The following is a 288,358-nucleotide window of genomic DNA, read 5'->3' as shown; positions in this document are numbered from 1 at the left end:
GGTGCCTGAGAGGATTTCTAACAGGAGGATGCTGAGGCTTGGCTCTGGGGACCACAACTCCTGAATGACAAATTACCTGACTGTGGTGGTTGTGTGTCCAGTTACATACATACATAAAAAATTGCGGGTTCTAGAAACATCAATCCACTAATCAAGAAACAAAAAGCAAAATTGTCTTACCCAGGCTTTTAACTGAGGAAAAATTCACCGGTGCCCAGGGATTTAGGCATATTGGAAAGAGGGCAAGGATCCTATTAATAAGTAGTATCTATTGTGGGATCACAGGCTGCCCATCCCTCCCCTGCTACGGAACCAGGACTCTGCGCTGGTTCAGGATGCTGCTCACAGAAATTATAAGTTTTTCAAAACAGAGCATACTCATAGTTTGGCCAGGTCTCAAACCTACCACCCAAAGGACGCAGTGGAGGGTAGTTATGGATGTGGTGGTGTGATTTAAGATTTGGAGGAAGCCCAGCGGTGATAGTACACACCTTTAATCCCAGCTCTCAGGAGGCAGAGGCAGGTGTTCAAGGCCAGTGTTGTCTACAGAATGAGTTACAGAACAGCCAGAGCTACACAGAGAAACCCTGTCTCGTAAAACCAAAGGGAGTGAAAAAGATTTGGGAAAAGGTGAGTGACTGGGGGTGATGTAATGCAAGACTGATCCTCACAGGACACATTCATGTTCAGAAAATGAGATATAGGCCTGTTCTGAGGACGGAGATTTTGGTCCTGGGATAGCAAGAAATGGCCCATCAAACAAGCCCATTTAAAAAGAAAAAGCCAATGGTTTCAACAAAAGTGGCCTTCTATACCCTGAAAAATAACCTAGGCAACCATTATCGTCCTCAACATTATCATCATCACTAGTGGGTGACTAATGCATTCCTTAGATACCTGACCTCCAAAATTCCTGCTTATTGAAGCCAACTAAAAGCAGGTGAGGCAAGAGCTTTATGGGCTTTCATTGTAGGTCTATAGCCTAGAAGATCTGACTGAGCTTCAGGCAACTCTGATAAGCCGAAGGATGAGCCTGCAGGGGGGATGACCTGAGCAGGCTGCTCCCCAGAAACCACGGAGAGACCTTAGGAGCAGAGGCGGTGAGCACCCCACTCACCCGTCATGGGGACTTGGGGTTAGTCTGGAAGGTATAATTGGCCTCTACCTTCCACTGCACATGCGTCCTCCGGCAGAGCTGGTGGGACTCAGGTCATTTCCCTCAGTCTCCCTCTCTGAGACAGGGCCAGGTGATCTGTTCTGGCTCTCAGATGTTAAACAGACGGCTTCCGACCCAGAGATGATCCAGCATTCGGTTCTTTAGGTTCACGATGGCGTGAAAGTGACACACTTTCAGTAGAAACTGTAGTTCCAAAGACTGTTAGGGGGAAACAGTGGATGCCTGCCTGGTGTGGACCACGTTACTAAACTAAAATGTGCAGGGGATGAGGCGCATTCAGTGTGCTTTCCACTTAGGGTATTTTCAGCATATGGCGGATGTACTAGGACGAAACCCCACTGTAAATTATGGAGCAGCTGTAGCTGAATGATGAGACAACCTTTAAAATAGCTTTTTGAAAATTTAGACCATCTAGCCTATAGATACGTGCTTAGCTCATCCACCAACGTCATGTGATCACGTGTCTCAGCTGCTGAAGCGTTTACTCCCAGGCTTTCAGATTCCTAGTTGGTTGGTTGGTGGGTTTGTTGGTTTGTTTTGGTTTTTTTAAGACAGGGTTTCTCTGTGCAGCCTTGGCTGTCCTGGACTCCCTTTGTAGACCAGGCTGGCCTCGAACTCACAGTGATCCACCTGCCTCTGCCTCCTGAGTGCTAGGATCAAAGGCATATACCACCACTCTCAGCTCAGATTCCCAGTTCTTTTTTGTTTTGTTTTGTTTTGTTTTGTTTTGTAGGGGCCAGGCAGTGCTTGCTACATAGTCCAGGCTGGCCTCAAATTTGTGATTCTTCTGCCTCTATGTAAAAGGCTGGAGCTGTGGTCATCTGATCCCCAAGCCTGGGGCCTGGGAAGTCTCAAATGGTGCAAGGCAAGTCAGTAGAAAAGAAAATCCCCCTTTACATTAAAAACAAAAATGACAAGGCAATGTTACAATACCACACTGTAGTCTGATCCCACAGCTAGCATCCTCAACCCAAATCATCAAATGTTTCAGCTGGGTCACAGGCCACTGTGCAACCTAGGGACAGTTCAGCTGGTCACCTGATTACCTCACAACAAAAATTATGAGTGAGTAAACCAAAATCTGGACTGACTCAGTCAAATGTCATATGAAGACTTACAGCTGCCAAAGTCAGACCACAGGCCTGTTATGTCAGATATTTCGCAACCTGTACTGCTCTTCCCAACTGAGAGGACACAAGGAGGACAAAGGTAAGCAGACAGAGGCCACTGTGACCAATAACAAGAGCCTTAAAGCGACTCCAACCTGGAGGAATGCAGGTGTCATCCCAACTGTGTCTTCAAGCAGCACCAGTCATTTTAATTTATAGGACAACAAAGAGAAAACAGCTCAGCCTAAATAGTTAAGACTAAGAGGAGGTGGTTGGCATACCCATCGCTCTTCTTTGTTAAAGTGGTACCCAAGGGGCCTGGGAGATAACACTTACTGTCAAAGCACTTACTGCCAAAGTTTAAAGCCTGGAGTTCAGATCCACAGAGCACACGTAAAAGCCTGGCAGATGTGATTGTTGCAGGAATCCCAGCAGAGACAGGGGACCCCCAGGGCAAGTTGGCTAGCTAGTATATCTGGAATCTGTGAACCCTGGGTTCAGAGAGAGGCCTTGCTTCAATATATAAAGTGGAAGTCCTACTGTGGTGGTACACACCTCTTTGTTTTGTTTTGTTTGTTTGAGACATCATTTCTCTGTGTAGGCTGGATGTCCTGGAACTCTCTTTGTAGACCAGGCTGGCCTCAAACTCACAGCGTTCTGCCTGCCTAGTATTCACTAATGTAGAACAGGCTTGCCTCAAACTTATAGAATTCTTCCTACCTTTGCCTCCCAGGTGCTGGGGTTAAAGGTGTCCACTACCATGATCCCCAGGCAGTAGCGGTACACACCTTTAACCCCAACACTCAGAAGGCAGAGAGGCAGGAAGCTCTCTATAAGTTTGAGGCAAGTCTGGTCTACATTAGTGAATACTAGGACTGCCAGGACTACATAATAAACCCTGTCTCAAATTAAAAAAAAAAAAAATCTCTATATCATTTGGTGGAGAGTGACCGAGGAAGATGCCCAATGCCAGCTTGGGCCATCCACACACATGTGTGTATACATGCGCCCACACACATGTGAATATGCATATACCACACACATACACAAAAGACACATAAGCCCCTAGACCCAGCCACTTCTCTAGGCCTCCATTTCTTAGACATTCAAGCTTCTGTACACATGTGAACATATTCACGTTAAATAAAATCCCCTTGCAGGGGATCCAGGCTGGAGGCCCAGCATCCACAAGGCAGCTCACAGCAGCTCGTACCTACAGTCTCAGAAATCCAGCATCCCCTTCTGCTCTACTCAGGCACCAGGTCTGCATGTAGCACACAGACATACATACAGGCAAAACACCCATGCATTTTTAAAAAGATTTTAAAATTCAAATAAAGTTTTATATGCCTCTCTGTTAACCTGTCTTTTGTAAATTTAACTCTTCAGACTGAATCATGGCTCCCAAGACAGTGACACCTCCAAGAGACTGAAATTCTATGGATATTACTCTATTCATAATATTTGAAGAATTTTTGTTTTGGTTGGCTTGTTTTTAAGACAGTGTCTCTCTACATAGCTCTGACTGTCCTGGAACTCACTCTGTAGACCAGGTTGGCCTCAAACTCACACAGATCACCAGCCTCTGCCTCCGAAGTGCTGGGATTAAAGGCCTGTGCCACCATATCTGTCACAGCATTTATTTCTATTTTATTTTATTTTTGGTTTTTTTGGGGCAGGGTTTCTCTGCGTAGCTCTGGCTGTTCTTGAACTTACTTTGTAGACCAGGCTGGCCTCCAGCTCTCAGAGATCAACCTGCCCCTGCCTCCTGACTGCTGAGGTAAAAGGCCTGCGCCACCATACCTGGCACAGTACTTATTTTTAATATTGTAATTATTTTAGTAATTTTTTAAGATCAGAAGAATTTTAGAAATGTTTTTATGGACTTTCTCTAGCTTTTTGAAGCAAATTAACTTGCTTAGGTTAAAGTATCAGCAATTTTTCAGGGACTGAAATGCAGCAATGGAAACATCCAAGGGAAAATACTGTATAACCTGAGGGGATCAAATTCTACAGCTCTCTAGGTTCCATTTATCAACACAACTGTAGTAAGATAAAAATGGTAAACCTGCAATGGATGTGAGCAAGCATGACCCTGCTTGTCTGGATCATATTTTGCTCACATACATGCCGAGGGGCTGGTTAAGACCTCAGAAAATAATGCCAAGAGAGATTCAAATGGTTTGTCTAAATAAAGACACCCAGATAGCCCCCTAGAGCTAGGATTTGAATGATATCCAGTACAATTAATGCCTACTGGTCACCATGTTCTGGTACACACACCCATACCTGAGTACTACATACATGTGCACATATGCATATGTGCATACATGCATGTGTGTGTGTCATATGTATCATATGTTTGTGTCATATGGAAGCCCAAAGCTGGTAGTGGGTGTCTTTCTCCATTACTTTCTGCCTGATGTGGTTTTTAAAAAATATTTATTTATTTATTATGTATACAATGTTGTATCTGCATGTATAACTGCACACCAGAAGAGGGCACCAGATATCATTATAGATGGTTGTGAGCCACCGTGTGGTTGCTGGGAATTGAACTCAGGACCTCTGGAAGAGCAGGCAGTGCTCTTAACCTCTGAGCCATCTCTCCAGCCCCTGTCTGATGTTTTGAAGTAATGCCTCTCCCTGAACCCAGAGCCCGATTACTCAGTTTGTCTATCCAGCCAGCTTGCTCTGGGGACCTCCGATCTCCATTTCCTGTGCTGTGGGCTTATGAGGGGCTGCCATACCCATTTGGCTTTTACATGCATGCTGGGATTGGAACTCTGGTCCTTGTGCTTGTAAGTGCTTTACCCACTGGACCATCTCCCTAGCTCCTAAATGCTCGTGTATTACCCTCTTACATAATCTCTTGAGACAAGGAACGTTATTGTGCTTGATCAATAACTCCACAGCAAAACAACCAATTCACCTGCACCACCACACCATGGCCTCAGCTGAATCACCAGCAATATCACCACCACTGGCACCACTATCAGCAGAGTCATCATCATCACCACTGTCACATCATCACTCGTGTCATCATCACCACTGTTAACATCAACACCAGGGCCACCATCATGACCTCTGTCACATCATCACTAGGGTCATCATCCACCACCATTGTTATCATTATCACCACTGTCACCATCATCACCAGTGTTGGCCATGGTCTTGGTAACTCCCTCGGAGTGAAATTTAGGAGGTTTTGTCTGAACTAACGTCCTAGGAGACAGAAGACCTGACTTTATAAACAGTGCAGCCATGTTTGAAAGTTACATGCGTTCCCTGAGCTGTGGTCTTCTTCGCAGTAAGTCAATGCCTGCTTGTGGTGCTGTGAACATGAAAACAGGAACGTGTGTGCACATTGCTTCTCATGGGGCCCAGCATGCGTTGCTGCAACTGTTTTCTGCTATTAGGTTTTCATATAATGCCTTCATTAATGTAACACATTGCATGCCAACTATGTACAGGCAATAAACACAGAGAAATTACATCCTTCTCCTCCTCCTCCCCCTCCCCCTCCTTCATTTATCAGGGTTTGGCCTTGAACGTGCAGTAATCCTCTAGATTGCTAGATTACAAACCCCGCTAGAGCCACTCCTCTAGGATTTGGACTGAGCTGTCATTTAAACAGTTTGAGATCTCTCCTTGGTGAGCTCATGTCCTGGTGTCTGGGAATGGTATAGAAACAATATGTAAACAAATACATAAAATACGTAGCTGATAAGACACATAAAAGTTGGCACATAGTAGGTACTCACTAAACTAGGGTAGGCTGAGTACTTCCCCTCCCCCTCCCCTCTCTGCTCTTCTCTCCAAGTCAAACTCCTCTTTCCAGCGTGGTTAAATAACAGCCACAGGCTCCGAACACCTGAGACTGGAAACAAGACACAAAGACAGGAACGAACTGCCACAAAACAGAGCCCAGAAGTCATGGGACATCTGGATGGATCAAAGACATAAACAGGTATTTTGACGTGTGTTTTCTGTTAGCCGATCACACTTTCGTACTCCAAAGTTTGCACTTGCCAGTGATCAATAGGGCTAACTCTGAAGCCAGGACAGTAAACAGCGGTGCTCGTGCTGTTTATGGCCCCAGGGCTGTCTCCTTCCTGTCCCAGATGTTTCTGCACTTTTGCTTCTGTGGAAACCTTTCACCGTGTTTACCTTTCTTGGCTCTCCAGGGACTGTGTTTTCATCACAGCCCAGAACAGACCAGAAGGTTAACTTTGACCTCTATGGTAGGAGGGCGCGGAGACCACAGTACTGTAAAGAAAGCATCCAGCACCACAAAACAGATGCCCAGACTCCCAGGCTCAGAAATAGGTGAACCCGAACGTAAAAGAAATCTGAGTGTGGGCACATAGCATAGCTGTCTGAGGGAGAAATAAAATGTCGGGCCTCTTCTAAGCATGTTTCCAGTCCACACTGTGATAAGCACAGGGTTCTCTTGTAAGGTTCGAACTAAGTGAAAGTTAACTGGTCCTTGGTCACTGCAATCGTCCCATACGGAGGTATCAACTAGTTCTCACAAGACGTAAAGCCTCACATTATATTTATTCAGCACATATTGATATTTAATAATTTCATTTTCTATTATTGTAATGATTCAAATTTCTCAACGCAAATTGCTACAAACTGATGTGAGATCTATTTTCATGCTGTGTGTATCAGCTAAATCATACTAGGATTAAACCTTTCCCAGTGTTCCCTGTCCCTTCTATTGGGTTTTCTTCCTTACCCCAGCTAGCTCCCATTTTTGCTTTCATTTCACATGTATCCCATTAACTACCATTTCTCCCTACTCCTTTAAGAACTGAGCAAGGTATGTGTCTTAGTTAGGGTTTCTAATGCTGTGAAGAGACACCATAACCACAGCAACTCTCATAAAGAAAACGTTTTAATTGGGGCTGACTTACAGTTTCAGAGGTTTAGTCCATTATCATCACGGTGGGAAGCATGGCAGCGTGCAGGCAGACATGGTGCTGGAGAGGGAGCTGAGGGGTCTACATCCAGATCAGTAAGCAGCAGGGAGAGAGAGTGACACAGGGCCTGGTTTGAGCACCTGAAACCTCCTCTAAAAAGGCCACACCTACTCCAACAAGGCCACACCTCCTAATAGTGCCACTCCCTATGGAGTGGGTGTGCCATATCCATGTATAAAAATGTCACAAGGCATTCATGAGTTGTATAATACATATGTACTAATAAAGAGAAAAATAATGTATATTGAGATTTGTCATTTTTCCAAGTAGAATTTTTACAAAAGCCAAAAATACCAAATCCATCACATTTCTCTATGTGATGATCATTCTCCTGGATAATCCAAAGTGATTTTTTACCCTCTGGTGTTTACAACCCTTCAAAGATTTGTGCAATCAAGAAGAGTTTGTAGAAGTGATAATGTGTAACTCCCCAAGCTGTTGTAGAAGGCGCTGAGGATTCCTGCTCTGCGGCTGCCAGTATGCCAGTCACATGAGTGAGCAATGAGGGTGCTCCTGCGAAAGGCTCAGCTGTCAGGTGACTGCATCCCTGACCGAGAACACTTTAATAAAACACTCCAGAATTTCTAGCTGTGAAAAACGGTAAAACATGACATCTTAATGTTGTTAAGACATACGCCTCAGATAATTTGGTATAGAACAATCATAGATTGCTAACGATGAGCTAGCTTTTTTTTTTTTTTTTTTTTTTTTGCTAGCTCATCTTTAGATTGGCCTATGAGCATGACTGTGGGACTATGGGATTGTTAATTATTGTAGGAGGGGTCATCCCACTGTGGGCAGTACCATTCCCTGGGCAGGTGGTCCTGAGCTATATAAAGCTAACTAAGCATGAGCTGGAGTGAGCCAGCAAGCAGGATAACCTCATCTCTGGTAAGCTTCCTGCCTTGTATCCCTTCCCTGACTTCCCTTCACTAGCAGACTGTGACCTGGAAGCAGAAGCCAAACAAATTCTTTCTTCTGAAGTTGATTTTTCATCAGGGTGGTTTTATCACAGCAACAGAAAGGAAGCTAGAACAAAAGGGGGCTGTGAGGAGTGAAGTGGAAGTTCTGAAAAAGAAGCAAGGGGATTGAATCTATGCGCCATGAAAGCAGAGAAGAGGCTACTTGGGGTGGAATGGCACAAAGGAGATGAAAGAGAAGCAAGAAATAAATACAAAGTATGTTGTGTATACAATTGCCATAATGAAACCCACTGTTTTGTACGCTAGTGAATAAAAAAAAAAAGTCTATAAAGACAGGAAAAGTCTAGAAAGAAACGTGTGGGGCACGGGAAGAGACTGGCTCTTAGTAAGTTTGTGTATGCTGCTCTGCCTCTCCCCCAGATGCAAATGCACTTAATGAGGAAATAAACCTAAAGTGAACCTAGGTTCACGTCTGTTGCTGTGATAAAACACCCCAATCAAAAGCAACATAAGGAAGAGAGGGTTCACTCAGTGTACAGATCCAATCACAGTCCATTAAGAGGAAGCCAAGGCAGAAACATCAGGTTAAGAGCAAAGAGAAAAGACAGATATCCTGGCTCACCAGCACCCAGGCTGTCCCTTCTCTTTTAGGCAGTTCATGGGCCAGCACACGAGATGGCACAGCCCATATTCAGGGAGGGTCTGCCATGCCACCCCAGCTAAGCCAGGAAAGTCAGTCCTCTTCCATAAGCATGGTCATGGATCCAGGCAGGTCCTCGCCCAGGCTCTCTTGCAAAGTGATCCCTTGTTCCATAAAGTTATCATGTCAACACTAACCGCCTCAGTAGGTAAATGAGTTCGCAAACCAGGATATGTACAATGACAGAGTGTTGTCTGGCAATGAAGACCAATGAGTTACTGGAAAGCTGGACTATATGACAGGACCCTACCTCGAAAACGAAGAAAGAAAAGAGAGGGAGAAGGGGAATCAGAAGGAAGGAAGAAAGGTGTTGCAGAATATTTGACCCCATTGTGAACCCCAAGATTGTGAACTATAAAAAGCTGTTTCTAGTTATGGTGTGGCTCAACCTTTGACCCCAGAGCTTTCTCTTTACTGTAAACAGTCCTTGTGGTGTAGCTCGGCCTTAGCACACACCTTTAATCCAAGAGCTTTCTGTGAACAAGATTAAATAAAGTTAATCCTGGGTCAAGAGGTGGCTCGATCAGCCAGATTGACAGGAAGTGAACATGAGTAAAAACCAGAGAGAGTGAGAAGAAATCTGGAGGATGGATAGGTTAAACCACAGGAAGTAGAAAAGAAGGGCCTTGAGTTGAAGGGTGTTTAACATAGCATGGAGAAGGGAGAAAGGGCTTTTCTCTTCTGGAATGTGAGCTGGGCCATCAGCTGAGGAGGAAGGCAGCTGAGCTCTTTCTCTTCCTCTCTGAGCTAGCAAGTTTTCACCCCAGCATCTGACACCTGAGTATTTATTGGTAAAATTGAGTGATTGGGATTTTATTAAAAAAAAAAATAAACAGCAGAAAAGGGCAAGGGAAAAGAAAAGTAGAGAGGAGAGAAGAAATGAGGGGGGGAGATAGGAGGGGAAGGAAACAGGCATGGGGAGAAAGAAGGGAAGGAAAAAGAAAGACAGGGAAAGAAAAGGCACTATCAAGCCAAGAGAAAAACATGAGGAAATTTAAAAGCATATGATGATGTGGGAGAAGCCACCATACTGCCTGGTTCCTCCAGCCCTCTGGAAGAGTCGAAATCACGGACTCAGCAAAAAGACCAGTGGTTCCCATGAGCTAGGCAAGAAGAAGCTATGAATGCACAGAGGGACCCTTAGCAGGAAGTTCCTGTGTGACACTGATTCTGGATACACACAGAACCCAGGGACTCGTGGTGTCAACTATGGGCTTGAGGTGACAGTACTGTGCCAGAGTGGCATCAGTGAGTTATGGGATATTGACAGAAGAAATGTGTGGTGGCTGGGTGAGGAGAGAACAGGGTGTATGGGAACTTGCTTCTTGCCACTCAACTTTTCTATAAACCTAAAAACAAAATCTGTTAATTTTGAAAACATAATACAATGTAAAAGTTGACAAGCAACTGGGCACCATGGCCAAGGTGCGGGATCCAACAAGAAGGCTCACGCTAGCTAGTCCTGACTGCCCCACCTGGTCTGCCTTGCCTCTCCTGGACACCTAAAGGGTCACTGGTCCCTTCACTCCCCTCACTGCTGTCCCCTGCCTCTGATCATCCCAAGGTCAAGATGCCAAGTCTGAGACCCATGAGAATAATAAGTCTGTCTCCCTGCGCCTCTCTCAAGTCCCTTCTTGTAGCTGCATTTGACTGACAGTCACGTAAATGAATACAGACCAAAGCCAGGCATGGAGGCTCACACCTGTAAACCCAGCACTCGGGAGGAAGGAGGATCACTGTCAGTTTAAGGCCAGCCTAGGCTACTGAGCAAGATCCTGAATCTAAACAAACAAACAAACAAACAAACAAACAAACAAAGGAAAGCTACTACAGAATAGTGTGTGACAAAGACAGCATTCAAACTAGCCAAAAAACAGGTTTCGTTTGGTAGCTAGTTCTCAAATAACTACACGAGGGACATTCAATTCTAAACCTTAAATTTAGCACCAGATAGATTAAAATTCCTATTGTAAAATTTGAAACTTAAAAGTGCTAGAAGACAGAAAAAAGAAGAAGGAAGAGGAGGAGGAGAAGAAGAAGAAGATGATGATGACTTAAGACATCTTAGACTGCAAAGTCCAGGGTTCCTATAAGGCAAATGGATCATAAACAATCACCCTAGTGCTTTGACAAGAAGTTCATTCGTTGGGGCACCATGACCCTCTGTGAAACATTTTCTTCTGCTGTACTGTTAAGGATCCCTGGGCCTCCTGCATACAGAGCAGGTACTGAGCTGCTGAGCTGCAGTACAGGCCCACGAACATTTGCCAGTCAAACAATTTGAACCAACAACTCTGCTGCAGCAACTGAGTCTATGCATCCACCAGCATTTCACCGAAGCACTGTTTGTGACGAGAAAAAAGCAGAAAGGATGTCTACTGTGGAGCAGGCCTTCCAAACCCTGCTCCTTCACCTGCTTGTATGGACAATCCCTGGGGTATGAGATCGTATTTGTTAACTTTGCTCTTTGCTGTGATGAAATGCCTGGCAAGAGCAACTTCACGGAGGAAGGGCTGATTTTAGGTTCACTGTCCATCAGACACGGGAAGGCCTGGCAATGAGAATTTGAGATGCGTGGTCACATGCTATCCAGTCAGGAAGCTGACAAAGATGAGTCTTGGTGCCCAGGCTCCTTCTGTTTTCTTTATCCCAGGACCCCAGATGTGCTGGCTAGTTTTATGTCAACTCAACAGAAGAAAGTAGAGTCATTTTGGGAGAAGAAGCCTCAGTTGAAAAAGTCTCCACCAGACTGGCCTGTGGGCAAGGCTGCGTTGCATTTTCATGATTGACGGTTGATGTGGGAGGGCCCAGCCCACTGTGGGCGGTACCATCCCTGGGTTGGTGGTCGCAGTGCAGTAAGAAAAGCAGTAAGAAAGCTATGAGGAGCAAGGCAGTAAGAAGAGTTCCTCCATGGCTTCCGCCTCAGCTCCTGCCTCCAGGTTGTCCTGACTTCCCTCAGTAATGGACTGTTACCTGGAAGTATAAGATGCTTTTGATCATGATTTTTACCACAGCAATAGATACCCGAAGGCAGTCTGTGGGATGGTACATCCAAGGTGGTTCTTCTCAGCTCAGTTTCTGCAGAAACACCTCTCTGAGAGAGGCCTCCAGGGTGATTCTAAATCTCATGCAACTGTCAAACAAATTTAACTATCATAGAGGTTAACAGGAAACAAAAAAAGTGTGCTGGGTGTGGTAGCACATGACAGATCTCTGAGTTCGAGGTCAGCCCAGCCTACAGAAGGACAGCCAGCGCTACACAGAGAAACTCTGTCTCATAAAGCAAAACAAAACAAGCCAGAAAATAAAATGTTCAGGACTGGGTGAAGAACAAGCCGTCGCTACAGCAAGAGATTGGGGGTGTTTGTTTTGCACAGTGAGGACTTGGGGTCACTGCTATTCCTGGAGAGAGAGGTGGGGGGGGGGACATTGCGAGGTTTTACTTGCTTTTCAACATTTACCCTTCTTACCGTTTTCATTTTTTATCATGTGCTTTTATTACTTTTAATTAAAAGCACTTTATATACTTCAATGGAGGGGAGGGCTGGGGCTGAAAAATTAATGAACCATTGATCAAATGGGGGGAGGGGGAATGGGAATGAAATGTCTGGAAGGGAAAAGGTGGCCACTGGAGACAAGGTAGGGCTTCTCTGCGAAGTTCACAGGGGTTCCATGGTCCCCTAGGGATGCCGGAAGCTGACACAGTATAGCCTGGGCTAAAAAAAAAAAAAAAAAAAGATGGGTGAAGCAGGGAGGGAGGGAGGGAGGGAGAGAGGGGTAGAGAAGAGAGAGGCCAAGCTATTGGGTACCAGTGTGTGGTAGTACACACTCCTTCCAGGCAGTTCTCTGGCATGTGTCTGTGGTTTGGAGGCGTGGCTGAACTTGGCAGTGTGGAGTATTAAGACTTAGTTTTTCCTCTTTGTGCCAACACGGATCTGTGAGATTGTTGAGAACGAAGAAAGCAGGCAGCATCTGACGAGCATTCATGTGACACTCTGCAGATCCATGTGACCCTGTGGCGCAGAGGAGCCAGGGAGGGGGAAGGGGAGCGCTGGTGGCCTCCTTGAACTCATATCAACTCCTCACTCTGGGCCCCCTTTGACTCCACGCTTAGGAGACCCTGAACTAAAAACCCTGGGTCAGTGAGACAATAAAAGAGATGCAGTCACATCGGGAACTTAATGTGGAGGAAGCATTTTAAGTAACTGAATAAACATGAGTCGTAAATGACCGAATAAAGGTGTGTTGTCACTAACTACTTTAGACCTTCAATGCAAAGGTCCTTCATTCTCCCACCCGGTCCTCTACTGGCCCAAAGGAGGGGTAAGGCAGGGCAAGAAGGAAAAAGGCCTTGAGCGTCCCCTTCAGGGCAAAACATGTACAACTTCCGCCTTTGTTACAAGGGTCGACTGCCTTTCTCTTTGTGGGTTGCGTGGGGGCGGGGAAAGGGAGGAAAGTCTGGTGAGGTTGAAGCCCCCATTCAACGTGTGCGCTCCTGACGGCTGGACCTTTGCCCTGGTGGTGTAGAATAGAGGAGTGGCGTGTTAAAACCTCACTAAGGTTTTAAATTAAGATCATCTGGGTCAAACAGTGGAAAGGGTTTATTTACAAACAGCAAGCGCGAGTGCAGGCTTTGAGTACTCTGTGTGAGACAGGAAGCACTGGAAGCCGGAAGCGGCATGGTTGCCTTGAGGACAGCGCTTGGCGACTGAGTCTGACTTAAGCTGGCTGCTTTCTCTTTACTGCTGTGAATGACAGATGAGCTCAGCGCGTTTGAACAGGAGCAGGAGCAGGAGCATTGGTTGAGATGTTCTTGGAAAACAACCCAGGTGAGCCTCCGACTTAGATGAGAGCGACTGAAAAAGGTGTTGCTGATGTTAAAATCTGAACTTTGGGGAGAAGCGGTAATTTGGGAGTATGTTGTGCAGCACAGATTGACAGCTTCCTGGCTTTAAAGACTTCACCCTGAACTTGACAGGAAAGCTAATGTGAAATAGTGAAATATGTACTGTAATGACAGGCGGTCAACATGTGAAAGGTCGGTGTTTTTCAGTGAGCCCCATTTCCGAAATGATGGATGCATAATACGAGAGCATGGAGCCTGTCAGGGCAAGATCAACCCGTTGTAGCCGAGTGTGAAAACCCCATGAGGTTCTAGATTCACACTGGAACTTCCAGGTGTGTTCACACCTGGAAAAAATCAGCATTCAAGGGTGGGAGTAGGCGTCTGAGAACTTGATGCCTTCTTAATCCACCTTCAGGTGTTCAGGGATGGGCAGTATGAAGTGGTAATTTACAAAGAAATAAACCTAGGGACTCTGGATTCAATATCTTGCCTTAATGACTGTTTATCGTGCCAGGGCCCTTTGCCACCCTTTGCCACCAGACTCCTCTCTGCTCTCCCGCTGCAAGTTGGAGGAGCCTTGCCTGTGGTGCTTCGGAGAAATCTGCTCCCTCTAACAGTGTTCTCAATGGTTTGGTGCTGGTGTTTTAATGAGAAATGGCCGCTGCCCTGTTTTTGTGTGAGAGCTCCAAAGTGCCAAGCCTGAGCAACTTACAAGCAACACAGCCTGTTGCTCACAGTGCTAGTGGTGGGAAAAGCACAATCCGTTTGCTAGTGCCTCATGTCTGGTAGGAACCTGGTTTTGACTCATGAATGACACCAGTTTACAGCGTCCAGGGCAGCAGGGGTGAGCCAGCTCTCTGGGGTCCTGAATATCAATCCCATTCATGAGGACTCCACCTTAAAGACCTAATCACCTCTGAAAGGCCTCTCCCTGCCTAGACCTTCCTCCCTCTCCCACTCCACCCTGTTCCTTCATCCCCGCCCCCCCAGGGCCCCCTCTGAAGCCAGCCATTCTCAGGATCTGGGATGTGTGGCTCACTCTCTTCCGGTAAGGAAGGAGAAAGCAATGGTCATGGGACCCCTTCTGTCAGAAGCAGGTCATCAGGACACTTCCTGTTGCATACCACTTACCAATTCCCTCATTCCCAGCACCGGCAGCTGACCTGGGGGTGACTGCTTGACTGTGACATAGTCAAAAAGCTAGTACTTTCTGAGAACCTCACTCTAGAGAACCGGCTTGCCTGTCTTTATAATCTACATAATAAAAACACAACATGTAGCTTTCATGGCTTGAAAGATCAAGAGAGAGGAATTGGTGGGTGTGATTGCATTTGTTTGTTTGTTTGTTTGTTTTGGGGATTTTTTTTGGTTTTTTGTTTGGTTGGTTGGTTGGTTTTGGCTTTTTGTTTTGTTTGTTTGTTTGAGACGGGGGTTTCTCTGTGTGTAGCCTGGGCTGTCCTGGACTCGCTTTGTAGACCAGGCTGGCCTCTAACTCACATCAGTCTGCCTGCCTCTGCCTCCCAAAGGCTAGGATTAATAATATCAAAAACTTTCTTTTTTTTTTCAAAATGCCACTATGTTGTTAGACACTTTCATTGCCTGGGCTTGAGATTCGGAGGAACAGCTTATTCTTTATTAAAGAAGATGTTCATTTAGAGGGAGTGGAATAAAATGTGGAATTCTAAGAAATATTGAGACTGAAACTGCATCTTACAGTCTGTTTTCCACACATAAGGCTGACTTATACCAGCACAGGGTCAATGCATCTATGTCTTACCAAGTGCTAACATTTGGGGAATCATACACTACTGTAAATATGTAACAAAGCAGTCAACAGCTAGCAACAGTTTTGTTACTCTTTAAAACATCATTTCAATTCTCTCTCATTCTCACCGACTCTCCCACCTGTTCAGAGCGACTTTTTAAGCCCTCTAGTAAACTTTTCACCTTAGTCACTGTATTTTTCAGCTCTGGGGTTTCCTATAGAGCCTTTGGGGCGATGATATAAGAGACACTTAGAAAATAAGGTATAATTTGTGCAGACAGCCTAAGAATATTTCCTTATGAAAGCGAAGGGGAGGAGCACCGATAACAGGGTATGGCTTCCTGCCGATCTTCCATTTATATAGCATTATCCAGTAAAACAGTTCTGAGGTTTTCAAAGCCTCTAAGAGTATTGTGTCAAAAACTGTGTCAGAGAATCAAATATGTAATACGAATATGTGTGTTTGGGCATCAAGTTGTCTATTCTACAATGGCCTCACTGCCCGCCGTCCACATGTGGGTGAGCAACGGGAGTGTAAAGAGATGGGCCCCTCCATCATCCCTCACGTGTGTCTAATGGCCTGAGCAGGGGCCATCACTTGCTGCGTGAGCTGATTCTAAATTTTCTATTTGTTCTGGCCAATGTACATACCTTGTGCTAGACTCACAAACCTGGAGTAGCTTCTGGGGCGGGGGGGGGGGGGGAGGTGTCCTTAAAACTTCTATCTGATATCAACACTGAGTCACAGGACTTGTTTTTGACTTCCTATTCCCTTGGTATGTGTAATATATGGGATATCTCATGCCTGTCTTCATTTCAGCCTTCAATCCTTGTGGTTTGGGTCACTTGGTGGCTGAGGACAATGCGATATGAAATACAACACCCCCCCCTCCCTGCCTGGTGGACTGGTGTGTGTGCAGTGATCTGTGCAGGATTAAGGACAGAGCCGGCCGCCAGGGATTTCTCAAGGCTGGCAAGGGCTCCTGAGCCACGTCCCATGTCCATTATGCCTAACTAACAGGGTGGGAAGGCCTGAGCCCTAGGACATGGTGTTCATCCTGGCACTTTCCCTCCCGACCATCAAAGCCTGGTCCCTAGGAATGGTTGCAATTACACCCACGAGTTTATTTGTCCTTTTGATTTATGATTTATGTGTGTGTGTGTGTTTTACTCAATTCTTCTTTTAAAATGACCAGTTTTGTTTTTCTACAGTTCAGTAAGAACACTAGGCTCCAGCAGGTCACTGTGTGGAGAAAAGTAAAGAGCATCTGTATATCAAGGTGAGATGAAACGAGATAAACTGTACCATGCGTGGTGGTGGCACATGTCCTTAACCCCAGCACTCAGGAGGCAGAGGCAGGCAGAACTCTAACTTTGAGGACAGCCTGGCCTACAGAGCAAGTGCCAGGAAAGACAGTCCTACACAGAAAAACCTTGTCTCAAAAAACAAAAACAAAATAAAAGTGGGATAAATTGTCACTTCCAGCTCGTGAGGTGGCCCTGCTGTATCCTATCTCATAACGAGTGCTTCTAAAGCTGCTTCTAACGTGTTTTCAAGCACTTCCCACAACTCTCAGAGTGATGGGCACGCACCTGTCTGTGGCGGTGCACACATCAAAGCTGACAGCCACAAAACCTCCCTCCAGGAGTCCCCTGTGCCACTTCCTATAAATGTACAAGTTGATTGTGCATCCGAGTGAGAAAACTCCAGCCTGGAATGAGGCCTGAGAACAGCGACTGCCTTATGCATCTGGTTCCGAAGCCCTCTGAAGATTCTCACTTGAGGAGCGTTGGTTCCGACTTCCGGGGCGTTCAGTCAACCACGAGCTCAGCTGTTCCTTCATAAGTCTCATGCCAGTGCCCACCACTCAGAGGACTTTTGCAGTAAGTTCTTTGGCCTCCTCTGTGTGCATTTTGTCACCCCAGTTCACCCTCCTCAGCTCTGCCAGTGTGGTCAAACCACAGATAATTGTCTTCACAGGATTTGGTTTGTTGAGCTCCATGATTCAATTCCGTGCAACACACCGCCAAAGCAACAACTTCGGGACTGCAGTACAACATACTCACCAGCAGGTGGTGCCCCATTCCTAGCTTGTCTCTAAGGCATACCAAAATCAGCTGAGAGCCAGCAAGCGGCCTGTAATTTGACCCGTAAAGCCAAACTAGTTTGTTCACTATACCAGTCTTTCAAAATATAATAGATTGCTAGAAATCCCGATGCCCTGTAAAAAAAAAACAAGATAATTGGGGGATGGGGGCTGGGAGGCGTTGAAGCAGGGTCTCACTGTAGAACCCAGGCTGTCCTCCAACTTGCAACCTTTCTGTATCAGTCTCCCCAAAGAGATGATTGCTGTAAGTTTATTATTCACAGGGCTGCAGCGATGGTTCTGTGATCAAGAGCACTTGTTGTTCTTGCAGAGGACATGGGTTTGGTTCCCAGCACCCACATGACAGCTCACTGTCTCTAACACCACCTACAGAGGATCGGTGGTCGTCTTCTGACCTCTGACCTCTGCTGGCATTAGGCAGGCACGTGGTCCTTGTATACATGCAAGCAAAGCATTCATTGCACAGAAAATAAACACTTGCAACAAACAAACAACAGCAAAACATTTATTGTTCATAATTCCCAAGGCACTCCTTGGGGAACCATCAGTGTCACCAGGAGACTGAGGGACCAAAGACCTGTGGGCAGAGCTTAACTGTGGTCCCTGTGGAAAGAAACAGGTCAAGCAAGGTGGGTGTGTCCACAGTGGGGATATTGGAATTGTTTAGGAGGCTGGGGACCCAGAGCTGTCCCTACTTGTCTGATCCCCCGCCTGAGGCAGTGAGGGCAGAGGGTAGAGTGCCAGGAAGCCCCTGGGAAGAAAGCAACACTGAGAGTCACAGTCCCTCAGCAGCCTACCACGGAAATCCTCTAGGGAGGATCCAATCATCCGGAAAAAGAAAGGATAGGAGCAAATGGAAAAGGGGACAGGTTGGAAAGTTCAGTAAGCAGGCCTTCTGGCTCATCGCAAAGCCACATGAAGGAGGAACAAAGTCCCAGCCGATGTCCTACAAATAAAATAACTTTGTGCCTTATTTTGCCTTAGAAGAAATTTATCCACTGTTTGTTTGGTTGTTTTCTTTTGTTTCTAGACGGGGTTTCTCCACATAACCCTGGAGGTCCTGGAACTAACTCTCTCTGTCTCTCTCTGTCTCTCTCTCTCTCTCTGTCTCTCTCTCTCTCTCTCTCTCTCTCTCTCTCTCTGTTTCCTTTCTTCTCTTCAGCTCCTCTTTGCTTGGCTGGCCTGGAACTCCCTGTGTAGAACAGGCCTCAAACTCATAAAGGTCTGCCTACATCTGCCTCTGCCTCCTGAGTTAGAATTAAAGGGGTGTGCCACCCTGCCCAGCTAGAGAGTTTATTTCTAGTCACCACAGTTAGAGAGAGCAACAACATAACAACAACAACAACAACAACATGATTCCAGTTAGGTTCAGTTCGGGGTGCCATGTGTTCTGGGGTCACTCACAGCAGGGTGGGTCACTCGGGTGAGGAGATCACTGAGACCTCACCCTGGCCTGGGGCCACGTATGAAAACCACATGCCTGAACTTCCCGCATAACCTACAGGCACACCGCTGCCCAAAGCTCATCTCTCTTCCGGCAATTGCTTCAGAACCTTGGGAGGGAGGCCTCATGACTCCTGTGGGTTCTTTGAAAACTCTGTGAGCCTCTGAGCCTCCCTCCTTCCTCCAGGAAGGAATGTTTCAGTGTCAAGGAGACACTACACAAGTTCCATCTCCTCTTGACCTGACTGACTGTCCTTCACTCTGTTCTGGTACTCAGCACAGAGCCTGGTCTAAAGAAAGGATCAGTAAATATTCATTTAAAAGCGACAGTGAAATTATCATTGTTTGTCCTGATTTACTTAATTGAAGTCCCTGGGGTCATAAACTTAGTAATAGACTAACAATTTCAAATGAACACACTGACATTGTGTTCCTTTAAATATTGTAAATACTTACCCAGCACCCCCCTTCCCCTCTTTAAAATTTGACCTATCTGCAATAAAATTCTGCTGAGCAAAATAAGCCTTAGCTTAGTCCAAATGGAATAATTAGACATTTGGAAGAAGCAGTTGGAGTTAATCAGTTTCTACCCTGTTCGGAGTAATTATAGAATTGTAGAGCCAGGGAGATCTTAGTTTCTGCATGTGTTAATTAAGCTCCCCTAAGTTAGCTGAGGAGATAGGAGGGGGAGATGCACCTCACAGGCTGGGGGGTTGGGGGGAGGAAGGCCACTCCACTCAGACAACAGAGAGCGTCCTGTGCAGGTGCTTCCCCATACCCGGGGCTCAAACCAGGCCTCATGCACGTAGGCAGGAGCTTTGCCATTCAGCCACATTTCCCATCCTACCTTTGTCTTTAACGTGGTTAAAATGTAAGGTATCTGATACCCCTGAGCTTTTTCCTCCTTCCTTCCTTCCTTTCTTTTTTCTTTCTTTCTTTCTTTGTTTTTGTTTTTGTTTTTTGGTTTTTTTTTTTTCGGTTTTTTGAGACAGGGTTTCTCTTGTAGTCCTGGCTGTCCTGGACTCACTTTATAAACCAGGCTGGCCTCGAACTCACAGAGATCTGCCTGCCTCTGCCTCCCAAGTGCTGGGATTAAAGGCATATGCCACCAAGTGGACCTACAACATATTGCTTTCTCTCTCTTAATATAGACAACTAACTGACAAAGTGTGGGTATCAAGTTTTCAGATGATTTACTGGTTAGTCTTATGTTGACCTGACACAAGCTAGAGTTATCTGGAAGAAGGGAATCTCAACTGAGAAAATAAGGTACTGCTGTAAGGCATTTTCTTAATTAGTGGTGGGGAAGGCCCAGCCCATTGTGGGTGGTGCTTTCCCTGAGCTGTGGTCCTGGGTTCTATTAGAAAGCAGACTGAGCAAGCCCCGGGGAGTAAGCCACACCTCTTCAGGGCCCTCTGCATCAGCTCCTGCCTCCAGATTCCTGCCCTGCTTGAGTTTCTGTCCCGACTGCCTTCAATGGTGAACAGCTATCTATGTTGTTAGTCAAATAACCCCTCTTCCTCCTCAACTTGCTTTTTGGTCTTGGTGTTTCACTGAAGCAGCAGTAACCCTGACTAAGACAGAAGTTGGTGTTAATTAGAGGTTATTAGTGCTGCTGTTGTTGTTATTGTTTTGATGTTGTTGTTGTTGTTGTTGTTGTTGTTGTTGTTGTTAAAGGCTCTGATGTAACCCAGGCTGGCCTAGAGGTTGATCTTAAACTTTCAGTTAGAGTGACAGTACATCCTCGGAGCTTAACCAGTAGGTATTTAATCAACCGTTTGGCCACTTGGTATTTTAGAACAATAAAGAGTAAGGTGAGCGGTAGAATGAGAATTAAAAGTAAGTCTCTGAGATTTGCATAAAGTTCTCACATACAGTGTGAGGGAAGGAGTCCTCTAGGTCATATTAGCAATTTGAACATTGCAAGTGATCGTTCACTCCGGCGTGTTGTGAGTCACCCTGTGCCCAACGAGGTTTTAAATCATTAACAGTGGTGCTTCCTTTGTGTTCTGCCCAATTCCCCATCCACCTCCTCAAAACAAACAAACAAAAAGGCCCAAGACTGGAGTGCAGATAACCAGCAATTGGCCTTTTTATTATTGGATTACTGTTAAGCTTCCTGGGTGCTGCAATGGATGATGGGACTTAAACCTACAGCCCTAGGCAATTCAGAGTTCATGTCACAGAGCACCAGTGTAGCCTCAGCCAAGGCCATTTGTGTTTTCCTGGCCCCAGGAAGGGGACAGACCCCGCCCTCCTGCTAGCTCTGGCCAACATCCTTCAGCAGATTGATCCAGACTCCTCACAGACATTCCTGTAAGTCAGCTCCATTAAAATCCAAAACACAGGCATGAGAAGGGGGCCCCCTCCAGCTATTCTCTGCATCACGGAGGGCATGCTGCCCGCTGTGGAGCACCAGTCGACTTCTGCAAATCAGCTTGACATCTGCAGCTCATCTTCCGGACAGTAATGGCCTTGAGCATCAGACCTCTAGGTCAAGGTCAACGGGTGAAGGGCACAGCATTTCCAAACCACAACGAGACTGAGCCTACGAGTCCAACAGGGCTTGTGCTGGACAACATCCACTCATATCAACATCACTAGGGATGGTACGTGAGCTTGCGTCTATGTAGAGTGCGGGAGGAACGAGCGCATCTGCATGTTTGTATGGGAAGCACTTCACTGACCTATCTTTCCAGTTCCATTTACAGTTGTTTCCTTGTTTTGTGTCTTTCTTAAAGCAGGTTTTATTTGTTGTGTTATCTTTTTTTTTAATAATTTTTTTATTAATTTATTCTTGTTATATCTCAATGGTTATCCCATCCCTTGTATCCTCCCATTCTTCCCTCCCTCCCATTTTCCCCTTACTCCCCTCCCCTATGACAGTGCCTGAGGGGGACTTCCTCCCCCTTTATATGCTCATAGGGTATCAAGTCTCTTCTTGGTAGCCTGTTGTTGTGTTATCTTTATGTAGGTCAGAGGATAACTCTTGGGAGTTGTCTCTCCCCTGTCCTGGGTTCTAGGGATCACATTTGTGTCACCTGGCATGCACAGCAAGCGCTTTTTACCTGCTGCGCCACCTTGCCTCTTGTTTTACTCTCTAGATGAGGGAATTCTATGTAACCAGGCTGGTCTGAGACTCACTATGCAGACAGGGCTGGCCTTAAATTTGCAACTGTCCCTCTGCCTGTGCCTCCCAAGTACTGGGACTGCAAGTGTGTGCTGCCACTCCCAGCTTATGGATTTACATCTCTGAGTGTCACCCAATTCTGCTTTGGTATTCTAAAACATTTTATGACCATCCTGGCCCCTGAAAGGGACCTCTCTATGTGATCAGTAGATAACCCAGCCTTCTCCTCCAGGCTGCTCCCAGTTGTCACAGTATCATAATCTCAAGGGTTTTTGTTTGTTTGTTTGTTTGTTTGTTGTTTTAAGACAGGGTTTCTCTGTGTAACAAGAGCCTTGGCTATCCTGGACTCATTTTGAAAGCCAGGCTGGCCTTGAACTCACAAAGATCTGCCTGCCCCTGGCTCCAGGAGGGCTGAGATTAAAGGTGTGTGCCACTAAGACTGGCTAGTATCATAATCTCAAATAGTGAGTGTGAGCAAGCTCCTGTGTCACTGGAAGATGGACCCGTAGCCAGATTTACCTGAAAGTCACCATGTCAGCATTACCCAGAGGCAGTATGACAGACGGCTCAACTTGACAATGACCCGAGCATAGCTATGTAGTGAATTTTCTGGGCAACTTCCTCCTGGCATTGGGAGAATGGTTGCTGAATTCAGACACAGGGTAATACATTTTTAGAAAATGAAATTAAGATATTTGTCATGTTGGTCAATTTATAAGTTTGTAATAGATTTCTAGAAAGGCATGCTTGCTTTTATTACAACAATTCTCATATTTAAAAGGAATAACAATGTTGCTATTCAAGGCTGGTGGGTGACTCTGTGGTTTCCTGATAAATGAGCACAGGAGCCCAGAGCCTTCATCCAGATCTTATTATTTCCCAGGGACCAGGAGAAACGGGGCTGCTGGTTTGTAAGGAATCTGCTGCCTGGCATGGAGTCCCCAATAATCCCAGACTTCCTCACAGTGACTCCATACATGGTCAGAGCTTTTGTTTGTTTGTTTGTTTGTTTGTTTGTTTGCATGTGTGTGTTTGTTTGAGACATACTAGGTATACCAGGTTGGCCTCAAACTCACAAAGATCCAACTGGCTCTGCTTCCCGAGTGCTGGGACCAAAGACATAGGACACAACGCCTAACCATGACCTGTTTTTATTTTAATCTTAAATTCTTTCTTATTTATCTATAAGTTATATTTTATGTGTATGAGTGTACTGCCTCCTCCACGTAGGAGCTGTGCAGCACATGAGCACCCAGGACCTGGGGAGGCCAAAGGAAGCATCAATCCCCCAGGATCTGAAGTCACAGACAGCTGTGAGCCACCACATGGGTACTGGAAATCAAGCCGGGTCCTCTGAAAGAACAGCCAGTGCTCTTAAACATCTTTCCAGCCCTGACTTAATTGGTTTTTAATAAGGTGATTTAGAAGGTTTTGAATAGGCTTATCTATTTTTTTAAGACTAACATCTAAAATACAACATTTAAAAATATTTTCAAGAAGTCTAGGCTCACTGAGGATGTGTCTATAAACCCCTGAGAATTCTGAGACGCGTGACACAGTTTGTTTCTGCAGAAACAATTCCGAACTCCATCTGTTCCTCCCAGGTTTGGGAAAGTCCCACAAAAAAAAAGCCAGATTGATCCACCAGCCTCGATGGCATGATTATGCTAGCAGATCTGTTGTAATTACTGGTTACAAACCTCAACTGAAGGAGCTTAATTTTTGTAGAATACATTTAACATTTAAAAGGTTACAGAACACATTGCCCTCACCTTCTCATAGTTAACAAGCGGCTACCCTTGTCTACAAAACATTACAATCATATTAAGAGGATCAGAAACAGAGAAAAGAATCAGGGTAGAAATGAGTAAAAATCCAGTTTAAATTACCTGCAAGTGGGCAGAGGGACTGTGGGAGCCATTCAATGTTTACCAGTTTCACTTTGCGTCCATGTGGGTATGACCATCTTCCCCAGAGACCAGGGCAGTTTCCCAACATAGGACCAGACCTTCTAGGAGAACTACACCAGAATGCTTGAAGGTAGAAAGAAATGTGACTTCTCCCCAGACAGAAACACACTTTTTAAATTTACACTAGGCATGCAGGAGATGACCTGGGGGCTCGGAAGAAGGGGCAGCCTAGACGAGGGTATGTCAGAGAGCCACACAATCTCTCTAGGCTACAGACAGGGCCACGGAGCACCGCAGGTTCATGTGAGCATACACCACTTGGCTTCAGTGTGGAACATCTAAAAAGGCCTCCTCCCTTAGAGGATCCCTTAGAGGATCTACCAGGGAGGAGCTCACATAAATCCACATGGAGCATTTCCTGATGCCCCATCCCTCTCTGTGTAGGCATCTCCCCTGCTGGATGCGTTCTGTTACTCAGCTTTGCTTTGGACAAGTCCTCTTCCCGTCTCCTCTTGAAGTTGATCTAACTATATGCATCGACCTTGAGTTATTTGTTTCCTTTTGTGGTGAAACTTCATTTTCATTCTTTTGGATCTAGGTTTCTGATTATAAATATTGTCCAGTTTTGACAGCACAAGCCACAGGTTAGCTTCAGGATAGGAAGTGGTGCTGGAGGAGAGACATTGCAAGAAGGATTATTTGGGGGGTGAGATATCTGTTACGTAGTAGGACATTCTTGCTGCTGTGCTGCAAAGCAGTTGCTGACCTGAGATTTTGTGAATTGGAGGCCAACTTGGTCTAGACAACAAATTCCAGGCCAGCCAGAGCTGCATAGGGAGGCAAGAAGAAAAACAAAAGTGTTCTCTATACTGGAATTCTGTAGCCACTGAAATTATAATCCTTTACTGGGTGTGGCTCAGTGGTTGAACACTCGATGCATTGGATTTGATTCTCAAAATAACAGAAACAAACAAAACAAAACAAAACAAAAAAAACAAAAAAACAAAAAACAGCAGCGAAAGCCCAAACATAGTGATTCGAAAATGGGCAGAAAACTCTTTTTTTTTGTTTTGTTTTTGTTTTTGTTTTTGTTTTTGTTTTAGATTTTTTAAGACAAAGTTTCTTGGTGTAACAGCTCTAGCTATCCTGGAACTCATTCTGTAGACCAGGCTGGCCTCTGCTTCCCAAGGGCTGGAATTAAAGTATGTGCCACCACCGCCTGGCAGGTAGAAAACTCTTAAGAAGCCTTTCTCCAGAGAAGATACAGCCTACGAAAACATACTCAGCAATACTAATCATGAAGGAAATGCAAGCTGGAGCCACAATGATAGCCTACCTCACACCTATAAGGAGGGTGGGTGCACTAGTGTGCAGGCACACACACACACACACACACACACACACACACACACACACACACACACACCACAGAGAGAGCAAGTGTCGGGAACCATGTGAATAAATGAGCCCTTATTCAGTGTTGATGGTAACAAAATGATACCGCTACCATGAACAGCAGGATAGTAAATTAGTTCCTTAAAAATTGCAAAGAGGCTTCTGAGGATTTAGCAGGTATGAGTTCCTAAAGCCCAGAATCTGTCTTGGATGTGTTGGAGATAAATCTAGCTGTGCTTGGTACAGATACACTACAGTGTGCAGACCCTACCTAGCTTGAGGGATAGATGGTACCAAGAGCCTCTGATATTACAGCTTCAGGAAGGGCTTGGTACAGAGTGCCACAGTGAGGGCCGTGGCTGGCAGAGTGGACTCCTATGCCTCATGCCCATCTGAGGAGGGAGAGCGTGAAAGTGGAGACAGCCTCAGGAAGCCCGTGGGAGGCTTGCTTTAAACATTTTATTACTGCCAGACATGATGGCACATGTCTTTAATCCCAGCATTCATAGAGGCATGGGAATCTCTTGGCAGTCTTGGCAGGACAGATAAATAAACTGGGAAAAGTTTGTGTTTGGTCCAGCCTTTGCCATGAAAAAGATGCCAGGACCTGTGTGCTTCAGGATGAAGTTCTCATCCTCAAAGTTTTCCCCGTAGATGGACCTGCTGCCAGTGCCATTATGGCGTGTGAAGTCACCACCCCGGCACATGAATCCTGGAAAATTTCTGTGAAAGGAGGAACCCTTATATCTAAATCCTTTCTCTCCAGTGCTCAGAGGATGAAAATTTCCTTCTGTCTTTGTAACTTTGTCTGCAAACAACATAATGGATGCAAGACCCAAGGGCTCACTATCGGCCAAGATGTCGAAGAACTTGGTGGGGCTGACCGTGGCTGCAGCAAGCGGCTCCAGGGCACATTGGCATCTGCAAAGCTAAAAGAGTAATTCTTATTTATTCTTTGTTAATTTGGGGGTTCCTCTGTATACCTCGGCTATCCTGGACTCACTTTGTAGACCAAGCTAGCCTCAAACTCTCAGCAATCTACCTGACTCTGCCTTCCAGAGTGCTGGGACTGAAGGCCATGTGCCATCACGCCTGGCTTTGCTAATGCATGTAAACAATGCATCTTCATCATACCCACCCTCACTTTCCCCTCCCACTTCCTAACACCACTACATGTACTCCCCTCACACTCAACACTCACTTCATGCCCTTGGCCTTTTTCTTCCTTTCTTCCTTCCTTCCTTCCTTTCCTTTTTTGAAAAAAGATTTATTTATTTATTTATTATGTATACAGTGCTCTGCCTGCATGTATGCCTGCATGCCAGAAGAGGGCACCAGATATCATTATAGATGGTTGTAAGCCACCATGTGGTTGCTGGGAATTGAACTCAGGACCTTTGGCAGAGCAGCCAGTGCTCTTAACCTCTGAGCATCTCTCCAGCCCTCTTCTTCTTTTTTTTTTTTTTTTTAACCCACTGAGTCCAGTTGGTACTGCCTGCTGGAATGTTGACTGATCATGGCTGGTTTTGTGCTGGTGGCTCCAGGTGCTGTGAGGTCACAGCATAACAGCCAGGTCATGTCCAGGAGACAGCGTTTCTCCCCCTCCTGCAGCTGCTTGTCCCGTTTGTCCTGATGTTCCATGAGCCCCAGTGGGGTCAGTCTAGATGTGCCATTTAGAGCTGAGCACTCAAAAGCCACTTCGCCTCAGTGCTTTGACCAGTCTTAAGCCAGCACTCACTGCTAACTCCTGCAGAGAGAACCATCTCTGGCCAAGGCTGAGAGGGCAGAAGCACAAAGATTTAGAGGTCAGTTTGACAGCCTTGCCCTTTAGCAAGACAACAGTGGTACGTTCCCCCTGAGGCCTCTGACCTCCCCAGCCATAGGCTTTTGAGTAGGTTTACAGTACCAGGAATGAATTCTCGCCTGTGGAGCAGTCCTGAAATCCAGATCAAAAGTCACCCCCATAGCTTCCATTCCACTAATCATACCAGTCATGCTGGCTTTTCACTTGGGTGCTGGGAAGTTGAGCTCAAGGCAGAGCCATTTTCCAGGCCCCTTTCTCAGTTCCTGCTCTGCTTCCTTCAAGTGCTCTGAACACGGTGAAGAGGGAGTTCCGCCATTTTGTAAAATGGCTTTTCATTTACCAGCACAGGAAACGCACATATCCAGAACCTAAACAGTAGACGAGAAAATCTATTTGTTCTCACAATTCAATACATTGAAGTCCTTGGCCTTTCCAGCTTGGCTGACAGCCTGAGAGGTGACGTCCTTCCAGTCTGTGACATGACACCTTTCCAGGGGGTTACCATGTCACATGGCCCACTAACATTGGATCATATGCCTCCTTGGTCACTTTTCTGCCTAAGATTGTGTTGAGGGACAAGCCACCTTCCACAGGAAAGCATGTACTAGCAGCCTCAGCAAACATCTGCTCCTTGCACTCTCTATGTACCTCAGAGCTGCACATTTTGAGCACTGATTTAAATTAAAAAAAAAAAAAGGAGTTTCCCTGTTCAGAATTCCTCGCTAGTTTTGGTTGATCATTTTAGTTATAAAGGGGAATTTAATGTCTCTTGGCTCCTCCACATATCCACAGTGCAGTCGTTCCATTTGAATATCTCACTCCCTTCCAAACTGGCAGCCCTGGTGGATGCTTTTCAAATGCGTTTCCTTCTCCTCGGTGGGAATGCAGGGGAACTGCTGGCACACTGTGCATCAGAGCTCCAAAAGTAATTCTACTTCCTGCCTAAATGGCAGAGCCAAGGAAATTGCCAGGGTGATACTTTACGAATTTTGCTGCCCAGTGCTCAGTGCATCTTACTCCTTCCCTTCTGTCTGGTACTGGGAACAGCCTGGCATGGCCCTCGTTACTGAGCTTGGCTTGGGCATCTGCCCACCGACATAGGGCCCATTTTGACTGTGTGCAGCCTTCTCCCTTCAGGAGCTCAGTGGACCAGTCATCCACTGCAGAGCAGGAGACTTGAGCATCTTTGCTAGTTCAGTGCAAGGCAGCAGGGTTCTCAGCAGGGGGTCAGTACTGCCGTGTGCATACTGTCATGCCAGCAGTGAACAAAATGGCCCCCTTTGTTTATGAAGGTGCCACAATCCACACTTTACTAGGAGAATTTTATAACGATTGTGCTAAATTACAAAGCGCCGTAAAGAATAATCAAATGCAAATGACCAAACATTTGCAGCATGTGTGCGGTGAATAAACTGGTGGGAAAAAATTTAACACCTCGTGTGTGTACACATGAGTACAGGTGCCATGGTGGGCAGAGGTTTCAGATGCCCCTGGAGCTGGAGTTACGAGTGGCTGGAAACCAACAGATAGGGGTGCTGGGAACTGAACTAGGGTCTCTGTAAGAGCAGTATACTCTCCTAAACACAGAGCCACCTTTCCTTCTCCCAAAGGCAGTAAGAAATAAAAAAGTATAATAAAACATGAAAATATTTCAAACATCACTAATAATTAAAAAATAAATAAAAGCATAGATTCAGTTGGCCGCAATCATGAGAAATGAGGACATCTCACAGTTGCTCATGTCAGGAAGAACTAGGAATTGCCTTCCCATATACGGTGGGTGGGACTGTTCATAGGGATGAGGTTTATGTAAAGCCGTGTGGCTATACATGTTGACAATATGAAGTTTGCATACGTTTCTCAATGTGGCAGCTCCCTGTTTGCTATCTCGCCCTAACACAGCAGAGCAAAGCCCACAGGACTTTGGTCCACACTCTTTAACCCAGCAGCATCTATATTTCTGAACCATCTGTGGACATCTCATTTTGTGTCCCCTTCCTCAGATGTGTGACTCTCTGGAGTCTGGGCATAGCTTTCCCCAAAGCTCTGTGATAGTAACTGCAGTGGTTTGAATAGGTTTGGTCCCCCATGGCTTGATGTGTTTGACTGCTTGGCCACAAAGAGTGACACTACTAAGATTTGTAGCCTTGTTGGAGGAGGTGTGGCCTTGTTAGAGGAAGTGTGTTACTGTGGAGGCAGGCTTTGGGGGGTCTATCTATGCTCAAGCTCTTCCCAGTGTGGAAGGCAGCCCTCTGCCTTGCTGCCTACAGAGCGAAAGGTAGACCTCTCAGCTCCTTCTCCAGCGCCATGTCTGCCTGCATGCCACCATGCTTCCCACCGTGATGATAATGGACTAATGTAATGTAATGTAAGCCAGCCCCAGTGAAATGTTTTCCTTTATAAGAGTTTTCATGGTCATGTTGTCCCTTCACGGCAGTGAAACCCTCAAGACTTTTGGTTGTAGTCTTTATCTCAGCAATAGAAATCTACTCCACTCCTTCAAGGAAGTATTATTAGGCCCGATCTGTGGCTAATGACAGATTCTCTGACTTCAAGAGAAATGCAGGGACCTTGGTTTAATTGGTTCATCCTTCCTTGAACTTTGGCAAGTTTCAAGGCTCTTGGGTCTTTGTAAGGAACGACCCTCAGTGAGAAGCTCTGACCCCAGGTTAAGGGTATGTTGGCTGCAAGTCTTCCCCATGTGTACTGAGGGGATTTTACCCCATGGCTGCATCTCAGTTTGGGGTCTTAGGAAACAGCGTTGCTCTGTCAAACCAAAGGCTCCTTCAGGTCACCCTTGGCTGCTGCAGCAGAAAGAGACATCTTCTCAGCGGTTCTATTTTTGTGAGTTGCTTTCAAACTATGAGGTTTTTTTTTTTGGCCACCGTTTGACTTAGCTTGTGACGAAAATCGTAAGTGGCCTGCAAATACCAAAGAGAGATGAAAAGAATTTACAAACATGTGGAATGCATTATACATGTTTTCAAATTTATTCTATGATTAGAAATGAAAAAATATATCTCTCGGTCCTCGGTTTCTAAACTTAGTCCTCGGCTACTTCCTCAAATTATTACAAGTCCTTGCAAGGTATTTCAGCCTTCTCTTGGTGAGCTTAGCCCGGTGGTGAGGAGGACATGTCTCGGGCTTCTCTCTCTCATAGTAGTCGCTCTCTCCAGACCCACATGGGATGGTACGTTAGCAGCATGATTGAGTGCAGGGCTTCAGGCTCTCAAGTTGGGCCCATTTGATAGCACTAAGTCCCAGTCCAGTTGCTTTCTAGCTGTGAGTCTTCAGACTTCGTTCAGAATGTTATTTAAGCCTCATCTGCCAAAGATGCTTGGTGACATCAGATCCAAAGCCAGTGCTTCTCCATCCGCATCTGGGCCTGTGCTGGTTATGATGCAGTTTTATGGCTGTTCCCATTGCCGTGTAGCACGTGTTTTTCACACATTGGATCTGCGCTGAGCCTCTTCTAGATGAGAGAATGAAGTAGACGTGACTTTGAGAAGAGGTCTTGAATGTTCCTTGCTTTTTATTTCCAGAGCCTGGCCATCTCCATGGGGGGAAAACCCCACTATAGCCTGCTGGAGGGGAAGATATCCTGAGGAGGGGAATCAAGGTTCCCCAGAAATAGAGTTAGCTAGACAATTGGCAGTTGACCACATAGATATACCCGAACATGTACGTACACACACACGCATGAAGAATGGCCCAGTAAAGCCTCTACTTAAATGGCTCACTAGGTCAACCACAAGCTAAATAAATTTCAGACTTGGGCTGAAGAGATGGCTCAGAGGTTAACAGCACTGACTGCTCTTCCAAAGATTATGAGTACAGTTCCCAGCAACCACATGTTGGTTCACAACCATCTATAACGAGATCTGTATACATAATAAACTAAAAAAAATAAAAATAAAAATAAATAAATTTCAGACTAGTTTCTTATGCAGCAATAACTTACTAATACATGCAGGATGGGATCCCAGTATTTGGTTGCAAATTGAATACAAGTTGCCTGGCGGGCAGTGGGTACACACTACAATTACTGACTTCCTTTTCTTATTTAAGGTCCGAACTCTTGAGTAATAAGGAAATGTGTGCAGGCATGTATGTCTGTGACTGGAGTTCCAACTACACAGTGTCTTATAGGAGGACACTGACAACCTCACTCTTACCAGGTGGGCTCCAAGGCCAAGCAGAAAAGTTTGTTTTTTCATCTGTTCCCTCCACATCAAAATTCTAGAGATAGAGGCCAGACATACATGAAGTTGGGGTTCTCTCTTGGTGGTGCCACTGTTCTTTAGGTCACTGGGAAAAGGGAATGGATCACAGCCAGCAGGAAGGGGGGGAGGAATGGCCCACCTTTGGAGCCTCTGCTCACTTCTCAGGCATACCGTTTCTTCCCGGTAAGCCCCAGGAAAGATGGGAGAAATGGACAGGTAATCTACCTGAAGTGGGGGCAGGTGAGAGGCCCTCAGGTCACCTTCCTGTGGCAACCAAGAGAAAAGGGAGATGGAAGAAGGAAGCCTTTCATTATGCTTGCCTGCCCTCACTCTGCATGGCAAGCTTACCTCTCTTGTTGCCACCATGCCTGCATTCCTTTGCTGGTATTAGAACCAGCTCCCTCGGCTGTAGACTGAAGACCGACAGCTCGCCTCCAGTACCAGATTGGAATGGCTGAGACATCCAGCCTCAAGCACTGAGCCACTCTGAATTGCTGGCCTCTCTAGCGTGAGACAGCCATTGTCAGAACACCCAGACCTAATCATTCAATCAGAATTCCTGTAAAATCTAATGAGGCAAACCAGACAAAATAGGTCTGGCGTGCCAGAGGCCAGCGTGAGTGGATGACATCAGTATGTGCCTGAGGGCCTGCACTACTTGTGCCTGGCATGGAGATGGATTCAGGACAGAGGGAGAGAAACCCTATTGGCTAGAATCACGTTTCTGTTGTTATCATCAGAAAGGAGGGCCAAAATGGATTTGTAGAAAATAAAATCGTATGTCTCACGTTAAAAGATATTGCACAAGTAACTCAAGCAGCATATATAATATCCTCAAGCCCATTGTAAATGATGCCTTAGAAACATGTACGGTCAAATGAGTGTCAATTTCAATGCAGTTAACTTAGCACATGTTTCGAGGCTCGGCTGCAGGTCTCTGCGTTTTTGTTTTCCATAGATTCTCTTTTCTGTGGTCAGGGAAAGGCCAACATAGTGTCTGCAGCGCTCAAAACACACATGGCTTTTCTTTTCCTGCCATATCACTCTTTTTGTTTTCTCACTTCTGAGGTACCAATTTCAGACCACAACAGAGAGAGAAAACTCGGCGGGTTCAGGCTGGACTGAAATTATGTTACGTTCACACGCACATTCCTATGCAAAAGCAGGCATAGCTCTCAATAATTCAGCAAGCTCTCGGCACACTCGGTCCACACCACATCTTAGATTATACTCACGTACCCCCAGAGCAGACTGGGGCTGGTGTTACCAAGGGGGCAAAACAACTCCATAGCACACTGAACAAATCATATGCTTTCGGGAGAGCAAACATAAGAGCCAAAGTTAGCTTACTCAAGGGAACTTCCTGCTTTGCTTCTCCAATAAAAAACATTTTCAGAGAGTTGAGGCCCGGTTCTAATATTGGGACGCTTTGATAGCTGCTCCAGAATATGACTGAACTCACAAGGCATTAAAGGACCCAAAGCCCCCAAACAATACACCTGCCAAGGACATCAGTGTGAGCACCAATATTATAAAATTAACCTTTCATTTTCTGTTTGTTTTGTTTTGTTAACTCTAGAACACCAACATCTCTGATATTGCATTTATTTTTTCCCATTTATAACAAAATTCATATGATGCAGAAGTTTACTGTCTTAGCCATTTTTAAGTGTGGGTGTTAGTAGCTAAGAAATTTCCATAGTTCTACACTCCCAGAACTTGTTCATGCGGTAAAACTGAAATTAGCCATTCAGATGCCGCAGTTTTGTAAAAAGAAATCTGAATATAAAATGCTTCATTTCTTCAATTATTCATCAACAATGATTGTAATTTGCCCATTCTATACAGGAGATACTTCCTGGAACTGGGGAGAGATGGAGAAGAAATAACAAATATTATTCTCATGAGGTGGTAAGCCCTCTAAAGTGCAAACAGCGTGATATTACATCTTAGGACTTTGCATAGTGTCTGTCCCACAGCTAGCTCCTAAAGGAGAGGTTGTTGGTTAAAACAAAGTGAATACTGGCTGCTCATCCAGAGGTCCTGAGTTCAATTCCCAGCTACCACATGGTGGCTCCCAACCAGCTGTAATGAGACCTGATGCCCTCTTCTGGCCTGCAGGTGTACATGAGGGAAGAATGCTGTATACATAATAAATAAATAAATCTTAAAAACAAAAGCAAAAATGAAAACAAAAAACAACAAAATGAATACTTCTAGTGAACATGAAAGACAGTGAGAGCTCTCTCCTAATGCTGTGCTGGAGTTGAGGACATGCAGGCATCTGCAGATGCACCTGTCCACTGACTTCCTCCCAGAGACATGGCCCCAGCTCCTGCCTCTGCTCCTCTTCCATCCCAGCCTTCCCCTCAAGCCTGCACCCCAGCTATACTGCTCCTTCCTGGCAGCCTCCCCCTGCTCAATCCGCCATAGCAGCTGCCCTCTCTCCATCCTCTTCTGTAGCTCTTTGGTCATTTTTTTGGTCTCCCTTCCCACAGTAAAATAAGTATTTTTCTCACTCTCTGTCACACTCACAGTCACTAGAAACCAAAAATCCATCCTGCCACTTTCGGCCCTCAGTTCGGGAGATAACAAGTCCCTTTAGGATCTTGGAAGAAAGTTTTGTCTTTCTTGCCTCCTTTGATTTTTCCTCCAACAAAAGTATTCAAGATACAAATTTGAAACAAGCAAACAAACTATGGCAGTCAAAAAAGGAGAAGGTTCTATGACATGCTGATAGCCTTGAAAACACTGAGTGAAGACGCAGCATGATGAAGTCACAAGGATCCTTGTGGTATGTGAGTTCTTATATGTGAAATGTCCAGAAAAGACAGCTCTTCATAGGAAATGAGTGGCTGGTTCCTGTTGGGGGAGTGAGTGACAGGGATAGCTACAGGGTGTAGACCTCCTTTGAGGTAGCAGAAATGTACTCAAGGTCACTACAGTGTGGGCTGTGTGTTTGTGACTATACTAAAAACCACTGACTTCACACTTCAAAGGTGGAAGTAAGCTAACTTCCATCATCTTTAACATTTAAAACTATAAATCATATCATACCTATAAAATTTTGTGTATATGGAATTTATATGGTAGAAATAAGTCTGTCACCTGCTTAATAAATATAACTTTGGAATGAGCTTTGAAGTCTTCAGAAATGGTCCTTGCCCAATCTAGCCTTTTGCCTCCCCACCTAAAAGAACAACTCAACTGAGGCTTTTTTAAAAAATCCATTTATTTGACATCATGCTTTTATTAATGAATATGACTAAAATTGTTAATTATTGCTGATACATCGTTTACCTTGTAAATGTTTCACGAGAGAGGGCATGGATGTGCACATGCCATGGAATGAGTACAGAAGATAGAGGACAGCTTTTGGGAGTCAATTCTCCTTTCACTGTGGGATCTAGAGATCAATTTCAAGTCATTGGTCACTCACTGGCCCTTGTTGGTTTGGGCTATAACAGAACACCACAGACTAAGTACTGTACAAACAACAGAAATTTACTTCTTATGGTTCTGAAGGCCAAGAAGTCGTGTCTGCTAAAGTCTTTCTTATTTACAGTATATTCTGTGTTCTCACATGGTGGAAGGCTACAAGCCACACTGCCCACTGCCCAAAGGCCCTCATCTCAACACCATCACACTGGGATGGCTTCATCATGTGAGCAGAGGGAGGGAACACAGGACACCCAGACCACAGCAGGGATTGTTTCCCACTGCAGCAGCCAGGCTGGGGCCCAATCTGCCTCAGGAGGTCAGTTTGGATCTTGTCATCCTCAAGGTGATTGGCAGGAGGGCCTGGAGTCTTGCTGAAAGGGGGTGGGGGTGTCGGGGTGTGGGTGTGGGGGTGTGGGGGGGTTCAGGCTCAGCAGGAGGCAGCCTCTGATTTCACACTGGTGTCTGCGGTAATTCCATTTCCCTTCACTGCTGGGCCTATGTGTAATAAGATGGTGTTAGCCATGCGGGGGAGGGGATGGGGGGTCTAATTAGCATAACCTGGTGACTTTAGGTGCTTCTGAGTCAGAGAACTTTCATAAGCACTGCACATCTGCGGATATATTTGCCAATATGTATATCCAAGCATTATGATTTTATGTTTGGGATTTTAACTTTGACCTGATACTAATTTATTTAAGACAGAATTTTTAGTACTTTCCAGGAGTTGATTATCTTTCTATTCCATTTTGGTTGTTTGGTTGTTTGCTTTCCCAGGAGGCTGTTATTTTTCAAGAACTATAACTCCTAGCATTTCAGGAAGTTACCTGGTCCCTGAGCAGATGGGGCTTAGAGGTTAATTTTGGGCATTAAAATACAGCATTTTATTCTGTAGCCCAGCTGAGCTGGAACTCACTATGTAACCCAGGTTGGCCCTGAATTCCCAGTAATCCCCCTGCCTCAGCCTACCACATGCTGGGATTATAGATATGAGTGATTGTGCCTGACTATTGTAATGTTTGCTCTTTTTTAGTTCTAAAACAATACTTTTAAAATTAAAATTTAAAGTTAACAAAGTAATGGGTTTCATTATGTCATTTCTGTAACATTTGTCATTATCCTCTGTTTTTATTCACTCCTTCCCTGACTGCCCAGCCTCATTTCCCCTGCCTTCTTGTTGGTCCCCTCTCTTTTGTTTTCGTTTATTTTTGCTTGGTTTTTGTTTTTGTTGTTATCATCGTTAATGCAACTCCCTGTAGTCTCCTCCTTCTGCACTGATATCACATGTCTTCCATTTCCTCTTATTCCCCATCTCCTTAACTCTTATGGTCCTCTTTCTGGGTTCATGACCCTTTTGTTTGTTTGTTTTGGTTTTTTTGTTGTTGTTCTTTTTCGAGACAGAGTCTCTCTGTGTAGCCTTGCTGTCCTGGACTCACTTTGTAGAGCAGACTGGCCTCGAACTCACAGTGATATGCCTGCCTCTGCCTCCCAAGCGGTGGGATTAAAGGTGTGCACCACCATGCCTGGCCTTGACCTTTATTTTGTTAAAGATTTATTTATTTAGTTATTTAGTTAGTTAGTTAGTTAGTTATTATGTATACAGTGCTTTGCCTGCATGTACACCAGCAAGCCAGAAGAGGGCATCAGATCACATTATAGATGGTTGTGAGCCACCGTGTGGTTGCTAGGAACTGAACTCAGGACCTCCGGAAGAGCAGTCAGTACTCTTAACCTCGGAGCCATCTCTCCAGCCCCTGGTTTCATGACCTTTATAAAGACATATTTAAATCTAGATTCCATGAATAAGAGAAATCATTTCTGAGTCTGAGTTATTTCCTTAAAATAATGATCTCAGGTTCCATCAATTCTCCTGGAAATGTAATGGCTAAAAAACATCCCATTGGGTGCCCATGCCCTGTTTTCCTTTCTGTGCTTTGTTTTTTAAACTAGGGTCTCACTTCATAATCCATGCAGGCTTGTACCTTCCTAGCTAAAACAGGATGACCTCAAACTCTCAGCAAACCTCCTGCCTCAACCCAAGTCCCATCACACCCAGCACATTTTTTTAAATGTGTCCGTATTGATGGACATCTAAACAGGTTCCATATCTTGGTTGTTGTGAATAGTGCAGCATTAAACATGAGTGTGCAAGTATCTCTGTGATGTTTTGGATTAGAACTCTTTGTTGTTGTTGTTGGTGGTGGTGGTTTTAGTTTTGGTTGTTTTTTTTTTTTAATTTAATTAATTTATTTAGATTACAGCTCAATTGTTATCCCATCACTTGTGTCCTCCCATTCCTCCTTCCCTCTCTCTTTCACCCTATTCCCCTCCCCTAGGTCTAAGACTGAGGGGGACCTCCTCCCCCACTGTATGGTCATAGGCTATCAAGTTTCATCTTGGTCGCCTGCTTATTCTTTCTTTGAGTGCCACCAGGCCTCCCCACCAAGGGGAGGTGGTCAAATATGGGGTACCAGAGCTCATGTTAGAGTCAGAACTCTTCAGTACGCTGTACACGCCCAGTAGTGGTACAGCTTGCTCATTGGGTATGCTATTTTTACGTTTTTGAGGAGCCTCCACACTAATTTCTGTAGTGGCTACACAATTGTCATCTCCGACAAAGATGATAGGTTCCTTTTCCCTGAGCCAGCACTTGCTGTTTGTTTTCTGGATGACAGCTGCTCTGAGTGATGAGAGCTGGAATCGCAGTGTGTGTGTGTGTGTGTGTGTGTGTGTGTGTGTGTGTGTGTGTGTTAATTTGGATCTCTCTGATGATGAAAGCTGTGGAATACTTTTTCATATATTTATTTATCATCTATGCTTTCTCTTTCTGAGAACTGTCTGTCGGACTCGCTTGCACATTTATACACTGGATCTTCTTGGTGTTTAGTTTTTAGAGGTCCTTATAGGTTCTAGATGTTAACCCCCTGCCCAATCTCTATTTGGCAAAGCTTCCTTCCCATTCTGCAAGCTGTGCCTTCACTGTGCTGGGCAGAACTTTTAATTTTATGTAGTCTTATTCGATATTTAGGATCATTCCTTGTGCTGTTGGAGCCCTTCCCAGAAGTCTATGCCTGTGTCTACATCCTGAAGCAGTCTACCTGTGACTCTGGGGCAGTTTCAGACTTGGCAGTTGTACGTTAAGGTCTGTATTAGCTATTTTTCTGCTGCTGTGGTAAACACTTACTGGCAACACTCCACCTCCTAGAGTTTCCACAACCTTCACGAGCCTGTGAGGCCATTTCTTATTTAAACCACACATTCTGCTCCTGGTCTCCATAGGCTCATGGTGTAAAATGCATTTAGCCCAACTTCAAAAGTATCCATTGTCTGGATCGATCTCATCACTGTCCAAAAATCCAGAGGGTCTTCTGAGATTCAAGGCAATCACTTAACTGAAACCCCCTGTTAAAAAAAACAAAAAACCGAACACAACAACAACAACAAAACAAATTACACACTTCCAGTATACAACAGGCACAGAATAAACAGTCTACTTCCAAAAGGGGCAAATCATGGAATAGTGAGGAAAGATGCATCAAAAGGAAGACCCAGCAGGGAAAATACCAGATCCTGTGCCTGCTGTGTGGGGCTACAGTTTCAAAGGCTCTAGATAACTCTGACCCTCCAGCTTTGCTGCCTGCAACATCCATCTCTCTCCAGGGCTGGTTCGACTCCCCGCATGCAGCTAATCCCACTGATTTTGTTGCTTGGCTTCCTTGGATTGCTGTCTGTACTCTTCTTTCTCCCCACATCAGCATGAAGGGATTGCTGGCTAACCCAATGGATTCCTTCCTAGTTCTCTATTACTCAGACATTCCTCTCATGGTTTATTCTTTCTGCATTCTCATTCTCATGACTAAGACTGACCCCCCCCCCCCAATGTGCAATACTCCTTTAAGCACCTTCTGTAAGTGCTGGCTTGGTGGTCATCAACTGTCTTGAAATGCCATCATTTCATTTCATCAATGATTCTTTTTTTTTTTTTTTTTTTTTTTTTTTTGGTTTGTTGAAACAAGGTTTCTCTGTGTAGCCCTGGCTGTTCTGGAACTCACTCTGTAGACCAGGCTGGCCTCGAAAGCCCCTGATGAGCAAAGTGAAGCCATTACAGTGAAGACAGCTCTGGAGCGCACGTGATCAAGACAAGAGACTGCAAGTTCAGGACCCGGCTCTGCTAGGCTATTCCAGACACGCTGAAAGAGGCTGCCTCAACACTTCATCCTTTCACGGTTACTTTTATCCCTCTTTCCTTTTTTTCTGTTAGTGTTTTCCATTTATTGCATTCTTTAAAAACATTTTTCTTCCCTCATATATTTTTGTACATTTTACATCTCGTACATATGTTTATCTAATATTATTCCCATTTGTATTATTAGGCACTCCCCTTTTCCCTTTTAAAAATGCCCTGGTTTTATCTTTTATCTCTCTTCTACTTATATAATTCATTATTTAAGCTTTTATTATTGAGATTTCCCCCTTTTTGTTTTTTTCCTAACCTCTTTCTCTTCTCAGTTTCCCATCCATGACATACTTTCCCACCCCCTTCTCTCTTTTATTTAAGGTTGCTTTTTTCTACTTCATGTTCTTGTTATTTTCACATTTACCCTATCTAATCTTTAGTTTCACAGGATACTCTGCATTAGTATTGTAAATTTCTGTCTCTTGGTTATTAGTAATATATGGCTGAACTTCAGTAACTTTAGGTGTGTTTCTATATCTTCCATTTTGTTACCGTGTCAGCAGTGTGTTTTCTCCTTTTTGAATGATATTGGGGACCGAGGCTTAGAGAGTAGGTTGTTCAGTAAGAACAACAGCAAATAAGCACATAAAATATCTCCCAACCAACTGGGCGTGTTGACACGCGCCTTTAATCCCAGTACTCGAGGAGGCAGAGGCAGGCGAATCTCTGTGAGTTCAAGGCCAGCCTGGTCTACAAAGTGAGTCCAGGACAGCCAGGGCTACACAGAGAAAGCCTGTCTCGAAAAACAAAAACAAACAAACAAAAAGATATCTCTAAACTAACATATGTCAAAAAAACATACACAGAAATGCAAAAAAAATGAATGAAAAAATATGACGACACAACTCCTCTAAAATAAAATTAGTTATCAGGCGTGGTGGTGCACACCTTTAATCCTAGCACTGAGGACACCGACGCAGGAGGAGGAGCTCTTCTAGCGTGAGACCAGCGTGGATGTGCCAGGTTCTTGAGAACCGTCAGAGAGGCTTCTGAGTTCTTTCCAAGCATAAGGAAACCTCACTTTACTACCCAAAACCTGGAGGCATTGACAGCAAAGTAAAAAGGAGCGCAGAAAAAGAAGGGGTAGGGCGTGGCAGGGGAGGGCGTGGTCAGAAAGGGAGCCTAATGGTGAGGGGCGGGACGAGGGGGCGGAGCGTCTAGACTCGTGCTTAACATGGCCACGCTTCGCAGGCTACAAGAGGCGCCCCGGCACTTATTGGTTTGTGAGAAGTCCAACTTCAACCACGGCAAATCTCGCCATAAGCATCTCGTGGAGACGCACTATCATAATTACAGGGTGAGTCAGGTCCACCCGGCCCCCTAGGCCTGGAGAGGTTAAAAACAGAGCCTCTCTGGGCTGCACCCGGCCGGACCTCCTTGGCTTGCGAGGCGGGCGGAGTTCGCCCTCCGGCTTGCTGGGGACGGTAGTCTCTTCAGTTTGCCGACTGCCTTTCTTAGGGTTGTGAAGGACTACAACTCCCAGCATGCGCCAGACACAGGGCGGTGCTCGGTCCTTTGAGGAACCGCGGAGTTTTGGGTTGAAGGTTTGGCTGGTTACCGCTTGGTTCTGGATTTGAGTCCCCCATAGCTCAATAAAGGTTTAAGCAAGTCAAGAGGGGTTAGGAGTGTAACCTGCACAACATGTTGCTGACTTTCGCCCAAAGTTTGAGTAGGTCTTTCTGTGGCTCAGCTTGAGGCTCATCACGCGGTTTGACAACCGAGGAACTCTTAAGAAAACTACCTTAAGACGATAAGGGCTTGAGCATTTTACACCTTAAATATTGCTCCGATCGATTTCTTAGAGACATTAGCTGAAGGAACAGGCTGGTTGTGGGAGCTTTACGGTACGAACTTTAGATGTATACTTCGGATCATTTTAAATACGCGCGGATTTTACTCTTTTTGGTTGAAAGTTCATCCCTGTGGTCAGGAATGTCCTGTTACGTTTATCAAGAAATGGAAGTATCCGGGAGCACTTCTGCTTCTATGTAGCTTCTTCTTTTTTTTATTGTATTTAAATAATTTATTCAGATTACATCTAAATTATTATTCCCTCACTTCTCCCCCCCCCCCCGCCCTCCTTTCTCCCCTCCCTTTTTTCCCCTCCCCTAGGCCTGTGGCAGAAGGGGACCTCCTCCCCCACGCCTGTCAGGTCTCATGCCTGTACCTTGCTTACCCTTCCTCTGAGTGCCACCGGGTCTCCCCATCAAAGGGAAGTGGTCAGTCAAATAGGGGCACCGGAGTTCATGTCAGAGTCAGTCTCCGCTCTCTCCTATGTAGCTTCTTACTGACTGAATGTCCCTAAACTCTTTATGCTCCCGGGAGCAATTCCTTTGATTTCATTACTCCAGGGTAAACAAATCAAGGCATGTTGAATTATGCTGTATTTCCTCAAATACAAAGTGTGAAGGACATAACATATATTGCCTATATGCAAAAGATAAAGTTCAGGCAGTATTTCTGTTTGGTCTCTTGGGTCACATTGCAACGCAGAAATGAAAAACTTTAGTAGTCAAATATATGTTTGCCTGGGATTCATAGATTAAAAGATTTGCTGCCAAGCAGGGTGGTGGTGCACAACTTTAATCCCAGACAGAGGCGGGTGGATCTCTGAGTTCAAGGCCAGCCTGATTATGCAGAGTAAGTTCCAGGACAGCCAGGGATACTCAGAGAAACCCTGTGTAGGGGCTGGGGGTGGGCGTTGGGGCTATTGCCTGTGTTTTTATGTCCCAGTAAAACCTGTGAAGGAATAACTAGCAATTTTTGATATTTCACTTTTAAAAATAATGGTCTTACTCTTCATAAAATATGGCTTTGTTTGTACTTGTACATTCCAATAGGTTTCCTTTCTTATTCCGGAATGTGGGCTTCTATCAAAAGAACTGAAAGGCCTGGTCATGGAAATTGGACCCTATTACTCTGTGAAGAACTTACCTCTTCATGAATTCCTTACACACGAATTCATCAGCACCTTTGTAAAGAAAGGTGAGAAAAAGCATCTAGTGTCTCATATGAACAAGGCAAGACGAAAAGCTAGAGGAAGGACCACAGCAAAATACTAGGGCTCTTCGCTTGTTTTCAAAAGAGCCTGTGGAGCATAGGCCGGGTGGCCAGCTGCACTCCTCATTTCTCCATCCATCAGTACTGTCATTCTCCTGTGTCCTGTGTGTGTCCTCTTTAGGTGATGGCTACAAAGCTTACCAAATTTAATTAGTCCTTGAGATAACTCAGAGACCTAGGTTGAGTCCCTACATAGCAGATGAAGATTAAGTAGCTTTTGAATAATTAACTTGCTTAAGTAGTTTCTGAATGTTTGCCTAGAGCTTTGCATCCAAGTTTTGTCCTCTTGCCTCGTCTACCGTGCACCTTCCTGCTGGAATCTCCAGGGTTACACTGTCTATGCTGGGTCCGTTCTCAGCCTGTTGAGAGTGAACTGGCACAAAGCGACCCGAGTAGTGGGTAATCCGGCTGGAATTTAGCAGGCGTGTGTATCAACTTATCTCTGCCGTGTTTATTGAGTGGGTTAGAGCTGTGTTAGCTACTGTTATCCACCTGCAAGATTTGTTGTCATGTGAAAAATAATCCATCAACAAGTGCTGGGCAGGCTTGTCGGAACTACTTTTTTTTTTTACTTTTCCCCCCACAGGTTCATTCTCTGCGTTAACCTACAATACAAGTATCGATGAAGATAATACTGCAGCTCTCCTAACGAACGGTGACAACATCCATTTCTTTCCTCCTTTCTTCAATTAGAGAAGAAATAGGACCTTTTTTTTTTTTTTTAAATGCTAAGGGAGGTGGAGGAGAGACAGCTCAGCAGTTAAGAACACTGGCTGCTCTTTTGGAGGACCAGGATTTAGTTCCCAGCACCCACCTGCTGGCTCACAACCAACTGTAATTCCAGTTCCAGGGAATCCAGTGTCGTCTTCTGGCTTCCACAGGCACCAGGCACACACATGGTGCACAGACATACATGTGGGCAAAACATTCATACACGTAGAAATAATAAATTATAATTTTTTTAAAGTCAAGTCATATAGCTCTAAACGGAGTAAAATGAAGCCCCTCTTTGTGATCCTGACTTCCTTCTTAGATGGGGGTGGTTTGGTGTTTAATCTTCCAGAATTTTCTATGAATTTATAAGCCTAAAAATTTTAATGCTGGTTATGTGACATTGTTCGTTAGTATTCTTATTTCCAAAGGTGCATGACACAGACATGTTCCTGCATCTGTGTGTACTCTTGTCTTTTGGGGGGATGGTATCTTGCCATTCAGATCACCTTGGCCCCAGGTTTTCATTCCCCTGCCTCAGCGTTCCAAGTGCTGGGGTCACAACCATGAGCCAGCACATCTCTACCTAGCTTTATAGGTATTAAATACTTTGAAGGCGTTTGAAGTAGGAGCTGGAGAGATGGCTCAGCAGCTGAGACTGATTACTGCCATTGCAGAGGACCCAGGTTCAGGTCCCAGCACCCACGTGGCAGCTCACAACTCAAGTTCTAGGAGATCTGACACCTTCTTCTGATGTCACAGGCTCCTTGGTGTACTTACACCCAGGCATACGAGTACACATTAAATTAAATTAAACTAATCTTTTTTTTTTTTTTTTGATAGGGTTTCTCTGTGTAGCCTTGGCTATTCTGGACTCACTCCGTAAATCAGGGTGGCCTTGAACTCACAGAGATTCGCCTGCCTCTGCCTCCTGAGTGCTGGAATTAAAGGCGTGCGCCACCACGCCTGGCAAACTAATAAAATTTAAAGAAAGTATTTGAAACAATATACAGACCATAGTTTGATGATTTCTTCCTCAATACAAGTATAATTATTTCTAGTTTTGCTATTGAATTATCCACATATGTATATATGCTAGACAGTATCACCAAGCTATGCAGAAAGTTCCAGGCCAGCTGGGTACATTGCTAGATAATATTAATGTGTTAAAAATAAGCTTTGTTTTTGTTTTTGTTTTTTTTCAAGACAGGGTCTCTCTGTGTTAGCCTTGGCTGTCCCAGACTCACTTTGTAAACCAGCCTGGCCTCAAACTCACAGCGATTCGCCTGCCTCTGCCTCCCGAGAGCTGGGATTAAAGGCATGTGCCACCACGCCCAGCTCTAAAAATAAGTTTTTTATATGTACTTATACTCCCATTTCATTGCTCAGTTGCCTAGCTTACTTAGAGACTATCAGCCAAAATTCAACATTTCTTATGGCAACTATTGTTTGATTTATAGGGAAATTAATTTTGTCACTGGATAAAGATACTTATGAAGAAACTGGACTTCAAGGCCATCCATCTCGCTATTCTGGCAGAAAAACTATGAAGTTTAGTAAGTATTGCGTGTGCTCCATTGGCATCGAGCAAGTCAGTTTTCTTGTAATAAAATGTAAATATTTGCCTGACCTCTGATCTCTGTTCGGAAAAACATAGTTCTTTCTTGCCTTTAAATTCTGACTCAAGGAGCTATTGAATGCTCTTCCTGGGGGATTAGTTGACACAATTGAATTGTTTCTCTTTGGCTGTACACTGCATTTAATAACGGTTGTAGGACTGGACTAGTCCCTTGCATGCTGGAAGATGAACAATTTAGTGTGCTTAGAACACAGTTTCTTTATGATTACTTGGAGAAGTTCAGTCATAAGTGAGGAGGTAGGTTTGATGACACTGGCTGGTGTGGACATCAGTAACTAAGATCGCCACTTACGTGGGTAGGTTAAAACAACCATAGTAGCAGCTCTCAACACTAGAAATAACCCATGGAGGGAGTATGTTTTTGATGAGCCAAAGGGATGAAGAACGAAATAATATGTACTATTTATAAACGTACACAAAACAGACATTTCTCTACAGTGTAAGCTATGTATAATTTGAATGAGACAAGTATTTATTCCTTTTTCTACTTTAAGTCATTTCCATTGATTTAATGGATTTGTCCCTTAACCTGGATTCTAAGAAGTATGCAAGAATATCTTGGTCCTTCAAAGAAAAGAAGCCTTTGAAGTTTGACTTTCTTCTGGCTTGGCATAGTACAGGTATGAAGTACGTGTTATGTAACGATACAATGATTTTTGAAATCTAACTGTTAGGCAGAACAGGTGAATGGTGATGTTCTGCTGTGGTCAAGGGATATTCTTTACATAGGTGTGTGGGCATTGCGTTGGACCTGTCCTAGCTTTCCAGATGTCCTCGGCATCCTTGGTTCAGGGTAATCTAGGTCTGAGGCAATCTGCAGACCCAGAGAGCTTCCCAGTGGCTTCAGAATAGCTAATGTGTAATCAGTTCCTTTCTTTCCCTGTTCTTACCTTACAAAGCCTTGGCTAGGATATTTTAAATCAGCACCAACTATAATTATATGTATGTGATCTGTTTATCATTTTTGCAGGATAATAACCCAGGCAGACTATTAAATGTCAAATAGCATTTGTTATGACTTTTAATTGATTAGAATACTAAATTTAGTGCCAGCTTTTATGTGCATCAAGTAGTATTAACCTGCTTACAACTTCCACATGTATTGCTCCTTTTAGAAGCTTGTCTTTGCTCATTAAAAGACTGTAACAAATCTGATCATTGTCAGCTATGTGGCGTAGTATGTCCTTTGGAGCACAGGGAACTGTAGTCCATTTTGGAGCTCTCTCCATCTGCCTGCTCCTTGTGCAAAGTTCCTGGACACTCTTGCTCTCTGTCCTAATTTTATAATACTTGGTGCCTCTCCTTCTGCTGATAATACAAGAGGGGAAAGATGCTTACTACCATTTCTGTCAGTTGGCAACTTCTCTGAGGACTATCTGAGCAGTGGGATTGGTGTAGCATCTTATTCCTACACTGCTAATCCCAGAGAAACTAAGAATGGTCTGAGATGTCACCCCCTCTACCAGCCAGCAAAGTCAGCCAAAGTGTGGTAGATGCAAGTCCAGAGTCAAAGACAAAGGATTTGATTCCTCCCAGTGGTAGCTGTTGACAAATGTGGAAGCCTTGCTTGCAAGCTGATAATGCCACCCATTCTCAGAACAGGGCCAAAGGCCTGCGAACCTGGAGGCTGATGTTCAGGAGCAGGAAGTCAGGTGTCTCAGTCCCAGGAGACACAGTGCATTTACCTCACCTCCGCCTTTTTGTTCTCTCCGGGCCCCAGCCACTGGATTGACCCACGTGTCCACCCACCCTAAGAGTGGGGCTTCCCTACTCAGCTGGTGAACTCACGTGCCATTCTCCTTATAAAACATCCTTAGACACACCTAGACAAGAGCTTTACTGCCAATCCAGCTTGACACCTGGAATTAATCAACATGTAGGAGAAGTTCGCCAAATCCCAGCGGGCATAAGGTGTCACAGATATGGTCTGTGACATGCATGGTGGGTTGCATTACAGAGCAGGAACAGAGATTTTATTTTTTTTATTTTTATTTTTTGGTTTTTCAAGACACGGTTTCTCTGTGTAGTCTGGACTGTCCTGGACTCTCTTTGTAGACCAGGCTGGCCTCGAACTCACAACGATCTGCCTGCCTCTGCCCTCCCAAGTGCTGGGATTAAAAGCGTGCACCACCACGCCCAGCTCGGAACCCAGTTCTTTTATAGTGGGAGTCAACCTGCCTGCTCTGCCCACAGATAGGAGGGAAGCCATTATTTCTATCTTACTGGACAGTAAGCCAGCTTGTCCTGTACTCTGAGAGGGGTGTCTGTTCTGTCTTCCAAGGCTGTTGCATGCACAAACGTCTCTAAAGATACAGGGGACTTTCCTGGGTCTTCAGGGATGGCTAGCATGAGATTCTGTCATCAGTTCCTTTGCTTTTCTTACTAGATTGTACAAATAAACTCCTTTCTGTAGAGTTCACTAATATCTCTATATAAGGAATACTTTGGAGTTTATATAGGAAGTTGAGACTGTTTTGCTAAAACTACTATATGAATATGGGCCTGGACTGAAAGCACCATGTATTTTCAGGAAAAGTGAAGAAGGTAATTGTTTGTGGTACTTTAGCATAAACACTGGAAAGCAATTTCAAGTGATTGTAATTAGGAGACAGCTTTGCCTGACTTCCATTTTACTTAATCTTACCTGTTCCCCATAACTAAAAATGCAATGGGGAAGGTGTCTGGCATCGTAATACATACTGTGAAGGGAAGGGCAGAAGGATCGTGCATTTGAGGCCAGCTACATACTGAGATGCTGTCTCCAAACACACAAAAAGAAAAAGGGAATGGAGTTGGGTCAAGATCCATCCAAGTTGTAAGAATGTTGACTCAGCCTTATTTGGTGTATTTTAAGGTGCCGAAGAACCAACAATGATGTCATACTTTTCCAAATACCAAATTCAGGAGCATCAGCCAAAAGTGGCATTGAGCACAGTGAGAGAGCTGCAGTGTCCAGTGCTGCAGAGCAGCGCCCTTGCAGGGGAACCAGAAGAGGCCTGCAGTGCCCTGGAGCTCTTTGACTGGCTTGGTGCTGTCTTCTGCAATGCGGACTTGTGGGTATATGAACTCTGGAGTTCATTGCTTGTCTTCTGTAAGAGTTTAATACTTTGGATATGATTATTTAGTAGTTGTAAGTACATTTTCTCTCTTTTGTTTCTGGCAGAAATAACCAGCCTTATAATTTCATATCAACTTACTGCTGTCCTCAGCCAAGCACAGCGACAGCCCAAGCTTGTCTGTGTACAATCACAGGTTTCATACTGCCACAGAAGATACATGTCCTGCTGGAACAGCTGTGGTGAGAACTCTTCTTGCCTGTGGCTCTCACTAGTTGGTGCTATGTTGGGGCGCTAAGGACTTTTATTAGTGTGGTATAAGGCAGATGGCCCCTCATACACCTTTATATCCCTTTTTTCATTGCTTGGCTCAAAGTATAGTAACAACAAACAACAGAAACCAACCTCATCTTTTTTAAGATGTCGTTTCTTTATGTGCACATGCGTGTAAGTGCCAGTGAAGGCCAGGAGAGGGCTGCAGATTCCCTGGGGCTGGAGTTACAGGCACTTGTGAGTCTGCCTGTGTGTGTGCTGGGAAGCAATCTTGGGTCCTCTGCAGATAAGGGCTTTTAACTACTGAGCCATCTCTCTGGGCCTGACATAGTTATTCTTGCTGATAGAGAAAATGCTATTTGGAAGTTACTTAAACCCGTGTGGAAAGAGAAAGCAGAGACTCAGTAGAATTCTTGAAACCAGCTGCTCATTTTTCTGCTTCTGTTTTGAGCCGTTTTGATACAGAAGTATGGCACTACTTGAAAACATTTCAGTATTCTATGGGAAAAATTATAATCTAAGTTAACTTTAAGAATTCTGCAAAATCTTTTATTCAAAATTGAGTAGGAGCCTGGGCATGGTGGTGCATGCCTTTAATCCCAACACTTGGGAAGGCAGAGGGAAATTGATTAGTTTGAGGTCAGCCTGGGACAGCTAGGGCTACATAGAGAGACCCTAGATTCTTTTGGTCTTTTCTTTCCTTGCTGGGAATCAAACTCAAGGCCTTGAGCGTGATAGGGCAAATGTTGAGCACTAGGTCCTTGCCCCAGAAAGAATATTGCTTTTCCTGAGAGAGAGGCCAGAAGGATATCTCAGTGGGTGAAGCCCCATGCAGCCGGAACTGACATCCTGAGTTTGATCCCAGGATCCCCAGGGCCTGCCAGACATCTTCTGACCAGCACACAGACACGCACATTTAAAATCAAACAAATAAAATCCACCTTTATAGGAGGGGAACTAGGACAGGACAGAAACTGTTTCTTGGGCTTAAATGATTTTCCAGGTTGTGTGTAAGTGCTGCTGAGGTTGTTTTCTGTTAATTAATCTTTATGGAATTCATAATATAGCATTTAATTCACGTAAATTTAGTTTTTATAAATCAAAATAGAGTCTCGGCTTAATTAGGACATTAGAAATATCCCTAATCCTGGATTTTTTTTTTTTTTTTTAATGTGGCTGTTCCTGACTGCTTGTTTATAAGACTTTTCTTTCTTTCTCAGTCACTACTTTGATGAGCCGAAGTTAGCTCCGTGGGTCACCTTGACAGTTCAGGGCTTTGCAGACAGCCCTGTTTCATGGAGAGAGAGTGAACATGGCTTCCAGAAAGGAGGAGAACACTTATATAACTTTGTGATTTTTAATAATCGGGACTATTGGCTTCAGATGGCTGTTGGGGCAAATGATGACTGCCCACCATAAAATAAAATATGCAAAACTCAGATCCATGCTTGCTTGCTTGTTGTCATACTTCCTCATTGTAAAGGGTTATGTATCACCCAGACTTGTTACAGTGGCTAGCTTCTCAGATCAGCATTTGCTTGCTTTGCGCTCTTGGGCAACCCTGTGCCCTGGCTGCTCATCCAGTGAATAGCTCTGAGCTGGTTTTTCAGTTGAGCACAGGGTGTTGCATACTACAGACTACGGTGTTCATGTACTGACTGTTCTGGTTTGGTTTTCTGTTGACCGGAAGCAGCTTCTAGGAGGAAAGGCCAGGTTACAGTCAATCATCAAGGGGGACTGAGGCTGGAACTTAGAGACAAGAACTAAAGCCGAGGCCATGGAAGAATGCCGCTGACCGGCTTGCTCACCTAGCTTTGTTTGTTTTTTTTTTTGTTTTTGTTTTTGTTTTTTGTTTTTCGAGACAGGGTTTCTGTTATCTTGGCTGTCCTGGACTCACTTTGTAGACCAGGCTGGTCTTGAACTCACAGCGATCCACCTGCTTTTGTCTCCCTAGTGCTGGGATTAAAGGCGTGCGCCACCACGCCCAGTTTGCCTAGCTTTCTTATTGAGCCCAGGACCACTGCTTAGGAGTGGTACTGCCTACATTACTTAAACTTCAGCATCCCTTGAAAAAGTGCAAACTTTCGTAACCACGACTTTATATAAAATAAAAGTTAAAAACTTTCTTATAGCGGAAGGGAAGAACTACACTTAAACAAAACCAAAGTCTAGGAGGGTAGCTCCAGAATCTCAGCACCTGACATTTGGGACTCACTCACCATCTTCTGGGCTCCTAAGTGAATCTCTGGCTTTGCTCCTCAGCACCCATAGCTTGTCTGGTAGGCTAAGGCTGGCTCCTTGCTGACATAACAGCCATCTTGACTCTTAGTACATGCAGGGCGTTGCTCATGTGCTTATGTGACACTGGTATGAACAACTGCTGCAGTGCCAGTCGTGTGCCGTTCAGGACACACAGATATGTGTGGCACATGACAACTCACTAGAGAGTTTACGTTCGATGATTACTCTAGAACATGTTTCTACACACGTGCACACTGCTATGGGATGATATTAGCAGCGTCTTCATTAATCACATCTGAACTACATCACCTTTTATAGTTTCCTTTAATTTCTTTTTGTTCATCATGACTCTGGAAGCAATGAGCTTGCGTGCACGTGTGTATGTGTGTGCATGTGTGGGTATGTATGCGTATTACACATCCTAGCTGTGCAGCAGGTGATGCCATCTGTATTTGTCCCCCTACAGTATTCACATAACCAAATTGCCTGTCAGGACTTGTCTCAAGCCATGTCCTGGTCATCACGGGACACAAGGCTGCATATATCTGCCTCCTACCCTGGAAAGACGGGAGAGAACTGAAAAACCTTCCAACTGTACCATTCTTTCTCCCTCAAGGACGTAACCACAGGCCCAGCAGAAAGTAGGAGGTGGGTGGCTTCGGTTTTGGAGTGCTTCCATGTCAATTGCATTTAGGAACATGATTAATGGCTGGCGATTCTCTTGAATAATTCCAGGTTAACTAGTTGCTTATTTTTCCTTTTAGGACACATGCCAACACCACATTAAACTAGTTTCCTTTCACAAAGCTTGTTCCTGCGGTAGAACACAGGGCCTCTGAATGCCAGGCACTTGCTCTGCCACTTAGCTACATCACCAGGCCCTATTTTCCATTTAAAAAAAAAAAAAAAAAAAAATCTAGGGGCTGGAGAGATGGCTCAGAGGTTAAGAGCACTAGCGGCTCTTCCAGAGGTCCTGAGTTCAATTCCCAGCAACCACATGGTGGCTTACAACCATCTATAATGAGATCTGGCGCCCTCTTCTGGCCTGCAGGCAGAACACTGTATACATAATAAATAAATCTTAAAAAACAACAACAACAACAACAACAAACCAAACCAAACAAACAAACAAAAAAAAAAATCAATGGAGTCTAAAAAGTAAAATAAGAAAATAAGCCTGAAGCTTCCTTCCAGGAAGGAGTACCAGGCAATGGAGGGGGAAATGGCAGAATCTAAAACTCAACCAAGGCAGCGAGCTTTCTCACATTTAGAACAAGAAGTACGTTAACGGCAGTGGAGCAATAAAGCCCGGATAGCGGGTCTGCTTTGAAAGAGCCAAAATTGTGCCCAGGGTCTCAGCTGTGTGGGTGTGGGTGTGTGCGCGCATGCGTGCCTGCGAGCACATGAGCGCATGCGAGCACTTCGAGCGGATTCATCAGAAACCAAACTAGCGGGGACGCTGCTCTTTCTCAGAAGGAAGCCTGTGAAACCGTCTCGTTACTGAGGACGTGGCCAGAGGACTGGTGAGCCTTATTTTCATCTCCTGATCCATATCTTGTTGTGCTGCTGCCCCAGGTTGGGGACTGTCCCCTCATTTGGGCACGGGCTTCTAATTCCAGGGGTGCCTTCCTTGCCAAGCTCTCCATGAGCCAATTGTCATCTGCTGTAAAGGCCACCTAGCGTCTGGCTTATACCTGATGGAGTCATCATGGGGCTGGCAGGATGGAGGGAGCAGGCTTCTCTTTTTGAGGGGAGGCCATTTAGGAGGATAGTTAACCCTGCTTCAGTCTCATCATGGCTGAAACCTCGTAACAAGGCTGTAGGAAGGGGTCGGGTGAAGGCTCTTTCCCTTCATTTAAGAGGGAACTGCTCTCACCTCTGATCACAATTGGCAGCCTGGAGGCAGCCGGCTCTGCTAATCTCAGTGATTCCCGGCTCTTACCTTAATGCCTAGTGCAGTCACCTGGGGGAAAGATCCAGCTTGAGCCCAGAGGCTAGGATGCAGGGCTGTAACTTGGGTCCCTGAGCAGCCAGGATTTGTCCTGAGCATCTTAGGCCTCTGACAGGCCTCCATCTATTTGTTACGGTAAGAAAGTTTTCAGTGGTGCATTGCCTTCTGAGCTTCCACACTGTCCTCCTTTTTCTAAAACTGGTCAACTTTGCCCCCACCCCCCACCCCCGTCTCATTTTGAATCCATGCAAAATGCAAAATTTCTCAGAACAAAGCAAAGCCTGTGCGTTTGATCGATAATAACAATGGCTGCCATTTCTGGGCAGTTGTTGAGGCTTCAGGCAAGCTAAGCATTTTAAACACAGCCCACCTGCTAATACCCATGAAGGCCCCTCCTTCACAAATGTGGCTCATGTTTTACAGATAGGCCTAGATCCCACCATAGCCACAGGGCAGAGTAGGCAGTCAGGCCAGAACTGCTCGTTAAGTTTCAATCTATATCTGGAGGTTTGAAAAATTAAGGTGTATAGCCAGGTGTGATGGCACATTCCTTTAATCTTAGTACTTGGGAGGCAGAGGCAAGCAGATCTCTGTGGGTTTGATGCCAGCCTGGTCCATTAGTGAGTTCTAGACCACCCATCACTGTATAGTAATACTCACATTTAAAAAAAAAAAGTAATTAAGCTTCTAAAAAAATCTTTCATAAATGCTCTTATTCATCACTACAGTGAAATTGGAATATGAAAGAACTTGTTTTAGATATTCATTGTTAGATGACAAATTTCCCCCAAATTCAATCACTCAAAGCAACAATTTGTTATTTCTCATAATAGTGTTTATTAATCAGAAGGTTGTTCTCTCTCACATGATGGTGGGTTGGCCAGAAGAACTTAAATAGTCTCACTGTCATACTTGGAGGTTGGTGCTGGTAGCAGGTTTGGTGGTCATTTGGGACTCTTGACCAGAGGGCCCCCCCCCCCCCCCCGTGATCTTCTATGTGGGATTCTCAGGAGCTGTTTGGGCTTTCTCACAACATGGTAAATGGGTTCTAGAAAGGAACATTCCAGAAAGATAAGGCCTATGGTAAAACTGTGTAAAGGCACAGTTGAGTATTCTTGTTCATGACTCACTGAGTGAAGTTCCTCTTGTGGCCAAGGGTTGAGTTGACATGGGAGATTATATGAGGGCATGAATCTTGGGAGGTGGTTCATTGGGCACGACCAGAGCAACAGCCAACTGTAGGCTGTGGAAATGGTAGTCTGTATGACTCAGAAGCACCCTCATCAGCTGGACTTTCAAATTGAGTTTATGGACCTTTGCCTAATATGTTCCTTCTTTCCCCAATATGGAGTCTCATGTATCCTAGCCAGGCTGGCCTTGAACTTCCTATGTAGCTGAGTATGACCTTGAGCTTTTAATCCTGCTTCCTTTTCAACTCTGATCCCATCTGTTTAACTAGAATTTGGTCTGTGAACCACATATATGCACATAGTCGTACAGAGATGTAGCACTGTGTACTGTGTGCTGTGAGAGTTAGCAATTGACACCGGGATGAAAGAACCTGAGTTGACCTCAGCCAGTCAGCCAAGGTGGGTGGGATTGTCTGGCACATTGCTGCCACTGAAACTGATGGACCTTGTGAATTTTACTTTTATTCAGTAAATTCTGACACTGTGGAAGGACATAAATGTGTTCGTCTGTTTCTGATATGGTATACGCACAGTAATACCCCACTCTCTAACAATCAGACCCTAACTGTGGAGCCTGACCCAGTGTCTTGTGATGTCCTATAGAAATTCTTAAAGCGTAACTATGATCCCTAGAGGCCCGCTCCATTGGCCGTTCTTAGGAGTGGTAGGTAAGTGGTGTCTAAAATCCACCTCCTAAATAGATAGCGAATTGCCACCTCTTAGCTATTTCAATATGACCCAACATGAATAGCTCAGGATGCTAGGCCAGCAAACTTCTCTTAACTGCTATAAAAGGCCCCTTTCTCCCTCACCCGCTGGGGATACAATTCTCTGTCTAGAAATTCACCTGTTGTGTTTCTGTTCACAGTATCTATCTTTTATAAAAACCTCAATTCTGATTTAGGGGTAAATGCTTTTACTTTATATCTTGGGCTCGCCGTTCCTGGTGTAACAGATGTTGTTGCTGTTGTTTTTACTATTTAGGCTTGAGGTTATTATGCATTTTCCATGAACCACTCAGCTGAGATGCTCACAAAGAGCCTCCTTGGTTTTGTAGGTTGTCTCTTTTGCTTCAGAGAAGGTTTTGAGTTTGGTATTTTAGCTTCTCTGTGCTTTGAGATCATAGCCAAGAGACCATTCCCAATGCCCATGTCACTGAGTTTCCTGTACGTTTCCCACAGTTTATAACCTCAGACCTCACATCAATGCCTTCTATCTAATTGAGCTGCTTTTTTTGTGTAGTATGGCAGAGGTTGAATCTCATCTTTTTGCATGTGGATATCTGGTCTTCCCAGAGACCTTTTCTGGGGATTTCTTCCTTTTTGTGTATCTCAGTGTCCTGATTACAAGTGCCTGGGCTTATTCCTGACCCTGACTGATGCAGTGGGGGGGGGGGGCGATGGGGGCAGGAAGGAGCTGGCAGGAGAGAACACACCTAGATGAAGGCAAGCTGGGCCATGGCATGTGCCCTCTGAAGGGCAGTAAGAACCATGTGGCATGGTGGGCAGAGAGGGCTTTACCTGGATCACACCCTGATGGAAAAATGGCCCACCAGCTTTGCCAAAGGACATGGGGAGGTGTGAGATGTGAGGCTCCCTGGACTCCCAGGAGAGTGGGTTGCTGGATCTTTGCACTTCCTAAAGAGGCTGTTCCAAATGTCACTGAGTGCTGGCCTTAGCAACAAGCAGCCAGGAGTGTAGTTACAGCCCTTGGCCAGTGTCTAGGGCAACGTATGGGAAAGGGACTTCATATTTCTCCAAGCTTTAGAAGTGGAGGGAGGAGGCTGAGCACAGTGGTACACAGATGAGATCTCAGGGCTTGAGAGGCAGAAGTGGGAGGATCAAGGTCATTCTTAAATACATAGCAAGTTCGGGTCAGGTTACATAAAAACCCTGTCTCAAAATAAATAAACTAAATGGAGGGAGAAATAGGTCTCTTGTAAAATTCCTATACATGTCTCAGTTTAATAATTTATGGGTAAAAAACAAAATACCTTTCACAAAACTCTACTTCTCAAAGGGTAGTCAGATTGCTTGCCCCACCATGAATATCTCAGAGCACCCACTCCCCTTTAAAAAATTCATTTAGCCGGGAGCTAAAAAATAATTGAAAGAAGGTGCCTTGTTTCTTCTTTTTGTAAGATAGCAGATGCAAGCTGCTGCTTGGCGTAAACTCCAAACCTAGTGAGGAAATAGCAAAACCATATGCAGCCGGCAGACAAATGAGTTGCTTTCCTCACCACTGCGCTTCCAACCAGAAAAGGTGAGCTGGCCTGCCCTGCTCCCGTCTCTAGGGCCTGGCAGTAACTTGCAAGCTTTTGGGCGCAGCCACTTAGTCCGTGGCATCATCAAGAAGAAAAGCACATTTTAAGAGAAGCCCAAATCTTACATGAAAAATAAACGGGTGGCTAGGCTGAAATGGGCCCCGCCAGAGAGGGAAAGCATCCATTTAAATATCTGATTTGTATCCAAATCCATTCCATCAAAGACCTGGCTCCGGTAGGAGGAACAGCACAGATATTTCTGGTGTGCCTGTAAGTGGCCTCAGCATCTCCTGCCACCAGATTCAAAAGCCCTAAATTGGCTCTGAGGGTTGGGCATCAGGTTACTGGTCCCAGGGTAACACATGGTCCAGTCTGAAGAAAACTGGAGCTGCCCCAAGGCTGCTTTCAGCTGGCTCAGGGGCCTGTACTCCTTTGGCCACAGCCAGATGGGACTAGAAGCTGTGAACTGGGCTGGCCCTGGGGGCACCAGGAGTACTGGGATCCAGTCTCCTGGCTCATCAACACTTCCTCCCACTCTGTCACACTCACTGCCCCTCTCCTGGCTGTCTGCTGCTCGTTTGGTATCCCTTCAGTAGCAGATATCCTAGCATTCCTGCCAGAACCCAAGACAGCCAGTGAACAATCAGCTGCTGTGAGGAAAACTATTCCGGCTTGCAACTGTTGTTTTCATTCAGAATTTTCTAGACTCTTAACTCGCTTCCAATCTCCCCCACTAAGTGGCCTTTGCTAGGCTTTTAGACCTCTGAGGCAAACATGTGAGGATGACTTTAGGACAAATTCCCGAAGACACAGGGGACCGGAGGGTGTAAGATAGAGTGTTTGTGGCTTCCTCAGGGGAAGGGTACACCCAGGATTATAAAGTTCCTTACCCTCAGCTATGTGCCTATGACACAAGACATCATTGGGGAAAAGGCCAAGTAGGAACACATGCAAAACAGTGACACAAACAAATCCTATCCCCACGCCCAGCACATGGTGGGTCTCTTGTCTGCTGAATAGAGTTGCTGGTTGAAACCATTGCCTCACTGAAATGCAAACTCCATCACTTTGTTCTGCTTTGAGAAGGTCAAGTTTCTTGTACTGCAGAGCCTGCTCCGGCCAGGATCCTCTTGATGGTTACACCCCATTCCCAACCCCCCACACCACACCACACACACACCATATACCATTTTGTTGATCAAGAACATTAGAAACATTGTCTCCAGGAGTCAAAAACCCATATCAAGGAGGTAAACACATTCTGTGGAACCTTTTTTTGTTTTGTTTTGAGAAGAATCTATTACATAGCTCTGGTTGTCCTGAAATTCACTACATAGACCAGGGTGACTTCAAACTCACAGAGATCCACCTGCCTCTGCCTCCTGAGTACAGGAATTAAAGGTGAGCAATTACCTTTTAAAAACTATTTGCTTCTGCTAAATCATGGTAAAAACACACAGCATGAAATTTATAACCTTACCAGGCTAAGCATGTATGTAGTTTAGCAGCATTAGATAAAGTCACAGGGGTGCAGGTGTGTGTAGCTCGGGGTAGATGGAGCATTTGGCTGGTGTGCTCAAGGCCCTGGCTTCATCCTAAGGACCACAAAACTGTACAGAGAAGTCTGAGAAATACAAAGTAACAAACCTATACATGTGTCTATGTGTATGTACGTGTATATGTATATGTATACATGCATATGCTTCCAAGACTGTACAAACATTGCCATCATCCATCTCTAGAACTTTCTAGTCTTCCCAATCTAACCTCTGTGTCTATTAATATCAGCACCAGGTCCCTAACCCCCACCCCCAAATCCTGGGCTCCAGTCTCTGTGAACAGGAATCATGTAAATAGAAGGAAAAAAATTACGTTGGTTTTTATTTAGAAATTCTTTCATGACTAAAAAGGTAATAAATTTTGACTCACAGAATTGACATTTCAGTTAATGAAGTCATAGGCACAAAAGCTCCTGGTACCCCCCACCTACCCATTACCATGATCAGCTTTTTTTGGGGGGGGGGAGGGGCAGGTCTCTGGGCAAGTCACCGTTCCTGAGGAGGTGTGGTGAAGAGGCACCAGGATCTAAGCATCGGATGCAAAGCAGAAGAAGCTCCTTTGTTTGCTTGAGACAGACAAAGGCCTGGCTTTCTCCCTGTTCTCTTCCCTCAAGCCTTGTTTCTTCTCACCTGTTAGAAACATTCTTGTTTCTGTCAGAGGTAGTTAGCCTGGCAAGGCCTCGTGTTTTCTGATCCGTCCTCTTTGCACCAGTTAGCCAGTTGCCTCAGACTGAATCTGAGCTCCCACCAGTGGGATGGGATGTAGTCAGCCACCTACATTAGGGAAAAAAGAGGAAAGCTATCTTGGCCAAGCCTGCTTGCTGGCCAGGTTTGGGTCTTGGCACATCCTTTTCTCAAAAACATTGCCTTGCCAAGAGGTTTCCCTTTGTTCCTGTGTTCATTTGTGTGACACAAAGCCTGTTCCTTGTTCCTAGCATGTGACTTCTCCACCCAGAGCCTGCCCATTGCCCAGCCTGCCCCATTCCTCCCTCCCTCCCTCCCTCCCTCCCTCTCTCCCTCTCTCCCTCCCTCCTTCCCTCCCTCTCTCCATCCCTTCCTCCCTTTACCTCATCCACAGCTTCATATCCTTCCAGGAGTGGAGGCTCACAGAGATTTGTCACATTTGGGGCTGAATCACATCCCTTCAAATTTCTACAGTGATGTCCTTGCTCACACATTCTTGTTAGTAGTAAGTAGTGCTTGCAGCCAGCACCTTCACAGAATGAAGAGGGTAAAATGAAGTCCCTGCGGTCCTTAGATACATATGGCAGGTGTCCTTAAAAGTAAAGAGATGGGGATCGGCGATATGGCTACTGTCCTTAAAAGGAAAGGGATGGGGGTCTAGACACAGAGACCCAGGAGCGGTCATGGGCAGACATAGGAAGAAGCCGATCAGCCAAGGAGAGAAGCCTCCGTAGAGCCCACTCTAGTGCTTTCATCGTGTGTGAAGGAAATGTCTGTGTTGGCGTGGTGTGGTGTGTGTGTGTGTGTGTGTGTGTGTGTGTGTGTGTGGTGTGGTGTGTGTGTGTGTGTGTGTGTGTGTGGTGTGTGGTGTGTGTGTGTGTGTGTGTGTGTGTGGTGTGGTGTAGTGTGTGTGTGTGTGTGTGGTGTGGTGTGTGTGTGTGTGTGTGTGTGTGTGGTGTGGTGTGTGTGTGTGTGTGTGTGTGGTGTGTGTGTGGTGTGTGTGTGTGTGGTGTGTGTGTGTGTGTGGTGTGTGTGTGTGTGTGTGTGTGGTGTGTGTGTGTGTGTGTGTGTGTGTGGTGTGGTGTGGTGTGTGTGTGTGTGTGGTGTGGTGTGTGTGTGTGTGTGTGTGTGTGTGGCGTGTGTGTGTGTGTGGTGTGGTGTGTGTGTGTGGCGTGTGTGTGTGTGTGATGTATATAGTATGGTAGTGTGTGTTTCTATGCATGTGTGTATGGCACGTATGTGGTATGTGTGGCATGAGGTGTGGCAGCAAGCACACACTAATGCCAAGCCCTAGTCGATCTCATCTTCCACTCTGGTCACACACTTTCAAAGGTCCTTCAGAGTCCCATCTGAAACCATCACCCATATGGCTCCTCTTCTCCAGATTGCTTGCAAAGCGCTGGCCTTGCACACTCCCTGGCCTCCTTACCTGTGTAGGACAAACACTTCTATCTCCTTGTACCTCAGATGGGACACTTGGCTACCTGCTGGGCCTCTGTCACGCCTGTCCCACAGTCGTCTCTAACGCAGCCTGGCTTCCTCCTACCACATGTTTCATCTCTCTTGCTGTGTCCAGCCAGCCTTTTTATTTTTCCCCCAATCACAAACCAGGCAGCCATTCTCGCTTCTTCCTTCAACCCTCCAGAGCAAACACCAACTCTTATTAATTTTACTTCAGGGAGATGTTATTCTTTTCAATGGTTGCCTGTCACTCAAGAGAGGACATTTGAATTTATCAACTGTTATACGTGGTAGAAGACCAGACTGCAAGTCCCCTCTAGTCCGTTCTGTGTCTCCAACTCTGGCTCTGCCCCAAGCATATCCATGCCTATGGCTCTGTATATTGGCGGCTTTTCTTATTTCTCTGACAAAATACCTGGCAAAAGCAGCGTAAAGCAGGGAGGGTTTATTTTGACTCTCAAGTCAAGCGAAGTCAAGTCATGGTTGGGAGTATATGTGTGGGGGCATCAGGTCACATGTCTGCAATCAGGAAGCAAAGAAATACGAACACTGGTGACCAGCTCCCTTTCTTTTCTTATTTAGCCCATGACTGTAGTCCATAGAGGCCGCCGCCCATAGTCAGAGTAGGTCTCCCAGCTCAGTTAACAATCTCTGGAAACACACTTGTGGACACACTTGGAGGTGTGCATCCATGCTGAGTCTACATCCAATCAAGATAACAATCAAGATGAACCGTTCTAGCCATGATGCTTTTCTCACCGGCCATCTCCTCCCAGACTCCTCATCCCCAGCGTAGGCATCTGCCTCTAGAGAGGCTGCTTTGTGCCAGGATGTGCTGGGTACCGTTTCACCAGTGCCGCCATGGTCTTACTATCTATCTTCCTTTAAAAAATGTTTTAAAAAATTTTTTCCTTTGACAATTTCATACATATAGATTCTACCCTAGTCCTCCCTTCCACCAACAAGAATCCTCCCCCCACATGTGCCCTTCCCAACTTTCATGTCTTCTTTTTTAATAACCCGGTGAATCTAATTAGTGCTCTCTCTCACACACACACAAACACACACACACACACACACACACACACACACACACGGAGCATGGGCACATACTTGAAGAAAAATGACACTCCTTCAGCAGCTGTTTATTGTCAACAGTCCCCAGCGAAAGGCAGGGGCCTCTAAAACTACCCTCCAGTTGTCTTGGCAATGTTAGCTGGCTTGGTCTTGTGCAGGTCACATAACCAAAATCGTTGTGAGCTCACGAATGCCACAGCCATCACACCCAGGAGACAGCAACTCAACTCCTCTTTGTCCTTGCATTTTTCCTATCTCCGCCTCTGCAATGTTCTCTGAATCTTTTGGGAGTTGATGTAGATGGTTCCATTGAGGGCTGAGCCTTTATTCTCAGCACTGTGATCAGTTTTGAGTCTCTTGTGTTAACTTCAGGACTGAGAATTTAAAATTTTTGTTGTTACTAAGCCCCTCCACCCCTAGACTATGGAATTTTGTTCCAACCACCTAAGGAGACTAAGACCTTAGAGTAGAAGCCGTGCTTAGCTTACTTTTTAATGTCCAATACTTAGTGGGAAAAATAATATGGAGAAAATTAGGATGTAAAATGGGAGAGAATAGACTTGGAGGAATGTTTGGAGGGTCCACGCATAGCCCCTCACATAAACAATCTCTTTTCCATGGGCTCTATCAAGCTACTGATACCTGAACCTTCTTGGGGCCCTCACTCTGTGAGTATTCAAAAGAAAACACATCCATCCACCTTCATTTGCTTAGCTCTCTGTAATAAAATCGACAGGCCACTTGCTGATTTAAGACCAGTGCACTCTTCCTCACTTTAGAATTCATGTAGCTCATTGTGGTTTTACAGCACAAGTGCCACTAAGAAGCACACAAGGGTTTATTTATTGCATGGAAGCCAGTCTTATTTTATGAAGCAAAAAGAGACACTAATGATGATCAGCAAGGGAGCTGATATAAATAAAACACTGACATTTCTTGACTTAGGCTGGGGTTATAGCCAAATAAACCAATCACAAGTCATCAACGTGTTTAAGACACCCAACCTTCTCACACCCCAGCTTAGTGGCATGCCCTGTGGATGCTGGCATTGCTTGTTGGGTTTTCTATTCCAAGGGAAAGCTGTCATACTAAAAGGAAGGTTTCTGCTGGATTCACATTCCTTTCCCACCGCAGTAAAGTTCAAACTATCAGGGATCGGAGCACTAGCTGCTTAATCAGTAAGAGCGTTCTAAAAATTTGCCTAAAAAACAAAAGTGAGGGCCTGGAGAGATGGTTAAGAGCACTCTCTGCTCTTGCAGTGGACCCAACCATCCATGTGGTGGCTCCGGTTCCAGAAGACTTGACTACTTCTGGCCTCTGTGGGCTCCTGCATGTACAACCACAAGGAAACACACAGACACATAAATTAAATAAATAAATTCACTTACAGAACCAAAGGGAGCTAGGTGAGGTGGCACAGGCCTTTTATCTCAGCACCTGGAGGCAGAGGTGAGCAAATCTCTGCTCAAGGCCAGCTTGGTTTACATAGCAAGTTCCAGGGCAGTCGGGGATACTTAGTGAGACTCCGTGTCAACAAAATGTGTTTACAGTGCACTTGCGCGTTTTTCTTGCCGGTGAGCATGCGGAGCTCTTACACAGGGCTACTGTAGGCCTGTCAGATGCAGGAGTGGGAGCCCCTGGTCTCCTTGAAAGGCTGAGCTAAGCCACGTAGTCACCAGCAGCTAAATATCCAGAGCCTGGGGCCTCCACCTCTCTCCTGCAGCCCCAGCTGGCAGCGTCTCTTTCCCCCAGCTTGCCTTTGCTTTTTTTTTTTTTTAACCAAAGTCTGAAGAAATTGGGAAGCTTTTAGTTTGGATGCTTTCTTCCCCAACCGCTTTTCTTCTTCTCTCCCTCTTCCCTCCCTTCTCTTTCTTCCTTTCTCCTTCTTTCTTCCCTTTCTCCTTCTCTCACTCCTGCCCTCCCTCCTGTTCTTATCAAAGAGATGGGACACCAAGGCTTCCTCAGGAAACCAGTTTTTAATTACGCTGGCAGACCCGGCCAAACTTTATTCAAAATAACCAAGTAAGGGCTTTTATGGAACTTTCGTTTGTGTTTTGTCTCCCATGTATGGTAACAGTCTTATTGATTACTTAAAAACCCTAAGATGACATTGTAAAGATGCCCAAGTGTGGAGGAAGGGAGGACCACTCAGAAGATGTAGCCAGGTAAGCATTTTTGGCAGAGACTAAATCACATGGTGCTTGCTTTGTCCTTTCCCCCAAGGCTTCTGGGAGGATTACTAAGTATAAAGAGGGTTACAGCAGGGAATGGTGAAGTTCAACATTCATAGACATTGTTTGGCTAGCAAGCATGGCTACTTCCCGCTTTTCCCTGGCTCTCAGAGACCCTTCCACATTTGTGTCCTCCCTCCTTTCTTCTCTCCCTCCATCTTTTTCTTTTTCTCTCCTCCCTTTTCTTTCCCCTTTTCTTCTTTCCCCCTTCCTTCTCCATTATCTGCTTTTGTAAAGAACTTATTCTTTTTTCTGAATTAACTTCCTTTGCTATTTTTATCATGATAAAGCATATATCACAAAGTTTATCATTTGCACAGCACTCGTGCTCACAGTCAGTGTGGCATGGGTCATTTGTGTGGTTTTGCAGCAGCCGATCAGATTGGTTTCTGTCTGATAATTTCTTTGGCCCATTTGTTCCTCCTCCCCCCTCCCTTCTTCCTCCTCCTCCTCTTCTTTTTAACTTATAGAAATTCTTTAATCGTAGATTGGAATCCTTGCCTAGTACACACATCATACATTTCCCCATGTGTCATTCACATTTTTGGATCCTAAATGTCCCCCCAAAGACCCAGGTGTTAAAGGCTTGGTGCTATTGTAGGGTGTGCTGCCCTTGGAGGTGAAGCATGGGGCATTTAGGCCACAGTGAATTGTCTTTAAGGAGGTGGTGGACCTCCATTTCCTTTCACTCCTCAGCCATAGCCAGTGGTTCTGCTCTTTTGTGATGTGTTGCCTCACCAGAGGCCCAAAGCAACAGAGCTAGTTAGCATGGCTGGGGGCTTCTGAACTCAGACTAACCCCTTCCCGCTTACAAGTCAGTTTATCTGAGGTGTTCCCTCCAGTGCTTGGATGCTGACTATTGCAGACATGCCTTTCCAGTGATGATGATTTCTTAATCTTACTGTCATCCAATTATGCTGGGTTGCTTAGGGGTTAGTGTCTTCCAGGTTTGCATCCTCTTCTAGTGGAATTTTATTAATTAAAAAATATTTATATTGGGGATTGAATTTAGGGCCTTTATATTGGTATATTACGCACCATCCTGTCCTTTCTTCTTCTTCATCTTGCTTTTTAATAGCAAATTTAGTATTTTTGGTTTGGCTTTATTTTTATTATCATATATTAATTTCAGAGTAATTAGTTACCTTGCAGCATTTCCAGACATATGGAATAATGTCCTTTGGTCTAATTTACATCATCTATAACATTGTATTTGGAGACAGGATCTAAGTTGTCCAGCTCAGCCTTGAACTCATTGGCTAGCCCAGGCTAGGACTAGAACTTGTGATCCTCATGTGTCAGCCCTGTGAGTAGCTGAGATCACAGCTCTGTCCTCTCAGGCCCAGCCTCCTACTATGAAACTTTCAAAACCCTCCTTGACTCCCTAAGCGCCACTGTTCTCGTGCCTATTCTGAGGCACAAAATGAAGCAGGCACTTTTCAGACTCCACCTTCTACTCTGAACAAAGCCGATAGCGTCCACATCATTTCCCCAGAGCGTATGTGGGATGATTTCCATGGAACACCAGTCTTGCACTGGAGACAATGGGCCCGACGCAGGCATGGTGCCATTCTCAGCTCTGCTGGCATCCTGGTGGTGTGGGAACAGTGGAGGGGTGGCATCTTTGGGAAAAGCCAGCTCTATAGCTCCGGATGCACTGCGCATGGTGGTGGGATACAGGCCAGAGCTAGATGCAGCACAGGAGGTGTGGGATGTGGGACAGGGCTGATGAGGAGGACCCCGTAAGAGCACAATGAAGGCGCTCTGGAGGGAGCCCTGCAGCACTGATGCAGAAACAGCTTGTGGACAGACTACCATAATTTTGTTATTATATTCAATGCTTTCCTTAAGTTTTTTTCTTTTTTAAAAAACATTTATTCTATGCATGTACACCCGCGTGCCTGAAGAGGGCATCCGACCACACTATAGATGGTTGTGAGCCACCATGTGGTTGCTGGGAATTGAACTCAGGACCTCTAGAAGAGCAGTCAGTGCTCTCAACTGCTGAGCCTTCTCTCCAGCCCCTTCCTTGACGTTTTTATTTTGAGCCCTAACAAGCCTTAACCCACTCAGCCCGCACATGCCCCATCTCTTCTACCCACGGGGTTGTATGTCCAAAGGATACCAAGAAAGGCTGTTCTTCCCCCAAGTTGGAGTCTAGACAAGTTGACTGTACTGAGCCAAGGTTCCCAGATGCCTGCTCAGCTAGCCTTGTGTAAGCAGGGTATCCATCTTTGCTTTTAAAGCCAGCCAGACCATTCAAACATACAACCCGAGCAGAACCAATTTCCATCCTGACTGGACCTCAGGCAAGAAGAGGTAGTCACGTAGGCACGAAGGATACTTTTCCTGGAGTCTGGCACCCCACGGGCTGAGCAATGCTGCTGCCCAATGTTCCTGGGCCCCCAGTGTTCTTAGGACTTAAAAGACAAGTATGTGTGGTCAGTGTCTGCTTTGCTCTCTCAAGTCCTGGGTAGCACCCCAGGATAGGAGTGTGCACCTTCCTCATGTCTCCCCCTTCCTCTTTACTTTCCCTGACATGCCATGATTCCATGAGAGGTCTCTCCTCAGGAACACCGTCCCACACATTTCCAGGGCACAAACCTGGGGGCTTTGTCACAAGCTTTAGGCGATTCACTCCTTGGGACAGGAAAGTCACAAGCTAGGGCAAGTTGGCTGTGAGAGAATACAGGAAGAGAAGCCACCAGCGGGGTTTCATGGAACAGGGCCAGAAGAGGCAGTGACAGACTAGCCAAGCAGGCCCAAGGCCTTTTAAAGTGTGTCTAGTTTGTAGGTGTCATTTTGGCACACCTTTCTCCCTTTGAAGTCACCTAAGCTATCCACCTGAGTGTAAGGGCACACTCATGTTCACGCACATTTGTGAACCTCATAGAAAAACCCAGAGAAAATATGCCCACAGGAAGAAACCTGGCAAGGGAAGACTACATGGAGAAACACTCCCAATGTGTTAAGAAATATTAGTTTTATTTAACCAGTTTTCACAGCTGAATATTTATTCTATAAAAACTTTACAGAGTGTACAGTTTATATATAGTTCAAACTACTGAACAAAAGAATAGGTCCCACAGATGCAAAAATACTGTAGCAATCCATCCAAGGTAAAGACAGATTTACACACTGCACAGCGCTCCACGTGGCCGGGGAGGCGTCAGTTCTGAGTATAAACTTCAAAACTGTACAAAAATAAGGTTGATTTTATTTCAATCTTCATACATTCAATATGATTGCAAGCCTAGAAGCCTAAGTAGTAATAGGCGCCTGTGGTCAGGAAATCAGTCCCCACACCACGGGGTACTAGTGGACACGATGCCGTGTGTAGTGTACGGCAGACACGAAAGCAGAGACCGAACACCAGATGTCAAGTATAAGGTAGTTCTTTTCTGTTTTGAAAGGAGTTTCTGTATTTAATAGTGTGCCAAGAGAATTTTAAATTAAATAAAATATATTCTAAATGAACCTAAAAATTACACTTTATAAACATAAAAAATACTTTTTTTGGTGTAATACATCAATTATATCTGCAGAGAGACAAACAAAATGATGCGGAGTAGTTTTTCTCACCCAGCCACAAGGAGCACTATGTAGTTATTTTCCAAAAGGATCAGAAAAACTATTTGAACCCACTAATGCCAATTTATAACTCAGCAAGTAACACTTGCTCCGGGAGTGACTTGCGAATGCTGCATCGCCCGCTTTCTCCAGAGACACTGATTTGTTCGTGTTAGCTGGGTAAGGAACGGGGTATTTAAAGAAAGGGAGAATCAGTGGGCCCCTCAGCATGAACCCATAGTCCATGTGGGACTTCCCATCAGTGATGCTTTTCCTACAGGGTTGGTCTTAATTTGTTTTCAGCGCTGAGGTACTTGCATCCCCTACCCCCAACCCCAGAGACGGGAACAGGTTTTAGACATTCCGAATCTGTTTCTACAGTGGGATGGGGCGAGGCAGGGGCTGGGTGGCAGCGAGGCTGGCTAGTGCTCTTTAGGGTCTGTGATCTACATTAAAAAAAAAAAAAAAAAAAAAAAAAAGGTAAAACAAACATTAATCAAAGCTCTTCTGTCACCCAAAATGAAAACATAGTTCTTTTAAAGACAACAACAAAAAACCCCCACAACTAGCTTACAAGAAAATTAGAGCTTCCGAGAGCAGCCTAGTGCTCAATCCCATTTTTATACTTGTGTATACATGAGTATAAAATAAAGACATTTGGACAAAGAAGTTTTGTAGTTATTTTAAAGTTACAGTACTTTAAAACTCCTCGGTAATAAATAGCTTGGGTGTTTCCAGTCCTGCTTCCAAGCTTGAGGATGACTGGCAACTGGGGGCTCAGCCTGCCAATCAGAACTCATCGATTTTCCTCTGTAAGTACTTTAACATGGAGTCCATGCCTTGGGCGGAGCCCCAGATCTTCTTCAGCACTTCGCATTCCCTCTCATTGGCCTGCTCCAGCTCCGTCTTCATGTTGCAGCGCACCAGGGCTTTGGATTCCTCCAGGACCTGCAGCAGTGACGAACGGTCAGTAAGGAGGTTGGTTGCTTACAGGCGCTAAACGTTTTCTCACATGCAATGAGAACAGCCACTAAATCTTTACATGGCAGTTCTGTCACAGCTTAGAGTAGTTAGCCCTGCGTATTTCTGAGTTCCACACCCCTGGACTGAAAACATGCACACTTTATTTCCCTTCTCATAACCCAGCATGGATTTAGTCACAGAGTACTGCACTGCAACAGGCACCGTAAATCATCTACAGAGACGCCTTATGTATATTGTAGAATATAAGGCCATGTTCTATAGGGGATTTCAGCATTCCTACATTCTGCTATCCATGGCGGAGGAACGGATCGTGGGTACAGAGGGATGTCAGAATATTAACACTGGATACTGGGACTTGAAAAAGCTCAAACTATTCCAAAGGGAGGCGGTTGGTTACACTGATCCGTATCTAGCAGTGATTAGCCGTGGACGCAGCACGGGACCAGGAGTGGATATCCGCCGTGCTACTGAGGTTCAATGAAAATCCTTAGAGAGCTTTTGGATGCAATTTTTCAAACAAAGCACAGCCTAATTTTAACTGTGATGGTTGCTCCTATAGCTGCCGTCTAGATGAGAGTAGGATGGGATCACACTAAGTGCAGTGAATGTTGTTAGAAGACTCATTACTCAGCATGTCTATGTCTATGTGCACCTAAGCGGGTGCCTGTATGAGAGAGGACTTAAAGACACCAGGATGTGATAGCCTTGCATAGGATATGTGAAGTACCAAATGTCACGCTGGTGTCCATTTCCACAGGGAAGACCAAGTGAACAGATCTGGAACATGGTACCAATCTAACTTAATGTCTGTGGTGGAAAAGGTTTTCTTTCATTATTGAAACAAACCAAAAGAAAACACTCTGACGTACAACTGGGTTACATGAGGCCAGCTCCTTGATTCGAACCATGACTTCTTGGGTGAAGGTTCCGGGCCAGAACACTTGGGAGACCAGGCCCTTGCCACACGCCTCCTGAGCCGTCAGCTTCCGCCCACTGAGCAGCATTTCATTTGCCTATGAGGAAAGAGTTGACATGCTGTGAAACACGAGGCGAGGTGAGCTGAGAAGATGTCTTGGAAATTCGACCCTCAGAAACCCAGGCTGAGGACAGATTTTTGAAGACGTCAGAATCTGCCTCATATCCTCTTGTGGTCACGAAGAGTAGACCGTGATCAAGCCATCACCGAGTGGGTGGATAGGAAGAGTTAACACCATGGGCCAGTTTAAATCAAAAGCTTGCTTCATGATGTAATTCAAATTCACACGGACTTGGATGAAACCCAAATTAGAGGCTATTTTGTGGTCAGTCTGAGGTTGCTGGTGTAACTTTTTCACACAAGTGATCTCATTTAAAATGCAGCCTGGGTATTGGAGCCACTAACGAGTATGTTAACACTGAACTGAACCCAACGTAAAACTGCGTATTTTCCACGCCCAGCCAGCAGAGGCGCTCCTGACAATATTCCTGACAATGTTCTAAAGACATCATAGCATATCATGGCTGAAGGGGCCACACCTTAGAAGGCATGCGTTTGTCATATAGGTATTAACTGTCCAGGATGAACTGAGTGTGCTTCAGTTACTGTCACACATACTAAGAGAATCTCAGCTACTGTACAAGGTTTACTGGAGAAAACCACTGTAACTTTGCTTTTAAAAAGGACAGAGGTATATACTGGACTTTGAGGCCACTGTTAAAGTCCTGGCATAAAGTATATGGAACACCTACCACAAATGACTGGTCATAGTTGCTAAGGCAAGCTAAGACGAAGAGGAACATTCGCTCAATAGACCATATAGCAGCTGATGTGCCATAATCCAGTCGTGGCTTGTCTTGGGCAGATAATCTGTGAGACCCCAGTGGTCCTGACGACCTGATCACAAGCTTCTCAGGCCCAGGTAAACATACATTAGGTAACTAACTCCCTTTTTTCAGAGGCAAAAATTATGAAGAGGCCCTACAGTGACCAGATGCAACACTTGCATCACACTGAGTATTTGAGTCTTGCACAGAGCACACAGCACACACTGGAGATCAAGTGTGCAGATGACTCACTGCCCTTCCACCAGGGCAGACACTGCAACAGGTGTGTGCATGTGTGTGTGTGGACTCCTCACAAGAGTCTGCAAGGTTCTGAGTGCATCATCCAAAGTGTAGACAGCCGTTTGAGCTCAGTCTTGTACAAGTTCACAAGCCCATGATGCTCTATGAATGGACAAGGCCCTCTCAGTGAAAAGATCATCCACAAACATGTATAAAATCCTTGAATTGACCTTATTTTGGTAAAGGCAGTTTCTCCACAGGAATAGTCCAGGGAGATGAGGAGATGAGGAAAAAATGAGAATGGAGACTCCCACCCCCATGCCGTAGGAAGAGCTCTAGAGTAACTGGAATGTTCTTTCCAGGACTGTGTTTCTTTGATGACTCAGTCATGTAAGTTAAGTGTGTCCTCAAGACAGCAGATACTAATGAGCTTACCGACCCAGCAAGGCTATCTCTGAGCATTCCTTCCCTGGCTCTCCCGTGGTCTTCATCTGTCCTCAGTCACCTTCTCTTCCCCACTTTTGAGACAGAGTAGACTGGCCTTGAACTCATGAGCCTCCTGCTCCAGTCTCCTAACACATCTCCCTTCACATACGCCAGGCTCTGCCTTCTGGAAAGTAGCTCCCAGCCCCAACAGCTGCTTCTTCCTGTGTCCAGTCTTTTCTTTTTGTTTCCAGTTTGGGCCAATCACAACTATCTCTGCTTGGGCCTACACACTGTCTTGGTAGCTCATCTCCCTTCTCCTGGCCCACCTAGCTCCACAACCCTTTGCTTCTAGACAGTCTTTTATAGTCTGTGTCATTGCTGCCTACACCCTGCCCACCCCCTCACATGGTTGGTGTGTGCAGGGCAATGAAAGGAATTTTAAATTTTATTTAAGAGCTTAAGAGACAGGACTGATCCAAGGCTGCTAATGCATATCCCATTTAAACAGGCAGCGAATCTGTTACGATAGAGTTATGAAGAACCAAAAGAAATCACAATAATCTGCAACACAAATCCAACTACCACCAACAAACACACACTCATTAAGAAAAGCCATTTCCTTGGTCAGACTAAACAGACTCAACTCCACCCTGCCACTCCTCTGTGCTCTTAAAATGGAAAGTTTTAAAGGTGTAGGGAGGAAGGAGGGCAGATCAGACTGCTTCAAGATTTAAGGGCATAGTCAAGACAGCTCTTATCGGTGAACTTGGGGTTTGAAATCAGTCCTTGGTGAGGCACACCTTCCACTACAACATGACTAGGACCTGGTAGTGAAAGATGCACAGAGGGTCGCCTGAGTTTAAGCCTGGGTCATCCTTTGCATGTCCCTTAGCAAAGGCTATCCAAAGCTCCAACCACTGTACTGGTCCTAAATACTTCCTGAGCACACAGGTATGTGTGTGGACTCTTAAAATGGGACAGTGACAAGGTGTATGGTGCACAGTAGGTACTCTCTGGATGTCTGATGGGTGTGGGGAATGGCAGAGCTAAAGTCACACCCACCGGGAACTAGGCAGGCAAGTGTCTCCTCCTGTGGGGCACACAGAGGAAGGCTCCCTCAGCTCGTCTCGCTGTAGGTCATTTTCTCCTGACGACAGCATCCCTTCAGTTAACCTCCTGGCAGAATTTGTACACCCCAAGTAGGGAAAGCCAAATTTGTTCCATCCAGGCTTGCCTCTGGCTCTGATCATTCAAACATACCAAAAGGCCACCAAAGAAAGTGCTTTTAGCAGTCACCTTAACAGCATTCAGTTACTTGCTGCTTTAGTCAGATACACTGCTCACAGGTGGGAACTGCCCCACGTATGGCAGGCTCCCTGCTGTTTCAGAGCAGGCTTTCACCAGGTTTTGGGGACATCCTGGGCTCAGTGAGTGTTTGGGGTACAGTCCTCTGTTGGAGGATGTGGAGTGGCACCATTGATTTCTAGTGACCAGCACCTCTTCAATTGTGGGATCCTGGAGTGTCTCTAGCCATGGCTATATGCTCCATGTGACCACAGCTGAGAATAGCTGTACCATCAGATTCCAGGTTGACACAAAGAGCAATTACTGGTCAGGACTCATCTACCAAGGAAACTACCCACCAAAGAGGAGGCGCTCATGTCGAACAACCTCAAGCTATTTGTGAAAATTTCCAAGGCTAGTGAACTCTTTAAACTTTAAAATTATACTCTGTGTGTGTGAGAGGTGTACACCCACACCCACACCCACACACACACTGCAATGCATTTCTTGAGAGCAGAGGATGCCAGGAGTAGTTTTTCTGCTCCCACTATGTTGATCCCAACGGTAGAACTACGGCATGTCTGCTGGGTCATTTCATTGGCCCAAGGCTAGAGAATCCTTGAGTTCTCCACATGGACAGCTTTTGGCTTAAGGGCTCTAAAAACCCACCCACCGAGTGGTATATGCCTGCCCAAGATTGTTCAATACTTCTTTCAGATGGGCCTTTGTATGCACCTTTACCCATTGCCTGTCTACACAGAGCATACAATACAGGTCGGATACACTGCCAAGTTTTCAAATTCAGCTAGGTAGGTAGGTGATAAGGCTTCTTTATCGTCAGAATCGGAAATAACTGTTGTCAAGTGGTCTATTTTAACAACAGCTCACAAGAAACCTAACCCTGACTTTATTGGTGATGAATGGCCTGTGATTGTTAATCTTGACGGGATTTACAAACACCATGGAAACAAAAGTCTATGAAAGATTTGCTCGTTTACTGATCCACCTTAAAATGGGAGACGCTATCGCTGGGATGGGATCCTGAAGTGAATAAACGCAGGAAACAGCTGGACGGGAGCAGTCCCCTATCTCTACTCTCAATGTGACGGGTACCGTAAGCTCCCTGTGCCACGATGGACAGCACCTTCAACTGTGATCAGAAACGAGCCCTTCCTTGAGCTGTTCTGTCAGGTATTTTGCTCCGGTGATATATAAAGTAACTAATACAGGAAATTAACTGTTGGAATCAGGAGTGGCTTTGATACTGTGATAACACTGACTATGTGGTTAGACTGTGGTCTAGAAAATCCCTAGAAAGCTATAAAAAAGGTAGAGTTTAGAAGACCAGGGCGATGAGAGAAAACAGGGACAGTACAGGCCTGGCTCCTGATGGTCCAGTGGGAACTGGGTGAAAGGCTGGCCAGTAATCTGGGCACACTCCACTCATGTGTTAAAACCCTGTGTGATGCTGAGTACCCAAATGGACTCACTCATCTGTTTGGTGGAGGAAAATATCAAGACAAGACAGCGCTCTTGGTGGGTGGCAGGAGCAGAAATGTCACGAAGAGTATGCGGGCTCATAGAGAAAAGGATGTAAATGTGCAAGGTAAACAGAGAAGGTTCATGTGATAGTTAAAGAAATTGGTGCCCTCAGAGAGAAGCCTGGCAGTCTGCATCGAGAATCGGGGATGCTGCCCTGAGGATGAGAGAGGAAGGAGAGCCTGAACGGGGATGGCTGAAAAATGGCTTCCTCACTTAGAAACACCGCCTCAGAAAGTGCTTTTTGTAAATGCTATACAGCCAAGGCATGCATGCCACTAGAGCTGTGGCTCACCGGGACCTGTCTCCACACACCGAGGGCTGGTAGCAGAACTAGAGCATTGTCCATATAGTACTTGACTTTGTAGGTGTAAAGATACAAGATGGACAGGGTCATAGAATCTGTTCCATGGTTCCAGAGACAGGCAGTGTTCGGCAGGATCTGAGGCCCTGAAAGGCTACCGCATGGATCTGGAGATGAAGTCTAAGGTGTAATAGTGGTTCTGGGATGCAGGGGAGAGCAGGATCAGGAGGCTGTATGTGCTGCAGACAGCAGAGTTTGGGGGTCAGGTAATCCCCCATGGTCCTTTTGTAGCCCAGACAATTCTGTCATTAGCCCCAGATGACAGAGGTGGGACAGATGCAGGATTTGGTGTTTGATGGGCTAGGTTTGGTCCAGTCACATGCCTGCTGGAATGTGAGTATAAGCTCTGGACTATTGCATCCTGGAAGTGTGTGTCTATAGCATGAAATTACCTTGCATTTCAGATGAGACCTGGACTTTTAAAGGAGAAGAGCTGCAGTTGGGCTAAATGCATTCTGCATCTTGAGATGGCCATAGACATGGACTGGAAGGCTACAGCTTAAAAGCTCTAGCTCAAAAGTAGTATTTGCTTGTCAGTTGACAAGGAGTGGGTTTATGATGGCCAATTCTGATTGTCAATGGGATTTAGAGTCACCATGAAACAAACCCCTGGATAAGTCTGAGGAATTTTCAAATGCCCCGCTTTAAATGTGGGTTGCATCACTCTATACACTGGGGTCCCAGAGAGAAGTCCACGCAGTAGCAATCGTTTCTCTCCACTCTCTGACAGTAGATGCCACGTGACTAGCTGCCTCAACTGCCCAACTGTGAGCCAAATAATTCCTTCCATAAAACGCTTTTGTCAGTTCTCTTGCCCTAGCAACCTGTGAAGTAACGACTGGTCCATAGAGGCTGCTGGAGACTTATGGCATCACTCACTTGGGAGTTCTCCAGGACACAAATTGAATCACTGGCAAGTTCCCCAGGGAGCACTCTGCCCTCGCTCGTTGGATGTCTCTAGGGAGGAGAAAGTGGCCCCAGGGTCAGTGAAGGTGGCAGAACAAAATTGTTGTTGGTGACCATGGAAGAAAAGGGACAAGATGCCATGTAGGTTGTGGTAAATGCCAAGCGATCGGTTGCACTTTAGCCCTGGCGTTCTAGAGCAAGAATGGACCATTCTTAGCAGCAAATGATGGATCTAGTATCTGGGGACATCAAATGATTGCATTGGGAATGTATACCAGGCCCATGTAAATAAAATGACCACAAATGTGAGGGTGTGTAGTTATCTAAGTGGCATATGGAAGCAAGTCTAAGTTAGGATAATAGGAACCTGTAGCAGATATGTGGCCTTGACAAATAGCCAGGAGCCTGAAGGTGGGAAAGGGTGTGTAGGCTGGAGGTGCATACAGGAGAGGAAGAAGGAACAGATGGGAAAGAATGCAACGTGCTCTATAATTCAATAGTGAACTCAATTTTGGAAAAGGCACTGCACTGGGTGCAACTACTATCACTGGCTAGTCTTGGTTGTTGACCATGGTGGTCCTGGTACGATATTCATATGACCTGAGGGATGAAGCATCTCAGAAGAGACTCTAAGACATCACATGACTTTGCTGTTGTTGCTTGACTGTCCTCCCAGTGGGAGACATCAAAGCTGAGATACTTGTGTGGAATCACTTCTAAGGACACAAGGCTGTTAGCTCCTGGTGCTGCCTTGACAATTCCTGTGAGGACCGATGCACTTGGCCTCTCCCAGCCATAGGTGCTCAGGCTTGGGAGTCTAGAGTATCAGGGTGCTTGCCCTGACCAGGATGATACGCAGGGGTGACAGGACCACTGAGTGTATGTGTTTGAGATTTAGTGAGTAGGCGTCATTTTCTCGCTGGCAGTACATATAGACCCCAAAGACCTTTCTGCTGTGTCATATCTTCAACAGGAAAGCCGCATGGTCAGACTTGAGTGAAGCAGGAGGTTCTTGGTTTTCTCTCATTCAATGGCAGCCATTACGTTCTAAGTAGAGGGTGGTCTGTTCTACTAGCCTTCATTTTTCATATGCTATTAAGACATATTTTCTTACTTGAAATAAGTTTAGACTTATGGAAAAGCCTCAACCGCTCCGCCGAGAGCTCCCCTTCCCCTACATCTTCCTAGGTTTCCTTCTTGATAAGCTACATCTTATGATGAAATGGTACTGATCTTGTCAGCTTCCCCACTGGTGTATTTTCTGTGACCCAGGAGCCCACTCAGGGCCCGGTCCCATCTTTCACCATCTCCCATGTCCCTGATGCACCTGAGGAAAACAGTTCAGCGGGTACAGTGTGGGGTTCTCTTGTTGGCTGGACTCGGTGCTGTTCCTTGGCAAAGGGTCCGCAGTGTTGGATGCTGTGGTTGTCTCTGCACCTTCTGGTGTGCTCTAAGGTCCATGCGCCCTATTTACAGGTTGACTGCCATTAGGGATTATCTGTTAGGCTTCTCCACCACAACCAACAGGAAGCAAATATCCTTTCCCTTCTTTGTAGTTTTTGGATAGTTTTGCTGGAAACTTCTTATTGCCTAACCTTCCTTTGGAAGATGTCTTCAGGGAAGAGGCTCTTGGGGACCAGAAGAGATGTTGCCTCCTTTAATCGTGCAAGAGGTGGGTCTCGGCAGCAAGGGAATGGACCGGTGGGCAGTGACAAGTGGCTGTGATCCCTTCCAAGAGAAATCTGTTGCCCCATTAGGGAATGGTACCGCTAGCAGACGGCTGTCAGCTCGCCAGGGAAAGCATTAGTTCTGTCACTGTGTTAATGGGCAACACTCTTCCTGTGAGGCCCAGAGTGATGACGGACACGAAGCAGCCGTGCAAGTCCATAGTACAGGGTATGTGTCAGAGCTATGTGTGTGTGGTGTGTGTGTGTACACAGCCCTACACCAGGTACTTGCTGTCGGAAACGCTTCCTGACGAAGTCACCTGAGCCCTGCTTTGGGAGAAGCCCATTCATATTACTTTTGTCTTAGTTCAAGTCTGTAGTTGCTGGTCAAACACAGGCTACAATGTAAGCATGAACTAGTACAGATGGATTTCTTTAAATGGTTAAAAAAAAAAAAAACAAAAAGCCCAAAACCACAGAAGTGGGGAAGCCCTTTCTTTTCCTACGCACGTTGCCCCATTAAGTGAAAGGTTTTCGATGGATAGTGGGCACCAGTGTTAACTATGAGGAGCCCTAAGCTTCCAGGGATGGTGCACACTAGTTCATAGCATTTCATGAACCAAACCGAACCGTTTGCATAGCTGGTATGGGAAGTCCCCACAGAATGGCACACTATATACACCGAGTACAACAACCACCAAGCTAGGTCTCCTCAGGACATCTAGAAAGATTTTGTTTTAAATGGTACTCACAGATGCTCCTCCCATAATCTTGGGAAACATGACGGTAGAGCAGCCATCTGGACTCTGTCCGAAGGTGGTATAGGGTGTTTGAAACCAAGCCTTTTCGTTAGCCCAGACCACATCACAAAGAGGCAATATGGATGCTCCTAGTCCAATGGCTGGGCCATTAACTGCTACAATAATAGGCTTCTTAAACTGAATGAAAGTATTCACGAAGTTTCTAAAATGAAAAATAAATGGGGAATTACTGAAAACATTGCATATTCGAGCAGATGAAAAAAAGTCTATCATGGAATTCAATTTACCAAGATGTAAACTCTATGGAAACCATTTAAGAGATGAGATTTGCTTAGGGTGCTCTCTCAAGCTGTGGGCCATGGGTTTATTTACTATATGTTATATATGCAAGGCTTAAAGACAGCCTGGCCACCACCTGGAGAAAGGTGTTGACCTAAGTTCTGTACCTGTGGCTGGTGCTTGGGCTTTCTAGCCAACACATCTTGATCCAGGAGTCCACCCACATTTCACTCCTGACCAATCAAGGAGTGATCTCGACAAAGCATGGTTTGGGACACACCAAGAATGTCTGATGTTTAATGAATGATAGTGGGCAGGCACCAGAAAGCACGGGGTCAGACCAAGCCCTGGCAGGTGACTTCTGACCGCCGCTACCTGGAGATAACCTGAATCTATCCTGAACTACACTGACTTCCAGGAGATAGAGACAGTGGACTGGCAGGCGAGGCCAGTGAGTACTCTGGGGCTTGCATGTGGACTCTACCAAGTGCTGTGTGGCCCTACTGCAGCAGGAACCCAAAAGGACAGCAGTGTCCTCACAGGGGATGTGCATGGCTAGTAATAGCAGCCAGTGTCATCTGGGGGCTTGCTTTGGGCTCAGGCTGGAAAGGCAAGTCCCTTTTCCGGATGGGGAAGGTCGGTGCCACACCCAGCGGGGCTTCCTCTCTCACATCTAGAAGCTGGCTATATAGTTAGAGATGGCTCCTTGTTATGATTTAACACAGTAGAGCAAAGGGAAAGACCCAAAATACAGACCAGATTCCTTGCTGGTGTAATGAGCGATAGTGGGATGACCTAGAGCTATTCATGACTGGATTCTAAACCTGGGCCTACTCTTAGCACTGAGAAGAGCCAACAAATTGCTTTCCATAACTTCGGCCATTTAAAGCACTGGAGTGGACTGGCATCTCTAAAAATCACGACACCTAGCAGTTTAGGTTGTCCCTGGCCCTAGAGAGGTGACCAATGAAGGACTGTGGAGTTTAGCAGCTTGCCGCCAGGCTAATCTCAGCCTGAGCAGAAGACATTCAGAAATTGTGGTACCAGACAATAATTAACTCATTCAAATGAATGGTCTGCACTAAGGCATCCCAAATGAGAAAGCCTGAGGCACTGTGAGAAAATTTACACTGGGGTTTGTTATAGTGAGAGAGCCAGGCAACCTTCTGGGCAGGCTTTTGAAGCAAGCACTGTCTTATTGCCTTTTAGGGATTGAGGATCAGTAACCTGGTTGGGACTACATGCCCTGTGCTGTTCCTGACACCCTGCTGAAATGGTGGTCTGCAGGGCACAGAGCAGATAGTCCCGAAATATGTGCTCCAGGGACTCACAGTGGCTGCCACAAGGGGATGGTAAATTAATGCCAACAGAATGATGGTAATGCTAAAATAATTCCACAGAGAAACAATAAAAGGGTTTTATAACTTGTGTACTACTGCTGTATCAGTTTACATGTTTGCATAAAACAAAAATCTAGTTTTTCAAATCTTATGGGGAAAAAAAGGTAAAAACTTGGACTTTATTGTTGCTTGGAGTAACGTTACATTAGCTGAACTGATGGCTCTTTCTGAAAGGAGTCAGAATTCCAGTCTGGAACAAAGAGCTCCCCTTTTTAGTGGGAACCAGACCACAGTGATGTGTGACCCTAGGTAATGGATAAAGGGCCCCACCGAAAACCCCAAACCTGCAGAGCATCCTGTCTAGTAGAAACTCTCCAGGGTGAGCATCAAGTCCAGGCACAATGCTCCCCAACAAGGAGCCAGTGACAGACAAAGGGGTTGCCTATTGCTTTTGTTGGGAAAGACTTGGTATTAAGCAAGAGTCCAGCTAGGAAAGCCATTTGCTAATTCAGATATCAACATGATATCAACAGACAAGCCTGGGGATTGTAAACTGCCCTCTCTCAGCTGACAGAGTGGAGGAGGAGGCCATGTTTCAGGGGCAGCAGAGTGCTGGGAACAGATCCCTGGTCCCTGCGCCTTTATTACCAGTGTCCTGGATATTTTATTACAACGAATCTGCAAAGTGACTATCACCAGCAGGTTTGACAAGGGAATGACCTGGTGTGTAACTCAACCTGCCTCTTTCTCACTTTTAGAAATGCATGACAATGAAGTCCCTTTGCCTCACAGTTTTAAGGGACTTGAGACAAAGGGCACCATAGAAACAGACACAGATGATCAAGGAAAAGGCTTATGGAATCTAGCGGGACTCACTGTTTATTTGACCTGCCAAAGTATGTTAAGAAAAATTCCTATCAACAAGAACGCGTTTGCTTAAAGACACAGTATGTCCTGCTGAGGTAGGATTGGGCTGTTTGCTAGAATACCAAGCCAGCTTTTTGATGGACATGGGGGTGGGGCTGGGAAACAAAAAGAAGAAAACAAACATTTAAAATTACTTAAAAGTTCAAGAAATGAGATTTGAATCTGTCTTAAAATTTCCCCTGTTTTCTATTTTCCTAATCCCAATAACTGCTGTGCACTGTAACTCATCACTGGAGGGAAGGAGGGGTGGGTGTAACTCCACCCACTGAAGGGAGGGAGGAGCAGAGTGAGCCCTCGGAAAGATTCAGAAGAGAAGCTCATGGAAAGTGGACCTGGAAAAAGGAGACAAATTTGAGACACGTTACCTGGTGAGCCCTATTTTTTTAAAATTTAATTTAATTTAATTTTTTGCTGGGCCAGGGCTATCAGAACACACACTTTTCGGTGTGCAACTATGGTGAGTATAAGGGCAAGATGATTTGAATAAAAATGAACTTCAAGTTCATGCTCACTGGTCCTGAATGGAGGCCTAGTGTAAGGACCACGTGAGGCACAATTGCCAAGTGTGTAGGGCTGCTATACAGTTGTTCACAGGTACTGACAATTTGTCAAGGACTTAGGCACAGTGAGCAAACAATTTAATTTCTACCTGGAAAAGAAGTGTGTGCCATCTGCTACTATATCACAGACCAGAAATAGCAATTTGTGAATAACATTTAGCAAGACTATCCAATTTCAAAATTCCGAGGGAAAAAAGTGATCAAGTTATGATCACACCCAGAAAGATATGCAGCATGCACAGGCAATCTTTTGACACTCTAACATGATATTGTCATGTGCGAGTTTCATGCCTGAGAACTATGCAATCAAGGTGCAAAGAAACACTGAGTTTTAAGTAAGCGTATGATTTGTGTTGGTTGCATTCATAGTTCTCCTTGGCTGTGTGTGGCCCATGGGTTGGACACTCTTGGAATAGATGGTGGATAACTTCCTAAACACAAGTGTCTATTAATTTTGAAAATCATAAAGAATATTATGTAAGGCTATGACAACGTCTCATGACTACGAGGTTTAAGGTTCCAGGGCCTGTAGGCAGTTTCTGTGGGAACTGTTTGGAGGATCTATCAAAGAGATGATCTGTCACATCCCAGACCCACCAATACAGAAAACCAAACGAAACCCCACCCCATGCTGCTGTGTGTGGCTTATAGGAGACCAGGAGGCCAAGTGCCACGGTGGCAATGCTAAGCCCGTGGACTCTCAGAACCTCCGCTCCAGCTCTCCAAGGAGCTGGGAGTTTGGGAGAAGATCCAAACTACTTTACTGCACTTGCATGCCTGCAAGTCTTTAGTGTTCTAATCTGTAGCAGATTGAAAATCCAAACACCAAAGGTTCCCAGGGGGTCCCTTGAGGATAATGGGCAGGCCTTCCTGGTTGGTGACTGGCTGGCTTTACTCACTTTAACTAAAATTCACATCTTTAAAAAAGCCTCAGTGATCAGCACGGTAAGGGAAACGTGCTTTGCCTACAGTGGGGTGTGGAGGTGGTAAGGAAGGCTTCTGAATGATTTGGACATAGTAGTGACGACACGGGTGGTGATGGATGTGTCTCTAGGCTGGCAATGCTGCCTGGAAAAGGCAAACTGCCAAGTAACAGTACAACTCACGTGCGCAACAGAACCAAAACCAAATCTGTATACTTGTACGTATATAGCTTAAAATGCTCAGACTGGGACTGGCTGGTTGACTACAACTAAAAACATGCTGTAGACTTGAAAAATGTTGAGAAAATAGTTTTCAAGCTGGGCATAGTAGTGGTCTGGATATAATTCTAGTATTTGGAGGGCTGAGGCAGGAGGATCATAAGATTAAGGCCAGATTGTCTATGCGGCAAGACCCTGACTAAAAAAAAAAAAAAAAAAAAAAAAAAAAAAAAAAAGGACAGGTTTTTCAGTGTTCTTACTACAGAATTGCAAGGCATAAGTCAAGCAATTTAGTCACTTTACAAGGCATGTCTCAAAGTAACAGTTTTTAATCACTGTTTAAAAAAATTTAAAATATATTTTAGAATACACTGGGAGCACATGTAAATCAATAGCATGTTTTCTGGGAGAGTGTTAGGAAATGGGGCTTTTTAGTTGCTTTACTTCTCTGTGAAGTCGGATGGAAATCAGGGCAAACAAACAACGTGCACTAAAAACAAAACCAAGAACATAACCAGTGTGATCTTATGGAACTGTCACCAAGCCTGACAGCTTGGGGATAACGACAGGTGCGGTATTGTTTGGGGGACAATACACAGCGTAAGTACACAGTAGGCTAAATCACCACAATGGCCCCCAAATTCCCCGAGCTTAGGCCAGTCCTGAATCTCGTGAGCTGTGCAGGGCAAGTATTATTTATTAATTAATCTTGCTCCCAGCACCTTTCAGCACATTTACTCTCGGAGCTTGTATGGACTTGTTCTCTCGAAGCCTGGCCCCCTGTAAAGCCTTAGCAGCTCAGTGGAAACGCCTGTTGGTACATACCTGATAGCATCTGCCATCTTAGTGCTTTCTCTCTTTCTGTCGTCTGTGAGACGCCGTATAAAGTAAATAAAGTCCAGACCACAACAGAAGACACTGCCCACAGCGCTGAGCAGCACCAGCTTGCTGTCGTCGGCCGCGGCTGTGCTCAGAGCACTCTGAACTTCTTTCATCACCTGGAAGTCACCACAAATCCAAGTGGTCAAGAGCACTTTGGGCACAGAACCCTACAGAGCAGTTGTTAATGGGACAGTTTAGGTCTAAGATAAATGCACCTCCAGGCTGACACAGCTCGCTTCGCCCACTGTGACTGTGACTACTCTGCAAGCTTTACACTTTCTATACCATGGACTCGTGTGCTAGGGACGGAGCAGAAATACAACTACATGGTGAATTACAAACGTCTGTGGAAAAGCACGTGAATCTACATCACTTGGCTGTTCCACACGGATATCTTCTGGAATTTCTAGTTTGGACAGCAGGTGGCACATTCAGCCAGTTTCAAGAAATACATTCTAGGGTTTCTGGCCGATTTTCTTAGCGACCTAACACAATGGGAACTTAAGTCTAAAATCATCTGCCGCATCACCAGCGTTGGGAGGGCACACACAGCTTGAAGTATCTCAGAATAACTGACAAAGGCACCCACAGGGTAAAGGTGACCAAGGACCAGGCTTTGTGATTCTGGCCAGATACCCACTTGCCTAAGATGTGCACATGGCAAACAATCAACCACCAGAACCCAGAACTCAAAACTCTGGTGAGGTACAATGCTAGTTCAAACACACTGGGTTCTAGAGCTTTCACAGAATCGGTTTCCAAACTTGGCGAACACGGTGGGTACCCTGCATCTCTGAAAGCTCCTCTGTCGACTGCTATGTACTTACCGACAAGGACCAGTGTCTGCCTCAAAGCTGATGGCACCGGGACAAGCAGATGATACTTCTATCTGGTCTGAACGAAGACCCACTAAGAACCCATCAAGAGTCTGACGATCTTTAGCTAATGCAGAGCCTGTATGTGCATGCACACCTCCACGTGACTTTAGGGAGATCATGGGGTGGCTGAGCCCTGTGTTCTACAGATAACTTGGGGGGTGGGGTATGGGGAATGAAGAGAGGGAGCATGCAGCTCCCTTCAGAGCCACAGTTCCCCGAACAGGAGAATGGAGTGGCTGCTTAGCGCCCTCCTCCTGTGTCACTGTGGCCACAAGTGTGATGAGAAGCCGCTGTCATCTCCCCAGAAGGCTTAGAAAGATCATGAAGAGTGGTACTCGGCAAAGCAGGCCAGGAGACCAGGGTACGGAGAGGCATGAAGCCACAGCCTGGGATGTGTCTCTCACCTCTGGGTTGAGTGAGTTATTCTCTGATGATTTTGTGGATAACAAGATGTGGGTGAAGCCATCTTGCTTCCTGACGACAATATCTCTGTATCTGTAGGCGCTCTCTGTCTGCCTCACACTGAAACGCAACCGCTTGTCAAAAGGCTGGTCTCTTCTGTCGTCAATAAATTTCCTTTTCCCAGCTGTCACTCCTGTAACGGACGTCTGTATGGTGGCTGTTCCATTGGCTGTCAGTGCATCCATGAACGGAGATGTACCTGCCAAGAGTTTGAAATCACAGTGGTCTGTGATGTCCTACCATCAGTGAGTCCCCAGTGTCAAAGATGTGCATTGCAAACCCAGGACTCCGCCGTTAAAGAACACCAGGAATCAGGAGCATGCCCAAGTTTACTCTTAAAGAAATCACCTTGCTTATCTAGTGTTCAAAAAGAAGAATGGTGGACCTGTACCCACTGAAACAAAGTGCCAGGATCTGAGCCTCGTAAAGAATGGGACTTAGCGACTGGGTCTCAGGAAGAGCACACATTGAGAAATTGAAAAGGAAAATGAGATCAACTGACAGAGAACGGAAGAGTTAAGGCTGTCTCCTTCCTAGTCAACCAATGTTACTTGTAATTCACTCTCTATCAGGACACTATTTGTTCATAGGAATCACTGTGAGCCATAAGAATTTATTTTCCTAATGCACACTGGAATAACCACTAATGTCCAATATGTTAATTCTAGCAACAGTGGCCTGTATCACTCCCAGGCAAGCAAATCCAGACAACAGCATGTTTCTAGAGGATTTGTAACCTGAAGTTCTTCATTCCTGAAAAGAACCCCTGATGTCACCTGTCGGGCAGGATGTTGCTGAATCGCGCTGAAAGGTTGCTATTCTGCCAGATCCTCCCCAACCGGTGCTCAAAACCTGTCCTGCCTAGGGCTCTCTCCACCACGCCCACCACAGCGTCCCTGGTCTACACTCACTATTCCCACTTCTTCCTTGGCTCTCCATTCCCTGACTCTCTCAGTTCAGTCAACAGAAACCAGGTAATTCCTTGAATACAGAAAAATAGATTGTGTATGTGAAGAGAGCAGGATGGGGGTGTTCACAGGGAATCCTGGCGAGGAGACAGGGACACTGGCTTTACCGAGAGTGAACACATTCATGGGAATATGTACAGAAGAGGGGCTGGGGCATCTAGGGTTGGAGATCTGTATATACAAACTGATGTCCCAAGATGATACTGAGACAGTAGACAGTTCCTCCACAGTTTTGCAATAGCATTGCAAGATTGGTTTTCTTTTTTCTTTTCTTTTCAATGATCAAGCACATTACATGCATGTATTGAATGCTATAATGAAATCCACTACTTTCTACAACTGGTATAGACTACTCATTTAAAGTAAAAATACAACCTTTATAGCTAAGACTATAAGATCGCTGAAGGCTGTACAAATACAATCAACTTGCCGGACATGGTAGCACATGCCTTTAATCCCACCATTTAGAGGAGAAGCATGATAATTTCTGTAAGTTCAGGCCAGCCAGGGCTACACAGTGAGACCCTGCCCACAATCAATCAATCAATCACCCACCTAATACCTACTGCCTCTCTGTGCTAGAGGATGCTGCTGATTCCACATTCTGTGGGCCCTATAATTCATCTGTGAATAGCAGGGCACATGGCCATGCACTACTTAGATAGGAAGTGCTCATAAGACCGAGCTTTGACACTCCATACCACCAACACCAAGGTAAGTCCTGGTTACCTACAGCATTTGTGCCCCTCTGCTCTTGCCCCAGACAGCCAGGCCATGTGCTCTTATACCTACCCAGGCGTGTGCCCACTTCAGGACCTCTGGACACACCATTCCTCTGCCTAGAACACCTTGTCCTAGGACTTCAAACAGCTGTATACTTTTGTCCACCTAGCATCACCTGCAAGTCCTTCATAAACCTACCCACCTCTTCCTGGCCCCCATCATCACCATCTACATATACTCACTTTATAGGGTTCCTAACAGTTGTTTTCTCACCACACTTTCTTACACACACACACACGTGCGCGCGGGCCTATGAGGGTGAGATGACTGTTGCCTCACTTGTGCCTACAGCCCTGTGCTCACAGCACTTACTCAACAGTTACTTACAAAGTCCAGTTATCACAAAGCGAATCCAGAGGCAGCTAGTTCAACACTCTGGGGCAGAACCTCTATATTGCAACTGATTTTAGAAGGGGGCTCCTGAGAAATCAAGAAGTATACAAACTACCCAAGACTCCGAAAGTTCCCCCAACCTTTTAAATTTCACGAGACCCCTCTCTTTAAGGTGAAATACGCAATAGTAATTGCTGGGGAGAGGGTATTCTGAGCTGTGGGGCTGCCTCAAGCAGTGCAGCGAAGTCTAGGAACATGGCTTTCTGGTGATGCAGCTGCTCCTGTAATAAGCCCAATAAACTCACTAGGTGAGGTCTCATGCTGGCTCTGTGTTCATGCTCCACAGTAAAACCACACAACTGTAATCGACTGCTAATGACTGGACCCAGGAAGAACTAGTCTTTATACCACAAACAGAAAATCCAGGGCTCAAAGGGTAGCACTTAAGAAAACGCAAGACCCTAAGTTACCTCTGAGAATTTGGGGCTGACACTCCTGGCCATCACTGCATGGAGTTTGTTAAGGAAACATGTATTTCTTTTGGAACACTTGATTTCCTTTTACAAACTGAAGAGAAAAAAGAGACTTCTGAACATGGGTGCTTAAGCCACTTACTAACTCGGCTTCAAAGGGGGCAGGCTTGTAAGAATGACTGACATCTGTTTCTAACCTAGGAAGGTGCTGGGCTGTCTCATCTCCAGTAGTGACTAGTGTTATGGTCTGATCTAAAAGATGCCCCCCCCCCCCGCAGACGTGTTTTTGAGCCCCAGGAGGCTGGAATCTTTAGGAGAGGCCATGCACCAGGATGTGGGGAGGGTACTTGGGCAGACTTGTTTATGTTATACCTAACCTCGGGTTCTGGCCAGTTCTCAGTTTTTTTTTTTTGGTTTGCTGAGATGTAAGTAGGCTCCTCCTCCTACCACGAACTGAGTTGTTCCCACCATGCCTTTCTACAGTGATGACTGAAATCCCTCCTAAACAGTGAGCCAACACCCAACCCCCGTCCTCAGGCTATACAAAAGCAACTAGTACAACCAGCAACTAATAACAATAGGCAACTGTCTGTCTCTAGACCATGGGCAGCAGGCAGGGTAGAGGAAAACACTGACATGCTCAAAGACGTAAAGCAGCATACAGGGAGAGAGAAAGTTCTAGAACTTCTTTGAGATTCCACTGAGTCTTCAAGCAATACCAGTCTGGACATACGTATGAATAATTGTACTAAGTCTGGTAGGAAACCACTTTTGAGGTTAAATCACCTCCTAGAAGCTGCCCAAGCCCCGTGAGAGGCGATACATGCAGAGCAAGGCACAGGCACATGTCAGCAGCAAAGCTATGTGGGTCTAACATAAAGGATGTGTGGAGCTGCACAACGCTTACAGCAGCCAGAATAATGGGAATAGACAGATAGTTCAGTAGTTAAAAGAACATACTGCCCTTGCAGAGGATCCAAGTTTGGTTTCTAGCAGTCAGGTGACTCATGATTGCCTGTAACTCCAGCTCTGGTAACGTGATGCTTCTGGTCCCCTTGCATTCCCATGTACATATGGACACACATACATGTAATTTAAAAGCAAACACACACAAATATTTGTTTTTGTTTTCTAAAACAGGGTTTCTCTGTGTAGCTCTGGTTGTCCTGGAACTCCATAGAGCAGGCTGGTCTTGAACTCAGAGTTTCGCCTACCTCTGCTTCTGCTGGGACTAAAGGCGTGTGCCACCACCGCCTGCCTCACAAATCTTTAAGTATATACCAAATCCTAACACCCTAAACTGTAAAAGCCACAATACCCAGCAAGCAACCCAATGCTAACAAAGTAAAACAAGTCTGGTGTCCAAGATGACATCACTGAATAAGAAGAGACCTCAAAATGAGAAGCCATGAGACTAACAGAGAAAGACATTTCAAAATTAATTACCTTCCATATGTAAAGACTAAAATGGGAACAAAGACCTATAAGGGGGAATATTCAGACATGCTAAGTTGATAGCCATGACTTCCTAGCCAGTCCCTAAACACCCGAGACAAACAATACTAATAGACTATCATCTAATTACCCCCGAAGGGAAAGAAGCAGGAAGTCTTGCTTAGCACAGTACTCTAGTAGCTCAGACTGTTCAACAAGGGATCAAACAGAAACAAGTTAAAATGTTATTATTTCTAAATCCTAGGTGTGTCATAGCTTCAACCGACAAGTGGACATGTCTGGAAGAGGGAAGCTCATTTGGGGCACTGCCTACACTGGCCTGGCCTGAGGGCGTATTGATGGGGGTGTGTTTCCTTGTCTGTTGGCTTACGTAGGAGGGCTCAGACTGTCTACGGAAGGCAGCGAAGCAATCTAGGAGGAGGACGCCCAGAAGCAGCACTCCTCTGTGGTCTTTGCTCCAGCTCCTGCCTCCAGGTTCCTGCCCCGAATGCTGGCTTTCCTTGATGATGAGCCGTAAGGCAAACAAACCCTTTCTTCTCCGAGTGTCTTCTGGTTGTGGTGCTGTGCTCACCACAGCAACAGAAAACAAAATAGGGCAATGTAGTTGTTGAAAATGTTTCTTATTAAAGAAATCGATCTAAAAGAGCTGCATTTTCAAAAGACTGAGTTTTAAGATTGGAAAAATGGTTTTTTAAAAAAATCACAACAACAACAACAACAACAAATCACACCTCTGAGGCTTAGGGCAGATTCTTTAGGAAGAGGAGCTCGATGTTTTCCATATTTCAGGAAAGCCAGAAGCCAGGCCATTTAACAAAGATCAGTCGAGATGGATGTGGAACACATGTACATGCACAGACACAGGCAAATCATAAATCTGAAAAGCTGGGGGGAGACACTGCGGACAGAACAGCTATGTTCATCTGTACAAGTCTAGGAGAGAGAAAATGGAATGGTGCCTTTAACTAAAGCAGAAAATAGTAACCACTTGGACTCATCACAAGGAAAAAAAAAATCCATCTCTCCCTCACTTTCACATCAACAAGAACAATGAATAAAAATAATTTAGAATACACTGGAAATAAGAATATGTTCAAAAGGGGTAGTGTTTGGAAAAATACTATTTCTCAAGATGAATCTCTGAGCAGAAATAAGACAAGCAGAAGGTAACCAAGAAAGGACATGCCCAACAGAAGTGCGTCTGTTCAAGTCAGTCTCTGTGGCTTCAGCAATGAAGAGCAGAGGCGGGTCCAGCGGCACTGTGCCAGCCCAGCACATGTGAGCCCTGGGCTCCGCTCTCATAGAAAGGTCTAGCCTACCTCGTGCCTATGGAGGTTTCAGTTCATGATCAACTGGCCCTGTCTGGAGGCTTTGGCAGGGCAGCATACCGAGGTGAGAGCACATGGTACAGACAGTGCTCACCTCATAGCCAGCAAGCAAAAAGAGAAAGCAAGAGACGACATTCACATGCGTCCTGATGGCATGACCCCAGTGGCCTTCACCTTCTACTAGGCCTGAGTCCTAAAGGTCCCACTAGCCTCAGATAACACATGGGACGTGGGGGAGGGACACTGCAGATCTGAAGTGTAGCAAGTGCTTAAAGCTCAGTGTTGGGTTAGGCAGGCTAAAGAGCTGTCGCTAACAAAGGCTTCTGCACACATCAGGCTGTGACAGAATGACAGAACCAAACCATACTGCTGATCTGTAGCACTGCTAAACTGTGGCATTAACAGTTGTATAAGGGCAGGAGAAACAAATACACATTAAAATGTATCTATAATAGGCACTGAATTTCGAAATAAACTTAATTTTCATGAAATATACCGAGTAAGGCCATATTTGGTGGTGTGTGCCTTTAATGACAGCGTTCTGGGGACAGAGGAAGGGGTAGACAGGTCTTTGGGAGTTCTGGGCCAGACTGGTCTGTGGTGAGTTCTCACGCAGTGAGACCCCATCTCAAACACAAACCAACCAGAATGAATAGATGCCATCAAAAATTTGTCAAAGAACATTACAAAAGAAAAAACGAAAATACCATGATTCTGGAGAAACCAACATCTTCCAATTTAAGTTTTAACAGACTTGAAATCAATACTTCTAGTAAAGATACAACTACAATTTTTAAGAGGAATTAAGTATGCCTTACTAGTTATATAAACTAAAAGGGAACGAGTTTAGATGAGGAAACACACATTATAAACCTTAGGTTGCCCTGGACCATGCACTAAATATAAACAAAAAGGAAGATGCTTGATTGTTTTCCTGAAACAGCTCAGTCTCATGAAAAGTAATACAACATGGTTTCCATGTGGAAAAGAACGTTAAAGGGTAGACAAATCAGCCAGGCGTGGAGGCGCACGCCTTTAATCCCAGCACTCGGGAGGCAGAGGCAGGTGGATTGCTATGAGTTTGAGGCCAGCCTGGTCTACAAAGTGAGTCCGGGACAGCCAGGGCTACACAGAGAAACCCTGTCTCAAAAACAAAAGGAAAGGATGGAAAATGATGTATACTACACTCAGAATTGCACGTGACTACTGTGTTGACACTGACACATGAATGTGAGCCGAGTTAAATAAAAAGAAGGAAACACAACTCACAGTCACACAGACATAGGAAGTGTGCTGCAACTCAAACCAAAGGATAAATCCAAAGTAGGAAAGTGATCACGTGGGAGGAAAAGCAAACTTCCACTTCTACCTTCACAGGGCCAATGGCGTCAGGGCTGATGATGACATACCCACCGGCTGCCCATTTCTAAGCAGTAGTGTTAGATGGCCCATCAACTTCTGCCCCAATAATTCTACTTTTAGAGGTCTACTCTGTGAAAAAGGAATAGAAACTATGCAAGGTCTTGTATTTTACATACATAACCTATTTAAACATCTCTAGACATGTATAAGAGAAGGGGATCTTATTAGAAAAACTGACTCCAACAGACTGGCCTATAGGCAAGTCTGTGGGGCACTGTCCTGAATGATATTAGGGGGCTCAGCTCACTGTGGGCGGTCCTCGGTTGTCTAAGAAAACACACAGAGCAAGCCAGTAAGCAGCATCCCTCCAGGGCTTATTTCAGGACCTGCTTATCTCAGTAATGAGTGTTACCTGAGAGTTTTAGCATGAAATAAACCCTTCCCTCACCAAGCTGCTTTTGGTCTGGTATTTTATCACAGCAAGAGAAAAGTAACTGAGACAGAAATCAAAAGGTGCATGGAGAAAGACGATGGTATTTCATGTGATTTACTATGAATGTAATCACACAAATGCTATGAGTGATACGGATGGACACGAGATACTTTTAATAGCTGTGCTGTTTTGTACACTTCTCTAATGCTAAATAACCCTGAGTAGGCAGGGGCATCCAAACCCTAGAATGTTAATTTCCATTCAGCAAACCCTCATTGGTTTCCCCCACTAACTAACTGTACTTGAGTTTAATATGTTGTCAAGGAAATATGGGTCTCAATCAGAGTTTCAAACTAATTTTAAGTATCTCAGATATCCACAGCAACTCCTCTGAAATTAGAGCACAAGGCCGATGGGGTCTACAGAATAACCCGTGTTAATAGGGCTTAACATCTGAAATGGTTATTCACACCTAACTCAATTCTATTCAAACCCTTCAAATCTTATTCAGTTTATGCAATCTGAAAATTAAACTTATCGAGGGAGGTATTTTCATAGAGTGAGAAAAGGCAGCCTTTAACCATCAGCATCTATTTCATAGGAGTACAGAGGATACAAAAGGCTCCTTTGCTCCCATCCCTTCCAAGACAAGCTCCATCCACAGGGACCTAAGTTTCCCACTGACAAACGCTCCTCAGTCGTCTGCAAGACAAGGCGCTGCTGCTGCTGCGACTGTGTGGAGAAAGCTCATGAAGGAACAGCTCCCAGCTGAACTTAGCTCCATGGGACACACAGAGCTCAGACTTGCTGAGGGCCATCGCCACAAGGAACCTCATTATCAAGAAGCAGCCCATTCAAATTCTACTGAATAAGCCACACCTTGTCACTGCCTGTTTCCATAGCTGACCTGCAAGTGTAGGCGACCCAGCCAAGCAGTCCAATTGTCAGATTCTGGACACAGGCCAATGACACAGGGGCAGCACAGAGGACAGACTGACTGTTATGAGCATCATTACAGAGCCGCCAGGCCAGATACTTAGGACGGAAATAGCCCTCCTGCTCTAGCTGGTAGCTGCTAGTTTTCACACTGGAGCAAAGCTAGGAAGAGTCCTTTTTAGCTGTTACTGCGGTGTGGCTAACACAAGCAGTCTGACTGTGGCCTCGGAGCTATTGTGGTGACAGGTGAGAGGGACTGCGTGTCGTCTCCCTGGAGGTCGTCCCCTGCTCCACACATCAGTACCTTTAAAGCTCTGGCATACAAAGGCAGTTTCATGGCCACTGGTTAGTACTTGCTTCAGAGAGGCCTGTTGGAGACTAGAGATCCCAGCATATCCATATAGTGGTTATGTCCCTCAAAATGGGTCATGCTGGGGATCCCCGAGAATGCTGCTTTCATAGCAGCACCTGTGTATTAAGTTTCTATCACGAGAAGCTCCAACTGTGCTCCTACACAGCCAGCTGGGCCCTCAGGGAGCATGTGCCTACAGTCAGACCTGTTTGAGATTCATGCTTACGAATGTAACCTGTGTGCCTGGTTCCTGCATAGTGGTTCCCACCACTGCCACTGCCCCTGTGCTGGTTTGACTGAGGACAGCTCTGCTAGGGTTTATACATATGAATGTTTAGTCCTTAGCTGGTGAGCTGTTTGAGAAGGACTGGGAGGTGTGGCCTTGTTGGAAGAATGTTGTTATGTAATGGGCTTTGAGGTTTCCCCACCATGATAACCAACCCTCTGAACTGTCACCAAGACCCAATTAAATGCTTCCTTTGCCAAGAGTCACCATGGTCATGATTCTCTTCACAGCAACAGAAGAGACAGCAACCCTGCCTCTCTTCCGAATGGCTCACTGCTTAGACTCCCTAGAAGACAGTGCTTGGCTGGGCAGAATCCTGGGTCTCTGTCCTGACTCTGCCGCTCACCATAGTAGAGGTCACAGGCCTTTGGCATGGACAAAGCACCAGCCTGGCTTGGCCCTACTCTTCTCACGTGCAACCCCAGCCCCTTCCTTTGCTCTGCCTCCCTTGTTCTGATCCGTTTGCCTCTTGCAGCATCGCACTCTTTGGACAATTCTTATTCTACTCTACAATAACGACACCATCAAGTCCCCTTGGCCACTAATACTTTCCTCAGATCTTTGGTTCTTATTTATTTATTTTATGCGAGACACACAAACGCAAAGGGGGTGGGGAGAATATATATATATATATATATATATATATTTATGTGCTTCTGCCTGAGAAATTCAGAAGGGTGTTGGATTCCCTGGAGCCGGATTTCCAGGCAGTTGTAAGGTCCCTGAGTGGAACCTGGGTCCCCTGCAAGAACAACATGCACTCTTAACCACTCTCTAGACACCTCCTCAATTTTCTCTACAAACTAAGAGCCAATATTAAATATCATTAAACTTAAATATAGTTGAACAGAACAGGATTTCCATAACCACAGTCTCTTTTCTATCCTGGAGGGTCTTGTGACAAGAGCCCCAGGCTTGAGCACAAACATCACCAGCTCTGCACTGATAACTGGGGCTATCCTAAGGGTGGGGGAAGGGGAAATGACACCTTGTACCATACAACTATGGTACATGTCAGCAGTGGGAGGGGCATAATGCCACACAAGACTCATTCTTTAAAGAGCAGGGGAACCTGCAAGGGGCAAATGAACAAGCATCATTTTAATTCACAAAGCATACAAGTAATTCATTCAAACTGCAAAATAACTCATGAATGTCAGGAACAGACAAAAAGCAGACTGAATGGAAACTTGTGAATGAAAGCATTAAAAACCCAAGAGCATTCAGGCTTAGGGGCCAAGGAGCTGTGGATTCTTCAATTAAAGTCATTTGCCTTAATAGCTAACTTTTCAGAGAAAACTAATCTAAAAAATATTAAGTATACAAAGCAGTAAGGAGGGTTAAATTGAAAAACACTATTTTAAGACCAAAAAAAGAACTACCAAGTAATGGGACAATGTAACTTTAAATCAAATCCAAAGAGTTAATTATACCCCCCTAAACCTAAATAAGACCAGTCTAATTAAGTCAAGAGACACACAATAATGATGTAGTCGACACGTGTGGCATGCTGCTACCAGCAGCCAGGCTTCTCACCCTGACTCACCACAGCCTACCAGGGAGCTCTTTGAAAATGCTTTTGGTCCATACTACCAGACGCCTCGCAAAGATGACTCGGACAAGCATAATTCAAGAGCTGGTGCACTTGATACCCACCAGTGGTGGAGTAGACATAAGGTCCGAAATAACCCCAAATATAAAATATATTGGACAGAAGGGAGGTTACAGCACTCATGACATTTCCTTCACAACAAAGCAAGAGCCATAAACTCCCAACAATTAAAGATAAGTAACAAACAGGGAGACAGTTGCCCAGGATCTCAGAAAGTAGCAGGGAGCTGTGGAGTACTGGTCAACCCAAGATCCCATGCTTCCCTCACTCCATCAGGAGACAAGTGTCTGGTTCTGTGATGGCTCCCAACGTGGAGACAGTGAATTGGTTGGTTGTGGCATGGTTTCACGTTCAGGCAAGTGAAATGTTTGTGTTTTGACTCACCATCTTCCCTCACAATGAACTACTTGTCCAGTCATAACTATAACTCTTTCCAACTTATTTGTCACCAAATCCAAGAAAAAGTATGGTTTCTTAAAGTAAAGTAGTCACAGGCAGCTGGACAGACAAAGGGTTGGCTCCTAACCCTGAGTGACAGCACTGTCAGTGCTCAATGGGGGATACCTGGCACTTGACTAAATCTCTTTGTAAGAGGAAAACCCAAGGTCTGTCTGCTGAGCTTATTTTCCCACCAGAGATCATCCAGTGGGTGTAGATTTCATATCACACCCAGCAGCCTCCCATAGTGGCAAACATACACACACAAGAACAGCAAGCCAGCAAAAGCAATTAAAAAAAGGGAAACTGAGAAATTAACGAAGAAAACATCAAGGTTAGAAACATCTCCAAATACTTTTGGCTTGAAACTGGATGAGGTTGGGATTCCAATGGCTCTCAAGTGATTTGCATACTATAGGCTCTCAATGGGCATCTGCTGAATGCAACTGTTAACAAACAGAACAAGGCACATCGGGATATTATGTCATTCAGCAAAGAAATGTAGGTGTCCAGATGTGTCAGATTCAGGGGACACAAAGAAAAGGCTTACCACAAACAGCCAGGATGGAAAAGAACAGCGTGTAAGCAGCCTTGTGAGGGTTAAATGCAACATTAAATAGGTATAGGCATACCACTGGAGGCAGCAGAGGGATTAAATGTTCAACAACTCACCCACCTGACAACAGAGCCCACGGAGAGAGGAATGTTTGAGATCATCCAGGGAGTAGGAATATGTTCTTAGCTGGTTAGAGAACCCCCCCAGGGGCTGATGTAAGTCCCAACACATGTGTCATAACTTATTAAAATTTAAGGGCTCTATACCCTTCTCTCCACACCCACCTCTGCCCTTGAGCTGGGTGAAGAACCAAAGGTACTGCCTTTTACAAACAGGGAGGAAACCACGGTTGGGCCGTGTGTCCAGTGACCTGGGAAAATATGGCTGATTCTCATGCATGCACAGATTTTTCTTCCTTGGTTGAAAGCGTAAGAGGGAACACACTTAAGATCACATGGCAGTGTTTACTCCATATGTCTAAAATATTTACCTATCAGTCTCACTTGTCCTAAACAAAGACTATTACCTGCTAGCAGGGCCTGCACACAAGACCAAGACCACCACAATTCAGGGAACAGCTCATGCTAGGTGATTATGAAAAAATATAAACACATACACGATTCTGTGCAGGAGTTAGGGAGATGGCTAGCGGGTAAAATGATTGCCATGCAAGCATGAGGACCTGAGTTTGAATCCCCAGTACCCATTTAAACGCCAGGCTCATTTGTAGTCACGGTCCTCGGAAGGTAGAGACTGGATCCCCAGGGAAACAGGCTGGTTGGACTGGCTAGCTGGAGAGCTCTGGGGTAAATGAGAGACCATGACTCAATATGTACTCAATAGTATCTCAAATGTAAAGAAGAAAATGACTGGGGTCAGCCTTTGGCCTTCACACATGCATAACCACTTGCACCAATACCTGTGCTCACACAAGCATAAACATGCATACACACATGCAGGAGGCCTTGCTCACATCACAGACACACATATTAAAGCCAACGATTAACATGCTGCTCTGATGGTTCACGTTCAAGGCCCCCAACTTTTGTCCCTCACACTCACTGCATGAAGCTTCTGTTGTACTGTGGAAAACTTCCCTGTGGTGCAAGGACACTCAGGACCCCGAAATGGTGCCCACTCTGAAGCACCTATGTATGTCCCTGGCATAATGACAGCCCAGGGTACCTCAAGAGTCTGCAGTAGAGATTAGCAAACAACTAGGCTGTATGACAGTGTTCTGGTTTGCTGGTTGTTTCTTAGTGTACAGTAGGTCAGTGACATGAAGTAATTCACGGTGACATGCACTATCCCCAATGAATCCTGACTTCATTCTCCTATCTCCTTCCTGCACGTGGGTCTGGCTGTTGTGGGATCTCCTCCTGTAAGGAGGACCACACACCTTCCCTGTGTGACTGGCTTGCCTACTCAGCAAGGTGTCCTCAAGGCACAGCGCTGCTACACCACAGAAAGGACTTCCTGCCTTTAAGACACAGGGATCCTGTTGCGTGGACAGACCACAGTCCTGTACCTGTCTACCAGCCTGTGGGCCACTGGTGCTTTTCAGCTTTTGGCTTTCAGTAGCACTTCCTCTTCCTGAGTCTGCTTCTCATCTTCAACACACTGTCGCAGTGGACCTGCTGGCTCTCATGGCAATCCTAAAGTTTTTAAAGCTACACTTAACGTTTTCCCGCATTATCCTAGAATGTGGTCAATAAATAGATATAGCCAGACTTTTGGGAAACAGTTAAACTGCGGACCGTGCTCGCTTTCCTTTCCTTCTTAACCGTCTTCATTTCAGTTCCCTTGGGATGGGCAAGCAGGAGAGACAAGGCTGTACACTCAAGGGCACAGGAGTTACTGTAAGTAAAGCACACCAGAAGCCATGCAATTCTGACAGTGTCTCAGTGTGGAGACAAGGATGTTCTTTGTCTGTTTATGGCAAGGAGCTGCTGTCTCTCAAGCCTTACATGAAGAGGCAGCACGTACACCTCAGTATTCTGCCTTACTAAGCTTGGGCCTCCGGTTCTGAGACAGAATCTGAAGACATTCAAGAGCTTGTTGGAATGGCTTTTAACTGTATGATTTCACCATGCAAAGTTCTCAGCACAAGGACACAGCCGAGAGCCTTTGCCCATGTGCTCGAGTTCTGTGGTACACGGGTCAGTGCTCTGTGGACTGCCCTCTGCCAGCTTTCATCTTCCTCAGAGTCTGCTGAGCTCCTCAGAGAGCATTAATCCCTAAGGGGATTTGGATCCCTAAATCAAGAAAAACAAAGGAGCTTTCAGTAGCACAAGGAGGGCTGAAATCCCTTGTCCACTGAGTCCTTCATATGTACTCCATGGAGCGAGCACAGAGCCGTCAGCTGCAATCAACACTTTAGAGCCAGAGTGTAGAACATTAAGGAAACTAGAATCCTTAAATGTGAATCCTACTTGAAAAAGCCAAAGGGAACTATTCAAGTCAGACTGCTCTCCAATGACAAATGTAAACTCCACAGAGGAAGTTTAGTTTTGCCTCAGAAAACAGAAACAAGAAGATGGACAATTGCTATTAACAAAGACCTCCCCCATCTCCCAGTCTAAGTAGATCATGCTGGTTTCTAAAGTAAATCCAGCAAGGTAAGTGCGACGGTAAAGGTATTTTATTTCACTTCGATAGTTTTACAAACAGGTCTATACCGAAAGCACGGAAGGGGTACAGCAGAAACCCATGCAGTGCATCGTCACCTTTACAGTACTGTAAAATGAGCACCGCACCAAAGACCCACGTTCCCGTTAATGCGGAGAACTAATAGTAAAAGGAGAAAGGACGACAAATGAAAACATAAGACTGATAACAGGAAGCTGGAGTGTGTAGCTTGGTATTTGAATAGGAGTGGCCCTCATAGGCTCCTGTATTTGAATGTTTGGTCATAAGGAGTGGCCCTACTTGACAAGGAATTAGGAGGTATAGCCTTCTTGGAGGAAGTGTGTCTCCTGGGGGATGGGGGGTTTGGGGTTTTCAAATGTTCAAGCCAGGCCCAGTGCCTCTCTCTTCTCCTGTCAGGTGTAGAACTCTCAGTACCCAGCACTTCTGCCTGTGCACCAACCACCATGCTCCCTGCTGTGCTCCTGCCATGCCCCCCGCCGTGCCCCAGGGAAACAGCCTCCTTTGTACGAGTTGCTGTGTCTCTTCACAGTAACAGGGCAGTAACACGGTGGTGGGGTGCTAACAGCAGGTAACGATGTAGTTCTACAACAGTGGGGTCTTATTATTGATTACACCTTTAAAAGATTTAGTCCCGCATGATTCTTTCCCATGAGATCTATTTCTTGACACTTTCCTTCACATTTATCCTGACTTTTAAAATTAACCAGCTTTATTAAGATAACTAATGAATAGCAACCCAAATTCCCTAGTTCATTAATAGTACATGGCTATTAATTTGAAATCCTATTTATTCTAGGGAGGCATCGCTTTGGTTTTATTTAAGCTTCTTCAAAGACTGTTAGTTCACGATATACATTTATGGCATCTAGTATATTCTAAGCTAAGCTAACATGTTCAGAACTCACTTTTCACTTGAGGTAAAACTTCAAACACCTTTCATAAGTATATGACTATCAAGAGTCACAGCCGCCACGGTGCTTGCTGACACTCACACTGAAGCTTGTCAGCCTGCAATGGCAACAGCGGCAGGCGCACTGAAAACCTGTCATCTTTTCCAAGTGAGACCATTTTGGCAACTTCTTTAGAAGTCAAACAGAGCAAACCACAGGACAGCATTAACCTTTTCCCCCTGAACTCACTGCCTCAAAATCAGAAATATTTAAACCGGAATGATGTCTGCATTGATCTTAACTTTGTTCTCAAATGGGGTCCCACTTAGCCCTGTAGCATAGGGCATTACAGATTTCAAAGGGCTAAGGACCTCATTAAAACAGCAAAGGCCAGTAATACTAAAGCAAGCACAATGGGTAACCTCCACTAACGAGAAGCAGGGACAGCACACAACAGACTGGCCTGTGGTCAGCAACCAAATGCAGGCTATAGCTTTGCTTCAGGGGTATGGACAGCAAGCAACTCCAGTTTTTTAAAAGACTCTTAAGATAAAAAGAAACCTATGTCTTAAGACAAGCTGGTACTTCTAAAATCTAAGAGAAGAGAAGCAGAAGGGGGAAAAATCAGCATAAAAACAGGTAGGTCAAATTCAACAGACGTCCCAAAGCACATGAAGGTAGCAGCTGCCTTAGCATTTTCCAAGCCCACAGAGTTAGTTCCCCCACTATGCTCTGGTGGGTGGGACCCTGCTAGCCCGGATCCTCTGGAGCTTGCCTGCTAGAGACAGATGCTGAGCTGTGTTGGCGTCTAAGGTGCTGTCTGCTTCTTTGGCTACTCTAAGCCTTGCATTGAGTCTGAAACAGGCTGTGAGGTGAGGGGAGCATCCACATTGGACCCAGTCAATCGCCAGCGTTGCTGAAGGGGTCAGGAGGCCTGAGGAATAGAAATGCCAGCTCCATTCCGTCACCTTCGACATATCCACTGGCCTTTCAAGCGGCTTCCAGATCCGCAATGAACTTTCCAAGAACCATTATTTGTGGCGTTTTGTCCATCTTTAACTGTAGTGTTTCTAGTCAGTATTTCTCCACCTCATGGCTACTTATAAGGAAGTTTGTTCATAGGAACATAGATTTATTTTATATAAAGAATACCCTCAAATTAACATCAATCTGGAATGAAAGCTGGGAATGATAACAGACTCCTGTAATCCCAGCTACCTGGGAAACAGGAAGGAGACTCTCCTAAGCTTGAGGCCGGCCTTGGCACCTGGAATGACCCTACCTAACAACAAAATTTAAAGGGCCTGGAGATGTAGCTCAGTGATAGAGCACTTGCTTAGCCCTAGTGTGAAGCATTATCCCCTCAGAAGGGTAGACGTGTAGGCAGTTTGTATCCAAAAGGAAGGTCACTTGAGACGAATCTGCAGCTTCATTTGCTCAGTATTTTATGGTTCAATGCAACAAGTTAACATTCAAATGAACCCTCAAGTTTAGCAAACCCTTTGGTACCCTGAGCCATTTAATACCAGAACATTTAAAAGTGCACACATCAGAAAGAAAGCTGACCAGCCAAATGCTTTTGGAGGGTGGCTGAATAACCCGTATCACAGACATTTAACAAAAGAAACCACAAACCTCCTAATCCAGGACGTGTCCTGAAATCTCCCATTAAGATGTAACAGAAGGATGTGCCCTGTGGTGTGTCTGAACAGCAGAACATCTGCTGTCATCTGACTACATGGCCATGCCTAAGGAAACAGAGTTGCAACTTGTGCTCTGAGGAGCCAATAGTGTGTGACGAGGGCCTCAGGACCAGAGCCAGACCTCCCAGACCTGAAGCTGGTGGTCACGTTCTCTCACCTAGTTTCACTTGCAGATCCATTCCTGATCCCACAGCCTGCCTCTCCTTTCTCTCTCTCCTCTCTCTCATCTATCTAGGTGTGCCATATCTGTATGTGTGGCGGTTAGGACAACTGTGTGGGGTTGTTTTTCTCCTTCTGCCTTTATGTGGATCTTGGGGATCAAGCTCAGGTCATCAGGCTTGCTTTGGTGTTGGGTGGCAAGCCCAATTCTGTATACTGTGGTAATTTAGGGCAGCTGCCAGGCCTTTGCCCACCGTACTGAAACTCATGCCCCAGGCGTAAGTACAGTATGTGAGGGAGTTTGAGGGTCACAGGCAAGGTGGTGCCAAGCCACCCATGACTCCTCTCAGAGAAAACTCCAGTTCCAGACTAGATCTGCAAATGCTGTGCTTTACCTCAAAGGAAGGCCAGCAATGAAAGAGATGGACAGTTCAGAGTGAGCAGCAGAACTGCCATGGCTAAACTACAAAGTCCAACTTTCCCTGCACCCAGAGAACTGAGGGTGCTGGGCAGACAGCTTACAATCCACAGAAGGACAAGACCATGTGAGGACACTGAGGCTGGGGGACTATCTCCATTAGGTCAGAATAAAAGACGAATCTGTAAAAAGCCAAAATAATCTGCTGTGGATTGAGAATGGGCTACTGTGACAGTGTACATCAAGGCATCCACAGTGGCCACAGGAAAGGGATGAGTCCCTTTATGAGGCCACTGAGATTGGGGGCAGGATGCCCCCTCCCCTGCAAGCCCCTTAATGTCAAGGAAAAGAGATGGGGGAGGATGGCAAAAAAAAAAAAAAAAAAAAAAAAAAAAAAAAAAAAGGCTGGAGGAGGTTCCACTCCACCTCCCCAAAGCTGAGACACGGAGGTCCTACAACTAAGAAAGCACCCTCAGATCTAGCCTGTTCCCCTCAATCCCTACCTAACAAGAATGAGTGAAACCAACAGCACACTGCTCCCAGACAAAGCCAAGGCCCTAAGATTCAGGTACAAGGGGACAGTGGAAAGCTGTGGTAGATGACACCGTTGGGATTTTTCTCTGAAAATTTTGCCCTCAGCAATAAGACCATCTATGAAGCTGTAGCCTAGATTCCCCGAAGGCAACCACAGAATGCAATTGAAGTAGTTCCTGTTCATCATGGAAAGCTGTGACTACTCCAGGGATAAACACTAACTATATATTAATCTTTCCTACTTTAGACAAGATGCCATAGATTCTAATTAAGAGATACACAAATATCATAGTACTGAAAAGTTACAGTTTGTTGTTAATGAAACTAAGAGATGACTCAGATGATGGTGTTATCACTGAGGGACCTCACCTATAAAAGATACTAAAAGATTAGGAAAAGACAGGATACTTGCATGAGCAGATGGAGAATTTCAGCAACAATAAATGTATAAAAGGGCAAAATACTAAGGGAAGTAATAAAAACAATCTGGGGGATTAAAAACTTATCAATGGTTTTATATACCTGAGAAAACTACAAACTATATATAACCCACTAGACAAGATGTTCTGATTGGCGCAATAGTGGCACAACTGTTATGGGGGCAAAGTGCTCCTTGGTTCCAATGCCCATTCTAGAAGGGGGAAAAAAAAATCCCCAACTATTACTGTAAATCTGGTTAAAAACTCCTAGCTGAGAAGTTCTAACACTAGTGGATAATTTATTATTGTTGCTTAGCTAAACCAACTGTGCACCAAGCTGCTTCTAAAACCTTTTATTTGTGTCCACAGACAAACAGTGCTCTAAGTTTCAATCAGAGAAACTGCAATGACATGCAGAGCCCTGTGACTGTTCAAGACACTGATATCATACTGAGAATAAGTGAGGGTTGAATGCTGAGCCTGCAACAGGACATTCGGGCCACCTCTAAGGCTTGGGAAACAACGAGGAGGATGGCTGGAAAGCACGCAGGGGAGTTGTGAAATGCTGTCTTGTGGGTACCATGCTCCCAATGCAATCAATTGGTCACACAGACAGCCCTGGTTAAACTCAGTAGGTCAGAAGACAAAAAGATATGAAACGTGGGAAAGGGACCTATGTATATGCACGTGGGTGGGGTGGTTAACAGAGGCAGGAGGCGGAAAAGAGAAGGTAAAAATGACAGTATCAGAAGGCACCATATACATGTGTATCAAGCTTTGAAAGAACAGCGAAAACAAAACAAAATTGATGGTATCAAGGATTAAGAAAGCTGAATAAATAGGTATCCAATCACCTTAAATGATTATAGAAAGAACACTGTAAGAACCATAGTCTCCTAAATGTTTAGAAATGCAGTATTCCTGTGGAAAAATTATAATCAAAACAGAAACACAAACAGTAATAATTAAAACACAGATGAAAACATGGCGGGCTCAAGCAGAGCCTTGCCACGGGTGAGGTCCACAGCACTGAATGCACAGTTTTAAAGCACTGTCTGTCACGCTTGGAGTCAGGCTTAGGAGATGGAGGCAGTGATCTGAGGCCAGCCTGGGCCTTGGCATTTTACCTCAAAATAAAAACTAAAAACTGCTAAAACTCAGAAATATAAACAAACCGTCACAGTACATCAGTGTGTTGGTTTAAATAAGAATGGCACCCGTAGGGTCACATGTTTGAAAGCCTAGTCACTAGGGAGTGGGCACTCTGAGGAAGTATGGCTGTCACTGGACTTTGAGGTTTCAAGGGCCCAAGACAGACTCAGCAGCTCTCTTCCTGCTGCCTAGGGATCTGGCAGTCACTCTCAGCTAATTGTCTAGCACCGTGTCTGTCTGCATGCCACCATTCTCCGCTCCATGACGACAATGAACTGAACCCCGAAACTGTAAAGAAGCCTCAATTAAACTTTTCTAAGAGCTACCTTGGCCACGGCATCTCTTTACTATGATAGAACAGTGACTAAGACAGAAACAGGAAATACAGCCTAAATAAAACAAAGTACAAATTGAAATCAATTCCTAGAAAACCCCACCACCACCACCAGCAGGTATAGAAATACAAAGTCCAAATGAGTAACATCATTGATAATAGTAATGACCTTTGGAAATCCTTTTATATACTCAATGGAACACTAATAAAATAAAAAAGAAAATGAAGAAACGTGATTGGATTCAGAAAGGGCTGGAGAAACAACCACCAAACACACTAACACATACATTCATATGGGAATGCCAGAGCTGGGCAAAACTACACAGATACAACATCTGGAGAGAAAATGGCCTTAAGCTTCCACAACTAGATGAAAACATATTAATCTACCTATCTAAGGAACTTTAAAACTCCAAGCAAAATAAACCCTAAGAGATTCTCTCAAGACATGTCAACTTGTTAAGACAAAACCAGAACTTTCAAAGCAGCAAGAAAAAGGCAAAGGAAAGGATGTTCACTAGTCCAAGGGTCCGGTTAACAGCTTGCTTCTCAGCGGAAACCAGACAACAAACTGCACCATTTGCACAGCTCTAAGGAACCTAACGCTAAAGCACAAGATGGCTGAAGCACTAAGGACGACTATGAACCAATAGTTTCACAGTGAAACAGTAATTAAATCATTCCTAGAAACAACACAAATAAGGTAACTCAGCATGAACAGAAATGCTCTGCAACTTTAAAACTTAAGGAACATTCTGGGGTTGAAATGAGGACCCTAGAAAGCAACTCAAATCCACATGAAGAAAGGACAAAGGAGAACCACTTAGGAAACTGCAAAAAGCAGGACAGTGTTATCTTGGTTTGCAATTCTTCTCAAATCTGATTTAAAAGACATCTAATAAAAGCAATAATTATACATCTGGGCCAGGCATATAATTTGTATGACAGTAGTTGTAAAAGGAGAGGACAAAATGTAGTTATATAGGAACAAAGCTATTTAAAAAAATATTACTGAACTTAAATTGGTATTAACTCAAACTATAGTTTCATCAATTATCATTTAAATTTATTTATTAAATTTCCAGGGAAATTAGGGAAAATTGCTAAAACTATACAGTACACATAGTACATAAAAAGAGAATTAAAATGGTAACTCCAGAATATATTTAACACAAAAGGAAGTCATGAAAGAATGGGGTGAGGCATAAGATATAGAAACAGCTTTCCAATAACCCAGACGCTGTGCACCACTTAGGCTGCATGACATAGCCTATTCTCTCTAGGCCACAAACCTCAACAGCACGTCACTGTAGGGAATACTATATGCCACTGCAACAGAGCAGTGAGTGTTTGTGTCTCTGAATGCATCTATGAGCTCAGAGTATGGCTCTTGACTGGCATGTGTTAAGCCCTGGGGTGCTCCTTAACGCTACAAATAAACATGTCCAAAAAAACACGGAAAAGGCACAATAAAAAACAGTATAAAAGAAAAAGGGGAGGGGGAGTCCACTTCTCCAGGGTACCTAACAGGAATGGAGCTAGCAAGATTAGAAGTTGGTACCGGTGAGTCTGTGAGTGAGCGGTGACTGCCACGAAGGACACTGATACACGTGCCCTTGCACTTTAGAAGACTGTGCACGCTGTACATCCAGGCTGTACTACACATACAAAACTTTTTAATCTACAAATTAATTTAGGCTTATTATTAACATATTTATAAATGTTTAGATTACAACAGGAGAGACTATTTATAATGACCCTGTCTAGTTAGTCAACCAGTTAACCGTGGACTTGAGTCTCAATTGAGGGATTGCCTACATCAGACCAGCCTACGGAGTATCAGTTGGTGGGGATGATCTTGATTGTTAATTGGTGTGGGAGAGACCAGTCCACTGTGGGCAGCATCATTCCCCAAGCAAATGGTTCTGGGTTGTAGAAGAAAGCTAAGTGTGCGTGGGTCTGGAGGCAACAGTGGTCCCAGCTGTACTTCTTGGCTGTGGAGTTTCCTGACTGGAAGCAGAAATGCTGCAGAGAACAGCAAGCAGGCCTGCTGCAGATCCTGGCCTGCTGCCCGTCAATGATGGACTATAACTTGGGGGCCGTTTCTTCCCTGTGTAGCTTTTGGTCACAGTGTTTGTCACAGCAACCAAATGAAACTTAGAAAAGACCTCTGTGTCATAAAACACACATTCATGATAAGCAATGGGATTTTTATTAAATCTATTATAATTGGTGTGACCATTGTCGTGCATCTGTGGCTGAACACTGTCCTGTGTCAGTGCACGATGAACCTGCTCTCAGTGTGATGGAATAGCAGACACTATGGCAAAGTGATTAACAAAAGGAATAATAAAGCGATACTCTTACAGGCTGTAAACAGAAGAATGAGGAAAGACAGACTAGTGAACAAACTGGAGCTGGAATCGCTAAACCAGTGTCAGACACAATAGGACAAAAGGCTGTGAGGACGCTCAGCAGAGAAACGCTGTATGTAAGTAAGTAAGTAAGCAAGCAAGTAAGTAAGTAAGCAAGTAAGTAAGCAAGCAAGCAAGCAAGCAAGCAAGCAAGCAAGTAAGTAAGTAGCACAGAGCCCTGGACCCACTCAGATCCAGGAGCGCGTGGCAGCCTGCCTGTGATTCCAAGGCAGGGATGGCGGGAGCTGGCGAGCCAGATTAGCTGAAACGCAGGCAAGCACACAAGAAACAATGTTACAAGAGGGAGAAAAGAAGGACCAGGATAAAAGAAGTGAGGACAAAATTACATGTCCAAGTAGCAACAGGGCCCAAAAAATGGAGTAAAACCAGATGAATGAAAGGAGAAGACAGATATCCTAATGCCAGTAATGGAAGATTTCAAAATGGACACACAGATGAAAGGAACAGAATTAGATAGAAGATAGCCTAACAGGGGCCACACAGGCCTAGCAGACACTACGGAGCAACCCAGGCCAAGTAACAGGACACTCCTATCCCAGGAACAGCAGAGACTGCAGGGCAGAGTGAGTACAGCCATAAAGTCTGACAAAACCTCAAAAGGACCGAAAACACACAAGGCATGAATTCTGCCTTCCTCAGTGTTGGGATCGGGTGTGTGCCACCACACCAGTCCACCTGAAAAATTTTTTTTATGTCTACTAGCCTAAACATCCAAGAAGTAAGACTAAGAAAAATCGAAGTTAGTTCTTTTGAAAGTTCAATAAAGTTGACAAATCTAGATTTGGCCAACAGAAAAAGTGCATTTATAAATATTACCATCAGGAGTGAACAAGGGATACCACCAGCAAACTCACATAATAAAAGGACCATTGTAAGAACACAGAAGCAGCTCTTCAGAATAAGTTAATTTGACTGACACAGTGGGACACTCCTAGGAAGAAAGACACCCATGACAAGAGATTATATAACCAAAAAAATTCCCAAGAAAAGCCTGGGCTACACAGATTTCCAAGTATTAAAGACAACACTAGCTCTTCAACTACTCATAGAAGAAACAGAAAAATAAATACTTCTACATTCACCCCAAGGGGGCAACATGGCTGTGATACCAAAACCAAAGACAAGAAAGTCCATTACAAACACCACTCACTCTGAACACAGCTTCCAAACCCTCCACAAACCACAGCTAACTGAATGGGCGGCAAGTGAAAATGATCATAACTTCAACAACTCCATCTGCCTTGGGAATGCAAGTCTGGCTTAACATACACCAATAAATGCAGCAATCTTTGTGACCAGCCGCTAAAGCCACACAATTACAGTAATATTTAATTAGTGCAAAAGTAACTGTGCTTTTTGCACTGCTGCAATTTGCCATTTGTGATCGGATTGCATTCCTAATAAATTTGGTTATGTGATACTTAATTTGATGTGTACTTCCTGCTTTATGTTTCTGCTAATGACCTGTTTATTTTGCATGATAGAGATGTTAGACAAAAAGCAAATTAGAGAAAAATTCCTATCTGAGTTCATAAAGGGTCATAGAGCAGCAGAGACGATGCGCAGCACAGGCCCAGGGAGTGCCGATGAGCCAACGGTGCAGTGTGGGTAGGGAGGAGAGCCCTGAGGATGAGGAGCACCACCACGGCCAACCTGATTATGGCTACACAGGAAGCTGCCAACAAACCAGAAACAACTCCGTGTGGATGACTCAACAGCTGCTCTGCACTTGGAGCAAATTAGAAAGGTGAAAAGGCCTGACAAATGAGTGTCTCATAAGAGGAGCAGGGAAAAAAAAAGAAAAAAAAATCCCCTCACTCCCACCTGACAGAGTTTTCCTGTGTAGCCTTGGCTATCCTGGACTCACTTTGTAGACCAGGCTGGCCTCGAACTCACAGCAATCTGCCTGCCTCTGCTTCCCAGAGTGCTGGGATTAGAGGAGTTCACCATCCTGCCGGGCAAGAAAATAATTGTGAATTATCTTTCATTGAATGAAAAACAACGAATCATTTCTTGGTCAGACTGTGACAATGTGACAAAAAATTGACTACCTTAGACAAGCAGTGACGGCTGAGTTAGTAGTTGGGTTGAGGAGGGCCAAAGCATTTCCCAAAGCCAAACCAGTCTACACCAACTATACTTTCTAAATCCCAGGACAACCATTACAGCTGGAAAATATGCTCAACAAAGATGGACCAAACCCCCCATTGCCTGAAGCAGGCACAGCCCAGAGAGTATAAGGGTTGTAAGCCACAAGATGGGTACTGGGAGCCAAACCTAGTAAGAACATCAAGCTCTTTTCGTTGCTGAGCCATCTCTCCCATCCTAGAGGACATTTAAGACCAAAACCATAACATATCCTCTAAAGACAGGGTCTTGGTGAGCAGCTCAGGCTCGCTGGGAACCCTTAACTGTTTTTACTGAATTTCTCCATGGCATTGGGAGACCAGAGAGGAACTTACAGCGTCAAGGTTTATGAGTGAGCCCTAGGCTATCCACACCATGGTAAACTGCCTATGCATTTCTCAGAATGATGCCTGGCTGTACTGCCATTGTCCTCAAGGGATGAACCATCTTCCAGTTTAGCAGGTAACTCTCACTCCTATGTATGCTGACACAATTATGTATGTGTACTTTCCACACACGTGATGGGGCTGGTTATGGCGTCCTTGCCTCAAACATACTCCAGTCTCTTTCAGTTTTCAATCAACCCTTAAAAAACAAAAACAAAACTATTCCATTTTTCATTCATTTAAACAACAACATCCATATTCCAGGCCAGGCTCCCTGCTGCTATACGTTTTATTGCATCTGACACTTGAAATGAATATGATTATAAACAATGGTAATTTTAGGTGAAAAAATTTTCACTGTGAAAACTATGTAATTTTGACTCTGATCTCATTAATGTGAATGTTGTTGAATCTGGTTGTTTTCTGCAAATGTAAAACAAACAACAACGCCGCCGCCTTGAAGGTTGCACGGGCAGTCTCCTAGCTGAATGTGTTCGGCCACAGCTTCGCACCCTGCCCTGCTGTCTGCCAGGAACAGAACACTTCTGTCCTCTCAGAACAACGAAGACACAACCTCCAATGCCCCAATGCGTCCATAAATTTGTTGTCATTTTCCCACATTGGATCCATTCCCCAGAGTTCTCGCACTGTGTGTGTCCCTTCCAACAGTCTTTTCATGCACAGTACTGTTTCAAGTACTCTTTGTACACGCTGAGAGACAGGACAAACCAATCAGCACCTGCATCTCTTCACAGTAACAGGCATGTCACCCCTGAAGATTCAGTCCTGAGAAAACCCCAAGTGTCCAATGCCCAGGGATCTAAGGGAGGCTCGTCTACATAGACACATCAAAATAAATAGCTCACTGGGGCTGCACAGGCCCTTTAATTAAGGACGCCCCGTCCCTTAAATCAACAAATCTGAGGCATTTCTATCTTTGACTGTGAGATTTTAAAAGCGGAGTTTTAAAAGATATAAATTTTCACACAAGACGTTTTCATTAAAAGCACTTAATCTGAACATTAAGAACTCTGGTTAATCCAACTTTCCAGTTACTTTCAGGCCAACAACTTTAAGACCAAAATCAGGTCTAGCAGCAGGCACACACTTACTGATGGTCCAAAGGCTCTCTCGCAGCTTCTCCCACAGGCTAATCCCCCATTTTAGGTTATAATGGATCTCTGGAAAGAATTGTTTCATTTCTATAGTATAGTTCTAAAACTAACATTGGACTCAAAAGAGAATTATGAAACTCAAGCTGTACTTGCATTCAGCCCCCCCACACAATGTGTGCTGGGGGCAGAACACAGTGGGCTTACACAAGGTAGGCATGCGTTCTACCTTGGAACCACCCTTCCACCTGGTGCTGCTGTGGTATCTGCAGCACCAGGAACTGGGCAGGATGCAGAAACGTCTGTAAAAGAAAAATAAAGACTAGGCTTGCCACCATACAGTACTGAAACACATCATCTCAGGGCTTTGTGGGTCTTTTCCTCGATAACTGTGAGCTGCTCCCTCTCCTGGGTACAAGGCTCCAATGATTTTCTAAGCCCCGGCAGGATGGAGGCTCCAGATGCTGCCCCAGGAAAGACCTACATCTCCCTGTCCTTTTCCCCAAGGTTGTTTGCCTTTCTCCCTCTTTACCTGGAAACAGGCAGACCCATGGCTGGCCCCTTCTCTATAGACAGTATAGTAGGAAAAGCAATGTCCTGCCAACAGTACTTCCTTTCCTCCAGGGAGTAGCTGCCAACAGCCCTATAATCAAAAGAGCTCCATGCAGCCCCTCCCCACAAACACAATGTTTGGCTTTGGAAATGTTTTACTATCCAGTCATATTAGCTAATCAAATTACCTTTCTGCATAGGGCTCTGAACAGTCTAAGCCTCAAGTACTCATTGCATTCAGCTGGCCCATCCACCCACTGGTTGTCCCTGCATCTGTCCATCCATCTATCCTTCATTAGTTTCTGGTCAGGAACAAAGAAATAAAAGCATGAAGTCTGCTCAAAGAACTTAATCTAGCAGGACAAGCAAGAAAATTAGCACCAGAGTCTATGGCCCTACGCAGGTAGCCATGAGTTGTCACTGTCCAAATGCTGATCCTACTCAGGGACGACTTGACTTGCATACAAAGGCACAAAGAAAGAAACCTGCCAATTTCAGATGGAGGAAGTTGAGTCACTGAAGTGAGGCAGGCCAGCCCCAGGTTCTGCACATCAGTGTGGAGGTCCAGTGCTTCAGAAAGCTGGGAGCCTAAAGCCAGAGAGTGATTCATGACTCACATCTACAGCAGAGCCTTCCAGATATAACATCACTGGAAAAAAGACAATACCAAAGACGCCAACTTCCTAATGCTGTGATCCTTCATACAGTTCCTCATGTTGTGGTGACCCACACCTATAAAGTTATTTTCACTGTTAATTCACAACTGTCATTTTGCTACTGTTATGAATCATGATGTAACCACCTGTGTTTTCCCATGGTCTTGGGTCATTCAACCCCCACCCTTTACACACGTGCGCACACAAACACACACACACACACACACACACAAATTGGTTGCAATCCACAGGTTGAAAACCTCTGGCCTAGTGACACACTGGATGCTAAGGATGTGGGAGAAGGGAAGGGTGGCTCATGGCTTGAGCTAAACTGATAAAAGGGGCATCCCCGGAAACGGAAAGGCTGGATCTACCTTCTGCCTGATAGAGCGGGTCAGTAATTAGTTTTTCAAAGCATTTTGTTTAAAATGCCTATGGTGAAATGTGTAAATAATTAGATGCCGGTGCATTTTCTCTCCTAATACACTCACTTTCCCTACCCGTCACTGTCATTAAATATTCACAGGTGGCCTGAAGAGGGCTTATCCCAAGAGCATAACCACCTGCGTATGCAGACCTAAGTCTTAACTTTGTATGAAAGCACAAGGATTCTCAAGCCTGAGAGATGTCACACAAAACCTTTTGTGCACATGCAAGGACATGGGTCCAACTACATACAGGCCACAAGCTGGGCCCAGGGAAGTGGAAGCAATACATGCCATTTACACGGACAACGGGAGAATCCTCTGCCGTTGTGCAATGTCGTCCTCAGGAAAGGACAAGTGCGGAGAGCTGCCAGGCAGGGACCCTGCCAATGCTACCTTCACTCTACAAAGCTAAAGCCCTAAACTAAAGTCTTCTTTTAAATGCACACACACCAGCTAATGTTTCTCAACTAGGCTCCGCAGTCATGCCATCTGGGAGGAGTCACAGAAGTGAGCACGGTTGTTTAAACTATGCCAGCACCCCGGTCACCACTGCAAAGGTGGCACAGCCTGTCTGTGCAGGCGTCTTTCTCACCATCAGACAGGGAGTTTCCAAGACCTGCAGCTGTGACTCTCATCCAGCACCACTGGCGACTGCTAAGGAGGGATCAACGGGCTGCCTCCCAGTTGAGGACAAGAGTCACCCAGAAAACAAGATGGAACACCCATTTCTGCATCAGACACAGAACACAAGGTGAAAATCTGAAAGCCGCATTCACTAGAGCTCAGACACCACCCAGAGCAATCCACACAATTTAGAATTCCAGTTTTTACTACTTAAAACCTGCGCCAGAACCAAGTGGCGGCCGTCAGCTTTTCTCTTCATTCTTCTGTGGACCAAGGAAATGCTAAGCCGCAGCAGTCGGCCTGTGCCCACCCACCTCCCTGTTCTCTCTGCAGGAGCCACTGTGCTGACAGCCAGTGCTTGCACTGACCCAGTCCTCTGGTCCTCAGGATGTGCTCACCTGCTTTCAAGGAGCTGCGGTTTCTAACATGGTTGAACTGTTCTACCGAAGCACTCAAGACTGGAAAGGGGCCATGCTAAGCTGTCACAGCAGCCAGGGACACTACACAAGCAGGAAAGGCCACTGCGGACTGCCTAACAGGAGCGTCAGAGAATCCCTTGTGAAAAATGAGGAATGCCATGGCCCTTCCTTACAAATGGCCAGAATTACCTTCTGAAAAATGATATTATGAAAATGTTTAGACCACGCAGTGTGAACGCTACCAAAGGCTGGCATGGCCAACCCTTCCCCTAGATAAAACCAAATCACAACACAACTCAGGACCGTTTTAAGTTCTTCTTCTTCACTTGTTCTAAGGCTAGGGCAACGGAGGAACTCAGAATAGCTATAAAGCCTTTTGTCCCAAGTAAGCTTTTTCAAAAGTCAAGTTTAAGACAGGGAAAAGGAGAAAACTGTTTTCTAACTTGGCCTTTAAGCCTACACAATACATGCTCAAATTTCAATGCTATAGATAGACGTTCAATGCGGCCCTCTGTGGAAAACGCTCCTCTGTGGCCTTCAGTGAAGTGCAGCATCACAAAGAAGCAGCCATGCCTGCAGAGCGCAGGTAATTAAGCAGCTTGATCTTCCTTATCAAGCAGGGTGTTCACATTATATTTTCATAGCATTGCTACAAAACCAAAATGGCATTTAGCTTTTAGAGGTAATACCAACTACGGAAGTTGCTGGAAGTGCCTTCTGGAGAGAACACTACAGTTACAGTGCTACCAAGGGACACATCACTCAAGCACCAGCAAGATGAAATAGAAGCTCTATCTAGTTCATTATGAACTTCAGGCAATAATGTGTGTTACACCCAGTAAAAGTCACGGTACTCACCCTTACCAGACAGAACACACCCCCATTACTACTATAATACTTAAAACTGTAGGCACCTGCCTCATAAACCATGCCGTCTTACTACAGAACTTTAAGATTTTGGAGGACTAAGTCATTTTCTGTCACTGTTCCAATCACTATATCAACACAGGTGTTTCCACTGGGCTGCAGCTAACAATGGCATTGGACTATACAAATGGGCTTTCGGGGCTGCAAAGATGGCTCAGCCGTGAAGAGCACTTGCTGCTATTCTAGAGGATGGGAGTTTGGTCCCTTGCACTCACCTTTAGTGGCTCAAAACCAACAGTTCCAGGGTTTCCTCAGACAACCTTACACAGAAAGATGAGCTTAAAACAAAACAAAACAAAACAAAACAAAAAAACAAAACAAAAAACCAAACCAAAAAAGCCCTGAATCTAATAGCCCAATTTTTGTTACTATAATGAAATGCCTGGTGCTGTGGTGAAGACCTCGTGGCAAGAGCATGAAGGGGAGAGGAATATATGCTTACAGACACACACACACACACACACACACACACGAGCTGTCCCTCTAGTTCAGCAAGGTCTGCTTTGAGGGTCTAAGATTCTTACTAGTTTAGGAGGCTAAGAGCACTTTGCAGCTTATGTGGCAACAAACTATCATTTGCCAGGTTCCGTGAGTCTGCAATATACAATCACTTCAGTCTTGTGCTCCTTGGCCCACTACCTACTCATTAATCAGGATCTTTCAGTACAGAGCATGCTGGGCAAGGGGGCGGGGGCACCAAAGCAGGTGCTCACAACACCTTATCTCCATCTCCAAGGGATCTAGTGTCTCCTTCTGGCCTCCATGGTCACACATACACGTGACACTCATGTACATGCACTTGTGGGCACGCACTCATACAGAATAACTCTTAAAAACTACACCTAACAACACAGTCGGGACGGGCCAGACAACACAATAAATAAACCTGATTATACAGCATTGCCTTCCCAGAGGGAGCAGGGGAGGACACATGGTGAATGGAAGATGGGAAGTCAGTCCATGTACCTTCAAGAGCTTTGTGTGAGCTCAGGGAAAAACAACAGCATCAACAGCGAGGTAACAAATACTTTGGAGGTAAGCTTTATAATGTTTCTTAACACTTCTATGGTGAATGCAATGTGGAGCCTATTTATGGCTTTGAAAGGAGGTCATCAGACCCATATTCCTGGGGAAGATGGGCATTGGGGTAGTTGGATTTCATAAACCTAGCTTCTCTCATTAGATGTCACCACTCCGGCAAGGATGGATCTGTGCAGGGTTTATTCACGACAATCTCCTTAACAATGGTGAAGCATGCATGCTGCTCTTGCCCTGAGGAGTGCTGCCCACAACTCCAGGATTTTACCTTTAATACTGCTGGGGCGGGGGCGGGGCGGTGGGGTGGCTTCTGGTCACGTGATAAGCATAGTATGGTTGTGGCAACTACAGAGCTAGCAAACAGGGGGCTGTGCTGAGAAGACACTGCCTGTGTGCTGAATCCCAGGGACTCCTAGAAACTCAGACACAACGCAGTCACTGCTACATGCACTGAAGGGGTTCGGAGCTTCTAGAAACTCTCCTGTCACGATCAACTGAGGCAACACAATCAATTTAAAACTTAAAAGTCAGGGGCTGGAGAGGTGGCTCAGTGGTTAAGAGGTCCTGAGTTCAATTCCCAGAGACCACATGGTGGCTCACAACTGTCTAGAACAGGATCTGACGCCCTCTTCTGGCCTGCAGGTGTATATACAGATCACTCACATACATAAAATAAATAAGTAAATCTTAAAAACAAAAAACAAAACAAAAACCCAAAGCTTAAAAGCCACTAAAGGTGTGGTAAACTCAAATCAGTGAACGTAGCACAGGTACAGACCAGAGCCACCATGAACAGGGGAAGGTTGAAGGCCAATGCTAGTATCACACCTCCTGGGAGAAGAAACAGAAAGCCTCTCCTCAGGGCATCAGTGGCAGGAGATGGGCCGACTGATACAAAGGCTCAGTCAGGTGGGTGGCTCTATATAATTCCATGTAAGTTCAATGAATCTTTTGTTTAGATTTCGCCTGTATAAATAAAACAATATAGTATTAATCTTCAGAATAGGGCAATTAAAGACACATTGAAGGTGAACCACGGAAGAAAACACTTCATACCACATGGCAGGGAGTAGAACAACAAAGAGAGTCCTGGGTTTTCCTGTCAGGAAGTCCCTGGCACACTGGAGACAGTTGTAAGAGGATTATGTCAACTTCGCTGAAAAAGGCATATGCAAATGTGGGAGGGGAGGCACGGCAGCAATATCAGCACCCGAGGCAAAGGTAGAAGAAACTACAAGTTCATGGCCAGCCTGAGCTATGTACTAAAGTAAAGCATAAGGGATGTGTAATTAGAAAGAGGTTCCCAATATTTAGGGTAAGGTGGCAGGTGATCTGAGGCAACCAGAACCCCACATTGATGCTGTCAGCGAGTGACTCTTCCGAGGACCACTGCACCCAACAGCCTCTTTCTGTGTGTGGATGCCATAGCAAGGTATCGTAGAGACTGTTACACTAACAGGTGGCAGGACAGCTTGTGAACCAGTGGAGAAGAAACGAGGGAGGTAAAATATAAAGATCTGGCAAGGCTGTGGAGAAACAGGGGTCCTTGAAATGGCACAATATGATAGTACAGTGGGTATGGAAATCAGAAGGGAGAGGACCCTAAACTTCCATAAAATCAGCAATCTACCTCTGCTATTTATCCAAAAGAACCAAAACCAGGGCCTCGAAGAGAAGCTTCTAGACCCCTGTACTGAGCAGTGACATTTGCAATAGCTGGAAGGCAGAAGCAACTCAAGGGACTACGGCTGACCAAAGGAGAAACAAGGCAGGGCTGTAACAGTGGTGCACTCTGCCTAGCGGGAACGTAGGTGGACACCAGAAGCCTTGAGGGCATTATGCTAAGGACATAAGCCAGTTTCAAAGGGATGAGCCACTTCATTTATTAAAGAAACTGGAGGGTAAATGTAGACACAGAGTTAAAAGGGGCCCCCAGAGGCCATGCCCCACCACAGGCTTTGGGGGTGGAGCAGGGCAGAGATGGGACCTGACTATGTACAGAGCTTCTCTTTGTGACTGTGCAAAGCCATGTAACACAACTGAACTGTGAACTCAGTGGTGCACAATGCAAAGCTAATGCTGACTTGTGGTACCTGTCCCCTCTTCATAACTGTTTCACTTAAACACTGCAAAACACTAGCAATAGTGTGGGAAAGCATAGTTAAGTGTGGCTGGGGATATAGGTTCTGAGGAGACTTAAGCTGCAGGTTCAACGTCTAGATGCTAATCGTCTGCAGAAGCAGCCAGGGCAACTCAGACTGAAGAACGAGAAAGGAAAAGAGCCAGCAATGGTGCGTGTGTTCCCCTCATGGGGAGGATTCAAGGGAGAACCCTGAAGGGGCTGAGGGAACAAGAAGCTTTCTAATGGTGACACAGGCAGGAACCAGATAAGGGACATTCATCTTAAAATCTGGTTTTTATTTCTGGAAGGAAGAAAAAAAAAAAAAAAAAAGACAATGTTACCTTTGAGTGTACATCAGAGATGTGGAAGGAAAACCAAGACATGAGCTGTGTGGCTTTGGCGCCTTACAGCCTGGGGCTCCTCCCCAGCAAAGGGGCAGCCAAGCACCAAAGGTCTTGCTGTAATGAGCCTAGCCCACTGCAGGTTCACCATTAACACAGCTACTAATGGGAGAAGAAGTCGCCTTCCCTAGAGGCCACATCTTAGGTTGCAGGCAGAGATGAGTGAGAATAAAGGCTGTGACTTGAGAGGCAACAAACAACTCTGAGGAATATTGGAATAGGAGACCAAAAGCTGGCTTGAGCCAACTGTTATAAGGAGGGGACAGGTACCACAACTCAGGCTTTGGTCAGGAAGTGGCATCCTTGGAACATTGTAAAAGGAGTGTAAAGAGAATGTAATCTTGCCTTAGTTTGAGTCCAAGGTGAAAACATTATTAGGGTTCTTGACCCCACTCCTAGTACCACGGATTGGTGGCGGGGATCTCGGTGGATACCTCCAAGTTCGGTCCACTGGCGGTGTGGCTTCTTCTGTCTTGTAGATGATCTGCTAGACTCCTGAGAGTTACGCCAGGGGAACTGCACCACAGAACTACTGGGGGATGGTCTGATGGTATTTTGATGATCATTAATAAAAAGCCATCCCACGTGGGCAGGGCAGATGAGATAGGTGTTGCTAAGGTTACCAGGCTTAGAAAGATAGAGGAATGCTGGGAAGGAGCAGAGGAGCAGGCAGAAGGTCTGGAGCAGGAGGGAGAACCCTGAGAACTCTTATGAGCGAGTGCTAGGACAGCAGACACATGCCCAACAGTGTTACAAGCGCAGCGGTTACAAACTGTTATAGTTGGAAGGAGGAGGAGAAAGGGATAGAAGCCATCTCAAGAAAAGGAAAGAAAGCACCAAGGAGTAGCAAGAAGGAAACACCTGGAGCACACCCAAGTTATCACCTTTTCTAAAATCAAGAGTTGCGAGGCTGGAGCTCATTCTGAAGCCTAAGCTCTGGCGGTGAACAACTCTCGTGTGGCCTACACACGGCCCAGCAAGCTGCTGCCTAGGTGGGCTTGCAGAAGGCAACACGATCTACCTGACCATGTACAGGACAAGCCCAAACCTCACCCTGCCTTCTGAGCTCCCAAGCGACAGACACCTGTCAAATCACTTCCCACTCACCTTCTCAGAAGACAGGCAGTGGTGACAGAAGAGCAGTGACCAAATTCCTCCAACAAACTTACTCATGCACATAGAAACATCTGTGAACTGGGCTTAAACAATGCAGGAGAGTCTCAAATTGTAAAGATATTTACTAAAATGGCAGCCCTCTCATTCTCACCACCATGAAGTGCCAATGGACTCCTGCATCCTGAGTGGAACTCAGCTTAGCTTGACTGTAGCCCCCCTAATAACTCTGCTTTCTACACAGTCCCCAGCACATCAGAAACAAACCTTCAAGAGCGCTGTGTAGGGCTGCATGAACAGATTTTGGTGGCCAGCACATGAGGAAGGTGCTGAACGTCTTTGATACCAACCATCAGGCACACATTGGCATGATCAAAACCAGCAGAAAGGCCTCCTCCTCTGATTCAAATCGCAGGAACCCTCTGTTCTTGTCATCACTTGTGACACACACGGGAATCCCTGTAGCTCAGCCATTAGTGTGACCCTTGACCTCCTGGCTTCCTAGGGACTCACATGCCTTTTCCCAGCAGTTTTTATATCAGTTTTTCCAAGATCGTTTCCCATAGGATTTATTTTTTAAGATTTCTCTAGGAAACCGGCTCCCTTCCTTCCAGTCCTTCAACCCTGGTATCAAACCACTCTAAGAGGACTCTATCCAAAGCTAAACAACCTTGGGGATTTACTCTCTAGAGTCTCCCAGGGACCCCTGACACTATATTCAAACAGCTGTTATGTATGGATAAGGCCAGTGAATACATAGCAAAGAAACAAAGGCAGGGTATGTCCTCCACGAGTGGGACTTGGATCTAAATATAGCTAATGGCTGGACAGAGCATGGGCTACCAGGAGCAGAGTCCAGAGCTGTAATAGGAAGACTAGGCTGTGTGAGTCAGCTGGCTAAACACCAAAACATGACATAACTTGAAAGTATTACTCAAATGATACTTTTTAACCTGATGATAATCTTACCCCCTTGGAAAGTTCTATATTTAAATGTACATGTGCCGTCAGTGTTTCCGCCAGTACGCGAAGGACATAGGCTTCATTAAGTTGGACTGAGCAACCTTGAGTGGATTATTCAAGACTGTCTGCCCAGTGAAGCAGATCATGCTAGCCTTTGTACATAAAGAATAAGAGTGAAGACCTTAAAAACAAAAAAACAAAAAAACAAAAAAAACCAACAAAACCAAACCATAGACCAAGGAGGTTAACTTGAAAGCTCTCCTTCCCTGTGTCATGAAAAATTCAAAAGAGGCACAAATATAGTTCCGGGTTTTTTTTTTCTTTTTACAGCTGATTTTTTTAAAAAATGCAAATTTTCTTTTAAATTATACTTTATGAAACTTCAAATTGAACCAAGAGCTTTTGGTATATTCAAAACTGGGAAGGAATTATCTCCCTGATGGAAATGGATCTGAAGGGTTTGTGGCCTCTGAGAAGAGACGCCCACAAGTGGTTGAAGAGCCATGAATAAGCACGCCCTCCACAGCATGAACGCTTGAGCACACGGCGCAGACAGCACAGCTCCTAGGATGGAGTGCGTGTGCCTGCGATCACATCTGAAGCTGTGAGCCACTGACAGGAAGCCAGGTGAGGATTGTGAGGCGAAGAACAGAAAAAGCGCCCAGACAGTCCAAGTTTTCCCGATTTAAAATTCAAGCCACGGCACGCCATTTTCTGCCTCCCCTGGCAGATACAGTGAAGGAGATGAAATGGTCCGATCTCCACAGCTTTTTCAGACAGCATTTTGGCAACACCTATCAAATTCCTCAATTATGGACCCACTGTTTACAACAGGGAGTTGCCAACTCTCAGACTCGCAGAAGGAATGTGCCCGCACACACGTGCATAGTCATAAGCAACTGTGTACGTAAGAAAGGGCATGAGAATAAAACGAGGCAGGACAAGACCTGGCCACGTGGGTAAAGAGTGTGCAGGCATTTCTCACACTGGTCTAGCAACTTCCATTACTATGGCAATTTATATAAAGTTTAAAATTTCTGAAGAAATACTTGGTGTGGCAACATGGAAAATCCTGTAAGACGCATGCTAATAATGCTGTTCTTTTAGATAACAAGGTTTGGCTCCCGGCCCCCACATGGCAGCTCACTATTTATAAATCTCCTTCCCATAGGATCCAGTGCCCTCTTCTGGCCTTGGAGGACACCAGGCACACACATGGGGAACATACATAAATGCAGGCAAATTCTCTCATCACAAATATAATAAAATAAAAAATGAAAAAGGTTCACATCTGGTGAAACATCTAAACTGGGAACAAGGGCACTGAGATTGGCTCATTGGGAAGGCACTGTCCTGAATATCCCTGAAGATGTCTTAATACACTCACAAGACAGGAAGGAGAAACACTCCAAGGAGCCTGCTTCCCTCTGCAGGTGAGGGAGATGGGCAGTCGGGCCTGGCACGCCATCTGTGCTGCGTAAGGTCCTTCCCTAAGTGCCTGGAAGGGATGAGAATACATTCCTGCTCTCAAATGCGAATCCAGGCAGGGCCTATTCTTACTGTGCTCTGCCCTTTCAGTACCAAAAAGCAACTTCTCAGTAGATGGAACACAGACGAGTTTGCACAAACAAATCTTACCTCACCAGCCTCTCTCTGCCTGTCTGTGTCTAGCTCCCCACACCATGACTCCACCTCTAGAATCTTTGCCTTTGTGTCGTCCTTCTCCACAATTTACTGTCCTTTGTTAAAATGGCACCTAAGTTCTTATGTCTAATTCCATCTTTGGCTACTTCGTTTCTGTGGTTCGTGCATGAAGTTAGTGAAATGGCCTCCCCATATACCTTTTCCTTCAGTTCACTTGTCTCACAGGTTCAATTAAGGAGCTGAAGAGTATAGAGAGACACAACTAGTTCAGTCAGCATAGGAGAGAAAAAAAAATGTGATTTCAAAAGGGAGCCGTAATATTTCAATAAAACGACATCAATAGGTTTGGGAAGAGATTAGGCTATATATAAAACGGTCCAAATAGATAAGAGAAAATGAGAATATAAAGAAAAATCAAGCAAACCAGAGCATATAAATGTGCACTCAAAAATGTTCAGGTGTGTTTTTGTGTACAGTTTACATGTGGCCAACTATAAAGAGATCCAAACTAGATGCAATAGCGTACAACTGAGTGTGCTTTCCCAGAAAACAGCCCTCCATTCACAAAGGCTTTCACTCCTCTAAGTAGCAAATGGAATTACACCGTGTGTGCACATATACATGTTATGGACCAAGCCCAGCCAGTGGTTTGCTCAAGTGTGGCAAATGCCCTGCCAGTGAGATATATTCAAGATCTTCTTTCCAAAGGGTCTTAGTTACACATCACTGATTGCCAAATACCTACATATTTATGAGTTTTAAAATAAAGTGATTACACTTGCGCACTTTGAAGACTTCTTAGAGATTACCAAATTTTTATAATGGGTAGAGCCAGCATTAGAATTCTAAAGCACAGTAAACTCATCATAAGAACAAAAGACCCCATATGCTACTGAGCATCACAAGTCATGCTTGAAGGCGTCAATTATCATGAGGTAGGGGAGCCATTCAAGCAGTTGTGCACTGGGTTTTAATGTCTGTAACCTTTCTCAGTGTTAAGTAGCTCGTTTTTGAGGAGGAAGTGAGAGGGCCCATCAGGACATGAAAGTTACACAGGAGACTCTAACAAATGCCCACTGGGTTCAGACACACAGGGGCACAACCATGTGTGGAAGCCAGAGGACAATCTTGGATGTTGGTCTTTGCCTTTCACGTTGTCTGAGACAGGGTCTCTGTTTACTGTTGCATGTGACAGGTGAGCTAGCCCACAGGCACTGTAGGAACCCCAGATAACATCCACTTACACTGTAGTGCCTGGCTTTTACACTGAGTTCTGGGATTCAAACTTAGGCTCTCACATCTGCATGGTGAGCATTTTCACCTACTAAACTCTTTTAACCAATGAACCATCTCCCCAGCCCTAGCTTTTTGAGGCAAGCTTTGACAGAATCTAGCATTCAACTGACTCTTGTCTCTGCCTTCAGGCACTGTGGCACCACACCTAGCTTTCACCTGAGCGCTGGGAAACCACCTCAGGTCTTCGCGCATTTGCAGCAAGCGAATTACTGAAGGAGCCATCTCTCCAGCCCCTACAAACAATCCTTCTTAAAGAAAAGAGTTCAATGTAATGTTATTTTATGTTTATGTGTGGTTGCCTGCTTGTCTGTATGTATACCATGTGCTTGCAGGTACCCACAGAGGCCAGAGAAGGGTGTTTGAACCCACGGAACTGGAATTACAAACAGAAGTGAGCCACCCAACGTGGGTGCTGGGAACCGCATGGTCCTCTGGAAGAATAGCAAGTGCTTTTACACACTGAGTCATTCCCCCCAGCTCCCCAAAACCCATGGTTGCACATACATTTTTGTTTGTGCCTATTTTTATTTCAGTTTTTCTGGTCTTACTCTGTAGTACTCCATGTCCCTGAACTTACTGTGTAGCTCAGGCTAGCCTAAGATTCACAGCAATCCTCCTGCCTCGGACTCTCGGGCACTGGGATTATGGGCACGTGTCACTATACCTGCTCAATGCCCCTTCTTCTCAAGCAGACATGTCCTTGTGGTCCAAGTTACCACTGGGCACCGGCCGCCTGACCTCATTGTCCCTGTGACAGAGCCTTCACACTCAACAGCACTATGCGACTAGAGAGGCGCCATTAACATGACACTTGCTGAAGTAGGAAAGCGAACCGGGCTACAAGTCCGCTCATATCCTTGGCGAGATAATGGCAGCCAAGCCAAGGCTGCCCAGGATGGCGGTTGGCTTTCCCTTGACTAATAGCCACCTCTATGTGGTAACAATGGCAGGGCTTATTTCTGGTTCTACTTATTTTCTTTGTAAAGGTTGCTGACAGTTGTCTCATATTTCCTACCTGTACAACGAGGAACAATTACACATGTGAATTTGTAAATAGAAAAAAGTTATGATACCAGCTTTTAAAAACAATCGCTTATTTTGTAAAGTAAGTTCACTAGGTAGAGCATGAATGACCCCTGAGGAGCAGGAAGAGAACTTAGCTAGATTTATGAGAGAAGCTATGTATCCACCTCTGAGCCTTTGTTTTAGCTCTAAAATAGTTAAAAGCTAATATGCATATGGTCATTCCATGTATTAGTGTATTAACATGGCCCACAGCATTCATTCTGATTTAGACACTCTAATCTGTTTTCAGTGGTAAACAGATCCCTTGAACACATGATTGCTGTTTTGACCAGAAAGATGGTTCATTTCCCAATGGCTCTACCAGTATTGGCTTCAAACAAATCCATTTTCTTACACAGCTCTAAAATGAATCTGGGGGGTAAAAACAAACAACTGCTTTAAAACCAAACCAAACCAAACCAAACCAAACCTACACACGTGGACCAACAGTCGAGCACAGCTTCAGTCTCGAGTCTTATCACTGAGGAGAGAGGATATGTGGCTTTCTGGAAGGACTGTTCCATTCTCTCCTCATCTTTACGTTCCATGACCATGTGTTCCCCTGGAGCCCACCCACAAGCTTGTCTCGAGAAGCAGCCCCATGGCAGACACCGTTCTGACCACCTGTCCCCACTGGCCGCAGGCTGATGTACTGGACAGAGGCAATTGCCTCCTGAGGAGAGGGGTACTGGTCCATCTGAGCCTTGTCTGGCTAGCTTGGCATCCATCTCACTTGTTCAGATTGGACTTGCCAATAGGGGGAAGGACCCTGGGCATAGGAAGCTACTCATTAATCTGCAAGTCTAGACTTGACACTGGCCAGATCAGTCTCCACTGTCTTAAAAATATTCAAGTGGCTTCTACTTGCCCCTCTCAGTGGAGACTGTTCTCAGTGGGAAGGTGAGCAGGGTACGGGCTGGGACATAGCAGTCTTGGCGTGTTACTTCACACCAGTCTACTGAGCTCCTTGGCGAGATTACGAGTGGAAGATCTCAGGATCGCTCACACGCCCTTTGCAGCACTGCACGAACTTTTCAAAAGTGGAAAGCCACCAAGTCCTGAAATTGGACCTAGGACCATCGTTATACAAGGACCTAAGACCTTGGATGGGGGTGGGTTTTGCAGACTGGGGAAACTTAAGAGGGGGCACAGTTCATTTGGGCCACACAGGGGAGCAAGAGAAAGGTAGTGCGTACCATGGGAACCTGCCAAAGCTGGCCTTCTGGGTTCTCAGCCTTGCTAGGTCCACGGTTGGAGATCCTAAATTCCCTTCCATGAACAAAAACACAGAGACTTCTGAGAAGGATAAGAGGATCACAGGCCCTCTGAGGCCTTTATGTTCTACTCAAAAGTTAAATACAAAAGCCTAAAAAAGTTGGCGACTTCCTGTTGCAGGGACCAGCAAACTTTGAGCCACACGGGTCCTACCAGGACTCAGATCTGTCCTTGTAGCAGACACAATCATGGACAATCCATGCATAGATGGTCACAACTGTGTCCTACACAGACATACAGTTTCACTCTGCTGCATTTTCACTTGAAGAGTCCTCTTGGTTTCTAAGTCATTAGGCAAAAGGGAAGCCTGCTCTTAGCTTGCATACTATACAAAACCAGGTGTGGAGTGGGGTCCACCTCACAGGCTTCCACACTGCCAACTACTGTGCTAGTCCAGAGCTGAGCACAGTACCTGGCCTAAAGTCATCAATGCAGACACACGTGCAGGCTCCGCATGCCCTGCCCCCATCTCGCCCCCAGAAGCACCATGGGGAGAACACAGGAGATGAATGGAGACATTTGTTTTGATTCCTTCTGTGTCCATGGCTCTCTCTATGAACTTTCATTTTCTCTGGATTTGACTTCCCTACATGGGAAGCACAGCTCACTAGCAGGTGACTACGAGGCTCTGCTACCTATGAATGTCCATGATCTTCCTCCTGGCTATGGGATGTCATCACACTCATAAATGAACCCTCACTCCATGCGAGGCTGATCTGTAGCTGGCAGAGAAGGACCTTGCGTTCTGGTATGAATCTGGAAAATGCTGGGGAGATGTCAGATTTCAGTTAATAGGCAGCTGAGGTACCACACAAAGGCAAGGCCAAGAGGAAAACTTGTTGCATATATACTATGGCTGGATTGCTAGTAACACGTGTGTTTTTTACCTGCGGAGCTAAGCAGCTTCCCCAGCAACCCTACACCACTGTGTCGTACACTGATCTAAGGCTGAAGCTGAGTGTATACACGGAGATCACGCTGTGAGAGGGCCAGGAGAGGAAGGGGTTTAGGAGGGAGCTGAGAATGACTGGTCAGGGTGTGCTGTGACGGTGCCTGCACAGGTTGGGGCAGTGGTCCAAGAGCACCCAGAAGAGAGAAGACTCACTAGCTTGGTCAGAGGGTACCATTCTATCCACTTATACAAATGAAATGGCAAGAATCGGGAGAGCCGTGGGAAGCTACGGTAGAGCTGGGGCTGTGACTCTGCATGGTTAGCCAGGAGGCTCTGAGTTTCTTTCATTAGCAGTCCCTTACACAGAATCAAATCTGAGAAAGCTGTGGCAAGAAGACAGCATCAAGACTTACAGAGCAGCCCGGCCGGCAGGGTCTGGATGAGCAAGGGGGAAGCAAGGAGATGGTGGCAGACTGGCACCATGCACAATGAGCTCCGACTCCCAAACAGGGGGCAACAGAGCCTTGTCAGCTGTGCATGAAGAAACAGACCAAACTCAAAGTGGCCCCCCCAAGCACTTCTGGTGAGTGACACGGGCATGCAAATAAAGGGTGTGGTCTCTAAGCCTATGCTGGCAGGTAGATTCTTAACAAAACGTGTGTGCGAGAGATGTAGGAAGGCAGGAGGCTTCACAAAGTTTGCTATAAAAAAATACTAATCGTAAATGGTATAGGAAGAGACCCTGTTACGAGCAGTCCAAAGTGGTGACACAGCTGTGGGTGGCAAAGAGAAAGCCAACGCCTTTGAAGAAAGAAAGAAGAACTTGTCAATCTTCTGAAAGCCTGGGAGATAGCTGTGTGACTCCTCCAACTCCCAGGACGAGCCTCCTAGAAAAGGACACAGGCCTTCTAGGGTCACTGCTCAGCACGTAAGCAAAGCCCACCACAGCCTACCTGGACACTCACCTTTTCCATTAACAGCTAAGCCCGTGGCCATGGCAGCAGTCACAGGGCCAGAAACCTGAGGCACGAGTGGGTGTATGCGGGGCCTGCTCCCCATCCTGGCTCGCTCTGCACCAGGGCCCAGCAAAGCTCCGACGGGTTTCTCTGCAGTCACCTCTGGCGCTACGGTGTCCTCGGGACCCTGCTCCACAGGGCCCAGCTTCTCAGGGCTCTCCCCCTGAAAGCTGTCGCCCGAGGTCCTGCCCTTAATGGGGCTCTTAGGCACAAGAATCTTGATCCCTGACTTGGCGAGGTCCATGTTCTTGCGGCTTGCAAGAGCTGGGGCTGTGTTTTTCCTGAACTTCTGGCTGGTAGCCAACAGCTGGCTGTTTTTGGATTCATGATCTTTGCCTGCCACGAGTGCTTTGGGGTTAGTCTTGGGAAGGCTGCTGTGGGTGGACCTGGAGATCTGCTTCCGGGCATTGCTCGGGGAGGCTCTGTTGGCGCGGGCCAGGCTACCTTCCTTTTGCCTCTCGCTGTGGTGCCGGTTGAAGTCATGGATGTATTCCTCACAGTTTACCAGGTGCTGCTCTGGCTCCCACGTGTCGTCCTCACTGTCATAGCCTTTCCAGCGCACCAGATACTCTGTCTTTCCTTTCTTGTTTTTCCTTTTGTCAACAATTCTTTCCACCTATGCATGAGAGAAAGGTTAAAAACAAACCTCATTACTCAAGAAAGCTATGAGCTTAACAAGGAAACATCACCATCAATCACCATGACCACTGTCACCAGCACCACCACAGGCCATAGAGCTCTTCTTCTCTTTCCTGCCCCCAATCAAAAAAAAAAAGGAAAAAAAAAAAAAAAAAAAAAAAAAAAAAAAAAAAAAAAAAAAAAAAAAAAAAGAGAATGGTAACAGAGTACTCGGAATTCTGACAACTTCCTTGCAACGAGCACAGGCTACCTGCTTATATTTCTTACTCAAAATGTATGACTGGTAGGCATAAATCAAAATGCTACGTGGATTTTTAGGTTACTATCCAGTTAAAGTCTGTTTCAACCACACATCCAACAAAACTAAAACAGAAGGAAGCAGCCTCCCCCAAGTTGGGGCTCAGGCAGGAGGAGTGTTACCATTTCAAGGCCAGTTAGGGCTAGAACAAAAGGGCCCTAGTCTTAAAACACAACTGGTGTTTTATCCACAAGAAATATTGGTACTTTCAGAAATGTATCTTCATTTTAGGTATAAAATGGAAATACACTGGTAGCTATAAAACCAAAAACATATCCACATGAGGTAAATGGTTTCGTTACGATTCAAATGGGCTTTTTATTTTGACACTCAGCCCCACCCTCTGAGTTGGCTCTAACAAGTACAGCTGGGGCAGCATGAAGCCCCGAGTCTATGCTGGCCATCCGTGGATGACCAGCAGCAACCGCCCTCCGTGTTATGTGCAGCCAGCTCAACCAAAGGAGCATGAGGGTCTGGTAAATGTGACTTTGATGCACTAACACCAACGAGACTGCTCCTCTTAATGGAATGTTCTAGGCCAGTCAAGCTATTTCCCCTCAAATTTTGGTGTGAATTTTTATGCTGATAAGCTTTAAAAGAAGGTAATATTCATCTTTTAGTGATGATTGATATGTCATGTATCAAATATACATCTATTATTGTAATGCATTCAGTTACTTTGACATTTTAAATGTAAACGGCCGACTTACAATTCAGACAAGGAAAATATTTGACATTAATGCCCACGTTACTGCAGAAATACCCATAATCTGTTGTGGCACCTACACGTAAAGTAAATACCACTAGACTGTTCCATGGTGGTCAGGTGTGATTTTGTGTCATGTCTGGCAGGCAGAGGCTCAAATCAGCTAACCGCTCTTTAATTAGGGCTGCAAAGGTCTAAGTCTACCAGTTTTTAAGAACATGAGTGTGTTTCTTGCACAGTTACAGATTATAAGACCCAGTGAGTACCAAGTTCTCTCTACTCCAAATTAATGCATGTCAGCTGACTACAGCTGCAAGAGCATGTGGAAATACCCCATCTTTATCTTCAAAGATATTCTTTATTCTTAAAAACAAACAAGCTCCCTAACATATCTGTACTTAAGATACAGAATTAAAGCCCTTAACTGTAGGCCAGCCTCAATTTAAACATTCATTATTGCTTCTGTGTGAGGCGAATTAAGACTTGTCTCACTGGGAGGCAGATTTTACAAGCAACAGACCTCCTGCGGCCAAGAGTTACTGTCAAGTGGGTGAGCTGGTCCACATAGCTGCTCTGTAAGATACTGACAAACTCTCACTTGGGAATAGTTACACACACAGGTGCATGCCTTCCATAGAAATAAAAGGAGAATTTCTGGAAAATTTCTCAAAAGTCACTTTCATGACAGTTTTAAAGTGTTAAATGTGCAGGGGAAAGAAATTATACCTTAAAGAAAAACTGTGTTTAAGGCTATTTTTGCTCCTTATATCCATTTTTACCTCTAGAAGTATGGACTCAACCAGAACACCCTCTTTTCCCTCACTTCTACGTCCTTAAAGCTGAGGTGGCGATGTGGGGACACAAGGTTTCTTTCTTTCTCTTCCTCTGGGCCCTAGGACCCTGCCCCTTTCTTTGTAGCACAGGAACCAGCCTCAGCCGTTACCTGGGAACACACACGTCCTCTCAAATGCTCAGGGCTGGACTGTTCAGAGATGCCAACAGAAGGCAATATTGAGCCAGTGGGCACCTTACAAGCACTGCTAAGGAACAGATGGCTTACGCTTCAGAGTCACACAATATCCCAACCACTCAACTTGTCTCAGAGGCAAGGAAGCAGAATCAATCAAACAATAAATAAATCAGTGACATCTAAAAAAGCTAAACACGGAGTATCTTGTAGTATCCTATGCTAAAAATAACAATTTTATTAACTTATTTAAAATATAAAACCCATTGTTTGAGTCCACCGTAGTCTGTGGTTGCCAGCCCGTCACAGACTGTGGGGAACAATCAGACACTTGGTGACGGATTCAGCATGGGGTTGACACCATCAGGTGACCAGGAGGCAGTAAACCTGGTATTGGACAGGTGAAGTTACAGAAGACTCACACTGCACAAGGTACCAAATTCAAATGTCACACCCTGGGGACAGGAGTACCATGTTCCTACTCCCACTAGAGGCCACTGTCTCCTCTGACACTGGAAGCTGCTATGGGTGGACTACGCATCTGAGTTGCCACCGTTAATTAATGTACAAACAGATATCACTCACATTAACCAAACTGTTGAAACCGTAAACCTGAAATTATTTCCTGAGCCCTTTCACTGTGGCAAGGGGGGAAAACTGTCAGAGAGGAACACAAAGACTCATCTTTCCTCGAGGTCTTCTCAGACCTTTCTGAGCTTCGACACCCTGGATAACTGTTCCCCAGATCTCTTAGAAGCACCTTTCTCACAGTATATATAAAAGGCGCTGCTCCAGTGACATAAGGTCAACGCCAAGAATTTCATACAACTCTGTGGAAGGAGCTAACGTACAGACCCACAGGAAAGCCAGCACTCACTGAAGGAAGAAGGCATGAAAATGCCACCCAAATCACTGTCTTAATAATGCTACCCACGGTCACACATGAAACGCAAATTTCAACATAAAATTCAAACTCTATGCTCAAGTTCTTTGAGTTAGGATTTTCTTATAAAACTCAATCTAAAAGCCAAAATGTGGAACAAGTAAAAGCCAAGCTTCTGTAATATTACAGATCCCTGCTGATGGCTTGCAGAACTCTGAATCAACCTCCAAGGAGTAGGTGGAACACCCAAACCACCTTTTTTGGGACTACAGTCTAGGGTCCCCATGCCCAGCAATATACCAAAGTGCCCAGGGTGCAGACAACAGAAAGGCTCAGCAGGGATGCAAGCGAAGAACACTTGGCTCCACCACTGTGGCAGTTTAAGGAAAACCAGCACAAGGCATGCAAAATGCTGTTGCTAGTTCCAAAGCCCAGACAGCAGACATCTGGCATGACCAATCACTGTGCACACCGTCCCTGTGGCAGCATGTTTGCCTGACATTATGAGGAGGCTCCTTCGACCAGCAGCATTAAGTCACAAACAATGCTGGGTGGAGAGAGTAACATATTAAAACTCTACTTACAGAAAAAGAACGTTGGTATCTTGTAAGATGCAACAGATAAAAAAGATGTATCAGCCGCTGAAAAAAGTTGTCATAACTGTTAAGAACAAGAAAAGTTGCCTCATGTTGTAAGGGTAGTTTTTATGTAATGGTCTGACACACTTTCTGGCTTTATCCTGACATAAAAGTAATACAGACTCCACAGAACCTTTACTTCAGACTTTGGCATCCTGACCTTCAAGACTAGTGAGAGCACAGCTGGGTCCTGCTGTGCTGCACAGCTGCAGCACCCTGTCACCAGGGGAAACAGCTGACTCCCTATGGGGTCCTGAGCTGCTAAGCTGCAATGCTCCTTGGGTATTGTGTGAAACGCATTTTTAAAAACATTTTCAACTTCTAACCGGTTTACCAAGAGGTAATCCCATCCTAAGCCAAGCATTTGTATTACAAAAATAGAGTGTTCCAAGGCCAGAAAGGAGGAAGGATTTAAACACAACTATCTAAAGACTCTATGAAGAAACCCCAGAAGAAAGTGGAGGGGAATGGGTTCTTAGAACAGGGAAACACGTCACACCGGCTTTGGCTTTGCAGGAGACATGCTTTATAGCTGGCAGCATTCAGACAAAAAGCACAACCAGAGGACAAAGCCTGGGTTGAAAGGAAAGTAGAAATCTAACTGGGTGGCAGACAGGACACGTCACAGGAGCACAAGGACCAAATCGAACTAACTTACTGACGTGCTCAAGCCCCAGGCACATTTCTGAGTAATGATGTGTCTCAAGGCCCTGAAACCACAACCATGCTTCACCAATGGCCGCGGCTTATTGCAGAGACAGGTTACTGTGAGAATCGGCAGAATAAAGGTACAAGGATGGCATGTGTACGGGGCGAGGCAGGCGTAAATTTGTAAGGACTGCTCCCTGTGGAGTCGTACAAGACATACATGTCCAGAACCCTGAAACAAAGAGCTGCTATCTCAGGACTGAGGGGCAAAGGGCCCAGAAGACATCTCTCCAAAGTAGCAAAGCTGGTATTTAAAAAAAATTTAAAAAGTCTCTGTGTATAAATAAAGTGAAGACATCAATTCCCTAATGAGAAGAAACATAACATCAAGGGAATCCTCCAGACAGCCCAATACACAGGGGGCTTGTACTCTAGGGGGTGCAAGGCAGTACTGAGTTTGGCCTCACGCCCAGGGGGTTGATGGAGTCAGCTAAGAAGATCAGAAGTTACACCTCTGTAGTGGTTCAGATGTTTTGTCCTGGGAGAGGCAATCTGTAAGACCCCCAGATAACACTTGGCTAGTTGCATAGCGTGGCGAAGTTCCCACGTAAAGGTGCCCCAGAAAACAAGAGCAAAAGGCTAAGTCGGAAGGTACCTTGGTCAGTACAAAGAATGAGCCAGTGGGGAAGAAACTGACTGAGCCCTTATGAGTTAAATACAAATGTTGAAACAGTTTTCAAAATCCACCCCTGCCTAGACTTAATGGGGCTAGACTGGTGAGCAATTTGCACACCAGGCATCATCAAAAGCAATGGGGTAGACAACCAGTATACAGTACGTATGAGCTACATGCAACACCAAATGAAAACAACAGCTTAGCAGAAATCAGGGAAAGAGACAGCCTTTCAAAACACAGTCACTAGCTGGGCCAATGGCACACACCTGTAATCCCAGCACTCAGGAGGCAGAGGCAGGAGGATCACTGTGAGTTCGAGGCCAGCCTGGTCTACAAAGCGAGTCAGGACAGCCAAGGCCACGCAGAGAAACCTTGTCTCAAAAAACCAAAACAGAACACACCCCGTCACTGGCCCAGCAGCCTCTGGGGCTGCTCGGTTTCCACTTCCCATCTCACTGTAAGAGCACTGGATTGTGGGTGCGTTCTACCACATCCAGATTTCTGTGATTTTTGCAGATTCACACTCAAGGTCTCACACTGTGCAGCAAGTGCCTTGTTCACTCAGCCATCTCTGCAGACAGCCACGTTTCTGTACAAGTAGCATATGCAACTGGAAACATTACAAATCTCAAGTGGGATGACTCCACAGACATATGCAAGTTATAACACTGAAACTCCAGTAAGACTCACGGCTGACTTCACACTGGGAATAATGGACACAGAGAAAAGTGGTATCACACATTCTAGGTGCTGCTTTTAAACCTGCCAGTCTTTCAGAAAATGAACACATTGTTTGCCTATTTATATCCCAATCAGATTCTCTGTCTATTATGGGTGATGTCACTTTTCCTGCCAAGTTTTGTTGCTGTATTTTGGGAGGGGTCATTGTGTGCTTCGTGCATTGTATTGCTCTATTTATGGGCATAGACTTGTAATATACTACACATACCACAGACTTAATAATACAATTACACATAAAAGACTATATATTTATTGAATGAGTCCAAAAAATAAAGTTCTATAATAGGCAGAGCTAGAGACAGGGCAAAGGGCAGAATCTAGGAAAGAGGAAATGTGAACTAGCACAGAACTTCAGAAAACACTCTGTGTGGTACCACAATGGGTTACCCTGTTAGTATATTGTTAGACAGAATGCTGCCCCTCAGCTCTGGGCCATCTGAATGCACAGCACTTTCAACAACATGCCACTTTGCTGTATCCTATTGATAAAGGAGGAGGCTGTCGGTCCCTTTCCAAGCCCTCTATGGAACCATCTTTACTCTACTCAAAACAACTGTCTGCTTTGTGTTGTGAACATTAGATTGTGCTAAATATTTCCACATAAAGAGATTCTATTGCTAGCGGATCCTCTCTACAAAAAATATTGAAGAACTTAAGACTGGAAGAACAAAAATTGAAAGCCCGAGTCCACAGGAAAAACATGTCTTGATTATGTCTGGTGGGCTACATAAAGATGTCAAATGGTAGTGAAACAGGAATCATAAACTGAGCTGATATTTCTTTCTTCTTGGCTGGGGCCACTAGCGTAAGTGCAACTGGCTGCTTTAGCATCTACAAGGACCCTGCTGTGGCCTGAAAGAGGAAATGCAGTGTTCTTGTCATCCATAAAACCTTGGCTAGTAAGTCAAAGTTGACAGAGCATTTCCCAGGGCCAAGGGAATTTCAAAAAGAGTATGGGATGAACATCCTGCCATCTGTTCATGGCTCGTGCAAGGTGAGGGCCCAACGGAAGCAACCGCACAGCCAAGGCGATGAGCCATGTGGTGCAGATCCATATATCAGTGGAACTTCACCTGGAGAGAGCAGCACTATCTCATCATCTAATAATTTCTCTCGTTGGGCCCTTGAGGCTCTATTCTCACCCCAATGATGCAAGTTATCACATTTTAAGGACAGAGGTGAGTTAACACCTGGCCTTCATGTGAGAAATACAGCCCTGACCATGCACACTGGCTCTGGGAAGGACTGTGTCACTGCGGCCCAGGTTCTGCCAGTCTTTACAGCACCAAGGGCCAGAGCAGCTTGGTCCTCACCCGGGACATCCGTGAGTGACCCCAACAATTCTACAGGCTGACAGAAGGGTGACTTTTAACCTGTCGCCTGTGGGTTTCTGAGCGGCAGAAGAAAAGGTGGCCAAGTACAGAGACTAGGTGCAAATGCGCCAAGAGTCACAGGAGAGAATCGGGAGGACGCTGGCCTCCTGCCCCAGAGCAGAGCTGCCATGTTCCGCTTGTGTCCACTGCCTATGACGCTGTAGACAACTACGTAGTCTGAGTGTAGTTCTCTATTTTGGCCCTTCCAATGACCCCCGAGGCTTCCCTACACTCTTTCCATCTGTGTGGCTACTCCAAAGAGGGAACAAATGGTTTGAGGGTCTCAAGACCTTGGAGATTTGGGGAAAGAGACAGAGACAGCAGACAGGTAACTGAGTAATGACAGTTATCCCTCCAAAGGAGTGTGAGGACATCAGCCATAGTCAGTGTAACCTAAAGGAATGTCTAGAAAGACATCCATTTGTGCAGCCATACACTGATCCTGCTTATTATAAAGGCCTCCATAACCCACTCAATCAAACTTTCTTAATAAATGGTACCAGGAGACCTGCCAACAAAGCTTAGTTGGTAGAGTGCTGGGTGGCATGCACAAAGCCCTGGATTTGATCCTCAGCCACCACACAAGCAGGCCCACAGTCCCAGAACCCAGGAGAAAGAGGCAAGAGCCAGAATATTTTGTTCCTAAGTCCAACCTAGGCTATATGAGACTGTCACCACAGAATGAAGAGGTGCCAGAATATTGGACATCCGTTTGCTAAAGAACCACAAGCCTCTTTACCAGGTGAATTCGAAATATCTTATAAGCCAGTAATAGAACAAAAACTATGAAGCTTTTAGACCAAACATAAAGCATCATCGTTATGGTTTGGGAGGGGACAAAGGTCTCTTGAGTCACAGAAAGCATAGTCAGGAAAGCAAGAAATTGTATAAGCCAGACTTTATCAAAATTTCAAAATCTCCCCAAGCCACAGGGTTGGGGGCAGGGTGGGTTTAGGGGTGGGCATGGGAGATGGGGACACAACACAGATGCAAAACACTCCAGGCTTGGCACCAACCTGTGTCTGTCTGTTGGGGCTGCGTACGCTATTTACGAACAATAGAAATTTACTGCTTACAGTCAAGGTGCCAGCAGACTGAAGTGTCCAATGGGGACCAATCCCCCCAGATGGCACCGTTGGTGTGATCTCACACAGCAGACGGTCCTAGCAAAGCTAACACTACTGCAATGGAGATTATGTTTCACTGTTTGAAGCGGGGGAGGGCAGAGCCCTCATACAAACAGTGTCACATACACCACTGGACCCTTCTATAAAACGCACTGTCCTTTCTAGCAAAGCGTTAAATGAGACAAAGTTAGTTCTTTATAAAGGAATCTGTAAAGACACCACCTAGCAAGAAAACCTTCCCTAGTCAGCATCTGAAATCTAAGTACACGCTCCGGGTTCCAGTGTGTGCAAAGTTGCACTGGGCTTAACAACTGTGCCACTGGCCACACTTCCCAGACTTGGCCTCCTCAAGTGTGAGGTAGTGGCACCTGCACGAGGGGAATCATAGCTGGTAGGAAGTTAAGTCACTGAAAGTGTGTCCTTGAAAGGGACACTGGGAATTGCAGCCTGTAGTTGTCTCTGCTTCCAGGACGTCATGAGGAACGCAGCTTTCTCCACTACCTGCTCCTACCAAAGGCAACGGAGGCAAGTAACCATGGGCTGAAACTGAAATCTCTGGAACTCTTAGCCAAAATAAATCTTTTGTAAATTGACTTATCTTGGGAGTTTGTTAGAGGGAAGGACTGCTACCGAATCAGGCAACAAGAACGAAACAAAAGCTTGCGTGCTCCGCAGTGGAGTGCCACTTGATAGGATTGGTGTGAACACAGAAGCTGGACAAAGCGTACGCGTAGCAGAGGCAACGGAAAGGACACAAGTGAACTTTATGGGTGACAATGGTCCCTGGGTCCAGGAGATAGTAGTTATACACACGCATACATCTGTTAAGGTTCTACACGCCTAAGATCTGTGCGTCTTCAACTACATCTCACACGGCCTACGTAGCGGAACATTGCTACGTGGTTCTTGGCATGAAAATGCTTCCACTGGGAAGCATCTAACGATATCTAAAACTGCCGCTGGGTGTGCAGCAGACCACAGTTACGCAACAGAGCTTCCCACGAGGAGCCCGGCATAATGGCTCCCAAGGCCTGAGTGGTGGAGAAGCAGACTGCCCACCCCAATGCAAAGTGAACATGTCTGCACGTGTGCAAAAAAGAGCCGCCACAAAATCAGAGATGCAGTGCATAAGAAAAAAATGAATACTACATTATTTTTTCTTCCAAGTCAGTAAGGCCTTGGAGTGTGAATGAGACAAAATCTAAGCAATTCATAAAGGGAAAAAACCCAGCAGTAAACCTGGATACCGTTTACTCTTATCCAGGCTGTGGGGACACTGTTTGGAGGCAGCCTGAATATGGATTTTACAGAGCGCTGCAATCCTTACAGTGAGCTTGGGAGGCTTTAGAGGAGTCTTCTTATTAGCGAGAAATCAGGAAGTAAATGGGGACACCCACACGCGCACACATCAGACAGGTGGTAGCGCAGCGAGGTGAGCGAACAGGTGAGGAGAATTCTACATGGCTGTGCTACCTGCGACTGCGCCCCCTGTCTGTGTGCCCATTCAACAATCTTGAACTGGGCTCTTAAATAAAGAGAATATAAATGAACCCTTCTTACTGAAAGTCCCAACACGTGTTAAATTATTTACCCATTTTAAAATCAACCTCATCAAACTCAGGTTGTCAGGCTTGGCAGCAAATGAGTTTATCCACTGAGCTATCTTGCCAGCCCCATTCTCTTTTTTCCCTTTAGAGTTTACCCAAATCCAAATAAAACTTAAAAAATAATAATAAATAAGGGAAATGCTGCCAAAAAAACAAGTTGCCATAAGCCACTTTCCCAGGGGTTTTGTTCTGAATACGCGCAGAATGGCATCTGGTGAAACAAATAAGTGTGTTTGCTGCTTGTATACTCAACAGAGCACGAACTGATCAAATGTGGGCATTGTACGCATGGGGTGAATCAGAATGTCTTCACAAGGCGCGACAACTGCAAAAACAACTATGCAAACCGACTTCACGACTGCACTCCTCCTCAGACGCCTCAGACAGAATAAAGCGCTTGCTATTGCTCGTGGGCCACACAAACCGAACATGCTAAACGGAAAGCTTGAAGGAGTCACATAAAGAAATTCCTGTTTTGAGTCTGGGTGACTGGCACTATGCTGTACAGCCTGGCCGTGCGACATGGGTAGGGACAAAGATGGAACTGTGGAGGGGCTAAAAATAGATAATGAGGAATTCTGTGGCTGAGAATTTTCTATCTAGCTCTATTTTCACAACACAAAAAGGTTAACAACGACAGTTTATCCAAATTTCTCTTATACTTTTAAAAACACTTTTGTCAAATACTCACTTTAAAGCCTCATGTTCCATGAACAAAACAATCAGCCATGTAATGACTTGGTATAAAAGTCCTGGGCAGGCTCATCTGTTTGAACCAGCTGGTGCTGCTATTTGGGAGGTAGTCTTGGAACCTTTAGAAAAACTCTGAGGGTGAGGGTGGGCTTTAATGCTTGCACCTGACCTCTACACTTCCTGAACTGCAGTGCTGTGAGCAGGTGCCCTTGGCCACAAAAGTAGCTCCCTGCTCCTTTCACTGTAACAAACAGTGAGCAACTCCTGGCTTTGCTTCCCTGTCACAACTGTGTTCCCTTAAACTGTGAGAACTCCTCCTTGTAAAATTCCTCTTCTAAGTCCTTTTATTAATGTATTTTACATCAAAAAGAAAAGCAAAACATATCATATATATAAAACAAATCCCAAAGTATGCCAAAACTAAACCAAGTACAGAATATACCAGACGCAAGATAGGCTCTTCACAGAACAAACATTTGTAGATCTCACCCACTGGGTTTAATTATAATCATTCTCATCATTTATAAGCTGTTACTTGTTAAAAAAACCAATCTTCTGCTAACAGGAATAAGCACATCCATCAGAGGAATAAAACTCACCCCTGTGTGAAATGCAGCAAGGCTGTCCTACGGTACACAAAACGCAACTCAAACCACAAGTGGACACTCGCATGGATATTTAAGACTAATGATAAAAAGGCTGTTATAGGCTGCAGAATGACCACACTGGCATATATCAAAAGCATCATCCAGCATCAGCACCACAAGGCAGACTCCTACTGAGGAGCCTCTCCTGAGCTCAAAGGTCCACTCTGTACTCACTCCATGGCAGACTCCATTCCTAGGCATCCCTTCACTCTTCTCTAAGTTCTTCCAGTCTGTTTCTGCCCTTTTCCACTGTTCTTTCCTAAGTACAGTCAGTTTTTACAAATACACATCCTTAATCTATCATTGACTGCCCAACTTTACAGACCCTTGAAATAGTTGTTTTTGGTAATTTTGTCAGGTTTCATATTCTCCCCTGCCCCAAACCCAGTATAAAGGACTTGCCATCTTCTTCCTCATGTTCCTGAAAAGCCTGATCTTTCCTGTTCTAATGTGGCCTGGCATTTTAAATTGTCTCCTCTTGACGCCATGTTGTTTTAGGGATGCTACTCTCTTGGTTCTCCACTGCCATTCCATCCTTCCCTACAGCTCCTACTGAGCTACCCTTCCTGTTCTTTCTTCTATAAATGTGTGAACTGGGTGCAACCAGCTTTCAGCCAGCAAGGTGACTAAAAGAAACAAACAGGAAACTGGCTCTCTATTGCATCTTTGCAGAGCCCTGTGGGTAGTACCCTGGGGTGGCAGCTACTTTTGACTTTAGGGTATTTTTCAAGTTACAATAGGTTTGTCAAAATGCAGTTCTACTGTAAGCTGTAAGAACCATCTGAAGAACTAACAAATTTTGCTGTAAAGCACATGCAAAACAACAAATTAAACTACCAGAAAAGCTGTACGATCACAGATGAAATACAAATGTCAAAGTATGTGATAGAGTGAGGTGACTTTGGGGGTTTAAAGGAGTCCACCCACTCTTCTTTGGAATGGGGAGGAGGTACCAGTGAGCTCTGTAGGTGTGGAGTGCTGGTGTGCAAACTGTGCTCTGTAGGTGTGGAGTGCTGGTGTGCAACTGTGCTCTGTAGGTGTGGAGTGTTGGTGTGCAACTGTGCTCTGTAGGTGTGGAGTGTTGGTGTGCAACTGTGCTCTGTAGGTGTGGAGTGTTGGTGTGCAACTGTGGGGGTCTTGCCTGTGAACTGACTCCACATCCTTCATGAATTCCCTTCATCTTGAACCATTGTAGGCAATCATACTGCAAACACTGCAGTGTCCACTTTGATAAGGACCTGTACAACCTCCTTTTCATTCCTAATGTTTAGCCTAATCCTCTCGCCTCTGAGTAACTTCTTTTTAAAGGGGCAAGGTTTAGATATGTTTATTCAACTGAATCTGTGCTTTTATTTTCTATTATAGTGTTCCGTTTTTTATTTTTGGTGTCTTATTTTTCCCTTTGACTTTCCTGATGTTCTTTCTATAATTTGTAATTCAAACACAATGTGAACAAAGATGCGGTTCTAGGTGTCCTTGTAATTCTCTTGGGAGTTTGATGGCTCATGAGATAATCAGCTTAAATTCTAAAACGCTTAATTAAACATTCAGTTTCTAATCTAGGAACTTACAATCAGAGAACATGGCATGAATTTAGTCTTTCTTGATATCTGCTGCCTTGTAGCTTAGTATAAAGACAAATTTATAAAGCATTTGTCAGGTGTGGTACCACATAACTAATTCCAGTGCTTATGAGGAAGAGTTGAGTGTTTCTTTGCGAGTTCAAGGCCACCCAGGGCTACATAGTGAGATTCCCCATCAAGAGAAGAAAAGGGGGGGGGGGAGGAAGAGGACAGGAGGAGAGAGGAGATCGGGAGGAGTTTCTCAATCTAGTTCCTCAAGGTAGGGCTTTCTCTATCCCTTAGCTCAGATAAACTGTAATTATGCTAACTCTAATTTTGTAATTTTTTCACTGAAAATCTTCTAAATACTTAAGGAGAAGTCTTCCAACATTTCCCACCAACTATAGATTTCAACTTTTGCCAACTTTGCTTTATGTATTTTGAAGCAATGCTGCCAGAGGCAAACAAGCTTAAAATAACCATCTCCATAAAGAACTATGCTTACTCCCACTAAGCAATGAGAACTTTTGTTTTTTCACCTTTAAAATTCTGTTTTATGTATCTGATACTCTTGTCACCTAATTATTGTGATTAAGTTGTCTGCCTTTACTTCTATTATTTCATTCTATTTATAGTTTTGTGTATTTCTCTTTCCCTTTTCATTACCAGTATGCTTTTAAGTGGTTGCCCTTAAATCTTCTAATATGCTAGTGACAGGCAAGTGACAGTTAATCTCAATTGTCAAGTTGATGAGACCTAAAATCATATAGGAAGTGGGCCTCTGGGTATGCCCATGGCAGATTATATTGATTAGGTTCACTGAGGTGGGAAGACCTGCCCACTGGGGCGGAAACCATTCCCTGGGCCAGGATCCTTGACTGTATGAAGAAGTGAACTGGGCACAACCATCCACTGCTCTTTGCTTCTTGATTATGGGAACAATGTGAACAGCTGCCTCCAGCTCCCTCTGCATTGACATCCCTACCACAATGGACTGCATCCTGAAACTGAGTCACAATAAAACCTTCATCAAGTTGCTTTTGTGGGGATATTTTGTAAACAGCAACAGAGAAGTAATCAAGACAATTCTGTTCTGTTAACTATATCAATCCTACTTCCTCCTACCCAAATCAAAGGACAGAAAGGACACTATTCTTGTGAGTCTCCCTGATGCTACAAAACTTATTTCACTTAACTTTGATTTCCTCCAAATTCATCAACATTAATGCTGGTTGTTTTGTGCAGCTAAGAGTGTTCAAACATTCCTGCTACCTCTTCCTTTGCTTAGGCATCCTTTATATTTCACATCTTTCTGGCTCTGGTTTCTTCTTTCTCTCTCCTCCTCCTCCTCCTGCCCTCCCCTCCCCCCTTCTCCCTCCCCCTCCTCCTCCTCTTCTTCCTTCTTCTCCTCCTTCTCATTCTCTTCTTCTTTCCTCCCCCCTCTCAAATATCCTTTGATGACACAGGCATCTGCCAGTGGTAGAGATTCCCACTGTTTGTTTGGAGGTGTTTCTTTTATATGGATTTGAGTGGTTTGCAGATGGCTCCTCTATCAGAAAGGGCTCCAGAGGGACATCTGTTTTCTTACCTTGTTGCCACTTGGTACCACTGCTGGCCCTTTTCAGGAGATCCTCCTCCTCCTCCTGTGGCGCTTTGATATTCTGTGCTTTAGGGTAATAGCATTTGGGTCCAGATTAAATTGGCTTGGGTTTCAGTATACCTCAATTTAAGAATATTAAAAAAAAAAAAAAAAAAAAAAAAAAAAAAAAAAAAAAAAAAATCCACAATAGTATCTTCTTAGCCACTATCATTTCTGAACCTTTTTGCTGGGTTGGGTCCTGTGTTCTCTTCAGAAATACACAAGCAAGCTGTTTCTCCTTGTGCCTTAGCAGACGGTCCCAGATCTCATCAAATACAATGGGATGCAGCACTAAGGAAGGCCAGTTTCTGCCCTGAGTGCTGCATGTCTATAAAAATCCAAGTCGTTGCTTATTATTATTTATTGCTTTTGATACATTTGTGGAAAACAATGACTTTCTTGGAGAGACTTTCCACCACTCACCCTCATGGGAAGTGCCATGTTGTGATAGAAACCAAGATAGGACGGCTTAGAGAAGACTGAGCCCGAGAGCTGGTGAGACCTGTGAGAGCCTCTCCTCTTGAACATAAAATGACCTCACTTTGCTCCAAAGAACAAGAAATCATGCGCTGCTTTTCTGTTTTAACCACGAAGTGGGGCAGGAGATGTTCCACCTGCAAAGGCATGCCTTGCTTTATTCAGCTGAAAAGCAGCCAAGGAAGAAGTACCAGGTCTTCCAAACCAAGGTTAGCTGATGAGACCTTGTCCTACATGAGCTGGAGAGTAAATGCCACCTCTAGGCTATTCATGAGGAAATGGCTTTGGAGTTACAAACTACAGATGAACAAATTAAAGAGTGTGAGACTTGGCTTACATTAGTATCCACAGCAAGCCTTTACACTGACTAAACGCGCTGCCTCAAAGTTAGAAGTGTGAGATGTTTGTTTCCTTGTTAGATCATGTGTGGAGTTATTTCACAGGGCAGCTGTAAATAAGACTGTTTCACATAATACTAGGGGTTCTAAGTCCAGGCAAAGGATGAAAGTTGGTGGAGTCAGTTGTTACCAGCTGGTATCGTCTTCATGGACTTAACTTAAAGCTCGTTTAATACCTCAAACCAGACAGTAAGCCCAACCTACCTCTTTAACACCAACAAAACGGAACTTACACATGTCTTTCAGAGCTCAAACCTTCAGGCTGTGTGCCGGGCTGAGCAGCTCTTAGTTTTCATGCTGCAGAGTTCTGTATATGTACAACTGTGGTATGTGTGTATATGGGCAGCCGCGACTTGGAAGCTGGTTTTTAAAAGGGCATTCATTGCCCATGGATCTTTACAACCTGGCCAGAATCAGACATTGTAACCAAGGTGTTGCAGGTACACTGAGCAAAACTGCAGAGACAAATCAATTTGTACACAGCTGCAGTAAAGGAGTAGGTTAGGGTGAGAGGGGTTTCCCGGGGGTACCAATAAGCCAATCTCTAATAATTCACTAAAGAGCAACCTCAGGAAAACAACACACTTTCACACGGGTGACTCAGTGACAGCTTTACAATGGGAACAGATCCCCAGACCTCATATGATACATTGGGGGGGTGGGGGTACGGCTGCACTGCCAACTTTCTAGGAAGCCCAGGTTGGCCTGGAAATCTCAATCCTCTGGCCTCACTTTCCCAAGCGCTAGGATTACACAGGTCTCTGTTGCCCTGCTTGACTCATGCTACGATTCTAAGAGGTGATCATCATCATCTTCAAGTCCTGTTCTCTTGCCTCCCCTGCTCCCGCCCCGGCCCCGCTCCACAGAAAGGCAGGCATCACTCACTGCTTGCAGATATGACAGAAGCAGAGCTCTAATATGGCCAAGGCTGGGGCAGTCTCTCCGTCAGCCTGGCTATTTACATGATTACAGCTCTATCCACAGCCCACTACAGGCTGCACCTTCTTATCTCTCAGGCCAAGACTGACCATAAATATACATGACTAGAAAAAACAGCTTTGTCCCTCCCAACATCTTCACAGGACTGCGCTCTTCACTGGCACCTTCACTGTGCTACATCTCTAAGCCTTCTTCACGAGAGACCTAAGTGATCTCTAAATAATTAATATCAATTTCTATATTGTTCTTTCTGGTACTAAGCTCCTAATCAGAAGTTAACTCTTGTTGGTAAAACTCCAGGACAGGGCTGGTGGGTGGATGGAGTGAAGACGGCATAGCTAAAAAGCAGTAGTAATAACTTTAAGTGTACGCATGTGGAGTTCAACACTCAAATCACAGTTCAAAACAGTTGCAAGCGTATGCTTCGTCTCATGACACGGCATATCCACAGAAGTCAAACCATCCACCCAACCATGGAACCACTACATGGGTTGATGCAAAGGTGGTACCCACCCATGGGTGCTCCTTGACTCACTAAACACCCGTGACTGCAACAAATATCCTGAAAATATAATTTGTAATACATATGCAATTACCTATGGCAAAGCCTGTGATAAAGATGCTCTTTTATGTAAGTGGCTGCAGAAAAGGTAGCCACCTCTGACCAAGACTTGAAAATGTGTAGTCAAGTTCCAGGGACCAACTGGGGCTCTGCTAGGGAAAACCTGTCACTTCCCACCTGGAAAGCAAGGGTAGCCAACTCGAAGCCAAAGAAGTTGAATGAAGAAGCCTGCATCAAGCAACGCACCCAGGCACAGGTGATCTGCTAGAGCCGGGAGCAAGTAGTTAAGTGACGGGTAGCAACTAGTACTGGGGGGAAAAAGACCAAGGAGACACGCAGAGCTCAGACAGGAGCTCCCCTTGAATTAAAATTCCTGCTTGTTGTAATCAAAGAATAGATCTGTCCACAGAACACAGAAATCACATGCTTCACTGCAGACCGCACGGAACTGTTCCAGAAAGCTTACTAAGGACAGCCAGCTTCAAACCAACAGAACAACCTTACAATGAAAAACAAACCAGTGAAAAATGTGCAGGAGTCTGACTCCAGCACTAAATGAATCAGTCATGAGCAGGCCCGGAATGAACAAAGGACACGACGGTTACCTGACATTTAACACAGCTCATTAACATTTTCAAGAGCTTATTTGGCAATCACTGTTTTGAGTTCTTTATGTATTAACTCATTTAATTCCTGCAAAGCTGCAGGTGACAAATTCGATCTGTCTTTCTCGTTCTACAGAGGAGGAAGTCAGATACAAGAAGATGAAGGCCTTTGTCAAAGGAGTACTCACGAGAAGGGCTAGGATTCAAGCCTGGCGAAGTTTAATTTAAGAGTCCTCTCTTTCCTATGCTGACAGCCTTCAATTATAACACACACAAAGACACACACACTATGGCATACGACTGAATTAGAAGACAAAAGACAAAGGCAGGTAACAAGAAATGCATGTGATGGGGTTGGGGGAGGAGGAGAGCTAGGCATAGCCTGAGTTCACACCTACCTGGCTGACAGGGCTCTGCCCACTCTGGTTGCTCATCTGTGTAACTAGGCAACACTGGTACAAGGTGGGCATCCTTTACTAAAATGCTTGTGGACCAGATGTGCTTAAGGCTAACAGTCGGGGCCTTGGCACTCGGTACGGCTGCATTTATGTTAACCACTACTATGTATGAAGGAGTAGACGCCAGGGAAGAATGACTAAGGCTTAGTTTTGCTTAGACCTTTCAGGAGTTCCCGTATCCTTGGTGTGTTTCACATTACAGCTTATTTTTCCCCCCTAGGCACAGTGGTATTTCTTAAATACAGAGTTATTTTTATTTGAGGGAGGGAGAAAATCTTTACTGGATAAGGAGCATACTTAGAGATAACAGATAAGACAAAACAAATGAACGAGACTTCTATGTGGGATACTCATCTTCAGAAATACACCTGATTTTGAAGAATTGTGAGGAAGAGAAGGACCTAGAGCTAGTGTGATAACAGAAAAAGGAGCTGCAGGAAGTGATCCGTGAGGTGGAAACATCCTAGACTGAATTAATGGCTCTGTATCATGCTGCTTCAGCAGAGGGCGCTCTCTCCCATTTGAGAATGATGGGAAACAAGGAACTTTAGAGTTCAAGGCAGCAACAATGTGGGACAATTCTCTGTAAAGCTGGCTGAAGGCCTCAGGACAAGCTTACCTTGTCAGGACATGTTGGGACAGGTCACGTAGCCAAGCAAGCCTCAACCTTGCTATGCAGCCAAGGCTGGCCTTGAATTCCTGAACCTCCTGCCTCTACCTCCCAAGTGCTGGACATACTGAGTGTGCACCACCAGGCCCAGCTCTGGAGGACCCTTTCAGAAGCAGATAGCAAGGAGGCAAACTACACACAACACAGTCCAACGGTATAATTTACTGGAATATACACAAGGGACGAATATACAAGTGGTCATCCCCCAGGATTCACTCCTCAGGAGACTCAAGACATCACAAAGCAACAAAACGTGCTAAGTAAGCAGGCTATTTGAAGGCCTTCAGTTTGTAGGAGTTAGTAGGAAAAGGTGGGGTCTGGTTAGACTTTTTTTCGTGGCCTCTCCCCAATGTTTGCCCCACCTACAGCAGTAGGTGCTCCACCTGAGCAGCACACCCTGCCCCTCTTGAGCGCACCTGAGAATGACCGCTTCTTCCCAAATACACTTTCTGAAGGAGGAGGTTGGGTGAGTCCAGGCTACTTCGGGGGAGAAGCATGAGTGGGTACGATGTTTCGTGTTTTTTAAAAACAGTTCTGGGGCTGCCTGGTAATGGCTGCAAGTCCTCACCGCCACCAGACTGTAGCCTTGGAGTCAGCTACTGTGGCACAATTTGTGTCTGGATGCTACCACCAGTTTCACTCCTCCTGCATTTCTCTAACTGGGAATGCTCACAAGGCCCAATGCTGAACTTCCTGAAAGGAGGGCAGGCCCCTTTCTCTTCTATGTCTCTCATGCTGCAACTCCCCTGGCTGTCAGAGAGCAGCTGTCAGGACTCCAAGGGCAATGGGGACAGCCGCAGTGGTGGGAGCCTCAGAGGCAGGTGCTATTTGACACTTTGACCTTTAGTCTCATACACAGGCAGCACCCTGACTTCCTGTAGGCTCTAAGCTGGCCCCTGTTGCTCCTGTAACACCCAAAACCACTTTGTTTACCTGTTTCCTTCCTCATCTGGGCTGCAGTGTTAGCATTTGTCTCTTCTGGCCCAGATCTGTTCCCCTAACAGCACTACAATCCACAGAGTCTCTTACCTGGTGGGCTGAGGGAAGCACAGCTACTCAGTCTGCTTTCACCCTGCTGCCCTTCATGTTTCCAGAAAGCTTCCAGGGCCCTTCTGGGGTCCTGAGAACGTGTGTTAGGTTACACTACAGTCTGTATGTATCTTCTGTGACTGTGGCACTTCACCCCACAAAGCCTAGCAGGGCCTGACCTCTTCCTACCTCACTGGACACCCCTGCTGTCTCAGGTGGAACCACTACACTTCCTTATTCCTTTGCAGTGCAGTCCTTCCTCCTTCCCTTCAGGTTTTATCCAAAGGCCTCTCCCAGGAGTGTCCAACACCTCAGGAACTCACCCAAGCTAAGGTATCAAGTATTATTCTAGCACTTAAAGTCCCTTCTACTTTATTTTTTTTTTCTCCTGAGCATTTATCGACATCTCACACATAACATGTCATCCTGTTTATTGCCTCTACCTATGCGATGAGCTCACTGCCACATGACAGTGCTTTGCACACCCATGCTGGGACCACAAGGTTGGCATGCTTGCTAAGCCAGTAAGAGCCCCTAAGGCACATGAACAGTGTAGGTCAGACCTCAGTAGTTTAATGTATCAGAAATTAAGCCAAGTTTCCCTGAATGCCCGAGGTTGAGCATACAGCCAGGTCTAAGCTGTGCTTCTTAGCAACAAATAGAAACAAACCCAAGCACTGTGTCTGAACATCAGACACTGCACAGGACCAAGATAAAAGCATGGTTCTAAGGCCCAGCTGCTTCCTTTGCACCCCGACAATTACCTGTCTAACTGCAGGTGCAGACCCTTAACAGTGCCACTAAGTCATTTAAGTTGGTGGCCTTTCGTACAAGAACCAGAGTGACGCAGTCTGCACAGGAAGGCTGGTGCCCGTGCTGTGCCCTGATGTGCACTAACAGTTCTGTATAAGGGACTGGGACATTTACAGCCCAACCTCCACGCTGAAAGTCTGACCTCCGCCCCCTTTTGCTTCTTTCTAAAATCAGATCCCACAAAGGGCTCATGGCTTTAACAGGTAAGAAACTGCGAATGCAAACAAGAGTATTAAAGAGGGACCACTCCTTTCATTCCAAGTCAGAGTTCAACACTGCGTTTTCACTTTAGTCTCCACAACTGATGTGTCAATTTTCACAAACCATGTATTTGATCTAGACAGTCTTCCTAAAATCCTCAGCTCGCTCTCTGTGGAACATCTCTTTCCTTTTATCTTAAAGTAATTTGGTGTAGACACAGACAGGGTTAGGACTCCAGTGTGTAAATAAGCCCACACGTACCTCACTCATACAGCTTATAAAACGGCAGCCCAGACTCAGTCCTGACTCCCACCAGCCTTAGCTGACTGGGCACCAAGGAGGAGGCTGTCTCAGCTAATGGAGCAGTTCTTTATACTTTGGAGGCAAGCGGTCACAGGTGCTAGCCAACTGAAGTTGGTATGGGATGTTTCAGGGGCCCTGGCCACATCCTTGGGATGGGCAGAACTAAGCATTCCGTACACTGCCACCATTGGCTGGATCTTACCTGTGAGGCACACTGCTCCCCGCACCTGGCAGTCTTAGAACCACAAACAGTTGGATACAGTTCGGCAGACAGAAGGACAAACAGACAAAGGACGAACTGATACACATATATGGGGACACACACACACACACACACACACCCCTACAGCTCCCAGGTGATAAAAGATGACGTCATTTGACCCACCCAAATGAGTCACTACAGCCTTCATAGTATGTAGGATTTGGGTATTGGAAGAACCCCAAATTCTAACTCTGACCCACTGGGAACAAATCCAGAACTTAAAATGTCATATTATGAATTGTCTCATATGAAGAGCTAACTGTGAGAGCTGGCTCTTCAGAAAACACCCCAAAGATGAGCTGAGTTGCCCTATGCGATGCTCAAGGACATTAAACAATGAGCCCAAGCAACAGGCTCTGGCCTGCCCAAGTGCATGCTGGGGGCTAATCATTCACATCTGTGCAGATCAAAAGGCCCAAAGCAAAGCCAGGTCAAGCCCTGCACAGGCAGTGGACTGTCTTCCAAGAGACACATGGAATGTACATTTCAGCGGGCTCAACAGGAACGGAAACACTTTTACATGGAGAGCCAGACAATACAACCCCCAGAGGTGACCGAAGCCTGGTGCTTAGAAAAACTAAGATGTTAACAGTAGAAGGACCAAGGAAGAAGAAAGAAGGCATGTAAGAGAACAGGTGGCATGCAAGCCAACAGGTGGGAGAGAAGTGCTTGAAGACACTGTGTCACACAGTGAGGTGGGGTGGTGGGCGGTGGTGGCTCCATCCTGCACGGAGTGTACAAAGAAGGAAAAGATCTGTCTAAAGTGTTCACAATGAAGAAGGGCAAGAAGCCCGAGCCCTAATCTACAAGGGGGAGGGGAGAAGGGTGGTGCTTCCAGTAAGAGGATTTGCGCTATCCTTGGTACCAGACAAGGACTGGAGAGTGGGGCAGCGAGACAGGCTGCTGAACTATGGTTGGCGCTTGGGAGCTTTTGACTGAATTGTATTCTCAGGCTGAGTCTCTCCTCCACCATTCTCTCTTCTCCCCAGCCTCCCCACCCCCCAACACACACACACACTCTCACACATATACACACTCTCTCACACACACACACACACACACTCTCTCTCTTCTCTCTCCTCTTCTCTCTCCCTCTCCCCCCTCCCTCCCCCCTCTCCCCCTCCCCCCCCAGAGCTGCCAACCTTGATTTACACTGGAAAATGACAGTTCCCATCCTCAGGGTTACGATGCGCATTTCCTGATTTGCTTCTGTTGCTATGTTCAACACCATGACCAGAAGCTTGGGGAAGAAGGGTGTTTTTTACTATACAGTTTACAGGTCACCATGAAGGAACTGAAGGCAAGCCTGCTGGGAAGGGTCTGCCTTCTTAGGAAGAGCCACAGCTGACCTCGGTTGTTGAGGGAAACTTCATTACAACATAATTTCCCTCATAAATATAGAAAGAACAAAGCCAGAAAACCATCACATCCCAACAGCCACCAGAGACACACATTCAGTGGGAAACACAATGCTTCATAGCTGACTGCAAATACACCAAACCAGCACCTGCCAGTAAGCTCATCTGCCTCTGGGTCGGGTACCTACCTCATGCTGAGAGGTCAACACAAGTCTCATGGAGCCTTTAAAGGCAACTCCCAATTCTCAGGAATACAAAACAGAGAACAAACTTCCTAACACCATTAATCAGAAAACAACCAGAGGAGCCCAGTGCACAAGACACAGACTTAGAAATTGACTTAGTTGGGGGGAAAAAAAAATCAACAAGAATGAACAAATCAACTATTGCTGAAAGGGGATGAGATGCCGTACTGTGACCAGCACATCGGCACCACACCTTTTTTGAATCTGATCTCTTAGCACTCCCCACCCTGCAGTACACCGTCCACCAAGGACTACAGAGCCATGTTTCCGATGACTCAAGGCTGGCAGAGTCTGAGCGCATGCACGGCTGCAGAGATTCAGCTATCTAGAAGCGTGAACATCTCTACTACAGCAAGGTGCTCATCACACTGAGAGCTAACCCCAAGTCCTCTGTCCAAGCTCTGGGCTAAGGCCTACACACATCATAGCTTGGTCCTCACCACTTGGTTACCATCTACTTCCCAGACCGGAAACTACAGGTAATGAGCCTAAGCCTGCATGCAGAGTGAGCATGGCAGTTCAAACATGGTGCAGGCTGTTTCTACCAAATGAGTCATTCTGGCTTTGAAGGGGTCGCAGGGCCTATCTCTAAAGACTGTCCATCTTGCCAAGTAGGTGGTGATGCAACCCGCACCCACAGCTGTTACCACAGAACTAAATGATGAATCAAACAGTGGACAGTGCTGGATATCACATGACAAACCAGACTCAGCCACTGTGGTCACCTGGATACCTGCCCTTCCACATAAAAATCTTTTTTTCTCTTTTCTACTTATCAGTTCAAGTATGAGCTCTATCAGTGAACAAGGCACAGCACCCCCACATACTTTGATTTCTTAACTTTTTAGAAAAAGCTTTATTATTATTGTGTGGCAGGGAGACATGCATACTATGGCGTGTGAGGTCAGGGGACGGCTCGGAGGAGTTGACTCTCTTTCAACCTTCACATGGGTTCCAGGGACTGAATTCAGGTCATAGGGTTTGCAAAGCAAGCACTGAGCTGTCTTGCTAGCCCTCAAAATTTTCAGTCTGCCCTCTTACTCTAAACAGGAAACATTTATCCCGTTATTCACTCAGCATTGCTTTTAACTTAGCTAAATTCCAGTGTGAGGTTTTCGCAATTGTTTTCAATGACCCCAATGGCGGTGTTCCCCTGTTTCCTAATGTACACTAACACATTACAAAGTTTATTATACTTGGTGGTTTTAGTGAGCACCATTAAAAACGTTAGTACTATTGTACAATTATTAGAAGGAAAGGAACTCAGGTTTTACACTTAAGATGCTTATGGAATGAAAACAATTGGTCTTTCAAATAGTTCTGAGAGTACTGACTGAATGGGACAATAAAACCACAGTCCCCTATCACAAGCTCTAATAAAATGTAAACTTTTCCAGTTAACTGCCAAGAGCCACAAAACCAAACCATTTAATAAAGATATACAAAAATGTGAATGATAGAAATCACAGCTCCATCAGAGTGAAAACAGAGATGCCTGTCTATCTAAAGCCGTATTATAACCTTAGAGACTAGCACCTCCATGCTCAATAAATATTTGCTGATTTGTCAAGGACTGAACTGCACATCCGGCCCTCGGCTTGGAGCTTTATGGTGGAGCTTCAGTAAGCTGACCCTGAGAAAAGATGACTACTAGCCAAACATTAGCATTATTCGCATGTGTGATGACGTTCACTGATACCCTCCCTCTTACCTGCACTACCCATTTTTATTTTTATCTATGTATTCATAAGACAACGGATTCTAATGTTAAATGACTGACCTGAGCTTGCTCAGCTAATATGCCCAGTGTGGCGGCAGCATAGGGTTTGCCTCTCCTATCCCTTGCCTAGGTTCCTTCTGTTTTGACCTTCTTTTATGATTGTGATGGCTTAAGCTTCATTGTCAGCTGACTGGTTTTGGAATCACCTGAGAGACCCCTATGGGCATGCCTGGTGTGGCTGGCACTGGAATCCTGGCCTGAATGACAGAACAGGAGGAAGTGAACAGAGACGCAGCATTCCTTGAGGTCTGCTTCCTGACTACCAACCCATCACCAGCCACCTCATGTTCCTCTGCCATGCCTTCTCCTATGGACCGTATCCCCTTCAGACTGGTTTAGCCCGTATCCTCTCAAACTGTCACAAGAGTAGCTAACGCAATAGCTTCTATACAGTATGAGGCCGGTGAATGCAAGCTCTGCTTTCTTCCGTGTCCACTGGACCTGGGTCTAGCAGGTTAAGAGATACAGAATAGTAAAAATCACTTAACTACTAACCTAAATTGTAGAGAGGGATGCTAGCCTAATCAAATCACTTTTGTACTCTGAGAAATTTTTGTTAAAATGAAAAATGAGGGCAATATTCTTCAAACAGTGATGTTTAGGTACAAAACCAGAGAAAGACAGTAAGAACAGCTTAAAAACATAACAATCCCCAATTAATTCCTAATAAAGCATGCAGAACAGAATGCTTAAAAATTTTAAGAAGCTTGGAAGAAAGCACACCAAATAAGGTTGTTTGTTATTGACACTTGTGTCCGCAGCTACCTGCTTATGATTCTTTCAATCTCAAAAGTTCTTGTGCTTGGCAGGGAGTTGGTAATATATGCGTCCATGAAGGCTCACTGTGCCAAATCAGTATTATCTGTTTTTGTAATTGGCCTTCACGCCATATTTTCAACAATCTCTATCATGAAATCCCTGTACCACAGAATGGTGCTTAACAATCTTAATGCCATTATTTTATGATCCTCACCTTCAAGAGCTTGAAGGCGTGATGATAAGTGAGACAAGAGTGTCACTGACGATGCCCCCAAGTGACCAGAATGCTCTTAAACAGGCCTTCATTAAGGCAAACAGGATTAAACCTACATTTGATCAATAGTAACAGTGTCAACGCTGACAGCTGGTACCTGATGCATTACAGCTTTCTTTCAAAGTTTGCTGCTACTCAGTGGTGACTATCTAAGGAAACTGATTAGGTTATTTTCAACAGGGTAAAGGAAAGCTTCAACTATCTGGAACATACAATGACCTTCAACCCTCTGACTCCTCGAGTCACAAGAGCACGAAGGGGCCATGGCCAAGAGTCTCATCTGGCAGCAGAGAGGGCACAGGCAGCTAAATGGAGCATCCCACATGACTGAGGCTTACGACCCTCAGCACCCACAACAGTCAGGTGCTCACAGTCCCCAGAAAATGTTCCTCTCCTGGCCAACCAGCTTGCTCTTCACTGCACTAGACATTTGAGAGCAGCTGGTCACAACGCAATGTGTGTGACTCTTGCCTGCGAAGAGGAACTGCTCTGCTGAAGTCCCAAATAAGCTGTGTGCTGTTTTTTTTTTTTTTAAGGTTTGGAAAAGGTCAAACTGTGTGCTGTTCTTATGTGATTGCTTGTTTATGCACTTGTCAAAAAGGACACGCCCACTCTGGGAAGAGAGCACAGTGACACGGAGCAGTGGCTATTTCCGATGACTAGTGAGAGAGAGGATGACTAGTGAGAGAGAGGTTATTTTCTGTAAACTTGGCCATTTCTTAACTGTTGTGAGGGAACACTCCAAGGTCTGTGAAACTTTGTTATGCAAAGCAATTTACATCACTAAAAGCCAGATTTGCCATCGGAAGCTCTAGTTGTGGAAGCTCTACTGTATTTGACCATTTGTTCTTCTGATGAGTGCTGTCAGATCATGCAATCAGGCAGTTCCAGAGAGAAAACAAACCACCACTCTCCACCAGACTCCCTGTAGCATGGAACCAACCTTAAAGACACTTCCTGACGATGTACCCCACAGAGCTAGAGGCTGGAGTCGAGACACACTGTACTTTCTCTTTAGAAACCAAGAAGGATCTGTTTGGTTTTAAAATACAACGGAACCTGTTGATATTTAGAGTACTTGGGGGGGGGGGGATGGGATGGGGAATACGGCTCAAATGCAAACTTGAAGTTAAAACTCACCAGGCCAGCTGACTCTGGAGGAAGTGTTTCTGAGGCAGAACTGGAGGTGTACAGCGAGCCACACGAGAGACAGCACAGACGCAGAAGCATGGGCACAAGTTCCAGCTAGGGACCAGAGGAGCTCCATAGGTAACCCTCCATCAACACTCCCAAGTTTCAGGGAGGAGTCAAAGAACACACACAGGATCTGAGAACAGACCCTGCTGTGTCCCAAGAGGCCTGGAGAGGCACAGACTCAAAACCCAGCAAACACAACTTCAACAGAAAGGTGCAGGGTGACATCTACCAAGCTGATGGACAGATGTGGTGAAAAGTCAGGTAGCTCCACTTTACAACAGTGGTGGCCACACCAGCTCCATGGAGAACACTGAGGGGAGAATGGTATGTGATTAGGTAACAGACAGGAATGGTGGGGAGCAATGTCTCATGGGTAAGAATGCTTGTAGCTCTTTCAGGGGAAACTGAGTTCAGTTTCCAGCACCTATACTGGGTGGATCATAACAGCCTGTAACTCTAGTTAGCTGCAGCGGATCCATTTGATACTTTTTTCTGGCCTCTTGCACACAGGACACATGCACACACGTATGTGTACACACACACACTCTCTCCCCTCTCTCTCTCTCTCTCTCTTAAAATAAATCTTTTTAAATTAGATGGGCTAAAATTTCTAATATGCCAGCACTTACTGAACCTATGAAGCTAGAACCAGAAACCCGCAGCTTCTCGCATATGCCAAATGTACAGATACAGAATTCAGGGGAAAGCCCGTACTGACCCACAGGCAGGCCATGCCGGGTGCTAAGTAGGGAACAGACAATTGTACCTGAGTCTTACTACAAGGTGGCAAAGGTGTAGCGTGTGCATCAATGATACTAGGGAGGGCACTCCAACAGGATCTGAGATTGTTGCAGAAATTGGATTATTTTGGTGACCAAATTGAAACAAGAGAATAACAATTCACATGACAGAAGCGCTTGATTTTACAGACTGAAATAGGCTAATCATGTTTTGGTTTGCTCTTGGCTTACACCTGCCATCTCAGTATCCAAACTGGTTATGCCTTTGTATTTTTCCATTTTTAATTACATACTATGATTCGTTGTTGCCTTAAAATCAGCTAGTGAGGATGTAGTCCATGCCTAGTTTGCCCTGCCTCTGTCACAATCTTGTCTGTAATATGTCTCACACATGCAGCGTGCAGCCTACTAGCAATGAACCACCTATTTCTGGGCCTATTACTGACCTGTCTGGCACATGTGGCACTCACTCTCCAACATAAAGACAGTGTGTGACAGACAGCTGATTCCTGCTCAGGGAATCAACAGAGATAGGATTCATTTACAGTCTAAATCTAGTCTTTGTTTTGATTACTTTTATTTTGCAATGGGCTACTGTTGTAATAATGTCCTAAAAAAAATATACAGGCTTGGTAAATAAGAATTATACTTTCATTGGTGAAGCAAGTTAATGATGACCACGTAATCTGCACATCTATCTACCTACCTACCTACCTACCTACCTACCTACCTATCTATCTATCTATCTATCTATCTATCTATCTATCTGTGCCATGGTGGACCCACGAGACCAGACTCTAAACTAGTATCAATACTCATTTTCCCCCCAACATAGGTTTTCTCTGTGTAGTGTGGCTGTCCTGGAACTTACTCTGTAGCCCAAGTTGGCCTTGAACACACAAAGATCCGCCTGTCTCTGCCGCCTGCATGCACCACCACCACCTGGCTCAATACCCACTTTGTAAGAAGGGAATACTCAGAAATAAAGTATAGCTGTAAAGTTTACATCTTTACAACCACAGCATTTTGCATGCTTGTCAAGTCTAAATTTCCATTTACTCAAATGATTGTGTTCTGATTGTGTCTCTCAAGAAATGTTCTGCAATTAAATGATGGCCCCTACAGCCATGAAGACATCAGTTAGATAATTTCCAGTTTTCTAACAGAAAACCAACTGCATGACTGATTCCATCTAACCCACAGTAACCAGGGAGTCAAATCCACCTGCCTCCTACCCCAGTGCAGCCCAAAGAATAAGGCTGCTTTGTTTCAGCTTTCAGTGGCTGGGAAAAGACCAAAAGAGAACCCATAATTTATTACCCACAAAAACTATAAAAAATTCGTATCTTGGTGTTGGTGAAGAAATGTTTATGATTCATCAGTGCACAGCCATACACTTATGTGCACATTGTCAACAGCTATCTTTGGGCTACTGTAGTAGACAAGTACATGACCACTGGCCCTTTAAAGAAAGTGTGTTAAATACTGTCCTACAAGGTAAGAACCTCACAGTATTAAATATTCAATGTTTCAATGTAGAACAGTAATGTTTTTTGTGATTCATTCATTCATTCTGTCTGTCTGTCTCTCTCTCTCTCACACACACACACACTTTCTCATATGTACATAGGTAGACAAGGTAGGTGTGTGTATGTGTGTATGTGTGTGTGTGTATGTGTGTGTGTATGTATGTATGTATGTATGTATGTATGTATGTATGTATGTATGTACGAACAACAAAGAATACTCCATCGTAACAATATGTAGTCTCTTCCTGCTGCTTAACCAGGTAGGCCTTCAAAAGACTACTTAAAAAAAAAAAATCAGCGCAAGTATCACAAAATGACTTGGACTCTTTTAAAACTTGAGCTGTTTTTTGTTCAAAACAGTGGGAAATCCATCAAAACATTAAACAAAGGTTTTCAGAAGCCAATAACACCTAGAATGCGCGCACGCACACACGCGCACGCACGACTTGTACCTTTGACAAATGACAATTACTGTAATCAAAATTTATAATTAAACATAAGTGAAATTAACATAAAACCAAATGATGAACTGAAGAAATGGGTTTTAAAGTCCCTGAAAGCCAGAGTATGTACTGAAACACTACAAGCTGTGGGAAGAACTGTTTTTGAGCTCCTATTTTTAATTGAAGAAAGGCTAAATTTTGCAGCGTCTAAATATAGCCAAACATTCAAAAGGATGAAAGAGGCAACTTGTTTGACAATGTTTTTTGTCTTGTTAAATTATCTGTTGAACAAAGGTATTCTAAATGGAGGTTAAAAAAAGTTTTTGTGAAAATGTTTGCGTTGAAACAGGCCATATTGCAATTAAAACAAAATTAAACCAAAAATATTTTCCCTTTCATAGAAATTACTCTGCACATACTACCTTATCAAGTAAGTATTTTTTCAACAGGGAAGTATAAAGCGTGGAAAACAAACAAACAAACAAACAAAAATGTCACCAGCTCGTGTGCCCTGACTCAAAGAAGCGAGCAGACAACTAACCTCAGGAGACCCTCAGGCACAAAGCCAGAGTGGCCTGGTGTCACAGGACACACAGGATAGCAATGACCCAGACTCCTAATGTGGACAATTACTTTAATGTATACAAGTTTACTTGCTTATTCTACAATAATTTCCCAAATAGTCTCATTTTATGTCTAGCAATGCAATAAAGGCCAACACTGGTCAAAATACATGCGGGAGAGCATGTAACCATCTGCTCTCAAAGGCTCCCATCTAAATGATGAATTAAGCTCCCAGCTTATAACAGTTTAACCTGTAATTTCCCCCCACTATACGTATGATACATTTGTCAGGTGTTAAATGGTTTTTAACTGGCAGCGGGTCCACGGGGACACTGGGATGTGCAGAAGGAACCCTGCATACGGTCATTGTAATGTGCGCCTTCTTCACCCATGAGGCCACACCCTTTCAGACCCACCAAACCCCTCTAATCTACTCACTACATAGTTAGCTTCATCCACTTTAGATGTGATAAGAACCTGTCGCTGAGCAAAACCATCTAACATACAGCCTGCTTCATCAAGTACTGAACATCTTGCTTTACCGAATGCAGTACGTGACAACAGCTGATTCAGATTGGTAATCTGTGCTGATTCAGATTGTTAAATCAAAACCAACTGCTTATTTATATATCCGAACACACGATACCCACTTGCCCAGTTCCACACCTCCAAGAATGGTGAGGGAATGTCTTCTCCTTACAAAGCCTTGGACACTGGGGACCCAGAAGAATGGATCAGACCCCATCCCTGCCTCATTAATTTGGGAGCCGCCCACTACAAAGATGTGGTAGTGCCACACACCTGCAACCCACACTCAATATTCCATACCAAGGACATACACACACCAAGGGGGAAAAAAACTCTCTTTGTATATCCAGGAAAGTGCACACATGTCACAGGATCATCTCTAGTAGGGTGCTAGACCAGGCATGGATTAACCATCTATGATAGTCAACCTCCATGTCAACCTGGCTGGATTATGAGATGCCTAAGACTACTGAAGCACACATCTGGTTGTTGTCTGCAAGGGTGTTTCTAGAAAGGATTGGCATGGAGGACCATGGCCAATGGGGAAAGCAGCATTAAACAGGCGTGGGGCATATAGGAAAGAGTGGAAGAGGAAACCAGTTGGCACTGCAAGCTCCGTGTCCTTCCTGAGGGCATCTGATGTTGCAGGGACACTGGCTCCGGTTCCTTCAGCAGTCTCTGGAGAACCAGAACCACTACATCTCAGCCTTGGATGGGGATTCAGAGGCTTCCAACTTCTTAGGGTAAACAGCTACTGGGTTCGCTGCTACACTCAGCCTATCCAACCTCTGATTATGTAATCCAACCAAAGAAACAGACACACACACACACACACACACACACACACACACACACACACACACACACACACGGCGGGGAGAGGAAGAAGAAGAGACAGAGACACAGGAATGGGGGGATGGAGAGAGAGGGTGAGACAGAAAGCGGGGGAGACAGGGACAGTTTCTAATCTTTCAATAACCATGACATGCTTCTATCTTCTCACCTTTCAGAAGGACTGCTGAGCATCATCCTGTGCAACCTGTGTCTCCCTCCTGTGTGGTGCTGTGGCCTTACATTTAGATCCCACTTTTCTCCTGCTGCTAACAGACTAGAAACATTTTAATGAGCAGTGTCGACATCTGCCAGGCAGAGCGGCACAAGGCTGTTTGGATCTAGCGCTCAACCTCGGCAACAGAGAGAGACCTAAGTCAAAAACAAAACAACACTAATCAAAATAGTAAAAACCTTCATCCGTGTCATGGGCAAGTGTTGTGCTTGGCAGTGGCACAGAAAGACAAGTGGCATTTCTACAAAGGGAACACAGCAACCATTTCCAGGACCCTGGGGATAACGTCTAAAACCAGAAAGAATAGTTAAGTGGAGCAAATGAGTTTCTTCCTGGTAAAAAAGATCCCACACAAATCATTAATTCCAACAGTTGGTTCAGGAGAATTCATTTCAACTTTTGTAGCCACAGGTGGCATTTGTGGCCAACACAGAAACCTCAAGCTTTATAAACAATAGTGACTTACAAGTTCTCAGACATGGAAAGAAAACATGATCAAAATAAAAACGTTTTGGTGGATGGAGAGAGCTCAGCAGTTAAAGGTGTGTGCTGCTCTTGCAGAGGACCCATTCAGTGGCCATGTCAGGAGGCCCGCAACCACCTGCTTCTGTTGACTCTGAAATTAACCACCGAGTCAATTCTTGATGTTCAAAAGAACACTAACAACACTGAAGTAATAAATACTAAACCAGCTCCAAAGAAGCCAACAATAGGCGCCTGTAATCATGTGCACATATTTCAACACAGGCGCGCGCACATGCACACACACACTCATTTTAAAAACTCTGGGCTGTGGAGTCCCTACACGTGGCTGTTATGTAACAAGGCAGCCTGGTCTAAAGGAAGAAAAACCAGGCGAGGGCGAAGGAACCAGGCCCGAAGGAAACTGAAGGACGGAGTACACACAAGAGTGGAGCTAGAAGAAAAACGAAAGAAATCACCAAAGCCAAAAGTGCATTCTTTCAAAATCTCATTAAAATGAATAAACCTTTTAGCTACACATATAAAGTAATACAAGTGACACAAATAACTAGAAGTAAAAATGAAAACATTGCCACCGACCTTACGAAATAAAAGTGATTTTAAGCAAATACTATGAATGTACACCAGTGAACTTAATAGACACGATGGGATGGATAAATTCCTAGAACATCCATCAAATACCTAAATTCCAGAGGAGGTAGGGAAGGAAATTAATGGGCTTCTGTTTTGTTTCCTTTTCATTGTTGTTGTTGTTGGACTACACAGCAAACTTTATGTAGACCAGGTTGGCCTCAAATTCAAAGAGATCCACCTGTTTCTGTGCTCCAAGTGCTGGGATTAAAGTTATGTGCCATCACACCTCACTGGGAAATTAACATTAAATTAAGTATGTTTAACTGAATTATGAAAACCAACTTAATTCTGAAGCCAATTCTTAATGTTCACATTGCTTATTTCATGACGTCACTAACAATGCTGAATTAGGAAGTACTAAAGCAATGATGTACAGTAAACATAGAAAATAAATTTAAAATCCCGGAATCAACCAATCTTAGTATATTGTATCCATTCATTTTACAAAAAAATGGTCTTAGACTCGTTAGTGCCTTGTCTATGACTGCCCCATCAACAAAATTGGGATCCAGCCTCATAAATGGACCCTGAGCTATAGTACCTCCTACCATGTCTACTCTGGTCTTTGTATCAAAAGGCTAAATGATGCAATGTGTTGCTACAATCTACTTCAGCCAGAGAAATACCAGTCCTATAACTAAAATTTCCTCACCTAAGTACATCATAAGTGACTGCAGAGCACCAGTATTCATTTAGGCAGTTCACACTTACTTTAGTAGATAGATTCGTACATAGAACAATAAAAAAGAATAATTTCCAGGATTAATACAGTACTGACAGTATTATCCATCATGATCAATAATACAAAGTTGGTTTAATTCTTACAGCTAAGCTGGGTGATGGTGGCACAAGCCTTTAATGCCAGCACTGAGGAGGGAGAGGCAGGCAGATTGCAGAGTTTGAAGCAAGCCTGGTCGTCTATAGGTTGAGTTCCAGGACAGCTAGAACTACATTAAAAAAAAAAAAAAAAACACCACCACCAACAACAACAACAATCAAGGAACATATTACACACAAACAACGGACTAGGAATGAAGAAAAAGATCCTATGATCACATCAATTAAGATTGGAAAGGCACTGCCTTTACTCATAAATAGGGAGGCACAGGCAGAGACAGAGGTGGGAACAGACGCAAGTGGATGGATCTCTTCTTAAAGAGTTTGAGGCAAACTGGTCTATACAGAGTTCCAGGATAGCCCGACTGTCTCAAGGAAAGCATGGTCTAGATAGCAAGTTCTATGCCAGACAAGACTACATAGTAAGACCCTGACTCAATCTCCTTCCCACTCCAAAAGACACTGATATAATCCAATATTAAACAAGCCCCCCCAAAACCAAACCAAAATACCACTCAAACAAACAAAGGAACTTAATACCAAAAGGTGAAATGTGAAATGCCTATAGTTCACAATTTTAACTATATGAAGGAACTGAAAATTTCAAGGGTGCCTGCTTTAAGCACTGCTGTTCAATGCTGTATCAAGAGTTACAGCCAAAGCAATTAGGCAAGAAAAGTAAATAAAAGGAATTCAATTTGCAAAGGAAGTAAAGCTATCACTATGCATCACATAATGATAGGATCTTATATATGCAAGAGTGTAAATAACTCACAGGAAAACTATTAGGGCTAATGAATTCAGTGGATTACAGGATACTTGATCAACACACAAGTCAGTGTTCTCTCAACTGACCATGAATACTACTAAATGTAACATGCAAATTGGATGTAATGACTACTAAAATTGAAATAGTCTTTTTACATAAATAGAAATGCCTTTCCTTAAATGCAAACCAAAACAACAATGAGATACCATTTTATACTGATTAGGACAGCAACGATAATTAAACAACCTGAAAATAAATGCTGATGAGTGTTGCTACTGTGAAATCTACTAAGTAAAACAGTTTGTTGGTTCCACCCAAAGTCTTGTCGTATGACCCAACAATGACCAATGGAATGGCATGAGAAACTACTGAAAACATCTATTTGTATGTTAGTGGCCATAGCAGTATTACTCATAATAGACAAAACACAGAAGAAAAAGTCCATTACAGTAAACAGATAAAATATGAATATATGTAACAGAATAATGTTCAGACATTTCCAACACATACAATGTAGATGAACCTTGAAAACACAATGAAGAGCGGAGAAAGCTAGGCAATGAACAAGTACTGCATATATAATCAATCTCACTGCTATCAACTACCCAGCACAGGCAAATTCACCAAAACAAAACGCATGCTAAAGATTACCACGGGTGGGGGAAGGAGAGACTGAGCAATTACAACATGACAGTTCCAGACCTATTTAGAGTTGTATAAAAGCTTAAGAGAGTGTAAATAACAGTGTGTGATCAATGTCACAGACCTGTAGGCTTAAAGTACTCTAGTGGCATATTTTCCATTACATATATTTTACCAACAGATAAAAGCACAACCTTATGGCTAATAAGCCTAATGACCAATCAAGACTCGGAAACAGGTAATTAGCCTGAGCGTCCATGCCTTCTCCTCAGTGACAGACCACAAGCTGGCGGGTCCACGCTGTGCTTCTGTTGATCACAGCGTGGATAAAAGATTAAGTGACTAGAAAGCCACAGAGGCAAAGCATTCCAGGAAATATGGGTACTACAGCATGTACTTACAGAGTCCACTTCCCTGTATACAAACTAGGGTGGACAAAATGGCCGCGTCTTGATGGGCTTCAATGATCACTGCATTCTCCAACGGTGTTTGTTCAATGTACCTGCTAAAAGGTGATTCTGGGTGCATGATGAACCCCCTTGTAAGCACAGACAGAGCTCTGGGGCTCTACCCAGATATACACCTTGTTAACCGTGTGTGGGGCAGGCTCTCTGTTTTCTGTATCACCCAGACAGAAAACATTTTGCCAACTGTGAGGAAATCTTAACAGGTGGACAACAATGGCTCATTCTCCATACTGAATGGCAGAAGAAAGTGTCTAGCCCAGTGGTTCTACCCTGTGGGTGTGCGCCCTTTGTGGATCAAGTGATCCTTTCACAGGGGTTGCCTATCTGATCTCCCTCATATCAGATACTTACATTATGATTCATCACAGTAGTAAACGTATAGTTACAAAGTAGCAATGAAGTAATTTTATGGCTGGAGGTCATCATAACACGAGGAACTATATCAACAGGCCGCAGCATTAGGAAGGTTGAGAAACACTAGTCTGCAAGATCAAGCTCTCATTCCACAGTCTGATATTAGCCCCATGATTCTGGATGATGGCTTTTGAGGGCTCCTCGAAACCAAAGTGACCTTTATTGAATATTAAATATCTTAGTAACTAAACTTTTTGAAAACAAAACAAAACAAAACAAAAAATGGCTGGTTACCTTTTGTATTTTGTGTGTGTGGGGGGGGCGCATGTTAACATAACGTCAGTCATCAGACAATAAACACTACTGATATTTCATTGAAATGAGCTTTGTCACTTGCTGCATTTTAGACATTTATTTCAGTTGAGTGATATCCCATTAAACCCTAGCGTTTATTTTTAAAGGGGTAGGCTGAAAAAGAAGTTGACTTACTTTCAATATAAGGAAACAATACACGTGGTGGTGTGGTCTGAATGAAAATGTCCAGCATTAGGCTTTTATCCTAGAACCTTGAGCTCTGGTTGGCAGCACTGTTTGGGAGGATGTGGAAACTTACTGAAAGAAGCATGTCAATGGGAACAGGCTTTGAGGCACTATTATTATTATTATTATTATCATTATTATTATTGTTGTTATATTACTTAGCTGGGTAATATATATGTTACCCAACTTCCTGCTTGCTTTGTTTCCTGTGACCTGCTAACTAGGCTTCTTTCTCTACTTGCTCTCTGCCATGCTGTCTTTGCCATGCTGTCTCTGGTCTCCCTAGGCTCAAGTATGAATACTTTGTCCCCGGCTGGTAGAACTATTTAGGAAGGATTAGGAGGTGTGGCCTTATTGGAAGAGGTGTGTCACTGTAAACATTTCAAAAAACTCACACCATTCCCACTGTGCTCCTGGCCTACTGCTCTCGGCTGTTTCTGTTACCATGCCATCATGGGCTCTGATCCTCTAAAACCATAAGCCTGATTAGATGCTTTCTTTTATAAGCCACCTTGGTCATGGTGTTTTATCACGGCAATAGAAAAGTAACTAATAACGATTCTCCATCTGGAACCATAAGCCAAAATAAAGTTCCTTCTTAAATTGCTTTTGGTCATGGTATTTCATCACAACAACAGAAAAGTAACGAATGCAGGTGGCAAACAATATGTTGCAACAACTGAAATTTGTGTTTTGATTCAATCAAAATTAAGTCAAATCATGGTATGAGTGTCATTATGCAAAGGACAATGTGAATCCATTTTATGCACAAAGGAATGTGTTAAATTTTCCAAACTACAAATTTCAAAAACACATAGAAAGCCAGAGCACTTTAAAGAATTCCTATATGGTAACGATAATCACCAACCTCTGGTTTATATTTCATGTCTCTGACCTGTTGCTTGGACCATGAAAGTTTGACAGCCACGAAGGGGAAGAGGTGAGAAACAGATTAATAGTGATGAGGTGATACGGGATTCTACCTTACATCACCAACATCAATATAATTTAGTACAAAACTAGAAAATGCAGAAAACCTGTACCCACTCTTATTAATACCCAATCCTTGGTCTATGCCAAAAATGGAGTAAGACTTAATAGAGTTTTGACTCTAGATTTCACTGGGTGTGAGGCAAAGCTTTGGATTTGATACAGACTCCAGAAGTCCCATTACTGCATCAGTCAATGCACTGTGGGCATGGCACTGTATCTCACAACAGTGTGTTTAGTGCTGCAGGACTGCTTCTTACCCATAGGAATGTCTGAAACACCTGTGGACCTAGTTTTCAATCACTGCCCAAAACACCTGCCCACCACCCTGGCCCTCTCTCCCTTCACACAGCTCCAGAAAGTGTCAATGTCCATCACGTCTCTTCTTAAGCACATGAGGAACCAAAACAGACAGGAACCCATTTCCCTTCATAGAAGTGGCTGGTGTTACATATTGTTAAAAACTCATTATTCATATGACTACCTTATTACTATAAGCAGTACCTGTGATGTTTACTTCCCTGTATATATTTAAGCATAGCTTGTCAGAGGGTGGAGCAATTGGAGTCTCTAATTGACAGCCTTAAGAAAGAAGCTTTCATGGTGTTCTGGCTCCCTTGAACACAGGACTGTCAGTCAAGCAGCACCTTCTATCTTGAATATCCCAAAGATACCTTGGGAAACTGTAGGAAGATTGCAGATGCTTGCTCTAACTCCTCTCCTCAAAGTGCAGCTCTAGCCACAAACTATTTCCACTAGTTTGCACCAGCCCTTGTGCTCTGACCCTTGAACTATTTCCATCCAAGTCAGAAGGGGAGCACACTTCTGCGGGCCTGGCAGGCTGCTGTCTGTGAATGGTGCAGAAAAAGGACAACGCCATGACTGGTGTAAACACAAACATTCATTTGCATGAAAGGTTTGCTATATCTTCTCTGGCTAAGTTAAGCAGGCTGTTCTAACCATGAGGCAGAGCAGAGAGACCCTTCTGTGCTGCTTTTCTCTAATGTTTCAACACCAGGACCAATTCAAAGGGTTCTCTCTGGTGGCCTCTTCTTACGTTGACAAAGCAGAGTATAGCTGAGCAACAGTCAGCTACAGTGGAATGCCCAGCTAACTGACCGCTGAACAAGGTGAGGCTGGGCCCAGTGGCTTTGACAGATGGCAGAGAAGGAGCTGTTGAAACCCTGAAGCTTTGACAGTGATAAGAGATGGAGCTGATCTGACAGTGGTGGTGATGACGAGGACAGTGGAAGAGAGGACCTTAAGAGTTGATATTTAAAACTTTGCCACTAGAGGGTGTCACTTGCTGCTCCCGCTTGTCAAAAGTGCAGGCACACAAAAGCTGCAGAAGACTCTCCTTGACCACCCACAACTTCAATCTGGGCAGAGAGACGCAGAGCAGACAGAGGCAGAGATCATGCTCATGGGAGTGTCTGGTGTAGTGAGTACGGGGTTACTTTATTTACTGAAGACACCAGACAAGGTCTACGAGGATCCTTCCGAAGAACTTGATGGTGCAGAGAACAGAAAAAAAATCTGCCAGGGGAGCTCACAGTACAGCCTGGTTTAGTTGGCTACTAGTAACTGCGCCCAGTAAGCAGTAAGCATAAACAGCTCCAAGATGCTGGAGTAAAAAGATACCCAGCTTTACAACCGACTCTTGGTGGAAATTCATTTCTAGTTTTCAAAGAAAACCAACGTTTTCTCTGTTTGGACCTCCAAGAGTAAATAAGGCATATGGGTACTTTCAGTCGAAGGGTGCACAGAGCTCTGAAACAGAGAAGTGCTACACAGACACACCACAACTGCTGAGACTACTCACGTCTACCCACCTCCTGGAGCACTTGTGATTCCCTCATGGGAAACCTGGATCTCTCCGCGGCTAGCAGTGCTTCAAGATGATCTGTTTATCTGTGTGGCCTACGGAAAACCACTATGAACAACGCAGAAGGGAAAGAGGTGTGGAGTCGGTCCAGAATCTGCATCACCATTGTAGAACTGTATGTAGGCACACAGGACACCACACACCACACGGCACAACACGACTTTGGGATGGAGGAGAAAACAAACTCCATGTCACAAGCAGAAAAATGAGAACAACGTTGTGATAAATGGTCCAAGAGATGCTACCAAAGGGACGTTCATTACAGTATCACCCTCACTCTACCTGGATTAGGAGAAGATGCCATTACTAGGATGCCACTTTTTGAGCTCCTTCAAGCTGACAGGCATGGCATCTGGCACATCTGCCAGAGATATCCCCAGTCTTAGCTTTGGTTATCAGGGGTCACCTAAGACTTTCAGAAAGCACAAGTATTTACATTACGACTCATAACAGTAGCAAAAATCATAGCTATGAAGTAGCAATGAAATCATTCCATGGTTGAGGCCAGCACAGCATGGGGAGCTGTATTAGACATTAGTAGGGTTGAGGACCACTCAGTGCAGAGTAGGTGCAAGTCATCAGCTTATAGTCTGTTCTTAGAGATGACTCCGGTTTGGTTCAGTTCCTAGCACCCACATGGTGACTCAGAACCATCCAGAACTCCAGTTGCAGGGGATCCAATGCCCTGTTCTGACCTTCCAGGGCACCAGCTGTACATGGAGTGCATATCTATATATTCAGGAAAGCACTTATATGCAAAGATAAAATAAATAAGCCCTTTTAAAAAAAATCAAGTAAATATAAAAAGTTTATAAAATGTTCCATAAAAGTCAGTCCAATATTTTTAGGAAACATTTTATTCTCTATAGTTTGCTAGAATGCCAAAGTTAAAAATAAATGTTGATGTACAGTTTTATGCAAAACACAAAATGTCAACAAATCTGTTTACTATGAGTCTGAGAAAGAAACTCTGGGCAAATTATACCAAAACATAAAGGAAAGCAGCAAGAGTCTAATAACCACCAATAAAGCAAAACAGAAATATATTCACACACAAACATATGGGTCAATCTCATTACAGTACAAAGCTAAACTTCATAAACAGTGTAGCAAACTGAATCCCTTGGTGCCTCAGTGTACAGAGCACCCCAGGCACATCTGAGAGATGGAGTTCTAGGACACCCATCACCATCTTAGCATCAGATATTTTAAGAGGACCTAACACAGCAAAGAACTGCAAAAGTGGTCATCAAAGTCAAGCCCACCCATCCCTCTTCTCCAGCAAACGTTGACAGAAGAGTACCTGCCAGCCATTTGGAAGACGCTCACTTAACGGCAAAACACTGGAACACTCCCAATACCTAGTGAAGTCAGCAATGTTATCTACCAAGCCCATCTGAACAAGCCCTTCCTGGGAATCCCCAGCCTGGCAGACAACAAAATGCAACGGATATAAAGTTCCAAAGAAGGTGTTAACAGGAAGTAAAGTACAATACAACATATACATGTTTAAATATATGCACATGTGTACCTAGCTACAAAGCATCACCAAAGTGCTTCAAAACAAGCTTAGAGGTGCACCATCTGTGTTTGGGAAAGTATGAGGAGGCTCAGTACTCAGACAAGACGGTTTACTCAAAATGATGCAGAAAATCAATGCAATTTCCTGCCATGAAAACCCCAGAAGGTCCCACAGAAAACCCAGCAGGGAGAACCTAAGTTAGCATTCCTATACAAGAACACACAAAGTTTCCTGAAAAACCCAAAAGAACTTTTTTAAAAGGGGAAGAGCTGGACAATCTGAGCTGAAAACTTACAAAGTTGCAGTAATTAAGCCAATGTTATTCACAATGAAGCACACACAACCACAACCACAGAAACAAACACCACTCGGACAGACCCCACACATGGGCAGGCTACTGGCATGCCCTTTAATACACACCCTTCCATCTGCCTACTTCCTGGGACTTCCATCTGATACACCCTGGGAGTTTCCTGCCACACTGGGCTTCCAAAAAAGAAAAAGAAAAAGGGAGGAAAAAGCCACAGAAGAAAAGTTAGGGAACAATAGGAAAGGATGAGGCAGATCTATCCATAGCAACATGAAGAGCATCTGGCTGATGGGGAAAGCTGTATTTTAAACACAGAAGCACTTTGTGTGTGTGCGCACGCACACACAAGTATACATATATGCAAGCACATTCAACTATATTGTGGCCAGAACAACCTTCCTTGGCTGTTGGTTGTGAAACACCTACCACCCTCTCTCTGCCAGGGCTCACATTTCCTAAACATTTCTTCTCCCAACTAATCAATCCCAGCAGATTGTGAAGCAGAGCTCCCACCAATGGGATGAGACAAACATGTCACCTCCATCAGCAATAAAAAGAAGTCATGTTGGCTTGGATTCTGGGACAGTTTTTACAAAAAAGATTTACCTTGCCAAGATATTTGTTGTTTCTTTGGTCAGCACCAAAGTGATTTATTAATTCACTGTTTCTAAGAGTTCTCAGGGGTCTGTCTACTGTTCCTCTTTTCGAGACAAAGTCTATCAGTGGCTTTGAACTCAGCAAGCTAAGCGGGCTGACACTGAACTCCGGGGACTGCCAGTCACAGATCACAGGCAATGCATCCTATCCTACTCCTTGCCCCCACTTAAATATGGGTTCTTGGGATGGAGTAGTTGTACTTGACCAACGGAGTATTTCTATTTATAAACATGTCTTCAAAGCATGCTAAATGAATCGTGTGCATACACACACACACACACACACACACACACACACACACACACACATTCAATGACTCCTGGGATTCTGCACAGAGTTGTAACCTCCAGGAGTCACATGTTCTACAAAATTCCACAAGAGACAAAGAGGCAAGACTAACTCAAGCAGGGAATAGTCTGGCAGGAAAGTGAAGTCATAGGCAGGATCCAAAAGAGCTATCAGGCACATTTATGTTTTGTTTTCCAAGAATAATGTAATTGAGTGCTTGTATGATTAAAAACCAGTCTTTAAAAACTCAGAAAATTTCAGAATGTAGTTACAAAAATCTAAGACTGTCATAGTAGTCAGAAGTACAAAGAGAGAAGATCATTTAGAGCTCTGCTCCTCAATCAAAACTCAGCCACTGGAGCAGACAGGAACAGTGGTGGAGAATCAATGGACAGGCAAACCACAACTATTGCAGAGGTCTTTTAAAAACAACGAAACAAAACCACCATTTAAGCCAATGCCCTATGTTTACTCAAATTGATTGAGTCCACCAAGTTTTTTCTTTGTTTTTACCTATTATTTCTATCATGGGTGTGTGTGTTGGGGGGAGGGTATTTAGGAAACACCAAGGAAACACACCAGAGGGTATGATGAGGGTGTTTGCAGAATGGCTTAACTGAGAAGAGCCCCGCCCCCCACCATGGTTAAATAATAAGGAGAAGACAAAGGCTACAGAAAACAGTTCAATAAGAACCGGGGTGAGTTCAGTTCCTAGCACTCAAATCAGATGGCTCACCATAGTAACCCCAACTCCAGATCTGACACCTCCTTCTGCCCTCTGTGGGTACCTGAACGTATGTACACACCAACGTGCAAACACCCACACAAATAAATAACACAACAGAAAGAGAGAGAGAGAGACAGACAGCAGACAGACAAGACAAAATGTTGAGCTCCAGCATGTTTCTCTCTCTACTTCCAGACTGTGGCCTCCTGTCACCATGCTTTCTCCACCATGGTCTCTTTGCCCTTTGAAATGTGAGCAAAAATAAACCTTTCCTCAGTTACACTGCTTGCTGTGTCTTAACAAGTTGATCACAGCAAGGAAAAAAGCGCCACACTAAATAGCTTTGTACTGAAACGTTTTCTACATATGCTGTTTTATCCCTCTCATCCTCTTTAGTCACTCCTTCACTACTGAAGGTCTCGTGAGCCTGCAGGAACGTCCCTTGGATAATGCCAACTACTAAGAAGCCTCCAGGGTTGGCCCTTGAGTGAGGGCACCTGAACCACTGTTAGCTCCCACTGTGCCAGTCTCACTATGGGTGACCAGCCACAAATGGCACACACTTGCTCCCCTTTTATTTCACTAAGTACAAAAAGAAGCCACTTACTGTGGTGGGAATGTTGCCTACAAAATTTCCCACAGTGACACTTAACCCTGAATGTGGCAGCATTAGAAGGTGGGGTCTCCTGAAAGGAATTAGGTCAGGAAGCTCTACGACCATGAAAGAGATTCATCAATATGGAGACCCCTGAGAGCTGGCTAGCCCCTCCTACGTTTGAGAACACAGAAAAAGTCACCACCTATGACTCAGAGAAAGCACTCAGGATACCACACCTGCTGGTGCTCGGGACTTAGAATTCTAGCCCCTAGTTCTATGAAGCAATAAACTTGTGCTATTTATAAGCCACTCGGCTGATGCCATTTTATTATTACAGCCCACATGAATACCACTCAGGTTAGCACTGGAGTTTATAGGCTTTATTGTATGCTGGGTGAGATGGATTCACAAAATCCAAGTCTCGGGTCCTATGGTGCATCAGGGCACACAGACACGGGAACTGATGACACCTGAACCTCATTATTAAATGGTACAAGCCATATTATCACAAGTAGTCATTACAGGGTACGTGCATATCAAACGACTTTTAAAAGTAGCACCTTCTAAGAAGTTAATTAGAGGCGCTTACTTCTTTGTAGTTGGGAAATCACTTGAGAACTGCCCTTAGAGCTGAGTCTTGCACAGTGGGAGCGGGAAGAAACTACATACCCAGGAAGAACAGTATGTAAGTGGGCTACAGTTGGAGAAACATAGCTTGGGGCATTCTCGTGGAGGCAGGGGAGATGGCGGGAAGGCACAACCAACACATATCATAATCAAAGTCAGAGGCAACACTGAGTTGGGAGTAACAGTGACCATAGCATTTAGAAGGCAGAGGCAGGATGATCAGGAGGTCAGGTGATCTGCCGTTACCTAGTGAGCTGAAAGCCAGCCTGGCTACAATACATGAGATCCTAGCTCAAAAAGCAATTTAAAACAAAAGTCTCATGTTCAGCTTTCTGGCCTAATATCTCTGCTAGACTTGTTCACAGGGCAGGAACTATTGAGGACTTGCTTACCCTGACTTGGCAGAGTGCGGCCGTCGACTCTGCCTGCATCTAAGTTGCCCATTTTAGGCAGATTCTGTTTGTGGCAGGAACGAGGACATTTTTCCCAGTGGTTGGTTTGCCACCTTTGAAGCCATGTCCATAAGGAGGTTCTTTAATGTTCATCATCTTCTTTGAGGTCGGATGCGTGTTGTCAGGAGTTGTCTTGTTGTCAAAGAAATTTAGGATTGTAAGAACAACTTTAAATGCCATATTCTGTGTGTCTCTGAGGCTTTTGAAGACCTTATTCAATTATTTTACCACATATATCGATAGTCATATCTATCTGTTAGACTTAGGATATATATTCTTGTGTTAAAATCTGCCAAGTATTTGACATGCCCATGTTTTGTATCAATATACTAAATTCTATAGCAATGACTTAGATATAACCTTCATTATTAGTAACAATTAAGGCCTTGCGTTAAAGAGTACGTTCGATCATCTAGCTTTTGTTCCGACGTTATAAAGTGTATTGGGTGACTGGCCAGGCAGTAAACTGTCTTAAGTCTATTTGTACATTTTGGAAGCTGCTAACCCACACTGCTGGTTCACTCAGGAATTTAAGTTTTATTCCTTCTCACGTCTCTGAGGGGCATTGAAGACAAGATAGTATAGTTTTCCAACCAAGCTTAGTTGGTTAGGGTACAAGATCGTTTTAGATCTAGATAAAAAAGTTAAGCTATTAGAGTTGAGCTAGGATAGACATTGAAATTTAGATCCAACAAGACAGGGAAGACACTTACTTCAAACTGGACAAATGCAGATGGCCAGTTCACTGTGAATGTAACACGTATAGAACTCAGTATTCTCATGATTGTCACATGGTTCTCCCTGCTGTGTGTAGTTTGTTTTATACATGTGAAATAAAATAAAAGCATATAAAAGAAAGTCATTAAGGAAAAGATATGTGCAACAAATACCACCAAGAGTTAGTATCCGACAGTGTAAAGGACTCTTAAAAGTTGAAGGCAAACAAGAAAGACTGGTCACCTGCAGAGGTTGACAGGAACAGGTGGGAAAGAGTGGGGACCTTGTCAGAATAAGGCGGATGCCTTTTTATATGGTTCCACCCCGATCCAAAATAATGTTTCACAGACCCCACAATACTTAACTCCAAGTGGGAGTACACTGTGGGGAAACTCCATAATAGGTTACAAGAAAAAGGACTGCTGACCAATGATACAAATGAGTAAAATTACCACACAGTACGAAAGAGAAAGCTGGAAAACGCTACCATGACTCGGTAAAGCTAGAGAGGATTTCCTATAAAATCTAGTCTCAGAGGAATTCAACTGTCGGCAGGCTTGCTCTGTGATAGAGAGCAAATATTTTCAGTTATACAGGCCATCCACTGACTGCACGAACTTGGCTTGATGACTGCACTAAAAGCAAGCACAGACAAACAAACAGATGGGTAGGCTCTCCTCCAAAAAACTGTCTACAGAGCCAGGAAGCAGACTGGATTTGGTCCAAGGGCTATCATTCATTAAAACTTGATCTAGGTAATAAGGTTGTTCCTCATAAGAATATGGGTTGACAAGCCTGAAAGAAGAATGGGGAGAACAAGAAAATGCTGTTATGAGTAACGGGAGCCGGGCGCTTCGCTGAGAGAAAAGACATTCCAGCTGAGTTAAGCAGAGTTAGGATGAGCACTGTTGGGCTGGGTTGGGAAGTGATATGAGAAGGAGCCATATCAAAATGTCTACCTGTGTGTACGCACGCACGCACGCACGCAGTAGCAGCCAGCATACCCTGTGCCCTAAACTGGGGTTCTAAATACCATTCTCCAATAATAGGGATCCTCAGAAAACTGCTGGCTCTAGGGCAGGGATCAAGGTCTAAGATGGGACCTGAACATTCTGAGAGGCTGAAAATAGAGGTGGGTGGGTGAGAGGAGAAGCAAACAGGAACCAAACTAAAGGGAGGAGGGGGCAGTGAGCAAAACTGGGACAGAACAGAGACTAGGGTGTAACACAAATAATTAAAATAATTTACATTCACACACACACACACACACACACACACACACACACACACACACACACACACACGGGAGGGTGAGGAATGGATGGATGGACTAGCACATAAGAGTCAGAACCCCATCTGACAAATGTAGAAGAGGCCAAGAGAATATGTAACCAACAGAAATGACTGCTGAGGCAAGAATCTGCCAATGAAGCACTGAAGCTATTGCCCAAAGTTTAAGGAGAAACACCATGATACTTTAAGAAGGCCAAGCAAGCGCTTTAGGATCCACTGTCTCCCAAGACCCCCACGTATTCAGTAAGCAAGAATTCACCCTGTTCCGCCCTTCTGCCCTAAATGTGGCCGCAGACAGAATGATATGAGAGTGATCTTGCCCAGTGTCCACTCACCAGTGGCACTCTTTCTGGGACAGACAATTTTAAAGACACACTCACAAATACCCTTTCCCAGCTGTCTGGGCATCCCTTGGCCCAGTCCCGGTAACAGAAGTCTTACTGTATCCTTGGGTGGCAGTGGCAGGAGACAAGTGATGAAGTTGGCAAGAGGGCAGCCTGCCCAAAGCTGTGCTTTCAGCCTTGAAGGGGAAGGGGGAGGGGGCATGCCAAGAGGACCAAGACCTAGTAGCACTAAGATGAAAAGCCATTGTGTACGCAGATCTGCTGGCTGCCACCCAGGCTTCCTTGCTGTGTCCCTTCAGCAGCCTCTGTTGACCTAGTTATAGGGTCAAGTGAGCCGTCAAAGTAGAAATGTCATGGGACTGGGGCAAAAAAAATCTGAATGGAGGAAAAGTAAACACATCTCTTTACGTTGAGCCCAAGTGATATCTCTAAATTTTGCTTTTCCTATCAAAATATTTTAATAGTTCTCAACATTAAAAAAAACAAAACCAAACAAACAAAAAATAAACCCTCCACTTCCCATAGCTGGATCCAATGCCCTCTTCTGGCCTTTGGGCACACCAGGTGTACACACACACACACACACACACACACACACACTGCAGGCAAAGCACTCATACACATAAAATTAAAGCACAAGCTTTTCATTTTAAAGTCATTTTATTTCTTAATTTTTTCAATACTAACTTATTTTATTTTTTAATTTTTATAAACTTTATTTTTTAATTGTCAGACGAAAATCATTTAGATTGGCAAAAAAAAAAAAAAAAAAAAAAAAAAAAAGAAAAGAAAAAGAAAAAAGGTCATGTTCTCAAATACCCATCACTCAACTTTGTGAATTTTAACATCGCCACGGTCACCCCAACCTGAATCTTCACTGGTGTGCAATTATGGAGATTTACTAGAATTTTACCATCTCTCCTTTACTATCCCTTTTCTGTACCAGGATGTATATTGTACTTCATTTATTTCTTTTCACTCTCTATGACAATTCCAGTCTTTTTTTAAATCATGACCTCCATAGTTTTAAAAAGTGTTTGCCAAATACTAAGTCCAGGTCTCATTCATATATATATGGGTTTGCTGGGGATGTCATAACAAGAAACACAGGCTGGAGGCCTAAGTGACAGAGATGTGCTTTCTCATAGCTCTGGAGATGGGTGTCCAATGCAGACCTGATTCTGTGGGAGTGCTTTTTTCCCTCAGGCTGTCCTTCTTGTAGGTCCTTTCTCTAGAGCAGTGGTTCTCAACCTTCTCAATCCTGCCACCCTTCAATACAGTTCCTCCTGATACAGTGACCACAACCATAAAATGATTTTGGTGCTACTCTGTAACTGTGATTATGCTGTTATGAACTGTAATATTTGTGTTTCCCGACGGACTTCTATGAAGGAGCCGTTTGACACCCCAAGACCTACAGGTTGAGAACCGCTGCTCTAGATGGTACCTGGCCTTCAGCCTCTGTCTCTTTCTGCCAAGTAGCATAAACTGGCCTTAAATGTGATCATCCTGCCTCAGTGTACACATGCACACATTATATGACAAATTATAATGTCATAAAATATATTAAAAAGATTAACACTAGTTACAATTTAAAAAATAGTCTAATCTTACAGTTAGAAAATTTAAAAAGAAACCAATTACTGGTTAGCACATTTTTAGTGTACTGAAGAGCATAGCAGTGCAAATACACCATTATTATTCATGTGTAACATCTGGTTCTCCTTCAGGGGAGGGATCTGAATTTTGACTCAAGCTTTTATGCAACACACTTCATTATTAACTACTAGCTCTATATTTTGCCATGTTTGAAACAAATATACCCCTGAACATACAGACCAACATATAGAAATGGGACAGAAATCTGTGCTAAATGAGCCAATGGTCCCACAGGATTGCCCAATTCTGTGTTTCCATTTAAGCTGTGAGCTTGCACACATTTAACTGCTCAGGCAAGATTGTCTGCTATTGAAGAACGTTTTCTCAAAGACCTTCCCATGTATCACCAGCCACAGGGTAGAGCATGTGGGGATTGAGGGGTAGAGGGTGGGCGCACACAGTAAAAGCAGCAGTCTGGATACTAGTCAAGTCTGAGGAACTGTGTCAGTCTAGAAAACACAGGGAAGGCTACTTTATTGTTTAGGGCAGTTGGGACAAGAAAGGACAGTCACTGGTGCCATGGCTGGTGGGGATGAGAGTGTTCTGGTCTGCTTTTACGCAGAACTGAAGGCTCCTCCTCAGCTCTAAAGGGGGTGGGTGACTAACACTTGGCTCACTTGGGTGTGCAGGGTTAGTTCTGGCATCTGGTCATGTCTGGTCATTCCACACTGTTGCTCTCGGTCCTAGCAGCCTCAGCTGTGCAGAGCTGGAGGGCAGCGGTTAAGCACGGCTGCTGATGAGGGCCTTTCTGCTGTCATCTCGACCAGTCTGCAGTGTGGGCAGAACCTGAACCCTCACAGTCTAGGAGCTCAGGCGCTGCACTTCTCTCCCTCCCGCCTACACTCGCCAGCCTGTAAGCGACTCAAGAGCCCAAGCCTAGCAAATCGAATGGCCTTGCACTGGTGTGCTGAGGAGCAGTCAGCAAGCTTAAGGATGCACACAGGGCACAGAGCCACTTCAGACTCCAAGAAAGTTTAAGACAGCAGAGGCAGTGCACTGAGCCTTAAGAGGTTAAGTCATGCGGTGGGAGTGGAACAATTTCCATGAATGAGAAATGATGTTTTCATCTCCTACAAACATGGTAAACAAGACATCCTTTCTAGAACAGTAAATACACCCATAGTTGAATAAAATACCGTTGAAAGCCAGATGCCATGGTACATGCCTTTACTCCCAGCACTCAGGAGGCAGAGGCAGGTGGATGGATCTCTGAGTCTGAGACCAGTCTCATTTACATGGCAAATTCCAAGCCAGCTAACAAGACCCTTCCTTAAACAAACAAATCAGAAAACCTTTTAAGCCAGGGCAGTGTGGCGCATGTCTTTAATCCTGGCGCTGAGGTAGGTGGATCTCTATGAGGTTGAGGCCCTCCAGGTATACAGAGTGCATTCCACGACAGAGAAACCCAGCCTTGAAAAGGCAGATAGATAGGGTGGGGAGACGGGGGGGGGGGGGGGGGGAGAAGAAGAAGAAGAAGAAGAAGAAGAAGAAGAAGAAGAAGAAGAAGAAGAAGAAGAAGAAGAAGAAGAAAGTGAGCACCTTTTAAATACTACAAAAAGCAACCATTCTCAAGCTGGCAAAAAGCGGTATTTTCAAAAATATAAAGCTGGAAAACTTTTTTAAAAAAATCAAGGCACCTAATCCCCCAAAGCTATTGGTAGCTGTGATGTAGAGTCGGGACACAGGACTGTGTAGTGAGATGGAAGGCCAGATCAAAGTCCCCTCAGGAAAGAAAGGCCCCCGGTCAGAGGGGACACGGAGAATGGACAGGAAACAAGCCTACCTCCCAGTCTTCCTTATATGGCAGATCTTGCCTACACCTCAGCCTTCATATCGGGATCCAACCGGCTTCTCCTCCAGGAGGCGGAAATGAGAGAACGGATAAGCGCAAAGGCGGTTCTCATCTCCTCCGTGCCCTCCTTAATAAAAGTCAAAATCCTCAGACAACAGCCAAACCCACAAGCTAGCGTGCTCCAGATGCACGCTAGAACAAGGGAAAGCTAAGGCGCACACAGCAGATCTGTGCAGGCAGAAGAGGGCCGCAACTACCTGATGGAGGGACAGAAGTGCCCAGCACAAAGGAATGGTAACTGCATGGCAAACCAAGCCAGCACCACAACAGCAGACCTCTAGGGCTGTGTGTGCACTAACGCCCACCTGCGGGTGAGTGCTGCGAGGGCTGCAGCGGCCTAAGGCTTATGAGCTCTTGGGGAACTGGCCACTGTGGAATACTGCTGGGGACGGTGAACAAGCAGGAGCAGGGAACAGAGGGAACCCTCGAAAGGGAGGGGAAGAAAGAACGACAAAACTTGGATTCAACACCACCAGTGGCTTTTCAAGTTGCTGCTGAGGCCAGGAGAGGGCGCTCTGGAGCCGTGGCTTCAGAAAATCTCACTGGCCTGTCCCCTGGAGAACTGAAGACAAATTTCAAATGAGTATGAGCAGAAAGGGACTGGCATCTCAATTTAAACATGAACAAAATAATGACCACAAAAGCAGTGACAGCTCACCAGGAAGCCGTGTTTATGAAACAAGCTACTCTGTTATTTACAGAGACACTGAACAATCCACCATCTCGAACAGCGGAATACTGAAGAAGCCACTGTGACACCCACAGATACCATGTGTGAAATTGAAAAAAACAAAAACAAAAGCAAAAAAATATAAAATATAAAATATAAAGACTATACAAAATAAAACCAGGAAAGGTAGGAATGGCTGGTTTGTGTTTTCTGGCCAGACGAGGCTGTAAACCAGTGGCACTGAGAACCAGTCTTCCCTGATACTGCAGCGGTCTCTCAACCTTCCTAACACAATTGCTCATGTTGTGGTGATGACAGCCAACCATAAAATAACTTTTGTTGCCATTTCATAACTGTAATTTTGTTACTGTTGTAAATTATAATGTAAATATCTGTGCTTTCCGGTGGTCTTAGGAGACCCCTGGGGGGGAAGAGCCATATGATAACCCCAAGGGGTCGTGACCCACAGGTTGAGAACCGCTGTAATAATGGTGCTATATACCAGGGCTCCCAGTTGGAGGTGAACTAGAAGGGCAGGGAGGGTGTTCCTCCAGCCCAGGATTGCAGGAGCAGTAAGGACCTAGCATGAAATACTGCAGCTACCCGAGGGGACCATGAGCAGCACGGAAAGAAGGAAGTTCTAAGATCGCAGAGCCGGATCCACGGATCCGCTTTTCCAAGCAGCACAGCTAGTGCATGCATGCGTGCGTGCATGTTTGGGAGGAGGGTACCCAGAGCTCACAGCCCGCAGAGCAGGAGAGTCCCAAAAAAGAGACAGATGGAGGTGCTAAGACTGTCTCAGACCCTTGGCCCACACCTAGCAGGCAGCCACATGAAGCCCACGAATGGACTGTCTAAGCACAGTTCCAAGACAACAGAGGCTCACTGGCTTCTAACAAGCTCCAAAGCATGGAACTCCGCTGTCTGCTACAATAAAAACCCAGTAATCCTCATAAGAACATAAAAGGACTGAGTCACTACAGCACACGCACAAATTTCAACAGAAGAAAAAAAACAAGGTAAAACCCATACACAAGCAAAAACTATACAACCGGATGCCAAGTGATTTCTAAGTAATAAATGTTTCAAAATTTAAAAACATGTTCAAGAAACTGATGAAAAACATGCTATCAATGACTAAACAGATAAGCAATCTCCAAAGAAAGCTGAGGATTGGAAAATGAGAATTCTAGAGCTAAACAACAAAAAATTTTTTAATTAAATTTGGGGGAGATCAGAGGACAACTTCAGGTGGGCCCCCAGGTACCTTCCATATCTTCTCTAAGAGTCAGTGGCCTGGAACTTCTCCAAGTAGGCCAAAGTGGTGGGCCAGGAAGCTTCTACCTGCCTATCTCAAGTATTCTGTCAACGCTGGGGAGAAGACAGACAGCTTGCTTTTTTTGAGACAGGGGCTCTCTGTGTGTCCTTGGCTGGCCTGAGCTCAGGCTAACACCTGTGTCTGCCTAGCAAGGGCTGCTGCTAAAAAGGGGTATGACACAAACCTGGCTCTCCACCATGCTTTTTACACCTGACTTTTTAGGTTGGTTCAGGAAGTACAAACACAGGTCCTCACACTTAGAAAGCAAATGGTTTACTTACTGAGCCATCTCATCAGCCCTGAACAAAATACTTATTAAAAAGTATTTTCATCTGAAAAATAAGTAAAACAAACCAACAAGCCAGTAAACAGACCCAAATAAAAAGCATAAAATAACAACAACAAAACCAGAAAGAGATGGACTGAAAAATGGGAATACAAAGACTTGCATGACAATAGGAAACGGAGCTCTATGGGGGAACTCAGGAGTGAGCAGGAAGGGGAAAAGCCTAGAGATTTAACATCTGAAAACCTCCCCACCACAGTGAACCCCTAACACAAAATGTCCCCCAGATAGAGTTCAACAGAATCATTGTAAAGTCAGGTAAGGAACACCTCGAAGGTAGCCTGAGAAAACACATATTGTGGGCAGGAAACCAACGGCAACAAGAACAGAGGAGAACCGCTCCCTAGAAACGACCAGCACATTAAGATACAAGCACCACAGTCAAATGATTAAAGAGGAACATAAAACATCCAGCCTTTCAGCAAAGAATTCTAACATCTAACAAAACCATCACCTCAAAAAGAATGCAAAACAAAGGCATGTGCAAGGGGGAGGTTCTGGCTATAAAAAAACAAAACAACAACAACAAAAAAAAAAACCACACACTAGGTCCTATAGTCCAAATGGGAACCACCCAAGATGGCAACGTGGATCTGCACGAAGAAACAAAGAGTCAGAAACAGTATTAATGTGAATGCATTAATAAGCAATTTCTACCTTGGTTTGTATAAAAGATTAGTTAGAAGCAAAAGCTATGATGACGCTGGCGGGGGTACAGGATGCATAAAGGTGATAATGCATGGCCACGGGATGCTGGAGGAAAATGAAAATACACCACAGGAAAAAATTTTCTCCCCCAAGTCTGACTGATACCCGTGCTAAGTAGATTAAGATAAAGCGAAAATACACACTGTAATCTTTCAATCAGCTATCCTATTTCCAGCAAAGAAATGTAGCTAGAAAACAAAAGAACTGATGGGATAGTAAAAAGTAATGCAAACTTGCAAACAAAATCAATAAAAGAAAATGTGAGAGATCTAAATATAATCACACTAATAATAATGATCTTTAAATGTAAAAGGTAGGCTAAGCAATGTGGCTAGGTGAACAGAAAACTTGCCAGGCATGCAAGAGACCTTGGGTTTGATCAGAAGCGAAGGGGGTTAGGATGGACAAACAGTTAAACAGTATTTTAGATCTAAATGAGAGGCTGGGGAGATGGCTCAGTGACAGAGAGCAAACACTGCAATTCCCAGTGCCTGCATCAGGGAGCTCACATCTACCTGTCCAACTCCATCTCCAAGGGAATCTGACACAGTTGGTCTCTGCCAGCACTTAAACCCTCATGCACCATACCTCCTCCATTACCTCCTCATAACACACATAATTAAAATTAAAAATAACTGTAAATGGTACAAATTCTGACCAACAGGAAGAAACAGACCGAACCATTTTTAAAAGACCATACAACATAAAAAAAAATCTATAAACTGTTTTCTAAAGAGGTACTTTAAATACAAATATGAAACAAACTGAAAATACCAAAATGGATAAAGACCAAGGCTAGAACGGCTAGTGAAAAATGAAGTCAACTTCACTAGAGAGTGCACAGTGGTTTACAAAAGCCAGTCTAGGACTATATATCAATGTTAAAAGTACATGTCCATGTAATGACAGCTTCAAAATATGTGAAACAAAAATGAAGGGGGATGCTAATGTTGGAGATTCTAACACAATAGCACACACACACACAAACAAAACCAAAACAAAACAAAACAAAAAAACGGACAAATGCCAGAGCAGACATGGGAGATCTAAATGACAGCAGCATCAACCTCATGTCAGCAAATATATAAGAGACACTCAACCACAAATGAGTGAATCTTAACAAATATACTGAAAAGTCACGAAAACAGACCATATACACTGAATAAACTATAACAGAATTTTTTTCAGCTGCAATGGGATTTAAAAAAAAATCTAGAGAAAATTCAAGTATCTAGAGCTAATCCAATTATGCAGAAAGTGTAAGCCAAGTGTGAGGTGTGTTCTTGTCCTAGCTACCTGAGAGGCTGAAGTGAAGAGGAAGGCCTGAGTCCAGTAGTTCAACACAAGCCCAGGAAATACAACAAGACTGTTTAAATAAGATTAATTAAAATTTTACTTTAGATGAAGTAAACTCCTTTAAAAACAAATCAATTCAAAGTTGACTGGAAAAATAAAAACATCTACATAGCCTTATGTATTTAAAGACTGACAGATCTACAATCAAAGCTAATCACAATGAAATTCTCAGGTTTCCTCTAATGAGTTCTAATAAGCATGGATAGGAGAATCACAACCAATGTTAACAAGGAAAGAAGCAAGTTGAGGAGGTTGCCTGTCATGAGGCCGGTGTCCACTGTTAAGAACCAAGGGAATGACATTTGGAATCTACACAACTCCTCAAGGCATCAATGTGCACTAAAAGACCAAAAATCCTCAGCTCACTTACACTGACAACAAAGGATCACATCTACTCAGAACCACTGCAATAAAATGACACAACTACTAAGTGTAAGAAATAAAACTGACAGAAACTAGGGAGAAACTAGAGAGGGGCAGAAGTTATCTCTGGCTCTAAGATTAACAAAACCTGTAAACCCATAAATTTATATCTAGCTAAACAGTCACTAGGATCGCTCACAGTAAAGTTGTCAGCAGACATGCAATATCAGTAATTCACCACTCTGATCCTATCTAGAATAATTAAACCTGAGCATAAACTTGCATGGTCACATAAATCTTCTACCTTGAATATTCAAAACAGCACCACTTACAATACACAAAAGAAACAACTCAAACATCCAAGTGATGAGCAAAATATGGGACATTCAAAAATGAAGATTTAAGTTTTAAGTAATAAACACAACACTGAAGCATTTCACAACGTGACTGAACCTTAAAAACATTACACTAAGTCAGAGTCTGCAGATGAGGGGCCGGGTCTTGCAGGGTTGTCCTTACACAGACTACCCGGGACAGACCAGAGAGAAAACACAGAGCCGTGCTAAGGTCGGGGGAAGATTGGAATAGAGGAATTCCTCAGAGTGACAATGTCCTGCAATTTGTGATGGTTATAAAACTTTGTGAAATATGACAAAAATCAGGCAACTGTATACCTTAAAAGGAACGAATACTATGTTATTTACATTGTATCTCAAGAAAGAAAGAAAATGAAGTTAAAAAAAAAAAAAAAGCAGCTGGGTGGGTGTGGCCCAAGCCTTTCTAATCACAGAACTTGAAAGGCAGAGGCAGGCAGATCGCTGTGAGTTCGTGGCCCACCTGGTTTACAAAGTAAGTCCAGGACAGAGAAACACTGTCTCGAAAAACAAACAAAACAAAAGAAAGAAAAGAAATGGTAGCACACAAGGGAGAAAAGAGGTCAGAGAACACAATAAACGCAAATGTAACATTGGAAAACTTGATCTGATTCAGAAAAAAAAAAAAAAAGTAATGTAGCAAATGTATCTTTAAAAAACGGCACAGATGTAGCCCTGAGCTTGGTGTGCACACTCAGGCAGGAGGATCAGATCAAGGCAGTCATCAGCTGCACAGTGTAAGGCAGCCAGGCTAGAGACCCTGTCTCAAATCACCAAAAGCTACAGAGAGCTTTAACAGACACCTTCACCTAGTCAGGGATGACTAGAGATGGCGACGGACGGACGGAAATGAACAAGTATCCTCGTCATAAAACTTACCTGGTGCTATGGTGAGGAGAATGCAACACTCTGGGTGGATATAAGGGAGGCGATGCATGCAAACCATGAAGGGTGCTGACATCCTCTTGGATTCTAAAGATGCCACTGAATGACCTCATTATACCGGTGGAAGTAAGCAGAATGTAAGCACAAAACAGCACAAACAAACAAACAAACAAACAAAAAACCTAAGGCAATCACAGGGCCAGACCCGCAGTCTTCTCTTCCAAAGCAAGTCTGTATCCAAATATCTCTTAGACAAAAGACAGCTGAGTGGGTGGCAGCATTCAGTATTGATGAGTACTCCCTATTCACCCTCCACGCACAGGGGCGCTAGGTTGGGTCCCTTGTACTCTATGGAAAATATTCCCGAAAGAGAGCAAAGGAAACTGGTAACAGGAAACAAGAAGAGCTGTCTCAATAATGACTTTTTAAAATTAAATTTAGAAATCATTTGCATTCATGAGAAATAAATTACCGTCCATTTTCAGTAGGAAGTGCACAAAGCTCAGCAGAGTTGCAGCTAAGCAGGAGGTGCTGGGTTCAATCTCTTGTAGCTGACAGTGGCTTGTCTTGGAATTCTGAGAGCTGGAAAGCTGCCAGCATGAAAAGTCTGAGCCCACGATCCGAAACAGGCATCTCAGGCCCCAGGAATTCCTAAGATAAGGCTTGGCATCCTGAACCAGTAAGAGAGAGGACTGGGAAAAGGGGCAATGCTAGAAGAGGGTTAAGTGTCAAACCCTCTAGATTATCAGCAGGGCAGGAATTTCTTTACGATTGGGAACTTTAAAAACCACAGTCTGGAGCCAGCAAAGTCAGCAGGTGTTAAGCTGCTCCTGCAGACCTGGATTCTATTCCCTGTACCCCATGGTGGGTCACAAATGTCTGAAACCTCCAGTTCCCAGGTATCCAATGCCCTCTTCGGGAGCCTGCACGCATACACATAAAAAATAATAATAAATCTTAGGGGGAAAATACTGTCTGGCAACAAACTGGTACAGAAACCATTTATTCTCTGGACCCACTTGGTAGACCAGGCTGGCCTCACAGTGATCTGCCTGGCTCTCGTCAGTGAATGCTGGGATTGAAGGAGTACACCACCATGCCTAGCTACAGCAGTGTTTTTAACTCTAGACCAGCATCCTTTTCTGCAGAATTGAATCCTGAAATTGTTTGCCTTCACAGGTCTCTTGAATTTGTTGTTACAGAGGGAGGGTAATTTCTTACATTTAAGGTTTTTGTTTGTTAAATGCCACTTGCAGTTCTAAACAAAATGCAGGTAATCAAGTTTCCTTTCCTAGCCATTGCTTTTTCTTTGAGCTGTGACCTCACTATGCTGCTCAAGCCCCTGAACTTCAGGGCTCAACAGACCCTCCTGGCTGAGCCTCCCAGGTGTCTGGGATTGTAGATGTGTGCATCCTTGTCTACAGACAGATTTTTTTTCTAAATACAGAGTAATAAAGAAAAGATGGCCCACCCTTCTGCCTTCTCTGCTGCCATGGCACCCCTGAAAAGCTTGTGGCAAAGAGGGGGGTAAAATTTAAAAAATTTTTAAAAAAGGAAAAAAAAAAAAAAAAAAAAAAAAAGAAAAAGAAAGAAAAGAAAAAAGAAAAAGAAAAGAAGAGCAAGCAGGGTTTGAAGTTCACCCTTGCATGCACTCATCCTGTAGATGGAACCATGGGTGTGCCAATTTTGAGCAATTCCTCCAGGGGAGAAAGAAGGTGAATGGTAAAGCTGGGAGTCTTGGCGGAGAGGTTGTGACCACTGAACGGAGCAAGAGCAAGATCACTGTCACTTCTGAGGTGCCTTTCTCCAAAAGGTATTTGAAATATCTCACCAAGAAACATGTGAAGAAGAACAGTCTTCGAGACTGGTTGTGTGTTGTCACCCACAGCAAAGAGTGTTATGAATTGAGTTACGTGCAGATCAACCAGAATGAGGAGGAGGAGGACGAAGGGTAAGACACACTGGTCTGGAATATTGTGTATTAATTCATAAATAAAATTTAGGAACAAAAGAAATGAACAGTAAATCCAGCCCAAAGCTAGCTAGCACAGCCACATATATGTGATATGTATGTATATTTTTTCCAAGGGAAGAATACGAAAGCAAATTGATTGTATCTAAAGCATAGGCTCTATATGCATTTCTCCCCACCCCACCCCCCGCTCTCTCTCTCTGATGGACAAATCTATAATCTTGAGAAATTAGCTCACCTGCCTCTCAGCTCATTAAAAGATTGGGCAAGAGATAAAATAAAAGAGCAAATCAATATTAGTCAAAGGATACAATGTTAAGTTTGACCTGTGTATTTTTAAAGCATCATTATTATAATATATACAGGGCTCTGCCTACACGGGACACCTGCAGGCTAAAAGAGGGTATCAAATCACATTATAGATGTTTGTGAGCATGTGAACATGTGGTTGCTGGGTATTGAACTCAGGGCCTATGGAGGAGCAGTCAGAGCTCTTAACCTCTGAGCCATCTCTCCAGCCCCAATGTATATTCTTGGTGTGACAAAATAACTAATCAAAGTTGCATAAGGAAGCTACTGTCTACTTTGATCTACAGTTTGAGGGATACCGTCCATCACAGAGAGGAAGCCAAGGAGGCAGAAGTGCTGAGGCAACAGGTCACTGAATCCAGTTACAGTTAAGAAGCAGACAGATGAGTAAATAGCTTTTGCCTTTTCACTCAGCTTGGGATAGTCTAGACACCGGCCAACTCATAATCCACATCAACTACTACAATATGTGCCTATATAGTAGCGGAAGCCTGACCAAAACAGGGCAGACTTTGGTTACAAAATAAAATGCTTTAAAGAGCACAAGAAGCCTGCACAGATAACTTTAAGGAGCAGGTTGCAGCAAAGCAAGGATGGCTTCGCATAAGAAAACACATGGTACATTCATGACATCAGCAAACTAAAATGCGCACGTGCACGCACAGCAAATTCATTCCATTCACCCAAGCCTAGAAACCTGACTTCTCTCCATTTCTCTTACCCCCACACATAGCTAAACCAAGCTTAGCGCCATGTCCCACATGATAGGCAGTAACTGCTCCAACCCACTAGTGTTTGTCCCATCCCCCCCCAGATGCCTTGTCTGTGCAGTCACAACAGCTTCCTGACCTACCTCCCTGGCCTTTCTTGGGCTCCTTGCAGTTGGTCCCATAGAGCATCCAACAGAACCTTATAGAATTTATGCCAGCATATCATTGTTTATGGCTTGCCATGTCATGCCACTGAAGTTCAAGGGTCTCAGTACAGCTATCGATAAGGTCCTAAATGTGTTCATTTAACTCTAAACCCACTAATCATGCTTTTCCCATCTCCACACACTGGCCCATACAGGCTGTGAACTCACAGATCCACTTGTGTCTGCCACCCATGTGTTGGGATTAAAGGTATAAAGGTATGTGCTACCATACTCCAACAGAAAATATTTTTTCCTTCTTTTTAAAGAAGTATTTATTATAATACAATATTCCACCTTTATGTATGCCTGCCTCACAGAAGAGGGCACCAGATTTCATTATAGATGGTTATAAGCCACAATGTGGTTGCTGGGAATCGAACTCAGGGCCTCTGGAAGAGCAGCCAGTGCTCTTAATCTGAGCCATCTCTCCAGCCCCTAGAAAAGATTTCTTAGACAAAGAAAATCAAGGAAAATAAGAAAGAAAGAAAGTAAAGAAAAGGAAAGGAAAGGAAAGAAAAACAGTGGTCCACATCTTTAATCTTAGCATACAAGAAACAGAGGCAAGCTGATCTGAGTTCAAGGCCAGCCTGGTCTACATAGTGAGTTCCAGGACAGCCTGGTTGGGCAACAGAGTAAGCCTCTCCTAAAAAGAAAAACAGAAATGTGAACAAATGACAAAGATGTCATATAAAAGTCTGCAATTCACCATGGTAGCACACTTAATCCCAGCACTAGGATGCAAAGGGAAACACATCTCTGACTTCAGGGCCAGCCTGGTCTACGTAGCTCAAGTTCTAGGCTAGCCAGGACTGCTTTTAGGCCATAACTTATTTTACATATCCATTTTAATCTGCATTTATGCAGAGAAATGTGGAATAATGGTCCTCCATGATGTGCAGTGCTTAGTGCTCAGTCCTAGGAGAGTTGTCAAGGGAGTTCTGGTCAACCTGTTCTTCAACAGACATACACAGAGCCTTTGCCACAAACCACAACTAAGTGGATGAGATGTGATTCTGTGTGCCGGGTGTCAGCTGGTTTACATGGTGACTGAAGACAGACAAATCGTATTTCAAAGAGGCTGTGGACGACAAAACAGCTTGTCACGACTCTCCTTTCGTATATCAACCCTCAGATAGTCTTTTGAATGCCCTCTATGGTGCCCAACCTTCCCTCTGTAAGTGAGAAATGGATTTTGGAATAGACAAAAGAAACTAACTGAATGTGTCACAAGTGAGGCTGAGGATTATTCAAATCCCAAGTGGTTTTCCCTTAAGAAGAAAGCCACCAACAGACCTCACGTGTGTTGCTATGTCTCCATGACTGGCCAAGCTCCTTGATTTCTATACACTAGATCACCTATAGAATCATTTTTCCACAAACAGCACCCCTAATCTTTTTTATTTTTTTCCTTATTTTATGGACTGTAGAGCTGGTTCAGTGGCTAAAAGCACTTGCTCCTCTTCCTGGCAGCTACGCTCACACGTACTCACAGGCAAAAAAAAAAAAAAAAAAAGCCAACATAAAAGTAAAATAAATAAATTTAAAAAAGAAACTTAAAAAACTAAAATGTGTGTGTGTGTATTCTTTTGTGTGCAATGTCCATGGAGGCCACAAGAGGGCAGTGGATCCCCTGAAGCTGAAACTGAAGGCAGTTGTGAGCTGCTCCACACTGCTACTGGGAACTGAACACTTGGTTTTTCTAAAGAACAGTAAGTGCTCTTAATGGCTGATGCACTGCTCCAACCCCATGAATGAATCTTTATACTGTTCATCCTGGACAAGTCTTCTGTAAATCTCCAAACACATGACTCTCTAGTTCCTTAAAAAAAAAAAAAATCATAAAGGGCTGAACTAAAGTCTAAAGAAAACACACACACACACCCTCGAGGCCTGGAGAAATGACTCTGTGATTAGCATCCACAAGCAGCAAGCATGAGGACCAGAGTTGAGATCTCCAGAGCCCACAAAGGTGGGCATGGCAACTCACCAGTCATCCCAACCCTTGGAGGCCAGACAGGGAACCTACAGAGTTGATGAGTTAGTCAAGGCGCATCACCAAGCTCTGGTTCAAGACCATGTGAGTAACGTGGAGAGCAACTGAAGCAGCCTGTCATCAACCCAAACACAGTGCAAAACCCACAGTTACTTATAAAAATATCAAGTGTCATCACACACATCAAACCACAGCTTACATTATCTTTGTAGACAATTAAGTTTGCTTTAAAAGAAAGCACTTGTTGATTCTTCTCAGACAAATTTTCAATCAACTTGCCTGAACAAATTCAATATCTGATATTTTGTGCTCAGTAACACTTTAGGCATCTTTTTAGACATCTTAAATTTAAGTCAGTCAAAAACTGTCCTCCAAGATGATTCACCGAATTCATTTTCCTTACAGATTGCTTTCATCTTGTATAAAGTTTATTAATTTCCTACCCCACCATTAGTCACTTCTTTTTGTCCACATAAAAGAATCCCATGATACAATACATGGGAAACCTATTGGCTGCCTGGGAAATAATTGGGAATTAGTCAAGCCTTATTTGGTTTCCACAGCAGCATTAGAAAACGTCTTACTTTAGCTAGGTCTGTTGTGTTTTACTTAGAGACACACCCCAGGCCCAGATATAGCCACACTGCAAGACAGGAAGCCAGGATAATATTAGGACTCTCAGGCCCAGCAGGCAAAGGACCTTGCTGACATGCTGTAGCCTACACTTGATTCCCAGGACCAACCTGGTAGGAAAGAACCAAGTCTCACATTGTGATCTCCATAGTACACCATGACATATGCGCACACGCGCACGCGCGCACACACACACACAAAACCACTCCCCCCCATCTCTCCTTCTCCCTCCCTTCCTCCTTCTCTCTTCCTCTAAAATGAAATGCAAAATATTAGGGGATAGAGTAATGGCTCAGAACTTAAAAGCACTTCCTCCTCTTCCAGAGGACCTGAGATAGGTTCCAGGTACCCACGTCTGGTGGCTCACAACCACATGTAACTCTAGTTCTTCTGGTCTCCATGGGCAACTGTACAGACAGACAGACACACACTGTCTCTCCTATCTCTCTCTCCCCCCCTCCCTTTCTCTCTCTCCCCCCTCTCTCTCCCTCCCCCCCCCCCGTGCACAAACAGAATAATCTTTTTTCTAAAGGACTCTTTATCTTTATAAAGGAACAATTATGTCAACTCATTCTTCAAACACTTGAAGAAACTCTTGAGTCTCTAATGTTCATTCGGAGATAAACAAGCTATTTTATGCCACTGACGGATAGGTATGCATCTTAGAGGACAACAGCACCTCAGATACAACAGAATAAGCACAACCACGGAGGAAACGTCCCCCATCCTGGACTCCACACAGCTTCCTATAGCACTCAACAGATTTCATTTTGCAGAGGCAGGCAGATTTCTGTGAGTTCCAGGCCAACGTGGGCTACATAATGAGACGCAAAGATTTTATCAGGAGCTGTGAACCGGTAGCTTCAGAAGCTATCACAGTGGTTCAAGGCCAGCCTGGGCAACAGAACAAGACATAGTCTCTTTAAAGAAAAGATTTCATTAGTTCAAAAACACAATTCAGTAAGCCTTTCAAGTATCACCTTTAACAAACACAGGAAGCTTATCAAAAGTGTAAACAACTTCTTGCTATTATATATCCAAAATAGATAGCCAGGGAGAAAAATCAATCTTCCCATAGATTTGTTACTCTTCGAAAACACTATGGATGTGCACAGACAATAAAGACTGAATGGGGGCTGGGGGTGAAGCAACAAAGCCTTGGGTTGGATCCCTAAAACACACAGGCCAGGTAGGGGGCACAAACCTGTAATCCCAGCACTTGGAGAGGGAGGCAGAGAAGCAGAAGTTCAAGGTCATCACAGCAAGCTTTCAAACCACACGAATCCCAGGCTGGAGAATGTGAAGTGGGTACAGAGAGTCCCACTCCTAACCAAGAAGCTATTTGCAATTGATAGGTAGTAGAGGAGGAAAAAAAAAAAAAAAACATTTTCTTCAATGGAACGGAACTTGGCCTATGAACCACACTCCAGGGCAGTGTGAACGGGCAGGAATCGGCCAACATGATATGGACTCTCTGTTCTGTTTTGTGTGTTTGGAAGTTTTGGGGGGAAAGACCAAAGGTTGTAGAGGTGAGGGGCTCTGGGAGAAACTGAGAGAGGGGAAAGGCTATGACCAAAGTACATTGGGTGAAATTTGCTTAGGATTAAAAACAAAGAAGCGCAAGGTCTTCTTCCTTGGCTCCCTAGCATGCTCTAGGCAGCATGGAGTGCTGTAGGGGCAGGAAACTTGCTGACCACTGACCACGAAGAACCGATGGGAAAGTGTTAGATTGGAAGTTTCTTTTCTTTTTCTTTTCTTTTTTTTTTTTTTTTTAAAGTCAGTGGTTCTCAACTTGTGGGTGGCGACCCTTTTGGGGTTGCATATCAGATACCCTGCATATCAGATGTTTACACTATGATTCGTAACAGCAGTGAAATTAGTTATGAAGTAGCAATGAAATAACTTTCTGGTTGGAGTCACCACAACATGGGGAGCTAACTGTATTACAGGGCTGCAGTGTCAGGAGGCTGGAGAGCCACCACTGTTCACCTGATGGTCTTCATAAAAAAACAGTAAACAGCTTTACTGAACAGTAGGTGGGAAGGGGAACAAGGCTAAAGAAGTGCAGGTGAGGTGGGCTGGAGAGATGGCTCAGTGGTTAAGAGCACCGCCTGCTCTTCCAAAGGACAAGGGTTCAATGCTCAGCAACCACATGACAGCCACCAACTGTCTCTAACTCCAAGATCTAACACCCTAACACCAACACACATACATTTAAAAATGAAATAAAATATTTTTTAAAATAAAAGCATAGGTGAGGGGGAAAAAGAGGGAGGTGTGAATGGCAGCGGCACTGTCTTCACTCCACTCCCACCCCACTTCCTGACAACAATGAGACCAGAGGCCCCCGTAAGTGCTTAGCTACTGCAAAGCTATGGGATACATACTGTAAGAGTGAAGTTCATTTTGCCACTGATATGTACAATATTTTCAAAATATCAGAGCCCTTTGTGGCCCATGCTCAACATAGTTCAGGACTCAGGAGGCTGCTACTTTCAGGGCTTGGAGATGCCAATCACCAGCTACCTTCCCTGCAGAGAATGTCATGTTGATGTTAGTGATCCTTCAACTGCTTTTAAGGATGGCGGATTCTCATACACAGTCCATGAGCTCTCCAAACACCTCCTTTAGCATTCAGACCCCTCTACTTTTGAAACAGAACTCCCTATGTAGCGCCCAGGATAGCTAGGTCCTGCCTCTACCTCCAAGGGTGCTCTGATTACAAACAGCTATGGAGTTCTAAAAGGACTCTTAAGGGCTGGCATGGACTTTGGGCTCAATAACCAGATTTTCCTCTGGGTTTTGGAAAAATGCTCAAAGGGAAAAATGGTGGCCAGAGGCAGAAAAAGGGCTGGCTCCAAGCCAAGTAGGACCTCGGATAACATCTGCCTCCTGGACCTTCCACCTTCCTAGGGGTTGTTTAAAGAGCACCCAGCCCCACAAAGGAGCTTCTAGATCGACATCAGTAGCTCTCAACCTTCCTAATACCGCTCCTCATGTTGTGGTGACCCCCAACCATAAAATGATTTCATTGCTAAGTCATAACTGTAATCCTGCTACTGTTATGAATCGTACTGTAAACATCCAATACGCAGGATGCCTGATACGCAGCCCCAAGGGTGATCACAACCCACAGGTGATGAACCACTAATCTAGATGAACCAGTCCCACTTCTAGATGAAGCATCCAGTGACTGTGCGAGCGGTAGCTCCAGCTACAGGACAGGAGAGACTTTAGCTCATCACCAGGAAGTGGTGAAGATGAAGGCCACCCAGCAGGCACAAAGGACAGAGCTGCTAGACCCTGAAGCCCTGAAGAGCAGAGCTAATAACCACCAAGGCAGGGAAGGTAGCCATCGTGCACAAGTAAGCTCAGGCCATATTCAGATGTGACTTCCCATGTCTGAGTGGAGGGTGGCAGTCACAATGCCCAGAAAGGATGAGCATTTCCACTCCACCTTTCCTTCCCACCCACCACCCAGAGCAAGAGCTGGGAACACAGTGGGGCAGTTCATCCAGTCATTTGCTGTGGTCTTATTAGAGAGTGCACCCAGGGCTACCTGGCCCACCTTCAGGACATTATCCTTGTTTGACTCAATGTTTAACAGAAAAGAGAGAGTCCTGCCCCACTACAGCTTCCCAGCTCACCCGCACCCCTCCACTGCTGCAGAATTAGCCTTATGAGCCCCCAAGAGAGGCTCCCAGGGTTTCAGCTTCCTCTCTTCAGTGAAATTGTGACTATGAAAAACTTGCATTTTAGAGCAACCCCTGCCCAGCTCAATACTGGCACTGTGCGCTCTTCTTTCCTAGGGCCATCGGTATTACAATGGGAAGAGTACTTCCTGGGGGCCCCTACATCTATCCAGTTCCGCAGGCTCGGTCTTAATAATTGGTCTTCTCCTACTAACATGAGCACAAACATCTCGGCAAAGTCTCATTTTTGGGACCATTAAAATGGTCCAGTAAGTAAAGGCGCTTGCCACACAGCCTGGCAGACCTGGGTTTGAACGACTGTCAAAGTCGAAGTGGTGGAGAAGAAACCCGTATCAATCTATTACTGAAGGGGTGAACAGACTCCAGCAAGATGTTCTCTGACCTCTGAACCGACACTATGGCGCACACACAACCAAGCACACACATCATGAATACTTAATAAAAAAAAAGTGCAGCTGGGAAGTTGTGACACACACCTTTAATTCCAACAGACAGGAGGCAGAAGCAGGTGGATCTCTGAGCTTGATCTCCAGAGTATAGCCAGCCTGGTCTACAGAGTGAGTTCCAAGACAGCCAAGGCTACACAGAGAAAACCTGCCTCAAAAAGCAAAACAAAACAAAGAGGGGAAAAAAAAAAAAAGGAGAGGAAATGCATTCCATAGAATTTCAGAATTAATTCTATGTAACTACTCTAAACCTGAAGCTATTTAGGAATGTCTCCTGAGGAGCTGGCAGGTATGTATCCATGCATTTAATCAAAATCTGCCGAAAGGTATCTATGGGTAGAGCCTAGCGACTTAATATTGAAGATCTTAGTAGGGTAGACAGGTCAACTGTATTCTGAAAATATCAGATTATCCCAAAACCAAACAATTCATAGAACGCTAACCAGCATCACAGCTAGGCTTGGCGGCAACGTAACCCCACAAAGCCAGGCACTTGGGAAGTACAGACAGGGACTGGCGGGTCAATTACAAGCTTGAGGTCAACATGGACTGCATGTGACCCTGTCTGAAAACAAGTAAAACCACGCTCCACCATAAACAGCATGATGAAATCCCAGAAGGCTTCGTGTGTTCATCAGCCCCTGTGCAGCGAATGCGGACTGTATACGCTACCCACCTGACAGCCATCTGGGCTGTAAAACTATCACAGTTCCCACAGGGCTCAGTTAAGTAACTCTTATTTTACCTAATGGCCCAGAGACTAAGAATTAAGACATGCCAAACAGATGATATAAAGTACTCCCTTTAAGTGAAACCGTACAACTACAAATAACACTCTTAGAGGGTATATAAGCGAGTACACAGTCATAAAACTCATTAGAGAATATTGTTTAATCTCTTACTATGCCTAATTTATAAATCAAAACAACAGGTATGTATACATATATTACAGCTTTCCATTTCAGCAACACAATGCCTGAGATGATCACTTGCAGTTTTATTTCAGCTAACGGTTTTGGAGAATGTTGGCCCACAACTGACTTGCTTCACACTGTGGCAGGGAGCATGTGCTGGAAGCCAACTGTTCACCTCATGGCAAAGAGGACACAAGTTCTCAATGTTCCTGTGAGAGACATGCCCCACAGTGACCTAAAGACCTCCCATTAGGCCCCACTTCTGACACTTTGACACCTCCCAATAGCACCTAGGGAGACACTGTATAGCCAAACAGCATGAATAGGAAAAACCACAATAGACAGAGGGATCAAAACTATCTACCATGACAGGTTCAAACTATAGATGCTACTGGTATTCCCTTCATTTTATTATATTCTGAGGAAAAACACAACAAATTGTATGCTAATGAACACAGCTCAAACAAACACACGGGGGGGGGGGGGGAAGAAGAGGAGGGAGGGAAGGAGGGATGGAGGGGGAAGGGAGGGAGGGAGAAAGGGAGGGAGAGAGCAAGAGATCATGGGCTCCACAGAGCCACTAACACGGCTCATCTTCCTGGAACATTTAAAAAATGTCTCATAGCAACCCCCAACTGCCGCCCAGGTCTATGGAGCACACAGTCTCATCAGAGTTCTGCAGTAACATAACAAGTAAACAGGTCGGGATAGCTGAAGCCATTCAACCCCCAACTCCATCTCAGTCTCTCAGCAATGTCTGCCCATTCTGCTGCTGTTAGAACAAATGACTTGGGGAGGAAACCGTAGAACACACAGCATGAAAATGTCCTTACATTATCACTCACACTGCAAAGCTTTGGGAAAGTCCTTCTAGACAGTTTGTTCCAACATGTATGTATCTTTGCATAAACACACTCACACTTCACGCTCTCCAGGGTTCATGACCTACAAGACTATTATCCAAGACCCCAAAGGTCCTACCACTTTTAGCTAATTTCACAAGCTAACCTTAACGTCATGTACCTGCCATGACAGATAAGCACTTTCTGTTTTTTTTTTAGATCATGCTACCAAAGCCAATGAAGTCCACGTAACACCGGGACTAATATCAACCTAAGCAGTCCCCACAGAGTCCCAGACATGAGATATGTCACAATTTTTTACAGATAAAGAATGGAGGAGGGGTGTCCCCTAGTTCTCTCAGGTGCTAAATAGCTGAACTCTTGAGATCAGTCACATGGTAAATTAGGAAATGCCCCCATGTGCATCTACTTGATAACTCTTAACAGCAAATTACTAACAAAAAAAAGAAAAAAAAGAAAAAAAAAGTACATTTAAACTAAGCAATGTCCACAGCCTGCAATCAACAATGCTGGGTCCTACCAAACCAAAGGTGGGAAAGGATCATCTTCTTAGAAACTGAGTGCAGGAGACTCTACTGCAGATGGAAATCATACACAAACTGAGGCCCTCTGCTGAGACTGGGGCTGACTGCAGCTCCTTGACACCTGTGTTAGAAGAAAGCCTCTCTTCCTACACATGTCACTTTCACAAATGAAAACGTTAAAACCCTTTTAAAGAGTTTCAAAACTTTGTATGTGTGCCTAAGTGTATGTATGTGTACTACAAAGGCCAGAAAAGGGCATCAGATGGCCTGGAACTGGAGTTAGAGGCAGTTGTGAGCCACCTGATGTTGGTGCCGGCACCTGAACCCAGTTCCTCTGCAAAAGCAGTAAGTGCCCTTAGCTGCTGAGCCATTTTTTCAGCCCCATATGCCATTTTAATAATAACAATGATTCAATGTCTTTCTAGGAGAAATCTTTCCTCCCCTCAAACGTGTGCAAAAATCAGGTTCTAGTTTACTTGTAAGATTTGTCCCAAACCAGACACTTAAGTTTTAGTGAGAATTTTTAAAGATTGGTTTCTTTAAAAACACAGAAATATTATAAGAACATGTTTTCGTTTTCATTCCAGATGTGGGGATAAGGGACTATGATTTGCCCCGTGCTCAAGCAGAGGTGTGACTCTGCCAGCTGCAGATACTTTCTTCAATTCTGTGACATTTGGAATTCTGGGGACTTTTCAGAGGGTATATAAATGCTGGAGCCACATGGGTGGGTTGTTGATTGGTTGTTAGTTGCTGCTGGTCACGGTTTGTTAAGTGGTCACACACAACAAAGGAACCAGAAGAAATTAGATTTAACTTGCCCCGCGGAGCGCAACGCCACTAGTCAGCAGGAAGTGGTAGCTAATACAGCACTGCCCATTTGCCGACCCCTGATTTCATTCCGGGGTCTCTTCCCTTTCCTGTCTATAGTTTGTCTCTCAGAATCTAGTGTTAGGGGGTTGAAAGGGAAGAAGGAAAGTTGTTACCCAATAGCAAGCACCAGCTACACATAAAACATTACTATCACATATAAACGATGATTTCAAACTTCAATCACTAGTAATATCAGTAACTATTGACTGTCTACTATAGTCACGTCCCCAGACACCATTCTAAGGTATGAACACATGTGTATCCAACCGTTCATACGAAAATGCATACAACACACCTCGCACAAAGCAGTGTGCAAGAAGGTGAAAAGTGGCAACTACAGTGTGAAGCAGGATGACCCCACACTTTGAAAAGACGTGCTGGTGAGATGTGGCTTTTCCTACAGACTGGAAAACCATCTTCACCAACCCGGTATCTGACACAGGGCTAATATCCAAAATATATAAGGAACTCAAGAAATTAAACACGACCAAACCAAAATATCTAATTAAGAAATGGGGCACAGAGCTAAACATAGAATTCTCAACAGAGGAACATCAAATGGCTAAAGAAATACTCAATGTCCCTAGTTATTAGGGAAATGCAAATCAAAACGACTCTGAGATTCCATCTTACACCTATCAGAATGGCTAGGATCAAAAACTAAAGTGACAGCACATGCTGGCGAGGATGTGGAGAAAGGGGAACACTCCTCCATTGCTGGTGGAAGTGCAAACTTGTATAACCACTTTGGAAAACAATCTGGCACTTTCTCAGAAAATTGGAAACAGTGCTACCACAAGACCCAGCTATAGCACTCCTAGGTATATACCCGAAGACGCGTCATCATATGTACAACAAGAACATATGCTCAACTATGTTCATAGCAGCTCTATTCGTAATAGCATGAATCTAAAACAACCTAGATGTCCCCTGAACCCAAGAATGGAGAAAGAAACTGTGGTACATTTACACAACGGAACATTACTCGGCTATTAAAAACAAGGAAATCTTGAAATCTAAAGGCAAATGGATGTAACTAGAAAAGATCCTGAATGAGGTAACCCTGACCCAGAAAGACATGCATGGTATATATCTATACTCACTTATAAATGGATATTATTAGCCCAATATAGATGTCCTGAGAGACTCCACCCAGCAGGAGATGGGGCAGATGCTAGGACTTAGAACCAGGGCTCAGGGAGGAGCACTAAGTGTTGTATGGAAGAGCTGGGGGGCAGGGGGCAGGGGGGGGGGGGGGGGGGGGGGGGGGGGGGGGGGGGGTGGGAGGGTGGGTGGCAGACGGAAGGGCCTGGAGGGGTTGGGAACCACACAGGGAGACCCATTAAGGCCGAGAAGGCCTGCACAAACTGTTGCATCAACCGAGGACAATGCATGCAAAGAACCTAGACTCCCTGTTCTAGCCAATGGCCAGCTCACTCTTCACAGCGGGGGTGGGGGTGGGGGTGGGGAGAAGCAGGGACTGCAGCTGACAGGAACGCTAGTGCCTGCAATTTGATCACTTGCCCTTGCCAGGGAGGCACAGCAGGCACACAGAGGAAGGGGACGCAGGCTATCAGGATGAGACCTGATAGGCTGGGGTCAGCCAATGGGGTAAGAAGACCCTCCTGTGACAGGTCTAAGGGAGGGAATAGGACAGGAGAGGAAGGGAGGATAGAAAAAGGAAGATATGAGCAAGGGGATAATAATCTGGATGTAATGTGAAAAAAATTATAATAAATTTAAAAAGTAAATAAAAAAGATGTGGCATTTTTGTTCTTTGTTTCAAGGTCAGTGAAATAAGGACCTCACCTATGCTAGGCAGGCTGAAGATAGACACTGGGGCTGACAAGCTGAGGGCAAGCCAGACTCGGCTAAAGAAAAAAAGAGAAGATAATGCTCATACAAGCAATACCTGCAGTTCCATAAACAGTTGCCATGGTATCAGTTTACACGTTATTTGTACTTCAATACCATGAGGTAAATGCCGTGTTGGCTCTAACCCTTCACCCTTCAAGTTCCCAATCAAATGGGACTTCTTCAGATGCAGGGGCTGCAGCAACTGGGAGTTCTGAGGACCCCCAAACAAAATTAGAACATCTTTAATAAGATGTAATTCTTCAGGCTTTATTGGGCTTGCGGGAAGCAAAGAAAATCTCAGGCACACCTCCAGTTCCAATCTCGGAGAGTAAACCATAAAAACAGATCAACACCCACGGCAGCTAATACTGAGCCAAAGTGACAGGATCGAAGACCAACAAGAAGACACCCTCTGAGTCTGTCTATGAGGGACTTTCAAGTTTAGTTGAAGAGGGAAGACCCTACATGTTGCTGCACTATTCCTTGGGCTGTAGTTATAGATGAACAATCTCCCCTGCCCCCGCCCCTTAGGTTTTTCCAAAACAGAGTTTCTCTGTGTAACAGCCCCAGCTGTACTAGACCAGGCTGGACTAGACCAGGCTGGACTTGAACTCACAGAGATCCACCTGATTCTGCCTCCCGGTGCTGGGATTAAAGGCAGAAAATCTTAATTCTGGGCACAGGTGAAGAAAATGAGTATAAAAATTTTCAATGAATCTTAATTTAAAGGTTACGGGGGGGGGGGGGGGGGGGGAGAGGAGATGCAATGGAGAGACCTCTTCCAGAGGTCCTGAGTTCAATTCCCAGCAACCACATGGTGGCTCACAACCATCTATAATGTGATCTGATGCTGTCTTCTGGCCTGCAGGTATACAAACAGATCATTCATGCATCAAATAAATAAACATTTTAAAATACATTTGAAAAATTACCTGGTACACATATAATTTTTACCATTTATTAAAGATGATAACAAATTTAGCTCAATTTTTTAACTTAAAGACACCTTGGTTGGATAATTGAGTCTGCAAAACACAGCATCCTCAGTGTTTTTCAGAGCTAAATGATCATTTTGATCATCTGTCAATCTGAGCACACCACCTCACCTCCATGCATAGCGTAAAATGACAGGAGAATGTCCAGAGCTATTTCAGAAAGTGCTGAAGTTATGTCCCAATCCCAAGCAAAATCTAATATGTATTATGAAACTCAAGACAACTTAAAAAAAAAAAACAAAAATAATTTTAAAATCAAATATTCTAACATATAATACATATATGCTAAAGAATGAGAATAGAAAAAAACTCTTAACTCTTTCTTTTCCATAATTAAGCCATTGTATTTCTTAAAGAACAGACACTGCTGGCATCATGTGTGGTAAGAGCACTCACTGCAAAGCGCAACTGCTAAATATTCAGAACGGGCTGTAGCTACAGTGAACACAGGGCAACACAGGTGTGCACTGCCAGGGACGTCCTGAGTTCAGTATGCACTGGCTTTTGATTCTTGCCCATTCAGAAGCCTTTTCCTGTTGCCAGACTTTTCACCACACTCTACATGTACTTAGTTGACCCACTGAACTGGACTTACCAAATTAAACTCGGTAGGAATGAACTGGAAACAAGGGGCAAGGAGATACAAGGTTATCTCACTAAAAGAAAACAGCAACAAAGGTAGCTTTAAAAAAGAAACAACATTAAGGAGATGGAAAGAGAGGCTGAGCAATCGAAACACTAGGAGACTGGACAGATGCCTTCACGGAATTCCAGGACAGCAGAAGCAGGGTGTGCTGGTGCACATGCCCACTGAGGAGGTGAGGACAAGAGGATGCCAGTCTGAAGAGACAGGGCTGCACAGCAAGACTCAATATCCAAAGTGGAGGAATGGATACGGATATAGAGAAGAAACAGTAGCTGAAAACAGGTTGACCTGATAAGATACAAATCCACAAAAGCAGTGTAACATATACCAAGTGTATTTGTAATAAAAGTGTCATACAAAATACAATGTAGTTAAAACTGCAGAACACCTAAGCTAAAAAAAAAAAAAAAAGACCTCTCAGGCAACTACCATATTTTTAAGACTATAGTACGCACCTGATCATAAGATGCACCCAGTTTTTAAAGCAGTAAAACAAGAAAAAACAAGAAAAACAGCAATCAGACCATAAGACACACCCTAATCACCCAACACATTTTTGGGGCAGGGAGTGCATCTTATGGTCCAAAAAATATGGTGGACAAGCTTCTCAAGAATGATGAGAAAGCAGATGGGATCATATCTTGGAAATGCTGCAAGAAAACAATTTAAAAATAAAGAGAAAAGGAACCAATGAGCTGGTTTTCTCCTAAATCACCACTACCACCCCCATCCCCTGCCCAGGACTCAGGAGCCATAACATGGCCAAAGAGAGGGTGAGAAAGAAAATTTTAAGCGGTTTAAGAAGACCAGAATGAACTTGTGTCCTCTGGCCATGACAGGGCAGATGCACTCACCTCACAGCAGATGTTCTTTCCTGCACAAGACCTATACAAGAACATGCCAATCAACCTTCTAGCATGGAGTACGCAGAGTTATGGACAAGTGATGATTTGAGCAGGTGGGAGAGTCCATTTTCTTTAAGGTTGTGACCCCTGATATATTCCAGTGGGTGTTCCTACACACAAACACACACACACACACAGCAGAAATTGAACTAAATAGGTTATTTAAAATAAAGCAACAGAGAAATGGGTAAGAAAGTAGGGGGTTAGGGGGAGGAACTGGGGAGGTAAATGTGTTATTAAAGAATTGATAAAATAGTAGACTAAAATGTATGCAGCTGTTAGCTGAGAATAATCTGCTATAACTATGGCATGCTTTTTGTAAAACCTATGGTAACTACATTGCAAAACATACAAAATTAGTATTAAGAACACACATGCCCTAGTTTATTTTTATTGCTCTGATAAACACCATCACCAAAAGCAACTTGGAGACCCAGAGGCCCTTGAACAGTGGAACTGACCTAACAGCGTCCTCCTTGAGGACTAGCCTTTATGATACAAGAAGTGCCTTACACAGGAGGGAAGCAACTATGAACCACAACATTGCAGGATAACTCTTTGGGCAGTAGTGCATGCATTCCTTGCTGGTAACCAACAGTCTTCTAGTTGGACTTAAAACCCAGTCAACAAGAGGAAAACTCCTGCCTGGTATTGGAAACCTAGCCAACTACCCTAGGGCTAGTCAAGTCATCGATGTTGGCGGAGACTCTACAACCACCGCTTTCCTAACCAACCAACATAATCATGAACTACATCCCAAGTATTTGCCCTTATACTCGAAGATTAAGTGTCCTCGTCCCTCATCAAGGAGAGGTCTCTCTGCAACAGCAGGAGACACTGCAGGAAACTACAACCAACTACAGTGCAGAGGTGTGGAGCCCAGTCCCAACTGATACACCTACAAAATAATTGAGGAACTTAAGGCTTGGTAATCACTGCAGAATTGGGCCGGGGTGAGGATGTGGTGGGAGCCAGACCATCAGGGAGTTTGCTCTGTGTCTGTGCCTCCTAGAAATGTCAGAAGCCACACCCATCAAGTCTCATCAACATGAGCTGAACAGGGACCACAACAGACAAGCTAAGTAGACAGGGGAAACTCACCAGGCGTCAGTCCTACACAGAAAACTATAGGCAGCTAAGGAATGCTGAGAGGAAAAAAATAGCCTTCCCCAGGTGTCTTAGTGAGGGTTTCTATTGCCACAATAAAAACAACATGACCAAAAAGCAAGTTGGGGAGGAAGGGTTTTATTTAGCTTACATTTCCAGACCATACTCCATCACTGAAGGGTGTCAGAACAGGAACTCAAGCAGGGCTGGACCCTGGAGGCAGGAGCTGATGCAGAGGCCAAGGAGGGGTGCTGCCAATGCTTACCATGCCTTCTCAGTCTGGTTCCTTACAGAACCCAGGACCATCAGCCCAGGCTTGGCACCATCCGTAATGGGCTGGGGCCTCCCAACTGATCACTAATTGGGAAAATGCCTTATAGCTGGATCTTATGGAGGCATTTCCCCACCTGAGGCTCCTTCCTCTCTGATAACTCTAGCTTATGTCAAGTTGACACACAAAACCAGCCCGTACAACAGGGAGGAGCACAACTGGTTATCTAGTAACAATGTTAGCCCCGAAAACATACATAAAAGTAACAGTATACAGACTAAGCAGGTTGTAATTTTGTGTTTAGGAATATATATATATATATATATATATATATATATATATACACACATCAATTATAAAAAAGGAGGCCATGAATTTGAAAGAGAGGAGGGGGATATGGGAGGGTTTAAAGGAAGGAAAGGGAAGGGGTAAATGATAAATTATATTACCTCAGAAATTAAGAGACTATTAAAAGCACTGTACATAATTTTTAAAAAGTTTAAAGGAGAAAGGGTTTATTTCCTCCTACAGCACCCGGAGGCAGGAGCTGGAGCAGAGCCCATGGAAGAACACTGCTTACTGGCTGGCTCCCTAAAGCTTACTCAAGTTGCTTTCCTACCTCCCAGGACCACCAGCCCAGAGGAAGCAGTGCTCCTGCATCAGTCATTACCAAGAAAATGCCTTGCACACCTCCCATAGACAATCTGATGGAGGCATTTTCCCAACAGAGGTTCCCCTTCCCAGGGGAGGGAAAAAAAAAAAAAAAAAAAAAAACCTAGCTTCCAGCTTGTGTCAAGCAGACCAAAAACTAAACAGGACAATATGAGATATCAGAGTAGAAACAAATGAAATAGAAACTGAGGGATAGGGTGGAGAGATTTATTGATTTATTTCTTTAAAATCGCTATCAACAAACCTTTAGATCAACAGAAAGGAAAAAAAAAAAAAAACTCTTTAAAGAAAAACAGAGCAGAAATGCAAGGCTCATGAGACTTACGAAAGAGATAACCTAAAAGACAACAAATTAGAAGGTCCATACACAAGACTGAATGAAATAAGGAAATAGATAATTGATGGGCACAGTGGCTCATGCCCGTAATCCCAGCACTCGAGGAGGCAGAACATGTGAATGTCTCTGAGTCTGAGGCCAGGAGAGTCTAGGACTGCCAAGGCTACACAGAGCGATAAAAGCCCCCACACTTTTCCTCTAAAATCTGGAACAAGACTCTCATCACGTCTATTCAACATACTGAATGTCCTAGACAGAAGAAAAGAAACAAAACGGCAGACTAAAAAATCAGCTGTCCCTGTTTGCATACAATATCATTCCACATACAGAAAACCCCAAAATTCTACCCAAAACCTTTTGTATACAAAAGTTATATATATATAAATCAGCAATGTCTCTATACACTTAACAGATAAGTATCTGAAAAACCACGTACAACATCATATTTGCAATAGTTGTAGTAAAATTATGTGGAAAACTTAGGAATTAATTTAGCCTTATCAGGGCAGGGGTTGTAGTTCACTGTAGACTATCACGCACAAGACTATCTATCATGGATCCCAGCACTACACACACACACAGAAGTAGGTGACTGTAAAATATTGATGAAGACACAAAAAGATGTAAAGCTATACCATGTTCATGGATTAGAATCAATAATCTGGTTCAATGTCTATAATATTATTAACAGTGATCTAAAGATACATGGGACTTCCATCAAAATGCCAATGACATTCTTCCTTACAAAATCAAGGTAAGTTCTAAAATGTATACACAAAAATAAAAGGTTCCCAAACACCCAACGCAATTTTGAGTGAAAACAAAGTTATCATGACTAGAAGTGCACAGTCTGGCATAAAAACAGAACCACAGACCAATCAAACACAATGGAAAGCCTAGAAACAAATTCAAACATTTGTAGACAAATTATGTCTTAACAATCGTGCCAACAAAAGAGCCGTGACCAAAGGATGGTTTAGTATGGTGTGGAGAAAACGGGTGGTCACGGTGGAGAAGGGAATCCGACCCTTCCTTTTTTTTTTTTTTTTTTTTTGGATTTAAAAGCTTTATTTTTTTTTTAAGATATTCAATTGTTATGTATACAGATTTCATTATAGATGGTTGTGAGCCAATGTGTGGTTGCTGGGAATTGAACTCATGACCTTTGGAAGAGTAGTCAGTGCTCTTACCCTCTGAGCCATCTCTCCAGCCCCTCCTTTTTTTTAATATACAAAATTCCAACTTTCATGGACAAAAGTCTTGGACCTATGACTCTGAACCAAGAAACTACTGGAAGAAATCAAAAGGGGAAGGGCAAGGACAGTTCTCGGCCACGACTGACTGAAAAGCGAATTGACAAAGAGGACTGCACAAAATCAACAAAGCAGGCAGTCTACAGAATGGAAGACAACACTTGAAAACTTACATCTGCTCATGAAATAGGCTAAAGCTCATGAAAGGCACAGGAGTGGCTAACAGACATTAAAAATATTCAACATCAACAGTGAGAAAAAATGACCAGCCAAATGACTAAGTGGGTAAATACACTGCCACACGCGCATGGTAACATGGATCCGAGCCCTGGAAGAGAATCAACGCCGCAGTCTCAAAGTTGTTCTCTGACCGACACACATACACACATACACACACACACACACATCAACTCCTAAAAATGACCCAGTACCTTCTGTTTGAATGACTTTATGAAAACCACTGATACGGGTGCAGGGAAAAGGCAACCCACTCTACGATGGTGGAAAAATGTACTAATACAAGCATTATAGTAAAGCTGTACACAAGGTCCTCAAAAAATGAGAATGAGATCTTCCAGATGATGCAGCCAGTACGCTGAAAAGGCGCCTCTGCTCCTTGTTTACTGCGGCACTGCTCACAGCAGCCCAGACCCGGAGTGAGCTCAAGCTCATGGAAGGAAGAAAGAGAATGGTATACGTACACAGTATGTATCCCACCAACGGAAACAAGTTCTCGTCACTTGTGACACTGACAAAAATGAAGTCATTACGCTGAAACAAGCCAAGGACAGACAGACGGGCACACAGACAGACCATGAACTTACTTGTGGTTAGCCACAGAGGAGATCAAAGTAGAATACAGGTTAGTTGAAGAACGGGCTGGGGAAAGCTGGTACAGCAGAACAGAAGGAATATGCTCAAGAGTCCACCGTGCAGCAATGGTGAGTGTGGAATGAGTGTAACCGAGTTACCGAAAATGTGCAATGTGTACTGTTCTCATCACAAGAATAACTCTGTGTGTGTCAACTAGCCACATTTAAGGGACTGCACACATACTTCAACATAATAGGTTGTGCATGATAAATACATGCAACTATATAACAATTTTTAAAACTTTAAAACAAAAGATGTTTGGTCTTTCACGCTCCATCAACCGTGGGCTCTGGGCCAGCAAGATGGCGCATTGGAAGGCAAGCCTTAGTTCAATGTTGGGAACTTTCAGCTTGAAGGAACGACTTCAAAGTTGTTCTCTAACTTCTGCGCATGCACCATAAGCTGCGACTGCACACGGGCAGTGATGTGTGCATGCCACATACACACAAACATGTGTTCACTCAGCCTTAGCTGCTAGGGATACAGGGACTGTAAGTCCAATCTAGCCTTCAGCTAACAAGCTCTGGCTTCTGGAAGACTGATGTTCCATTCTGTCCTACTCCTATTGTGGATTGTTCCCTTGGTTTTCATTCGCAAAACATAGTTCCAATTGTCACTTAGTCATACTAAGGCTCTAGTACTATATACAAGGTTCCTGGCGAAGCGTTAAGAGACGTAAGTGAGCAAACTACAGCTCAGCGAACGCTTAAGACAACTAACTACAGTTCTTGAAGCTCTCAAGCCCACCTTCCTATCTGAGCAGGTACATAAGGGCAAGATTTTCCAGTACTCTAGATCTGTAGAGCCTCAGGCCAAACACAGAACATTTTAACTTAGGGACAACCAGAAAAGACATGACAAAACAATTATCTCTTGACCCAGCCTCTGAAGCACATGGTGTTCTGCCCAGCCAGGCAGACCACAGAGTTCATCTATAGTTGGATATCACTCCTCATGCACAAATAAACCTCTGGGTGCAAACTGTATCTTTTTAGACAAAAGCAGGACTGGAGACTTTAGGTCAGCTCTAGAACTGGGCTGAGTACACCCCTTTCTACACTTGCTATAGGCGTGCGTTTAATGTATTTTCTCGAATACGCCTCACAGCTCTACAAGGGAAGCACTGAACCCATCCCCACAGAGGTGGAAACCGCTTTCAAGGCTAATTTACTCAAAATGATAGCTGGAAGCCAGGCACAAGCAATTTGACTGTAGGTCCAGACTCTTGGCCATGGTGCAAAAACTTTCACCACGTAGGTGACACTGACCAAGAGGCTTCTCCTGCAGACCCCTCAAACTGGCCCTTTTTGTTTGTTTGAGACACAGGCTCACTACGCATTCCAGACTGTTCTGGAGTTCCTGATCCTCCTGCCTCAGCCCCCCCGAGTTCTGAGACTACATTCGTGCTACCTCAACATCAACTTTTTTTTTGTTTATTGGCTTTTTCGCGACAAGGTTTTTTTCATGGAGCCTTAACGGTCTTGGAACTAGCTGTGAAAACCAGGCTGGCCTCGAACTCATAGAGTGCTGGGATTAATGGTATGTGCCACCACCCCTTGCTTCAACATCAACTTTTAATTGTAATACAGTAACAATGTTTCCACCAAATAAAGGAGTTAGCAGCAAGCCTAAAAGATACTTACCAGGACACACCTATATTACTTTCATCACTCCAATCATATCTGTAACCTTTTCCCTGGTAACAAACTAAGGAAATACCCAGACTCAAAACTTCATTGAGTAAGTGCCCCATTCCTTTGCAGTGTACTCATCTGTTCCCCAAGAGATGCTTCTAGAGGGCACTGCACATCACACACCTCCATCTCTCCATATCACAGGCATTCTAAAAATGTTTTAAGTGACTTCTGTCAGAAAACCGGTGAGTAGAAAACAGGAAGCTATGAAATAAACACAGAAAGAAACCACTAACTCATAACACAATGATCAGTGTGTCCTTTAGCCATGAAGTATACAATTTACGTATAATGTGCACCTCTCACCCAAATACCAATGGGGCTGACAGTTGGACACCCCGCCCCAAACCAAAAAAAAAACAAAAAAACAAAAACAAAAAACTTCAACAGTGAATACCAAGAATAAGCAACGCAAGAATCATCTAATGTTTAAAGTAAATCCCCACCTTGTTCACAGTCAGCAATTTCTGGACTTTCCATGACTTGGTCACTAAGACAGCATGCCTACATCCTAGCCTCGGCCGTGCTGGTTCCCACTAAGACACACGGTCATTCCTGGAAACAAAGCGTCTTGGGAACGGGGAGTTTTCTCTTTCTATCCCCCCAGTGACCTAAGAGAACATCTTGAACGCACTAGGGCACTGCAAATGGGTAAAATGGTTGGAAGGGGGAAGACAATTTTCAGTGATAGGAACCGCATACTAAAGCACAAATCAAGGGCACCCAACAACCCTCCCCTTAGTCTACAGAAGGTATCCTCTTCCTAAGGACTTTTTTTTTTAAACAAAACAGAACAAAAAGTTGCTACAAGCCTCTCCTTGTTGTCAATGAAGCTTCAGCCCATGCCAAAAGCATCAATACACAGAGAAGGAGGCACACCTTGGAAGGATCTCATAAGGCTGCAGTTACAGATGCTTATTTCAATCCCTCAACATCCAGGTCCCTAAAGGCATCATCATAAAGGAGTCTGGGTAGAATCCGCAAAGTTTTAAGTCTCTTAAAAAGAGGAATTTATAAGTTTGTGAAACCAGAGAGGCACTTACTCCAAAGATACAGGCTTTACCCTTCTGTACTCCCAGGAAGTCTACTTTGAAATACGTCAAGAAATTACGCGGACACATTCAGAATGCGCCCAAGATCCAGACCGATAACTCTCAAACTTTAAGTTAAAGCAAGCAGACCCAGCACCCATAACTCATCTTCTCGACTCTAAGAACCTTTCCCTACTCGCAAGACTGCGAAGACAGCGCATCGGCGTTTAAGTTCAATTTCCTGGCTCCGGCCACAATGCTAACCTAATTAAAGCATGTGGTCAACGTTCAGCATTGTCGGTGCGATATTTTGCATCCCTCTGGCTAGTACCCGAGTGGAGACAGCCGCACGGGCCCCCCGTGAGGCGACACCCTGTCCACCAGGCTCTAGCAAACCGGCAGGAAAAGCACCCCCATGCCGCCCACGGACCCTGCCTCACTCGGGCACCGGTTCCCCTCGCCAGCAGCACTTTGGGTTGAGTCTGAGCAAGTCGCTCGTGTCAGCGCCACTTCCCCCCCGGCCCGGCAACTCCAGCTCCCCCGCCCGCCGGCCGGCCGCTGCTCGCTCCGGGGGCTGGCGCACGCTTCCCGTCCAGCAAACCCGGCACCGAGGCCCGCGGGCCGGGGGCGCCGCCGGGGGGAGGGGAGTACCTCGTACAGCTCCTCGGAGGCCATGGTGGGCGGCGCAGGGGCGCGGCGGGGTCGGGGCGCGGCACCCGGCGGCAGACACTTTGTTCCAGTTGGGTCCCTGCGTGGCCTGCGCTTCCTGCTCCGCGGCCGGCGCCGGGCGCAGTGCACCGACCAGCCACTCGCTCCGGGCGGCCGGTGCGGGCCGGCGGCAGCGGGGTTGTGCGCAGGAGCAGCTGCGCAACGCGCCCTGGGCGCCCGCGCTCAGTGCCCGGCGGGCCGGCTGAGGCTCAGGCGCGGGCTCATCGCGCCCGCCAGGGGCCGGACGGGCTAGGGCGGGGGCGGCGGCGGTGCGGGCGGTGCGGCGGGATCCGCGGCTCCCGGTCTCCGGTGTAGTGCAAAAAGCTTCCTACTTGCGACCGAAAAACCTGCCCCGGCTACTGAGCATGCCCAGTGCTGCCGCCCGGCCCGGCGGAGCAATGCTCCCGCGCTCCGGGTTTTCGGGCCGCCCTCACGGGAGGGGCGGGAGGCGGCGGGGCGGGGCGGCCGAGAAGAGCAAGGACTCCGTTCCGGGCCCGGGCGCGGGCGGCGGGGCTGCAGATAGCAAGCCGGCAGGAAGGGGAGGAGTCGGGCGGGGTGGGCGGGGCCGCCGGTGGCGGTGGGCGGAGTCTGTGGCTGTGGGCGGGGCTCCGAGTTGCCCAAGTCCCGCTCCCCCGGGTCGGCATGGCCACGGCACCGCCCACTGGCTCTGCCTGGACGTGGGCGCTGGTTGCCCGGCAGAGGGCGGGACCGGGCGACACACGAGGGTCGTGGAGGAAGATGACTATGCCCGCTGGGGCAGGTAACCCGACCCGAAGTTGAGCAAGGGACCTGGCGGGCCAGTGGGCTAGGGTCTGGAGTCGCGACCCGACGGCAGCGACTGTTCTGTTAGCGTCTGGAAGCGGGAAAGCGCCGAGGGTGCCTCCGTGCGCCCGCAGCAGGCGCCCGCCGGGGACAGCGCCAGCCAGCTTTGGGGCCAGCGGCGTGGCCAGGTGGAGTCTCCCGCCCTGCCACGTGCCCGCCGCCCCCGCGGCCGCAACCAAGACCCGGAGCCAGGATTGCGCGCCCAGCCGCGTGTCGCCAGCTGGGCCTCCTGCCGGGGTGGGATCTGGGCACTGGGGAGGGCGGCGCGAGGGTGCGGCCGTCTCGCTCTGCCCGCAGCTTCCCTACGCCAGGCCTCGGGTTCCTCCTAAGTATCTACCACCCCTAAGGGGGAGCGGAGAGGAGAGTTCCGAAAGTGGACTCTCGGAGGTCTGTGTTCTGAAAGATCGGAGCTGTCAATGATGAAGCGCCTTGTGGGGACCAGGTGTACCACACTCTCTTCTGTCAGTTTCAACGGGCTAGCCTTTCCTCCTGTTAAAAGGTGAGATGGGTAGAGCGCACATGGCTCATCTGCCGGGAAAATGGACGTTTCTCTGTCGCTAGGGAAAGAGGCTTCTATGGAAATAGCTGCCCCAAACAGCCAGCAACACAATGGAACGTCCCCTCGAGGCACTGCGGATCCTTTCTCCCCCTAAGCCGGACTGGAAGTTAGCATCACTTCCCACTGCTTCCAAAGCTTTCTCTCAGGTGCTACACCAGTTCTCAGAGCCCCATCCAACCGATCTCCCAGACATCGGGCTCCTCATACCAGCTTCAGACTTTAAAACCAACCGGTTTGTGTACACCAGCCACAGACGTCGAGCTCCCTGCCTTTTCCGTATCCGGCAAAACCAAAAATACGCCAGCTCCTTGAGTGCCTGGCAGTACAATCTCCAGGTCTTCGCGAAGGTGCCAGTACCTGTGATTCTAACGGCTACAAAGCTCTCTTGAACCTTAAACTCCTAGTACCAACGCCTGGAAAACCTCCTCTTCCAGACTTCTACCCCGGGATTCCCAAAGCCCTCAATGAATGTTCCATTGCAGCGCTATCTCAGTATATTTTAGTGTTTAGCCATTCTTCGTCTTCAAATTTGAATCTCCTGCCCCCAAAACCAAAGAAAGAATAATCAAATTCCTAAACAAGAAACACAAGGGGTCCCACTCATCGACTACTCAAGGGCCCTCAAGCTCCGCCTTTCACAGGTGGCTCAGCCAATGCCGTCCCGCCTCCAACAGGTCTCCTTCCTACTTAGCAGTTTCTTTGTTTGCTACACTGGAGGATCACCTCAAGCCCTACTAATTCATCAGCATAATTGTTATACTCCTCGAAGCTAAGAATTAGGACTTTACACAAAGCTATCTCAAAAGCCGTTGGCGCGTTAACGCCAAGTCAGGTGCTCAGGTGATGACCAAACATACTAGGTAATTGAAGGAAAACAGGGACCCTCAACATACAATGAGAAGATAACATCTCACATCCAAAGCCATGTACAAAAGAGCGCAAACCAAAATACGTATACACATTTCTGTTCCTACCACGCTCACTGCTACTTTGTGGACAGAATTTCTTAACGTTTTTCAAGGTATTGGACCGTGTGTTAGCTCTAGACATAATTCTAACCCCGTTGTCCAAAAAGGAGACAAGAGAAGGGAGGCATACACAACCATATTCAGACGCCAAGCTGGTACATAGAGAGTAAAGTAATGCTTAGCTATGGTGGAAAATAACAGACTAAAGGGAGGGGGTGAAAGAGCCTGAGGACTAACCCAGAAACGTTCACATTCGACAACATCGATGGCCAAAATGGTGACTGAGCACAACTGGCCCCCTACGTTGAAAATGTAATTCCTGGTAGACTCTATTAAAGCGAGAGCAAGCCCTCTCCTAAACTCAGCACCGACTGCCTCTCCTCCAATAGTGAATTGGCCTCCATGGTGGAAGACTTACTGTACTCAGGTTCTTAACTAGTAGCCAAAAGTCTGAGCATATTTTCAGCTATCCATGTGTCCCCCTCTTCCCTGACCTCCTTGTTTCCCTCCGTTTAAAACAAGCACTGGGTAATTACATGCAACTTTACATATATATTATCACCATTTCAACTTTACTTTCAAATCATGCTTTCTTCCTTCACTTTTTAACACCAACATTTTATTAGTGCCTATAACAAAAGCAAATATGCCCAAGACCTCTTCGTGGCTTTGAATGTATGCCATCTTTATGAAATAGTGCAGTTTTTACTAGAGTTAGCCAAGACCACGTGTTTGGGTGTGGAAGTGCTTGGTGGGTTAAGAAATCAGCCTCCCAAACTCTTCGGGAACACTGTACCAAAACACATACCACACAGCGGGAGGTGCAGCGTGCACAGTTCAAATCTTAAAAGGTTATAGAAGTTATGGAACTGGTCAACACGGGCGACCGTGTGACAATAAGCTCCAACTCTTACCTGACGTGAACCAGTAGAGGAGACTCACACAGCGCGTTTTACCCCTTCTCCAGAAACACACAGGCCGATACTACTCGACTACAACTCCTCAGAGCTGGTACCACAGCCATCTTCCACCTTGGAGAACAATGACTGAAGACTTAAAACTCGAGGTCTCCTCTTTTCTTCCTTCCTTCCCCCCCCAAATAAGGCAGACTCTGCTGGTCCTTTTCTCCCAATAATCTGCATGCCATCTACATTTGAATCCCAAGGCATGCTGGAGGAGATGGGGGATGGGACTTTAAGACAAAAGAAGGCGAAATCAAGCACCAAAGGCATTTTCAGGATGGGTGGCTGTGAAAGCCTGTAGATCAAGAATTGCTACAGCAATCCTGTAATCCAAAAGCCTACTCGATCTTGGGTACTGCCTCTAAAGCTCAGAACTTAATTATGGCCTTTATGAAGAAGGGAGCTAGAGTTGGTTTGCTTAAACAGAATAAGGCTAAAAGGAAATTAAGTGCCATTCTTGGTACAGCTATGTTATCCATTCCACAAAACCAAGTGGAATTCCCTTTGCCATCACCTGCAAGGAGAGAGAGGAACAGCTCAAACCTAGGGAGAAAGCAAGGGCAGGAGAAACAGGAAGTCGTAAGCTGTGTTTTCTGTGCTTGGAGCTAACCGGTCTTCCTTTCCTGAAAGCTTAAATTGTATAGACTAGTGTCCCTTTCACGCCAACTGATATCTGATTTCTAGCTTCACCCCTATTCCCTTCCCCGGCTGAGGAGTCAATCTCCCACTTCTGTGGCAGCCTCTCCTTCCCTCTCTAGCCAGGACCTAAGTGACATCTTTCCCAGACAACCATACTTCTGCTTCCTGTCAAGGCACCACCCCTTCACATTTCACTCTAGACAGGTCAGCTCTGAGACTCCTTTACCTTTAATTTCACTAATTTTCTCTTAAACCAAAAAACCACCTCTATGATGCTGGGCGATTGGCAGTGAAGGGTCTTCTTTTTTTTTTTTTTTTTTTTCCTCCTGTCCTTTTTTTCAGTACTAGGGATTGAAACACCCTTGGCAAAGCTGGACAACTAAGCCACACCCCCAGCAGGGGTCATTTTCTTTCTCAACTAATGCACTGCTCTTGACGGCCTTTTCTCCTTTAGCTCAGCTCACAGTGATTCACCAAAATAACCTTTATGTTTTATTAAATTATTTTAATCAAAGAGGAACAAGGAATTAAAAAAATATCGTAACTCTGTACAGTATCCCACCTTCTGAAAAGAGGAAAGGCCAAAAAACCAGAGAGAGCAGCAGGTTAGCTCCCTGTCTTTTTGGTCAACATTATGCCAGATCCTTGAAAAAGCGACAAGTAACTTTGCCTTGAATTACTGTGATAATTACATTTATCACTCAGCTGAGACCATCCAGCCACCTCTAACTCTTTAGTCTTCAAATACACACACTTCAGGAGAAAGACACCCAAAGACCCTGCAGATATGAAGAACACCAAGGTGGCCAAAAGCAACCAGAAGCCAGACTTAGCCTGGGACCTGGGCAAGACTCAAGTGAGCATGGAATCTAATGCAAAGAGTAAGTGAATTTGGAGATAAAGCAGGGCCAGACAGGCTTATGAGAACACAAAGTGGTATGTGGTTGGTTTGTTTCATACCACACTTACCCTCAAGGTGTGTTGCCGGACCACCACCACCACCAGCAGCAGCAGCAGCACCTTTGAACTTGTTAGAAGAGTGCATTCTCTAGACTGGAGCTTTAGTTCCACAATAAAACACTTGGCTACTATGTGCGGGGCTGTGGGTTCAATTCCCAAATCCTCTTACCAAAAGAAAAGTATAAATCCCAGCAATCTGTTCAGCTCAGTAAGCCCATTGAGTGATTCTAATGCAGGCTAATGTGTGAGATGCAATGGTTTAGACCAACAGTGTGTGTGTGTGTGTGTGTGTGTGTGTGTGTGTGTGTGTGTGTAAAACCAAGCTACAGGCTTCAAGCCATTAGCAGATCATTAAAACACTTTAGATCTTGAGTAGCATCTTTTAGAAGACAGAATGGAAAACACCTGGAGAAAGAACCAAGTGCACCTGTTGACTTCCCAAGAGTCACTATTGTATAGCAAAATTGTTTCCATAATACCCACATATATTTATTCATGCCATATATGTGTGCATATGCATACACACCCATGTGTATATGTATTCATGTATATTAAATCACAATATATGTGTGTGTTTGTTTGTTTATGTGTGTATATATTTGGTTTTGGTTTTGGTTTTGAGACAGGAGCTCACTATGTAGACCTGTCTGGCCTCGAACTCTTAGCCCTGTGCCTCTGCTTCCTGACTGCTGGGAGCCGAATGGTGAGAACCACCAAACCTGGCCACAAAATATATTTTTATGTCTTGAGCTAGGTCAAAATTTTTTAAAAACAAATATTTGAAAGATTGGTAACACATGCAAATTTAGGTGATCAATTTTCTATGAATTGTATTGCCGAAGTGTTTTAAAAGTCATTTTCTTAAATAAGGGAGAGTTCCTTTTAAATTAGGAGTTTTGCCCGTGTGGTGCTATAAGCCTTTAGTCCCAGCACTCAGGTGGCAGAGGCTAGCAGATCTCTATGAGTGAGAAACAGCTTGGTCTACACAGAGCTCCAGGCCAGCCAGAGCTGTATAGTGTAACCCTGTCTCAATATGATTTTTGTTGTTGTTGGTTTTTTTTTTTTTTTTTACTTATTACGCATGTGAGCATGATGTATACAGGCCACAGAACACATGTGGAGGACAGAACACATGTGTGGAGTCAGTTCTCTCCTTCTTACTTTTACATAGGTTCCAGAAATCAAACTCAAGCCATCAGGCTTGAGTGGCAAACGCCTTTACCCACTGTGACACCTCACCACCACCACCTTCCCAACCTACATTTTTTCTAAGTTGAAAATTTTTTTTTCTTAACATGGATTTACTTATTATGTGTACCTGTCCATTCATACCATGGGGTAAGTGTGGCAGTCAAAAGACCACAGGCAGGAATTGATTCTCTCTTTCCACCACATAGGATCTGGGAACCAAACCTAAGTTAACAGATTTGGCAGCCTTTAATGATCCTTGTTTTTTTCAAGTGCACATTATTGATTAAAAAAAAAAAAGGTCAAGTTGAGCTCCTTCCTGAATTATCCCATACCCTATCATGTTTCATTGAATTCATGAGAATGTATTTTTCTATATACAGCATAACGTGTATATTCATGTGGGTGAGCATTAACCATGAACATGTGTGCACATACAATAGAAGCTGACATCAAGTATCTTCAGTTGCTCTCCACCTTGTTTGTTTGTTTGTTTGTTTCATTTGTTTGTTTCTTTAGTCAAGGCATGCTCCCTTCTGGAACCTGGAGTTCATTTTCTTAGCTGGGCTGGCTGTCCAGTGAGCTTCCAGCATACCCTCGGCCATGCTCTCTCTCTCACTGCCCTCCTGAGCTCTGGGAGCACAGCCACACACAGCTGGCCATGTCTGCCTTTTCCCCTGCTTCCTGGGGAATTCAAACTCAGATCCTCCTCCCTCCTGTTTTCATGCAAGGATTTTTACCAACTGAGCCATTTCCCCAGCTCCAAATTTATGTCACACATTTTAAGACCTTCCTTCTAGATTTCCTTTAATTGAACAAAGTAAACAAAATGGATGAAATTTAGTCTGGTCAACAGGAATGTAAGAAAGAAAGAGGGGGTAGGGGAGGAAGACAGTGAACACAAACAGAAGTCTCTGCCCTGTCCGGGGAACTGTTCTAAAATCCTTACAAATATTAAGCTCTTTAATTCAACAAACACCTAATAAAATTACAGCTAACATTTACAGAGATCTCTAAGCAAGCATATTCATCCACAAAGCACCTTTAGGGACATGAGCTGCTACTGACAATACACCAGTTAAGTGAGGAGCGTGCTTTCCGTAGTCGGGTACATGCAAGCTGAAGGCCCGAGAACTGAATCAGTGAAGGTTTATTCTAACTCTATTATAATTATATCTGTAACAAGTTCCTCTTCTAGCAGGCACTCATGAGGTACACAGACAAAATATCCATACATATAAGACTAAAAAAAAAAAAAAAAAAAGAATTTGCCTTTCCTTTTTCACTTATTAGTACATTAATCATGAATTTCCATCAGTCCAACCCCCTGGGTATTGGTCGTCTACTTTGGATTGCAAGTCACATTGCTTTATCTCTGGTGGCTCCTTTCACTCTCACTGACCACAGGGTGTGTGTGTGTGTGTGTGTGTGTGTGTGTGTGTGTGTTGAGCATTTCCATTCTTTCTGGCACTATCAGATAGATGTTCCAAGATCATCTTGCATGTTTTCCTGGAATCAGCCATTTCCACAAGGAGCTCTGACTCCTTTTGCTAGAGAAGCAGAACTAGAAGCAAGATCGGGGTGCTGAGTGTGCTCGGCTGCTCGCGGGGTTTCTGAGGGCTTTGATTAGGTTATGCCTGAACTGGTGAGCCAAGGGAATAGCTGGAATTCAGCGGGCAGTGGAGATGGCTCGAGGTTCAGGAGAAGAGCCAATGTAAGGACCTAGATGTGAAACAAGACACCTCTGAGAATCTGAAAGAAGCTGGAATTCAAGGAACGTGGAACAGGGACGAGGACAGATGAGGCTAGGGGTCATAGCAGTATCCAGGTCTCTTAATCAATGATTCGATAAGTATTACTTTTTTATATAAAAGGGTTATTTATGTGTCTATATATCTGCGAGGATATGCCATTCGTGTGTGGGTTCCCATGAAGGACAGAAGAGGACGCTGGATCTCCTAGAGTTGGAGTTACAGACAGTTGTGAGCTGCCCAGGGTGGATGTTGGGAACTGAACTATGGCCTTCTTAAAGAGCATCAAGTGCTTTTTAACTGTAGAGCCATGTTTCCAGCCCCCTGATGCATATTCTTAAAAAGCTCGGCTTTTACAGGCCACGGTGACTCATGTTTGTAATGCCAGTAAATGGGAGGGAGGGGACAGAGCTACAGTTCAGTCATCCTTGGCTATGTATTGAGTTTGAGTTTGAGGCTAGCCTAGTTAGCACCCTGTCACTGGGGTGACATAAGTAGAAAGTTATCTATGAGGTCAAGGTCAGTTTGGTCATAGAGATTTCCAGGCCAACCAGTGAAACTTTGCCTCAAACAAATAAACAACCACCAACCAAACAAATGAAAGCTTGAATCTAAGATATAAAATCAGCCTATAGACCCATCAATAATTTAACAGATAAAAATTGTGGCATATATACAACAAGGAATTTTATTTGCTCATAAAGACAAAATTGGCTGGACATGAAACTTTCTTTCTCTCCTCCCTCTGCTCTGTGGTTCAGAATGGAGGTAGAAACATTTAAGAACCCCAAATAAGGTAGGTTTTTGAAAAATCTAAGCCTACACATGGTGGCTCATAACTGTAATCCCAGCTCGTAGAAGGCTGAGGCAGGAGATTTGACATGAGTTCAAGGTCATCCTGGACTATAGTGTGCATGTTGTTCCTGCAGAGGACCCAAGTTGAGTCCTAACACCTCAGGCAGCTCACAACTACTATAACTTCAACTCCAGGGAATCTGACATCCTTTTCTGGACCTGCACTCACATGTGCACATCCCTAGACACACACACACACACACACACACACACACACACACACACACACACACACACACAATCTAATTAAAAATAAAATAATCTTTTTCAAAACCGAAGTAGATGGAACTGAAGATCATCTTGTTAAATGAAATAAGCCACACCAAGATAAACAAGTACCACATGAGTTCTCTCATCTATGGACTCTAGATATATGACATAAAAGGAAAAGAGGAACTGTTTGAAGGGTTAAAAAGAGATGAGGAAATAGATAATAGGACAGTGTAATGGGGTGGATATGTATGTGTAAAGATGATTTTAAAACTTGTTATTCTGGGCCGGGTGGTGGCGGCGCACACCTTTAATCCCAGAGGCAGGCAGATCACTGTGAGTTCAAGGCCAGACTGGTCTACAGAGAGTTCCAGGCCAGCCAGGGCTACACAGAGAAACCCTGTCTCGAAAAACAAAACCAAAAACACTTTCATTATTTTATATGCTAATTAAAAATAAGTAAATAAAAAAGGAAAAATACAAAACAAAAATCAAAAACCCTCGGCTTTATGAAGAGTAGGAGATTGGGGCAGAGTAGTTTATTATGAATAGTCAGTCACTAAATTTGGTGTGTTATATTTGTTTTATTTGTGTGTGTGTGTGCATGCGCACATGCATGTGTCTGATTGTCTACTTAAAATATCTAATTATTTCAACATAATTTTTCGACAATTAATTCAACATAAAATTTTGATGCCTCTCACTAGCTGATGGCCACAGGCGCATCACACTGAGACCATCCCATGCAACAATAAATAAAAGTGGCAATGCTGGACATCTAGTTTCATTTGTTATTGCAAAGGAAGAACTTTCACCATCAGGAATGGTAGCAGCTAAGATGATTTTGTAGGCATCTTCAGTCGGTGCAACACAGTTGCTTTCTAAACCTAGTTTGAAGAAAGTTTTGCAAGGAATAGTGGTCCACACCTTTAGTCCCAGCATTAGGGAGGCTGAAGGCAGCAGATCTCCAAGTTCAAAGCCAGCCTGTAGTGATTTCTAGGCCAACCAGGGCTACATAGTCTCAGAAACAAACAAAACAAATACAGAAATCTTAGAAACTAAATCATGAACCCATATCAGATTTTGACATCTACTAAATTGGTCGTGATATTTTATTTTCATTTTTTAAAAATGTATTAATCTAGAAAAAAAAAAGTGTTGCCTTTTGCTGTGGGGCAATGAGGACAGAAACAGGGCATTGGTTTGTTTGGTTGTTTGGTTGGTTGGTTTTGGTTTTTCAAGACAGGGTTTCTCTGTGTTAACAGCCTTGGCTGTCCTGAATTTACTTTTTAGACCAGGCAGCCTCTAACTCACAGAGATCTGCCAGACTCTGCCTCCCAAGTGCTGGGACTAAAGGCTTGCACCACCACATCTGGCTGCAGGCACTGGTTTTTGTTTTGTTTTGTTTTTAAATTTTACTTTTAATTGCTAAATAAGATTTTAGTAAATTGTCCAGTTTTATTAATTACTTGATGTTGGTGTTAGTCATGGGTCGAGGATTTTGAATCTATGTTCACAAGGAAGGTTGGCCTAAATTTTTTCTTTCTTATGTCTTTGTCAGGCTCTGGGACCACAGTTGTAAAGGTCCCCGGAGACTGGGCCTTTACCCGGGAGGCTCCTGGTTATACTGACTGCACAGATCTCATAGAAGCTATCATGTGCTTCTTTTCAGCACAAGTATGAATGCCACTATTTCTTTCCTCAGTGGCTGTATGCATTTGCTTTTTAAATTTCTTGGATGTAAAGAGCATTTTTGTTGTTAAATTTCCAACATAAAGACTCAAACTATTTTTTTTAATGATTTACTTTTATTTTTTATGTGCATTGCTATTTTGTCTATATATATATCTGTGTGAGAGTGTCAGAATTCCTTGAAATGGAGTTACAGACAGTTGTGAGCTGCCTTGTGGGTAGTGGGAATTGAATCAGGGTCCTCTGGAAGAGCAGCTTTTAACCTCTGAGACATCTCTGCAGCCTTCAAACTATTTTTTAGAAGAGTTTATTTTCCATAAATATTTTGTTTATTTATAAATTTTATCTATAAATAAATTATAATACTATAACTCATTATAATATTATTTTATTATACATGTTATTACATATTATATGCATAGGTGTTTTGCCTGGAAGTATATCTGTGTACCATGTGCATGCAGTGCCTGCGGAGACCAGAAAGAGACATCAGATCCCCTGGAACTGGAATTACAAACAGCTGTAAACCATTACATGGATTCTAGGAATCGAACCTGGGTCCTCTACAAGAGCAGCTACTGCTCCTAACTAATGCTGTCCAGTCCCCAAGACTCAAATTCTTAAAGACTCAAATTTCCTGTTTATTCCTGTGTCAAAACTCATTTCATCTAAAATTTCAAGTTCAGTAGTAAAAATTCCCACCAAAATCTAGTATTGTAGGATCTGTAGTAATGTCTCATTCTAATTCATAAAAATTTTTAAATGTATATGTGTCATAACTGCGTGTTTGTGTATGCACCACATGTATTCTTGATGCCAAAACTGGCCAGAAGAGAATATTGGATGCCCTGGAACTGGTTGTGAGTTGCCTTGTGAGTGATGGAAACTAAACCCAAATCTTTGACAAGAGCAGTGAATATTCTTTTTTTTTTTTTTTCAGTGAATATTCTTAACTCTTAACCCTTAAATTTCTATCATTTTGAAATTTAAAATCTCACATGTCACAAATGTGCAGAAATTTTATAATTTTATAGATATTCCATTATACTTAAAAAAGACTACATATTCTGCAACTATGTATAATGCTCCTTATCTGTCTGTCTAGGTAGGTACATATCTATACAACTTTACCATTTATGTTGTTCAAGTCTTTCAATTACTGGGACAGGTATCTTAAAATTTGTCATTATGCTTGTGAATTTGTAAATTTGGTTAAGTTTTTTGCTTTATGTATTTGTTTAGGTTATGTTATTTGACACACACATTTATAATTGTCATAATTAGCTGGTAAAGGAAGAAACTTTGTCAGTGTAAAGACACCAATAAGGCTTTTGACTTTAAGGCTACATTTTGAAACTAAGATATCTACAACCAGAAATGGTGAGATGGCTTAGTGGGTAAAAAAGAGCATGCCTCCAAGCCTGACAGCCTGAGTTCAATTCCCAGAACCTGTGTGATATAAAAGGAAATCTAACTGCTGCAAATTGTTCTCTGATCACCACACATGTGCCATGGCACGCACACATGCACATACATAAATAAGTTAAAACATCTTGAAAACATAAAGGCGTTGGGTATGATATGTGCAGGTAAATCTCTGTGAATTCAAGGCCAGCCTAGTCTACAAAGCAAGTTCCAAGCCAGTGAGAGATACATAGTAAGACCCTAATCTCAAAACAAAAAACAAACAAACAAAAAACCAATAAATAATAGAATAAAATTTAAAATGTGTAAAGTAGCAATTAACCTTCTTTTGATTTGTATTTATGTGATAAAAAATCTCCATTTTTGCATTTTTGTGTTTTACACACACACACACACATTTGTTCCTTTCTTTTTCTTTCTTCTTTCTTTCATTCTTAATGTTGTTTTTGTTGTTGTTGTTTTTTGAGACAGGTTTTCTCTGTGTAACCCTGGTTGTCCTGGAACTCACTCTGTAGACCAGGGAGGCCTTAAACTCATAGAGAGCTTCTTGCCTCTGCCTCCCCATGCTGGGATTAAAGGTGTGTACCACCACAGCCTTGTAATCCTGGTGCCCTGAGTTTGATTCCCATAACCCACTGCCTGGCCCATTTCATTTTTTAGTTCACCTTAACAGAGTTTGTTCATTCATTGGTTTATTTACACTGAGGGGAATTACTGATCTATGCAGTTTTGATTCCTTCTGTCTTAGTTTGGGTTACTATTGCTATAGTGAAACACCATGTCCGTTGACAATGTGGGTTATGGGAATCAAACTCAGGGCATCAGGATTACAAGACAAGTACCTTTATTCATTAAGCCATCTCACTGGCCCTGATTCCACCGTGGTATGCTATTTTGTGTTTTATATTTATCTACCCCCTTTTTATTTTTCTTTCCTTCAATGATTAGTTCCAGGTTGATTAAGATGTTTTTTAAAATGTCCCATCCTTATTTCTGCTTTTTAAAAAAATTAATTCACTTATTTAGTGGTGTGTGTGTGTGTGTGTGTGTGTGTGTGTGTGTGTGTATGTGTGTTATGTTAACCATATACCATGTCATAGAGTTGGTTCTCCTAGAGTTGTATAACTTCCAGGGGTCAAACTCAGGTCATCAGGCTTGCTGGGTGTAATGGCTGGTGTTGCCAATTTGACAGAAGTTAGAATCACCTACAAAATGGGCCTCTGGGCACAGCCACAGGAGCGATTATCCTCTTTAAGTTAACTGGATTGGGAAAACCTGTCCACTGTGGAGGACACCATTCCCTAGGCAGGGGCTCCTGGACTAAGAGTAGATGAACTGGTCTGAGCACTAGCAGCTATGCATTCAATGCTGTCTTCTGACTGTGGATGTAGCATGCTTTAAAGCTCCTGTCACTGTGACTTCCTGCCCGTGATGGGCTAGAACCTGGGACTGGGCTAAAGGACCTCTCCTTCCCGTAAGCTATTTTTTGTCAGGATATTCTATCCCAGCAACAGAAAAAGGAACTGAGGTATGTGCCAAGCTGAGCTGTCTTGCCAGCCCTGCAGTTTTGTGTATTAATTCTCTATATGCCTAAAGTCATTTATTGGCTTATATTGCCTTGCAGTTTTTCAACACACCAAAACCTCTAAAATAATTTTTCATCTGCTTGATAGACAATTAGTATTTCCTTTAGTGTGAACTGATGATAATATTTATGTGAAAAGGTCTTCACTTTACCTTTACTATAAGGCTATGCCACATGATACACAATTCCAGGTTAGCAATTTTCTTTCTCTACATTCAACATATTTTAGTTTATTGTCTTCACATTCTTTTCATTGTTTCCTCTGAGAAATACTAAGCTTTTGCTCCTTTGAAGGTAATTTGTCTTCTCTCTCTCTTTTATAAAGAACATTGTGGGTAGGATGGGGGAAAGCACATTTATACCGCTCCCTGCCAATCACACATGTGAATAAGTGTGTGTGTGTGTGTGTGTGTGTGTGTGTGTGTGTGTGTGTGTGTGCAGATCAGAGAACAACTTGTGGAGTCATGTCTCTTCTTCCACATGTGGGTCCCAAGGATTGCACTCAGGTCATCAGGCTTAGTGACAAAGCTCCATTATCTGTTTTACCCATTGAGCAATCTTATCAACGTGATTTGCCCTTCCTTGATCTAAGATTTTTCTCTTTGTCTTTTGTTTTAAATTTACTCTGCTTGGCTATTTTGAAGTTAATGTTTTGAACTCCAGCATCTGGAGTTTCTGTGGGTCTGTTTCTAATGTCTGCTATTTCCATTGATTTCATTCAACTTGTTTTAATTCTGTGATTGTTTGTTTTTTGTTTTTAGAGACAAGGTTTCTCCATGTAACCTTGGCTGTCCTGGACTTGCTTTGTAGACTAGGATGGCCTGGAACTCACAGAGATCCACCTGCTTCTGCCTCCTGAGTGGTGGGATTAAAAGCATGAGCCACCACCACCCAGCAATTCTGTGATTATTTATTTCTACTATCAGATAATTTTATATTATGTGCCTGATACTGTCTTTGTAACATTATAGAACAGTTTGAATTCTGAAATTCTGAGATGATATCTTTCTCCAAACAGAATTAAATTTGCTTCTGCCAGCCAGCTAGGTCATCTAAGACCAAGGTCATGGGTTGAAAAACTCAAAGCTCAATGGCAGTCTCTAAAACTATTTCTGGGTTACCCTTAAATTTTCTGATTTTAATCTCTGTGAGAGAATTTTATTCACCAGGGCTGCCATGCTAGGATAGGCCTTGGTCACTCTTCCCTGATACCTTAGTCCTTTATGGTTTTCAGAACCACACTTGGCTCTTGATCTCTGGCTCTTTGGGTTTCTCCGGAAGGAAAAGCACATCAAAATCCCAGGCTCGCCTTCTTGGGCACCCACACTTTCCCCTTCAAGGTCAGCTTTTTCATTATTTGATTGGCTTTCCTGTGAACCATTCACACATATTTTGTCCCACAAGCTTTTCTATTCATCCTCACAGGAAAATTAGCCTGGCTTGCTTTGTCGGCCATTTGCAGAAGCCATATCTAACCCTTACTACCACTTTGTAAAACAGGGATTATTAATCCCATATTACAGAGGGGAAGTGGGTCAAAGGTGGGGCTAGCCATAGATCCAATATAAATACTGCTTACTGTGCAGAGAAAGTGGGTGCTCTGGGTATTCTCAGATGGTGGCATTTAAGGTGTCCTCTTTAATACCACAAGGGAAGTATATTTGCATCAGGACCAGGTCTGCCACAGGGCTACTCAGGGCACTTTCCAGCTCATGCACTGACTTATTTCTTGAGCTACAGCTTTGAGAAGATCTATCCGACGAGTGTATCTGAGGCTGCTTAATCTGCGCTGCCATCTGCCCTGAAGAGCACATCTCAAATTAGCCATGGAGTCGTAGAAACAGTTTAAGGACACATGAAATGGTTGGGAGCAAACACTAAATTTCTCATAGTTAGTTTGAACATTTCTGAGAAGGAGTCTTTGCTTACTATGGTAATGTGGTTGGAGAGGCAGTGAGAGGCTGAGCTGGGTTATGTAACCGTAGCTGTGGATCTCTGAGAACTGAGAACAGGATGGATTTCCATAGCCAGAAATGAGGCTAAGCCAGCAGAGGTTCTAAGAGGTAGGATGGGTCTGGCAGTTGGGTTAGGTCATGTCTCACTCATCTGCTTTCTGAGAGTTAAGCCTCTTCTGACCTCACACAGGGCTCCATCTACACTATGCTACTGTCTCTTCCTCTTTAGATCTTTCAACCCAGTAGTGTCCTTTCTTGTTGGGATTCTTTTTTTGTCCCTTTCTGTTCACTTCCTCATAGCTTTGGCCCAGATTTCTCACTTGGAATAGCTCAGTTCCACATCTACCTTCCTCTGAGTCAGAAATAGGCGCTCTCCTACTTTGCCGAAGAAGATTTTGCTCTTCTTTGTTTATCACCAGCCCCCTGAATATTCCTGTAAGTGAGGTGAATGTTTTCAGCACTTAGCACTCGGCTTGTCAACACTACTCACCACTCTGACCGCAGCGCGTGCATCTATTTATTCTTGGGCCGTGTTTTCTACCTCGACCATTATTACTTTCTTTGTTCCTGTACATGTTTGAACGCTTCAGAGAGTGGGTTCCTGGGGAGTCCTACACGACGATGCTTTGAACCCACCAGTTCCCAGGACACAAGTGCTCAACGATTAGGAGGCCGAACGCCGTCCGCTCTGTCCCACATTCCTACAATAAATGCCTATGGAACACGGAGCAGGGATGTTCTTTCTCGGGGATTAGAGGATGTGACTATAGCCAATTGAGGTCAGTTCATGGGGAGGACAGATTGTTTCCACCCTAGGTTGGCTGTCTAGCTCCCGCAGAACAATGGGCTTGCTTTGGGAGCAGGCACAAGGTGAAGCCGTGGCCACCTGTTCAAAGACAGCTATTGAGAATGCCCTAAACCATTCCCAGATAAAAAGATGAAGGAGTTCTTTCAGCCAAAGCACTAGAGCATGTTACATTACTAAAAATAATATACATACAAACAGTTTAAAGATCTGATGGGCATACACGAGTGAACAATAGTATACCTATACAATAAAATTTTGGGGAGCCCTTAGAATGGTGGTTTAGAGATTTTTTTTTTTAAAGTAAAGAAATGCATGTGGTTTGCATAATAAGCTACAAAGCCTGACCACGTATATGAAGTATCTATAGAAAGATATGATATGATAAAACACTTTAAACTGGGAACAAACACTTTCAATAGGGGTGAAAGGGATGCCTAACGCAGAGGTCAGATGGAGCTGTTCCTACCATACTCTTTGTCTTTTCTGAGCTTCAAAATATTTAAATTTTAGTCACTAAATATTCAAGTACGTGAAGAAAAATGAGGAACCACAAAGGAGCATCAGTATAATCTCAACTATAAAAATATATGACTTGCAAGAATAAACTTAAAATAGCAATAGCTATTTCCTCTTAGAGGTATTAGGTTTTTACTCCTTTTTGAATTTCTCTATTGTCCAGAGGTTTCATTTATTCAAAGCATCTCTCCACCTTCTCATTTTCAAAAAACTGGGCCCAAGTTCTTTAGCTCATAAAGCCTCCAAGTCCTTGTGTAGTTGAGGGTGATCTTGAACATTTGAGCCTCTTGCATCAACACACCCAGTTTATATGGTACCGGGCTGTGTGAATGCTAGACAAGCAGCGAGCCACACCCCAGCCCCCCAAAAAAGTTACTTTTAATAAAATAAATTTTATTTAAAAATAAGTGGGAAATGAAACTGGTGAAGAATTAAAAATGGGTATTTTTAGAAAATTTAAAGATACATTGTGCCTCCATTTCTTTTCTGGTTGCTATGATAAAATACCTCGACAAAAGCAGTTTTAGGTAGGGTCTATTCCAGCTTGCACTTCAGGAACAATCTACCATGGTGGGGAAGGCGAAGTGGGAGGAACTTGAAGCAGTTGGTTTCATTACATCAGGTAAGATAACCGGGGAGAACAATGAATGCTTGTCTGTCTGGTGCTCAGGGCATCTTCTCTGTCTCTACAGTCCAGGGTCCCAGCCAGGGAAATGGTGCCACCCACAGTGGGCTGGCCTCCCCATTTCCATAAATGCAATCAAGGTATTCCCCCACAGGCATGCCCAGAGCCCTTCCAGGCCATGCTAGATTTGGTCAAATTCATAACACTGACCATCAAAGCTTGTATTACAATTTCCCTCATTTAGTGATAAAGCCATCCTTCAGGAGGATTTTTAGTACATTATTAGTAAATAAAATTTACACAACAACCTTTCTTCAAATGTCATATGGAGAATAGATTCTTCTTCCTATTTGTAGTAGGGGCAGTTTCTCATTTAAAATATGAGGCAGAGAGCGAGAGCTAACAGAGCCTACTGGTAATGAATTATGTAATCTTGGAAAAGTTACTTAACTTTTATATGTCAAGTTATTCTCAACTCTGAAGCAGAGAGCTTGGGCTAAGTTCTAAAGCATCTTAGTAATGTGGACTTATGACATTTTCAAAGCAATCATAGAAATCAACATCATAAAACACCTCTTGCTTTACTAAAGAAAGTCATTTTAGTTACAACAAAAAAATCACAGCCACTGTCCCCTACCGATCACCCTCACTATTCTTTTACAAACAAGGGGATTTTAAGCCAAGTAAAGTAGGACATAGTCACATAATATAGGCCAGTCATTTAAATTTACAATTCAGTTGTTTAAATTATTATAACAGAGTTTTAATCTTTGTGTAGACATGTGTTTGGTAACCATTAGTTTAGGTAAAATCATTTCAATATTAAATATATACATAGATGCATATCAATATCTATGCACCTTTTTTGGTATAAGAGCTCACTATGTAGTCCAGACTGGCCTCAAATTTGTGATCTTCCATCAGGCTGGTGCTACCATGACCAGTTATAATTACATATTTATGAATTTATAATTTATACATTTATTTATTTCAGTCAGTTGTTGACATAATGTTGGCCCGTATCAATCATTTATACTTATGTGGTGTATAAAAAGAGAATAATACCCTTCAGTTATTAAATAATTATAATATTGTTAATAGCTACAGTTTTCAATAGTCATGGGAGCAAGGAAGGGGCCAATGACCTCTCAATAACTCATGAACCTCGCAATAAGCCATGAGGTGACAAAAATAACTATGTATTACTAAAAGGTTGAAATTGTCTGACTTCACATAGTGAGCAGACTTGAATTTAGTTTCTCTAGGCCTGAGTTCAGTCTCCATAAATCTGAGAGTGGTAGAAGCATGAGGAACAGAAGTTTAAGGTCATCCTAGGCTGTGTAGTGGTCTTGAAGCCAGTGTAGACTACTGATGAGTCTACCAGAAAGAGAGGCAAAGAGAAGAAGAAGGAGGTGGGGTGGGGAAAGAAAGGAAGGACATTAGAGGGACATAGGAGGTGTAGGAAATCTGTCCAGATATTTAAAATCTCATCAAAGGCAGGAAAGCTGGCTTATGGTAAGAGTGCTTGCCGCACAAGCTTGAAGAGACCTGAGTCCAGATCCCAGGACCCATGTAAAAAAGTCAGGTGTGGCTGCAGAGGCACTGGTGACTCCAGTGCTGTTGGGGACACAAACAGGGCATCCCTGGGTCTTGCTCAATCAAAGTCCCTATCTCAAAGGAATGTGATGGAGAGTAATAAAAGAAGACATCTTTCTCTAGCCTCCACAAGTACATGCACAGAGGTATACACACATTTGCATGTACACTACACACACACACACACACACACACACACACACACACACACACACTCACTCACTCACATAGAGAATTTGGGAGTAAGGAGTAGATACTGGGAAGGTAACCAAGGAGTGTGCATAAGCCTCAGCTACACAAGCACTCTGCCACCGAGCTACATTCTCTCGCCCAAGAACTCTAATTATAACACAGAGCAGCATGTGATTGTGTTAAGTGAGTAATGCAAACAGTAAACACAAGATATGAACTCTGGAAGAAAGTAGAGAGCAGAGAATCAACTCAAAGTCTTTAGTTGGACATTTTAAGGGTCAGAGGTAGAGAGAAGAGGAAAAATTATATGAGCAGAAATGTAGAAGGCAGGAAATAAAATGGAATGAGGTCCATGGGCCATAGTAGCTGCTCACACTGAGAAGGGAGGTTGGAAAGCGAACACTGTGAGGTGCAGGACCCGAGACACTGTGGTGAGCAGAGGCAAGTGCCGTCCTCTGGTTAGGGAAAGAGGGTGTGCACAGAAGGCAAGACAGAAAGATAACAGAGGCTCACTGGGCGCCTTCAGAATTGTATAAACGAGAGGAAGAAAAATCAGGAAGCAACACTACAGGATTTAGTGGTGAGTTAGATGTGAAAAAAATAAGGAGCAGGGAAATGTCAAAAATTTTTAAAAAGTTTTTATTAGCATATGTTATTCAACATGGGTCATATGACATGTCTATACTGTATGGAATGCCTCTTGGTCCTATCTACCTGTCACCTTCTCCTTCAGTGCCCTCAATTCCTGCTGATCTCCTTTCTCCTCCTGTCTAGTTCTACCTTGATGTCTTTTTAAATGGGAAGCATTCAAAAGTTCAAGCTCCTGTACTTAGTTGAAGTACCATAGGCAAAAAGTAGAGAAAGAAAACATTTGTTATAGACAAAATAAGAGTTTCACTTTACCCATGTCTTGGGAGGCAGACAACATACATTCAGATTTTACTTTTGTGATCAATTCAATTGGGGGAATCAGGATCATTTCCACCACCTTTGTTTGTTGTTGTTGTTTTTGAGACAGAGTTTCTCTGTGTAGCCCTGGCTGTCCTGAAACTTGTTCCGTAGACCAGGCTGGCCTTGAAATCAGAGATCCACCTGCCTCTGCCTCTTTGCTGGGATTAAAGAATGCGCCACCACCACCTGGTCTTTTCATTTTCTTATTCTCAATTTCCTAACAGGTAAAATCACAAAATTTTTAATACATCTCTAAGAGAATTATATAAGACTTGTTTTCTTAAGCGAGTGTCTTGGTCTAGTCTAGGCTACTTACTTACGATTCCTGTGCCTCAGCCTCCCCAGTGCTGAGATTATAAACATATTATATACAATAACTTTAAAATTAATACTTTAATTTGTTAATACTTTAAAAAATACTTTAGACATTTTTGTTACTTTTTAAAATGTGTGTGTGTGTGTGTGTGTGTGTGTGTTAGTGGATGTATGGTACATGTGTTGCTGTCATAGGGCTACTTGTGAGAATCCATTCTTCTCCTTCTATCATGTGGGTCCCAGAAATTGAACTCAAGTGCTTGGGCTGAGTAGCAACTGCCTTTACCTATTGAGTCAGCACAGTGATTCCCAACACTTATTTATTTATTTGTGCATTTTGGGTGGTGCATGTATGCCACTAAGCACTAAGTGGTCAGAGGACAACTTTCAGGAGTCCATTTTCTTCTTCCATTATGTGGGGTCTGAGAATGTAATCAGGTCAGTGGTCTTGGTGGCAAGTGCTGTTACCTGCTTAGCCATCTCACTGGCTCGATTTGATTTGTTCGTTTTAAGACAGGGTCTCTGTAGCATTGACTGACCTGGAACTATATGTAGACCAGCCTGCTTTGGAATTCATAGAGATCTGCTTGCCTCTGCCTCTCAAGTTCTAGGATCAAAAGTATGTGTTATCATAAAAGCACCTGAAGTAACACACACACACACACACACACACACACACACACACACACACACACACACACCAAACAAACAAACAAACCAAACCCACCACCAATAAGGTATCTTTCTTGTTAGTGCTAAGTCTTATGTTAATAGCTAACAGGATACATTGACGTGTCAGTTGGAATTATCTTATAGGTAATCTGAGATTGGAGGTCAGAATTCAAATGAATATTTGGAGCAGTAGAGTGGGTTGTTGAGAGTTCTCACTGATGCAAAGAAACAATCAAGCAGGTGTGGGACAAGTGGCCAGGCCTGGTGCTGACCTTGGCAATGGCCACAAGCTACAAAGAGGGAGAAGAGTAGAAAATATTTAACAAGACCGAATGCTTAGACTTGGTAGCAAGTGCCTTGACCTATTGAGTCAGCTCAGTGGCTCCGAACATTTATTTTCTGTGCTTGGGAGTGGAAGAAAGAAAAGAAAAGAAGAGAAGCGAAGAGAAGAGAAAAGAAAGGATACAACAGTACAGAATTCAAGAGCGGTGATTATCAAGTGAGTAGATGGTATTTTGAAGTGTACAAAAGGCATGTATATCAGGAATTGCTGAGATTTCAGATAAATTTAAAGAATTTGGAATGATTTTCAAGATATATAAGTAAACCATTTAATTTATAGGATCTTTTCCAGGTGTACAGTTTGTTACCATTAAAGACTGATTTCCTTTAGAAGCTAGAGTAATCAAACATAAAGTTAAAAAAAAAAAATGGGGCTGGCAGTCAACACATCAAGGTACCCAAATGATAAAGCAAACCTCAAACCAAATTAGCCCAAAGAGATAAAGACAGATAATATACATACTAATAAAGGAAGTGATCTATCAAGAAAGAATTGTAAATATGTATGTATTGAGTGTTGGGGCACCCCGTTTCATAAAAGACAGTACTATTAGGCACAGTTATCCAGATAGCTCCTGATGCAACAACAGTGGTGACTCCAATACCCTTCTCTCATCTTTAGGCACGTTATCCAAACTAAAACTCACAAACAACATTTCAGAGGTAAAGTGCATCACAGATCAAATGGACTTAGTAGATATATGCAGACTATTCCATCCAACAAAAATGGAATACATGAGGCCTTCTCTAAAATAAACCATAATCTAGGTAACAAAGTCTTTGGGTTTTTTCTTTGTTTTTTGTTTTGTTTTGTTTTGTTTTGTTTTGAGACAGGGTTTCTCTGTGTAGCCTTGGCTGTCTCGGACTCCTTTGTAGACCAGGCTGGCCTCGAACTCACAGTGATCCACCTGCCTCTGCCTCTGGAGTGCTGGGATTACAGGCCCGGCAAGGTCACAAAGTCTTAACAAACACAAAAGAATTTAAATAATTTCCTGCACCTTATCAGATAAAAGTGAAACAATACAAAGAATTAAAGACTGACTAATACATTCTTAGAAAAAACAAGAACAAGACAAAACTCAAAAGCATTAGGAGGCAAGAAGTAATAAAGACCAAGGTAGAAACTAATGTATGTAGGCTAAAAGAACAGTACATAGACACAAACAAGGTGATTCTTTGAGAAGATAAATAAGACAAACACTGGCCAAAGTAACAACAACAACAACAACAACAACAAAAAAGATACAAATAAATAAAGGTGTAAAAGTGAGATTACAAAAGACTCCATTGGAGTCCACAAGATCACCAGGGAATACGTTGAGAATGCATATTCCCCCCAAGATAGAAAATCTAAAAGAAATGGATACATTTCTAGAGACATATGATCTACTAATTTGAATGAGGTGTTCCTCATATTCTCAGGCATTTGAATAACTGGTCCTTTAGTTGCTGATGCTATTTGGGGAGGCTTAGGCTGTGTAGCCTTGCTGGAGGAAGTATGCCATTGGTGTCAGGCTTTGAAGTTTCAAAGGCTTATTCCTATCAGTCTATTTTCTGTTTCCTGCTCATGGATTGAGATGTGAGCTCTCAGCTGTCCCTGCTGCTATACCTGGCACTGGCTGCCACACTTCCCACCCCCACACCCCTGGGAAAGTGATGGAATCCTATCCTTCTAGAACTCTAAGCAGAAAATAAACTTGCTTTTTTATAAGTTGTCTTGGTCATGGTGTTTTATCATAGCAGTAGAAAAGTAACTAATGGCACCCACCAAAATAAAGCCAGGAAGATGTAAACCGGCAGATTCACAGCAAGCAACAAGACTGAGAAAGTAATAAAACACAGCCTCACAAAACATCCCTGGCACCGTTCCACAAAATATAAGGGAGATGCTGCCAAACTAACTTTTGTCCTAATACCAAAACTGGATAATCATATAACAAATGAGAAAACTTATAGACCAATTTCCACAATAAATATAAATGCAAAATTCTCAATAAAATTCTTTAGAGAAAATATCTTGAATGTCATTTTTAAGAATATATTAAGAAGACCATGCATCATGAACAAGCTACAAGTTAGTGTCATTCCAGGAATGCAAAGTTGGTTTGACATATGAAAACCAACAATTGTAATACAACGAACATGTAAGCAGATTTAAGGGCAGAACTCACATAGCCACGTCTAAAACAGAGGCAGCAAAGACAAAACAATATCCACTTTCCCTTAAATATTAAAGGCCCTAAAGAAACCAGGATCCAAGGAATGTGCCTCAAGATGACAAAGGCTATTCACAACAGAATTTATACTAAATTAGGAAAAACAAAACATTTCCTCAAAAAAATCAAAAATGAGACAAAGGTGCCTAGGTTCATTGCTTGAAATCTTAGCTAGAATGATAAGACAAGAGAATAAAAAAAGAATATAACAGGACAGCAGGAAGCCATAATGTTCATACGTACAGTTGATGTGATCCTGTACTTGCGAGACCTAAATGGGGCTGGAGAGATAGCTCTGTGGTTAAGAGCATTAGCCACTCTTGCAGAGGACCTGGGTTCCATCCCCAGCACCCACATGGCATCTCACGACTCCGGTTCCAGGGGATCTGATACCCTCTTTTGGCTTCCTAGGACACTGCAGACATATGTGGTGGGCATTCATACATGCAGGCAAAATACTCATGCACATAAAAACCAGTCTTTTTAAAAAAGACCTTAATGATTTAACCAAAAAACTTGCCTTGGATAAAGACTTTTGGAAAAGTATCAGGACACAAAATCAATATACAAAAACAATACACCAATAAAAACTTTCTGAGAAAGAAGTTGAGAAAAAGAATCTTATTCATTATACCTGAAAAAAATAACCAAGGAGGTGAAACATCTCTACAACAAAAACTTTAATACTGAATAAATAAATAGAAGAAGACACCAGAAGATTGAAAGACTGCCCAGGCTTAAGGATTGGCAGAATTGGGTGTTGTAAAAATATCTATATTATCAAAAGTGATCTACAGGTTCAACACTATACCCGTTAAAGTTATAGTTGAATTCTTCACAGAAATAGACAATTCTAAAATTCCTACAAAAGCACAGAAGATACTGAAAAGCCGAATCAGATAAATAAAAAAAGATAAGGATGCCAGTCTGTGATCTCAAAGTATATTGCATAGCCATAGTAACCAACACAGCAGGGCACCGGCACAAAACAGACACGAAAGATGATGAAATAGAATAGAAGATCCAGAAATAGATTGTCATTGCTACAGCCACTTAATTCTAAACAAAACCAGATGTTTAAGAAAAAACAGCCTTGCTGGGCTGTGGTGGCTCTTGACTTTATCCCAGCACTCGGGAGGCAGAGGCAAGTGGATCTTCCTAAGTTTGAGGTCAGCCTGGTCTACAGAGCAAGTTCCAGGACACCCAGGACTACCCTGTCAGGGGTGTAGGGGCGGGAGGGGCGAAGGAGATGGGGAGGAAGAAAAGAAAAGATGGCCTCTTCAACAAAAGGTCCTGAGAAGACTGGATAGCCATATGTAGAAGAGTGAAACATAATCCATATCTCAGCTTACCAGAAATGTCAATTCAAAGTGGACCAAAGACATGAAACCTTGAAATATTAGAGGGACGCATAGATAAAACACTTAAGATGAAAGCACTGGTAAGGACTTTTTGAAAAAGACTCCAATAGTGCCAAAAATAATTCAAAGCCTAACAAACAAGATTATATAAGACTAAAACTGCCCTGTACAGCAAATGACAGTATCAGCACAGTGAAGAGACGGCTTACAGAATGGATTTTTTTTTTTTTTTTTTGCCAATTACATGTCAGATACAAAATTGCTTTTTTTTAAACTACAAAAATCAAGCACTAAAAAACCCCAAAGAAACAAATTAAATGGACTAATGAACTGAATAGACAGTTCTGAAAAGAAGAAATACAAATGGCCAATAAATAATTGAAAATGTGGGAACTGTGGAGCTGGCTCAGCAGCTAGTGTGTGTATTGCTCTTGCAGAGGACCTGAGAGTTCAGTTCCCAGCACCCTCATCTGGTAGCTCACAAACCACCTATAACTCCAGCTCCAGGGGACCTAGTGCCCTCTGGCTTCTGTGGGCACCTGCACGCAGATGCACATATCCCACACACAGACACACATAGATACATAATTTAAAGTAAAATATTAATTAAGAAAACCTGTTCAACATATTTAGCCATCAGGGACATGCAGATTAAAAGAGCTTTAAGATGCCACCTCAGGACAGGATGCCAACCATCAAGAAGACAGTGGAGCACATGGCTTTAAGCACTCAGGAGCAGAGGCACAGAGAGCTCTGTGAGTTTTGGGAGAGCCTAAGCTACGTGGCTAGTTCCAGGCCAACCAATGATATATAGTGAGACCCTGCCTCAAAATGAAATAAAACAGAAAGAGAGCAAATGATATCAAATTCTGAGGAAAGAGAGTCTCCCAGGCACTGCTGGTGGGAATTTAATCAATGCAGCCACTATGAAAGTCAATGTGAGCCGGGCATGGTGGCGCACACCTTTAATCCCAGCACTCGGGAGGCAGAGGGAGGTGGATCGCTGTGAGTTCGAGGCCAGCCTGGTCTACAAAGTGAGTCCAGGACATCCAGGGCTACACAGAGAGACCCTGTCTCGAAAAACCAAAATAAAAAAAGAAAGTCAATGTGGAAATTCTAAGACTAGAACTATTGCATAACTATCTCACTCTTAGGTGTGTACCTGCAGGACTCAAGTCCACACACCACAGAGACACTACACTCCATGGATACTGTGGCACTACGTTCAGTGCCTAAGAAATGGAACCAGCCTAGATGCCTGCCAATAGATGGGTGGATAAAGAAAGCATGTTACACACACACACAAGGGAATCTCATTCAGCCCTAAGGAAAAATGAAATTGGGCTGTTGAGATGCCTGGTGAGGGGTAAAACACTTGCTCTATATGCCCAATGACCAGAATTTGACTCCTAGAATCCATGTAAAAAGCCAGATGTGATGGCTTGTGTCTGTCATCTTCCCTATGGTGAGATGGGACACAGAGGCAGAAGAACCAGCTGGAACCTTGTGTACGCACACTGCACTGGCAGAAACAGGAGAGACCCTGCTTTAAAGACAACATGGAAGGAGAGAAAGGGCTTCTGACCTCCACATGCACGTGGTGGCACGTGTGTGTCCTGCTCCCACAAGTGTGTGCAGGTACTCACAAACACAAAATAAGTAAATCTTTAAAAACCAAAAGTAAAATCATGCCTTTGTAGGAAAATGGGTGGAACTGGAGATTATGTTAAACGAAATAAGCCAGACTCCGAAAGACCCGAGCTAAGCCAGATATTGAAGATAAGGTAACACTTTGTGCTATTTGTTTCCAACTTGAGGCAAGCCAAAGTTTTCTGGGAAAGGGGAACTTTAGTTGGGGATTATCTCCATCATAATGGCCTGTGGGAAAGTCTGTCTGGTATTTTCTTGATTAATAATTGATGTGGGAGGACCCAGCTTACTGCAGTAAGTGCCTCCCCTCATCTTGGGTTGTTTAGGCAAGCAGGTTTAGCAGGCATTAGGAAGGAGCCAGCCAGCGGTGTCCTCCTTGCCCTCTGCTCCAGTTCCTGCCTCTGGTTTCTTTGCTTTGCATTCTGCCCTGAGTTCCCTTTCTGATGGACTGACTCAAGCCGTACAATGAAATGAACCCTGTCCTTCCTAAGTTGCTTTTGGCCATGGGCTTTAATCACAGCAGAAGAAAGGCAAGACATGATATGCAAATAGTAAAATGTTGTTGGGAAATGCGCTTTAGTAGTTACATACTTTTTGCTTACAATTGGAGTTGTTTATTATGCTCAGAGAGCTAGGGGAAGCTTCAACAATTCTTTGTCCAAAATGTCACAAAAAATCTAAAAGTTGTAAGTCTTAAATGCTACAGTTTCATAAGGTGATGACTCTGAGAACTAAAAAGTGAAAGGTCAAATACCTGGCTGTGAGGTTAAAAAAATTAAGAAATTCTTTGTTTCTTTCTAAATTGTACTTTGTATCTATTTTTGTGTGATATTTAGGTAGGATAAACAAGAAACTTTAAGTCAGATAATATTTGTTAGAAAAGATAATAATTAAATCTACCCATGTATTTACTTTAAGACGAAAAGTTATAATTCAGTGTTTATAATTGCACATATATTTTATAATTGCATGTATATTATAATTATACACATACATATATGTATATATATGATCTGCTTTCAAAGGCTCTACATTTAATAAAATTAACAATAAGGTCTATGAAAATAGTAGAATACATCAGTAATAATGCTTCAGGATATTGGATACTCCTTTAAAAAAAAAAGTAAGATACTCCTTTAAAAAAAGAAAAAAAAAAAAAAAAAAAGGAAAGAAAAAAAAAGAAAAGAAAAAAGTAATTTAGGAAACTAGGCTGATCTTCTGAAATGAAAATTTTCCATTATGCAGCAGACATATGATTGATTTAGATTCATGACTTAAGCTTGCCCTCCCAGAAGCACAGCTAAGCATCATTCAAAGCCTAGCATTAGAAGCACTCAGCTTGAAGATTTTTTCTTCTTCTTTTTATGGGGGCTAGGAATCAAACCTAGGGCCTTGCACTTGCCAGGCCAGCATTCCATCATCCAACTACATCATTAGCCCTTTTAAAGTTTTGAGTCTCACTATTATCCAGGCTAACCTTGAACTCACTTTGTAGCTCACTAGGGCTTAGACTTGCCACCTTCCTATCTAAGTTTCCTGAGTAGCTGGGATCACATTCCTGTGCTATCAGGTCTGACTGACTAAAGGTTTTTGGGTAAAGGTTGAACTGAAAAATCATATCAGGAACTTAGCTGAAATTCATGAAGTATTGCTATATATATATATATATATATATATATATATATATATATATATATATTTTTTTTTTTTTTTTTTTTTTTTTTTTTTTTTTTTTTGCTTTTTTGAGACAAAGTTTCATTGTATAGGCCAGGCTGGTCTTGACTTGAACTTGTGATCCCTTATTTTAATCTTCCAACCAAGCTCTGAGATTATTAGTGTGTACCATTGTGATGATTAATATTGTCAGCTTGACAGGATCCAGAATTACCTTGGAGACAAGCCCCAGGATTGTCTAGATTATGCTAACTGAGGTGGGAAGAGCTGCTTTAATGTCATCAGCTGGTATACTGGCATCAATAAAAAATGAGAACAGTACTTAAACACCAGCCTTCCTCTCTTTCTGCTTCCTGACTGTGGATGCAATATTGACTGGCTCCCTCACATTCCTGCAGCTGTATTTACCCTACCATGAAAGACTGTGAACTCTCGAACTGTGAGCCAAAATAAACCTTTCCTTTCTAAAGTTGTTTTTGTCATGTATTTTGTTGCAGCTAGGAGAAAACCGAACAAAACATAAACTAAAGCTAAGGATGAGATTCTTACAGACCAATAGAATCCACATAAAAGTGCTTCCTAATGGTCACAGCAAAAAAGAAAGTACTTGCCATGTCCCCAAAGGGAGACATGCTATAGGCTTGCTCTCCAGATTACTGTTATTGCAAGGTACTGGAAACTTTAAGAGGTAGAACCCTGAGGTGGGTCTGCAGTTGCTTTTATTTCCTGGATGTGATGAGGTAAGCAGTATTTTTAGGCTCATGCTCTTTGCCGTGATGCACTGCATCATCCCAGACTCAAAAGCAAAGGAGTCAAGGCTGGAGAGGTGGCTCAGTGGTGCGGGGGGGGGGGGGGGGGGGGGGTGGGGGGGTGGGGTGGGGTGGGGGGGGGGGGAGGAGAAGCAAAGAAGCCAAGTGTCCACAGACTGAAACGCAAATAAACCTTACCATTTTAGATTGATTACCTTGAGTATTTTGTGGCAGTAATGGAGGATGAATGCTGCTCATTGGATTAAAGAACTATGTAGAAAAGTCAAGGTTCTCCTAAAACTACAACCTCAGGGCATTTCTCCAGTGCGTCCTCATGGGGAAGAAGCTGGCATTCTAGCAGGTTGGGCTAGCAATGACAACCTCCATGTTTAGAATATGAAGGCATTTCTTTGAGTAGAATATGATGAACCCCCTTTTCATAAGTACAGTTCAGCCAAATCAGTTCTACGGGAAGCAAACACCTGCGATGCACACAAATCTGCTGAGCCAGTTTGATCCAAAGGTACATTTTAGGATAACCAGCAGGATTGAGAATTTGCAAACCATTCCATCAACATTTCTCAAAAAAAAAAAAAAAAAAAAATTAGTGTTTTGCTAAGAGATTAGAGAGCAAGGAGTTCAAGATTGGACTGTCTGTCGAGAGCTGGAGTGCAGCTGTTTTAAATTAACAGTGTGTGCCTTGACCACTGATGACTTGAGGGACTAGGACAAAGTGTTCACAAAATTATTTTTGTGTTTTGGGTAAGTATCCCCAAAGATCTATGTGTTAAAGATTTAGTTGCTAGCCTATGATGCTCCTGGGAGCTGGGATAGCCTGTAAGAAGTGGGGCCTAAAGCCGGGCGTGGTGGCGCACGCCTTTAATCCCAGCACTCGGGAGGCAGAGGCAGGCGGATCGCTGTGAGTTCGAGGCCAGCCTGGTCTACAAAGCGAGTCCAGGATGGCCAAGGCTACATAGAGAAACCCTGTCTCGAAAAAACCAAAAAAAAAAAAAAAAAAAAAAAAAAAAAAAAAAGAAGTGGGGCCTAGTGAGAAATGTTCTGATCACTGGGTTCCCTTCAAGGGGATATAGGGACTCTTGGCCCCTTCCTCCCTTTATTTGTTTTCTGGCTATAGGATGTGAGCAGCTTTCTGCATGACTAATCCTACCATGATGTGACATCTTATCACAGCTCCAAAGGCAACAAAGAGAATCAAACATGGACGGAGCCTCCAAAATCCTGAGCTCACACAAACTTTCACTCTTTTCAAGTTGGCAATATGAGGCATTTTGTCACAGTGAAGAGAGCCTGAAACAATTGTCCAGTTTCTCAAAGAGGCAGGCGAACACCTCTTGACAAATCTGTCTCATCACCACCAGTGGCCTCGTTTGAACCATTCTTCTCAGTTTAAGATGCTGATGGAAATCATTAATGCATGCATCATTTTGGCTTGCTGATGTGAAAAAGGCATGTTGACTTGTGTTTGTGGAACTTAAGGCAGTAGGCATGCTGGGTAAGTAAGTGTGCACTGATTTACTTCCCTCTCCCCAGTTCCATACAGGTTTCAGGTTTGTCTGATTTGACTGTGATCAGGCAGGGCAGGCAAAGTCCTTGTTTTATACACAGAGGCCAAGGTAGGATGACCTGTAACACATATTTGGGACTAACAGCCTACAGCTTTTGCCCTGAAACAAATACCTTGCCTCTGGCCTTTCAGGCTGGGGTTGTTTTAGCATGCACCTATCGATCCTATGTGGGCTATAAAGTAGGAGGCAGGGAGATCGGTTAGGTTAGAGAGTCCTAGGGAGGGTGCTGGATTCGTCTCAACACATGCAGCAAAATTTTCCCTCATGTGGTAAAGACTGTTAAGGTTAGAAGTGTAAATTAAAAAAGCTTTCACACCACTGGATGGCTTGCAACTTTAAGAGCCGGATACGGCCTTTGTTTGGAGGCACTAAGAGGCCCCTGGTTGCCAGCCACAGCACTCATCTTGTTGAGTGTTGCTGGAAGCTGCAATCCATCCTTGCTCTTCCAGCTTCAGTGATGGGTAACAGTGGGTACTCAGGGGTGCCCACCCAGGAAACACTGTGCATATTAACACATGCAAAGCCTGCTTGGAAGCTCCAATGGCCCCCATGCTAATTGCCCAAAGTCATTATTGTTGCTGCTTCCTTCTGGGGATTGATCCATCGGGTCACGTGTGCAGCAACACATGCTGAAGACTAAAGAAGCTATTTAATCACTGAAAAAAAAATAAATAAAGGTGGCAACTCAGGCTGGCAAACAGCTGCTGTGGGATTGCCTGGTGCCACCCAGTTCATGGAAGGCCCAGCACCAGCTGAACAGTCACAGAAAAGAGGAGCAGTGCTGTACAGAGTGTGTCACTATCCCTTCAACTCAATTCATGCTCGATGAAGCCCTTGGGTGTTTACAACAAGCCCCTCCCCCGAAAAGCAATGCTTTTGCATTGCTAAATGGTTTTGTATCTACCTGCTGCTCCCTTAAACTTTTTTTTTTTTAAGATTTATTTATTTATTTATTATGTATACAGTGCTTTGCCTGCATGTACATCTTCAGGCAGAGGAGGACATCAGATCACATTACAGATGGTTGTGAGCCACCATGTGGTCGCTGGGAATTGAACTCATGACCTCTGGAAGAGCAGACAGTGTTCTTAACCGCTGAGCCATCTCTTTTAACAACAGAATGAGGTCAGTTAAAGTTAAAAGCTAGCCTAGTCGAGAAAGGAGCAGTTGTCATCTGAATTTGAGTTTATTTGAGGTTATTTTCCATCTTTATTCCTGAATATAGAGTCCATTTGGAGAATACAAGGTGTTCCTACCATGTTGACTGTCTCTGTAGGTAAAAGTCATCATCATTATCATCATTAACATTCTTTAGACTCTTAGAAGCAAAAGGGATTGTACTTTGAATCCATTTTATAAAGAAGATCAGGACAAAAGTCAGAAGAACATATTTAAATTTTAAAGTAAAATGTACTTTTGGGGAAGGATTAATAGGTGTATAACATTGCTTCTCAAATTCAATGTGCCTACAAATCACTCTCATCAAAAGGATGTTTAAAGAGGGAAGAGAATTCGCATATTTGACAGAGTTTGAGCGATGCTGGCACTGCTCATCCATAAACTACATGAATAGAAACATACATTTCCTAGCAACATTTATGTCACCACAGAATTCTGAAATAATTTTGAATAGTCATTAAAAAAGACTCTTGATTTTTGTTTTTGGTTTTTTGTTTGTTTGTTTTTGTTTTTCAACACAGGGCTTCTCTGTGTAGGCCTGGCTGTCCTGAAACTTGCTCTGTAGACCAGGCTGCCTCCAATTCAGAGATCCACCTGCCTCTGCCTCCCCAGTGCTGTGATTAAAGGCATGCATCACCATGCCTGGTCATTCTTTTTAAAATATTTAACTTTTATGTGTATGGATATTTGCAGGCATGCATGTGTGTACCATGTGAGAGCCTGGTGCCTGCAAAATCCAGAAGGTATCTGATCCCCTGGAACTGGTTGTAAGATGCCATGTGAGTGTTGGGAACTGAGCCTGGGTCCTTTGTTAGAACAGTAAGTGTTTTTAACCGCAGAGCCATCTTTCCAACTCAAGAAGCACTTTTTCTTAAAAGTAAATATCTGGAATTAAGCATTTTAGAAAGACATGTATGACTTTTTTTTTTTTTCATGAGATAAACTCATGTGTACAAACTTCAACATCTACAGAACCTCCCATTAATTATTTGACTTGCCTTTATAATTCAAACATACTTTTACCCCAAATTTTTTTAAACTGTATTTGTATGTGAGTGCTTTATCTGCCAAAGAGGGCATCAGATCACATTACGGGTGGTTGTGAGCCACCATGTGGTTGCTGGGAATTGAACTCAGGACCTCTGGAAGAGCAGGCAGTGCTCTTAACCTCTGAGCCATCACTCCAGCCCCTTTTACCCAAATTTTAATATATTATATTAATTAATTTTAAGGAGAATAAATAGTAATTAAAAATAAAAGTGTTCAGGCTATGGGAGCAGCATGTGCAAAGACCCAGAGGCTACTAGAGCATGTAGACATTTGCCTTTTTTTTCTTTTCTTTTTAAAGTATACTTATTTATTTTGTGTAGATGACTGCTCTATTTACCTGTAGACCTGAATAGAAAGGGCACCAGATCCCTGTATAGATGGTTGTGAGCCACCATATAGTGGCTGGGAATCAAACTCAGGACCTCCAAAAGAGCAGACAGTGCTCTTAACCATTCTCCAGCCAATGTCTTCAGCCCAGCATTTGACTTTTCATTTGAGCTCTTATAGCTGACTTGACCATAAGACCCTGTTGACTCTCATGTTTTTGGTGTAATTATTTAAAAGGTCCCCTTTTTACTGTCAAAGGGGACTCAGTCTAGAAAATAATAATCACTCTAGTCATAGCTCATGCATAGTTTAACTTGTATAGCATTTATCATAGTTTTCCTGTATCGTTAATCTTTTCTACTTATGTCTATGTCTTGCCTTTCTGATAAGATTACATCCTATTTGAGAACATCACTACCCTTATTTATTCATTAGATCAATATTTACTGATTATTCTTTAAAACAAGCTGGGACCATTGCCCAAATGCAGATGCAAGTTGGATGTAGATAACTCTTAATGTTATAAAACGTTACAAAACTGGGTAGTGTTTGCATCCCTAATACAGCTCATGTGTCCATCCATCCATCCATTTATCCACTCATCCAATAAGATTTTGTTGAAGACAAAGATCCTAGCACAAGTGTAAAAGCACAGCCCCCTGCTTAACCTTATTAATTCACATAGAAACATCTGTCTACCTACCTACCTACCTACCTACCTACCTACCTACTTACTACTTACCTACCACCAGTCTTTAACTTCAGTGTTAGTGCTACTAATCTGTTGGAAAATGGACCAGGAAAGAAGATTGGTTTTGGCTCTGGGAAGTGACTTCTGTCTTCTGGCCCCCAGTTTCTTCATGTGTGAAGCGCAGGCTCTCGGTGATAGCTTTGATTCTTTGCAGTATTGTAGGTCTATTGTAGAAATTAAGAGGCTTTCTTCTGGTCTGGGTAAGTGGTTCCATTCTTGCCATGATATGGCATTTGTCTAACGTGTTGGGATCCCAGGCTTTATTCCTAGAGCTAAAAATCAGAAGAGGAGGGAGGGCGGAAGTACTTTTCTCTCTGTTGCTAAAATCGTCTAGAAGAATTTTAGCAAAGCCTTGGCTCACAAAGGGGATGAGGTTACAGAAACACTTAAGGTGCTTAAATATGAAGAGCCCTTTTTACTTTTTGTCCATTTGCTTCCTTTTTTTTAAAATATAGGGTCTCACCATGTAACTCTGATTGGCTTGGAACTCACTATGTAGACCAGGCTGGCCTTGAACTCATGACTATTTGCCTGCTCCTGCCCCACAAATGGTGGGTGTAAAGGTATAGGATCATCCTGCGGATGGAGTTACAGGTGGTTGTGAGCCATCCTGTGTGGATACCAGGAGCGAAATTTGAGCAAGAGCAGTAAGTACTTTTAACTACTGAGGCATCTGCCTACCTGCCCCTTTACTTTTTATTAAAATGCATAGCTTCCTTGCTAAGCACACACCCTTCCTGTGTGATCCCCACTTCCCACAGCTTCCTTGCTAAGCACACACACTTCCTGTGTGATCCCCACTTCCCACAGCTTCCTTGCTAAGCACACACCCTTCCTGTGTGATCCCCACTTCCCACAGCTTCCTTGCTAAGCACACATTCTTCCTGTTTGATCCCCACTTCCCACAGCTTCCTTGCTAAGCACACATTCCTTCCTGTGTGATCCCTACTTCCCACAGCTTCCTTGCTAAGCACACATTCCTTCCTGTGTGATCCCCACTTCCCCCAGCTTCCTTGCTAAGCATACATCCTTCCTGTGTGATCCCCACTTCCCATAGCTTCCTTGCTAAGCACACATTCTTCCTGTCTGATCCCCATTTTCCATGCTCATTCACCCTCATAGCTTCTGTGACCTCCCAGGAGCCCATCAATTTTGCTGGACTCACACACGCTCCAGTTCTAACAGTTTCGATTTTCATTTCGTTCTCCTCCTCTCTCCAGAAGCCAATTGCACAAGTGACACATGTCTTTCCCAGGTAGAAGATGGATCAGCATAAATGTCATGTCTCTTTAAAACCCTGTGTCAGAGCTTTAGAGATAGCTCACTTGTTAAGAAGCCTGGCTGCTCTTCCAGACGACCCAGGTTTGAGTCTCAGCACCCACACGGTGGCTAACAACCATCTGTAATTCTAGTTGCAGGGGATCCAACACCATCCGCTGGCCTCTGTGGAAACTGAACACAGGTGGTGCACAAACACACACACAGGCACAACTCCCATACACATTAAAAACAAACACAAAACAGCAACCACCCAAATCCAGCTTTGTGTGACTTGATCAAATCTCTCTGACATACTTTATGAATGGTGTTATCTAGAGTCATGCATTCGTTCATGCAACTGATCCTTGCTAAACAGCTTCTAGGCACATGGGCTATGGATGACAGATATCCCTGCGGATCCATTCACTCATCTGCTCCACATCTTTTTTTTTTTTTTTTTTTAAATCTCCTGCTGTATACAGCATTACATTAAGCACAGGGATATAGTATAGAAGAGTAGGTAAGATAGAGTATTTCTTTGTTGGAACTTATGGTTTTGAAGTAAAGACAGATCTATAAACAAAAGAATTACAACACAGTAAGACAAACACCACACTGCCATGGGAACAAGGTGAATGAGCCATGGGTGATTCCTATGGGAAAGCGTCCCTGGGGTACTGCCATTTGACTTCCAAAGCACAGTTTCTTCTCTGTTACCCAGTGGCAGGCAGTTCTAACTCAGAGATCTTACCCTGGTGGGAGGCAGACACACAGCCCAATTATCTTGTGTGTATGGCCGTCCCTAACGAGGCCCCGATCTGAACTTCCCATTTCTACAAAGGAGCAACTGCACTCAGTGATCGCCATGTTCTAAGACAAACAGGGTCAGGACTCGGAAAGACCAGCCAGCTTTCAAGGCAAAACCACAAACACTTGGCTCTTGGAGAAAGCATGTGGTTGAAGAGACAGGGCTTTTAATGGCAAGGGTAGGAGCTTGAGGGCATTCACAGAAATAACCACCTATTCAAAAAGTAACAGGTAAGAGGCTTTGTGGTTAAGAGCGCTGGCTGCTCTTCCAGAGGACCTGGATTCAATTGCCAGCCCCCACATGGCAGCTCACAACTGTCTGTAACCCCAGTTCCAGGGGACCCAACACCCTCACATGGACATTTATGCAGGCAAAACACTAAAAAATAGGTTAAAAGTAAAATATTTGCCAGGAATGGTGACTCATGTCTGTAATCCCAGCAGAATCAGTCAGATCTCTGTGAGTTTGAGGCTAGCCTGATCTACAATGTGAGTCTAGGACAGCCAGGGCTACACAGAGAAATCCTGTCCCAGAAAAAAAGAAACAAAACAAAACACTCACAAAACAAACAAACAAAAAACAAACAAAAAAAAAAAAAAAAAAAAAGAAAAAGAAAAAAAACCAAAGGAAAACTTTTTTTTTATGGATTAAAATCCTATTGATTATCTGCTATTAAAGTTCAGACATGGGGTCAAGTAATGAAATAAATAAATTAAAGGAAAAAAATTCAGTCATGGGGCTGGGGATGTAGCTCGGTCAGTAGAGTGCTTGCTTAGCTTGTATGAAGCTCTTGGTTCAGCCCCCAGTACCACATAAGGAACAGCTGGGGTACACAGCTGTAATCTTAGCACTCAAGAGGAAGAGGAAAATGTCCTGGAGCTCAAGACCAGCCTCACTTATGTAACAGGTATTTATTTTATTTTAATGTTATATTTGTCTTTGAGACAAGATTTCATATATCCTAGACTTCAAACTTCCTTGAACTTTTGATTCTTCTGCCTCGACTTCCCAAATACAGGTGCTTGTCATCATGCCCGGTTTATACAGTGCTGAGCACTGAACCCAGGGCTTCATTATGCTATGGGAATATTCTACCAACTGAGCCACATTCCCAATCCACATAGCAAGCTTGAGGCTAGTTTGGCCTACATGAGATCCTGTCTCAAAGAAAATGAAGTCAGACCTAATTAACAATCCATTTATATCGGTGAATCCTTACCATTAAGTCATTTATCTGAATGGCTAGGGAAGACAGCCAGAGAGGAAAAGACACATAAACAAATTTGGATTGGATCAGGGCAACTATCCTAAGCGTGAGAGAAGGGCCCAAAGAGAAGGCTGGGTGAGGAACCAGCAGAGCAGGAAGCTGCCCTGGGTTGTGGATGAAGGCAGGAAGACCATGCTCTTCCATCCCTTGCTATGGTTACATTGTATGCTAACCTCCAGGCTACAGTTGGGATGTGAGCCTGGATGCTTATACCCGTGTCTGCTGTGAACCAGGTCCCAGATTTGTTCCTCTATTCCCTGTTTCTGGTTCCATTTGCCCATATATAAACTTACAAGCAAGAAGCTCAAGTGTTGGACTTAACTCCTCTTTCTTCTTCAAAAAATGTTTTATTTTTAACTTGTGAATGTGTGCACCTGGGTGTGTACACACACACACACACACACACACACACACACACACACACACGAAGGCAGGTGCCATCCAAGGCTATCAGAGAGCCCCCTAGATCCCCTGGAGCTAGAATTACAAGTGCGTGCGAGCCACCTATGTGGGTGCTGAGAACTGAACTCCAGTACTCTGCAAGAGCAGTGCATATCCTTAACCCTGAGCTGCCTTTCCAGTTCCTGTTTCTCTAACTCATGCACCATGCCTCCCTGTGCATCAGTCTCTGGTCTGCCCCATGGAGGCATCTCAGTTTCTCCTCTCTGTTGCTGTGCCTGCGCTACTTCAGTCCTTGACAGATTTCACAGTGGTACCCTTTCTTAAACATCCTTCAATCATTCTAACCTGCTGCTGGACCAAGCACCCAGTGACCTCTTGTACTTAGCATTCCAGTCTCCTTAGGATCCAGCCTATTTTGATTCATGTGGCATATAGAGACTTCCACGATTCCACCTTCGTTCACTCTTGTCACAGGCTTACCGACGGTGTTCAAGGTCTAGTTATACCTCACAGTTCATGAACATACTTTCTCTCACTTGGGATTTTTGCACTTATCACAGCCCACCCCAAAACACACTGGGACTACTTTCCTGCCATCCTGCTCTCCCCAACCCCCATCCGAGATTGGCTAGTTTGTATTTAGCCATTTAAGCCTGGCCTTGGGCATCGACTATGGAAGCCTTTTCTACCTCCATTTCCTCCCAGACTGGAGCGCGGCACGGGGCACATGCATGGTACCTGTGCTTGCTGGTACCAGCTCCAGCCACCCTGTTCTGTGCATGCAGAGCTGGGCTCCGTGAGCTTTACAGTCATACATGCTGAGCATGAGGGGGGCACTCTGTATCTGGCTAAAGAAGAAAGGAAGATGGCAAAGGAGGGGGTTTTTCAAGCAGAGGATGAAAGGGCTGCACATCAAAGTTGATCTCTGTTTTTTTTTTTTTTTTTTTTTGTACTTCCCTAAATGATAACTTCTTCCTTGTCCCTCCTTTCTATGTTTAAAGAGCATAACACGTGCTTGGAAATGCCAATTATGAATGAGCAGCTAAAGTGAAGAAATGAGACTGATTGTGCAGAAAGTTAGGGATGGTGTAGCCCTGAATAATTAGCATGAGAGACAGTACCCGGAGGACTTTAAGAACATAGAGCATGGCTGCCAAGGTGTTCAGCACGTAAAGGTACCCACCTGCCTTCATGCCTGACAACCTCAATTTGACCCCTAGGGTCCACATGAAGGGAGGGGGAAACAGACTCCTATAAGTTGTCCTCTGACCTCCACGTGCGTGTTATATCATATGAATGTCCAACAGGCACACACAATGAATAAAAATGGTGGGTCATGGTGGCACACATCTGTTGGAAGGCAGAGGTATGTGGATTTCTGTAAGTCTATCTTCATATTGAGTTCTAATCCACACATGACTATGCTAGATGACCCTGCCTAAAGCAATTCTTTAAAATGTGGTAAAATATTTTAAAAAATACAACACAGAGAGCATCACGGTGTGGATTTGAGGTTTGAAACATGGAGCGGCTAAAGTGGGGGACAGAAAGAAATAGCCCACATCATGTTTCCTTTAGCTTCTAAACACCTGGAGTTAAACCAACTTATGACGCAAGCCTGATACACTTTCAGAATTAGGAAAAGCCCACTATACTTTCCTAATTACATTCACCTATTTATTAGTGCATGGGGGGGGGGGGTTATATAGGGGTCAGAGGACAAGTTGTAGGATTCAGTTCTCTCCTTCTACCATATGAGTTCTGAGGATCCAGCTAAGGCCATTAGGCTTGGCAAGCAAGGTCCTTTTCCCTGCTGAGACACTTTTCCAGTCCTATTTTCCCTGAATAAAATGACTAGAGTGTCTGCCCCTGCAGCAGCAAAGGCTGCAACAGGTATGGAAAGGGAACTAGAAGTCTTGGCGTTGGCAGGAGCAGCTTACAGGTCTAGCCAGGGTCTGGGGTAATAAAGAAGGGGCAGTTTCACTTACTAATGATTTTTTTGAGACAGTGTTTCTCTTGTAGTCCTGGCTGTCCTAGACTCACTTTGTAGACCAGGCTGGCCTTCAACTCACAGTGATCCGCCTACCTCTGCCTCCCGAGTGCTGGGATTAAAGGTGTGCGCTCATTTACTAATAATTTAGGAGATGGTCTTACCAGGAAAATAATCAAAATTAGTATATCACTTAGTAAATAGGGACTATATATTTAATTCTCCATTGGCTTATATTAGGATTTCAACCTCACCACTGAGGTTTATGATTTTTGATGGTGTAAGGACTAAACCCAGAGCACTGTGCATTTTTGGTATGTGTCTTAAATAGGTTTATATTGCTGTAATAAAACACTATGATCACAAGCAATCTGTGGAGAAAAGGGTTTATTTGACTTACGGGAAGTCAAGGCAGGAACCTGAAGACAGAACTGAAGCAGAAGCCATGAAGGAGTGTTGCTTCCTCATTTGCGATTTCCTTTTCATGGCTTCTTCGACCCGCTTTCTCCCTCGCCCCCATCTCCTCTCTTTGGTTTTTTGAGATAGAGTTTCTCCTTGTAACCCTGGCTTTCCTGGAGCTTTCTCTGTAGACCAGGTTGGCCTTGAACTCACAGAGATCAGCCTGCCTGCCCTGGGATTAAAGGTGTGTGCCATTAACACTGGGCTCAGCCTGCTTTCTTATACACCACAGGACCACCTGCCAAGGGATGGCACTGCCCACAATAGGTTAGATCCTCCTACCTCAGTTTCAATGTCCCACATTGAATGTAAGAAAATTTTCCACAATGCAGAGTACTAACCACTATAAGGTCATGGCTTAAATATGTCTTTATTTATTATTATGTATGAAAAGGGCACCAGATCACATTATAAATGGTTGTGAGGCACCATGTGGTTGCTGGGAATTGAACTCAGGACCCCTGGAAGAGCAACCAGTGCTCTTAACCTCTGAGCCATCTCTCCAGACCCATGGGGATAGCTTTCAAAAAGTATAAAAAATAAGTAACACCTCTCCTGTTTTCTTTCCAGCTTTCTTCCACTTGATAGTTTCTGTGTACCCAGACCATATTTCACATTTTATATAGCACAGAGATTGCATTTGTCAACCACTCATTGCTACTTCAAAATCAACTTACAGAGAGGTTTGCTTCATGGTTTCAGGTCAGGGTCACTTGGCCCCTGCTGCTTTTAGCCTGAGGTAGAATAGTGTATCACTATGTAGAGGAATGTTAATTCAGAACATGGCTACTCTGGCAGGAGAGCACATCCAAAGACCTTCTAGACCTGGAATACAGACACGCCTTTAATCCAGGAGACCGAGGCAAACAGATCTGAGTTCAGGGCCAGTTTGGTAGAGAGCACGTTTCAGGTAAAGAAAAGCTTGGATCTGGACGTGGTGATTCATGCCTTTAATGCCAAACAATGAAGGTAGTTTGTAGAAGGAAGCACCCATGTTTGAAACTGTTGTTTAATTGAATGGCAGAAAAAGTGATGAATCAGAGAAAGATTTGACAGACTAGGATATGCCCAACTCTCACGAGAAGAGAGAGGAAAGGGAAGCTACTTAAGGGGCAATGCAGAGAGAGAAAGGAGGCAGTTTTACTGGGAGAGTTTTACTGAGACAGGTTGAATGAGAGAACAAGCCAAACACAGGTGAAGACAGAACGAGCCAGAGAATAAAACCGAGCCAGAAGATTAGGCAAGGTTGCAGGAGTTAGTTTGAGGCCATGCAGAGCAATTCAGAGGCCAAGAGAAAAGCCAGGTTGAATAAGTTAGGTGAGAAATGAGTTTGAACCATCCAGCTATGAGCTCAGGAAGAAGAAGAAAGAGTGAGCTTATTAAGCAGTAAGTCTCAGAGGCTGAAAAGCTTCTAGACCTAGGTTAGATTGTACAGCGGCTAGAAGCTTGCAGGACTAGGCCTAGGTTAGCAACAGAACCAGTAGGCCTCTCAGACAACAATTAAAGCAGGCAAATAAAAGTTTCATTTACATCATTATGAGAGCATCTGGCAGAGGAATGAGAGAGGAGAGAGAGAGAGAGAGAGAGAGAGAGAGAGAACCAACTAGAGCTGATGACCTAACCTTCTTTTACTAGGCCCTGCCTCCTTAAGTTTCCACCCCCTTGAACAGAATACTAACCAAGCCTTTCAAATACTGGTCTTTAGGAGGCCATTGAATGTTAAAACCGTGACAGGACATACACACAGAAATAATAGTTTAAGTTGCATTGAGTATCTAAGAATACTTTTACAAGGTTTCATACTATATAAAATTATTTGCTACATTTTCCCCCCTCAAAATTGCTTTAAAAAAATTTCTTCTTATAAGTCTGGATGTTTTGATTTGCGTGTATTGTCCCATCCTCTGGAAATGCCACAGTTAATTCACTCATTATTTGTCCTTCCCCAGAGACACATTCAAGTTGGTTCCAGCTACTACTCACTATAAAGCAGTACACAGTGGCACCCTCAGCTGCCTCTGCACACACATGCAAGTGTGCAAACTGCTTCTGCAGAAGAGCTTGGTATTACTGTCTACTATCAAATTATTTTCTAAAGTGGTTAAATCAGCAGTGGTTACAAGTCTTTGCTTCTCTACAATCCCCCTTCAACATGGTTTTATTGCAATTTTAACATTTTTCTAATCTTCTGGGAACTTCCTTCTTATAGGAGAATTTATTTTAAAGGTGAGATAAGGGTTGATTTGCAATTCTACATTTTTGCTTAAGCTGTGCATCTTTTTCTACATTTGCTTATCATAGAAGTTTCCTCTTTGAATTCTTACACACTATTTGCCCATTTTTCTACTTGATCATTTAAAAAATGTACTTAGTATTACTGTGGCATGATCCATGTGCTTTGTTCTCTCTCAGTGCTGAGGATTAAGCATACAGTGTGAGGCAAGTGCCTTACCACTGAGCTTACCCCAGCACTGACTGGCTCTTCCTTCATTTATCATGGGAGGTAAGCTGGGAGTGGTGGAGTACATAATTAATCCCAGCATAAGGGAGGCAGAGGCAAGTGGATTTCTGAGTTCCAGGCCAGCCAGATTTACAGAATGAGTTCCAGGGCAGCCAGGGATACACAGAGAAACCTGTTTTGAAAATCCAAACTAAGTCAACCCAACTCAACCCAACTCAACTCAACCCAACCCAACCCAACCCAACCAACCAACCAACCAACCAACCAACCAACCAACCAACCAAAAAACCCCACCAAAATCCCAACAACACACACACACACACAGACACACAGACACAGACACACACACACACATGCACACTTGTGTATGTATTTGTATATAGGTATGTGTGTATGTATATGTTGCTACTGACTTTGCCAGTTTGCCACAGCCTAGACTTGCCTGCAAAGAGAGCCTGTATTTGGGACTGTCTATTTAGGGCTAGCCTGTGGGCATGTCTGCGGGGGATTGCCTTAACTGAGTTAATTGAAATGGGAAGACCCAACCTGAATGTGGGTGGTTCCATTTCATGGGCTGGGCACAGAATCATATAAGAGTAGAGACAAGTAGCTGAACAGAAGCAAGCCAGTGAACAAGCATGCAAGTGCTCTCTTCTTTCTGCTCTTGGCTTTGGATGAGATGTGACCAGCTCTTTGAAGTTCCTGCCATCTGCTGTCATGCAACCATATACTAATAAAGCCTTTCCCTTCTAAGTTACCTTTTGTCAGGCTGTCTTATCAGAGCAAGAGAGATGAAACTAAGACAAAATGTCACAAATGGCTTCACTCAATCTTACTTTTTCCTATATGTCGTTTCTTGTGTAGTATTGTTTAATTTTGGCACAATCCAATATATGTGTATATATATTTAATCCTTTGTTCTTTTGGGATGTTCTTTAATAAACTATCTCGTACTGTAAGGATGTAAACATAGTACCCTACATGTCTAAAAGTTTAAAGGTTTTATTTGTTTTTAACCCCACAAAAGTCTCCTGTTTTTCTCAGTGCAGTATTATTTTTTTTTTTTCAAGCTGACCTGGAAATCACAATTCTCCTACCTCCATAATCCTGGAGCTACAGGAGTGGATGGGCCACCATTCTTGGTTCCATCTGGAGTCTTTCCCCATGTGTAGGGCAAAGGATCACATGTCTCTCAACCTCACTACAACCCTATGGGGTAGATGCTACTTATCACAGAATACATACCCAGGACTTAGATACTCTCACTCCCTTCCTTCCCTCCTTCTCTTCTTTTCTCTCTATCTTCTCTCCCTTTCTCTCTCTCTCTCTCTCCCCCTCTCCCTCTCCCCCCTCCCCCTCCATCCTTACTCTTAGAGCCTCATGTTCCTGTAGGCTCATGTTGGAATGGAGAATCCGGGGTTAGTTCACATTCCCTCCAGTGTAGTTCAGGTCCACTTTGCACAAGTGTGCAGAGTTGAACATGAAAAGGTATTCCCTTTGGCTCCTCACAGCCCATTCATTCTCCACAGAGGTAATCACTGCTGGCAGTTTCTTAGACATCAATTCTGGACTATCACTGTGGGCATGGGGCATAAAATAGAATTCACAGTGACTGGTCATTTTGTAGCTGTCTGCAATCTTCCGAGTTGCACGTTCCAAAGATGAGGGCTATTGGCCTTGACTTCTTTCCTCTCCCAAAGAAGTTGCTAGGTGACCCTGAAAACCTCACCAGCAGGTTACCAAACCAGCCCTGCAATCACCTCCCCTCCACCCACACTGACCTAAATATAAGTAGACACAAGAAAATAAGTGGGAGGATCCTCTGGAGCAGGTAGCCATCTAAGATAATGCTTCTTCTGTCCCCAAGTGCTTGTGGGTAGAAACTAGGGGGTCTATGGGCAGGGACAGAAGCTGTTCCATTCTTGTTTTCAGTATCTTCTAGATAGAATTCAGCATTATCTTTCAACTGTGAGGTCAAACAACAAGTTGTAGCAGTGCTATCAACAGCTGCTGCAACTTTCTCACCAATGGAAACCACAGATGTTTCCCCATCACGCAGTTGTGCGTGCCTTAAAATAACACTTGCATCCATTCTTAGATGCACTACCGGAACCTGTTATATTGTGTGATAACAAAGGGAAATAAGCTACACGGGGAAGGACAAAGAGGATTGGACCTAAGTCGTCAAGCACTGAAAGCAGAGAGTGGGATGCTGGGAGCTGCTGGAGAAGAGGCCCAGGCAGAACTGATGAATGAGCACAAGGGTTCAGCTATGTAAGGTGAGCCTGCTGCACATCACACTGACAGCACGCCATTGCAATCCAATTTATGTGTGTGTATATACACACACACACACACACACACACACACACACACACACACACACACACATATATATATATATATATATTGCCAAGAGGTTAGCACTTGTGTTAAGTGTTCTCAGAATAAGCGGAGGGACAAATGGATAGATGGAGAGACGAATAACGTCGAAGGATGCTTTTGAAGGCAAATATATGACATAGATCTAAGGTTGTTTTCTGGGTAGACACTCTTCTTTAAACTCTAAGACATTTATATAACATATAATATGTGTGTCATACATATTAAAGGCATATAGCTTGTTACATGCCAAAGGCGCCTCACTAAAACAGCTCAATAAAATACATTATTATGAAAGTACACATTTTAAAATGATTTTGATGATCGTATCCCAGTAACAATTGTGCCCTTGGTAGACGTGTACACTTTATTTTGTAAACTTTAGAAAGTTTTCCTGAGAAGGCCCATAAGTGCTGCCTGACTGCCAAAGGCGTCCAAACACAAGAGTCTATGGGATGGCTACTGCCCTCACAGATGTCCCTCAGTCTAGAATGGCTCAACAGTGTGGGGTTTGGCTTGTTTGTTTTTTCCTTAATGATGGTGTGAGGGTCACGACAGTGTGATTTGGGGTCTTCTCCTTGCCTAGTGATATCCATACTGATGCTCTTGGGCAGCGCTGGGCCACAGCTCTCTGTCATTGCTGCACTCACATCCTTGTGAAAAGGAATAAAGTGCTGCCATGTGTCACGTGGTAGATTAGGTGGATTACCTGCCTTTAGTACTCACAATACCTTCAAGTTATAATGATATGGATTGTGGCAGGGGCGGGGGAGGGGTGAGGTGGGAAATCACCAGTCATTTCCAGTCAAGCAATCCTGTGACTCAAACCAAGCCCTGCACAGACAGGAAGACTGTGGCCTTTTTTTTTTTTTTTTTTTTTTTTTTTTTGTCTTGCTGGCTGCTTGTTAAGAAGCCAGGCCCTGGAAGTGTACCCTGTCACAGCCACTTTTAGGGAAGTGACATGTCCGTAGAAAGGCAGGTCTATACCCACCATATCCATAGTTAAGGGGTCTGTGTGAACCTATCAGATGGCCGATGGCCTCTACCTTCATCTGGAGAACCCAGAATGCCCGGGCTTTGCTAGAGTAGCCCACCTGAGCAGGTGAAGAGGACACAGCTCCCCGTCCCACCATCCTCATCTGCAGTGTCCAGATGAAGAATGTGCTGCTGGTGTGAATCTGAAAAGGTGCCAGTGTTGGTGCCAAACCCCTCAGCTGGGGCTCACATGGGTGACCAGAGCCTGGGAGCGGGATGCCACAGGGAAAATCCAGACAATACTGTTTCTCAGAGAACCCTCACAGAAGAACCCACCTAGGAAGCAGGCCCAGCTGTTAGGGCTGGAGTCATATTCCTTAAGGATTCTTCTATTCACTCTCCTGTCTCCCAACTCAACCCAAGAGGGACCAAGAGGCTACAGAGAGAGAAAGAGAAGCATCATGGGGGAAAAAAAGGCAAGCAAAGAATCTTTCTCTTAAAACAAAACAAAACAAAACAAAACAAAAAACCCCACACAAAACCAAAAGAACATAGAAACAATCTTGAGGCCAGGGGAAGACTCAGAACAAATATAAAACTAATCTCTGACCTAGCCTAGTGAATATTTAAACGCCTGAAATGGATTCTCAATGCCCTGAATGCAGGTGATTTTAAAACTGAGTCCCTAAGGAGCTATCCGTTCAGCACAAGGAGATAAGTGGCCAGAAGTATGAAGATCTGGATGCAGGGGTTGAAAAAACCATAAAGCATTTGAAATGTTTACACAACAGTTTGGACTGTTCCTTTGTTCAATCATTGCTCTGGTCCCCTCTTCTTTAGGACTTAGCTTTTAAATGCAATTAATATTTTTTTTATCCTTGTCACCTATATTTTTATAGTTGCATTTTTCAGAAACAATTTGCCGTGCTGTGCCAGGCACTTCTACCCCTGAAGTCAAGACTCTCCCATGTGCCCAGGAAAGCACACTTACCTGGTGGGTGCTATCAGAAAGATGTTCCTGTTTTTCTTGAAGTGTGCAGGGCTGGGCTTCCGTTGAACTAGGCTGAGTGTTGCCCATGCCCTGTGGGAGGAGAAGGAAAGAGAGTGCAACTGAGTCCCTGGGATAGGTCATGTGTGTGGAGAATCTGTCTATGTACCAAGGAGGGAAGACCAAGCTGAAACGACAATGGGGCCCAGTCATCACTTCTTGGTTCTGATCTACGGCCTAGACACCATGAAAGGCCGGCATCCATCCTTGAGCAGCTGAGGTCTATGACCTAGGGGGAGGGTTAATTTGCTGATGATTCTTGGAGGATCTGAGGCACCTTTCTATTGTTCTTACTTACTTGTTTCTCCATCACTCTGCAGTGCTAGGGGAACTCACTGGGCCACTGTCTTAATCCACCACCACCACTCTTCCTGTCTGACCACGCCTTCTAACAGGACTCTTTCTGCCTGTCTCTCAGGTCCAAATTCTTCCCCCTCCCCATCTCTATTTAAGACGCCTTTCCCTTTCTTACATTTTTCTGTGTTTTCTCGTCCTCAGGTTTTCTTGATAACTTTTCATTTTATTCAAAATTGAAGAGATGCTGAGAAATTTCCTCACTTCAAATCACCCTAGATATTACTATACAATTCTGATATTTAAAATGATTGCCGTTCAGTAGTTCACACATTCAAGAGGCCATGAAAGGACTCTGTATAGCTGATGACACCCCCATATTAAAGCAATCATTTCCTCACTGCCTACACAGGCCAGCACCACCTTGAATGTCCCTATGTACTTATTTTTGCTGAAGGTAGTATTCCAAGGCCTAATTTGTTGGCCCACAGTAGAAGGCTAGAAGGCAGACTGGACCCCTTGGCCCAGCTCCTGGAGTTCTCACCATGTGCATTTGATCCTGACAGTCCTTTTCAAAGGCACACTAGTCACTTAGGCTGCCTAGTACACTAGCATCCTTTTATACCGTGAGGAGGATTTATATCTTGACTACTCATAATGGTAAAAATAGGGCAGAAGCCCAGTGATTTATGTGAACCCTTCATGTGAAAAGCACCTGGAGGCTTTAGTTAACTACAAGATTTATATAAGCTGAAAGTGTTAAGTGCCTTTGAAAAGACAAATATAGACATTGAATGAATTACCAGAAGCGGAATATTCCAAACGCAGGCAACACGAGCAAGGCAGTGTTCCCACTACAGCCAAAGAGCGTGCTTCACGCTGAGCACCATGAAGTGAGCAGAGAAATCGGTCCACATGTGCGTGCACACACAGTGGAAGAAAGCATCAACCTCATGCATAGTCTCAGACTCCAAAGTGCCTTGCTTAGCTTTTTTTTGGGGGGGGGGGTGGGGCGGGACGAGGGAGAGGGAAAGGAGATGACCTCCTAATATGTTTACCAAGAAAAGAGTGAAAAATTAATAGTCACACTGAGTGACTAAACAGAGGAATCTGCTCTGGATGGGTGGTTTTAGACTCCGTTGTGGAAAAGGCAGTCAGGATTCAGAGTCCATCTATTCTATGTACTCCAGAAACACTGTTCCTCACAGCAGAGAAGGGAACTGCGGAAGGAATGCTGAAGGGGAGGGGTGGTCTGCAATTCATCTGATGCTCCTTGGAGCCCTCTCCCTCACTGTCCTCACTGGCAGCTCACTGCCATCCTAACCCTTCTTCTGGTGGACAGGAGATTGTCTTGTAAATTATGTCACTGTCCTCAAAAGAGATGAGAGCACCACTGTCTCCAGGATGCCTCCTAAAGTTAGTATGGCAATAATGTATATTCTTGCATCATCAAATGTATTTTACTGTGCTACTTCATTTGGTTTCTTTTTTTGAGATTTTTTTTTTGGGGGGGGCGGGGTATCTCAGGCTGGCCTTGACTTTACTCTAGTTTCCATCTCTGGAGTGCTGGGATTATAGCATGCACGAACATACTGGGTCTAACATGATGCTAGGCATAGAACCCCTGAGCAAGCACTCTACCAAGATGAGCCAGATTCCTAGCAACTAATATTTCATTTCTAGTCTCATTTTCAGCAACATTGCCAATGGCATGATTACAGAAGCCCTTGACTATAGACCTTGTCCGTTTTCCTCTCTGTCTCACGTGCACTTCAGAGCTCTTTCTTCTTACACCGCCCAAGACCAGAAAACTGTCCTTGCCTTCAGTAGCTATTGATTTTTATTTTAATTCTTCACTCCTTCCCAGGGTGGTTCAGCAAGGTCACTCTGCACTGTCACGGCAGTGTGCATTGGGTTATAGCTCTGCCTGGACTTTATACTCCTTAAATCAACGCCTTTGTCATTTTTCTCATTTGTTTTGTTTTTAGGGACACTGTCCTCTATCCCAGTACAGGCAAACTACTACAAATTGTGCTAGCAATTTGACTCCCAAATACAGGGAGGTGCAAACAGGAAATGCACAATCTGTGTGTTTCCTTGACTCTTTGCTTTGACCCAGCAATAGCTTAGCTTTCAGGCATTTTAGAGCAAGAAGACATTTGGGCCAGCAGTGAAAAGATTAAGCTTTGGCTTCCAAAGATTTTTTTTCCTTCCCTGCTTTGGGGGTTTATAAATCATATTGGCCAGTTACAGAATCTTAGGGAAGCATGGAGTCCACCTCCTTGGCCAGTTCCTCAGTTTATCTTTAGCAATGATTTTACAGCATCCTGAATCTGCCACCATGTTGTTATAGATTGTATGTGCCTTGCTCTATCTAGTAACATTGCTCAGAAGTTAAGAGCAGTGGTCGTTGCTCCAGAGGACCTGGGTTCGATTCCCAGCACCTACACGGTGGTGTACATCCATTTGTGACTCCAATTCCAGAGAATCTGACACACTCTTCTAGCCTCTGAGGACACCAAGCATGCACATGATGCACAAACAGGCAGGCAAAGCACCTACATACATAAAATAAAAATCTGAGTTGTACTAAAAAATTTAGTAGCCTTTCTATATACAAATGACAATCATGCAGAGGAAGAAATTAGGAAAACTACACCCTTCACTCTAGCCACAAGCAATATAAAATATCTAGAAGTTACTCTAACCAAGCAAGTGTAGGACTTGTTTGAAAAAAAATTCAAAACTCTGAAGAAAGAGCTTGAAGATGACATAAGAAGATGGAATGATCTCCCTTGTTCGTGGATCAGGAGAATTAACATAGTAAAAATGGCCATCTTACCAAAAGCAATTTACAGATTCAATGCAATCCTTATCAAAATACCTACACAAAAATTTAAAAACATTAAAAATTCAATTCTCAACTTTATGTGGAAAAACAAAAAACCCAGAATAGCTAAAACAATCTTGTACAATAAAAGATCCTCCAGAGGACTCTCCATACCTGATCTCAAGCTGTACTATAAAGCAACAGTAATTAAAACAGCATGGTACTGGCACAGCAACAGGCTGGTTGATCAATTGAATCAAATCGAAGACCCAGAAATGAATCCACACACATATGGCCACTTGATTTTGACAAAGCCAAATCTATTCAATGGAAAAAGGATAGCATCTTCAACAAATGGTGTTGGTCTAACTGGATGTCTATGTGTAAAAAAATGCAATTGGACCTATATTTGTCACCACACACAAAACTCAAGTCCAAGTGAATCAAAGACCTCAACATAAAACCAGAGACACTAAATTGGTTAGACGAAAAAGTGAGGAAGAGCCTGGAACACATTGGCACAGGAGACAACTTCCTGAACAGAACACCAATAGCCCAGGCCTTAAGGTCAACAAGAAGTGGGACCTCATGAGGCTGAGAAGCTTCTGTAAGGCAGGAAACACTGTCAACAGAACAAAGTGACAGCCTACAGACTGGGAAAAGATCTTCACCGACCTTACATCTGACAAAGGTTTAATATCCAAAATATATAAAGAACTCAAGAAATTAAACACCACCAAACCAAATAACCCAATAGAGAAATGGGGCTCAGAACTAAACAAAGAATTCTTAACAGAGGAATATCGAATGGCTGACAAACACTTAAAGAAATGCTCAATGTCCTTAGTCATCAGGGAAATGCAAATCAAAAATTCAAGCGACACCACATGCTGGTGAGGATGTGGAGAAAGAGGAACACTCCTTCATTGCTGGTGGGAATGCAAACTAGTACAGGCACTTTTGAAAGCTATCTGGTGCTATCTCAGAAAACTGGGAATAGGGCTTCCTCAAGCCCCAGCTATTCCACTTCTTGGAATGTACCCAGAAGATACTCCAGCACACAACAAGAACATTTGCTCAACCATGTTCATAGCAGCCTTATTCATAATAGCCAGAACATGGAAACAGCCTAAGTGTCGCTCAGTAGAAGAATAGCTAAAGAAACTGTGGTACATTTACACTATGGAATACTACTTAGCTATTAAAAACAAGGAATTCCCAAAATTTGTGGACAAATGGATTGGACTAGAAATGATCATAATGAGTGAGTTCACCCAGAAGCAGAAAGACTCGATTGGTATATTCTCACTTATATCTGGACACTAGCCCAAGGGGCATGTCCCATGAAACTCTTCACCTACCAGGAAAGTGGGACAGAGGGGAAGACATCCTATTGGGACTCTAGGTGAGAGAAGCATGGGAAAATGGGGAAATAGAAGGATCCAGAGGGTCCTAGAAACCTACAAGAAGAATATTATGATAGGCAGATCTGGGCCCAGGGGTCCGGCTCGAACTATGGCACCAGCTAAGGACAATACATGCAATAAACTTCGAACCCCTACCCAAATCTAGCCAATGAACAGGACATTCTCCACAGTTGAGTGGAGAGTGGGGACTGACTTTCACATGAACTCTGGTGCCCCATATTTGATGTCGTCCCCTGGATGGGGAAGCCTGGTGGCACTCAGAGGAAGGACAGCAGGCTACCAAGAAGAGACTTGATACCCTATGAGCATATACAGGGGGAGGAGGTCCCCCTCAGTCACAGTCATAGGGGAGGGGAGTAAGGGGAAAATGGGAGCGAGGGAGTAATGGGAGGATACAAAGGAGGGGATAACAATTGAGATGTAATATGAATACATTAATTAATTACATAAATTAATAAAAAAAATCTGAGTTGTACTTGCTAGGAGAAAAGAACTGAATGCTTGCAAATAGAAAGCTTTTGAGACTTTTGTCCGTTTCAGGTTGTCTGTGGTACTATATCCCCTCTTGAAACTCAATGGTCCAGAGGTGGTTGGGTCTGGAGATGTAGAATATATCCCTGAGGTAGAGGCCCGAGTGTGTCCTTTTATTTTTTTTTTGAAATAAGGTTTCTCTGTGTAGCCTTGGCTGTCCTAGTTTTGCTTTGGCTGGCCTCAAACTCACATTGATCTGCCTGCCTCTGCCTCCTGAGTGCTGGGGTTAAAGGCGGGCGTCACCACGCTCGGCTTTGGATTACTCTTTTTTAATGATAGATTTCTGATATCTTCAGGGACAGACCTTTAGTGTTTAGATATATGAGAAGACTTGTTAGATGCTGTGTCTAAGTGTGGCAAACACTCATTTCCTCCTCTGAAACAATAAGAACCTAGGAAATGATCCCAGGCTGTCTGAGCTTTAGATGTGCCAGAGGTCTGAGAGGTGGGTAGGACCTGGAAATATGGATATTAGTTTTGTACTCCCATTAGATGCATAGTTTAGATACGGACAGGCTGAACATCATGGAGGATAGACCCCTTCTCCCTTATCAGCAGCTTGGAAAGTCAGGAACTACAAGTGTTGGACTCTGATCCTGGGCTGAATCATGTTTCTGCTCTGGGTGGAGACACCACACTCTGAACTGCCTGGAAGATCCTGAGATTAGCTGTCTAGCTGGAGGCTATCGGGTAAGGAACAAAGATATGCCATTGTCCACTCCCTTAAGTGTGAATCCAAATGGTTCTGTCAGTCATCTGGATAGGAAGGCCTCTCTCAGGGACAACTCTGTTCTAAAGACTCAGCAGTATAGAGCATACCGAAAAATATAGGTTAACACAATGGTCACACTCATCCTGAGTGTGTGGTCTTTTTGCTCTTCAACTAAACTCTCTCGTGGACATTCTACTGTGTGTCACTTTCAACAGAGCAGCATGGCTGAGGGTAGCTTGAGATACAGGTGACATTCCCGGTGCCACATGTTGACTTTACTGTCTGTGCATGTGACTGTGAGTCTTGAAGGAGCGTAGAATGCGACCAGGTTGCCAGGACTGTTTAACCTGGCTTGTGCCTCAGCACCAAGGAGAGCCTGATTTTGGAAATTCCAGCTTTAGCAACCAAGATGCTACAAAGGTCACATTTGTGTTCTGCTTATTCTGTGATATCATTTATGCTTCACCACCCATAAAAGTGTGACCACCTGGAGTCACAACGGGTGTATCCTGGGAAGGGGAGCAAGGCAGGGATGGTGTATGTGTGGGGTGGTGGTGGTGGTGGTGGTGGTGATGGTGATGTGCAGGGGTGTGGAGACCTCAGGTGGCAGTGAGTTCAAAAGAAACCACCTTTTTGGGAGACAGCTTCAGTGAGATAGCTCATTTAAATGGGGGTTGAGGACAAAGGCTATTTAAACCTTTGGGGAGGGGGTAGAAGCTTTCAGGTGAGTGTACATCATTGTCTGGGGCCAAGGTTCTGAGAATATCTTATTTGGATGAAGAGGAATTCCAGGTGCTTGCTGGACATGACCTTAGAAGAGGAAAGTTTAGTTTATAACCTGGCTGTAAGGCTGGCTACATGACCACCTCAAGGGTGGCAGAGGTGAGGTCCACAATGCTACCTGTGCCTGGACAAGAACAAGGAGAGTGTTCCTACTGCAGCTGGTCTCAGGATGAGATTTTCAGGGTTTGGACATGCCTCAACCTCACTCTTGCTCCAGGCCAACTCCCCTGTTACACGGCTCCCTAGCCTCACATACAAGATTCTCTCTCCTCTCTCTCCTCTCTCTCTCTCTCTCTCTCTCTCTCTCTCACACACACACACACACACACACACCCCCTGCACATACATGCACACACTCACATGCATGTGTACACACACACACACACACACACACACACACGGATGAGAAGCAGCAGCTTGGGAGGGGTGCTAGCAAACAAAACTGACCAGGCTAGGTGTGCTTCTGTTTTTGCTAAACTAAAAGGTTGCATGGGGCTGTGAAAAGAACACTGGGTGGTCTATAGATCATGTCAAGTTGCTTTGGATTGTAGAGAACTCATCTTCATGTTTCAAATGGCTGTTTTACCCTGAGCCCTGACATGCACAGAAGGAGCCCTGATCCATATCTCTCTGAAGAAAGAATGCTCCCAATCCTCTTTACCCTCAGAAGCAGAGTGCTTCCCTGGCTGCCACTGGCTTTCTGGAATTCCTTGACAAGCCCTCAGGGAAAGTGACTTTCTCTTTAATGAGACTCCTGGTCAGAAGTGAAGAAGAAACTCTGTTTTGGGGGACCTTGAAACTGTTTTGTTGCTTGCTTCCCAGTGCCTGGCTCTTACCAGCTGTCCATGTTTCAGGTCTGCCAGTTAGTCTGAGAACCTTGAGGTACAAAATGTGTGCAGCCATTTCCTGCCTATTCAAATGCTCCCTTCTTGAAGGACAAGTTCAGGTAATGGACAAGACTCAGAAGGTTCAGAGAGTCCCAAGGTCATATACTATATAGGCAGTATCAGTAGCTGGGGGACAGGAGACAGTCCTGTGGGCTGAGATGCCTGCAAGTTTGCAGGAAGCTCAGGAGATGCAGTTTCAAGGATCCATCAACTGCGCTGGGCTGGGCTGTCTGGAGTCAACTACACCCTTGCAAGTAACCCCAACAAACTCACTGCTTCACCATGTGGTAGACTTGCGTGTGATCATTTCTTTGGTCTGTTGTTCTTGCCCTGTCTAGGGTGAACAGATGTTTGCTCGTACCTCCTCAGGAAAAGGCACATGGCAAGGAATAACTGGAAGTGTTTCAGAGCTGAGGAGGAAGGAGGGGAAAGGCTGGCCGTGAGGAAGGAGGCCAAAGGTAGACATGCTCAGAGAGGAGCTTCTGAGAGTCTAGAGCCAAGGGCAAGGTGGTGGGCCAGGCGGGAGCCTGAGGTGAAGTCCAGCTGTGCAGAGAAGCCACCCGGACTTTTTGGCTGGGCAGGGATCAGATTGTGTCTAATCATATACAAACTAGCCTTGCTTTACTGGGCATGCCCAGAGACAAGGGAAGTAACACACCACTCTCGGTTAGTTCATGCCTGTGAAGTGAGAACACTGAGAAGAAGATGTTGAAAAAGAAAAAAAAAAAAAAAAAAAAATATATATATATATATATATATATATATATATATATATATATATATACACATACATATGACATGCACATATTGAAGAAATACATAAGTTGGAGAAATATTACATATACTTTTCCATATTATATTTTATGCCCATGTATTTAGATAAATATAAATATTCTACATAAATTCTAAAGGACAGAGTAACTATAAAAATCCATATTTATTAGCCATCTCAAGTATGACCTAGCTAAGCAAAAAGTGGTGTCTGTCACACAAAGCTGGCTGCCAGAAGCTGGGGAGAGAGGGAGGACCAGGCTGTACATGTGGAAAAGGCTGGTAACACAGGAAGGAGAACCAGCAGGACAGAAAGCAACCCATCCTAAAACCACAGACACAGAAAAAAGTCAACATACCATTTGTCACTGGCTCACCGCTGGCTCCGCTAAATAGCATTCATTGAGTACACTGAACCCCCAGGTGGCAGCTGAAATCCTCGGCAAACACTGTATTTTATTGTGGTGGTGACCCGCCCCCGGAGGGCAGCTGGAAGCAGTTTGTCAGTGAAAATTCAAAAAAGAATCCATGCCTACTCAGAGCTTATGTTGAACTCCAATTGCAAATGGAGTTACTTGAAATTTTTTCACTTCATTTGAGCAGAAGGGAGGGGGATGGAAAAATGGGGGTAGCGGTGAGGGAAACACATGGCCTGAGAGAAAGCAAGTCATTTTTGGGTGGGGCCGTGTCAAGAGGGATGATTTTGGGTGCCCTTCACAGAGTCTGGGCCATTCATACTCCCTACAACAGGTGGGTCAAGCCTGTGAAGGGACACATATTTCAAATTTCCTCTGGGAGGACAAGGGGTTTGACTCATGGAGCAGCCGTGCAGGCTTGTTTCTCCTGAGTGCTGGGATTACAGGTGTGTGTCATCACACCCTTTGGAAACACATTTAAGTTACTAACGCTAAACTTACTAAACAAGTTTCTGAAACAAGATGCATATACACCAGGGCAGCGGATCTCACCTGTGGGCTGAGACCCCTTTGGGAAGGGGGGTGTCAAGTGACCCTTTCACAGGGGTTGCATATCAGATATCCTGCAAGTTAGCTATTTATATTACAATTCATTAACAGTAGCACAGTTATAGGTATGAAGTAGCAATGAAAATACTTTTATGGTGGCAGGGGGTCGGGGGAGGTCACAGCAACATGAGGAGCTGCATTAAAGGATCTCAGTGTTAGGAAGTTTGAGAACTTGGATAAGGTTCAATGGTGGTGGTAGGAGATGGGGTTTAGAGGCTACTTGCTGTGACGTAGTACTTGGAAATTACATTAATCCTGGTAACAGTCTTGGAGTTACTATTATTATCTTCATTTTACAAGGAAAGAAATGGATGCTGGGACACTGTCGGAGACGCGCATCTTTAACAAGGACTTTAGAGCGGCAACTGAGCAGAACCCCAGAGAGAAATCGAACAGTGCCAGCTCCTCAGTGCTGAAAGGACAGGCAGCTGGAACTATAAAGGTCAGGAATGAATACAGGACCCACCCATGGCTCAACCATGCATATAAAGAGGCAAATAGGGTGGACTGAGTAATTTCCTACTTATTGGATATGGTTTGTCCCTTACAAAACACATTTTGAAATTCGTCGCGACTCTGAGGTACCAAGAGGTGGGACCTTTGAGAAGTGATTAGAGCTCTGCCCTTTTGCTAATCATCCTTTGTTGCTGTAACAAATACCCAAGGTCCTGGGGGTAATGAGCACGTGAAAAGGTTTATTTTGGCTCATGGTTTCAGTGATTTCAGGACCAACCGAAATCAAGGACTGGGAGTGAGACATTCCAGGCAGAGGTAATCCCACCAAGACAGGATTTCCACTATAGCTGAAGAGCATGTGTGTAGTTGAACGTCCTGACAAGTGACAGAGTAAGCCTAGTTCTGGGCAAATGTTGAAAATACACCATGGATGGATAATAAGGTAACAGTGCTGCCCATGACCTAAGCAGTCCAGAGGCACACAGTCGGCATTGGTTGTAAATACGCATCATCTTCTTTGAGCACTGGGCCTGTGCTTCAGGATGTTGGCAGATGTGGAGCCTGAGCCAGCTTCCCTCCCTCTGCCTTCAGGGAGGATTTGGCCAATGGGAGGCACTAGTGCAAATCTAGGGGCTCCCTCCTTGTTGGCTTATTGCGGGCTTAGGCTGGACAGCCTTCCCTGATTCTTTAGGTGCACATGGCTCCTCGCTTCTGTCAGCCTACCATACTTTTTTTCCATCTCTGTTTCCCCTAATGCTGCCCATGTCTTGGTAAATAGCCTCTCTATTGGACGTTCCCACAGTTACTCAATTTAACCAAGCCGTCTGTCTCCTTCCTGGACCATGCCAGACTCCTGTTCAGCACAGCCCGCTCTACACAGTACAGCATTCAAGAAAGGCTTGTGGAGGGCAGTCAAATGTGATGCTTTGCTGCCATATTTCATTCGGATTGTTGAACGGTGACTAAATGGCCTCCATCTTGGTGTGTGGGGTGGGTTCCCCAGACTTAGGGCTTTCTACTGCAGCATAAACTCTCTTTTACATTTTCATTGGATTTTAGGACCATTATCTGTGTTTAAGATAGGCTTCTATGTTTGCATTTAAGCTAAAGTCGTCTTCTTATGCAATAACACAATCTTCTGATCTATAATGAGATCTGTGTCGGAATGTCTTAAAGTAAATTGCTGTGAAGCGAACAGAGCACATATTGTTGTGTTGTGCTCAGTCTGAGACTGTTGCCTCTCTGGGGAAGTCACCAAGGAACACATACTGCAGTAAAATGAGATGGATAAATGCTTATTAGGAGGCTTGGAACGGAGAGTGGCAAGTGCCTCACCACGACAAACAGCTGCTGAAATATGGTTTCTAATTAAAAAAAAATCCATCCACCTTTAAACATAGTGTCTGTTTTTTCCTGTTCTTCCTACAGAGTAGTATTGGCAAGAGTGGAAGAAGATACTTCTGTGCTGTGAAGAGCATACTATGTTGCTTTGCGTTGCTAACTCCATTTGTTGATATATTTTAGTCCCCAGGAGGCAGATCAATTAGAAAGAAAAGGGAACAGTCCTCAATGAAGCTAATATTTTGAGAATCAATCCTTATTCATACTGTGGTAAGGAGCTAGAATATAGCCTATTTTATTTTTCATCATTATAAATGTTTATTAAATGATAATATTAACACTTATCATATTGCATTAGTAAAATAAGCTGCGTGGGAGGAGGAAACCAAGTTAGGGTGGAAATCCACCATGATCTGTATCCTTTTCCAATTCAGTGAAATGTTTTCCAATAGCTGAGCCTTTGGGAATGCCCTCCAGGAAGACAGAGTTTAAAATATATCTCCCTTTCCTCTGCCATTTAATATTAGTTTTTTTTCTGATCAACTTCTGATCTTCAAGTCCTTGCAGCCTCCTAGGATTTGGACAAATTATTGAAAATAAAATAGCAGTATTTACTGTGGTTAAAGACAATGTGGTCCTGGCTGTCCTGGAACTCACAGAGGCTCACCTGCCTCTCTGCCTCAGGCATGCTGGGATCAATGGCTACCACCACACACCAGCCACCCTCCCTTTTTAAATTGAGGATTTGATAACTTCAAGCTTCTCAGGGAAGTCCTTGGCACTATCTTTCTATTCTTTAGGCAATAAAATATTGTTTATAAACTGGCTATTTCTAATATTACTTTCCAACTACAAAATACATAAAGATGCATGATTTGGGTACAGTGCCATATGCCTGTAATCTAGCACACTGGCAGCTAGAGACAGGAGGATCAGAAATTCTATTCCAACCTCCGTATGATGTTTAGAATAATTTAGGAGGCTAAGCCTCTGCGTAATGCCTGTGGGCAATTATCTAGATTATGTTAACTGAGCTGGGAAGACCCCGCCCACTGTAGGTGCTATCATTCCGGGGCTGAGATCCTGGACTCTGTCAATGTGCGGAGAAGGAGATAGATAGATAGATAGATAGATAGATAGATAGATAGATAGATACAAACAGAGACAGAGAATATCAAGTAACAGCGTGCATTCACTGCTGTGTTTTGACAGTAGACTTGACATGTGTAGTTACTCAAGCTCCTGCTACCTTGATTTCCCATCAAGATAGACTGTACCTTGAATTGGTAAAACAAGCACTTTCTCCTGTAAGTTGTTCATTCTGCGTGTTCTATAGCAGCAACAGGAAAGGAGTCTAAGACAGCAGGCTACCTCAGGTCTAAAACCAATAAAAGAATGAGTGACATGGCAGACAAACTGATTTAGCTCATTTTCACAAAGCCTCCATTGAATGTCTACAATGGATAGTTGGGAATTCAGAATGAGAGGGCATTTATTTGTACATCAAACTGTTTTTTAAAAAGAAAGAAAGAAAGAAAAGAAAAGAACAACATGCATTGAGATAGAATGATTGTTGTGAGTTTGAGATCAGTCTGGGCTATCCAGTGAGTACTAGACCAGCTTAATTCACGTAGCAAGGACCCATTTTGAAACACAGCCTTGCTGGACTATGCTGGTGCATGCCTTTACCAGGATAGCCAGGGCTACACAGAGAAACCGTGTATCAACCCCCAAATCCCCACCACCAAAAGAAGCCTATACTACATAGCAAGACTTTCTATCAAAAACCAAGCAAGCAAGCAAGCAAGCAAGCAAGCAAGCAAGCAAGCAAACAATTAATCAAAAGCCTGGCTGGTGTCACAGGTCTGTAATGCTACTCATGAGGCTAAAACAGGGGGATTGAAGTTTCAAATCCTGATGGGATTAAGCTGCAAATGCAGGGCTCTCCTGGGCAACCTAGTGTGAGTCTGTGTCAACATTAAAGTAAAGTAGTGCTAGGGATATAGTTCACTGCTAGAGCACACGCCTAGCAAGCAGAGGGGACGACGCCAATCCCCAGAACCACGGGGACATCAGCACTCAATCATCCCAGTTAGGTTTTAACATTTGAAATACAGAGGCTGGAGGATGACAACTCCAAGGCCAAAGTGCTTGCTTGCACAACCTGAGAAAATCAGCTCCAAGTTCAGAGGGGAAAGAATGACAGGAAGGCACTGAACAGCATCTTCTGGCCTCTGCAATTACTCAGGCATATACACCTATACACTTGTGTACAAGTGCCCGCACACACACACACACACACACACACACACACACACACACACAAATAAATACATAGATCTTTAAAACTGTATTATATATACTCTCATATATTTTGAGACCATATATTTTTTTTTAAGTTTGAATGACAATGTTTTTCTTCAGTGTCTAACTTAGCTTTCATTGTGAACTTGATACAGCCTAGAGTCCCCTGAGAAAGGAGTCTCGGTTGAGGGACTACTAGGGTCAGATTGGCCTTTTGGAGGTTATGTTGATTGATAATGGGCATAGGCAGCACTATTCCTTGGACAGACAGCTTTGGGCTGGGGAAGAAAGCTAAGTTTGAGACTGTAAGTGAGCCAGCAAGCAGTATTCCTCCATGGTGTTTTCTCTGTGTGAGAGACCTGGGTGTCCTGGACTTGCTTTGTACACTAGGCTGGCTTGGAACTGACAGAGAGAGATCCACCTGCCTCAGCCTCTGCCTGCCAAGTGCTGGCATCAAAGGTGTGTGTCACCATGCCCCACCCTCCATGGCTTTTGCTTCCAGCTCCTGCTTGACTCACTTTCCAACTTCCCTCAGTGGTGGCCTGTGACTTGAACACGTAAGCAGAATAAACTCTTTCCTCCCCTAAATTGCTTTTGGTCATATTTTCAAGTCTCCGCAACACTGAGGAAACTAGAACATTCAGAGTTGTGAGAACATGGAATATGGTGCTAGGGTCCCTCAAGAGGCTCTCTTTGGCATCTGGGACTTGCCCTCATGAGTGATTTGACAGTGTAGTTTGTGATGACAATGAGGAGGCTGACAGTGCAGTGGGGGCTAAGATGAGTAGGACTAAGGTAATCATGTGGACATAATCCTCAGTGCCTTTAACCACGGAAATGAAGCACAAGAAGGAATGTCAGCCACTATGGGGGAGAATTTGCTCCAGATGTGAGTGAGCTTGCTTTGTCAGTACAGGCAATTTTCTTTCTCCAATATGGCGGCAAAATTATTCTGGAGCAAGTGACAAAAGGTGTTGGAGAAGAAAGTCCTGGTGACCATTTGGATAAAAGAGGGCTTATGAATGATCTACATCTTCCATGCAGATGGACAGGTTTCTTAACCCATAATGCCTCCTCATGGGCAACAATGGTCTGATTCAAAGTACACTAGTTAAAGACCACGCCCATGCCCCATCTTGCCTTCTTCATTGTGTCGTTATTCCTGTGGCTCTATTTATGTCTTCATAATGGATCATGACTTTAAAATCTCTAAAAGTGAATATCCTGATGACTAAAAGTGACCAGGCAGTGGTTACCTCAGGCGTTTGGGAGAGAGAGTGTGTGTGGGGGTCAAGATAGCGAGATGAGCAAGAACTACGTAGCTGGAGGTGAGATGTAGTTACACTTTAAACCATTCGACTTTTATAATATAGGTTAATTCAGCTAGACATATCTTTTTGGCCCTCTAATCCTACTTCTGTAGATGTGGACTAAGGAGAGATGCACAGATTCAAGCTCAGAGGCACACAGTGATGCTTACCATAGTGTTATCTAAAAACACAAGAATAAGAACAACTTGAGTATTGAGTGGGGCTGGGAAACCTGCAGGGATCCAAAATGGTGACCCAGATGTCAAGATGACTGTAAAGCTATTATTCAGTATAAAATTAACACCAAAAGTTACATAAAATACAACTCGATGTTTGCTTTAAAAAACATGTTCACGAAAACAGAATCAGTATGCAGCTGTTAATTTACATTAATCCAATAGAAAACTTAGGTGGTAGAAATATAGATTTACTTTCATTTATTTTTTGTGAGGATACAGATTTCCAAAAAACGTTAAATGAGGTAGAGGTAGGAGGACCAGGTGTTCAAAGTCATCCCTGGTTCAATCCTTGAACTACATAAGATGCTGTCTCAAAACAAGCAAGCAAGCAAGCAAACAACTACTATCACCATCACCAACCTCCCCACCTCCTCACCACCACCATCACCACCACCACCACTACCACCACCACCACCACTACCCCCATCACCACTACAACCACCACCACCACTACCACCACCATCACCACCACCACCACCATCACCACCACCACCACCAAAACCCAATAACAACAAAGAAACCCTAACAAAGCTGGGCACTGTAGCACTTTAGCCTTTAGTCTCAGCACTAAAGAGGCAAAGGTAGGTGGATCCCTGTGAATTCAAGACCAGCCTAGTGTACATAGAGTTCTAGGCCAGACAGGGTGAGCCCCAGTCTCAAAAAACAAACAAAACCAATAAAATTCTTCAAATACCACCACCACCACCAACAACAACAACAAAAAGAAACTGCAAATACTGCCTTTAAAATGAGAAAAACGACATGAAAAGCTCTTTCATTTAAAACACTGAAAAATGCAACTTTGCCTAAGCAGAAATGCCTGCTTTTATGTCCTGGGGTGGGTAGACTGCAGCAAATGTCTCTGCTGAGGAATTAAAAAGCGCCGCTTCCCTGGGCTCCAGAAGCTGAGGAGTGTGGAAAGCGGCGCTAGCCCCTCCCAAATGTGGTGTCAACTGCTCTCTGCTTTAGCTCCTTCTTCCTGGTTTCTGTCCGAGGCTCCTGTGCCTGCCTCCGACTGCACTCGAGAGCATGCTCGACTCCACACTCATCACGCTCACCTCTGGCCTGATGCCATCTAATCTCTCCCTCATTAGATCTTACCAGGCTTTGTCCCCCTCGGGGAGTAGCTATTTTGTGCCCTCCGTGTAGCATTGATTGGATTATGTTATTCTGTCTGCAGAAGAAAAACTCGGCCGGGAGTCCGTGTCTTTGTCTTTCTCATCGCCTACCCCTTGAACCCCCAAATTCCAAGTTTCTGAGACACAACAAACGCAGAAGACTCGAGAAGGACCGCTAGGCTGCTGGCTTCTGCACCATGCTGACTTGCTGGGTATTCCTCAGCAGTGAAGAAGACCCGGTCCTCATTCTATCTTGCTCTGTCAGGAAATCGGACGTCCCCTTAGTGAAGCTTAGCTCAAAGAAACAGGGTAGCCTTTTCTGGCTCTTATAAACACAGGGCATGGGATGAGCCATCTTTCACCTGGAGGAAGTGGAAGATGGAAGCCAGCCAAGTATTTCTCAGGTCATCCAAAGGTATCAAGGAAAGCAACAGAAGAGACGAAAGTAACCACTGTGCTGAAATGGAAGTTCTGGCTTAAAAAAATTAAAGAAGCCATGTGGGAGGAGTCAGAAAAGAGAGAGACACTCTTCCAGGGGAGCAGGCTGTGCGAATAGAATGCTCCACTGGGATGTGGCTGTGGAGTGTCTCCATGCTTGTACCACACAAGGTCTAGATACGCACCAATACATTCTTTGTATGGGAGAGATCTGATATTTCTGCCCTACTCTCTAAGAATCAGTTTGTCTCCCGGTGGGTCTTACCGTTCTTTCCCTCGAGGGATAAGTTTCAGGTGTGCCTATGTGTGTCTGGGCTGTGTTCTTGCTTTCCCTTCAGGCTGGTTGTGGTCTGCCTGGAATGCCATAAAATTCTCCCGGGGTCTCTGTTCTCAGATCACCACCTGCAATGACAATCCCAACAGGAGGAATTTATTAGAGTAGATGGGAAACCAAGGCTCACAGCCTTTAGGTACTTTTCCAGGTTCTTATTGCATCCGAGAGCCAGCCAGCGTTCTGTGCTTTGCTGAGGAAATAGTAAATATTATTTAGCACCAAGTCAAAGCAACAGCACATTAAGTAAAGTAAAAAAGTAAAAAACAATTGTTAAAGTTGTCAAACTTGCTTTTCCTCCCCACTACAATAGAAACTTAATTCTTGGTTCCTTTAAATTTGTAAAAATTTTGCCTGCATGTATGTCTGTGTGAGGGTATCGAGAAGCCCTGGAACTGGAGTTATAGACAGTTGTGAGATGCCATGTAGTTGCTGGGAATTGAACCTGGGTCCATGCTTTCAACCACTGAGTCATTCCTTTACCTACCTCCCCACCTCCCACTTTGTTTTTTTTTTTTTTTTTTGAGACAAGGTTACTCTATGTAGCCTTGGCTGTCCTGGACTGGCTTTGTAGACCAGGCTGGCCTTGAACTCACAGAGATCCACCTGCCTCTGCCTCCTGAGTGCTGGGATGGTAGGCATGCCCCACCATGCCCGGCTACTATCACCATCTATTACAGTACATAAAGAGTGAGCCACGATGGCCAGAAGGTTATCATTCATAACCATTTGTGTCACACAAGAAGAATCACTCCAGTTCTTCCTGCCTCCTCCAGGAAAGCACTCTCCAGTTGTGCTCCCCTTGGTCCTCCCAGCTTCTCTTTACCTTCTGTGAGAGATCAGAGAATGCTGATGGACGAGGAGATGTTCCTGCCCTCAAGTGGACTATAGCTTGGCAGGGAGACAGACATGTCCTGAACATCTAATTCAAAATGAATGGAAAGCACAGAAAGAACGAGATGCTCAGACAGAGACAGGAAGCGATGCCTTGCTAGGGAGCCAGGAGGAACAAGCAGGAGGTGTTTGCAGAGCAGTGGGTGGTTTGACATCAGAGATGGTGTTGCAGTCTACGGGCTTGGGGATGCGTTTTGTAAATATGAAATCGAGGCCACATTCCTTGTTTTTTAAGACACAGAAGTGAAACGTGAGCCCATTGTGGGCTCCACGTGAATGGTCTTCCACATCAGTTCTATTTAACATCAATAACATTTTTCCTGGCATCTGAGAGGATGCTCAAGGGTTCTGAAAATGGAGGAAGCTGGCAGCTGGGGGAGAGAAGACCAACTCTCTGAAGACCTCAGAGGTATTGGGGGATCTTTGGTGTCCTAAAGCACAATTTCTTTGTTTATTTTATTTGTGTGTGCACACGCGCATATGGAGTTAGTTCTCTTCAGGGATAACTTTTGGCATCGTGGGCAAACGGGGACGTTATTATGTCCTCAGAGTCACACAGCATTTCTCCAGCAAATCTCAGGTGAGGCCTGCAAGAGAATTCTATGTACTAATTTAGAAAGACCCGTTTCCCCAGTTGCCTGTGTTGACAACAGCAATTTGATCTACCGGCTCAGTTGACGTTCGGCCTCACTGTGTATGACACAAGTTAAAACCACTTAGGAAATGAGAGACCTTTTTGCCTTTGTGTCTTATAAAGCAAGGGAAATAGCCTCCATTTTCTTTTTCAAAAGAAATCTCAAAAGGCATAGGCTGTCACGCCACCACGGATGCCAAACTACCCATTGCTCTGAAACAGCTGCTGCTTGGTTCTCACTCCCTGGAAACGCTCTGTATTTCCAGGTCCTATTCTAGTCCCCCCCCCTCTGCCCCGCCTCACTATGCCAGCCCATGCTCTGTCTGAATGTTACACCATCCTTCGGGGGTGGGGTGGGGTGGTCTCTAGTCTTTGTCCACCACCTTCCCTGACAATCTGACAGGAAGGGTTCACGGCAGTGAGTGGGAATTTACTGTAGTGTCAGTCCTTCAGGGTTTGAATCCTTGCTTCCTTAACAAGTACCCCTGGGATGCAATTCAGGTGGTCAGGCTTGTCAGCAGCCACCCTTGCTCGCTGAGCCCCTGTTTTAATATCTTAGCGCGGAGACAGTTGTAGTTTGTAACAGGCAGTACACCGAGCACTGCATATAGGCCCTTGAAAATTCCCAATAACCTTGTGATCAATCTTCTTTAATAATTCTTCCTTTATAGCTGAGGCGCTTAGCTCACAGTGGTTAACTTTCCTCATGTGGCAGTGGCACAACTGAGCCCATGTAGCCTAGTAATTGTCATTCTCTGTCCCCTGTGATTTGAGAACCGGCACTAGAGGTGTGTCAACTCCCAGTTTAAGTATTCTGAAGCAGGTATAGGGTATAAAAGATGCGGACCCCGAGTTACTCCAACATGGGCCTGAGTATGGCGTCATACTTTGTGTGTCCAGGCAACTGACCTCACTCTCCATCCAAGCTGAGATGGGTACATCAAGATTGCTATGGTCAACACAAGCAATTGGGGAAACTGAGGTCTTACTAAATCAGGTGGTGTGTGGCTGTCCCTTGCAGGCCTCGCCTGAGGTTTGTTGGTAGAGTGTGGTCTGCCACTGAAGACATACACTACCCCAGCCCCCGTTTTTCCATAGTGAGTGCTACATGAATGGCAGATGGTCCTTGCATCGGCTTGGTTTATCATCAGTGTCTGCATCTGTCATGTGCTAGTCACATCACACATGTCATAAGAATGCATGAAAGGACACAGACCTCTGACACATGATGACACATCTACAGCTAGCAAATGCAAGCCACCATTATTATCCACAAAGAGTTTCGTGGGAGCATTTCACTGGTGGGATATTTGTGTTTCTCCAAGCATAATTTAAGCAAGAAGCAAACATCATTTGCACTCAGCTTTTTTTCCCACTTAATTTCTAGTTAAGTAATAGTGGAATGTCTACCCAGTTGCTTGAAGTTCAAATGACACGTTAAAAGCCAAGTGGCCTTTTAATAGGTCCATGGTAGAAGTTGACTCATTGTCAGATGTCGGGTAAAGTTGATAAAGGGGCGGAGAGGTCGTCCCTTGGTGCTTGCAAATTACCATGTACCTCTTCATCTTGGGGTGGCAATTTTTTCTCTGGCCTTGAAGGTCAAGAAGCTGCCTCTGGGTGCTCCCAGTAAAAGTGTGGCTGAGAACCATGGGTGCAAGGACTTGGGTGCTTGCAGAGAGTGACACGGGATTTCTGGAGGGAATTTCCAGCCTTCTTCTCCCTGAAGGCTTAGTAATCTTATTCCTACTTCCTGATCATAAATGAGACGTGCCATGTTCAAAGGGCCATCTTGCCTGGATCTCCCCTGACTTCACTTGATAGCTGTAGAATGAATCATAGTCACAGAGCCCGGGGTCACACACTCAATACATGACAGAACTAGGAAGAAACCCGCCCTCACCACCCAGTTTCCATGGCTTGCCTTGCTGTAACCAAGGAGCTGCTGTGAGTTGTTTTTTTTTTTTTTTTTTTTTCCATTTCTTATGAACTGGGGCCACGTTGAACTCTAACTCCTCTGGCTCTAACTCCTAACACTTGTTCTTTTGGGGACATGGAGAGTGTGTGGCTCCAGGTGGCAGGATGTGTAAATAAGAAGGGTCCCCGTGTGTTAGGTTAGAGGCCATGAGAATCCTCAGTCCACAACTGTCCTCGTTGCGCAAGTGTCCTTCCGGCTACGCCTGGAGAGAAGACTGCCCTGGGCTACCATCTGCCTCAGCTAGGAACAGCAGTCACCTGTGTGACTCACCTCTTCTTGTCTTCCTCACTTCCTTTCCCTTCTCTGGGGAGGCCGCAAGCATTGCACCCCTACATTATGTGAGTATAGAGAACGCTCTAATGCCACCAAAGGAAATGGGACATCTGAGCCAATATTGCAGGGATGTAGGGTTCTAATCTTCACGTTTCATGCCAGGATTCCCAGGGCTGTTACTCGGCAGAGCTGCTCCACCGTGAGGAGGCGGCCAAGCCCCCTAAGGGTGCCTTCTTGCCTTCAGGCTGACCTTAGAGTTCGTTCTGCACGAAGTGTGTTCCCAGGGTCTGCTTCTACTGATCTGTTATTGGGTTTTGTTTGTATTCTCCCGCCTTCCTGGGCTTCCACTGCCTCTTCCCTGGCCAGTTTAAGATGTCCTCTATCCGAACCACAGGCAAGCTCAGTCTTATACATATAAGTTAATTTTAAGTCCAAAAATGTGTGTGACATGAGAAAGATGTACTCTGTGGAACGCTTTTCAGAAATCAGCTTTTCCTGCATGCTGTGGTTCTCCACCATTCATCAGGCTCTCTCACCACACACCTGAGGTGAGTGACCCCATTACTCAGGAGGACACAGTTTATAGAGTACAAAGCGGGAGACAAGGTCTTCTGTTTCCCTTGAGGACAGTCTGAGGGGAGAACATGGAAGACAGCTGGTCATGGCAGAACCTTTCGAAAGTCTGTTCTCTTTCCACCATAAGGGCCCCAGGGATCAAACTTTGCTCAACAGGCTTGGTGGCAAGCAACATCATCCCCTGAGCCTTCTTAATGGCCCTAGGAGCTGAGTCTCTTCTATCTTCTCTCTCACAGTCACTACGTGTGTGGCTTCTAGTAAAGTCACAGGCTTCCTCATTATATCATTTTTTTATCTCAGGAAAGTATGGAGTCAAAGGGCCTCTTCCAGGGATGTGTTCAGTCAGCACACACTTCCTTCATATAGAGGCTAAGGGACCAGTGGGTGAAGAAGACAGAAGAATCGTCAGTCTGTAAGGATTCTATGATCTTGGGGAGAAAAGCATAGGGACTAACATTGATCAAGATTATTGGGATTCTTGTTGTCAATGAAAATGGCTTTTTCATTTTTCTCATTTTAAAATAATTGGTATTTACCTTTTTTGTAGAATATATTTAAGTTGTATAAGTAGAAAGCTTTTAAAACATATCTTTATAGGTGGTGTGTGTGCGCATGTGTGCATGTGTGCATGGGTGTGTGCGTGTGCATGTACGTGTGTATGTGTGTGTGTGTGTGTGAAGAGGACATTATAACCTCTGGAGCTGGAGTTACAGGCCGTTTGTGAGCAACTCAATATGCTCGGTGGGGGTGTGATTCAGTTCCTCTGGAAGAGCAGCAAATATTTTTAACTGCTGAGCCATCTTTCTGGCCCCTGGTAATTTTATTTATTTGTCTTTAAGATATAGTCTCATGTATTCCAAGATGGCCTCCAAATTATTATTTAGCCCTGGCTGGTTTTGAACTTTTGATCCTCTTGCTTCTAGCATCTAAGAACTGAAATTGCAGGCATGCATCACCATGTCTGCATGTTTATATTGGTGCTGGTGGCTGAACTGAGGGCTTTGTGCATGTCATGCAAGCACTCTACCAACTGAGCTACACCCTCAGCCACAGATGGAAGTTTTGATGCATTCATTGTAATGGTTAATTTTGCACATCAATTTCATCTAGTTGAGAGATGCCGAAGTGAGTAACAAAGCACTTGGGCTCTAAGAGATGCTTAGAAGACCCTAGCCTACTTACTCCATAGATGGAATAAAAACTCGAATGTACCATTAGGATGTAGTAGAAGTGTGGAAGGTGGGGTGTAGTTGGAGAAAGTACATCCGGGGGTTGGTTTGGGGAAGAAGTCTAAGTGTAGTCCCTTCTACTTCCTCCCTCTATTCCTTTCTTCTTTCCTCTTGCCCCTTTGTCCTGTTCTGTAGCTATTTGTGCATGATGAAGGCATGCAATAAAATAGTATATTTCATAGCTTAAAATGTTTAAAGAGCAGCTGTTGTGGTGCAGGCTTTAATACCAGCTCTCTGGAGGCAGAGGGAGGCAGAGCTGTGTGTGTTCAAGAATAGAGTTCTTGGAGAGAGACCTTGTCTCAAAACAAAAGAAAAACAAGAAACATGTAAAGAAGAATAGAAAACTGAATACACATACATGAACCAAACAATACAATCTTGAATTATGCCAAATAAATAAGAAAATACACGAATTAACTACTATAGTTGGGAGTGCCTTAATAAATATCTCTAAGAATTATAAATCAATTAGAAATAAAAATAGCATGGATATTAGCTGAACATACAACAATATATATGTACATCCAAAATGAACATAAAATGGAATTCTCCAACATTTACAATAGGCCATGTATTAGGCCATAAAGGAAGCTCCAATAAAGTTCAAAGATGCAATCCTATTTGTAAGTGCTTTTCAATTATGTTATCATGAAATTAATGTACACCCTTTTTAACTCCCCTTAGAAAACACACAGGCACATAAATAATAGTAATGCATTATAAAAATGCTTATTTGAGACTAGATCTCGTTCTGTTGCCCTGGCTGACATGAAATTTGCTATGTAGATGGGACAGGCATCACATTTATAGAGATCCACCTACCTCAATCACCTAAGTTCTGGAATTAGTTGTGTGTGCTTATATCTCTTGTCTTTTCATTTTTACCCCTCCTTTCTCTCTGTCTCTGTCTCCGTCTCTCATCTGTCTGTCTGTCTCTCTGTGTGTATTTTGGGGCACAAAGTATATGCATTCATGTGTATGTATTCACATGGCTGAGTGTAAGTGCCATGAAGTCAGAGGACGGCCTAGGGTGTCAGTCCTTTGCACCTGAGGACCATGTCTGAGACAGTCTCTTGCTTTGCTGCTGTCTATGTCAGGCTGGCCGGCCCATAAGCTTCTGGAAATTCTCCAACTCTACCACACATCTGGTCATATGGGCACTAAGATAGCAGATATTGCTGTGCCTGGCTTTACATGAGATGTGGGGACCAAACTTAAGTCCTTACACTTGTGTGGCAGGCCCTTTACTTTGTGAGCCATCTCCTCAGCCCAAGTTTTATTTAAAAAAATTTTAATTTCCTTTATTTAGTGTCTGTGTATTTATGCCATGGTGTGTGTACATGTAGAGGTCAGGACAATTTGTAGAACTTAGTTCTCCTTTTTCAGGATTGACCTTAGCCCATCATGCTTGGTGGCAAGCACTTTTAACCTACTGAGCCATGCGGCTTGCCTGATTCCCACTGCTGAAGGTCTTCAATACCTGGGTAATAGATTTGTGTGGTCAGAGGTTATATGATCCAATAAAACATTTAAAGATCTTGACACTGAATTAATGGTTTTTATCACCTCCTTACTATAGCATCTTAGGTAATTATTTGAGTCTCAGAGCCTCATTTCCTCTCTAATAAAGATGGAGGATATACAGAAAGGATCAAATAAAGCATTGTATAAAAAATAGATATGACTCATGACAACCATGCTGAGGAGACTTAAGCTCAGGAGGAAGTGAGAGAGACTCCCCAGGGAAGAGGAAACTAGAAGCTAAGTAAGGGTGGCAGGCTCAGCGGTTACAGGTATCTGGGTGCATGGAGAATATTCTGGCAGATGAACAAAGGCCAGAGTTTGGAACACCTCAAAGCATAGCAGTGTAAGCTAGCATCAGAGAGCTACACAAGGAAAGGACAAAGTCCGTGTAACCAGTGTGACTCCATCTTTATCTTAATATCAATAGAATCTTTGTAAAGACCTTTCCATATCAGGGAAGTAGATAAGGCTTTCCTTGTGAAAAGATCGTGCTGCTGCTTTGTAAGAGCAAGACTAGAGAGAGTGGTTAGAACAGTTCAGGTGACATGATGGAGCATGGTGATTGTGATGGACCAAAGATGGAAAGGAACCAAAGGCAGAGAGAGATGGAAAGCAGAAAGTAGTTTTTGTTGACATAGAGTAATGACGACTGAGAGGGAGAATAGATCTTCCTTACGGATGGGCACCCTAATTTGTTATCCTGTACCAAGTGGTTAATCTAAAAATATATGCACACTAGCAACACTAAATGGACTTAACATGTTGTATTTATATGATTATATGTAATAAAAAAAGAGAAAAAAAGAGGGGACGAGAAGATGCTGGTGGATCCAGGAAGAGTTGTATGTGATCAAAATATGCTATATTTTCAAAACATTGATAAAAATATTACTTTAAAAATGACAGTGAGACTCAATGGACACTATTCCGTTCACTCATGGGCTTTTAAATGAATGTGCTACCTACTCCATTAGGGAAGCCCAAAGGGGACCAACCAGCCCAGCAGGGAAGGTGATGAGCTAAATTTTGGATGTCTGGCAATTGAGGTACTTTTGAGACATCTTCCTGGAGATACCAAGGAGCTGATTGTATAAATTTTACAATTATTGGTTGATTGGTCAAGCTGTACATGTAGTTTCATGACACCATCTACTTATATCTGCTAACACTGTGCCCTGCTGCTGTTTCATCGCCATTGTCCCCGACTAGGATGCCTCATCTTTCTTCCACACACTGTCTGGCTCATAGTTGTTAACGGCACAGTCACTCTACTTGTCACTCATTCTAAAATCTGAGTATCATGTTTGAGACTTTTCCCTTTGTTTCATTCCCCAAGTTTAATTAATCACAAAATTCATTTGAATTTTGAATATATCTTTTGCATCTTTAAAAGAAAACTCTCTATTTTTTTGCCTTCAAAATTTTGTGTATCAGAGCCGGGCGTGGTGGCGCACGCCTTTAATCCCAGCACTCGGGAGGCAGAGGCAGGCGGATCACTGTGAGTTCGAGGCCAGCCTGGTCTACAGAGTGACTCCAGGACAGCCAAGGCTACACAGAGAAACCCTGCCTCGAAAAACAGAACAAAACAAAACAAAATTTTGTGTATCAGTGATTTGCTTGAATGTATGTGTACCACATGTGTGCCTAGTACCCATGCAGGTTGAAGGAGGGTGTCAGATATCTGGAACAGGAGTTACTGGTGGTTGTGAACCACTATGTGGGTGCTGGGAAAAAACTTGGATCCTTTGTAGAGCAACACGTGTCCTTAATTGACTAACCATCTCACCCCAGCTCCATCCTTCTCCCTTTTAAGATGGGATCTCACTATGTGTCCCTAGCTGGTCTGAAACTCACTATAGAGGTCAGGCTGGACTTGAACTCACAGAGATCTACCTGCCTCTGCCTCTCAATCTCTGGAACTAAAGGCACTTACCAGCATACCTGATTATTTGTAATTATTAAAAATATTTCAATTAGGGTGCAACATGATAGGTTTTATTACAGTGTTTTCATATTTTTGTCAATTTGCTTTGTTTCCAGCCCCTCTTCTCCTTCACTACCCCTTCCTCATTCCAATACTCTAGCCCCGCCCCCATCTAATTCAAGCTGTTATATAAAAATACCTGGCTATTGGTGTCAAAGTTTTATCTCCTAACTCTGGCCTCTATCTAAAACATGATAATCAAAATCAGTCTCTTAGATTGTTTTCGCTAGTCTATTCCCTCCACAAACTTTTTGGGGGCTCCCCATCGGCTCGAGATGAAAGAATTCAAGGCCTGCTATTGTTTGTCTCTAACTGACTCTATCATTGCGCCCCCCCCCCCCCCCCCCCGCCAATGCTGGTTATCAAACTCAGGGACACCTGCATGCAAAGCAAGTGCTGTGAGTTATATTCCGCCCTCACCCTTTAAAAACTCTTTTGGGCATGGCAAGATGGCTCAGCAGGTAATGTGCTCACTGTTGGAGCCTGAGCACTTCACTTTATATTCTTGCAAAGGCTAGGTAGGTGCTGCCTGTAACCTCCAGCATCTAGGACCTGTGACATGCGGGCTGGCCAACCCATTTGAAACTGCAAGCTTCAGGCTCATTGAGATGTGTGATCTCAAAAAAGAGAAGAAAAAGAAAATGGAGAAACAACTTAGATAGGCATTCCCACATCAACCTCTACCCTCCACATAAGCCGTGTGAGTGAGCACACAGGTGAGTGAGTACACAGGTGAGTGAGCACACACACCTGCATTGCTTAGATTCACCCCTTCTCATAATTACAGAAGCCCATCTGTCCCAAAACATGGCCACCCCTTAAATGGAGCATGTGAGAGTGGGGCTTTGGGTTGAAGCATGGAAGGAGCTCTGCACAGGTACCCTTAGTCTGTGTTTTCTTTTCCTACTCCTACCTGCTTTATCACCCGAGAAGAGTCCCCTCTGGACCTTTGAGCATCGCCTTCAGGTGAGTGAGTGCTGTTAGGTAGGGACAGGTGTCCTTAAGGAACAAGTGGGTCACTAAACCAACCAAAGCAAGGCTTTCACTCTGACTGCAGGCTGCCTCTACCCTGGCTTTCTCTTCACAGGCAGAGACTACCTCATAAAAGGTCCCCTTTGTGATGTAATATTAACATAGCCACACTTCAGTAGGAAGTAAAGCAGCAGTTCTGAGTCATACAGCTTCTTCCAAGATCCTTCCAGAAGCCAAGGGCATCACAACAAATCATAGCCAAGTTTTATGGGGGACAATCATGGCCTTGGGCTGATTTCATCTGGAAAATGTCACATAAAAAACAGTGATCCAGCCACGGAGGTGGCTCAAGGGTGACGTGCTTGCACACAATCCTGAAGACCCTAGTTGGATCCCTGGAACTTGCAAAGGTGGAAGGAGAGAACAGAGTTGTCCTCTGACCTCCATGTATGACACTCACACATAACACACAGACACACACACAGACACACACACAGACACACACACACACACACACACACACCAGACAAGCAAACAACACTGATTTCTAAACCTGTCAAGGAGACCAATCCCCGGTGTTTCAGATAGTATCTCAGAGTTCAGGGTTAGTAAAATGAAGAGAGAGAGAGGCTGGTGACACTCATGGTAAGCTGTATAGTGCTCTCTGAGAATTGCCACATAGGAGGAGACAGAAGAGCTGGAGTTGGCCATTTAGGTGTGGGATTCAAGACCAAAGCTAAAGTGAGGCTGATGTAAGTTGGAGTCATCAAAGGAGCTAGCCAAAGCTGTAGCAAGGGTTAAACTATTTTAGGGAGAGAGGGGCATGAGGCTTGTGAAACCCCCATGTCTAGTATGCACTGGAAAAAAGAAAGGAGGCAGGAGATGCCCACAGACAGCAGAGGAAGCCCAAGTGTCCAGGGAGGGAAGACCTTCAGGAGGGATGGAGTGGCTAGTGGGTGAATGTTCTAAACTGTCGGTCCTGGATAAGGAGATAGTTACTCTGGAATTCAGGATGATTTTGCAGTTTAACAGGGGTGTGTGTATGCTTGGGATGGGTGAAGAACTGGTTCCCAGAGCCCACACTGCCTCAGATGACCTAACCCCTCACCTTTGCTTTCTAGGACCCCATAAAACCTTTCATCAATTTTCTTATTTTTGTTTTATAAAGAAAAAAAAATATCTTAAAGGAATCCAATTCTCTGCTGGGTGGTGGTGGCGCACACCTTTGATCCCAGCATGGAAGGCCGAGGTGGGCAGATCTCTTCTGGGTGCTGATGCATCTCTCCACTTGTTCTTGGTGTTTTATTGTTTTTTGTTTATTTGTGTGCTTAACTTTGTTTTCATCATGACTTCAGTTTGCCCCCATGTTCCTTACATACAAGCAAAAGGTTCCTTCAGCAGAGCTAAGAGGTGGCAGATGGCAGGCATGCTCCACAATCGGCCCATAAATTTCTATGTCACCAAACAGCTCATGCCTGGTCTACAGAGCAAGTTCTAGGACAGCCAAGGCTACACAGAGAAATCCTGTCTTGAAAAACCAAAACCAAAACCACCACAACAAAAAGGAATCCAGTTATCCAACAAAACCAAAGATGGACTAAACCCAGAAACATTGGTTATCTTGATTCTAAAAGTTGTCCCTCAAAGATAAACTTTAATTATTATTACCTTTTTCATGAGTATTTGCCTTGAAGAATTCATTCTCCAAGCCGTTTGAACCTTACATGTTTGGAGCTGCCACCGTGAAATACCTGGGGTGGATTTGCTTTCAAATCTGTAGACAGGTGCCCTCAAAGCTGCCATGTCTTTTGGTCTACTCTTGCTGGTGAAAGAAGGCTGGTCTCCAGGAAGGCCTGACTCTAGCCAGCAGTTGCAAACAACCTAGTGTGGCCATCGACAATGGAATTGCATGGTAGATGCAATGTTCCTGAAACAGGAACAGTGAAGTTGTGAAGTCAGTCTGTTTGCTAGGAGTCTGTGATGCTCTTTAACACTGGGAACCTGGCCTTAGCCTGATTACTCAGAGCATTCAATGTGTCCTGGAAACCCTTCTTTTCTTGGATATATTCTGATTTTAAAAATTTCCTTTTCTTTGTGCCTGTTCTTGTGTTTGTGTTTCTGTGTGTGTGTTGCATGCATCTCTCTCTCTGTAAGAGGTCAGGGGATAACCTTCAGTGTTAGTTCTTACTCTCTATCTTGACATAGGGTCTGTCTTCTGCCCCCTGAGTACACGAGGCCCCACTCAAGAGCTTCTAGGGATTCTCCTGGATCTGCCCCCCAACATACTGTTGAGGTTCTGGAATTACAAATGTGTGCTATCACATCTGACTTTTGGTGGGTTCTGGGTATCTGAACTTTAGGTCTTCAAGCGTGTGGAGCAAGCAGTTTCTCCATTGAATCTGCTTTCTGGCTCTATATATTTATATACGAACAAATATTTTTGGAATTAAACAACTTGATTGCATTGTTTAGTATGCACATTTTTTGGTATTCTTTTTTGGGGTGTGTGTTATATTTGTGCATGCATATTTACGTGTGTGTGCACTTGGGCTATCCAACAGAAGATACCAGATACTCAGTTTTATCATCCTCTGCCTTATTCCTTTGAGACAGGGTCTCTCACTGCTCGCTGAACTTGGAGTTGCTCTGGCAGCCATAAATTCCCAGTAGTCTTCCTGTCTCTCCCCTCTACATAGTAGGGGTTATCAGCAAACATGGTCATGCCCAGCGGTTTACATAGATGCTTGGAATTCAAATTCAAGTCCTTATGCTTGGAAGCAAGTCATCTTACCTACTGAGCCATCTTTCCAGCCCCATTTTTTTTTTTTTGCATTTTACACTTCACTTTAAATTTGTCTTTGTATTATAAAATACTTAATACAGAGAAGTAGAAAGGAGAGTACAAAGAACCCATGTAAATTTACTACTTTTAAGACTTTGCCATATTTTCTTCTCATGTAAATATATGTATTCAATTGTTTCCTGGAATCTGAGGGTTTAGCTGCAGGACCCTCTAAGATGACAATAATCTATCGCTGCTCAAGGTCTTTGTGTAATATGGTACAGCATTCACACACAGTCTAGACAGAGCCTCCTGTGTAGTTTAAATATCATCTGGAGTACTGATGGCATCAAACACACTCCAGATGCTGTGTGAATCACTGTTAGGCTACATTGTTCAGAGAAGAATAGCGAGAGACAGTGTGTGAATGTTCAGTGTAGATGCCTTAAAAACTGTTTTTTTTTTTTTTTTATTTGTGGCCACTTGAATCTGCAGGTGTAAATCTGAGGATATGGACAGCCAAAAAACAAAACAAAACAAAACAAAAAACCCATATATACAGAGAGATAACTGTTTTGAAAAACATTTAAAAGTTACACATCATTTTCTAGATACCTTTCTAGAGCCAGGCCTGGTGATACATACCTGTAATCTCAACACTTGGGATTTTTAGGTAGCAGAATTGAGAGTCTGGAGCTAGCCTGGGCTATATACAGTGAGACCCTGTCTTTAAAATAAAAGAGAATCACAAGCCAGGGGACCTAGGCTCATGTCTGAGTGCTTTAACACACCCTCACGTGACACGATCACAGCGTCATGCCTGCCTCAAATGTAATTGCGTAGTCTAACACTCCTTAGTCATCTCACAATCATGTTGTTTCTCTTGCCTAAATCCAGGTCCAGCCGAGAACATCCTCTTTGTGAGGATGACCATTCCCCATGTCCCTTCCTCCTGAGTAGACTGTTGCCCTTAAGAATCTCTCCATTCTAGATCTATCTGGTTATCTTGGCTGGCTTGCTCTTTGGTGTTTCTTGTATTTGGTAGTCATAATGAACTAAGACTTGCCTAGATGAAAGTCGTCTTGTCTGAGAAAGGCATCTATGGGTGACAGTGTCATTTTGTATCCTGCCACAAAGGAAACACATGCTGCCTGGCTCACCTGCTTAAGGTGGCAATAGCCAGGCCTCTACATGAAGGGACTGGAAAGTCATCTGTGGATTGATCCATAGCCACCTGTGGACATATAATTTGCCACCAACGTTTTGTTTTAAGTGTTATTTTCCAAACTTTTGTTTTTTAATGGACAATGATTCTATTGAACTCAGGGGGCATAGCACGGAGCTTCTATACCTGTGCTCACTGTGGACCGATCAAAGCAAACACATCCATCATGCCTAACTTGCATTTCTGTGGTAAGAACACAGAAATCCTCTCTTGATTAATCTGAAGTGTACACTGCTTTATTAGTGACTACAGACACTGATTTTCTCCTTATCTTAACTTTGTGCCTGAGATTGAGGACCTCTCCCACTCCCAGTCGATGCTCTATCATTTATCTGATTTAATACTTTCAGTGTCCATTGATTATTCTTGCTGGGAACAATATTTCATGAGAAAAGAAAAACCGTTAAAAATTTTTTTTTTTACCATTTTTCCTTTATTACCATCTAGCATTTTCTTGTAAATACAGGGTAAATGTTTACTTCTGCCTCCTCCTCACCCCCTCAACTCCTCACCCTCCCTCTCTCCGTTCTTCAGACTTAACCCAGGGCCTTATGCATGCTAGGTAAGTGCTTACAATAGTTTGCTTTCTGAGGCTTAATAAACTGCTGACCAGAACCAACCTGGGGAGCACAGGGTTTGCTTCATCTTACAACTCTTAGGTCATGCTCCGTCACTGAAGGAAGTTAGAGCAAGAATGTAAAGCAGGGGCTTGGAACACACACCACAGAGGAATGCTGCCCATTGGCTTGCCCTCTCTGTGGCTTCTGCCCAACTAGCTTTCTTAAGACTACTAGGGAGGGTACTGCCCACGGTGGTCTTGGACCTCCTACATCAATTACCAAGAAAGAAAACGTTCCAGAGACATGCCAACCAAGACATGCCACCACAGCACTCTTTCACCGAGGACTACCTCTAGGTCTACTTCCTTTCTCTTAATTACAATTTTTAGATTCAGATATTGAGAAAGTCAGCTCTTTTCAAAAATGTGTGTTATTATGGCCTCCTGGGTAAAAATAGGCTCAATCACAGTCATTACATTAAAAGTATTTCATTAATTATTTTTGTGTATATGTTATATGCATACAGATGTGCACGTGCCACAGTGCAGGAGGGCAGCTTGTGGGAGTCTACCACACAGTACCTGGGCCTTGGACTTAGCTCTCCAGTTTCATGGTGAGCATCTTTGCCCACTTAGCCACCTCACCGGCTCTTCTTATACTTTCTAATGTAAGATGGTCTTGAATGTATTTAATGGGTGCATCTCAAGCTAACCACTGAGCCTTCTGACATGTCTTTATTCCCCCCTTGGCATAAGGTTATTGTGTAATTAAAATGCTGATTTCTATACCCCCCCCCACATCTGGTTACAGTCCTTGTTATGAGAATCTTCTGTCTCAGTGTTGTATAAACTCTTCTCCACAGTTGTGCCCTGATATGCCAATAAAGCAGCTTACAGCCAATCCCTGAGCAGGGCAGAGAATAAGGCTGGACTTCCTGCCAGCCAGGGGAGGAGTTGTTAGAAGAGAAAGTAGGAGACTCAGCCATGGGAGAGATCCAGGAGACCTCAGGGGAAAGAGAGAGAGAGAGAGAGGAGGAGAGGAGGAGAGGAGAGAGGAGAGAGAGGAGAGAGAGAGAGGAGAGAGAGAGAGAGAGAGAGAGAGAGAGAGAGAGAGAGAGAGAGAGAGAGAGAGAGAGAAAGAGAGCTAGAACAGGAAAAGCTACAAAGCACAAGTACCTCTGGGATGCACCCTGGGAGGAAACCAAATTAGCTTAGAGGGCTAAGAACAGAGTAATAATTGCTCAGTTATTGTGTTGTAAAGCTTGTGTAAATAATATAATGGAGTCTCAATTATTTGTGTAATAGCTAGGTTAAGAGAGAAGCTGAGAAACAGACACTGTTTTATAAAAATAACTAACATTTTGGTGCCTAATGTGGGGATGAAATTACATAGAATGTAAAACTACAGAGCATTTTCTTAGTTCTGTTTGTTAAAAGAGCAATGGCAGTTGACAAGGCAGAGCTCACAGTTTTCTGATTAGACCACCTCCTATCTCCCTGCTCCCCCATACCCTACCCTAACCCCCTTCCTTCCACCCCTGCTTTAACACAAGCAAGTTTCTCAAAGCCAAACTTTCCTAGCCAAGGCAGGAAGCTAAATCCCTTTGAGAAGGGGCTCTTGCTTACCTGACTCATGCAGGTCAGAGGAGCAAGCACTTGTGGACCAAATAACTTTCCAGAATGGGTCAGAATCCCTTGAAGGAGCCAGGAGCCAGAGACAGACTGAGAAGCCTCAAGCATCTGAACTGATAAGGTCTAGAAGAAAACCTGGGTCTAAGGAAATAAAGGAAATAAAGTCCTTAAGGAGAGGTTTGGAGATTAAAGAAGATTATTTTCTATGTTGAAAATGGAGGAAGACAAAATGACTCAGTGATTCTGGATTCCATTTGAGTTTGTTTCTCTTAGCCTACAAACAAATTTTCTTTTTTTTAAATTAATTTATTCATATTTCATCTGAATTGTTAGACCATCCCTTGTATCCTCCCATTCCTCTCTCCCTCCTGCTTCCCCCCTACTCCCCTCCCCTATGTCTGTGGCTGTAGGGGACCTCCTCCCCCTGTATATACTCGTAGGGTATCGAGTCTCTTCTTGGTGACCTGCTATCCTTCCTCTGAGTGCCACCAGGCCTCCCCATCAAGGGGACATGGTCAGAAATGGGGCACCAGAGTTTGTATGAAAGTCAGACCTCACTCTCCACTCAACGGTGGAGAATGTCCTGTCCATTGGATAGGTTGGGGTAGGGGTTCGAAGTTTACTGCACATATTTTCCTTTGCTCGTGCCATAGTTTGAGCAGGACCCCAGGACCCAGATCCGCCCATCATAATGTTCTTCTTGTAGGTTTCCAGGACCATCTGGATCCTTCTATTTCCCCATTCTCCCATGCTTCTCCCACTTAAAGTCCCAATAGGATGTCCTCCCCTCTGACCCACTTTCCTTGTGAGTAAAGTCTTTCATGGGACATGCCCCTTGGGCTAGTGTTCAGATATAAGTGAGTATATATTATTTGTCTCTTTTTGCTTCTGTGTTAACTCACTCATTATGATCATTTCTAGCTCAATCCATTTCTCCACAAATTTCAGGAATTCCTTGTTTTTAATAGCTGAATAGTATTCCATAGTGTAAATGTACCACAGTTTCTTTATCCATTCTTCTACTGAGGGACACAAATTTTCAATGGTGATTACAGTTGTATATATCCTCTCTGGGAGAGATTAATATGAGACTGACTTGGAGAAAGAAGAGATTGATGCTGAGATGCCATAGAACAGAGATTGGAGAAACTTTTGAATCAAACTAGAGAGCGTTCAGAGAAATCTAATCTGGAACTTAAAACACCACCAAGAAGCCATAGTTCCAGATGAGTAG

The 288,358-nt window shown here is 44.2% G+C and overlaps 2 protein-coding genes and 1 pseudogene across 3 annotated transcripts; 2 read left to right on the top strand and 1 right to left on the bottom strand.

Moving 5' to 3' along the window:
* The first annotated feature begins 40,343 nt into the window (after positions 1-40,343).
* Rpp40 (ribonuclease P/MRP subunit p40) lies at positions 40,344-49,672 on the top strand. The gene is made up of 8 exons (XM_051170038.1): positions 40,344-40,493; positions 42,037-42,181; positions 42,843-42,911; positions 44,428-44,523; positions 45,101-45,226; positions 47,461-47,659; positions 47,770-47,904; positions 49,156-49,672. Exons 1-8 carry the CDS (start codon positions 40,371-40,373, stop codon positions 49,352-49,354), a joined length of 1,092 nt encoding a protein of 363 aa, XP_051025995.1. The 5' UTR covers positions 40,344-40,370; the 3' UTR covers positions 49,355-49,672.
* A 16,957-nt stretch (positions 49,673-66,629) lies between these two features.
* Positions 66,630-207,067, bottom strand: Cdyl (chromodomain Y like). Of its 2 annotated transcripts, XM_051170020.1 has the most exons (7): positions 206,829-207,054; positions 124,620-125,286; positions 82,549-82,805; positions 81,210-81,382; positions 76,128-76,338; positions 68,016-68,159; positions 66,630-67,110 (listed from the first exon to the last, which is right to left on the bottom strand). In XM_051170020.1, exons 1-7 carry the CDS (start codon positions 206,850-206,852, stop codon positions 66,952-66,954), a joined length of 1,635 nt encoding a protein of 544 aa, XP_051025977.1. In that variant the 5' UTR covers positions 206,853-207,054; the 3' UTR covers positions 66,630-66,951. The 2 variants fall into 2 exon arrangements, with proteins under 2 accessions (XP_051025977.1, XP_051025986.1); XM_051170029.1 differs by lacking the exon at positions 124,620-125,286 and having other exon boundaries at positions 206,829-207,067.
* On the top strand, positions 182,873-206,316 carry LOC127186881 (60S ribosomal protein L22-like; annotated as a pseudogene).
* Positions 207,068-288,358: the final 81,291 nt, after the last annotated feature.

The sequence above is a fragment of the Acomys russatus genome, chromosome 3, assembly GCF_903995435.1.
Source record: "Acomys russatus chromosome 3, mAcoRus1.1, whole genome shotgun sequence".
Lineage (NCBI taxonomy): Eukaryota > Metazoa > Chordata > Mammalia > Rodentia > Muridae > Acomys > Acomys russatus.
The sequence above is the reverse complement of the archived record's forward strand: the minus strand, read 5'-3'. Positions and strand labels throughout refer to the sequence as shown.

Excerpts from the sequence above, each read along its gene's own strand:
- Rpp40 (XM_051170038.1), top strand. The coding sequence starts at position 40,371 with ATGGCCACGCTTCGCAGGCTACAAGAGGCGCCCCGGCACTTATTGGTT. Across the intron at positions 42,912-44,427 it reads TGCAGCTCTCCTAACGAACG|GGAAATTAATTTTGTCACTG; the intron begins GTGACAACATCC and ends TTTGATTTATAG. Across the intron at positions 45,227-47,460 it reads TCTGGCTTGGCATAGTACAG|GTGCCGAAGAACCAACAATG; the intron begins GTATGAAGTACG and ends GTGTATTTTAAG.
- Cdyl (XM_051170020.1), bottom strand. The coding sequence starts at position 206,852 with ATGGCCTCCGAGGAGCTGTACGAG. Across the intron at positions 125,287-206,828 it reads CCTCCGAGGAGCTGTACGAG|GTGGAAAGAATTGTTGACAA; the intron begins GTACTCCCCTCC and ends TCTCATGCATAG. Across the intron at positions 76,339-81,209 it reads AAGATGGCAGATGCTATCAG|AAACTTCGTGAATACTTTCA; the intron begins GTATGTACCAAC and ends TTTTCATTTTAG.